Raw genomic sequence first — 246,206 nt, 5'->3', positions numbered from 1 at the left:
CATATTTTTTGGTTATTGCAGTGCTGCTATGTGTAACCTTGCAAATGCTTCCTAAAAACATGTTCAATAGTTACCCCAAGACATTGTATCAGTTATGGCCCTGGCAGGGAAACAAAGAAAAAAACCTTGTATTTTGAGATGAGTTTTTAAAAGGGGACCATTTACAAAAGCGTGGGCAGCTTGTGTGTGTTGTGCTAAGTTGCTTCAGTCCTATCAGACTCTTTGTGACCCCATGGCTCCTCTGTCCATGGGACTCTCCAGGCAAGAATACCAGAGTGGGTTGCCATGCCCTCCTCCAGGGGGTCTTCCCAACCCAGGGATCCAACTGCATCTCTTATTTCTCTGCATTGGCAGGCGGGTTCTTTACCACGAGCGCCACCTGGGCAGGGTGTGAGGAAAGCACAAAAGATAGGGCAGCACCTGAGGGCTAATAAGGGCAAGACTATTGCCACCTTGTAGGGTGAAAGGGTGAGGGTAAGAAAGGGATTGTCAGAGCCTGGAGAGGGAGACAGCAGAGAATGACATATGAAGAGGTTGTGACCTTTGTTCAAGGGGCTTAACCAGCTTCAGAAAGCTATGCTGCTACTTCTCCTGCTAAGTCGCTTCAGTCATGTCCGACTCTGTGCGACCCCATAGACGGCAGCTTACCAGGCTCCCCCGTCCCTGGGATTCTCCAGGCAAGAACACTGGAGTGGGTTGCCATTTCCTTCTCCAATGCATGAAAGTGAAAAATATATGAGAGAATCATATCAGAAAGCTATATGAGAGAATAAATACCCAACCTCATCGTTTTTCCTTGAAACCTTCTGCAGTGGCTTCTTGCTGCCATGATGCCTCATTGGACATAGCGCAGAATGAAGGGCACAGAATAAGTCAGGAGGGCAAATGGAAGATAACCAGCATATATACAGGAGTGCAGTTACACATCGAGTATACACATCTTCAGAGTTGCTAAAGGGCCGACTGTTTTCCAAAGAGGTTGTTTAAAGTAAGAGTTCATAGGGACTTCCCTGGTGGCCCAGTGGCTAAGACTCCGAGCTCCTAACACAGCGGGCCTGGGTTCCCTTTCCGGTCAGGGAACTAGATCCTACATGCCGCTTGCGGCAAATACAGATTCCATGTGCTGCAATGAAGGTTGAGATCCTGAGTGCTGCAACTAAGACCCGGCACAGCCATATAAAGAATTAAATTTCTTTCCTTTTTTTTTAAAGGAGTTCATATTGCTCCACATCATCACCAAAACAATATCATTAGATCTTTTCATTCTTATGAATCTGGGAGAGGTGTTATTATATCTCTTTGAGGTTTTTTTCCCATTACTAAAATGGCTGAGGATGTTTTCATGTTTCTTGGACACCTGGATTTCTATGTAAAGTGCCACTTTAAGGCTTTTGACCAAATTTCTATTGGTTGTCTTTTTCTTACTGATTCACAGGAATCATTTGTGTATTCTGGATTATATACATTCTGGATACTAGTATTCTGTAAATTATATGTGTTGCAAATGTGTTCTCCCAAGTGGCTCGCTATATTGTCACCCTCCACATAGGTAAGATTATAGGTGCTTATTCTTTGTGGTTTTGCTGTGTTTTTTTAATGTCCCCCAAATAAAATTATAATAAAATGAGTTGGATTATTAGATAAAACAGAAAAGGATGTGGAAAAAATTCTGGGCAAAGAAAATAAGACTGAAAATAACAGAGGTAGGAAAAGAGTGGAAAAGTAAGGAAAGCATTTCTATTGCTAAAAAATTAAACATTTAAAGTTTCATTTAAAATTTTTATTAAATATTACTAAATGATAGCATTTCATTAAATGAATAATCTAAATGAAAATAATTTAGTATTTACTCTAATGTTGAAAAATCAATAAAAATAAACTTGAAACAAAATACAAAAGAATATGGTGTTATTTACTTTTCAATACATTACATCAGTGCTTCATTGAACTTAATTTTGTAGAGAATTAATATAAGCAAATCACATAATCAAGAATCGCAGTTCTATAACTAGATATTCATCATAGCATATAATAATATTAGGCATGAAATTGGTATTCTAATAAACACTAAGCCTAATTTTAAACTATCTAGTTATTTAAAGTCAAATTACCACTTTGGCCAAAGGTTGTGTGAGATCCTAATTTACACTATTCCTAAAACATTATGTCCTTATACAATTAGGTAATGAGCTATAAAATACGAAAAGAAGAAACAAAAATATGAGAATAAAAGATTCAGTTCCTTAAAGCAGTAACAGACAATGGGTCCCATCTGCATGTTTCTATTAAATAATTGTTTTGTTTTTCATAAAAACTCTTGATACCATGAAAGCATTTGGAGCAACTACTTAAGCTAACAATTGTTAAGCTGTCTTCTTTCACGAATATTAATAAAAACATGATAGAAAAAGAACTAAGATAAATGAGGTGTTTTAAAACACATTAATCTTTTGAATTGCACATTCTTCTCTAGAAGATCATGATAAAAATAGTGTACAATTTATTCTTTTTTTTTACAGATCTGTGTAAAGTACAAATACAACTGCCAAGAAATGAAATATTGCCATTTAAAAGTCTTAGATAAGAAAATAATGACCTTGAATCTTAAATATTTTTTAAAGTGAATAAGTGCTTATTCATTGGACAAAGAAATTTTAAATTAAAAAAATAAAATGAATAATCATATTTTAAACAAAAGTTCTTTTAACACAGAAAATAACACTGTGATATTATTTTCCTGAAGGTAACAAAAGCATGCAGGCTAACTCTGCTAAGCCAATACTCTTCATAGAACTTATGATAAATACTAGTAACGAATTCTCATGAGGTATCTGAAGATACTAGGAGCTAAAAATAATTATTCAAAGTTGTAGAAGATACTAAGATCAAGCAGAGCATCCAGTGCCAACAAAGTGGTTAAGTGCTAAAAATTCTTATGCTCTGATAGTTTTATCTGAACCTCTGAAAGCCCTTATAAATATATGTTTTTATATTCACTATAAAACATAATAAAGAAATCACTTCCTGATCTCATTCCCAACTTTTCATTTGAAAATTATTTCTAACAGAATTATCTAACTGAAGTATAACTGAAAGTGAAATTCTCATTGTTATCAAAAGAAGTATACAGAAGTAAATTAGTATATATTCCAAATTTATACAAAGGGATTATTGTACTTGCTTTTCACTAAATGAATCTGTAAGCTTGAAACAGGGAAGAATACATTCAGTTATTATAAAATAACAAGTTTCAATCAAAAATTGATAAAATGTTCAACATTCATTTAAAAAATACATCAAGAGTGTGTCTGGGATTGTTTGGTTTTGGTTTCTTTGATGCTGAGTACTTTGTCATCAATCCTGGCCTGGAATAAAACAGAACATGTGATTAATAATACACACGAAGAAAAACAATAACAACAACAGAAAAGCACAAAATTAAACGCATGGAGAGATTTTTTAAATTGCTTATGCAAATAAGTGATTTTAAAACTTTTACTATTGATTTATAAAAGCAAATTTTAACATTTCCTAAAAATCAGGCCTCAAGATATAACAATTTCATGGCTAGCTTTATTAAAACTCAAATTAGCCATACCTTTTTGTTTTGTTTCCAGTCTTCTGCACTTTGCCTGAGTTATCTTTAGAGGGAAGATAATGCATAATGAATAACATGAAATAGTAAAAACGGTTTCTAAAGATTTAAAGAGTTAAAGTTAACTGATTAAAGATAATAAAAATCTCTTCAGGATTACATAGTTTGAATTTATAAATAATTTCTTTGTAATTTACTTATTTCATTAGTATTGCAGCTAATTTGGAAGCTGGGTCAGAGTCAGAACTACCAGAAAACAAGTTAAAGAGGCTTTCTGGCCATATAATTACAGTTAATTTACCACTGTGCCTTGGCAAACGTTCTCTAAAGGAGTTTCTTTTTGGATCAGATCACTCAGTTCCCTAAATCTTTAAGTTCACTCTGTGCTAAGGCAAGCCTAAACCAAAGATTTCCCCAAATTTCAAATCTAATGGCTTCAGCTAATTCTAGCCTATGGTAAGGTAACTAACATTTTCCTAAGTGGCAACATACACAAACTATCCCTTTAAAGGTATATGTTTTAGATTTAATAGCAATCTGAATTTTAATAAAGCATTCCTAGAAAATCAAGCTCTTTAAAAAAAACCCATAAACTCACCAGTACTTTTGGCGCTTTCTTTGGGTTGGTTACATGGATTAATCTTATCCTTTCTCAGTTCCTGGATAATGCCTTTATTTAAGCAAACATCTACATGCACATTGAATAGGGTAAGATCTGAAGTCTTTTGTTCTAGGTTACAAACAGGACAAACTAGAACTTGGTCACTGATTACTTCATATAAATTAGGTTGGGGGGATTCTTGCCTTCTTAATGACCCAACATCTTCATTTTCCAATGAAACAGTACAAGAATTCTGAGGATCCATATTAAATAATTTGCTTGAAAGACCAGAACATTCCTCTTCTTCACTGGGCTTATTACTTAAAGCACTTGTATCTTCTGTATTTGATGGTTTACCGGTAGTCTCTACCAGCTCTATAGGATCTACTGACGTGATCTCTGTATTCTTCTGGTGGGTTTCATAACCCTGCTTCTCACAGAGAGAGACAGAATCACATACATTTTCTTTCTCGTTTACTTCTGTAGAGGAAGCGTGTGAACACGAGGACATTTTGGAGTTTCCACTGATGGAAGGTCCATCAAGACATGCATCTACATGTTTATTAAAGGCTTCCAGACTGACGCTTCCTTGCTCCCTAAAGCAGACAGGACAGGTAAATGTCTGACAGCTATGTGATTTCTCCTCTGTTTCTAAATTCTCACTCATCTTCTTGTTTAAAACCTGGAATGACTGTGATGTTTGCAAACTTTGTTTATTTACGGTTTCACATGTAAATGTGTCTTGGGGGCTCGCTTTCCTTTCAGATCGTTTTTTATCAAAGAAACTCTTCTTATGAGACATTTGTGCAGGTTTTAGAAACTGATCTTTGTCAGTTTTCTCTAATATACACCCGGTGGCTGAAAGGGCTTGGTTTCCAGGCTGTAAGAAGCCAATAATGCTCCTTTGTTGGTGTTTCTTCTCCTCTTCATTGGGAAAACCAGAGAGCCGCACCCCTAAATTAAACCAACCAGAATTAATCCGTTTCCAATTCAACAAAACCAACTCAACTGTAAAGCATAGACATTTTGCGTAACAGTATTGTGACACTTATTAAAAAGCCTGTTTAGCCAAAAATAATAAGCAACACTGCATATTCTCTGAATTAGATACTTTCCCAAAGGTGGTATTATGAACAGAAATTTACTCTCTTCATAATGCTGGGTATACTAAATAGTAAGTATCTATTGGAGTTAGCATTAATGGAAAGACCTATATATATAGGTCTTTCCATTAATATCTGACTCACGATACCATTAAATACCGAGTAACTAATTGGAGCCAATTGCATTGATTCTTTAGCTCCTTTTTTGCAATAGGCTCTATTTTTTAGAATAATTTTAGATTCTCAGCAAAGCTGAGTAGAAAGTACAGAGAGTTCTCATATATACCCTGCGACCACACATGCACAAACTCCTCCACGATCAACATCCTTCGCCAGAGTGGAACAGCTGTTACCACCAATGAACCTACACTGACATGACATTGTTATTCATAGTCCACAGTTTGCATCACGGCTCACTCTTGGTGTTGCACAGTCTGGATTTTAACAAAGGTATAAGGACATGTGTCTACCATTATAGCATCATACAGAATAGTTTCTCTGCCCTAGAAATCCTCTGTGCTCTGCCTATTCCTCCCTCCCCCCACCCTTGACAACCATTGATCTTTTCAGATCTCTACCATTTTGCTTTATCCAGCATTTCTGTATTGGAATCATACAGTATTGTAGTGTTTTCACATTGGTTCTTTAAGTTAAAAATATACATCTAAGTTTCCTCCATGTCTTTTCATCATTTGACAGCTCATTTCCTTTCCTTTCTTCTCCCCCATCCTCTATCCCAATAGATCACTTCTTTTCTGTGCTGAATAATATTCTGTTGTCTGGATGTACCACAATTTCCATTTACCTACTATTGGAAGACATCTTGGTTGCTTCCAAGTTTTGGGAATTATAAATAAAGCTGCTATTAACATCTACTCTAGCTCTTTTAGTTAACGTACTATATTCAAATTGACTTCCACGTGTGCTATCTTTCACATGTGAAAGTATGGCTGACGACCCCCAAGCAGTAAAGTTGGCATCTGAGTGCCAACATTCTCTCACTTGTTCACTTTGGAAACGTGGTTTGTTTGTCTTTTTTACCCCATGATGGCTAGAAATGTGGTTTTATAGTGCCACAATCCTTTATCTGTAATTCCGAAATCTAAAAGCTCTGAAAATTGTCAGCAACAAATGGTTAACTGATGACAAGATTGATGTGAAGCTATTTAGAGTCTTTACAACTCAGTGTGAATATTTTTTGTTTTGCTACAGAAATAATAAAATGTTTGATCATAAAGTGCTGCCTCAGATCCCAAAAGAGTATTACACAATATACTCAACATGTACTGAATTTGCTTTCTAAAATCTGAAGTTCAAAATTTTGAAAAATGCCTAACCCCAAGGATTTCAGTAAGTATTGAAGGAAAAGAATGACTAACTGATTCTTACAGGAATTAAACTAGTGATCATGGCTTCACGTGTATCAGGTTCTAAGTATCAAGAAAAATGAAAGTAGAAGAAATACAACTCCCTGAATGGGTTCAAGAAATAAAATGGAGGTGAGACTATTTTTCAAATTGACTCTCAGGAAATGTCTTGCAGATTTTAAGGAAAAACAGTAAAAGTTATACCCATAAGTCTTAATCTCAAGGGTTGTGGAAAATCAGCATCAATTTCTGTTCTTAGCAGTTCTTTAGCTATAACAAATATTTCTTCTGCAGTTGAAACAACAGTTGAAACTGTAGAGGCACGAGTTTTTACTTCAAAATTCACATTCTTTAGCTTAATGGTAACAGTTCTACCCTGTAACAAACAGAATATATTATTTTATATAGCTCTTTAACTTCTAGAAAAAAAGTTTTTTACATGTTAGAAAAATTCAGAAAGGTCTCTTATGTACAGAGAGTATGGACATATAATCAATTATTTACAAAACATGGTAATGAATATAGTCATAAAGAATAAGTAAAATCCATAAGTAATCTAAAAATCCCATTTTCCTCCCCAACTGATCTTTTATGAAAGACTTTTATATAAAGGGCAAAGTTAACTGGTCATTTCTGTTAACTTTATTCTGTACTGTAGAAATGTACACTATGATAATATAAGATGTTAATAATGAGGGAAACTGGGTATACTGGAAGTCTCTATTTTCTCTGTAACTATTTTATAAATCTGAAATGAGTCTAAAATGAAAAGTTTATTTAAAGTTTTTTTTAAAAAGAACTCTCTTTATATTTAAGGTATAATAGAGAAGAATTATAAGAAAATATTCATTAGATGGCCCTTTCTTTGCAATACCTTTTTAATGCTTTTGTATTACACTTTGTAATAACTCCACCTCTGTTTTGAGAGTGTTGGAAAAATATTAAACATAGGTTGTTGTGAGTGAAGATTATAAAACACAAAGTTCAAAGACTTCCAGGTTTTGTTCTCAATGTATTAAGCAACCTGGATTAAGGCCTTGAAACAAAATGCCTATTCCACAAGGTCACTGTCTACCTGACGATGACATTAAAGGATAATTGGAAAGGCATTTAAAAAAGTACAGTTCTAGAGAAATCCTTCTCTTTGCCTTATTGTTTACTGCCAATATAACTCTGATTTTGAACTTATTCAAATGTACTCCCAATGTAATACAAACTCCTCTGGAAATATATTGGAGTCACTCCAGCCTTGTAAGTTGCTCCTCATAAAATGATCTCATCACAGGTTTCAGATAAGGGTTAGAATTCAGTTTGTCTCTACTGAGGATAAGAACTCTTTTGATATATCCCAATTTGTTTTTAAATGCAAAATCTAACTCTCAGTTTAAGGTTGCTTTTTATTATTAAAAATTTAGAAAACTAAGAATACCATATAAAAATGAAGTACCTTAAGTCCTTTTTTCTGTAGATCTTGAGCAAGTTCACTGCAAAGTTCTTGGCACAAGCTGTACTGTTCTTCTGCTTTACTTATCTCACTGAATGTCCTACAAAGAGAAGAATGATTTGGGTGCACAAAGTAAACTACAATTCAGGATAATTTAGAAATGATACACTACATGTAAATGGCCTAGCATTAAGATATATTTTCTATAGAACTGAATAAAGTTTTCAGATGTACTAAGATATAATTAAGTAAAAATATTCAAGATCTTCCTAAATAATGGGAGATTATTTATAGCTAAACTGATTAGCAAACGTACATTTGTTCTCTAAAATGTATTTTAAAAGATGATTGAAGTCACCAACATATAAGGATAATGCCCCAAGAACTTACAAAACATTAGGATATATTGGTATACAGACTGTTACAGAGGACTGTCTTAAGAAAGTACAAATGAGAACATCATTCCAATTATTGCATGAATATTGTCTGAAGAGAATTATCTTCAAGTAGATTTTATGGGGTTGGTTCATGGCCCCTATATAAAGTTGTTTAATAGACAATTGGAAATGAGCTGGTAAGATTAAATGTAGAACTTGTGAGTTCATTTGCACAAGAGTGTTGAAGGTCATATTAATGAAAAAGAGGAAGACACTAAAGAGAAAGCAGCATAACCAGTAAAAACCCTGAGCAAATCCTGAAGAGTCCATTCAGTGAAAAGTGCCCCTTCTCACCCAGTTGCCCACAGCAACTCAGTTCTCCTTCCCAGTGGCAACCAACACTGCCAGCTTCCTATTTATTGTTTATTCATCAGAATACTGTGTGCATATAAAAAGTATGTTATACTTTTATAACAGAGAAGGCAATGGCACCCCACTCCAGTACTCTTGCCTGGAAAATCCCATGGACAGAGGAGCCTAGTAGGCTGCAGTCCATGGGGTTGCTAAGAGCCGGGCATGACTGAGCGACTTCACTTTCACTTTTCACTTTCCTGCATTGGAGAAGGAAATGGCAACCCACTCCAGTGTTCTTGCCTGGAGAATCCCAGGGACGGGGGAGCCTGGTGGGCTTCAGTCTATGGGGTCGCACAGAGTCGGACACAACTGAAGCGACTTAGCAGCAGTAGCCACAGCAGCATACTTTTATAAACGAGCAAACACTTCCCCTATATAAACAGTAAAACATCAGACATTGTTTACCATTTTACTTTTCTCATTCATCCTGGTGAGTTCCCTGTAAGTAAATAATTTCCTCATTTTTATATGGTAGTTGTGCTGTGCTGTGCTTAGTTGCTCAGTCGTGTCCAACTCTTTGTGAACCCATGGACTGCAGCCCACCAGGCTCCTCTGTCCATGGGATTCTCCAGGCGAATACTGGAGTGGGTTGCCATGCCCTTCTCCAGGGGATCTTCCTGACCCTAGGATCGAACCCAGGTTTCCTGTATTGCAGGCAGATTCTTTACCAGCTGAGCCATCAGGGAAGCCCAAGAATACTGGAGTGGGTAGCCTATCCCTTCTCCAGGGGATCTTCCCGACCCAGGAATTGAACCAGGGTCTCCTGCATTGCAGGTAGATTCTTTACCAGCTGAGCTACGAGGGAAGCCCTTTATATGGCAGCATGATATCCTAATTTAAATATGTAAGATCATTTAACCAATCCTCTATTTGTAGAAACTTAGGTTATTTCCAACGTTTTGCTATTATAAAAAAAATGCAATTCACAACTTCGTATACATGTAAAATGACATGTGATGACACCTGTGGAATGAATCTCTAGATAAAAAGAATAGTGGGATCAAAGTACATGAGTATCTATATCTTGACAGACAAAATCACTTGCTCCCTGTGGTAGGCAAAATAATGGTCCCCAAAGATGTCTAAATCCTAATCTCTCAGAATCTAGTACTTTACATGGTGAAAGGGATTTTACACAAATTAAAATGGGGGTAATGATCCTCGATTATCTAGGTAGGTTCAGTGTAATCCCTAGGTTCCTTATGAGGCAGGAGGGTAAGAGTCAAAGAAAGACAAAATGCGGGATCTGAAGATGGAGAACAGTGCCGTGAGCCAAAGAATGCAAGTGGCCTCTGGAAGCTTTTAGTAAGGAAATGGATTCTGCTCTGGAGCGTCTAGAGGGAATGCAACCCTGCTGACACTTTAATTTTAGGACTTCTGACCTTCATAACCACTAATCAGAAACTAGCACACTCTCCTTTAGAGTTTAATACCTTTTTCACTCACATAGTTTTGCCAGTGGAGTGTGTATCTTTGCCAACTTGATTAATGAAAAATGCTATCTCAGATCATTTTTAATCTGTACTTCTTAAATAAGAGACTGGGATTATTTTCACATGTTTGTAAAGCCATTTGTACCTTCTCTTCCATTAACTAATTGGATCTCTGTTCATTTTTTCCTATTGGTTTGCTGCCCCTTTCTTAAGAAATAGTAATATTAGTTAATATTCTTGTACAGCAAGCAATGTTCTCAATAACAAAATAGAAGACAAAACAGGAGGAAAAATCATTAAATAGGAAATAGGACAATGCTCTCTCACATTTGAATGCTTTCCCCTCTTTTCCTTTGGCTGCGTGTGTGCGTGCACATGTACTAAGTGGCTTCTGTCTGTCCCTTAGTGACCCAATGGACTGCAGCCTGCCAGCTCCTTTGTCCATAGGATTCTCCAGGCAAGAATGCTGGAGTGGGTTGCCATGCCTTCTTCCAGGGAATCTTCCCGACTCAAGGATTGAACTTGTATCTCTTACGTCCTGCAATGCAGGATGATTCTTTACCACTGAGCCACCAGGAGAGCCCTTTCCTTTGATTGCTCTTATGTAAATCACAGCCTGAAACAGCAATTTTTATCAAGTCATTCACGGAGTGCGTTGTTTTAGAAAAGTTATTCAGTTTTTCTGATCACAAATAATATATGTGCAAAATGAACACAGCCTTACAGTAGGTCCAAGGTTTTTTTTTTGCCGTGCTGTCGCTGTGTGCAGGCTTTATCTCGTTGCAGCAAGTGGGGGCTACGCTCCAGTTGTGGGGTGTGGGCTTCTCACTGCGGTGGCTTCTCTTGCTGTAGGGCACAGGCTCTGGGCACTCAGGCTTCAGTAGTTGTAGTGCATGGGCTTAGCTGCTCTGTGGCATGGGGGATATTAGCTCCCCCAGCAAAGGATGGAACCCGTGTCCCCTGCACTGGCAGGCAGACCCCTAACCACTGGGCCACCAGAGATGTCTTGGTCTGAGGTTCTTACATGTCTTAGTGGAACTTTAGGAGGTCAGTGAGAGACTTCTCAGACAATGACATATATCCCAAGACAATAAGGTTCCATCAAGATTTCATCTGACTTCCAAACAGGATTGTAAACCACTGAATGAGATCACCTCTAAGCTCTCGTTCATCAGGATCTTAATATTTGGTGCCTTCAGTCATTTACCAGTATTTGAAGAACTTCAGGAAGAACTTCCATTATCATATCTTAAATTAACTACCGAGTATTATTTTTCTTATAAACAAACCTAGAAATTTAGATTTGGAATCCTAAAATTCTTGGTTTTCATTGAATAGGAACAAAACTAACATTAAAAAAAAACTGCAGTTAAATTTTTTTTTCCCCCATTGACAGCATAGCAAGCAAAGATAATAAAGCACTGTACTAGAATATTTACTTTAGGGGTGTCAACTGCTGAAAATTGTTATCTGGTTTACAAATAGATTTTTAAAATTTCAGTGATATTTTATTAAAAATTAGTTTAAAATTATACAAATTATGAATAATTAGTAATAAAACATTACCTCTCAACACTCATGCTTTTCCTCTCTCCATCCCTTGAAATGAAAAAAATAAAAAGACTTTTATTTGCTTTCCAAACAACACTGAGTTACTTTTAGTCAACCAAAATGATTTAAGATCAGCTACCCTTTAGAAATCTCAATAATATTTTGGATTAAAAGTTATACATCATTAAATACAGTGAATTTTTTAATCTAAAAACTATCACCAAAGAATGTAGATAGATAAGCTAATAGAATTACATGCGTGACGGATCAAGTCTATATCTATCAAAGAACACATCTGCAAACAGGATATTATAAATTGTTTCTATTAAAAACCTGAATATCGAAACTCACAACTGATAAAATGAACAGAATGTGGTAGCATAATGGCTTTCAGTTATAAGATATAACTGAATTTTGAACAGTTTTATTTTCTAGTTTCTGGCCTAGGACACATCAATACTAGCCTGTCTATTACTTATACTACTCTGTAGAAGCTCAGTCAAAATGTGGTCTATGGCAATAGGGTGATGACTGGGAATCTGAACCTTCTAGTTAGGTTGCATTCTAGCTGCTCTGCCAGGACTAGTTAGAAGCAAAAAGCTGAAATGACACATAGATTATTCATTTTCCAAATATTTCATGAACCAATTACGAATCGAATACTGTCCTAGGCCTTGGAGATACAATAATGAAGAAAACAGACCAAGTGACTGCCTTTAAGAAACTTCTACCTTGGTGGAGGCAGACAAACACAAAAATAGAGAACAGATTAGAAAGTAGGAAGCACAAGAGATTAAAAAAATAAAGCAAATTAGGGAAACAGAGAATGTAGATAGAAAGGAAAGTAGGTTTGCTATTTTATATTATTAAAAATTACCCATGAGTTTCACTTAAAAGCATTATCTACATCTCTGCTGCTGCTGCTGCTGCTGCTGAGTCGCTTCAGTCGTGTCCAACTCTGTGCGACCCCATAGACGGCAGCCCACCAGGCTCCCCCGTCTCTACCACTGGTTAATATCTGCTATGTTATATTAAAAGCTATATTGTTTTCAAGCACTATGGAAATAAAAAGAAGGTAATTTTTGGAATAAAGAAGACAGTTTTATTTTCCAAAATCTTCAAATACTGGGTTATTTATAGTACTGTGATGTCCTTCTCTTATCTTTCATTACATCCACTCAGCATCAAAGTCAGCTACCTGGATTCCAAAGAATGAGGAGCACAGAAAGATGAGAAAAGCAACAGCATAGGCCTTGCAATCTCTGTAAGATTTAACAGATTTAACTGATTAATCAAACATTTTATACACCTCCTCAGTAATCTTTTAGTTTTAGTTCAGTCACTCCGTTGTGTCCGACTCTTTGTGATCCCATGGACTGCAGCACGCCAGGCCTCCCTGTCCATCACCAACTCCCGGAGTTCACCCAAACTCATGTCCATTGAGTCGGTGATGCCATCCAGCCATCTCATCCTCTGTCGTCCCCTTCTCCTCCTGCCCTCAGGGTCTTTTAGTTTAGTTTAGTGTTAATTCTCATTCTTGTTTAGTGCCTTCTTTTCACCCACCCTAAACAGTGTACCCTTTTAGCTCTGGGATTCTTCTTTTTAAGACCAGGAGGAAAGAGCAGCAGGGAGAAAACACAGGGCTTCTCCTCTAGTTGTTTCCTCTTCTCCGAGGTCTTTGCCTGGCTGGCCCCTCAGACCTCCGCCACTGGAGGAGTACAGCCAGCACCACCTCTTACCCTCCCAAGTCAATTTCTATGCCCCTACTCTGCCTTCCTTTCTTCACTTGGTGACTTTCTTTTTCCCACACTACTCTGCACACTTTATGAAGGCAGTATTTCATCTTGTTTACTGCTATTATCCCCAGTGCCTAGAACGGTGCCTAACACAATGTACTCAGTAGAAGAGGAGAAATGCAGGAAGTTCATGAAGCTTTTCAAAGAATCATTACATCTACTTGCTTAAAGAGTGAGTACTGGAGCATAAGCCATCTTTCCTTCCTCAACAATCCGACCACCAGTATTCTTATGTTCTAAACAAAGAACAAAGCAGGTTCAGAAAAGAAAGCACCCATCATTCCTCTTACCCATCTATCCAGTTGCTAGAGCCAACAACCTAGGAGGGATTCTTTATTCCTCATTTCTTTTTCTCTCATATCCAATCTTTTGACTCTAATTCAAAAATTACATTCTGAGCTGAGCTAGCCTAAAAGAATTTCAAACACGTTCTCCTTCTAGCCTCTATCTCAATGGTGAAAACTGTTATTTCAGCAGACAATAAAGAAAAAGCAGAATGATTATATTATAGGTGCAGATACCTTGCCAGGTGTGTTGAACCTAGACCCAGGGAAATATGAAGAAAATGATGCCAAGATGTTTCAGAGAAAAGGAGAGAAAGTAATGCCCTCTGTTGGTACAGTTCTGTACAAGTAATAATTCCAAGGGCCTTTAACATTTTCTCTGTAACTTTTCCTATTCCAGAAACCTAGAAGAGAATCAACATTTATCATTAATACATTTTAAAATTAAGGTAAGAACTGATATTATAATCTCATCATACCTTTTATAACTCATAAAAGGTATAAATAATGTCCTCGTTTCAAAAGTCATGCAAGAAAATGGCTTAAATAATTTGTGGCCGTATTTCCTAAACTAGTGTTGCATGGGAATTTAAAACTTTAAATTCCATGGAGTTTTAAAAAAGCATTTATAAAAGAGTTTTGTGGTCATATAAATTCAGGCATCGAGAAGGCAATGGCACCCCACTCCAGTACTCTTGCCTGGAAAATCCCATGGATGGAGAAGCCTGGTAGGCTGCAGTCCATGGGGTCGCTAAGAGTCAGACATGACTGAGCGACTTCACTTTCCCTTTTCACTTTCACGCATTGGAGAAGGAAATGGCAACCCACTCCAGTGTTCTTGCCTGGAGAATCCCAGGGACGGGGAAGCCTGGTGGGCTGCCGTCTATGGGGTTGCACAGAGTTGGCCACGACTGAAGCGACTTAGCAGCAGCAGCAAACTCAGGGAATGGTAGGATAAATGACTTTTTATTCTCTTTTCATTTTTTAAAATCAAAGTTATAGTTGACGTACACCATTAGTTTCAGGTGTACAACACAGTGATTCAACATTTATATACATTACAAGTCAATCACCACAGTAAGTCTAGTAACTGTCTGTCCCCATAGAAATTATAATATTATTGACTATAGACTCTAGGGTGTTCATTACACGACTTTTTTTTTTTTAATAACTCCAAGTTTGTACTTCTTAATCCTCTTTAACTATTTCTTCAGAAATCAGAGGGTATATATAGAGGATACATTTCATATAAAATCTCACCTTTCTAATGGGTAAGTCCTTAATGAAGTCCATTACAGCTTGCCTGTTAGGTAGAATTTGGTATTGTCCGTTTGGTTTATTCTTATCACTGCATACTTTTGCTAACATCGTATTGGGTGCAATGCCTTTAAAGAAGAACACTCCAATGACTCAAAGAACATGATGTGTATAATTTTAAAACATGTGATAACAATACATAAAAAAATTAAATACAAAAATCTGAAATTATGTGGAATGCTACTTTAAAAATAGCATTTGATTACTCTCTATCTCCCCAAGGCTTGCTATGGTTTCAGGAAAGGAAACTGTATTAGTTACTGTGGCAGCAGAAATGAGGAATATTTAAATCTCCATGGTATCTTAAAGTTTAATTTTTGAGTTTAAGTGATAATATTAGTTTCCTACTATATTTAGTAGGAATACAGTCTGTCTTATAGAAAAGATTGATAATATAATTTAGGATGAAAGCTTTCTCTTTGAAAAGATCTTTTGTATAGATTACCCAAATAAAGAAAAAAAAATCAAAGATTCTGGTTTCTAGTATATTTGAAACAATGATAATGAAATGTGTGCATACTTTATATGCACACAAAGCAAATTACCACAACTTTTCAGAGAGGTGTTTTATAATTTCTAGGTGTCTTAATAATTAAGATAATTAGAAATAGGTATATTCAAATATAATAAATAGTTTATTTCAATTTTTATACACATCATTCTACAATTTATTACTTATTCTCATGCTTTGCCATAGGAAGAAAAGACTAACCCAATTATAATATGGCTTTGTTAAAATAATCTAGGGTCTTCATGAATATCTGTTTCTGCACTAAGACTCAGAGCTATCCTCATGAGTGACTGACATATGGAAAGCTCTTTTTCCCTTTACCAGATGATCCTAGATTGCTATGCAGCTTGCTGGTGTTTTTTCTGTCTTGTCCATACCTTGTATGGTCAGCTGGGCCCTTTTTTTGTACTGTTAAGTCTTCAAAGGGAAAACTGATAAAGTATTATGTCCAAAACCAATTAAAATATATTTTATGTTTCGAAAAAGATAGCTACACAAGCTTTATGGTAAGTTTTTGCTTTGGACACATGGATGTTTCTGCTTAATTCCCATTTATCTATAGTTCACAGCATTCTAAATAGGTAAACTATCAGAAGTTAATTAAAAAATGGCCAAGTAAAATTTGTTAACTATACACTTTATAATGAGAAACTACTAATATTACATTTGAATTAGCTAGTCTGAAAGTTTTTAGAACCACCAATATCCTTTTAAGTACCTGCACTGGCTGTGAGTGTTGTTTTCTGCTCGATTCTGAAACGAATTTCCTTTACCACTTCCTCCGCTGATGTTCCAAAAACAATTGAGTTTTGGTGTATTTGAGGATTATTTGGCTCTTCAAAGTTCACTTGGGAAGGATTTCCTGGGGACTGCAAATCAGGAGGACTATCTTCAAAAAGGAGTGGAGAGATGGATCCTTCATGCTCACTCAGTTCATTAACTTCCTTTCCTGGTTTATCTAAATCGTAAACAGGAACAGTAATTCATCTTCATCCTAAGAAGTACATACTTCATAAATTATGTTTCTGTCAATCTTTTTAAAGACAAAACAAATCTCATTTAGTTTTGTTTCTAAGAACCAAGGTCAGAAATATTATCATTTATATTTTTAACTGTTCAACAAAGAAAACACTGATTCTAAGCTTTTCTTAAAAAGAATGTCACCCATTTCCATTGTATACAGTTTAAAAAGAAATACCTTACGTAAAATTCACTAATTTTTGAAGAAAATTAGTTGAAAACTAGAGTTGGAATTAGATTCACAGTACTTTTTTCTTTAAAAAAAAAAAAAAAAGTTTTTTTCCCTTTGCTCATCTCTAGGAGAAAAAAGAACCTTAAGTTAGAATTTAAGAATAAGGAAAAGGCATTAGGCAATCTAGAGTAATTATGCCTGAAAGATAGATTTTATTTTTAGGGGAGAAAAAAAACCTTATCATTTTCTTCATTCATGGAAGAACTTTCCAAGTGTTAAAATAATCTGAATTTTATTCTTTCAGATGCTGATTTTAATTTTGACTTTTTTTTTTTTTTTTATAAAGTATCACTCTTACTAACAGCACATTTGAAATAAATAGAAATTATTTTTGGAAGTTATATTTTGTTAAATATATAAATTCTTAAGGTTTAATCAGATTAACAATGATCCAAGTTTAAGGGTGAGAAGCCTTTATTACCAAAGGGCTGTAGACTAATATTATTAAAAAGTAAAGCAAAAATACTAATCTGGTTATTACCTCTTTTTTTTTTCTTTTTTTATTGCGTTTTTAATGAATTTAAACTGTGAAATACATTTAAATCTATACCAATACTAAAAATGTCCTCACGAACAAATCCATGAACTTTACCTTCTGGGCTTACTGGAGAAGAAATCGGTTTAAGTGTAAAATTTATAAAAACAAGATTAACAACAGAGCTTTCTGATACATTCCATAATTCTTTTTTATTTTTAGTGGCCCCACGTGGCTTGTGGGATCTCAGTTCCCAGATCAGGGATTGAACCTGGGGCACATCGGCCAAAGCACTGAATCCTAACCACGAGACCACCCAGGAACTCCCTCCAGCTCATAATTTTGTTACACATAAACATTTTCCAAATTAAGGTACATACAGAAGCAAAGATTAAATTTTTAGTTTCAAGACACAAACAAATGAATTATACTTAAAAAATGAAGTTGGTTTTTTAGAAAGAGTTTACAGATAACACAAATAATATGACAGACCCCTGATTAGTATCAAATTTTTAAATATGTAATATGAATTAAGTCAGAGATATTTTCCAAATCTGAATTCCCAGGCCACTACAAAATAAGCCTTATTTTCAAATTATAAATTAGCTGTTATTTATGTACTTCAGTTCATTTTCCATTATCTGGTTTTGAAATACAGAGCAATTCACAGGGGATTAAGACTGTGGCACAGTTGAAATGGCATCTACCTGGACACTTTCCCCACCTAGACATGTAGCAGTCAAGGTAAAGAGCTACGGCAAACCTGCAGCTCTGGGAAGAAACGTTCACAGCCCGCTTCTGCAGCCTCTTCTGCCATGTTCTATACCGCCAGCTTCTGTCACAGCATCCTCAGGGGAGGCGCTGACTATGGAACACTATGACAGAAAGCAAAGCCTGCCGTCCAGGTTCATCGTTCAGTCACTGCTCAATGGTGTCTACTTCTCTGTGAGGCCTGGCTCTGCAACCAACCACTAGTGGTTTCTCATTTGCTTGCTGAAAGAAATATCTTTATAAGCCCCTTTGATCTGAGATGATCAAAGTGCAAAATTAAGGTTTCTGATAATCTGAAATACTAAAGATCCCATCTGGATGGCAAGTGCTAAAAAGTATTCGGTACAGTATTTTAGTTTTTTATATTGGCTAGCACCATCCAGATTTATAAGAGAGAATAAACATAAAATTATTATCATTATTTTATTTCTATCTAGACATGGTAGTTAACAATACTTTTCCAAAACTGCACCTTTTAGAAAAGGGGCAAACAACAGACAAATGCCTTGGACTTTAGAGGAAGCTATGTCAACCACCTGCCATGACTCCAGTTCACTGTTGAAAGCTTCTCTTGGCATAATGTGAAATCAGACACGCCTGAAAGGCCAGTCCACAGGGACTTAGATATGAAAAAAAAAGCTAAACTATTTAAATTGCTTAAGAATATGAAATACATGAAGAGCAAAGTACATAGATACATATTACGAATGACAGATATTAAAAATCCACATCCTCATAATGAGTTTGGATGTACAGTAAATGAAAAGAACATTAGTAGGGAATAAAAACACTTATCTTAGCCCCAATATACTTTTTTATAACTTATTGTGAAAGTAATTGTTATGGTGGCTTCTCAGGTGCACAGTGGTAAAGAATCAGCCTGCCAATACAGGAGACGCAAGAGACGCAAGTTTGATCCTTGGGTCGGAAGGTCCCCTGGAGTAGGAAACAGCAACTCAGCCCAGTATTCCTGTCTGGAAAATCCCATGGACAGAGGAGCCTGGCAGGCCCATGGGGTTGCAAAGAGTCGGACACGACTGAGCATGCCACACCAAGAATATAGGAGACCCTCAGGGAGTGATTCAATGTAACTATTGATATTTAATGGTTCCCCTCCTTTCTCTTGTGAAAAGTTAAGGAATAGAGTAAGATTTTAAGCAATCTCAGGCTTTGTGTGTCACTTCCCCAAACAAGTTCTACTAAGAGCAAAACACCTTTTGCTTCAAGACTCTACATCCAGAAACTGTTGACTGCTTATATTGTTTAATGTTTCCCTTAAAGAGAGAGACCTTAGAGCTCTAAGCAAGGTGATAAAATTATGATTTGATGTCCATATTAAATTTGCTCCTAAGATGTGAGCCCCAAACCATGGTAGCCTGTCCCCTCTGAAGCAGTTAATGAGTTGTGCACATGAAACGTGGCTGTGAGTTTCAGGCAAACCCTCTATTTCTACCTTTTCATCCAGGTGAACTTTGCCCAGGGGTCCAGGGCAGCGCTAGCATCTGAAGTAATCCCACCTCAAACAGAGAGTTGACAGAGTACATGTACTATCTGCATGTTTTTTGGCATTGTTTTGGATAGATGATAAGGGTCCCATTTGAAAAAACCCTTAGGGTCATAAAACTTCTGTTTCATTATATAGAAAAAGAGTCAAAATAAGGTCTAAGGCAAAGAAGGGAATTGGAGAATCACTAATTTTGGCAAGGTTAAAAACAGTAATCACAGTAACCAGATTATGGAAAATCTATCAAATAAAGGGGAAAAAAATCCCATTCAATGTTTTAGTATGTTTGAGACTAATTTTTTTTAAAAAGTCTATTTTCTATTATTAACAGCTACAACCAAAGGCTACCTTAAACAGAGAACCTCCTCAGATTCAATGCAATCCAATCCTCAGTTAGGTTAGATCTTAGGAAAAAGCTGCTATGAAATTACTTTGGGTAGGGACTCTGCACACTCAAAGTCTAGAGATTTAAGAATTTCATTCAGTTTAAAAGTGACATTTATCTCAGAAATCCCACTGGTATATTTAAGTTTCTGATTTTCATTTTTAATACTTTTTCATAATAAAGATATATCTAGTCCTACATCTATGCCTGCTAACTGGTTAATCCAAATAATTTTTTTTTTAAAGTCTGATCATTCTAATAAATTGCTTACCGTTTTCTAGAGAGTTCCCTGCTGTGATGAAATACTTCCTTTTGTCCTCAGGCCAATTTTTTCTTTCCTCTAAATGCTTTGTTATATTCAGGTAGGCTTCATCAAGACTCATGGCCATAAAATTGGGGTCATAATCAGTAAGGATTTCCTTAACCTTCAAAAGGAACATGTTTAACATCATTCCGATAGGCAGAGAAAAAGTTAAGCAACATAATTTTTAGCTGAAGTGGGAACAATAGGATCTTGTTCTCCTTTTCTGACCTTTTTTGTTCATTTTAAAAAGGAATAATCTTACATGAAGGTACTATGTTGCTTTAGAAAGTGGTTCTACTTCAATTAATTATATCTATAAAACTCCACTCAATAATGCATGTATCCATTCAGAAAACAAAACAGCTGCCAGGATTCAGAATGGAAAAGATGACAAAAACTGTAGTGTTAAGTCTATGACTATATTAAATGATGGGGAAAAGTCTGGAGTTGCATCTTGGAATAAAAGAAATATGTAAAGACATCAGAATCTCTGTACGATTCCAGAAATGCCTTTTATAGAAGATAATTTTATTATATGAAACTATGAAGTTTTTTAACCACTGAAGTATTAGCTGAAATTAAAGGAAATGGTTGCCAAAATAACATATATATTAGAAAAACATATTTGCTGAAATATGTAATGTTTCATCTTGTGTTTTAAAGCTGTCTGTGGTATCATGAGAAAATATTTTTAGATGTTTTATAAAAAGAAAGCTTTTTGGCTTAATATAACTATAAACAGCTGAATCAAAGGTAATTTTAGAAAATGTGACAAAAAACTTGGCCAAGCTCTACTCAGAAAGCACCTTAATTAGCTTTGTTCTTATAGAAGAAATCATTTTTACAATGTGCTCAGATGGAATCTTTCTCGTGAAAATGGAACTGGAAAGTCAGTCGTTGGCAGCCAACTAAGATGATTCTGAATGAGAAGTGTTCTCTGGAGACAATGAGTACTCACTAACTTCCTTTACATAAGATACTTCTTCAAGAACAAAAATAGACAGGCTCCAGTAAAAACGAAGTACCAAGGCTTGGAGAACAGTCACAGCAACTTCATTCTTTTGGAGAAAACAAAAATGGCTTTTTCTTAAACTTTTAAACAAGCCATAAATATGAACGCATTTGCTGTCAGTGAATCTGTACTGTAGTTCATTTACAAATAAGAACCCACTTGTCATCTGCAAATAAACTAGTTAGATCCTATTCAAATTTGAAGACAGATTTCTCTAACTTATGTAAATGACTAAAGGGAACTCAAACAATTTGGTTCTCATTGTTATGCTGCCAGAAGTTTTACTGACTTAAAGCAGAACTTAAAAGTCTTTGAAGGATTTTCAAACTTATTAGTATTAAAAGCCTAGGTGGCTCAGTGGTAAGAATCCTCCTGCTAATGCAGGAGATGTAGGTTTGATCCCTGGGTCAGAAAGATTTCCTGGAGAAAGAAATGGTAACCCACTCCAGTATTCTTGCCCAGGACATCCTATGGGCAGATAAGCCCGGCGGGCTACAGTCTATGGGGTTGCAAAAGTGTCAGACAGGACTCAACAACAACACGGTAACCCATGTGAATGCCTCCCCTTCCCTACCAGCTTTGCAGATGCAGGCACCAAAGCACTTGCTTCCACAGACTGGTTTTTGAAAGAATTGTTAAAAACTTAAAAAAAAAATTGGGGTGGAATATCATTTTAATCTGGGGGAGCTTTCATTTCCAGGAGAAATGAGGTGGAGCACAAATAAGAAGAGTGACTCTAAAGACAGTTTACATGACCAAATGGTAGGAAGTGTGAGGCTGGAGTTTTTAAGTGTTTCGATTCAGACAGCAGTCTTTAACACGGTGCGTTTTGCCACAGTAGTCTAAACATATTTTGACATCATACACTAAAATTTCAATTTCTGACTTAAGTTTTAGCACTGGCATGATGGTCCAGCTATTACCAAAACTAGAGGAAAGGACAGTTTTTCATATATCACACTTTAGGCAACTTTCGTGAATAACCAAATCTCTATTTTTCGGAGATCCTCTTCAAAGCAATAGACTATTCCCCTTTTTCTTTGATTATGGTTTTCGGGATATTAAATGCTCATAAGCACCTTCACTAGATTATGGGGCCAGGAGAGCAGCTAATCAAAATAAGTTAATTTTGTTAAAAAACATTGATAAAAATTTTACTTAGAAAAGAGCTTGGGGCTGGTGCACTGGGACGACCCAGAGGGATGGTATGGGGAGGGAGGAGGGAGGAGGGTTCAGGATGGGGAACACATGAAAAATAAAGGAATAAAAAATTTAAAAAAAAAAAAAAAGAAAAGAAAAGAGCTTGGAATTAATGTTATGGGATTAAGTCTGTAGATTATAAATATAAGGTGATTCTAGAAGAAAATGTACATTGGACATTAACAGAAAAATAGCTAAAGTTAATTTAGGTTATAATTAAGGTAATTCAGGGTTTTCTGGGGAGATAAGAATTTTCTATGCAGATGAGAAAACACATGGAAAAGCAAAAAAAAAAAAAAACCAAAAAACAAAAACTGGGAAATATAAGGGTATAGTCTGGACATATATGCAGCTCAATATTCAATACATAAGCTGAGGAAGTGGTAGAAAGGAGACTTACAGGGATAAGCTAAGGATAGATTCTGATGTGCTATGGTATTTGGACCTGTCTCTCTATATGACGCGAAATCAACAAGAGGCTATAAGTAGGAGTGAGATAGCAGACTTACCTCTCTACTCACAGCTTGGTATTTGTCAAAGTTTGGGGGCACTATAATAAGCTGTGGGCAGAGTCTTTTAGCAATAAATCCTGGCATGGCTGCACGAACACCGAATCTCCTTGCGTGGTAATTTGAAGTAGACTGAAAGAAAGTGGACCACATAGGAAAAAACATTCAAACCAAAATTGACATATTGATCGATGCTTTCAAAAGAAACACATTACTGATGTGCATTTTCAATTCAAAGACATTTCTTTTATAGGCCACTGTCTCAAATCAAGCTTTTGACTTTGTCGTATCATGGTATAGTACCACGACCCTCTCCCACTGTTTTCTCATATTTATAATGTGACATGAGGTAAAAAGCAAGACTGTGCTATTAAAAAGGTTCTTTTACATTTCAAGTAACTAAACTTCATTGGCTTTAATGAATATCTGTAATACAGTACATATAAAAGTTTAGATGATAGAGGGAGATGTTACATAAAAGTTACAGTAGTATAAAGCTATATAGTACAAACAGTATAGCAGTTACAGAAAGTAAAAGTATATAAAGTAATAGTATAGTATAATAGTATGGATTTAGAATTTGCTCTATTTGGGATTTGGGAAATTTTTCATCTACAAAAAAAAGAAATACATGGTGTAATATATGGTCAGTTAAATGAAGTCTCAAACATGAAATGATTAAAGCACAAAAGAACTTTTAAAATTAAGCTGCATTTCTTAAGGCTGGAATACCTTTTTTGGTGAACACATTTTAACTAGGAGATGGCACTTAACAATTATGAGAGTAAACAGGAAAACATTAATTATTAAATCCTGTTGATGAAAATACCTGGCAACAATCTAGGCTAATGTGGTAGGCCACAGTACCATTTAGAAAAAATTAATCACAAATGGAATCCCTGGAATCCCTGAAAATTCAAAGAATGTAAAACAAAATCTACCAAATGAAAGGGTATTTCAGAAATGATAATATATTTGCCATTTATAGTTTTCAAGTGGCATTTAAAGAATCTTGATAGTAATCAAAACTATGCTAATCCTTGGTCAACATTCTGGAACAGAAAATGCAGACAGCACTTGGATGACAAACCAATGCTTTAAATGTTAATATGAAGAAATCTATTGGGATTGATATTTTAAAAAGCTAGATCTACAGTAGAGTAGAAAAACAATTTTATATATGACGTCTTTTAACTTTTAGGTTTGTGGGGGATTGTAAATCACAGTCACAATCTTTCACAGTTCCTCCTGTCAAAAGGTGGGTTCTAGTTCCTCTTACCAAGAGACTAGTGTTGTGACTTGCTTTGACCAAAGGAATGTCATTTGGTGACATTATATGAGTCCTGAAACCTAGGCATAAAGAAGTCTGCAGCTTCTGCCTTTGCTTTTGTGGGGTCCAGCAACTATGTGAAGATCTCGTGTTAGATTACAGAGATCTTATTAACAGGATTTAAGACCATGTGGAGGAGAAAGCACCATGTGGAGGGGAAAGCTCATAGCTGGAGGGACGTTAGTGAAGCCATTTGGGATCCTTCAGCTCCAGGTAAAGTCCTAGCCAACCCCAAGTGGGATAAACAAACCCTCCCCATTGTACTCTGCTCAAATTACAGAAGCATGAGCCCAAATGAACGTTCACTAAGTACTAAAGGGGTTCGTGTGCATAATTTCACATAAAAACACGGTGATATGTATTCTTAATAACGTTGAATACTTTTTTTCAAGTATTAGTTGATGATATGTAGGAAAGGGGAGTATACTTTCCTATAAAGATTATTTTAGAAGCAGGACTGTCAGTTGCCTACATACTTGTGGGAGTAGAGAGAATGAACAAACAGACTGTAGTTTCATAATAAAACAACAACTCAGGAATCATGTTAATAGCTATCGAAGGCACTGAAAAGAGTTAGAACAAGGAAGAACCTTCTTTATTTCTCTTGTGTGTTTTTTTTTTTTAAACCAAACTCATCTATTTCAGTTGCTATTTCTAATTCCCAACACATTTTTGGCTACACACAGCTATTCTGGTCACTTTTACCTGCTATGGTGAGGGTGGCAATAAGGAAAAGCCACACAGTAACAGAAATGCAAAGGTTTCAAGTCATGGAAAGAACTACTTAGTTACAGTACTTATATTACTAAAAAATGTTACTCCAAAACTGGCATTGGTAAACTTATTCTGTAAATGTTCAAACACCTTAGGCTTTGCAGATCATATGGTCTCTGTGACAATTACTAACTCGGCTCTTTTAATGAAACAATAATAAATGAGTGGGTGTGAGTGCTCCAATAAAATTTTTTTAAATTTTTATTGTAGATGCCACGGTGGTAAAGAATCCTCCTGCCAATGCAGGAGGCACAAGAGATGTGGGTTCAATCCCTCGATTGGGAAGATCCCCTGGAGTAGGAAATGGCAACCTGCTCTAGTACTCTAACTTGGAAAATTCCATTGACAGAGGAGTCTGGCTGGCTGCACAGTCCATATGGTCACAAAGAGTCGGACACGACTGAGCCACTAAGCACGCACATACAGTTGATTTACAATGCTGTATTCAATAAAATTTTATTTACAAAATAAGGCAGCAGGCTGGATTTGGCCTGTAGGCCATTGTTTGCAAATTTCTGCTTTAGCATAACATTTCTTTTTCTTTTTCAATTCTCTTTAACTAGAACAGTTACTTAAGAAAAATATAATTTGCAACAGAAAGATAAAACGCTACTCTATCATTTACCAGCTTTATAACATTTTCTTGAGAAATCTGTATGCAGGTCAGGAAGCAACAGTTAGAACTGAACATGGAACAACAGACTGGTTCCAAATAGGAAAAGGAGTACGTCAAGGCTGTATATTGTCACCCTGCTTATTTAACTTATATGCAGAGTACATCCATCCTAAAGGAAATCAGTCTTGAATATTCATTGGAAGGACTGATGCTGAAGCTGAAACTCCAGTACTCTCTCTGGCCACCTGATGGGAAGAACTGATTCACTGGAAAAGCCCCTGATGATGGGAAAGATTGAGAGCGGGAAGAGAAGGGGACGACAGAGGATGAGGTGTTTGGATAGCATCACCAACTCAATGGACATAAGTTTGAGTAAACTCCAGGAGTTGGTAATGCACAGGGAGGCCTGGTGGGCTGCAGGTCATGGGGTCGCAAAGAGTTGGACATAATTGAACTGAATCGATAACACTGGGAACATTATAAAACACTTCTTTGAATTTGTCTTCCTATCTGTCAAATGGAAATAAAAATGTGTACCTCAAGTGATGTTGAAAGGATTCAGTAAGTGAATACCTATAAAACACCTAGAAAAATATTCTGATAGAACTCGTAGAACTTAATAAGGTCTTTTCCCTTCATGAACCGATTATTTGAATATGAATATGTCATGAAACTTCTTTTTTGTCTCCAATCTTACCTACTTACCAGCATACTCATTGATCCTACAGCAATGGGTTTATCCTTCAGCTCTGGATTGTCCCTCATTTCTACAGCTGCGTAGAAAGCGTCCATGTCAATGTGCACTATGGTGCTGTTCAGATCCCGGCTCTGCTCCAATTCCACTGCAAATCTGTCAACCTCAATGTTTAAAAGGTTAACACATTTTAGGAATAGAATATCGAAACACCAGTAATCCTAACACTAACCTTTTTCCCCCACCTCCACTTGTGGGATCTTAGTTCCCTGACCAGGGATTGAACCCAGGCCCATGGTGGTGAAAGCACCGACTGCCAACTGCTGGACTGCCAGGGAAGTCCCAACACTAATCTTATTTTTAGTAGGTGTCTGTTTGTCTCTGTCCATCCATCTGGCCAGCCACTCATCTACCCATTCCCATACCTATCTATGTATATTTGATTATTGTTCATTAGGCTTTTATTTCCATGAGCATAGGCAGTCTGTTCTCAAATATCATTCCCTACCAACTCTTTCATTTTTCAATACCCACAAGTACATAACAGGTACTTAATAAATATTTACTGAATGAATAAAGCATTCCAACTGCTTATATATCAAATAATTCTACTGCTTTATAAATTTGGAAAACTTACTGTAACTAAAAGCTTCTGTTTAGGTAAAATAAACAACTTCCATCTGACTCATAATATTAATGTCTTAAAATACTAAGAAAGGAAATGTACAATAAATGATTATATTTCTTTGGCATATGATGTTTATGTTGAATAGTACTGTACAACTGATTGTCTTAAGGCATGATGTAAACATTTCCTCTGTAGAATTGCTATTTTCAGGTTAAAATTTGATAATTGGTAGTCTATTTGAATCAAAATTGAAAATTTAATTTACGATTTATTCTTTCATGAAATTTCAAGAATAACAATGAGAAATTTTGATGTTTAAACAATTTTGTTTCTTTAGAGAAAAACAGTTGGACTGATAAGAAAGAAGAAAGAGAAATGAAAGAAATAACCAGAATAGGGCAGTGAGAAGGGGCTTATGTAGCAAACATACCCATTCCCAAGTGTTTCGTTTTTGTGGCATCTACTGTGCAGGCTGAAAAAGCTAAATATACAATATTCTAGCTTCCTCTGCAGCTGAGGGTGGCTATGTGACCATTTTAATCTAGTAACATATAAGGAAGTCAGTAAGACCACTGAGTAAAATCATGAAGAGAAGAGAGAAGAAAGCTACTGAATGAAACAGAATCACATGAAGAGCATGGAGGTGTGTCTGGCACACGGCCCAACTTTAACAAATGCAAGTTTAACTCATAAAAGGATCACTGGAAAACTTCACAACAAAGCAATAAAAAATTAAGAGAAAAGCAGCCAGAAATAAGCAAGTGGGGTGAGCTCTGAATGAAATGTGACAATCCCTAGAGTAGGTTTTATAAAAGGTGGAGACTTTCAGGGGCATATAATGGAGGCTTTCCCCCTTGTTTGACTTCTACCTTGTTTTCATTCTGCAGAAATTTTCTTTTCAAGGTCTTCTTTCTTAATGTTATAGTGACACTAGTTAATTCCTAGGTACAAGTTAAAACCGTAACTCCTTTATCCTCCAATTAAAAATCATTTTAGAAAAAGTAAAACCAAAAACAAACAAGCAAACAAACAAAAAAACCCCTGAGAAAACAAACAAAAAACTGCAATTCCTCTTTTATAAACAATCACTCTGATTCATATTTGTCTCCAATAGCCACAGTGAGGCTTTCTAGAGGATCCAACCTTGTTTAGCCTAAAACTCACTGAATAACCTAGCTGCTCTGTGTCTTCTTCAGGCTGTTCCTCTGCGTACAATGCCCTTCCTAGTTCTGACACCAACCCTTCAAGGATTGGCTCAGACATCCCTCAATGACAACTGGATCTCTGTCCTCTGTGCCACAGAATTCAACGTTCCCTTATTTGTTTTCTTGCTCTTATCATGGCACTTACCGTACTAGATTCTAAATTGTGAGTTCCATCAGGAGAAAGACCTTATCTGCTATGAAATTTTTTCCTCATTGGGAGATTAAAAGCTACAAACTTCCAGTTACAGAATAAATGAGTCAGGACAATGAAATGTACAACATGGGGAATATGATGATAGATGGTAACTATAGACTTATCATGGTGATCATTTTGTAACATACAAAAATCAAAACACTATGTTGTACACCTGAAACTAACACAGTGTTATAGGCCGACTGATCTACTTCAGTTAAAAAAAAAGATGAATAAGATTTGGGGTCTAAGGTACAGTACGATGGCTACAGCTAACAATGCTCTACTGATTTGTGAAAGTTACTGAGAATGTAAATCTTAAAGGTTAGCAACCTGAAAATAAATAATGGCAACTATACAAATAAATTCCTCATAAAAGAGAAAGGGAAGAGAGACTTATATACCCTTTTATATTTATCAGTATAAACTTTATTCTTTTATATATGGACATGATTTAGCATTGAACAACATATATATACACTTATTACATACATATAATTTATATATATCTCATTTAAAAAGAGAAAATAGCATTTGTAGAAAAAGTTTGGAGAAGCCTGATCTCATGCAGTGAGACACTACATCTAATAACTAGAACTTTTTAACATTATTCCAATTTATCATCCAGATTTAAAATAACTATTTCTTCCAGTACTTCAATTTTAAAATAGAGAATAACATCCTGACATTAAAAATATGTAAACAAATCATGGAGACTAATAAAAACAAGGGTAGATTAACCCAGAAAACGTGCCTAAGAATTGAGTCGACTGAGTATAAGGGAGCAGCATCTGAAATATCTTAACCCAGAAACACTGAAAAGGAAGAAGACAATAAATAGAAAGCAAGCCAAATGGAGGGAAAAAAACACCTCTCCTTAGACTCACAAGTTAATCCTCTGACAGTTTCTTGAACAATCTATTGTCTTTCTGTGCTTACAGCAAGTGTACAGTTGCCAAAAGGAAACCTCGCCACTGAATGACTCACACATTCCACTTTCCTTTACTATCTCTCATTGGTCACCCTTGTCTGAACTCTTTTCTTCTACATCTACCAAATGCACACCACTGCTTTTTTCCAGTTTCATCTGCTGAAATCCTCATTCATGGTTTCCTTCCCTCCATTTTTCCTTCTGAATGACTTCCAAGTCTGAGTATATAACATGTACCTCGTCCCTCTTGCTACAGCTCAGGGCCAGTGTGTGTCACAGTGGGTAAGCGCTTTGTTTGGGTCTCAGGCCCTGCCACTTACTAGTTAAATGATAGTGGGCAACTCAACCCCTCTCATTTTTACTTTATTTGTAAAGAGGGACTGGCGTGCTACAGTCCATGGAGTCACAAAGAGGTGGACACGACTGAGTGACTGAACTGAACTGAAGGAGAGACTAAACCAATTTCAAAAGATGGAAGGAATTAAAAGAGATACCCATGTAAAGCATTTATCTAGGGATACGGTAAGGGCTTAGTGATATTACCTATAGTTTTTAAGGTAGAAATGATATTTGCTGATTATATTATATGTAATATGCAAAATGCTTATGTTAACTCACCTACTGTTCAAATTAATTGAGAGGATACTTATCCCCATTTTATATATGAAGCTAAAGCTGAGGAAGATTATGTAATTGGCTCTAAGTCATAGAACTGGTAAATGTTGGAACTAAACCTGGAAATCAGGTTTCTCTAAAGCCCATACTCTTTCCATTATATCATGATACTTCCCTAAAACAAAATTTTTTTAAAAGTATTTAACACTGAAATAAGCTCAAATAGAGTTCTAGTGGCATATTTTATATCCATATTATATCTTATTTACATTTTAAAAATTATTTTTAAAAGATTTAGGAGATTACTTCAGAAATACTGTTTTTCATTTTCTTAACTTAGTATTAACTAAAAATTGTGGAATAAATATGAGTTCTCCAAATCAACTGTTAAAGTGGTCAAAATGCACTGATTTACTGAGTAGTTGCCATTTAATATACCATGGATGCTTATCTATTTGATCCATGAGCCCAAGTTACAATAAGATGCTTTGACAGCTATAAAAATGCTTATGCTTTTAAGAAGTTTAATGAGGATGGGATTGGGTAGAGATACTTAAGGTTCTGAAGAAACATCAGATGAGTTTATGCCTTCAGAGCTTACTTATTACATATAATAAAATATCTATTACATATAATAAAATATAGTAAAATAAAATACTATTTGGAAATTTCATTACTTCAAAACAGAAACACGTTTCCCATGAAAACCTCTCTGTTCTTTCAGATCTTCTAGCCTTCTTAGGATTTCCTCAATCCCCTCCCACTTATATAACTTCTTTTAAAGGAAGCTCAAAAACTGAAACAATTTTACAATCAACAAAAAACACACTTCCTGCCATTTCCCTTGCAAAAGATGTCACAGAGCCTCCCATGGAATAGTCAACTAAAACCATTAACAAAACGTGAAGTTCCGCTACACAATGTAAGGGATTCTCTGTTTCTTCAGATTATTAGCATGTTTAAGGATATGAGTTTTAAAAGTAGTATAAACAGCAAGACGTTGCTATGCCACTCCCAGGTATTACATCTTTAAAACTTTATTAAAGATATTTGTGGGCTATAAATAAAAAAGAGTTCCAGAAACTAAACTGCCTAAGGAGTAACATCAACTTAAAAACAGTGTTACTTTGGACGGAATGGAATTTCTTTTCAACTTGATGAAATAATGCTTAATCTTGTATAAAAAAACAATGGATGAAAAGAAAATGTTTTTCTAAAGAAGAATGGTGAGGGGGAGCATTAAACTATGTTATTATCATTCAATAAATAAAATTACATGGTACATATTAGAAAAATCTTTACAAGTGACAGACAAAAAAATATTTATTATACAATACTCCAGTGTTCTTGCCTGGAGAATCCCATGGACAGAGGAGCCTGGTCGGCTGCCGTCTATGGGGTCGCACAGAGTTGGACACGACTGAAGGGACTTAGCAGCAGCAGCATACAATAAGATCTATAAATGAGGAGTAATAAACTCTAGAAATGTGAGCAAAGAATATTGCTTTGGACTGCAGTTGAACCCTGAAATCTATTCTCTTCCTTCCACAGTAATAGATTTTCAGCTGAGCATATGGCTACTCACTTAGAGAATATATTTTATAGCTTCTCTTGCACTTAGGTGTGGCCATGAAACTCAAATGTGAGTTAAGGTAACACGTGTATTAAAAAAAAAAAAAAAAAAAGGTAACACGTGTAACTTCTCTTTCACTTGCTTAATAGCAAATTACTTTCCTTCAAATTAAGTTTTCTCCTTTTTGTTTCTTTCAATGTATAACAGAACCTGAGTCTCTAAATTACTATGGTGATCAGAACCACCAGAGCAGCTGGACTACTTAACCTATAATATGGGAAAGAAATAAACTTATTTGAACCATTATATTTTAGGGTCTCTTGTGCCAGTTATTTAGCCTATATCCTAACAGAATAACGGAGGCTCTTCCCACAAGAGGGAAATACTGATGTCTAACTTACATGTGAAAAGACATTCTTTCTCTGTTGTAATCAAAGGAGGGCAAATTAAAACAACAATAATATTTTGGACATTGTATCAGCAAAAACTAAAAGACTGATAAAGTTGATAAAATTGAGTTTTACACAAGTATGTGAGGAAACCAGCATTTTTATGTTGAAAATGTAAAATGGTACAATCTTTGGTGAAAATAACAGGACAAGAGTGCAAAGATACACAAATACCAACGATCATCACAATGTCATGTACCTCCATAGGCTGAGCTGCCACGAAACACTAAAAATGATTTGACAAATTATCTTCAGTCACAATAGCAGACTACTTAACACAGAAGATCAAAAACTAGCTTGTGCTCTAGGAAAGCATATGTCCAAAAAAAATGACATACTAGTTTGGTAAAGAAAACAAAATTTATAATATCTGAACTCCCATCATGAGAAGAATTTTATAGCACACTTGATTAATGTTATAGTTTTATTGCTATGTTATAGCTTAAAGTACTTTGTATAACTGAATCAGATTTTGATAGAGGGTAAAACTCTCTAAATGTAAACTTTAGTTTTACTGCCTTGAGTTCTCAATCTACCACCTAATGCCTTATTGACTGGCTCTTCTCAAACTTTTCTATTGAAAGAACTTGTAATACCACAGGAAATTAAGCATTTATTCCCCAAAGATGCCAAAGAAGCCAAACGACCCCAAAGTTTTAGAAGTCTTGTGTTTTATCTTAAAAATTCATGTACATTTGGCATTCTACCATTTACGTGACTTTTACTGTAACACAACTACATTTCAAAGTACTTTCAAATTTAATTAGTTAACATGTTCCCCCAAATCTTTTTTGAAAAATTAGTTTTTCAAAAAACATGTCACATTTAACTTGGGGCCTTTTCCAGCTGCAACGTATGTATATAATAAAAAGAACAAACGCTTTGGATTAAATCCTAGCTCTGGCAACTACCTGTCATATGAAACGGGGTAAGTTACTTAACCTAAGGCTCCATTTACTCTAATAGAGGTGACAATACTTAGGTGTGGTTCTTTATGTAAAAACATAGAGCAATTTTTACAAAGTTGTATGCACATTTGTTACATTTTTATCCCTTACAATGTAACAAACATTTACGTTTCACCTTGTTTTCAGTTATAATTTGACCATGATGCATTTTAACTACCAATTATTATTCTACCAGCTCCTACTATATTTAGCAATTGAATTAATACCTGTAATTGTGCTTTCCTTAACTGCTCGCTGGTAATTTTAGCTTTTTGTTGCATCATATTTTCAATTCGTTGGTTGACTTGCTTTTCTTTCTTGAGCTCATTTCCATAAAATCTGGATCCCTAATGTAGGAAAAGAATGCATAGCGTAAGAGAAAGGGCCGAAGGAAAGCATCACTGTGAACTGATGGCTAAGAGGACAGACTCTAGAAAGAGAATGGCTTGAATTCAAAACTTACCTCCATTACTTACTAGCTCGGTGACCCTAAAGTTCATCTTATTATGCCTCAGGCTCCCTAATCTGTAAAATGAACTTATAGTTACCTAAATCACAAGATTGTTGTGAGGCAGTAAGCACAGCACAAACTCTCCAAGATGAGTATAGATCTGCATTTGGGAAATAAGAGCATATCCTAGGTGGGATCCTCTGGGCACATCACTTAGTCAGCTGGGTCATCAATTATCTCCTTTACGTTCATTGAAAAATCATTGTAAAAAATTAACAGAAACCTCAATTAAATACTCAGAGATCAGAAGAGGGAGCTCTGGCCCCCTTCGATGATAGCAGAAAGCAACAAAAAGAACAAAGACTTTCCTGGCAACAACTCAGCCAATGAAAAGTAATGGCCTCTGTTTACTATATACCCTTGCCAACTTCCTTTTCTCCTCTTGGAAAGAGTTCTCTTTATTTTTGCTGAGCACTTGCATGTGGCTTACTATGGCTGCAGTCTTTGAGCTGCAATTCTCTGCTAATCTCAAACAAACCCATCATTTTTTTTAATGGAGAAATAATTAGTAGTCTGTTCTAAGTAAACAGTACTTTTAAATATTTAATATTAGCCATTAAATAAAATATAGAAAGTAACTTTTAGAAAATCATCTATCATTCCATCAGTGACCATACTGTCTACCTATTTATAAGACTGATGGACCCTGAGATCATTTTTACATTATGGCTATCATGAAAAATGCTGCAATGAACAATTGTGTACGTATTTTATGTGGTCACATGTTTTCATCTTCCTTGGATATGTACCTGGGAGTGGAATCTCTGTGTTACATGGCAACTCCCTACTTAACCCTTTGAGGAATTGCAAAACTGTTTTCCAAAATGGCAGAAGCATTTCACAAGTCTACCAGCAATGTATGAGGATACCAATTTCTCCATATCCTTGCAAAATCTGTTACTGTTTGTCTTTATTACAGTGATTCTAGGCTATAATACTATGAATGTATCTCATTGTGGTTTTTGTTTTTTTTTTTGTTTTTTTTTTAGCTACATTGGGTCTTCATTGTGGCATGCAGGGGGCTTCTTTAGTTGTGGTACATGGGCTTCTATAGTTGGGCTTAGTTCCCCAACCAGGGATTGAACTCGTGTCCCCTGCATTAGAAGGTGAATTCTTTTTTTTTTTTTTTAATTTATTTATTTTAATTGGAGGCTAATTACTTTACAATATTGTGGTGGGTTTTGCCATACACTGACATGAATCAGCCACGGGTGTACATGTGTTCCCCCATCCCAAACCCCCCTCCCACCTCCCTCCCCATCCCATCCCTCTGGGTTGTCCCAGTGCACCTGTTTTGAGTGCTGTTTCATGTAGCAAACTTGGACTGGTCATCTACTTCACATATGGTATTATACATGTTTCAATGCCATTCTCTCAAATCATCCCACCTTCACCTTCTCCCAGAGTCCAAAAGTCTGTTCTTTATATCTGTGTCTCTTAAGCTGTCTTGCATATAGGGTCATCGTTCCCATCTTTCTAAATTCCATATATATGTGCTAATCTACTGTATTGGTGTTTTTCTTTCTGACTTACTTCACTCTGTATAATAGGCTCCAGTTTCATCCACCTCATTAGAACCTCAAATGTGTTCTTTTTAATAGCTGAGTAATATTCCATTGTGTATATGTACCACAACCTTCTTATCCATTCGTCTGCTGATGGACATCTAGGTCGCTTCCATATCCTGGCTATTATAAACAGTGCTGCGATGAACACTGGGGTACACGTGTCTCTTTCAATTCTGGTTTTCTTGGTGTATATGCCCAGCAGTGGGATTGCTGGGTCATAAGGCAGTTCTATTTCCAGTTTTTTAAGGAATCTCCACACTGTTCTCCATAGTGGCTGTACTAGTTTACATTCCCACCAACAATGTAGGAGCATCCTGTTTTCTCCATACCCTCTCTAGCATTTATTGTTTGTAGACTTTTTGATAGCAGCCATTCTGACCAGTGTGAGATGGTATCTCATCGTGGTTTTGATTTGCATTTCTTTGATAATGAGTGATGTTGAGCATCTTCTCATGTGTTTGTTAGCCATCTGTATGTCTTCTTTAGAGAAATGTCTGTTTAGTTCTTTGGCCCATTTTCTTGATTGGGTTGTTTATTTTTCTGATATTGAGCTGCATGAGCTGCTTGTATATTTTTGAGATTAATTCTTTGTCAGTTGCTTCATTTGCTATTATTTTCTCCCACTCTGAAGGCTGTCTTTTCACCTTGCTTATAGTTTCCTTCATTGTGCAAAAGCTTTTAAGTTTAGTTAGGTCCCATTTGTTTATTTTTGCTTTTATTTCCATTACTCTGGGAGGTGGGTCATAGAGGATCTTGCTGTGATTTATGTCAGAGAGTGTTTTGCCTATGTTTTCCTCTAGGAGTTTTATAGGTCCTACATTTAGATCTTTAATCCATTTTGAGTTTATTTTTGTGTATGGTGTTAGAAAGTGTTCTAGTTTCATTCTTTTATAGGTGGTTGACCAGTTTTCCCAGCACCACTTGTTAAAGAGAGTGTCTTTTCTCCACTGTATATTTTTTCCTCATTTATCAAAGATAAGGTGTCCATAGGTGTGTGGATTTATCTCTGGTCTTTCTATTTTGTTCCATTGATCTATATTTCTTTCTTTGTGCCAGTATCATACTGTCTTGATGACTGTAATTTTGTAGTATAGTCTGAAGTCAGGCAGGTTGATTCCTTCAGTTCTGTTCTTCTTTCTCAAGATTGCTTTGTCTATTTGAGGTTTTTTGTATTTCCATACAAATTGTGTAATTATTTTTTCTACTTCTGTGAAAAATACTGTTGGTAGCTTGATAGGGATTTCATTGAATCTATAGATTGTTTCGGGTAGTATACTCATTTTCACTATATTGATTCTTCCAAGCAATGAACATGGTATATTTCTCCATCTATTTGTGTCCTTTTTGATTTCTTTCATCAGTGTTTTAGTTTTCTATATATAGGTCTTTTGTTTCTTTAGGTAGATTTACTCCTAAGTATTTTATTCTTTTCATTGCAATGGTGAGTGGGACTCCTTAATTTCTCTTTCTGTTTTCTCATTGTTAGTGTAAAGGAATGCAAGGGATTTCTGTGTATTAATTTTATATCTTAAAACTTTACTATATTCACTGATTAGCTCTAGTAATTTTCTGGTGGTGTCTTCGGGGTTTTCTACGTAGAGGATCATGTCATCCACAAATAGAGTTTTACTTCTTCTTTTCCAATCTGGATTCCTTTTATTTCTTTTTCTTCTCTGACTGCTGTGGCTAAAACTTCCAAAACAATGTTGAATGGTAGTGGTGAGAGTGGGCACCCTTGTCTTATTCCTGACTTTAGGGGACACGCTTTCAATTTTTCGCCTTTGAGGATAATGCTTGCTGTGGGTTTATCATATATGGCTTTTATTATGTTGAGTTATTCGTCGCTCAGTCAGTAAAGAGTCTGCCTGCAATGCAGGAGACCTGGGTTTGATTCCTGGGTCAGGAAGATCCCCTAGAGAAGGAAATGGCAACCCACTCCAGTATTCTTGCCTGGAGAATCCCATGGAGCCTGGCAGGCTAAAGTCTTTGGTGTCGCAAGAGTCAGACACGACTGAGTGACTAAGCACACACCACACATGTTCCTTCTATGCCTGCTTTCTGTAGAGTTTTTATCATAAATGGATGTTGAATTTTGTCAAAGGCTTTCTCTTCATCTATTGAGATAAATATATGGCTTTCATCTTTCAATTTGTTAATGTGGTGTATCACAATGATTGATTTGTGAATACTGAAGAATCCTTGCATCCCTGGGATAAAGCCTACTTGGTCATGATGTATGATTTTTTAAGTATGTTGTTGGATTCTGTTTGCTAGCATTTTGTTAAGGATTTTTGCATCTATGTTCATCAGTGATATTGGCTTGTAGTTTTCTGTTTTTGTGCCATCTTTGTCTGGTTTTGGTATTAGGGTGATGGTGGCCTCACAGAATGAGTTTGGCAGTTTACCTTCCTCGGCAATATTCTGGAAGAGTTTGAGTAGGATAGGTGTTCAGTCAGTTCACTTCAGTCACTCAGTCGTGTCCGACTCTTTGTGACCCCTTGAACTGCAGCACGCCAGGCATCCCTGTCCATTACCAACTCCTGGAGTTCACTCAGACTCACGTCCATCGAGTCAGTGATGCCATCCAGCCATCTCATCCTCTGTCGTCCCCTTCTCCTCCTGCCCCCAATCCCTCCCAGAATCAGAGTCTTTTCCAATGAGTCAACTCTTCGCATGAGGCAGCCAAAGTACTGGAGTTTCAGCTTTAGCATCAGTCCTTCCAAAGAACACCCAGGACTGATCTCCTTTAGAATGGACTGGCTGGATCTCCTTGCAGTCCAAGGGACTCTCAAGAGTCTTTTCCAACACCATAGTTCAAAAGCATCAATTCTTTGGTGCTCAGCTTTCTTCACAGTCCAACTCTCACATCCATACATGACCACTGGAAAAACCATAGCCTTGACTAGACGGACCTCTGTGGGCAAAGTAATGTCTAGGATAGGTGTTAGCTCTTCTCTATGATGGGTCTCTTAAGATTTTCTATTTCTTCCTGGTTCAGTTTTGGAAGGTTATACTTTTCTAAGAATTTGTCCATTTCTTCCAAGTTGTCAATTTTATTGGCATATAGCTGCTGATAGTAGTCTCTTATGATCCTTTGTATTTCTGTGTTATCTGTTGTGATTTCTCCATTTTCATTTCTGTTGATTTGATTCTTCTTCATTTTTTTCTTGATGAGTCTGGCTAATGGTTTGTTTATTTTATTTATCTCTCAAAGAACCAGCTTTTAGCTTTGTTGATTTTTGCTATGGTCTCTTTTGTTTCTTTTGCGTTTATTTCTGCCCTAATTTTTAAGATTTCTTTCCTTCTGCTAACCCTGGGGTTCTTCATTTCTTCTTTTTCTAGTTGCTTTAGGTGTAAACTTAGATTATTTATTTGATTTCTCTCCTGTTTCTTGAGGTATGCTTGTATTGCTATGAACCTTCCCCTTAGCACTGCTTTTAGTGAGTCCCATAGGTTTTGGGTTGTTGTGTTTTCACATTCATTCATTTCTATGCATATTTTGATTTCTTTTTTGATTTTTTCAGTAATTTGTTGGTTATTTAGAAGCATGTTGTTTAGCCTCCATATGTTTTTATTTCTAATACTTTTTTTCCTGTAGTTGACATCTAATCCTACTGCACTGTGATCAGAAAAGATGCCTGAAATGATTTCAATTTTTTTGAATTTACCAAGGCTAGATTTATGGCCCAGGATATGATCTAACCTGGAGAATTTTATGTGTGCACTTGAGAAAAAGGTCAAATTCATTGTTTTGGGGTGAAATGTCCTATAGATATCAATTAGGTCTAACTGGTCCATTGTATCATTTAAATTTTGTGTTTCCTTGCTAATTCTGTTTGGTTGATCTATCCATAGGTGTGAGTGGGGTATTAAAGTCTCCCACTATTATTGTGTTACTGTTAATTTCCCCTTTCAGACTTGTTAGCATTTGTAGAAGGAGGATTCTTAACCACTGAACCACAAGGGAAGTCCCTCATTGTAGTTTTAATTTGCTTTTTCCTAATGACTAATGTTGAACATCTTCTCATGAGCCATTCTTATATCTTCCTTAGTAAAGTGTCTATTTATATGTGTTGTACATTTTTTGATTGGGTTGTCTTCTCATTAATGAGCTGTAAGAATAATTCATATTTTCTGGATATAAGTCCTTTAACAGATGTGTGTTTTGCAAATAGATATTTTACTCTAGTATGTTACTTATCTTTGTATTTTTAATGGTATCTTACAAACATTTTGGAATTGGATGAGAAACATAAATTAACACTACACTGCATTACTGAAGACTGGCAAATCCAAAAGTACAGTAACACACTGTGTTGGTATGGATTCAATATATTCTTATATATTGGCAGTGGAAATGTAAATTGATACAACTAATAAGGAGGGCAATTGAGCAATTCATTGAAAAATACACATGTGTATATCCTTTCAAGCTATCTGTATTTGGTTCAGGGAATCTCTCCTGTAGTTATATTTGCACATATGTAATAAAGTTATGAAATACAAGGTTATTTACTGTAGTATTATGTGTAAAGATGAAAAGACCGGAAATGACTTATATGTTCATTAACAAAGATTCTGGCTAGTTCAATAAATCATAGTATATCCACCTATGCAGGCATAAAAAAGAGGGAAGATCTTTACTTTCTTATACAGAAAGACTTCCAAGATATAACTGAAACAAAAACAAAAAAACCTGCAATTGTAGTATTCTCCTCTTGAGGTGGGAAAAAAGGGCTGAAAAAGAAGACACACGTTATTTTGCTTTAACAAGCATACTATGTGCGTGTTAAGTACCAAGCAGAATGCAAAAGCATTAGCAGAGAAAGGAGATTATTCTACATGCACTGGAGCTTAACAATTTTATATATTTAAATACTTAAAGTGTCATCTAGAACTTAATAATTTCCTTTTTTTAAAAAGTAAAAAGGTTACTAAATTAAAGATATTGAAAGGAAGAAGAAACATACCTTTGTGGCTTCCATTATAATTTTGTTGATTTTCTCTTTGTCTAATCCTTCCATTCCAGCTTTATTATCATTAAGTCCCATCCTAAGCAGAAGATCGTCTTTGTAATTGTCATTCTTCTCCTTTGTGCCATCACTCTTCTCCTTTGTGCTACCCATGGTGTAAACCTGAAGAAAAGAAAAAAAGTTAATGGTAAAATGGCTCTTTTTATTATCTGAAAAAGCATACAAAACAAACATGTTTTTCAAAGCATTCATGGAGGGCAAGGGTTTGGGAGAGGGATGTCATTTTAAAATGACACAGAAATCAGCAAAACAAAAATGACAGTTAAGATTTTTTGGCTATTGAGAAATAATTAGTACTCAGATTTTAAAATTATTATCCCAAGATTTATACTCATGGAGGGAAGAAAGGGTAAAATTAACATTTCCTGCCAACACTGTGCCAGTCACTACACATGGTACTTTACACTTGAATTTGCTTTACACATGGTGCTTTACACATGGTGCTTTACACTTGAATATTTCCATCAGCCCTGGAAGGTAGATATTATTATCCCCAATATAAAGAGAAAAGAAACCTGAGTTATGGAACATGCCTACTGACAGAGATTTGATAAGTGACAACATTTGTGTCCAAAGTTCATTTTTTCCCCCCTATTTAATGCATTGTATGGGCTTCCCTGGTGGCTTAGACAGTAAAGAATCCACCTGCAATGTGAGAGGACCCAGGGTTCGATCCCTGGGTTGGGAAGATCCCCTGGAGGAGAGAATGGCAACCCACTCCAGTATTCCCACCTGGAGAATCCCCATGGACAGAGGAGCTCAGACACAACTGGGTGACTATAATCACTGCACAGCACAATGCACTGTATGAGAAATAAATACAAAATAACACTTGCCCTGCCAAATGTAAGTTCAATAGCATTTACTAATACTGTTTGCAGAGTTCCATTCTTAAATCAGTGAAAAAATACAGGAAAAAAACATCTATCCCCTTGCAGGAAATCATTACACTTTGCAATGTCATGTCACTTCTGAGGTTAATTTCAAATAATAATTCTTTAGGATCTTAATATAACTCTTTATAATTTACCTTCACATACATTAGCTTTTAAAAACAATTAAAACAACCACAGAAAATAGCTTTGCTCATTTTCATTTAGGGAGAAAGAAATTTGAATTTCAGGAAGGTTAAATGAATTGCCCACCATGGCTTTGATAAAAAGCAAAAGATCTAGGATTTCACTCCAAGTCTTCTTACTCCAGATCTAATGCAGCTATCATGACATCACAGCTGCCTCCAGTTTGGGGCTCTTCTACCCTGGTGGCTCAGACTGTAAAGAATCTGCCTGCAATGCAGGAGACTCAGGTTTGATCCCTGGGCTGGGACTACAGTCCATGAGGTTGCAAAGAGTTGGACATGACTGAGCGACTAACACATTCACTTTTTTCACATACTACAAATAAACAGCCAGGTGAATAGCTGCCATGAATCTACAACACATTATGACCATAACTTCTCATTTGGATGATTTACAGCAGGCTCGTTTATTCTACTCTGCCTTAAGGCCCTTCTCTCCCCATTGACCCCCTGCTCTCCCCTTCCCTTTTTTCTATTTTAACATCACCATCAGTTCAGTTCAGTCGCTCAGTCATGTCCGACTCTTTGCGACCCCATGAATCGCGGCACGCCAGGCCTCATGTCCATCACCAACTCCTGGAGTTCACTCAAACTCACTTCCATTGAGTCGGTGATGCCATCCAGCCATCTCATCCTTTGTCGTCCCCTTCTCCTCTTGCCCCCAATCCCTCCCAGCATCAGAGTCCTTTCCAATGAGTTAACTCTTTGCATGAGGTGGCCAAAGTACTGGAGTTTCAGCTTTAGCATCAGTCCTTCCAAAGAACACCCAGGACTGATCTCCTTTAGAATGGACTGGCTGGATCTCCCTGCAGTCCAAGGGACTCTCAAGAGTCCCTTCTCCAACACCACAGTTCAAAAGCATCAATTCTTTGGCGCTCAGCTTTCTTCTGGCCACTGGAAAAACCATAGCCTTGACTAGATGGACCTTTGTAGGCAAAGTAATGTCTCTGCTTTTGAATATGCTATCTAGGTTGGTCATAACTTTCCTTCCAAGGAGTAAGCATCTTTTAATTTCATGGCTACAATCACCATCTGCAGTGATTTTGGAGCCCCCCAAAATAAAGTCTGACACTGTTTCCACTGTTTCCCCATCTATTTGCCATGAAGTGATGGGACGAAATACCATGATCTTCGTTTTCTGAATGTTGAGCTTTAAGCCAACTTTTTCACTCTCCACTTTCACTTTCATCAAGAGGCTTTTTAGTTCCTCTTCACTTTCTGCCATAAGGGTGGTGTCATCTGCATGTCTGAAGTTATTGATATTTCTCCTGGCCATCTTGATTCCAGCTTGTGCTTCTTCCAGCCCAGCATTTCTCAAGATGTACTCTGCATATAAGTTAAATAAGCAGGGTAACAGTATAGAGCCTTGACGTACTCCTTTTTCTATTTGGAACCTGTCTGTTGTTCCGTGACCAGTTCTAACTGTTGCTTCCTGACCTGCATACAGGTTCCTCAAGAGGCAGATCAGGTGGTCTGGTATTCCCATCTCTTTCAGAATTTTCCACAGTTTATTGTGATCCACACAGTCAAAGGCTTTGGCATAGTTAATAAAGCAGAAATAGATAGTTACAAATGGTTTTCTTGTGATGAGAACTTTTAAGATCCATTCTCTTAGCAATTTTCAACAATACAATGTTGTATTAACTATAGTCACCATGTTGTGCATTACATTTGCATGACTTATACACCTTTTGACTCCCTTTACCTATTTCCCCCACCCACTACCTCTCACCCCTTCACTCCACTCCCCATCACTGCCACTGGCAACCACCAATCTGTTCTCTGTGAGTTTTCTGTTTTTGGTTTTAGATTCCACATGTAAGTGAGATTATACAGTATTTTTCTCTGACTTATTTCCCTTAGCATAATGCCCTTAAGAGGACCTTTTCTTGAGAGTTGCTTTCATTTTTAGTACCAGCAAAGAAAAAAGTAAATTATAAAATGAAATTTGAATACTGTGAGTATTAGTGATGGTTCCATTAGGAAAAAAATAAAAACCTGTATATCACAATAGTTATCAAACTTTGCTACACATTACATCCACCGTAGAGATCTTAAAACCCTTGATGCCCAGCTTATATGCCATACCAAGTAGGTCAGAAAGTCTAGGAGTAAAAGTCAGATATAAATATTTTTAAGAGATGCCCAAATAATTCCAGTGTGCCATGAAGTATAAGAACCACTGGTAACTAAGGGAATACAGGTTGATTTTCTGTTATCCTTTGAATATTCTTCTCTTCAGCTTTCACATTCAGCGTAATATTATCCTGTATTTTGCCTTATGCTTTAGTAATCCAATAGCCTCATTTTCTAGTAAAACAGGTGAGTGTAATTCATTCATAATTTTCCCAGACCAACACTACTTAAGAATGAAGAGGCTAGATGCAGACAGCCTACCTTTAAGCTGCATTTTCCTTTAAATGGTGAAATGTATGAAAGGAAAAGAAACAATTATTGAATGCCTACTACTTCACATATAGTATATTACTTAGTCCCCAATCTCTTGAGAATTGATTTTAGTCCTTAATTGGTGAGAAGGACTGGGCTATAAGCAATATTGGCGCCAGGCAAAGTCGTGAGACACGTAGTTTTCAGTTACCTTTGCTGCCTTGTTGATGCCCCACTGCAACATGATGCCCCATGGCAACATATATCCAGTTTCATGGGCACAGATTTACTTTCATCTACATGCTAATGACTTCCAAGTTTACAGCTCTAGTCCAAATGCCTGCCTGACATCTCAAATTTAACAAGTCCGAAATGGACCTTCTAATCTGCCTCCATCCCCCAAACCAGCTCAATTTTCAGCCTTCCTCATCTCAGCTGACGGAGAAGGCAATGGCACCCAACTCCAGTACTCTTGCCTGGAAAGTCCCATGGACGGAGGAGCCTGGTGGGCTGCAGTCCATGGGGTTGCGAAGAGTCGGACACGACTGAGCGACTTCCCTTTCACTTTTCACTTTCATGCTTTGGAGAAGGAAATGGCAACCCACTCCAGTGTTCTTGCTTGGAGAATCCCAGGGACGGGGGAGCCTGGTGGGCTGCCATCTATGGGGTCACACAGAGTCGGACACGACTGAAGCGACTTAGCAGCAGCAGCAGCAGCAGAAGCATCTCAGCTGGGGGCAACTCTAATCCCTTCCAATCGATAATGCAAAACACCTTGCAGTCATTCTTGACTCTCCTCTTTCTCATACACTCCGCATCCAAACTGTCAGGAAATCTTGTGGGCTCTATTTTCAAAGTCTAACAGGAATGTAACTTTCTCTCACTATTTTCACACTAGTCTGAACCACCATTATTTTTTTCCTGGATTATTGCAATAGCCTCTTAAATCGTTTCTGTTCCTGTCCTTGCCCTCCTATAGTCAATTATCAACACAGTATCCAAACTGATTCTTCTAACCATGAGTTAGGTCACATGACTCCTCTGCTAAAAACTGTATAATGGTACCTCACCTCACTCTAGAATAAAACCCCAAATCTTTACAGAATCTGTATCACTCTTACCTGTTACCTGTCTACCCTCATACCTAATGTTCTCCCCTGCTTGCTCACTGCTGTCCAACTTTGCTGTTCTCAAATCTGTGAGGTGCTCTGACCTTGAGGCCTTTTGCACCGACAGTTCCTTTCTCCTGGAGGGTTCTTTGGCCAGTTCTTTGACTAGACTCCCTTATCTCCTTCAAGTCTTGGGTTAAATGTCACCTTCTTAATGAGGGCATACCCTGACTCCCTATTTAAAATTGTAGCCTGGTTATCCCTCCCATCCCTCTTCCCAACGCCCTACTGTTTTGCATAGTTCACTTACTACGTTCATCACTCCCTGACATACTTACTTACTAGGTTTGCTGTCTGCCTCCCCATGGAAACGTTAAGTTCCATGAGGGCAGTGAACGTGGTTCTCCCACTGATGTATACCAAATGCCTCACACAGTGCTTGGCACAGAGTAGGTGGTCAATAAATATTTATTATATGGTTGAACTCAGTTTTTATCATTTTCTTAATTCTTTTATTCACATAGCAAGGTCACTTATTCACATTAAAAGACTGGGAGAAAAACTGCTTTTCTGAAGTTAATTATTTAAAAATACTCTTAATTTTCCCTTATTTTAATATATACATAAGGACAAGTCTATAGCTTAACAACTTTTGATTTTATAAGCCTTATTTTCCTATGATATTTAATGGTTAAACTGGTTTATTAAAGCTTTTGAGAATTATAATGTAAGAATATTTACAATTTACATGCTTGCCAGGCTCCATTAATATTAAAAAATTCTAGCTTATATTTCTACCTTGGGCAATTAAGTTACTTTGTTAAATCTAATTTCTTTGATTAAATATTCTTCAATTCTATCTAAATATAAGAAAAATCATTGAAGAAAGATAAACATCATACTAAGCTTTAGTATACTTGGATCTCTACATGCTACTTTTGGTACTATCATTTATGTTATTATGGTGATTCTTCTTTTGTTTTTAGTATTTCTCTTATTTTCAAATTTCTAAAATTTCTCATTAGTACTGGTTATCTGTATTCTTCCCATTAGTTCTCACTGAGTTTTTTTACCTAAAAATCCAAAATTGAAAGGGGGAGCTCCTAACAGAGGTGATCACATACTATAACAAAGTACAATAATTTTCCATATTTTTCTGGGAAGTGAGATTTAGTATTATTTCAAACAGCTTTGTGAGGGCAGCATACAATGGAAGTGCCTAGTATGGTGTTTCTTCCCTTCGCTCAGTTGTGTCTGACTCTCTGCGACCCCACGGACCTCTGCCGTCCGTGGGATTTTCCAGGCAAGAATACTGGAGTGGGCTGCCATTTCCTTTTCCAGGGGATCTTCCCAACCCAGGGATCAAATCCAGGTCTCCTGCATTGCAGACAGACACTTTTCGGTCTGAGCCACCAGGGAAGCCTAGAAACGCTGATCTTCCCTTTTATTATGTACCAGTATGGCGTCTGCTGCTGCTGCTGCTGCTAAGTCGCTTCAGTCGTGTCCGACTCTGTGTGACCCCATAGACAGCAGCCCACCAGGCTCCCCCGTCCCTGGGATTCTCCAGGCAAGAACACTGGAGTGGCTTGCCATTTCCTTCTCCAATGCATGTCTGGTACATGATAAAACCTCAATCAATACTTATTATTACTAAAGTTAAGCCAAATATCCAAAGCTGTGATAATCACCTGTCCTACTTTTCTCTCTTTAAGATAAAGAGACCCTAAAAGGGAAGAGGGTACACTCTGAGTATCCTTGAAAAAAGCTGATGTTCACAGATCATACAGAATTTTGTTTGTTTTCTTCCAAAGAAGTATTTGTCCTGTGGATATTATGCATTCACATATAGTCACATATATAGTCCCAAGGCCTATGAATGGATATAACTGTGCCTTATAAACAAAAAGTTTCTTTGAGAAAGAAAACAGTCAAACATTTTTATTGTTTGATATTATAGAATACAGTCTGTTTCACTTCAGCTCAGAAGCACAAACAGTAAATGTACAGCTCAAAGGAAAGAACTCCAGGTCCTTGTGGTTTAGCATATTGGTTTAAAAGTACATTTTCTCTGCAAATATTCAAATTTTTCCAGTCTAATTCTACCACTGACTATTCAGGTTACCACTTAAAAAATGCAAGGCCAACCTCTATTTTTGGTGATAGTAGACTGGAAAATTAGAAGTTTTCAGAAGGAATTCTAAGTAAGTTTTATGTGCTAAAGTTCCTACTTCTTATAAAAAAGCACACAAAACTATATAAATAATATCACAAGTGCTTAGCATATTGATCAAAGTCACCTGGAATTAATCTATCAGGAAACAGGCAAAATATACAAAGGGTAATAAGAGAGATAAACAGAGGACTGAACAGGAGAAGAAGGAAGAGGGCAAAGAAGAGAAAGAGGGAAAACTAAACTATAGTAGGTTTCAAGGCGGAACTTGCTTCTTATTTCTAACATATGATAATCAAACTCAATAACCCCCTCACCTCCCTCAAAAAACCATTATGTATCTTAAGAACAAATATTTTTAAATTCCTCAAATATTCAAAATGTTTGTTTGAACAGATTAAGTACCCATAAAAACTCTAGACTGTGATTAAATTACCATTACTAGAGTGAATTAAATGTAATAAATTAAGAATACTACTCAATTTTTTTTTCTTACTACTCAAATTTTAATGTAGTAATTTTCAAATTAATGTCTGACTTACTTTTCCACTTTCATTTTTATTTATTATAAAAAAATACCTTTTAAAATGTTAAGAAAATGAAAAAGTCAAATCCCAAGACTTTAAATAACAGATTGTGTTAATTTGTTAACATGTTCCTCTCCAATTATTTTACATACACATATGTGAACACATACACACAAACCACGTGACTACAACTTTTATATGCTGGGAATGAAAGCACAGAGGAATCTCTGTATTATCAGCTTTACCTTTTTTTATGTCCTGGCAAAATAAGATGGACAAAAATTTCAAAATAATTTGAGATAGGATTATTTGCAAGATCTAAAAATTTATATGCATCACTAAGAGAAATAACAGAACTAATGTAACCCCACAGTTCATAAATCAAGGGATGTATGCTAAAAGAAAACTCAAGTTCAAAGCTCCCTGGTGGTCCAGTGGTTAGAACTCAGGCACGTTCAACTACTGTGGTCAGGGATCAATCCCTGTTCCGGGAACTAAGATGCCACAAGCCACACAATGTGGCTAAAAAAAAAACAAACAAACGAGCAAACTCAAGTTCTCATTAAGGAATTAAGGTCAACTCTTTAAGAGAGAACCATGCATGTATTTTCTTCCATTGCCTTTTTACTTCCTGAGTTGCTTATTTAATTTATTCCAAAGAGAGTTGGATATAACTATGAGCCATGCTGGGTAGGGCCACCCAAGACGGACAGGTCACAGTGGAGAGTTCTGACAAAAAGTTGTCCACTGGAGAAGGGAATGGTAAACAACTTCAGTATTCTTGCCTTGAGAACCGCATGAATAGTATGAAAAGGCAAAAAGATTGGACACTGAAAGATGAACTCACCAGGTCAGTAGGTACCCAATATGCTACTGGAGATCAGTGGAGAAATAACTCCAGAAAGAATGAAGGGATGGAGCCAAAGCAAAAACAACACCCAGTTGTGGATGTGACTGGTGATGGAAGCAACTGATGCTGTAAAGAAACCTGGATAGAAACCTGGAATGTTAGGTCCATGAAGCAACGCAAATTGGAAGTGGTCAAACAGGAGATAGCAAAAAGTGAACATCGATATTCTAGGAATCAGTGAATTAAAATGCACTGGAATGGGTGAATTTAACTCAGATGACCATTATATCTACTATTGTGGGCAAGAATCCCTTAGAAGAAATGGAGTAGCCATCATAGTCAACAAAAGAGTCCAAAATGCAGTACTTGGATGAAATCTCAAAAATGACAGGATGATCTCTCTTCATTTCCAAGGCAAACCATTCAATATCACAGTAATCCAAGTCTATGCCCCGACCAGTAATGCTGAAGAAGCTGAAGTTGAATCGTTCTATGAAGACCTACAAGACCTTCTGGAACTAACACCCAAAAAAGATGTCCTCTTCATTACAGGGGACTGAAATGCAAAAGGAGAAAGTCAAGAAATACCTGGAGTAACAGGTAAATTTGGCCTTGGAGTACAGAATGAAGCAGAGCAAAGGCTAACAGTTTTGCCAAGAGAATTCACTGGTCATAGCAAACACCCTCTTCCGACAACACAAGAGAAGACTCTACACATGGACATCACCAGATGGTCAATACAGAAATAAGTCTGATTATATTCTTTGCAGCCAAAGATGGAGAAGCTCTCTACAGTCAGCAAAAACAAGACCAGGAGCTGACTGTGGTTCACTCAGATCATGAAATCCTTATTGCCAAATTCAGATATATATTGAAGAAAGTAGGGAAAACCACTAGGCCATTCAGGTATGACTTAAATCAAATCCCTTATGATTATACAGAAGTGACAAATAGATTCAAGGGATTAGATCTGATAGAGTGCCTGAAGAACTATGGACTGTACAGGAGGCAGTGATCAAGACCATTCCAAAGATAAAGAAATGCAAAAAGGCAAAATAGTTGTCTGAGGAGGCCTTACAAATAGCTGTGGAAGGAAGAGAAGTGAAAGGCAAAGGAGATAAGGAAAGATATACAGATTTGAATGCAGAGTTCCAAAGAAGAGCAAGGAGAGACAGAAAGCCTTCCTCAGTGATCAATGCAAAGAAATAGAGGAAAACAATGGAACGGTAAAGACTAGAGATCTCTTCAAGAAAATTAGAAATACCAAGGGAACATTTCATGCAAAGATGGCACAATAAAGGACAGAAATGGTATGGACCTAACAGAAGCAAAAGATATTAAGAAGAGGTGGCAAGAATACACAGAAGAACTATATAAAAAAGAACTTTATAACCCAGATAACCACGATGGTGATCAGATATCCTGGAATGTGAAGTCAAGTGGGTCTTAGGAAGCATTGCTATGAAGCTAGTGGAGGTGATGGAATTCCAGTTGAGCTATTTCAAATCTTGAAAGATGATGCTATGAAAGTGCTACACTCAATGTGCCAGCAAATTTGGAAAACTCAGCAGTCGGCACAGGACTGGAAAAGGTCAGTTTTCATTCCAATCCCAAAGAAAGGCAATGCCAAAGAATGCTCAAACTAACGCACAACTGCACGCATCTCACACGCTAGCAAAGTAATATTAAAATTCTGCCAGCCAGGCTTCAATAGTATGTAAACTGCAAACTTCCAGATGTTTAAGCTGGATTTAGAAAAAGCAGAGGAACCAGAGCTCAAATTGCCAACATCCATTGGATCATTGAAAAAGCAAGACAGTTCCAGAAAAACATCTACTTCTGCTTTATTGGGGAGAAGGCAATGGCAACACACTCCAGTACTCTTGCCTGGGAAATCCCATGGACGGAGGAGCCTGGTAGGCTACAGTCCATGGGGATGTGAAGAGTCGGGCACTACTGAGTGACTTCATTTTCACTGTCCTGCATTGGAGAAGGAAATGGCAACCCACTCCAGTATTCTTGCCTGGAGAATCCTAGGGAGGGGAGCCTCAGATCAGATCAGATCAGTCGCTCAGTCGTGTCCGACTCTTTGCAACCCCATGAATTGCAGCACGCCAGGCCTCCCTGTCCATCACCAACTTCCGGAGTTCACTCAGACTCACGTCCATCGAGTCAGTGATGCCATCCAGCCATCTCATCCTCTGTCGTCCCCTCCTCCTCCTGCCCCCAATCCTTCCCAGCATCAGAGTCTTTTCCAATGAGTCAACTCTTTGCATGAGGTGGCCAAAGTACTGGAATTTCAGCTTTAGCATCATTCCTTCCAAAGAAATCCCAGGGCTGATCTCCTTCAAAATGGACTGGTTGGATCTCCTTGCAGTCCAAGGGACTCTCAAGAGTCTTCTCCAACACCACAGTTCAAAAGCATCAATTCTTCGGCGCTCAGCCTTCTTCACAGTCCAACTCTCACATCCATACATGACCACAGGAAAAACCATAGCCTTGACTAGATGAATCTTTGTTGGCAAAGTGATGTGTCTGCTTTTGAATATGCTATCTAGGTTGGTGATAACTTTTCTTCCAAGGAGTAAGCGTCTTTTAATTTCATGGCTGCAATCACCATCTGCAGTGATTTTGGAGCCCCCCAAAATAAAGTCTGACACTGTTTCCACTGTTTCCCCATCTATTTCCCATGAAGCGGTGGGACCGGATGCCATGATCTTCGTTTTCTGAATGTTGAGCTTTAAGCCAACTTTTTCACTCTCCATTTCACTTTCATCAAGAGGCTTTTGAGTTCCTCTTCACTTTCTGCCATAAGGGTGGTGTCATCTGCATATCTGAGGTGATTGATATTTCTCCCAGCAATCTTGATTCCAGTTTGTGTTTCTTCCAGCCCAGAGTTTCTCATGATATACTCTGCATATAAGTTAAATAAACAGGGTGACAATATACAGCCTTGATGTACTCCTTTTCCTATTTGGAACCAGTCTGTTGTTCCATGTTCAGTTTTAACTGTTGCTTCCTGACCTGCATACAAATTTCTCAAGAGGCAGATCAGGTGGAGCCTGGTGGGCTGCCATCTATGGGGTTGCATAGAGTCGGACACGACTGACATGACTTAGCAGCAGCAGCTGCTTTATTGACTATGGCAAAGCCTTTGACTGTGTGGATCACAATAAACTCTGGAAAATTCTGAAAGAGATGGGTATACCAGACCACCAGACCTGGCTGTTGAAAAATCTGTATGCAGGTCAGAAAGCAATAGTTAGAACTGGACATGGAACAACAGAGTGTTTCCAAATAGGGAAAGGAGTACATCAAGGCTGTATTTTGTCACCCTGCTTATTTAACTTACATGCAGAGTACATCATGAGAAATGCTGGACTGGATGAAGCACAAATTGGAATCAAGACTGCTGGGAGAAATATCAATAACCTCAGATACGCAGATGACACCACACTATGGCAGAAAGCGAACAAGAACTAAAGAACATCTTGATGAAAGTGAAAGAGGAGAGTGAAAAAGTTGGTTTAAAACTCAACATTCAGAAAACAAAGATCATGGCATTTAGTTCCATGACTTCATGGCAAATAGATGGGGAAACAATAGAAACAGTAACAGACTTTATTTTGGGGGGTTCTAAAATCACAGCAGATGGTGACTGCAGTCATAAAATTAAAAGACCCTTGCTCCTTGGAAGAAAAGCTATGACCAACCTAGACAGCATATTAAAAAGCAGAGACATTACTTTGCCAACAAAGGTCTGTCTAGTAAAAGTAATGGTTTTTCCAGTAGTCATGTATGGATGTGAGAATTGGACTATAAAGAAAGCTGAGCACCAAAAAACTGATGCTTTTGAACTGCGGTGTTGGAGAAGACTCTTGAGAGTCCCTTGGACTGCAAGGAGATCCAACCAGTCCATCTTAAAGAAAATCAGCCCGGAATATTCATTGGAAGGATTGGTGCTAAAGCTGAAACTCTGATACTTTGGCCACATGATGCAAAGAACTGACTCATTGAAAAGCCCCTGATGCTGGGAAAGATTGAGAGTGGGAGGAGAAGGGGACGACAGAGGATGAGATGATTGGATGGCATCACCAACTCAATGGACGTGCGTTTGAGTAAGCTCCGAGAGTTGGTGATGGACAGGGAACCTGGCATTCTGCAGTCCATGGGGTCACAAAGAATCAGACATGACTAAGCAACTGAACTGAATTGAAAGTTGAATGAGACAGAAGGCATTCAAAAACCTACACTCCACATAATCATACAGACATATAAAATTCACAGACACAGAATAATTTACCGAAACTATCTGCTTCTTAGTACAGAATGAAATATATGCTTATACAAAACACATTTACTAATCAATTCAAAGGTAAAGTCCCAAAGTTCAGTTTATACACTCCTATTTCGATGATGAGTTGTATATTTTGTAAAATGTCTTCTAGGTTCTTTTTACAATGAAAATTTTGTTTACACTCACATGAAGGTGGAAGTCTAAGAGGTTCTTTCTTGGATATCATAGCCCAAGTCAGCAAAAATATTTACTTTATCTAGTTTGGTTCAGTTCAGTCGCTCAGTCGTGTCTGACTCTTTGCGACCCCATGAACTGCAGCATGCCAGGCCTCCCTGTCCATCACCAACTCCCAGAGTTTACCCAAACTCATGTCCATTGAGTTGGTGATGCCATCCAACCATCTCATCCTCTGTCGTCCCCTTCTCCTCCTGCCTTCAATCTTTCCCACCATCAGCGTCTTTTCAAATGAGTCAGCTCTTTGCATCAGGTGGCCAAAGTACTGGAGTTTCAGCTTCAACATCAGACCTTCCAATGAACACCGAGGACTGATCTCCTTTAGGATATACTGGTTGGATCTCCTTGCAGTCCAAGGGACTCTCAAGAGTCTTCTCCAACACCACAGTTCAAAAGCATCAATTCTTTGGTGCTCAGCTTTCTTTATAGTCCAACTCTCACAACCATACATGACCACAGGAAAAACCATAGCCTTGACTAGACAGACCTTTGTTGACAAAGTAATGTCTCTGCTTTTTAATATACTATCTAGGTTGGTCATAACTTTCCTTCCAAGGAGTAAGCATCTTTTAATTTCCCTTACCTAGATGTGATACCAAACAGACTAACTTTGTTTTAGCTGAGGTATACAGTAAAGCACATGAATCTTAAGGAATAGTTGAACACATATGTTCTTAGAATAGAGGAAAAGGCACTCTTTTTGGTATGGTAATCATTTTTTAAGTTCTACAATCTCAAATGTTACTGTTTTAATATAGAATTGCATAAGAAGCCAGAATAATAAGGAGTATTACACTACTAATGGGAAATCTCAACTATTATATTATTACTATACTATGTCTTATATTATTGTAAGGAAAATATTTAATAAAGTCAGAAAGAGTTATATAGGATATTATGTTATTTTCCTATCCTGGAAAAAATGATCCTTTCAATTACCTCCTCTGCCAAATTGCTCCAATTTTTTCTGAGCCCTAACCTTGATATTATTTCTTGATCCACTGTTGCTGATTTCTAGATTTCTTATAGCTCTAACAGTCTATGGCAAGAGCTTGAAATACTTTTCACAATGTAACCCTTTCATGTGAAATCTTAAGTAAAATTTCAAACTTTTTCTCAAATCTTCGTTCTACAAATGCTGTACAGCTGTCATAATTTCTTCATATATATTCTATCACTAAAGTAAAAGAATAAATAGGCAGCCTACAGAAAAGGGAAAGTTAATAATAATCTTCATTTCTTTGGTTCTCCTGATTCCTTAGAAATACCTAAATGAACACTGATATATACTGAAATGTTACCAACTCCAAGACTGTATACTAACAGTTATCAGAAAACAATTGTTTACTATTGATGAACTTTAATTAAAAGATGGTTTCCATAAGAAGTTAGGCTCTAAAAATCATTATTATTATGTCTTTGTTCGGGTTTTATACATGCCTGAAAATCAGAAATAAAAAATTAAACATCCAGAAAATTTGCCAATCACAGGAAAAAGGAAAATTAGCAAGAAATTGTGATTTTTGGAGTTGTTAACCCAAAACGATTTAAAATATATCCATACACCTACTCTGTGCCCTAATGAATTAAAATTATCTGACTTTTGTTCATATCATACCATGTTAAAAAGAATTTAGGATTTAAAAATTAATGATCTATTTCTAAATTATTACTAACACAGTTATAAAAATACATTTAGATAGATACAACATAGAGGACTTCCCAGGAGCTCAGCTGCTAAAGAATCCGCCTGCAATGCAGTATTCTTGAGCTGCCCTGGTGGCTTCAGCTGGTAAAGAATTCACCTGCAGTGCAGGAGACCTGGGTTTGATCCCTGGGTTGGGAAGAGCCCCTGGAGAAGGGAATGGCTACCCACTCCAGTATCCCGGCCTGGAGAATTCCACAAACTGTATAGTCTATGGGGTCACAAAGAGTACATTTAGATAGATATGACATAGAACAGCAGTTGATAATGTAGAATCTGGAAATTTATATTAAATTAGTAAAAATAATTTTTCTTGATGAGATGATCTCTTTCCAGTGTTATATCCTATCAGTGGTGGGAGGGAGACAGTGACTTGGTTTTAGTGATACTGAATGTTTTGAAGTTTCAAATAACTTTAAAGGAAGGTTTGTGAAAGGCAGCTGGAATTAAAAATAAAAATACGTGCAAAACTACCTAGCTAGAATAATTTATTAAACTATCATCTGTTATACAAATAATTTATGCTAACTAAATTTATTGAGAGTTATTGGCTTCCCAGGTGGCTCAGTGGTAAAGAATCTGCCTCCCAATGCAGGAGATATAGAAGATGCAGATTCAGTCCCTGGGTTAGGAAGATCCCTTGGAGGAGGAAATGGCACCCCACTCCAGTATCCTTGTCTGCAGAAGCCCATGGACAGAGGAGCCTGGCAGGTTACAGTCCATGGGGTCGCAAAAGACTCGGACGTGACTGAGCATAAGACTTAGGGCAAGGCAAGGCAAGGCAATGAGAGTTATTAACAAACAAAAGCAAAAGCAGTCCAGACTTACTAAAATCTTTTTCCATCAGTTCAGTTCAGTTCAGTCACTCAGTCATGTCCAACGCTTTGCAACCCCATGAATCACAGCAAGCCAGGCCTCCCTGTCTATCACCAACACCCAGAGTTTACCCAAACTCAAGTCCATCGAGTCAGTGATGCCATCCAGCCATCTCATCCTCTGTCATCCCTTTCTCCTCCTGCCCCCAATCCCTCCCAGCATCTGGGTCTTTTCCAATGAGTCAACTCTTTGCATGAGGTGGCCAAAGTATTAGAGATTCAGCTTCATTATCAGTCCTTCCAATGAACACCTAGGACTGATCTCCTTTAGGATGGACTGGCTGGATCTCCTTGCAGTCCAAGGGATTCTCAAGAGTCTTCTCCAACACCAGAGTTCAAAAGCATCGATCCTTTGGCACTCAGCCCTCTTCACAGTCCAACTCTCACATCCATACATGACCACTGGAAAAACCATAGCCTTGACTAGACAGACCTTTGTTGGCAAAGGAATGTCTCTGCTTTTGAATATGCTATCTAGGTTGGTCATAACTTTCCTTCCAAGAAGTAAGCGTCTTTTAATTTCATGGCTGCAATCACCATCTGCAGTGATTTTGGAGCCCCTCAAAATAAAGTCTGACACTGTTTCCACTTTTTCCTCATCTATTTCCCACAGAGTGATGGGACCAGATGCCATGATCTTAGTTTTCTAAATGTTGAGCTTCAAACCAACTTTTTCATTCTCCTCTTTCACCTTCATCAAGAGGCCTTTTAGTTCCTCTTCACTTTCTGCCATAAGGGTGGTGTCATCTGCATATTTGAGGTTATTGATATTTCTTCCGGCAATCTTGATTCCAGCTTGTGCTTCTTCCAGTCCAGCGTTTCTCATGATGCACTCTGCATATAAGTTAAAAAGCAGGGTGACAATATACAGCCTTGACATACTCCTTTTCCTATTTGGAACCAGTCTGTTGTTCCATGTCCAGTTCTAACTGTTGCTTCCTGACCTGCATACAAATTTCTTAAGAGGCAGGTCAGGTGGTCTGGTATTCCCATTTCTTTCAGAATTTTCCAGAGTTTCTTGTGATCCACACAGTCAAAGGCTTTGTCATAGTCAATGAAGCAGAAATAGATGTTTTTTCCATAACTAGAACTAAATATGCTGTTTATTTTAACATACAGAAGACTTAAGAAAAGAATTAAATTCTAAAAGGAATTTTGACATAGTGCAAATAGTATGTGCTTTGAAGCCAGAAAGACATGGACTGAAGTTTAAACTCTGAAATATAACCAAGTTGTGTCATCAAGGGTAATTTAAGGTCTATAAATTTTGGTAATTTGCTCTGTAAAATTTGGGTTTCTGAATATTAATGTGTGATATGTAAGAGACCACAGCACAGTAAACACATAGCAGGTACACCACAAATGTGGACTCTCTCCTTCCACTTTCATTATTACTTATTTCTCTAAAATGTGATGAAACCTACAGGCCTAGCTGTAAATACAAGCCTGGAATTGACTGAGAAATCATATAAAACTAATAAAAATCTTCATTACTAAATACATGGTAAGTAAAAAAAAAATTACATACAAACTGTCCCCTGTCTCCATACACACAATATGCCACCCAACTTTAGGGAAGTTGGAAAGGACAAACAGTACCCACCCCGTGCATACTGTGGAACCTAGCAGACCGAAAGGAAATATTCTTCATGGCTTTTAAGGCTACAACACTGATATGGTTCTAAATTTCAAATCAAGATACCAAGGAGTTATATTTTAGTTTACCTTAAGTGTATGAATATAATATTAAGGTAATCAAGTCTAGACATGTATGAAATTTCAGTATTAATACCTAATGTGGAATTTGACCTCATAATAATTAATTGTATAAATGCAGTCATGTTTGGCATGACTGATTTAAAAATAACATACATTCTACATGTGTAGAATGTGTACAGAAATAGTTTGTATTAATGAAGCTTGACACATAAATGCATTTTTAATATTAAAAAAATCACATTAAATATATTTCTAAGAGTAAATCAAGTTTTTTCAGAGTAAGGTTTTAAATCAAATCACAGAATATCCTCAAGTCAATCTCTGGAACTTTAGTTTAGAACATGCATATTTTAAAAATGTATATATCTGCTATTTACAATGCTCACATTAACAGATAATTTTAATCCCTTAATCTAAAAATGTACTCATATTATATAACTTTCACAAGTAAGCAAGATGTCCCTCCTTCTGTAGGACACCATGATTTTTTTAAAAAAAAGGAAAATGAATCCTAATGAGAGAGTCATTTCCTAGGAAGGTTGATAAGAAGTCTAGGGGTCCCCAAGGAGAGAGGGGTCTGGAATTCTCAAGGAGAAAGAAAGAACAAACTTTTTCTTCTTCTACATTCCTTAGGATTATAAAACAATAATGTATCCTGCCTGAGGACAGTCTCTGGATTAAACCTTCCGGCTAATTCTGTTATCTTAAAATGTAAACTATGGGAGTAGGTCTGGTGAGGTCTTTACAACCTCCAGACATTCTTTGGATTCATTGGCGAGTATATAACTCCATTGCTAACACTAGCAAGAGGGTACTCTTTCTACCCTCTTCTGATGTCTATGTCAGAAGCTTTCTCTATCTCCTTTATATTTTCAGTTCAGTTCAGTCGCTCAGTTGTGTCTGACTCTTTGCGACCCCATGAATCACAGCCTTTATACTTTAATAAAACTTTATTACACAAAAGCTCTGAGCGATCAAGCCTCGTCTCTGGCCCCAGATGGAATTCTTCTCCTCCAGAGGCCAAGAATCACGGCGTCTTTGGGTCATTCAGCAACAACCTTTCACTATGCTCTGGTTTCCTTATGGAATTTTTCTTTTTGATTTCCAATCTAGTAATCATTGGAAATGTTTCTATCTTCCTTACCAGCTGACTCTGAAAACTGCATCCATTTATTTTAACAGAGATTAGAACCATATAGCTTGTTACCGCCTTTACTCTAAGCTAAGACTAATAGCAACTCTGTCTTGGGACTTAAAATCTGGCTTCTTGCTATGTAAATATAATTATAAAAGGTTAAAATAAAGTATTGGTCTTTATTAAAGGGACAGCTTAAATTTATCAAGGTTTAAGAATTTTAAACCATAATGGCATTCAGTTCAGTTCAGTTCAGTTGCTCAGTCGTGTCTGACTCTTTGTGACCCCATGAATCGCAGCACGCCAGGCCTCCCTGTCCATCACCAACTCCCGGAGTTCACTGAGACTCACGTCCATCGAGTCAGTGATGCCATCCAGCCATCTCATCCTCGGTCGTCCCCTTCTCCTCCTGCCCCCAATCCCTCCCAGCATCAGAGTCTTTTCCAATGAGTCAACTCTTTGCATGAGGTGGCCAAAGTACTGGAGTTTCAGCTTTAGTATCATTCCTTCCAAAGAAATCCCAGGGCTGATCTCCTTCAGAATGGACTGGTTGGCATTAGCATATTTGTAAAACCTACTAAGATAATATTTTTGCCAAAAACCACTTGCCCAGTAACAGTAAGCTATTATGGTTAACTCAGTTCAGTTCAGTTCCATTGCTCAGTCATGTCCGACTCTTTGGGACCCCACGAACCGCAGCACACCAGGCCTCCCTGTCCATCACCAACACACAGAGTTTACCCAAACCCATGGGTTTATATCCTGATACAAAACACATTTATTAATCAATTCAAAGGTAAAGTCCCAAAGTTTAGCTTATACACTCCTATTTAGATGATGAGTTGCATATTTTGTAAAATGTGTTCTACGTTTTTTTTACAGTGAAAATTTTGTTTACACTCTCCTTTAGGATGGACTGGTTGGATCTCCTTGCAGTCCAAGGGACTCTCAAGAGTCTTCTCCAACACCACAGTTCAAAAGCATCAATTCTTCAGCACTCAGCTTTCTTCACAGTCCAACTCTCACATCCATACATGACTACTGGAACTAACCCTGTTATTAAATCTGTACATAGTATTGAATTATGAAAATTGATCAAATTTAGCAGTAGTTTCCAGCATGTGAAGCACTCATTTTTAGACTGCCAAGTACGATAAGAAACAAAATTTCATTTACAAATGAAATATGCATTTCCTAATACTACTAAAATAAACTTTAATAATACATCATAGATGCTAGGAAAACTAAGAAAAAGGAACAACAAACAAATACCATAATGTATAATAAAGTGACTCTCTTCTTACAAAAAATATATAGCAGAAGCATAAGTGATAAAATGTTATATACAAAAATGGGTTATAAAAGACAGTGACTTCTATCTCTAATACTCTCATTATCACTTGGATTACTCACTCTGGGGAAGTCAGCTGCCATGTGAGGCAGTCCTGAGAGGAGCTCCACGTGCATGAATGTAGAACTAGATCCTTCTCCATCAAGTCTTCAGACAAGACTGGAGTCCTGCACAAGAGTTTGACTTCAACCTCACAAGCCAAAGGTGCTCAGTTAAGCCCAGCCAAGATTCTTGATGCACAGAAACTTGGAGATAGTGAATATATATAGCTTTTAAATACGTAGAGCTTCCCTGATAACTCAGTTTTTGTAAGGAATCCACCTACAACACAGGAGACCCGGTTTGATTCCTGGGTTGGGAAGATCTGCTGGAGAAGAGCTAGGCTACCCACTTCAGTATTTGTGGGCTTTCTTTGTGGTTCAGCTGGTAAAGAATCTGCCCGCAATGCAGGAGATGTGGTTTGATCCCTGGGTTGGGAAGATCCCCTAGAGAAGGGAATGGCTACCCACTCCAGTATTCAGGCCTTGAGAATTCCATGGATTGTATAATCCATGGGGTCGCCAGGAGTTGGACACACTGAGTGACTTTCACTGTACTTTAATACATACATATATATATATGACTGGTCATGTGTGTATATATATCTGTGTGTGTATATATATGTGTATATATATATAGAGAGAGAAAGACGTTACTCTCAAATTCAGTAATTATCTTGTTAATGATTAGTACTGGTCCACAGGCCACATTTTGAGCAGTAGTGCTTTAAAACAGCTGTATAATAAAGATTATTACTGTTTTTTTTTTGACCACCCTATGCATCCCATGGAGCCAAAGCGAAACAACGTCCAGTTGTGGATGTGACTGGTGATGGAAGTTAAGAACAATATTGCATAGGAAACTGAATGTTAGGTCTGTGAAACAGGGTAAATTAGAAGTGGTCTCACAGGAGATGGGAAGAGTGAACATCAACATTTTAGGAATCAGTGAACTAAAATGGACCGGAATGGGTGAATTTAACTCAGATGACCATTATACCTACTACTATGGGCAAGAGTTCCATAGAAGAAATGGAGTAGCCCTCATAGTCAATAAGAGTCCAATATGCAGTTCTTGGGTGCAATCTCAAAAATGACAGAATGATCTCTGTTCGTTTCCAAGGCAAACCATTCAATATCACAGTAATCCAAGTCTATGCCCCAACCAGGAACGCTGAAGAAGCTGAAGTTGAACGGTTCTATGAAGACCTACAAGACCTTCTAGAACTAACACCCAAAAAAGATGTCTTCTTCATTACAGGGGACTGAAATGCAAAAGGAGGAAGTCAAGAAACACCTGGAGTAACAGGCAAATTTGGCCTTGGAGTACAGAATGAAGCAGGGCAAAGGCTAACAGAGTTTTGTCAAGAGAATGCACTGGTCATAGCAAACACCCTCTTCCAACAACAAAAAAGACAACTCTACACATGGATATCACCAGATGGTCAATTCAGAAATAAGACTGATTATATTCTTTGCAGCCAAAGATGGAGAAGCTCTCTACAATCAGCAAAACCAAGACCGGGAGCTGACTGTGGCTCACTCAGATCATGAAATCCTTATTGCCAAAATCAGATATATATTGAAGAAAGTAGGGAAAACCACTAGGTCATTCAAGTATGACCTAAATCAAATCCCTTACGATTATACAGTGGAGGCCACAAATAGATTCAAAGGATTAGATTTGTTAGAGTGCCTAAAGAACCATGCATGGAGGTTCATGACACTGTACAGGAGGCAGTGATCAAGACCATCCCCAAGAAACAGAAATGTAAAATGGCAAAATGGTTGTCTGAGGAGGCCTTACAAATAGCTGTGAAAAGGAGAGAAGTAAAAGGCAAAGGAGATAATGAAACATATACTCATTTGAATGCAGAGTTCCAAAGAACTCTTTGTGGATCACAATAAACTGGAAAATTCTGAAAGAGATGGGAATACCAGACCACCTGACCTGCCCCTTGAGAAATCTGTATGCAGGTCAGGAAGCAACAGTTAGAACTGGACATGGAACAACAGACTGGTCCCAAATAAGAAAAGGAGTATGTCAAGGCTGTATTGTGTCACCCTGCTTATTTAATGTATATGCAGAGTACATCATGAGAAACGCTGGGCTGGATGAAGCACAAGCTGGAACAAGATTTCTGGGAGAAATATCAATAACCTCAGATATGCAGATGACACCACCCTTATGGCAGAAAGTGAGGAACTAAAGAGCCTCTTGATGAAAGTGAAAGAGGAGAGTAAAAGTTGGCTTTAAGCTCAACATTCAGAACACTAAGATCATGGCTTCTGACCCAATAACTTCATAGCAAATAGATGGGGAAAAAGTGGAAACGGTGTCAGACTTTATTTTGAGGGGCTCCAAAATCACTGCAGATGGTGAATGCAGCCATGAAATTAAAAGACGCTTACTCCTTGGCAGGAAAGTTATGACCAACCCAGACAGCATATTAAAAAGCAGAGACATTACTTTGCCACCAAAGATCTGTCTAATCAAGGCTATGGTTTTTCCAGTAGTCACATATGGATGTGAGAGTTGGACTATAAAGAAAGCTGAGTGCCGAAGACTTGATGCTTTTGAACTCTGGTGTTGGAGAAGACTCTTGAGAGTCCGTTGGACTGCAAGGAGATCCAACAAGTTCATCCTAAATGTGATCAGTACTGAGTGTTCATTGGAAGGACTGATGTTGAAGCTGAAACTCCAATACTTTGGTCACCTGATGCGAAGTGCTGAGTCATTTGAAAAGACGCTGATGGTGGGAAAGATTGAAGGCAGGAGGAGAAGGGGACGACAGAGGATGAGATGGTTGGATGGCCTCACTGACTCAATGGACGTGAGTTTGGTTAACTCCGTGAATTGGTGATGGACAAGGAGACCTGGAGTGCCACAATCCATAGAGTCACAAAGAGTCAGATAGGACTCAGCGAGGGAACTGAACTGAACTGAATTGAAAGAATAGCAGGGAGAGCTTTCATCAGTGACTAATGCAAAGAAATAGAGGAAAACAATAGAATGGGAAAGACTAGAGATCTCTTCAAGAAAATTAGAGATACCAAGGGAAGATTTCATGCAAAGATGGGCACAAAAAAGGAGAGAAATGGTATGGACCTAACAGAAGCAAAAGATATTAAGAAAAGGTTGCAAGAATACAGAAGAACTATACAAGAAAGATCTTCATGACCCAGATAACCATGATGGTGTGATCACTTACCTAGAACCAAACAACCTGGAATGTGAAGTCAAGTGGGCCTTAGGAAGCATCACTATGAACAAAGCTAGTGGAGGTGATGGAATTCCAGTTGAGCTATTTCAAATGCTAAAAGATGATGCTATGAAAGTGGTGCACCGAATATGCCAGGAAATTTGGAGAACTCAGCAGTGGCCACAGGACTGGAAGACATCAGTTTTCATTCCAATCCCAAAGAAAGGTAATGCCAAAGAATGATCAAACTACCACACAATTGCACTCATCTCACACGCTAGCAAAGTAATGGTCAAAATTCTGCAAGTTAGGCTTTAACAGTATGTTAACTGTGAACTTACAGATGTTCAAGCTGATTTAGAAAAGGCAGAGGAACCAGAGATCAAATTGCCAACATCCGCTGCATCATCAAAAAAGCAAGAGAGTTCCAGAAAAACATCTGCTTCTGCTTTATTGACTATGCCAATGCCTTTGATTGTATGGATCACAGCAAACTGTGGAAAATTCTTACAAGATGGGAATAGCAGACCACCTGACCTCCCGCCTGAGAAGTCTGTGCAGGTCAGGAAGCAACAGTTAGAACTGGACCTGAAACAACAGAGTGGTTCCAAATCGGGAAAAGAGTACATCAAGATCGTATATTGTCATGCTGTTCGTTTAACTTTATATGCAGAGTACATCATGTGAAATGAGGGCATGGATGAAGCACAAGCTGGAATCACGATTGCCAGGAGAAATATCAATAACCTCAGATATGCAGATGACACCACCCTTATAGCAGAAAGTGAAGAAGAACTAAAAAGCCTCTTGATGAAAGTGAAAGAGGAGAGTCAAAAAGCTGGTTTAAAACAACATTCAAGAAACGAAGTTCATGGCCTCCAGCCCCATCCCTTCATGGCAAATAGATGGGGAGACAATGGAAACAGTGACAAACTTTATATCCTGGACTCCAAAATCACTGCAGATGGTGACTGTAGCCATAAAATTAAAAGGCACTTGCTCCTTGGAAGAAAAGTTATGACCAACCTGCTGCTGCTGCTGCTAAGTCGCTTCAGTTGTGTCCGACTCCGTGCGATCCCAGAGACAGTAGCCCACCAGGTTCCCCCGTCCCTGGGTATCTCCAGGCAAGAATATTGGAGTGGGTTGCCATTTCCTTCTCCAATGCATGAAAGTGAAAAGTGAAAGTGAAGTTGCTCAGTCATGTCTGACTCCTAGCGACCCCATGGACTGCAGCCTACCAGGCTCCTCCGTCCTAGACAGCATATTAAAAAGCAGAGAAATTACTTTGCCAACAAATGTCCATCTAATCAAAGCTATGGTTTTTCCAGTAGTCATGTATGGATGTGAGAGTTGGACTATAAAGAAAGCTGAGCACTGAAGAATTGATGCTTTTGAAATGTGGTGTTGGAGAAGACTCTTGAGAGTCCCTTGGACTGCAAGGAGATTCAACCAGTCCATCCTAAAGGACATCAGTCCTGAATATTCATTGGAAGGACTAATGCTGAAGCTGAAACTCCAATACTTTGGCCACCTGATGCAAAGAACTGACTCATTGGAGAAGACCCTGATGCTAGGAAAGATTGAAGGTGGAGGAGAAGGGGAGGACAGAGGATGAGATGGCTGCATGGCATCACTGATTTGATGGATATGAGTTTGAGCAAGCTCAGGGAATTGGTGATGGACAGGAAAGCCTGGCGTGCTGCAGTCCATGGGGTTGCAAATAGTTTGACACAACTGAGTGACTGAACTGAACTGATGCAGCTTGTGGGATATTAGTTCTCCAAGTTCTAACAGCCTGGGAATACCCCCAATTGTTTTCATTGGAATAAAGATGAAAATTGTAAAGATACTAATAACCTGATCAACTAAATAACCAAAATAAAATTCAAGAGGGCAAAATCTGGGTACAGTGATAGGTCATTGAGCCTGTTATTTAATAAATGCATGTTGAATAAATGAATGATGTGCAGATTAATAAACAGAAAGTAATAAAATTAATGGTAACAGCTTGTTAAATCTTTTTAAATGCAATAACTGTAAAAGTGTTTTGATCTTACAGTATTTAACACTCATTACCCTATTTCATTTTCATAAGAGATGAGGAAACCAGGGTGCATATTTAGTAAGTACCTTAAAGTTATAGAGATTTGATACTATTTCAGATTTGGCTTCAAAGGTGTCACACTTAACACTATAAACACAAAAAAGGTGAAGTAGAAAATTGTTGAAATTTTAAAAAAGGAAGAGTAGTTGTTTTGCAGACTAATATGGAAGTAACATCAAAGTGGTATGATTGGTGATGATAATAGTTGTAATACATAAAATATCATACATTTGCTGTAATATTTTAAATGATATTGCAGTCTTGAAAACTCTCTAAAAGCCTAGGAAGTCTTCAATTGAAGAATACGAAATAATGACAAAGAAACTAAAATAAAACTATGAAAATATGATGTTCATTCAAACTTTTCTAAAAACTAGGAAATTTTAAAGAGTATCCTGAAATGTTAGAAACAGTATACAAATAAAAATACATTTGGGGATCAACTGCAGATCTTCCTAGTAATCTGAAGGGCAATTTCTTCAATAATCATAGTAAAATCAATTATCAAAATAAAAAGCCCTATATTTCTCCCTAAAGCAATGCAGAAAATAAAGGGAAAGCATTATTCATAAAAAGATTTTTTTATGAAAATGAGAGTTTCCTAAGTATGGTCTTTGTACAGGTCAAAGTAGCAGTAAAAATGACTTCTCTTTCACAACACTATCAGTGTTTCTTCCGTTTTCAAGGATAGCCAAATTCAGTAAAGTTAAGGGAAAAAATAGAACAGATGAAAATTGAAAATATGAAATTCCATAAGGTTAGCTACATTTTCTAAAAACACATATGAGTATACGATAACTAACATGTTCTAACAACTTACCATATGTTAGGCACCTGCTTAAGAAGCATTCTCTAATTTATTCTTCATGTTTATTCACTAGTTTATATATTATCCCAACAGAGTATATGACAGTAAGATATATAAGGAGAAGGTGTCCAAGCCTGAACTCAATTCCAGATTCTGTGTCCAGAGCCCACATTTTAAATGTGTATGCCAAATATATAAACACTGCCTGAGATGCCAGTAGACTTATTTTACCTCTATTCTTGAAAGATATTTTCATCAGATATAGAAATCAGTTCATTTTCTTTCAGTGAATTTCAGATGTTGCTTCACTGTTTTCTAGTCTCCATTATATCTGTTAAGATCATAATCATTCAAGTTGTTGTTCCTTATATGTGATATGTTCTTTCTTTCTGACTTTCAAGTTTTTCCTCCTCATCTTGGTTTCAACAGTTTGGTCATGATGCCTAGACACATACCTTCCTTTAAAGGACAGATCTAGACCAGGTTCCTAAATTCTCCGTGAACACTTCCCTCTCTACTCCTGCTTCCTCTTCATCTGCTCTTTTAAAGAACTGAAGGCTTCCTCTGTTTCTGATATGCAGCACAGCTGTCTTCCTTATCCCCTCCCACCCTTCCCCTGCATTTGCTTTTTTCTCTTTTTCCAAAATATCCCCTTTTGAGAAAGAGAAAACATGCTTCCAAGACGTCAAAAATTCCCAACTCCCCCGCGCCCTGCCAGGAATATGACTTACAAATAGATTTGGATTATGTACCTGTTTAACTGGGTTTCCCAGGTGGTGCTGCGGTAAAGAATCTGCCTGTCAGTGCAGGAGACATGAGATGCAGGTTTGATCCCTAGGTCAGGCAGATCCCCTGGAGAAGAAAATGGCAACCCACTCCGGTATTCTTGCCTGGAAAATTTCATGGACAGTGGAGTCTGGTGGGCCACAGTCCATGGGGTCACAGAGTTGGATACAACTGGGTGACTGAGCACACACACATACATCTGTTTACTATCTGAAATATCAAGTATTATACTTACCTTACTCACAAAATAGTCTGGGTTCTTATTCCATAAAAAAGTACCAACAAAACAAAACAAACTACCAGTAATCCCTAGAAATAAGCAAAGAGAAGGGCTTTGCCTCTGAAATTCACCAGTATTTACTTCATACATCTTTCAACATGTCTGACAGAGGCAAAAGTATTATCCCATGTTGCTTATTGATTCCCTTGAATTCTTGTTGGTTTTTGATAATTTTCTCAGATCATGATACATAAAGTACAGTTCCACTGTGAAATGCTTGCTACAATGGTATATACATGACAGCTATGCTTCTCTTATGTGAAAAACTGAAACATTTTTAGTATTTTAGTTATTTCTAACAAAAATGAACTATTGTGATGTCCCTAAGGTCAAATTTTTATCATATACTTTATACTTGATTTCTAAACATTACTATAACTTTATTTTTTATTTTAGTTCATGCTGTGTGGCTTATAGGATCTTAGTTCACCCACCACAGATCAAACCCACACCCCTTACAGTGGAACTGCAGAGTCTTAACTACCAGACTGCTAGGGAAACCCCTACACGATTTTTTTTTAATACATCTATTCTTACACTTTCTCCATCTAGTTTTTAAAAGTGCAAAAATTCCACTGGATTGGGAAAAGAGAAATGAACCTGTAATATATTAAGATATGCTTTGATACTTAAGGTGTGTCTGTCATTTGGCCAAGACATTATCTTGGAATGAATTACAATGGCTAACCTTCTGCCTGAAATTGGAGAAGGAAATACAAAAAAGTTTTTAACTTTTTCACCTGAGACAGGAAAGGAAACAGAAACTAGTTCAGGTGTGGTTATGAAATAACAGTAAGGAATGTGGTTATATTAACCCTTGGTATACCACAAAGACTATTAGACTCAATTTTAGTTTTTGAGTTTTTTTCTTTGAGCAACTTTATTATAGGAATTGACATTTCAAATCTTATTCCTTTTTAGCAATCTTCCAAGGAACAAAAACAGATTTACACTTTTAAAAATAATTTATTTGTCTGCACAGGGTCTCAGTAGCAACATGCAGGCTCTAGTTCCCTGACCGGGGATCAAACCCAGGCCCCCTGCATTGGCAGTGCAGAGTCTTAGCCACTGGACAACCAGGAAAGTCTCAAACTTACTTTTTTAAAATCAGAATAATTTCACCCTATTTTGAGATTTCTTTATGGATCTATTTGAATCTTTCACAAATTGAAGATACATTATGGTGATCTCTATAAATTGAAGATATACCATAAAATATCTTAGGGATCTTATTTTTCCTATATTTTGTTATTTTATCATCCTGTGAATTAATCATTAATAATCAATTATTTTAAAAATTATATGGAAATGGAATGGAATCATCTAGAAAGATGATCTAGTAGTGAAATAAATTATCACTATTACATCATTCTTTAGTTTTCTTACTGTGTTGCCCATAGTATTATGTCTTTGAATGTAAGTATAAAAGAAGCATAGAGACATTTTTCAGGGTTTGTTGTTGTTTTTGGTGGTTTTCAATAAACATAGTTGAGAGTTCTAAATTTTTCACTTTCTACCCATACAGGCAAAAAGAGGAAATTTGACAGAGGAGTTTCACAATTATCAGACAACTCTAAAAATAAACATAAAGAGACTAATAGTATTATAGACCATAGTGATGGTGAAATTCATATTATAAGCAAAATCTCAGGCTATGAAATTTCAGATGATTCACATAGATATATTTTATCAAACTCAAAAATCAATGAGTGAACAATGCACTTTTAAGAATAAAAAGCAAATGTGGCATTTCCACCCAGTTTGTCATTTAACATGGAGGCCTTCATCACAGGGTATTTTGCAAGAATAATTTGGAACATCCCATTTTGTTAACAGGATGTATGACAGTGTTCTTTCATCCTTTATGATGTTTGTGCACTAAAAGTTACTTAATATAATTTGTAAGTGTACAAATGCTTAATGTAGATATTACACAAAGGAAATAGGAAGTGATGGTGAAGAAATTAAAATTTTATTGGCCTTCATTCTAACTGGTGTTTATAAACATAAAATTGAAAATGTTTCACAATTATGAAGGAAAGAGAATGGTTGCTTTTTTAAAAACTAGATTATGAATGTCAGTGTTTGTAATGTCATTGCATTTGGATGATACAAATGCAAGATAAAAGCCAGAAGTAATGATATACTAGAAGTTACTATTAAAGATGCATATGAAATCTGGGATCTTTATTTTAAAAATGGATAGTTCCAGGACCACACATAAAAGTCAGTGAGCAACTAGTTACTTTCAAAGGACATGACCTAGTTCAGGAAAATATGAAATAAAAACTTGAGTTTACTATGTGTTATTATAATTTCTAGTAATGTTGTTGTTCTCTATCCCTTTATTATTACTTCTCAAGATTACTCCTAAATTACTCCAACAACAACAAAAAAATATATATAACATGATGATAAATGCCAATGACTACTTTTCATGACATAAAACTTAGATCAATATATAACTCCTTTACCAACATTAGACAAAAGGATGATTGCAACAGGCTCTGCTGCTGCTGCTGCTAAGTCGTGTCAGTTGTGTCCGACTCTGTGCAACCCCATAGACCGAAGCCCACCAGGCTCCCCTGTCCCTGGGATTATATAACTCCTTTATCAATATTAGACAAAAGGATGATTGCAACAGGCTCTAGAGATCACTTAAATTATTTATGGGTAATTAGAACACAGCCTGGCTAGCAAATACACGCCTTTAGTTATTAGTCAGAAAAAAAATTGTAAACTGGCTTTATTATATGTTGTTGCACCCTAAAAACATATGTGGGTGAACTTTCTTTTAAGAAAATTGTCAAACTAAAGAAAAACCATGCAACGTAATCTGGCTCTAACAAATGCTTAAATGTTTAATAATATTGATCACAGCTGTTGTTTGTCTAAATAAAGTTGGCCCTCTGTATCTGAAGTTTCCACATCTGGGGATTCAACCAACCGATGGATCCAGGTTGGCTGACTACGCAGATGTGGAATGCAGATAGGGCAGGCCAACTCTTTTGTTGTTCAGTTGCTCAGTCATGTCTGACTCTTCGAAACCCCATGGACTGTAGAATGCCAGGCTTCCCTGTCCTTCACCATCTCCTGGAACTTGCTTAAACTCATGTCCATAAAGTTGGTGATGCCATCCAACCATCTCATCCTCTGTCATCCCCTTCTCCTCCCGCCTTCAATCTTTCCCATCTTCAGTGTCTTTTCAAATGAGTCAGTTCTTCACATCAGGTGGCCAAAGTATTGGAGCTTCAGCTTCAACAGGAGTCCTTCCAATGAATATTCAGGACCAATTTCCTTTAGGACTGAGTGGTTTGACTCCTTGCAGTCCAAGGGACTCTCAAGAGTCTTCCCCAACACCATAGTTCAAAAACATCAATTCTTCGGTACTCAGCCTTCCTTGGAGAAGGAAATGGCAACCCACTCCAGTGTTCTTGCCTGGAGAATCCCAGGGACGGGGGAGCCTGGTGGGCTGTCGTCTCTGGGGTCGCACAGAGTCGGACACGACTGAAGCGACTTAGCAGCAGCAGCAGCAGCCTGCCTTATGGTCCAACTCTCACATCCATACATGACTACTGGAGAAACCACAGCTTTGACTAGATGGACCTTTGTTGGCAAAGTAATGTCTCTGCTTTTTAGTATGTTGTCTAGGTTGGTCATAGCTTTTCTTCCAAGGAGCAGGCGTCTTTTAATTTCATGGCTGCAGTCACCATCTGCAGTGATTTTGGAGCCTAAGAAATAAAGTCTGTCACTGTTTCCCCATCTATTTGCCATGAAGTGATGGGGCTGGAGGCCATGAACTTCATTTTTTGAATGTTGTTTTAAGCCAGCTTTTTCACTCTCTTCTTTCACTTTCACCAAGAGGCTCTTCAGTTCCTCTTTGCTTTCTGCCATAAGGGTGGTATCATCTGCATATCTCAGATTATTGATATTTCACCTGGAAATCTTAATTCCACCTTGTGTTTCATCCAGCCTGGCATTTCGCATGATGTACTCTGCCAACTATACCATGCCATGATTATACAAAGGATTTTAGCATCCATAGATTTTGGTATCTTTGCGATCCTGGAAACAAATCCAACGCCCAAAGGATATAGAGACAACTGTGTATGTATAAAAAGTACATAGTATAAGCCTATGAGGTTCAAAAATCTGGGCTAGACTATTTGCTAGCTAGGACTTTGGGCAATTTATTTATTTGAACTTTAATTTCTTTATATGTAAAATAAGGATAATGTGTATGTTGCAGGGTTTTTGTGAAAAATGAATACTAAATGTGATAAACCTAAAACAATGCCTACACTGAGTAGGCCCTTAACAAATGATCCTTCTTCCTTACAAAAAACTATGATGCAATTTGGTTCTTTAGTCCCTCATTAAGTTTAACTGTGCTTAGTGATTTTTCTCCTGGTCTTTGTTAATTGCAATCCCTACAATTTCCCTTCAATCATTAACCAACTAAACTTATTCCATTCATCCATATACACTGATCACTTACTATGTGACTGGCAATTTTAAAGCTCTCCATGCTTTTTAATAATAATGTGACTGTTAAAACCATAACAACAGTTTTATTACTTATTTTTGTCTATATTTCTAAATAGTCTTAGTATTACTGTCTGTATCCTTAGACACATTTCTGTATGCTAGAATAACGGGTCTATGAAAGTGTGGTATGTATCTCATTTTTACAGCACCCTAATTAGGGTCCCCATATAGCAAGTTCTTAACAAATACTTTAAATGAAGATGAAGGTAAACTGTATCACCATAACAACATGTGTATTTCATAATGATAATTTTCAGTTTATGTGACTAAGGAAAAGAGGATCTGAAATTACAGTAAAAGTGAAACAATGAAAGGGCTGGGAAGAAAAATAGAAAGCAAACACATTGACAAAATAATTATCATGAGGATTCTATCAATACTTAAGAATATAATGCTTTATGTAGTATGGCTTTAATACATTACCAAAAGAATTTCTCGATGTAATGAAAAGAGGCTACAAGACTCAAAAGCTTGGGGAGAAAAACAGAAGGAAAAAATACATATGCAGAGACTAGACAGCAATATTCCTGTTTATCTATTATAGATGTATGCTATGCTATGCTAAGTCGCTTCAGTCGTGTCCGACTCTGTGCGACCCCATAGACGGCAGCCCACCAGGCTCCCCCGTCCCTGGGATTCTCCAGGTAAGAACAGTGGAGTGGGTTGCCATTTCCTTCTCCAATGCATGAAAAAGAAGAGTGAAAGTGAAGTTACTCAGTCATGTCTGACTCTTCTCGACCCCATGGACTGCAGCCCACCAGGCTCCTCTGTCCATGGATTTTCCAGGCAAGAGTACTGGAGTGGGGTGCCATTGCCTTCTCTGATAGATGTATACTACATACTTATTTTTCACTTTCTAAAATTTTTTTTAATTGAAGCATAATTGCTTTACAATGTTGTGCTGGTATCTATCATACATCAATATGAATCAGCCATAGGTATGCATATGTTCCCCTGCTATTAAACATCCAACCCCACCCCACTACTCTTAGGTCATCACAGAGCACCATGTTGAGCTCTCTGCGCTATAGGGTAATTCCAACTGGCTCTCTCTTTTACATAAGGTCATATCGATGCTTCATGCTACGCTCTCAGTTCAGCCTACCCGCTCCTTTCCCTGCTGTGTCCATAAGTCTGTTCTCTATGTCTGGGTCTCTCACTGCTGCCCTGCAAACAAGTTCACTGGTACCTTTTTCTAAATTCCATATATATGTCTTAATATATGATATTTGTTTTTCTCTTTCTGACTTATTCACTCTGTATAAGAGGCTCTAGGATAATCTACTTCACTAGAACTGACTCAAGTTCATTCTCTCATTTCTTTTTATGGCTAAGTAATTTTCATTGTATACATGTAACACAACTTCTTTATCTATTTATCTGTTGATGGGCATTTAAGTTGCTTTCATCTCCTGGCTAGTATAAATAGAGCTGCAGTGAACCCTGGAGTATATGTGTATTTTAGAATTGTGGTTTTTCTCAGGGCATATGCTACAAACACTACTTTTAAGACTAAAGGATTTTTTTAGTGTTATAGTGAGACCTATTAAATACCAACTACTTCTGATACATTTTTAACCCTACAAAACCAAACATATAAACAAAAGTTAATGAAATACAATTTTAATTTTATTCAACAGTAAGAAAGAATATTTCTGCTTGGAACATGCCTGGCTTGGCTCTAAGGGTGGCCTACATGTTCTTTGAAATTCTTTTTCTGAAATCAGTCTTATTGATGAATGTTAGAACTTTCCATGGGATATGACATATTCCTAAGCAGCTGTATGCAATGTATTACCAACAGGTACCCTTCCCTTACTCAAATACAGTTGTTCTTGGAGAGTTACATGGTAAAATATCAACACATAAGTGAGTCTAAGATATATATGCAAGTAACCTTAAGAATCAGAGTAACAGGTGAGTCCTAGCAGTATGAGCATAATAACAATAATTGATGTCAATAAAACAAGTCTTTCAATCCAAATGGACTGTGGGTAGTTAGAACAAAGAAAAAGAAAGTAAGTAAGGTAAATATTGACAATGCCTAGTTAGATAGCCATCATATCATCATAACATGGAAAACCCAAGTAAGTGGTCCTAATCATTTAGAATCATAATTGAGGAAAATAAAAATATGACAGGGATATAGTAAAAGGACATCAAGTCTATATTTGAAACCAAGAAATGAAGAGCAGTTGCAGGGCCTGGAAAAATGGTGAGACTATTTAGGGACTCTTGAGAAAAAGAATCAAAGTAAGTGGGAAAACGAATCTAAGTAAGTAATTAAGAATAGGTAGAGCATAATCCCTATGCCCATGAATCAATTAAAATAGGATGGAAGGCATGTTATGAAGGTTCTATTATAGCTCATTTTCCTCCTAGCTTCTATTTCTCACTGACTCCCTCCTCTGCTTTTCCCATAACTTCTGCCAATGACTGTAGAGGAGGAACAGAAGAGGAAAAATAATAGCAGACAATAGCAATGCACAACACATATAAACAACAGTAATACAAAGGAAGGGGTGGAAAGAAGAGAAAGAAAATAGTGCCAGCGTACACAGGAAGGAGAGAAATTCTGCAGCTGTCTGGCTGTGAGGACCATTCACATATAAAGAATGCACATAAATTCATCAGATTAATTACAAGGCTCCTTTTTTCTTCCAGGTTGTTTTAAACTTACTATTTTTAAATTAATTTCTATTGGAGTATAGTTGCTTTACAGTGTTGTGTTAGTTTCTACTGTACAGCAAAATAAATCAGTCATACTTATCCATATATCCCCTTCCTTTTGGACTTCCCTCCCATTCAGGTCACCACAGTGCATTAAGTAGAGTTCCCTGGGCTACACAGTAGGTTCTCATTAATTACCTATTTTATTCATAGTATCAATACTGTATATGTGTCAATCCCAATCTCCCAGTTGCTCCAACCCCTCTACAAGGCTCCTTTTATTCAACTAGATTTTATGATCAGCTTTTCATATTTTTCTCAGTAACTGGAAAATTTGTTTTATTATTTATGCTAATTCATAGACTAGTACATTTGGGTTACTTACACTGGATATGACTATATCTATAAAGATCTAAGTCTAACAGAAAATTACTAATGTGGGAGATATGCATGCCAGATGCTGACTACAAACAGGTAACATACAACCATTTTTTGGTACCAACTCAAAAGCTTAAGATACACTGGGAGGCAAAGCCATGAATAGCTTCTTTACATTCACTTTACACACGTTTGTATACTACTCCCTTTTTTGAATACAGTCACAAAGATATTACAAAAGAATTCTGTACAAGGTCACAAAAGATGAACACATGCAAGTTTCTTGCAGCCCCTAATATTTCTGAAACTAGTGTTTACATTGTCAGGAATGGATATAGATGCATTCACCACATTTCACATAAATGAATATCTACTTTGATATACTTATGAAAATAGCATTTTACAAACGCATATAACACCACAACAACTGGGATATACATAGCAATAAAGAGAGACTGGTTATACTGATGCCATTTATTAAGTTAGCATTTATTTAATACACACCAAAGTCAAAATGGTTATTAAGGATGAAGTCCTAGGACTCACACTCAGGGACTGTCGGCTTGTTCACTCTGAACTCAGGGAGAACCACCATAGTGGCAGAAACTATATGATTCTTTAACAGGCCTGACAGGAACACTAAGCCTAACAGACTAATATAATTTATTAGTAGTCAAAACAGGAAAAGTGGGAAACAAAAGCATTCAAAAGGGCAAGCGGTTCAGGTTAAACTGGAAAAGGTTTGCAGAAGAGCTGTTAAATCTTTTAAATCTCTGAACTTTATTTAGGGCACATGCTGAATGTCACACACACAGTTATACGTTAAAAGAAAAGGAGATCTATCAGTTTATGATATTTCTAACGTGACAAGATTCATAAAACAATTAAAGTGATAACTTGATGGTAAGAGATCAGCAAGCAAAGACAATCCTTTTTTCTTGAAAATCCCAAACAACCATTGTTTTAACTAAAAAGACCTGGGGCAAGTGGCCTAAGGATTAGAAAATACATTAGAGAACAGGAGTTATCACTGTCAGATCCTAGGGGTAAAAGGTGAAAGTGAAGTCGCTCAGTCTTTGTGACTCTTTGTGACTCCCATGGACTGTAGCCTATCAGGCTCCTCCATCCATGGGATTTTCCAGGCAAGAGTGCTGGAGTGGATTGCCATTTCCTTCTCCAGAGGAGTAAAAGGTACCTTCTTTTAACTTACAAAATACCAGCTCAACTCATATGTATACTTTCTTACCTTGTTTTCTGTTATAAACTCCTTGAATGCAGACCTACACAATTCCCTTCTTTTTTTTTTAATCTATAACTATTTTAAACTTATTCATAGTAGTCAGCATAATAGCTTACATATCGGATACTTGCTGAATTAAACTATTAACTGAAAAGATAAGGTAAAATACATTAATTAATTAATTATATTGACTGCCTTCTAAGCACTATTTTGGGGACTAATATTTGAAAAAAGTAGATAAAAAAATTTTAGTCATGTTTTTAGTAGAAGAAAAAATAATATATACAGTCTAATACAGTCATTTAAACATTATCATGTTATTCCTTTTAAAAGAATATTTGTGATTTGACAATTAGATTTTCTTATACATTACATAATTCTTTCCCCTCAGAATGCCCCCTTTCCCACCCCTACAGCTATAAACAGATTATAATGTAAATTATATATATACTAGACATGCCTATTGTTTCTAGTTGGCCTCCAACTCCCAACAAACCACAGAAGGGGCAGACATATTCCATACTTTTGGGAAGAGCTAATTACAGCGCTGGCTGGCTAATTACCTGAGAATTTAAACTTAGACACTGAGTGAAAGCGAAAGTCACTCAGTCTTGTCCGACTCTTTGGCACCCCATGGATTATACAGTCCATGGAATTCTCCAGGCCAGAATACTGGAATGGGTAGCCTTTCCCTTCTCCAGGGGATCTTTCCAAACCAGGGATCGAACCCAGGTCTCCTGCATTGCAGGCAGATTCTTTACCAGCTAGCCACAAGGGAAGCCCAAGAATACTGGAGTGGGTAGCCTGTCCCTTCTCCAGGGGATCCTCCCGACCCAGGAATCGAACCAGGGTCTCCTGCATTGCAGGCGGATTCTTTACTGACATGGAGAGGGCCCCGAAACTGACAGGTAGTTAAAACAAGTTGGACAACATGCAAGATGAGATATGAAGAGACAAATAAACTGAGACTGAGAAGACAAGAACACAGAGATGAAAGATACCATGAGGCCCCACAGATGAACAGAAAAACGCCAAGACCTCATTTTCCAAGGACTGAAATATGCATACAAGGCCCAGCTGAGGATTCAGAGAGCTCTACAATAACATCTCTTATTTGAGCTACCTGAAATACATTTCTGATCCCTTCAGTTGAAGAGCCTTGATAAAATCATGTAATTTACTCAGTATAGTACTGAAAGTGAAAAGCAGAACAGGTTTAAGGGTACAGAATTGTGTTGTTTACCCTCATGATCACATGGCTGACTAGGACCTGTGACTCACTGACACTGCCCAACAGCACAAGAGAGTATCATATTACATACTGCTAGCCTGGGAAAAGAGAAGAAATAAAGTCCAAAAATCTTAAGTTGAATCATTCTAAGTTGGGGACTGTATGTATGTTTTTATATTCTAAAAATTAAAAACGGAGGAAAAAGGAAGGGGAAATGCTTAAAAAAGCAAGTACAGACCTCTCTCAGTATCCACAGGGGATTGGTTACAGGACTGTTTGCGGATACCAAAATCCATGAGTATTCAGGCCCTTTATGTTAAATTGTGAGGTATCTGCATACAACCTGTGCATAGCCTCCCATATACTTTAAATAATCTCTAGGCTACTTATAACACCTAATATGATTTACAAATAGCTCATGTAAATGACATAAATATCATGTAAATTATGTATAAATAGCTGCTGGTGGGCAGCAAATTCAACCTTTGCTTTTTGGAACTTTCTGGAATTTTCTTCCTGAATATTTGTGACCTAAGGTTGGTTGAATCCAAGGATGTGGAATCCATAGACAGGGAAGGCTGATTGCACCATATCTCACTGCTTCAAGAACACATCTCTTTTTCATATTTTAACTTTTCAAAACTTGGGATGTTTCATATAATCCTTGTCAGTGAGACAGCAGTTATGACATAACTGTCATTACCTGTGCATCAAAATGTGAATAGGGGTCGGCAGCTTGGGGAAAATAACTCTGAAGACACGATGGGGCATTCTTAAGAAATGCTGTAATCATCAATTCGCTTTATGTTAAAGAGGGAAATGTATGGAAAAACAGGGACATTAACAACTCTAAGTTGAAAATTAACTTAGAACACTGTATGTAGAGATTAATCTTTAATTTATATCATTTATAATTAAACAATTTCTTCTATTACAAAAGTGATACACAGGCACACACATACTCACATGACATACTTTTTTTCATACCAAAGGGTTCAAAGAGGAAATTCAAGTGGTCCATAATTTCATTACCCAGATTATTATTCAACACATTAAAAAGCGGAAAAAAATATCAGCTGTATTGCTTACATGCTGTATTTTGTTCACTTGTACTTTAGTTTTTAGACTGTTGCTATTCATAGATCATTACCTCTACTTCACGGATTAGTAATTCTTAAGTTTTAAAAATCAGGTTTTATATGTAAATCTCCAGTTTTTAACTGATTATGTTTCAGTTGGGAACAGTATTATAAAGATTACCATGAACAGTTAAATTCCCAGGTTAGCTAAAAAGGACTATTTAACTCAAAATGTATCTTTACCGTAATAAACACTGTGGGAATACAGAACCTGTAAGCACTGTTATGGACTAAATGTGCTCCCCTCAATTCATATTTTGAGGACCTAACTCTCAATATGATTGTATTTGGAGACAGGGCCTATTAAAAGATAATTTTGCTTGTTGTTGTTTAGTCATTAGGTCATGCCTGACTCTTCTGTGATCCCATGGACTGTAGCCCACCAGGGTCCTCTGTCCACAGGATCTTCCAGGCAAGAATACTGGAATGGGTTGCCATTTCCTTCTCCAGGGGATCCTCCTGGATCAGGGATGGAACCTCAGTCTCCTGCATTGGCAGGCAGATCCTTTCCTGCTAAGCCATGAGGGAAGCCCTATAGATAAGGTTAAGTGAGGCCATAGGATGGGGCCCTAATCCAATAGGACTGGTATTCTGAATTAGAAGAGATAATGAGACCAGGGCCACCTAGCATGTTGTATTTTGTTATGGCAGGCTAAGTGGACGAATGAAGGCTCTTTATAACATCATTTTTAAATATTAGACAATGACCTCAGTTTCAACTTGGGACATCCTCTGCTACTGTAATTCCAGCAACAAGAAGACATATTTACTTCTAGACCCCTACCTGGTGATTAGTAAAACTGCTAGGTTTTTGGTTTCTGTGTCATTGCAATGGGAGAGGGAGGCAGGGATGAAGGGATTGGGGTTTTGTAGAAAGAAAAAGGTGGGAGAATGAAGCAAGGTGAAGATGGGGAGAAAGAAGAGGAATTGAAGAATTGTAGTGGGATGACAGGGCTTCCCAGATGGGTCAGTGCTAAAGAATCACCTGCCAATGTAGGAGACGCAAGAGATGCTGGTTTGAACAACAACTATTCTCTTTGATGTTGTATGACCTTTGGAAAGTTATCTAAAATCTCTGGGTTCAGTGTCTTCATGTGAAGACATACTAGAAATAGAAAATAATTATATTAGAAATAGAAAATAATATTAGAAATATAAATAATTATATTATAAATATAAATAATTTAGTTTCTATATTAGAAAAATAATATATTATTTCTATATTAGAAAAATAATATATTATTTCTATATTAGAAATAATAATAGAAATAGAAGAGCACCTAATAAATTCTATATTAGGGTTAAATAAGACAGCATAGATGTAAGGGCTGGGTAAGTGAAAAGATATTCAAAACCATTAACTGAATTAAGAGCACAGTTGCTCTGATATACTCATCTACAGAATAAACTATTTACACAATTCTTCCCACCTTTAGGGGTCTCCTGAATCAAATAAAATGGTATGACCTTTAAAATCAGATCTGTTTTCAAAACCTAACCCCAATACTTAGTAGCTATTTGGCACTGGGTAAGTTACTTGGCAGCACTGAGCTTCAGTTTCATTATCCTTAAGATGAAGCCAACAATGCTTACATTATGTGGTTTGTAAGGAGTAAGTTAGATCAGGTATATAAAGTATCTGACCAAGGCTAAGAACTAATAATGTAAAGATGTCATTTGCTTCACAAATTAAGTGCATTCTTAATCCAAATTCCAATAGAGTGTTTCATGTAATTTGACAAAATGTTCTAAAAACTCACCTGGAAGAGAAGATATACAAAAATATCCAAACGAGAAAGAACATTAGGAGTTTTGTTATTATATATATGAAAATAGGATAAAGTTAAATAATTAAAACAGTATGGTATTAGCACAGCTACAGACAAAATAGATAATAAAAATGAATGAAGTCCAGAAACAGACCTAGACACAATATATGGAGATTTTGCAAATCACGTAAATATAAGGGTAAGAAAAACTATTAAATAAAACAGTGGACCAAGTGGTTGTTCTTAAAACAGGTGAATTCAAGTTTAAAAGTTTAAAAAAAAAAACCTAAGAGACAATATAGAATATTGATAAGGTTGAGGATGGTTCTAAGTAAGAGAGAAAACTCAGAAGCTATCATTCTCACAACAGAATAAAGAGAAAGCTTGTGTATTTCATTCTTGTATTGCAGTTTCTTACCATTAACAGAAGAGAATCCCAACCTCCAAAATGGTATTCTGATCAGTGTACAAAAATCCTTCTGTACTTAAAAACATTTAAAAAATAGTTGTGTAAGTACAGAGACACACACAAAGAAGCTTTTTTAAAAAGGCAATTTCTCTCATTAATTCTATTACAATTCTATTACAATTAAACAATTCCCTACTGATTAAATGGGCAACTTAGTGATGTAAGCATTGGTGCTTACAACCACACAACTTAGAAATTCATAAAATACAACAGAAAGTTCAATTTAAAAATAAATATATACGATGCTCTCATGATTCTATTGATAAATTGCAATATGAAGTGGATTTTTCAACATTTCATAATCATTTCCTTGAGACTTATGACATTTTAAAACCTAGAGTTAAAAGAATCAGAGATAGGAAGTCAACTATATTAGGTAATTGAAATGCAAAGCAAAATTTGCTACATTTGACACTCTAAAGGTGAAGTGAAAGTAGCTCAGTGGTGTGCAACTCTTTGTAACCAGGAATTCTCCAGGCCAGAAAACTGGAGTGGGTAGCCTTTCCCTTCTCCAGGGGATCTTCCCAACCCAGGGGTTGAACCCAGGTCTCCCACACTGCAGGTGGATTCTTTACCAGCTGAGCCACAAGGGAAGCCCCAAAATACTGGAGTGGGTAGCCTATCCGTTCTCCAGGGGATCTTCCCTATCCAGGAATGGAACTGGGGTCTCCTGCATTGCAGGTGGATTCTTTACCTGTTGAGCTACCAGGGATATAATTTAGTAATTCAATAAAGAGGGAAAATGTGCTAAGTTAATTTTTTCTATTTTTCTGTTTTGAATGACAAAATTGGGATTATCTCCTAATTAACATGTTGAAAAAGTATTTTCAAAAGCTTATCTCAAGGTTTTATTCATCTGAATGGCTTTCAATTATGCGTTTTCACTTGATTTCACAACAGAAAAATAATTTGTATCTGATTTACAACAGATTCAGCATTTCGTGTCAATCTAGGAAAACAAAACCCTTTCTATCATTCCGTTTTTTTTCCTGAAGATTGCAGTTAAGTTGACCTCTGTGGCGACTAGAGCCTTCTGGCCACTGAGCCTTTTCCCACAGATTGAAAATTTCACTTCTATCCTCCTGTCACCTGCAGTAAGCAGGTATTCTTTCTAAGGTTTAATAAGGAATTGTACTCTTGGCAATTATTAGGAAGTTGACAAGATGGAAAAGAAGCAAACAAGATGAAAGAATTGATGATACAAAGTTAACGATCTCCCCATAAAAATTATCTTAATATATGCAAAAAAGCAAAATGAAATCTGTTAGATCTTCTCTCAGTCTTTCCACTAATTCTAGTCTTCAGGCAAAGCCAACCTCCTACTGCTTAACCCGTTATCACTCAATAAGATTACTGTACTTTCATCTCTGTTAATGCAAGGAAGTGGCCACGAAGCATGTGGAATCCTAGCTCCCCGACCAAGGATCGAAACTGCACCCCAGCATTGTTAGGCGAAGTCCCAATCACTGGACAATGAGGGAAGTCTCATCTCATCTCTCTCACCTCACATTCTTATTTTCCTTTAAAAACTCTTCAATGTCATTTATTCTCCGACATCTCCAAAATTACTTTCCACAATTAAAAACTCTGTAAATCTAACAAAGAAAAGTTCTTGCTCTGGTGAGAAGGGACTAAAAATTCTCCCTTCTAAATTGGGAAACCTCAGGTGAAGTCTAACTTCTAAACGGCGAGACGTAAGATCTTCGAAATTTGCAGAGGTGGTTTGACGGAAAGAAATGCCCTCGTCATTAGAGAGGTCGCAACCCCCCGGCCCGTGGTTGAGGCAGAAAAGCCCGGTATGCTTCTGCCCAGGCAAGCGGCAAGATGCTATCCGGCTTTTGGGAAACGGCCACGGAGGGCAGGCCCGGGCATCCCCCGCAAGCTGTCTCACGTCCCGGTCCACAAGCCCGGCGGGTTCGTCATAAACACGCTAGGCACAGATAGGAGCGTGGCACAGGGGACGGGTCATGCAACTATCAAACGAAGCCCACCCTCCCTCTGACGGTCCCCAAGGCGACCAGCCCTCCCGGCGCGGATCACTCACCAGTTGCCTCCGGACCGCGACTACAACTCCCAGGAGGCTGCGCGGCGCACGGAGCAGCGTCCTTCCCAGAATGCAGCACAGCGGGGTCCCCATCCCGCCTTCTCCTTTCTCCGCTCCTCCTACTTTCCTACCCGGCGTCACCCGGGAGGGCCGGAGGTAAGTTGCGGGAGGGAACTCCGAGCCTCGGCGTGACGCGTCAGACGTTGGGAGGGGGACGGGGCGGGGAGCAGAGGGGAGAATGGGAGGACGAAAGGGAGGGAAGAGGGGAGGGGAGGGTAAATAGTGGGCTAGGCAGGAAGATGGCGGCCTAGCGGAGGTGTGAGTGGACCTGGGTCTCTGCAGCTGGGTTTTCCCTCTTCCCGTCTTCCTCCTCTTTTCCTCTCCCCCGAGGTTGGCATCGAGGGGGTCAAATTCGGGCGGCGGCGCCGGGCGCAGCGCAGGGGTCACAACGACGGCGACGGCTGACGGTTGGAAGGGCAGGCTTCCTTCGCCCCTCGACCTCCTTCCCCGGTCCGCTTGGTGTCAGGCGCGGCGGCGGCGGCGGCGGCGGCGCGGCGGGCGGACTCCATCCCTCCTCCCGCTCCCTCCTGCACCGGAGCGGGCACTCCTTCCTTCGCCATCCCCCGACTCTTCACCCCGGGGACTGGGCGCCTCCACCGGCGCAGCTCAGGGAGCGGGGGCCGGTCTCCTGCTCGGCTGTCGCGCCTCCATGTCGGATAACCAGAGCTGGAACTCGTCGGGCTCGGAGGAGGATCCGGAGACGGAGTCCGGGCCGCCGGTGGAGCGCTGCGGAGTCCTCAGCAAGGTGAGCAGTCCGCGAGGCTGAGGGGCCCCTTGCCCGGACTCACCTGCCGCGAGGCGAGCAGCTGAGGGCACGGGGTGGGGCTGGCAGCGAGAACACGGATTGTCCCGGGGCGGGGGCTGCGGAATGGGCCCGGGGTGTGGGGCCGAGTCCTGCCGCTGAAGTGCCCGGACCGGGGCCGCGGTGGGGGTGGGGGCAGAAGGGGACGGTCTTCTTCGCCTGCCCTGGGTCTCGGCGGCCTAGGACCGGGGGAAGCTCGTCCCAACCCGGGGATCCATCCAGTTTGGGAACGGGATGCGCACCGCGACTCGGGACCCCGGGCGGCAGGCGTCCTGGATATAGGAATTCGGGATGAGCAACAGCAGTATCCGAAGGAACGAGTACGGTAAAGAGGTTTGTCCAGAGATGCCGAGCAGAGCAGGGGTGGGGGATTTTTGTAGACGCAGTTTTTGAGAAAGAAGCCGGAGCAACTTGGCTTGGTGCTGAAATGTGAGGTGGGAAACTATGCCAGGCTAGATGTAGTGAGAGATCTAAATGAGGAGGACGTTTTGTACTTTCCTTTCACCCTTTACCCCAATTCAGAGGGAGCTATTGAATCGGCAGGTGATAGGTACAAGAAATATTCGTAGTAACTTGAAACATGTCAGAATGGAAACCGACATTTATTTAGTCCAAGAAGAGTGTTATTTAGTAAAGTATTCTTGCAGACAGGGGGCAGAGTTAGGAAAAGACATCTTACTTTTCCTGTATTTTTTTAAAAACATTTTTTCCAAAATTTTTACGAAGTAGATAGTCATTTGTAGAATTTGAAAGCTAGTTAACGAAAATGGATGAGGCCCCTTTTAAGAGGGAAGGTGGGTAATCTTTTCCGTTGGTAGTACGTGGTTTGGGGTTTGTTGTTAAGGTTTTGTTTTCTTTCCTTCTTTTCTTTCTTTTTCTTTTAGGTTTTTGCTGTGATAAGATCCACATTGCCTTTTTTACTTCGTTTTCTCTTTCTGTTAAACTTTTAGAAATGGCTGGAGCTGGCAGTTAACTTGGAGAAGGGGAGCAGGGTCCAGTCTTTCAACAGGCTGGTCATAAGATACTAGATCATGTGCAGCCACTGCCTATTAAGAAATCACCATGCTTTCAGTATACCTACTTTGGCTAAGCTTTTGGACGTCGTTTGTGTAATCGTTTCATATTAGGCTTTTATATTGTCTTTAGAAGACTGAGAAAGGACCTATGAAAGGCATGAGTATGTCAAAACTAAGGCTTGCACGTGTTAACTTTTATTTGTGTATGGAAAAATTACAGTGTGTTGATAATGTAATCATTATTGGAATTTCAGTGAAAAATTTTCAGTAAGGTGAAACTCCCCAGGGTCTCTTTGGATTAGATGTATCTTGTAATTTAGGAATCTGGATTGAACATGTGTGATGGGTGTACATTTTCCTTTGGAACTGTTAATGAATCTTTTTTGCTTCTCAGTGATTCCGATAATTTCACCAAATTAGTATTGTGGTGTGTTAAGTATTTTACAAAAACAAGCTGTACTTTTGAACTATTGATTATCCCTTTTTGTGGGATAGGATTGTAGTGAGGGGTGGAGTCACCAGTGCTCTGAGTATGCGCTGTGTGTGAGTATCCAAGAATCACTTAAGCAGAGTGTTGTAGTATATACTTTATGACCAAAAAAAAAAAAAGATTTGTCTCTGTGATATTTAAGTGCATAGAGATGTAGTATTTGACCACTTCTTTAGTAGGCAGATAACTTCCATGTTGCTGTGTACCTGGAATCAACAGGGACGTAGGTTTTGGTATTCTTGTTAACAGCTAAGAAAGAAATTTCCCTGAAATTTAGCAATTTATGGATACATATGTTTTCTTGGAAGCTTTTTCATCAAGAATGTTTTATAGTGAATGTATGTTTTTAAGTTTCAAGTACATATATATTTTGAATCTTTGTATTCACTTGGTAATTTTAAACAAAGGTTAGAACTCAGTGTCTGTTGTTTAACTTCTGTTTAGTAATGTAGTTAAATCCTAATGCTAACTTGTTTTGTTCCCCCACGAATGGAGTGAATTTGAAATGGTGGTGGTAGAGTAAACTTGTATGAGAAATACAGCAGCCCAGCGTTTTTTTAATATGAATATATTTTCTACAGGCTTGTTTCTTAGACACGTTAAGTTCCAAAAATACTGGGTTGACAATAATTCTAGGTGGTTATAACAGATGTCAAGTTGGGTTATGGATGGGAAAAGATTCAGGCCTTAGATGGACTTGAGAGCAACTAAGCCTGGATAAATCTCACCCAATTTCTTCTGAATTCTCTCCAACTTTATTACCTTATCTTTATCTAATGTTTTCTTCACACACCTAACTATTGGCTGAAATTCTGTCCATCTCTGGAGTCCATCTCAACTGTTCTTTCTATGAAGACTTTTATTTTGCCAGCCATCCCAGCACTCCTTTCCTCAAGGGTGTTATCTCCTATGAATATAGTAGAGTATTCATTCATATAGCATTTTATGTGTGACTTGCTTCTGATCCTTATTATAAATGTGTTTTTTTTTCCTCCTGAATTTATGCTTGCTGGACTACTAGGAAGCAGGATCATTTAATTCTCTTGCAGTGCCCACATATCGCCTTGGCTCTGTTGAATGGGGAAGAGTGAAGAAATGTTGTGAGGCTAGGAGGAAAGGCAGAAGTCTGCCGCCTGGTTGTGAATAGAGTTAACACTACCTGGGTAAAGGGCCTGAAGTTTATGTGATTATTGGGTCTTCTATAAGAATATAATATAAAAGTATGGGCACAAAATTGTTAGTGTCTTGTCTGTCACTTTGAAAGGGATCTGTTCTTGTGAGGTTCCCTGAAGGATTCTAAGCTTCATTTTTGGGGAACCCGGATGTCTCAGCCAGTAAAGAATCTGCCTGCAACGCAGGAGACCTGGGTTCAATTCCTGGGTCTGGAAGATCCCCTGGAGAAGGGCATGGCAACCCACTTCAGTATTCTTGCTTGGGAAGTCCCTTGTATAGAGAGCTTCATTAGCTATTCATAATTCTGCTTCCAACTGAGAAAATACTATGTGCTTGGCAGTGTTCTAAGTCTGTTCATGCTTAATCTTAAAAAACTTTAAGAGGTAAAATGTGACAAACAAACAGAGGATAAGTAACTTGACCGTAGTCACACAGTTACTAGTTTTCTGAGAGGCAATAATTGAATACAAGGTAGGATTAAGGTATACCAGTCTAAACAGTGTCTATTGTAGGCAATCAGTTGTTCATGTAAGTTTTGTAACTGGAGACTAAATGAGGTTAATATGTAAGATAAATAAGCAAAATATGCCTAATAAATAAGATTATGTAAGTTATGAAATTAAAAGCAGAAGATATTAGAGGTAAGGTTATTAAGCCTTCTCAGGAACCCAGAAAGTATTATTTGGTCAGTCGTGTCCGACTCTGCGACCCCATGACCTGTAGCCCGCCAGGCTTCTCTGAGCATGGAACTCTCCAGGCAGGAATACTGGAGTGGATAGCCATTCCTTTCTCCAGGGGATCTTCCTGACCTAGGGAATGAACTCAGGTCTCCTGCATTGCAGGCAGATTCTTTACCGTCTGTGTCGCCAGGGAAGCCCCTGATAATTTGATTGGATTACTTGAAAAAAGATGAGAGTCAGATTTAAGGGTTTAATAGGCAGGAAAGATGAAGTTAAATAATTTGTCAAAACTTTTCACACAGCTAGGAAAGTACTTGAGCCTCTCTGATGTTGTATCCACTGCTCTGTCCATGCTATACCAGAATCCTGAGCCGGGTTTGAGTCTGAATGACTGGAAGTAGCAGTATAGCCAAAGAAATAGGAACATAGTGGGGTAGTGCACTCTATGGTAGAGGTAAATTTATTTTTGTGTCTATTTGTTGTCATTTTAAGTCGCTGTCTTAAGTGGTGGTAAATCTCAGGGCGCTTATCCTGTGTGGATAAGTTCTTAGGGAGGGCTTGTAATGGTGGAGTTTAGAAGATGTTAAGAGCCAAACAGTCTCAAACCTGTTGAATTAGGAAACAGTAAAGAAAAGATTTCTCTGAGCCAATGCAGTATATTTTTAACAATCCATTTAGAGTTAGTTTTTGGCAGATAGTTTTTGAATTGTCTACTTAAAACCCCAGGGCATAAAAATATACAATATCAACAATTCCGATAGAGGTTACATTTCTGCCTTTGTAAGTTTATTGGTTTTGATCCTCACTGTGCAGCAGCAGAACTTTAGCAGCACAAACCATTTGTAGGTACTGGAAACAGATAATCCAAGTATGTTTTTGGAAACCAATTTTATGTTTGTATTTTACCCTTGAGTTTGAAAAATAGATCTTCAAAGAGTGCTATGGAGGTAAAAGTAGTTGATAGATATGCCAAAGAGGTGATCTGTATTTTTACTTTAATGTAGTCAGAAACATCATACATTTTCATATAGGAATAACTTAACAACAAAAACAGAGTTTTGGGCATGATTGGCTTCTATTTTAGAATGCTTCATGCATGAGGGGAGTGAGAGACTGTGTAGCCAAACTTATTTTGCTGTTGAATATGTCGAATGCGACAGGGACAGAAACAAATTTAAGTCTTGAAGGTGGTGAGGAGGGGAGGATGAAAGCACACCAGAAAAAAAAAAAGCAGAATTTTTAACCGAAATGTGCTTCAGTTTTTATTCTTTAGATGTTATGTTTTATTTATTGTCTATTTTATCTATAATTTTGAAGAAATTATGGAAAATCATATTTAATCTGGAAAATCTTAGCTTTTTTAATTTTAACTGTTTGTAGTTAGAACTTTTCACATTTTGGTCTTAAACTTAGATTGACTGCTGTTTAAGAGTGTTTGGATTTCTAAAATACTGACTTAATTTTTTGTTTTCTTTTCCTTCAGTGGACAAACTATATTCATGGGTGGCAGGATCGCTGGGTAGTTTTGAAAAATAACACTCTGAGTTACTACAAATCTGAAGATGAGACAGAGTATGGCTGCAGAGGATCCATCTGTCTTAGCAAGGCTGTCATCACGGTGAGTTCCTGTTTCCCTTCATTCAACAAATGTTGATTGAGCATCAGCTATACACTAGGAACTCTATTCTTGGGGCTTATGTTTATGAAAAGAATAGATTAAGATCCTTGCCCTTGTGAAGCATAGTCTAGTACTTTTTTCCGTAGAATTATTTTAGAGTATATCACTGGACACTATTATTTTGTTTGTGTGCGTGCATGCTCAGTTGTGTCTGACTCTGTGACGCTATGGACTGTATCCTGCCAGTTCCCTCTGTCCATGGGATTCTGTGGGTTGCTGTTGCCTCCTCCAGTTATTTTATTTAGACATGTAGGATTTGTCTAGTTGGTTACAACAAGCCCTTAAACAAGGGCTTCAGAAAAACATGTTAGATGGCTTCATATCTGATAGGTTGGCACAGTTACTTAGTGAGTTATTGAAAAAGTTAAACGAGGAAAGTAAAAAGATACATATTGTAACATTTTGAAATTTTGACTTAAAATGTAATAGACCATAAATCTAAATTCACTTAATCAACTTTCTGATGTAGAGCTAACAATATCTCTTTGAAGATCATGGTTGAGAGAAGTTTTTGTGTAAAGTAGTACATCCATAATGCATGATCTGCAATTTCCAGTTTTGATTCTCTAAAGTGGAATAAAGCCTTAAAGATACTTTTGAAAAACCCTAAATATAGGTTCCTCTTTTTGACTTTTAATGTTTTTCCCTAATATTTTACAGATGTCTCACCTTTATCTAATTTAATACCTTTTAAAAGAATGACTCACCTTTATTGAGTCATTCTCCTCAGCTTGCACTCAACTTCATTTACATAGATATAACTCTTTGCTTTTGTGTTCCATAGGCTTACATAATGTTTAAGTTATGTAAGGACTACAGCAAGTAAACTGATATAAACAGGTTTAGGAACAACCGAATGAATTGTTAAACGTGTAACTCAACTAGTAGGTCAGAAGTACCTGAATGTACTAAAAATAACATACTAGTTGAGAGTGATTACCATTCATGGCATGTTTAATAAAGGTTAAAAACATGTTATCTAAGTCAGGTTGGGAAAGTTTCCCTAGGAGCTCAGAGTAAAGAATCTACCTGCAGTGCTAGAGATGTGAGTTTGATCCCTGGGTCAGGAAGATCGCCTGGAGAAGGAAAAGGCAACCCACTTCAGTATTCTTGCCTGGGAAATCCCTTGGATAGAGGAGCCCGGTGGGCTACAGTCCACAGGGTCGCAAGAGAGTCGGACACAGACTTAACCAAAACAGTAACAACAAGGCAGATTAGTTAAGTGGAAGTCAGTTAAGGAAGCTGTTGTAGTTAAAAATCTAAAAATGAGTGTCTTAAAACAGTCTTAGATTTCACTGATACATCCAAAGAGAATTCACTTTATGAGAGAATTTATATTGTTTATAAAAAGCAAATGGTATGCTTTGGATATGTGTTCATATCTAAATGACTTAACATATGTTTATGTTACACATTTAAGGAAAATCATGTAGTATTTTTCCATCATTTTTCATACATTCTGCCCTTAAGTGTTCACAGTTTGAAAACAAATACTTAGTTGAATATTGAGTTGGAAAAATTTATGGAGGATTTATTTGGAAATGTTCAGAATGAAACTACTGCTCTCCATTCTTAAAGACAATTTTAAAGAAATAGGTTGAACGTAAAAACTCAGTGTTTGTTTTGACTGGTTTGTGGTTCATTATAATGAACTTTTGAAATTGTATCTAGTTTAGCATTTTAGAGTTTTCTTTCTTTTGAGATGGATCACTGCTCATGCTCGAGGAAAGAATGAATCAGGGATAGAAATATATTTTATAATCTTGAAATGTCTTCCTTTGGTTCTTCCCTTCTTCCTTCTTTTGCATATTGTTAGATGCTTGTTAGTTACAGTGCTTGTTTGACTCTTTGAAAATAGTTTATTGATTGGTGATGTGGAAAGAGACGAATGAGGTTTTATATCTTCCTAAGAAATACTATTCGTAGAGTGCCATGCTAATTTTTGTGGAGTTAAATTTAGTTATGTTGTCTTGAATTATGGATTGTGTTAATAGTGCCTGGCTTATTTGGGAAAAAGAAAAAGTTTCAGTAAATATTTACATTGCATCTACTCAGGAAAAAGCCATGTGTTAGTTCTTTGTAGATTTCTATTGTTTTTAGATCTGTAGTTGCTTACAGAACTTTTATTGCAGTTCATAATCAAATAAATGAGTAGGAAACCAAAATGATTTGAAAAGTTTGGAAGAACCTAGTGGAAGTATTCACTGGGCTAGGTGGTAGTACAGAAGGTTAAAAAAAAAAATAAAGCAGCAGAATCTGAGGGGTAGTTAATCTTCACTATAGTTAAGCAGGGCTTCCCAGGTGGCACTAGTGGTAAAGAACCGTCCTGCCAATGCAGAGACATAAGAGACTCCTGTTAGATCCCTGGGTTGGGAAGATCCCCTGGAGGAGGCCTGGCAGCCCACTCCAGTATTCATGCCTGGAGAATCCCCATGGACGGAGGAGCCTGGCGGGCTGCAGTCTTTGGAGTTGCTAAGAGTTGGACACGACAGAAGTGCCTGAGCACCCACGCATAGCTAAACAGGTGGCGGGGGAAACAGAAGCATTTACATTCCTGAACTCCTTCAACTTTGCTCCTACTCTGTGGGTTCCCAGGTTCACTGTTACATAATATTTCAAGGAAATTCCAAAATATAACTGAATTCAGTGAGCTTCTCAGAATGAAGTTGACAAATAGAGTATGTATTTGAGTTAAATTTTTAAAATACAATACTGCTACTAAGTCGCTTCAGTCGTGTCCGACTCTGTGTGACCCCACAGACGGCAGCCCACCAGGCCCCACCGTCCCTGGGACTCTCCAGGCAAGGACACTGGAGTGGGTTGTCATTTCCTTCTCCAATGCATGAAAGTGAAAAGTGAAAGCGAAGTCGCCCAGTCGTATCCGAACCTCAGCAACCCCATGGACTGCAGCCTTCCAGGCTCCCCCATCCATGGGATTTTCCAGGCAAGAGTACTGGAGTGGGGTGCCATTGCCCTCTCCGAAAATACAATACTAACCTCTGTTAAATAGTTATCTTTGCTTTCCTTAAATGTGGGCTATTACCTGTATCAATTAATCTTTGAAGGCAAATAATAAATATGTTTGAATTCACACACATGACATCCTTAGGAAATCATAATGCTCATATGTGAGGAAGTCTGGACTTGAAGAGTTGTGACTACTGTAATTCATTAACGTATTTATTATTTGTTAGTGAACATAACACTTGAGCCCACCTTTTCCCATAGAACCTAATTCATTGTTTTCTTATTTTAGCTTAACAATGAAGTCATTCTTTATTTGAATCATGTTCTTTAACTCTGTGATAATAAATTGAGTGAAATACTTTCAAGGAACTTTGTATTTCTTGGGAGAATTTGTTACCTGGAAATAATTCTTAATGTGAGGGGTTGGGAGTAAGTTAATAAGAAAAACAGTGCTGTGTCACTTTGTGGGAAATGATGTATGTGTATCTTGAATAAATGAGTGTGGTAAGTTGAATTTTTCAGTTATTGTAGTTTAGTAGTTATTTACTTAAGACTCAGTCTCTGCTACAAAACTTTCCATATAGATGTTCAGTGAATGTTAGTTGTATTATTAGTTGTATTTCATCAATCAAAAGCAATGTTTATGGAGTATTTAAACTTATTAATTTTTAAGTTCTGTTTTAAAATACCTATGGTGAAAAAAATATAAACCATACCATGAAAAGGTTTGCAAAGTAAATGCTTCTCTTTACTGTTAGTCCTGTACTCAAGAAATAACCAAAGTTAAATTTTTGGTCTGTTCTTCCAGATAATATCATGTCTATATAAGCATTTATTTGTTTCTATCCTTCCTTTTTCATTTACACAGATTGCATCATTCTAAACCTATTATTCTGTACCTTGTTTTCATTTACTATGTCTTGGACATTTACTACACTTTGTTGAATTATGTGCCTATAACATTTATTTGCCATTTCCCTGTTCTTGGACATTTAGCTCATGTTTAAGTTTGTTTTACTGTAAGCACTCTTGAAACAAACATATGTAATATTTTTAAATTTGTTTATAGTTTACTGTCAAATGCCCTTTCAAAAGTACCACTTTTCATTCCTACTGATTGTGTATGAGTGTCTCTATTTCCCAATACCTTCAAGTATTGAGAAAGTCGGGTTTTGGAAATGTTAAATATTTGTCAAACTGATAGATAAAAATAGTGTCTCATATTAGATTTTGCACTTCTTTATTCAAGGGGCTGAGTAACTTCTTATGTTTAGAACTCTTAGTTTTTCCTCTTCTCGTCGCTTGTTCATATCTTTTTCAATAACTGATTTGTAAAAGCTCTTTATATCATATTTGGCAGTTTGTCATATTTATTGTAAATGTTTCCCCCTCAGGTTGTCATTTGTCGCTTTCTTCTTGTTTTATAGTCTTTTTTTAAGCCTAACAGAAATTAAACATTTTGGGTCCTTTTTTTGACTTTTTCCTTTATGGCTACTGTATTGTGTTTGGATAGGTGTTTCCCCCTCAAAAACTATTTGTTGTTATTGTTGTTGAGCTGGTCAGTCATGTCTGACTGTTTGTGACCCGTGGACTGCAGCCCGCCAGGTTCTTCTGTCCATGGGATTTCCCAGGCAAGAATACTGGAGTGGGTTGCTATTTTCTTCTTGAGGGAATCTTCCCTACTCAGGGATCAAACCTGCATCTCCTGCCTTGGTAGGTGGATTCTTTACCACTGAGCCACCTGGAAAGCCCTTAAAGACTATAACTCATGTAGTTACATTTTCAACTACAATTTCATATTTGAATTTGATTTCTGTGAGAGTTACTTTAGTAAAAGGAGTGATGTGGGGACTTCTAACTTTTTTTCAAACGGCTAACATCTAGTCAAATACCATTAATTGAAAAATTCACCTTTTCCCCACTGACTTGAAATGTCATCTTTATTGTATATTACATTACCATGTATATTTGAGGTCGTTTCTGGACTCTTTTTTGTTCAGTTGGTTTGCCTATTCCTTCTTTTTGTATCATATTTAAAAATTACATTGCTAGCATTTCTTTAATCAGTTCTTTAATCTGCTAATGCTCCTTTTGTAAAAATAAGTGAAATGGTTTGTTTGTAGTTATTGAGATTAGACAATGTTTCAGGAATTAGCTAGTACAGATTTTTGGAATAATGGAAATAGTAATGTCTTCAGAATTGGTTTGGGGACTTTGTTGGTTGTCCATTCGCTAAGACTCTGTACTCCTAATGCAGGGGGGCCCAGGTTCCGTCCCTGATCAGGTAACTGGATCCCACATGCCACAACTAAGAGTTTGCACATCACAACTAAAGATCTGGCAGGCCACAACTAAGACCCAGTCCAAAAAAACAAAAAGAATTCGTTTGTCTAAGCTCTGTCTGTAGCCCCAGTCTCATCTTAGGCATCTGACTTTGTATACCTACTATCTAAAACTTCTTTAAGTGAATGGGTTTTCTATTACTATAGGTTGGATATAGTGAAATTCGGGGCTTCCCAAGTGGATGGTAAAGGATCTGTCTGCCAGTGTAGGAGATGAAGGAAACACAGGTTCAACCCCTGGGTTGGGAAGATCCCCTGGAGTAGGAAATGGCAACCCACTCCAGTATTCTTGCCTGGAAAACCCCATGGACAGTGTAGCCTGATGGACTGTAGTCCGTCTATGGGGTCACCAAGAGTTGGACATGACTGAGCACACACACACACAACAGTGAAATGTATACACCAATTTAGTGTTCTAATATTTTCAGACAGAAAACAAAGGTAATGCAAATCTTTATTGCTACATTGGGGGAAAAAAAAAGTAAGCCAATAGCTCTTAGGTAAGTAAAGGTTTTAAGGGAGGAAATGAAAGATCCTGGCAAAATCAAAGAAGCCAACAGGAAGGGGAAGAAGTATTCAAAATTGAAGATGATCATTAAACAAAGAATTGTAAAAGTGCCAAATAAAGAGTAGTCAGATCTAAACAGTTTTTGAGTTAACTATCTCTCAGCAAAACTGGAAGAAAAAAATTTTGTTTTTAATTTTTAAAAATTTTATGTGGGATTTTAAAGTAGAAAATAATAATTTAAGTTGATATTCAGCAAATTGGCTATCACCAGTCAGGAAGAGGGCCATAACTGATCATCGTATGAGGAACTACAGATTAGTAAGAAATCCGAGAAGTTGGCCTTTTATCAAATGTGCAATTTTGCTCTGTTGAACTGAGTTAATAAGAACTCAAGGAAGGAGGGGAAGGTCTGTCAACCGTAAAAAGCACTAGATAGTACTAGTTGATAATTCTCCTCATTTGAGGAGCATTTGCCAGTAAATATCTAAACAAATTAGAACCTTATACTGCTAAGATTTTTGTCTTTAGACTCTAATAGTATCTGTTCAGCCGTTCATTTGGAAATATTATCTTCATCTTAAGTTGAGTATAACTCAAATAATGTAACTCTAATATTTAGATACAGTGAGAAATATTTAAAATATTTGGTGAGAGGTTTTAGAAGAAAACAAATATTTAAAAAGATAGCATTTGAAATGTAGAGCCCAGAATTTTGAAATAGCATATCCAAAATTATATAATTACAAAATGCATTAGTTTGTTAGGGTTGCCATAATAAAGAACCACAAACTGGGTAGCTTTTAAAAAAATTTTTTTAAATATATGTGTTTAGATTCTTTTCCATTATAGGTTATTATAAGATATCTAGTTCCTGGGTCCTTGTTGTTTATCTATTTTATATATAGCAGTTTGTCTCTGCTATTCCTAACTCCTAATTTTCTTTTTTTTAATTTACTTATTTATAGTTGAAGGATAATTGCTTTATAGTACTGGGCTGGTTTCTGCCATACATCACCATGAATCAGCCATAGGTATACATATGTCTCCTTCCTCTTGCAGCTCCTAATTTACCCCTCCCCCTGCCCTTTCCCTTTTGGTAAATAAGTTTATTTTCTGTAGCTGTGAGTCTGTGTCTGTTTTGTAAATTCATTTGTATCATTTTCTAAGATTCCACATGTAAGTGATATGATATGTATATCTTTGTGTTTCCCTGTCTGATTTACTTCAGTTAATAGATAATCTCTAGTTCCATCCATGTTGCTGTAAATGGCAATATTTCATTCCTCTCTATAATGGCTGAGTAATATTCCATGTGTGTATGTGTATACATCCACATCTTCTTTATCAGTTCATCTGTTGGCAGATATTTAGGTTGCTTCCATGTCTCAGCTATTGTAAATAGTGTTGATGTGAACATTAGAGTGCATGTCTTTTTTCAAGTTATCATTTTCTCTGGATATATATACACGCAGTAATGGAATTGATGCATCATATGGCAACTCTATTTTTAATTTTTTAAGGATCCTCTGTACTATTTTCCATAGTGGTTGCACCAGTTTTCCCATCAACAGTGTAGGGGGTTTCCCTTTTTTCCACACCATCTCTGCCATTTGTTATTTGTAGACTTTTTAATGATGGCCATTCTGACTGGTATGAGGAGATATCTTATTGTAGTTTTGATTTGCATTTCTCTAATAATTAGTGATGTTGAACATCTTTTCATACGCCTCTTGCCATCCTGTATGTCTTCTTTGGAAAAATGTCTGTTCAGGTCTTCTGCCTGGTTTTTTTTTTTTTTTTATTGTTTTGGCTTTTGTTTTTTTGACATTGACCTGTATAAGCTGTTTGTATATTTTGGAAATTAAACTCTTATTGGTTACATCATTTGCAGACATTTTTCTCTCATTCCATAGATTATCTTTTTGTTTTGTTTATGATTTCCTTTGCTGAGCAAAAGCTTTTAAGTTTACTTAGGGCCCATTTGTTTATTTTTGCTTTTGTTTCCATTATTCTTGAAGATAGATCCAAGAAGATGTTGCTGACATTTATGTCAAAGAGTGTTCTGCCTATGTTTTCTTCTAGGAGTTTTATAGTATTCAGTCTTACATTTAGGCATTTGATCCATTTTGAGTTTATTTTTGTACATGCTATAGAAAATGTTCCAATTTCATTGTTTTATATGTAGCTGTCCAATTTTCCCAGCACCACTTATTGAAGAGATTTTTTTTTCTCTAGTATGTAACTCTGGCTGCTTTGTTTTAGATTAATTGACCGTAAGTGCATGGGTTTGCTTCTGGACTCTATCCTATTCCATTGGTCTATTTGTCTGGTTTTGTGTCCATGCCATACTGTTTTTATGACTGTAGCTTTGTAGTATAATCTGAAGTCAGGGAGTGTCATTCCTCCACATCTATTCTTCCTTTTCAAAATAGTTTTGGCTCTTCAGTGTCTTTTCTATCTTCATAAAAATTTTAAGAATTTTTTTGTTCCAGTTCTGTGAAAAATGCCATTGATAATATGATAAGAATTGCATTGAATCTGTAGATTGCCTTGGGTAGTATGGCCACTTCAACAATATTGATTCTTCTGATCCAAGAACTTGGTATATCTTTCCATCAGTTTGTGTCATCTTTGATTTCTTTCATCAGTACCTCATACTTTTCTGAGTGCAGGTCTTTTGCCTCCTTTCAGTTCAGTTCAGTCACTCAGTCGTTTGCTTCCTTAGGTAGGTTTATTCCTATGCATTTTTTTCTTTTTCATATGACAGTAGATTGGATTATTTCCTTGATTTCTCTTTCTGATATTTTGTTAGTATGTAGAAATGCATCTGATTTCTGTATGTTAATTTTGTATCCTCCAACTGTACCAAATTAAATAACATTTATTGTCTCATAGTTCTGGAGGCTAGACGTCCAGATCAAGATGTTGTCAGGGTTGGTTCCTTCTGTTGCTTTTGATGGTATGCTGACAGTCTTTGGCATTTCTTGGCTGATAATGCATCATCCCCATCTCTGCATTCATGTTTACATGGTATTCTCCCTGCGCATGTAACTGTGTCCAGATTTCCCCCTTTTATGAGGACACTAGTTAAATTAGAGGCCTGTTTTACTCCAGTGTGACCTCATCCTAACTAATTACATCTCCAGTTACCCTATTTTCAAATAAATCCACTTTCTGACATGTTTCAGGCTAAGGCTTTAGCATATAAATGTGGGGGTACACAATGTAACCCATAACACAAACTATCAAGAGTTAAAATTAGAACTCAAGTCTCCTGATTCCCACCTGGTGTTATTTTATCACTTAATGAGCTTAGGAAAAATGCATATGCAATGCACTGTATTTGGTATTAGACTTACAGGAACATGACTGTTAAATGTTTATAAAACAATTGTTTAAAGCATCTTATTAAGATGAAAAGGGTTTTTTTTTCCCATTTTAATCCTAAGAAGGTCTGTTTGAGATACACGCTTCTTATATGTAAATTTTACTAATTTTTTTTTCTAAATAAAGTGAAAAGGACAAAAATGTGTGATTTGCTATTACTGTCTTCTATTAAATCTCTAATAAATATAGTTTGTATTTTAGCATTCAAGTTTCCTTAAAACAAGGAATACACAAAATTTCCTAGATTTGCCTGCTTTAAGTAATTAGCAACAAGCTTCTTTTTTAGTTTCTCTCAAGATCTTTTAAGATCTTCTCTCAAGTTCTTATACAGGTTTTTGTTTAGTATTTTTTCTTTTTTTAATTACAAAGTGAAGTTGATTTACAGTATATTGCTTGCAGCCATACAGCATATTGATTTTGTAGTTGTGCAGTTTATACTCCATTAAAAGTTATAATGGCTTTAATTCTCAATGCTATACGTATATAGTTTTTTATTTAGCATTTTATCCTAATTTCTGAAATGCTTAAAATATCATTAATGCCGTAGCTTTGTAGTAGAGTCTGAAGTCAGGGAGCCTAATTCCTCTAGCTCTGTTTTTCTTTCTTAAGATTGCTTTGGCTATTCAGGATTGTTTGTATCTCCATACGGACTTTGAGATTTTTGTTGTTGTTGTTCTAGTTCTGTGAAAAATGCTATTTGTAATTTGATAGAGATTACACTGAATCTATTGATTGCCTTGGGTAGTATAGTCATTTTGACAATATTGATTCTTCCAGTCCACAAACATGGTGTATCTTTCCATCTGTTTATGTCATCTTCAATTTCTTTCATCAGCATCTTAACAGTTTTTGGAGTACAGATGTTTTGTCTCTTTAGGTAGGTTTATTCCAAAGTATTTTATTCTTTTTGAAGCTCAAAATGGATTAAAGACCTAAATATGAGACCAGACACTACTAAACTCCTAGAAGAAAACATAGGCAAAAACTCTCTGACATAAATCTCAGCAATATCTTTTTCCATCCATTTCCCAGAATAATGGAAATAAAAATAAACAAATGGGACCTGCTGCTGCTGCTAATTCGCTTCAGTCGTGTCCGACTCTGTGCGACCCCATAGACGGCAGCCCACCAGGCTCCCCTGTCCCTGGGATTCTCCAGGCAAGAACACTGGAGTGGGGTGCCATTTCCTTCTCCAATGCATGAAAGTGAAACATGAAAGGGAAGTCACTCAGTCGTGTCCAACTGTTAGCAACCCCATGGACTGCAGCCTACCAGGCTCCTCCGTCCATGGGATTTTCCAGGCAAGAGTACTGGAGTGGGGTGCTATTGCCTTCTCCGAAATGGGACCTACTTAAACTCAAAAGCTTTTGCACAGCAAAGGAAACAGTAAACAAAATGAAAGGACAGCACACAGATTGGGAGAAAATATTTGCAAATAATGTGACTGATAAGGGATTAGTCTCCAAAATTTACAAGCAGCTCGTGATGCTTCCCTTGTGGCTCAGTTGGTAAAGGTCTGCCTACAATGCGGGAGACCTGGGTTTGATCCCTGGGTCGGGAAGTTCCCCTGGAGAAGGAAATGGCACCCCACTCCAGTATTCTTGCCTGGAAAATCCCATGGATAGAGGAGCCCAGTAGGGTACAGTCCATGGGGTCGCAAAGAGTCAGACACAACTGAGCCACTTCACTTTGTGATGCTTAACAGAAACAACACATTCAAGAAATGGGCAGAAGACTAATTAGACATTGCTCCAAAGAAGACATATAGATGGCCAATAGGCACATGAAAAGATGTTCAACATACTTAATTATTAGAGAAATGCAAATCAAAGCTACAATGAGATATCACCTCACACCAGCCAGAAAAAAAATCCACAAACAATAAATGCTGGAGACTGAGTGGAGAGAAGGGAACCATCCTACACTTTTGGAAGGAATGTCAATTGATACAGCCACTATAGAGAACAGTATGAGTGTTCCTTTAAAAACTAAAAATAGAGCTGCCGTAAGACCCTGTGGACATATATCTAGAGAAAAACATCCAAAAGGATACAGTGTTCATTGCAGCACTATACTCAAGACATGAAAGCAACCTAAATGTCCATCAACAGAGGAATAGATAAAGAAGATGTGGTACATATAGATATGGTGGAATATTACTCAGCCATTAAAAAAGAATGAAATAGTGCTATTTGCAGCAATATGAATGGACCTAGAGAGCATTATCGGAGAAGGCAGTGGCACCCCACTCCAGTACTCTTGCCTGGAAAATCCCATGGGCGGAGGAGCCTGGTAGGCTGCAGTCCATGGGGTCGCTAAGAGTCAGACATGACTGAGCGACTTCACTTTCACTTTTTCACTTTCATGCATTGGAGAAGGAAATGGCAACCCACTCCAGTGTTCTTGCCTGGAGAATCCCAGGGACGGGGGAGCCTGGTGGGCTGATGTCTATGGGGTCACACAGAGTCGGACACAACTGAAGCGACTTAGCAGCAGCAGCAGAGAGCGTTATACTGAGTGAAGTAAGTCAGAGAATGAGAATATCATATGACATTCCTTATATGCAGAATCTAAAAAGAAATGATACGAATGAGTTTACTTACAAAACAGAAGCAAACTCACAGATTTCACAGATTTAGAGAAGGAGCTTATGAAGTTTATGATTGCCGAGGGCAGGGTTGGGGGAGGATAGAGGAAAGAGAGAGGGAGTTTGGGATGGACATGTATACACTGCTTTATTTAAAATGGATAACCAACAAAAACCTATTGTAGACCACAAGAAATTCTCCTCAATGTTATGTGGCAGCCTGGATGGGAAGGGAGTTTGGGGGAGAATGGATACACGTATATGTATGCTGAGTGCCTTTGCTGTGTTAATCAGCTATATCCCAATACAAAATAAAAACTTAAAAAATATATCATTCATGGGTTTTCAGGTCAAACCCAGATTTAGATCTTGGCTCTGTCTCTTATGGCTAAAGGTGCCTTCAAATGATTACTAAATTTCTCTGAGCTTCAGCTTTCTTAAGTGGTGAAAGGATTGAATGATTATGTGTATTAAACAAAATAACATAAAATACTTGTACTTTTGTTCTTGGCAACATAAGAGGCAGTCAGATTTCTTTAAGTTTATTTTGTGATATGCTTGTATTAGAAATAAAGCCTGCAGTTTTTAAAGAAGAAAGGAGAAGCTGGCAAAGCCTTTTGTTAAAGGGAGACAAAGACGAAGATGCAAACGACTTATTAAAGTTGAAATATGTGACATGCCATATTTGAACAGTTCTCATGCTTTTCCTGTAAGCAGTTTCCTTGCACCAAGGAGTTCTATTTCACAACTTAAAAGAAATTATATGTGTTTGTATAAAATATGTAGTATACTAAACAGCTAGCTCTTTTTATGCTTTCTGCATGCTCTGACTACTTTTTTCTTTGTTCTACTGCTTATTGTGTGCGTGTATGTGTGTTAAGGCATATTTTGCCTTTTTAAAAACCATGTTAGGTATAATTTATGCTTGGTAAAATCACCCTTTTAAGTGTACAGTTACAGTTTTCACAAATGTATATAGTCATGTGATCATTACAACAGAGCATAGATAATTTTCATCATCCCAAAAAGCTCTTGCCTGCCCTCTTTGTGATTAGTTATCTCTCCATCCCCAATCTCTGGCAACCACTGTTCTTATAGTTTTACCTTTTCCACATTGTTATATAAAATGAAATCATACAATGTGCAACTCTTTGTGTCTGACTTTTCATTTAGTGTAATACTTTTGGAGACTCATCCATGTTCTATGCATCCCTAATTTACTCCTTTTTATTACTGAGTACTGTTCCACAGATTACATATACCACTGTTTATTTATCCATTCCCCACTTGATCTATGCTTCCAATTTGGGGCTACCATAAGTAAGCTGCTAATAATTCAAGTACAGGTCTTTGTGTAAATATAATGTTTTATTTCTTTTGGGTTTGGAATTGGTAAGAGTGTGTTTAACTTTATAAGAAACTGCCAAGCTGTGTTCCAAAGTGGCAGTACCATTTTATATGTCTACCAACAATGTATTACAGTTGCTCAACATTTTTTTCATTGCTTGTTTTTTTTTTTTTTTTGGTTGATTTTTTATCTTAACTATTCTAGTAGTTGTATAGTGATATCATTGTGGCTTCAATTTGCATTTTCCTAATGACTAATCATGTTGTACATCTTTTCATCTGCTTGTTATTTGTATCTCTTTGGTAATGCATCTTTTCAAATCTCATTTCTGTTTGCCTTCTTGCTGTTGAGTTACGAAAGTTCTTTATATATTCTATATATCATAATTTCAGGTATGTGGTAATATTTTCTGCCAAACTAACAGACTGATTTTTGTCACTGTCATTAGAAAATAACATATTTAGAACCTATTTGTATGTATATTTTGCTTAATTTCAAGATTTTTAGTTTGGTCTTCAGTGGCACACAGCCACTTAATTAAAATTACAAAGCTTTAGATTGAAAATTACAAGCTAATGACTCATCATGTAGTGATTTCACTAGGGAAATTGGTATTACTCTTGAGCTTCTTCCTTGGAGTGATTGCTGTGTAGACTTAATCTCTGTCCTTTCTTCATTTAAGGAAGGAAACATAGCTGATAAAAAGAATGAGATATGTTCTTAGTCCCTAAGTTAGAGAATATATATTACCCAAAAATTACTTCCAAAAATATGCTTTCCTATATTTTCATCTTTTAAAAAATGAGGATTTATCTCTTAACAAAGAAAAAGATCATTATAAATTGATTATGAGGGTACAAGAAACTAAGACATCATGACCAGTTGACACTCATCCAGAAATTCAGGTTATCTCTACAAGGATGGTGTCTTGAGGGAAGGAGACTGGATTGGGTAATAATTCTTGAAAACTTAAATACAAACCCAATTTCATAAAGTGAGGTTTCATTTGGCTTTTAAAAAATTAGGAAGTTCTTCTAGGTAAAGATTCATGTACTGTATCTCTTTGCCCATAAAAAGAATAGTTGTTCAGTCTCTCAGTTGTGTCCAGCTCTACAACTCCATTGGACCACAGCACCAGGCTTCCCTGTCCTTCACCATCTCCCAGAGCTTGCTCAAACTATGTCCATTGAGTCAGTGATGGAATCCAACCATCTCGTCCTCTGTCGTCATCTTCTCCCCCTGCCTTCAATCTTTCCCAGCATCAGGGTCTTTTCTGATGAGTCAGGTCTTCGCATCAGTTTGCCAAAGTATTGGCGTTTCAGCTTCAGTATCCGTCCTTCCAATGAACATTCAGGGTTGATTTCCTTTAGAATTGACTGTTTTGATCACCTTGCAGTCCAAGGGACTCTGAGGAGTCTTCTCTAACACCATAGTTCAAAAGCATGAATTCCTTGGCACTCAGCTTTCTTTATGGTCCAACTCTCACATCCAAAAATGACTGCTGGAAAAACTATGGCTTTGACTAGATGGACCTTTGTCAGCCAAGTGATGTCTTTGCTTTTTATATGCTGTCTAGGTTTGTCATAGCTTTTCTTTCAAGGAGCAAACGTCTTTTAATTTCATGGCTGCAGTCACCATTTGCAGTGATTTTGGAGCCCCCCAAAAATAGAGTCTGTCATTGTTTCCATTGTTTCCCCATCTATTTGCCATGGACTGAAGGGCTGAAGGGACCTCATGCCATGATCTTCATTTTCTGACTATTGAGTTTTAAGCCAGCTTTTTTACTCTCCTCTTTCACCTTCATCAAGAGGCTCTTTAGTTTAGAAATAGAGTTTAAAAAAAAGATTTTTAATCCCGAAAGGGAGAAAGGTAAGGAGATAATGTATGTGTTAGTCACTCAGTTGTGTCTGACCTTTTGCAATCCCATGGACTGTAGCCTCTGTCCATGGAATTCTCCAGGCAAGAATACTGGAGTGGGTCGCCATTCCCTTCTCCAGGGCATCTTTCCGACTCAGGGATCAAACCCAGGTCTCCCGCTTTGTTAGCAGATTCTTCACCATCTGAGCCATTAGGGAAGCCCCAAGAAGACAATAGAAGACAGAGTTTTAGAAGCTGGAAAAACATGGACAAGTGCTAAGTGAGTTTGTAGATCTGAGAAATCCAACTCCTAAGCTATGAGTTGGGAATACTGTGAACTTGATTTATGTCACAATCATGTAATACTTCAGTAGTACCAGATACCTCTTGAAATAAGAATTGAGAGTGGAAGTTGTAAATAAGCAAGATGAGTCAAATGTGAGCTTAAGAAACAATCACATCCTCAGATTTTTCTCACACAACTTTGTGCAGTTGGATAATTGACCCACCCCTCACCTGACAAAAGGTGGTGCATTGTTCTTTTACAGTGGATAAAATAGTGTTTTCTGGGTTGGAAAGTGGAGGAATGTGCACTAGAAAAAAATTAAAGCAAGGAATCACTGAATAAAGGGAGATTAAAAAAAGTATGCTGATAAAATATTGAGAGCTCCCTCTAACCCATCCCATTCCTATTCCCAACTTGATTCCCAAAACACTAGCTAATAAACTTTCATCCTCAGAGGAGGAGGTTGCTAGAGTCTTCTAGAGAATCTGACCAACCTTAAGAGGAAATACCTAACAATAGCACTGGAACTTCCCCAACAAAGTCACCCAACTACCTAGATTATCCCACAGTGAATCCCATCTTTGATTAAACTACCCATAGCCTTATAGCTTCCAGGCAGCTTTTAGATCCCTCACTTTTAGAAATGAACAGTCAACACTACCAGGCCTGTGAGGAAAGTTTTCAGTATAAATGAAATCAAGAGAGTAAATGTAATACTAGGCAATAGATTACTCAAATATTCCACAAAATAAGAAAATTTGTTACTTTTCTCAAAGAGCTAAAATGAGTATTTGGAATCATTAATCCAAAAAAGTATACTATAAGAAAGGAAGAAGGTAAAAAAGAGCTCTTAGAAATTATTAATATGGTCAGTGATTTAAAAAAATCAAACGAATTGGAAGGTAGAATTATACACATTTCCCAACAAGTAGCAAAAAGCAAAAGGATAGGAAACAGGAGAAAAGGTAAACTAAAGAAAGAGATTTGATATGTGAACTGTGGGAGCTTCAGAAAGAGAGAAAAGAAAGCAACTTTCAATGCAAGAATATGAGAAACATTTACAGAAGTTGAGAGCATGGATTCTCACACTGAAAGGGCCAATGAAGATCCAACACCATAGGTGAAAAACAAACAAAAAAATCGTGAAAGACATATTTTGAGGTGAGTCAGACCACTTCGGAGAAAAAATATCCTGAATGGTTCGGCGGCAGGTGGGGGGAGATCACAACAAAGGACAAGGATTCAAAATAGCTGTGGGCTTTTCAAGAACAACGCTGGTAGGTAAAATAGAAAAGGTCATACTTGCCTTGTGAAGAAATATTTTCAACATAGAGTTCTGTATCTAGCTGAACCACTAAGGAAGTATAAAGGCAGATAAAAGCATTTTAAAATATGAAGGTCTTAAAAAATTTACTTCTTGTGGTTTTTGAAAAATGTTTTATTTTAGAGATACGTAATTAAATATCTATGGATGAAATGATATGTTTTGAATTTTCTTCAGAATAATCCATTTATGCAGGCATGAATTGGTGGAGGGTGTTGATGAAATGAAAATGACAGTGAGGTAATTGTTGAAGCTGAATGGTGGCATGGGGGTTCATTATTTTTGCATATGTTTGAGAATTCTCATAATAATAAGTAAAAAACATTCCACAGATGTTTCTTCTGGGAAATGTGCCACTTCAAAACAAGGAAATATTAAATAAAAGGAACATAAGCAGAGGGCATTGACATTATACCTAAAATATGATATCCAGGCCAGTAGTATCAGTATCAGCTGTGGGCTTGTTGGAAATACAAATTCTCAAGCCCTACCTCAGACCTAATGAGTAAGAAGCTCTGGTTATAAAGTCCAGCATTATGCTTCTTTGACTACGCTAAAGCCTTAAGATTGTGTGGATACCACGGTCACTGTGGAATATTCTTCAAATGATAGGAATACCAGACCACCTTACCTGCCTCCTGAGAAATCTATGCAAGTCAAAAAGCAACAGTTAGAACCAGACATGAAACAATGGATTGGTTCCAAATTGGTAAAGGAGTATGTCAAGGCTGTATATTGTCACCCTGCTTATTTAACTTATATGTAGAGTACATCATGCAAAATGCTGGGCTGGATGAATCTCAAGCTGGAATCAAGATTACTAGGAGAAATATTGATAACCTCAGATATACAGATGGCAGAAAGTGAAGAGGAACTAAAGAGCCTCTTGATGAAGGTGAAAGAGGAGAGTGAAAAAGCTGGGTTGAAACTCAGCATTCAAAAAACTAAAATGATGGCATCCTGTGCCATCACTTCATGGTAAATAGATGGGGAAAAAATGGAAAAAATGACAGGTTTTATTTTCTCGGGCTCCAAAATCACTGCAGACGGTCACTGAAGACGTGAAATTAGAAAGACTCTTGCTCCTTGGAAGAAAAGCTGTGACAAACCTAGACAGTGTATTAAAAAGCAGAGACATTACTTTTCTGACAAAGGTCTGTCTAGTCAAAGCTGTGGTTTTTCTAGTAGTCATGTATGGATGTGAGAGTTGGATTATAAAGAAGGCTGAGCACCAAAGAATTGATGCTTTTGAACTGTGGTGTTGGAGAAGACTCTTTGAGAGTCCCTTGGACTGCAAGGAGACCAAACCAGTTAGTATTAAAGAAAATCAACCTGAATATTCGTTGAAAAGACTGATGCTAAAGCTCCAATACTTTGGCCACCTGATGTGAAGAGTTGATGCTGTGAAAGATTGAGGGCAAGAGAGGAAGGGGATGGCAGTACACCTTTCTTATCTGTAGTTGTGGTTGAAGTTTTGCAGTTCTTATGATTTGGTTAATGTGAGCTCTGCAGTTAGGAACTGTGTCTGTTCTTCCTCATCACTATATCCTGGGTGCCTTGACTAGTACTTGGTAAATCAGAGGTACTCATAACCATTTTATCTGTTAGTTGGTTACAGATAGATGGTTAGTTGGTTAGTTAGATAGATAAATGAATGCTTTACATCATGTTTGTCTTATAGAAATATAATGTGAGTCCCAAGTGCAAGCCACACGCGCTATGTGCTAAGTCGCTTCAGTCGTGTTGGACTCTTTGAGACCCTATGGACTGTAGCCCACCAGGCTCCTCCATGGGGATTTTCCAGGCGAGAATACTAGAGTGGGTTGCTATGCTCTCCTCCAGGGGATCTTCCTGATGCAAGGCTCGAACCCACGTCTCTTAGGTCTCCCACATTGGCAGGCAGGTCCTTTACTACTAGTGCCACCTGGCAAGTCACATATATGTAATTAAAAGTTTTCTATATGTATCTAAAATATTATCCTGATTTATAGTCATAAAATATTATTACTAAGATGTTTCATGCCAAGTCTTCAAAATGCAGAGTGTATGATATTTTATACTTCTAGCACATCTTGGTTCAAATCAGTCACACCTGGCTAGTGACTACTGTATTGGACAACACTCATGTCAAAGCATATTAAAAACGAAAAAATTGAGGCTGCCTGGATCATGGTCAGCCCTTGATTTGAGGATAGAAATTGAAACCATTTTGTTTATTCAGAAATTATCAAAATTGAGGTAAAAATAAGAGACAAACAACCCAGAGGGTATATTAAGTCAATATGTTAAAAGAAAAAAGTTGAATAATGAATACTTATAATTTTATCTTCCTGTATATTTTTCTGAAGATTTGCAAATTAGGTTTACAAAAGTGATCCTGTTACAATGATCAAATCACTCCTCTGTTCAAGCCTCCAATAACTTCCCAGCTCACTCAGTATGAAAGCCAAAGTACTTATAACAACTCACAGTAAGGCTCCACATGGTCAGGTCCCACAACTTCCTGCCGCCTTTGTCTACTCCACTCCAGCCATACAGGCCTCCTTACAACTGGGGGGAACAAAAACAAAAAATTGGGGGGAAGATAGTTTGCAGCTAGGGGCCTTGAAGTTGATCAGAGTGACCTTGTCTGGGAATCTGTTCTTGAATCTACTCTCTTACACTAACACATATTTGTTAAGAAAGTTTTGTTTTTTAAGCATCGTTTTTTATAGGGTGATCTGGGAAGGTTTCCCTGGCAAAGTATTACTGGTATTTTAATGAGTTTGATGCCACTAAATTTACAATAAGCCATTATTTTATATGCCACATTACCAGTTTTAGTTGATATCAAATTGTAAGATTTGTCCATATTTTAGAGATAAAGGGGGTAGTTTTTATAATAAGTGAAATGGAGTATTTGAAAAGAAATTTCAAAGAGGAAAAGGAGTAAGGGGAGAGGTGACTGGGAAAGGAACAGCAGTTGTAAAGACCCTCCTGGACCACTTGAAGCAATTGTAAGGAGGCCTGTATGGCTGGAGTGGAGTAGACAAAGAAGGCAGGAGGCTGTGGGACCTGACCATGTGGAGCCTGACTGTGAGTCGTTGTAAGTACTTTGGCTTTCATGCTGAGTGAGCTGGGAAGTTATTGGAGGCTTGAACAGAGGAGTGATTTGATCCTTGTAACAGGATCACTTTTGGCTGCTGTGTTAAGAATAAACTGTCGGAGGCAGGAATGGAAGCAGGAAAATAAAATCAGGCAGCCGTAGGAGGCTCTTGCAAGTAATGCAGATGAGAAATGGTGGCTTGGACCAGAGTTGTGTTGGTGAAGATTATGAGCAATGGTTGGATTCCAGATTATTCTGAAGGTAGAGCTGATAAAATTTGCAGATTTGTTGATGGATTCCTTGTGAGGTGTGAGGAACATGAGGAGTCAGATGATTTCAGGTCTAAGCAACCCATAGTTACCATTTACAGAAATGTGAAAGGAAGCCTGCAAAAGGAGACATTTTGGAGGTAAATCAGCTAATCAGTTTTGAATATATTGAGGTGCCTCTTAGGTGTTCAAGAGAAGATGGAGGAGGCAATTAACTCAAAGTCAACATGTCAAGGAAGAGGGCCTGTTTGGAGTTACAAGTTTTGTGCATGTTTGTGTGTGCATGAATCACACTGTATGTATGTGTGTATGAATTTATCTTTTGGTCCTTACATCATTGATTTCTTCAGAATTCTTCCTCCTAATCCACCGCCCCCCACCCTGCCCCGCCCCTGGTGTGTTTAGTCTTTGATTTTAATGTTAAAAGTTTTCTCAAATGTTTGATGACATTGGCTCCCCTTGACAATGAGATACAAGGAGAGACTGAGCAACTGACTCTCACAGGGAACTGTTGACAGTAGAGAAAGCACAGAGTTTATTACTGGTATCTTTTAATGTATCATTTTTAACTTTTTATTTTAAAATAACTTAATACAGAAAAGTTGTCAGAGTAATGTAGATAACTCCAAAGAACACCTAGATTCACCAGCATTTTACTCTTAGTCTTAGCCAAAAGGCCAATAAGCAATCAGTTCAGTTCAGTCGCACAGTCATGTCCGACTCTTCGCAACCCCATGAATCGCAGCATGCCAGGCCTCCCTGTCCATCACCAACACCCAGAGTTTACCCAAACTCAAGTCCATCGAGTCGGTGATGCCGTCCAGCCATCTCATCCTCTGTCGTCCCCTTCTCCTCCTGCCCCCAGTTCCTCCCAACATCAGAGTCTTTTCCAATGAGTCAACTCTTCGCATGAGGTGGCCAAAGTACTGTAGTTTCAGCTTTAGCATCATTCCTTCCAAGGAAATCCTATGGCTGATCTCCTTTAGAATGGACTGGCTGGATCTCCTTGCAGTCCATGGGACCCTCAAGAGTCTTCTCCAACACCACAGTTGTTGGAGTCAACTCCAACACCAGTTCAAAAGCATCAATTCTTTGGCGCTCAGCCTTCTTCACAGTCTAACTCTCACATCCATACATGACCACTGGAAAAACCATAGCCTTGACTAGACGGACCTTTGTTGTCAAAGTAATGTCTCTGCTTTTCAATATGTTATCTAGGCTAGGTTGGTCATAACTTTTCTTCCAAGGAGTAAGCGTCTTTTATTTCATGGCTGCAGTCACCATCTGCAGTGATTTTGGAGCCCCAAAAAATAAAGTTTGACACTGTTTCCCCGTCTGTTTCCCATGAAGTGATGGGACCAGATGCCATGATCTTCATTTTCTTAATAAGTGATCAACAGTATTTTAACATTATTTCTTTCACCATTCTTTCCCTCTACACACACACACACACACACTTTTTTTTTTCTTGGTCATTTGAGAATACATAGTATACATCATGCATACTTTAGTGAATAATTTCCAAAAGATACTCTCTTACTAAATATGTAATTTGGCTATCAAAAATACAAGAAGTTTCATGTAATACCTTTTTCTAATCTACAGTCTACATTTATCACTTAGTCCAGCAGTTTCCTTTATAGCATATTTTTTCCTTCCAGTCAGAATCCAGTTCAGAGTATATATTGCATTTAATTTTCATGTCTCTTGGTTTCTTTTAATCTGGAGCAGTTCCTTAGCCATTCTTTGCCTGGCATAACATTCATGTTTTTAAAAAATATAGACTAGTTATTTCATAGAATTTTATTCATTCAGAGTTTGTCCTACAGTTTTTCCTGATTAGACTCAGGTTGTTCATCCTTGGTAAAATAACTACCAGATGATATGATATCCTTCTCATGATACTACATCAGAGGCACATGTTTCTGTCTGCATCTCATGTGATGTTAATTTCAATCATCCAGTCAAGGGATTGTCCAGTTTTCCTGCTTGTAGTGACTGTTCTCCTTGAACTTAAAATGTTAGCTCTCTGGGAAGACGTTTAAGACCATGTATAAAAATCCTATTCTTCATCAGACTCGTCCCCCTTTTTGATTTAATAATCTTTTATGATGCCTGCCTCACCCAGTGATTTCTGTAATGATTGCAAAATGGAGATTTTCCAGTTCTATGAACCCTTTTCACATTTATGTCAGCATTCTTCTTTTTTGTTCTTTAAAAGCCCTCTGTTTTTGTTCCATTTGTTAACAGAATGGACTCATACATTCCTGAATTATTCAGTGAACTATAATCCACTACTGTACTTACGTATTTTGATGATCTAATTGCCCTTGATTTGGGTAACTGAAGTCCTTTGAGAGCTGTTTTCTTTGGTCCTTTTGACATTCTCCCCCAGGACCACCTCCCCACCGCTAAAAAGTACCCCCTTACTTTTAGGCTCAAGATTTTCTAAGTTCATTGTGTACCTTACCTATTCTAGCCCAGGAATCACCCATATCTCTAGGAGCCTTGATTGCTTTCAGTTCAGTTCAGTTGCTCCGTCGTGTCCGACTCTTTGTGACCCCATGAATCGCAGCATGCCAGGCCTCCCTGTCCATCAGCAAGTCCAGGAGTTTACTCAGACTCATGTCCATTGAGTCAGTGATGCCATCCAGCCGTCTCATCCTCTGTCATCCCCTTCTCCTCCTGCCTTCAATCTTTCCCAGCATCAGAGTCTTTTCAAATGAGTCAATTCTTCACATCAGGTGGCCAAAGTATTGGAGTTTCAGCATCAGTCCTTCCAATGAATATTCAGGACTGATTTTCTTTAGGATGGACTGATTGGCTGTGCTTGCAGTCCAAGAGTCTTCTCCAACACCACAGTTCAAAAGCATCAATTCTTTGGTGCTCAGCTTTCTTTATAGTCCAACTCTCACATCCATACATGACTACTGGAAAAACCATAGCTTTGACTAGATGGACCTTTATTGGCAAAGTAATGTCTCTGCTTTTTATTAAGCGGTCTTGCCTGGAAAATCCTGTGGATGGAGGAGCCTGGTGGGCTGCTCAGTCGTGTCTGACTCTTCGCCACCCCACTTTCACTTTCACTTTTCACTTTCATGTATTGGAGAAGGAAATGGCAACCCACTCCAGTGTTCTTGCCTGGAGAATCCCAGGGACGGGGGAGCCTGTTGGGCTGCCATCTATGGGGTTGTACAGAGTTGGACACTACTGAAGCGACTTAGCAGCAGCAGCAGCAGATTGATTATAACTTTTCTTCCAAGGAGCAAGTGTCTTTTAATTTCATGGCTGCATTCACCATCTGCAGTGATTTTGGAGCCCCCCAAAATAAAGTCTGTCACTGTTTCCACTGTTTCCCCATCTATTTGCCATGAAGTGATGGGACCAGATGCTATGATCTTACTTTTCTGAATGCTGAGTTTTAAGCCAACTTTTTCACTATCCTCTTTCACTTTCATTAAGAGGCTCTTTAGTTCTTCACTTTCTGCCATAAGGATGGTGTCAGCTGTGTATTTGAGGTTATTGATATTTCTCCCAGCAATCTTGATTCCAGCTTGTGCTTCATCCAGTCCAATATTTCTCATGATGTACTCTGCATAGAAGTTAAATAAGCAGGGTGACAATATACAGCCTTGACATACTGCTTGACTGCTTTGGAGGTGGAATCTTGTGGTGGGAGTGGGGTCTTATTACTCACTGTAGACTTTGTCTTCCTCTTTTAAATATTGAACCCTTTCTTCAGCCTTCCTTGATAGCTATTAGTTTAGGGGTTCCTGTAGTTCAACATACCCAAATAGAAAACTCTAATCTTCTGCTGGAGTGGTAGTTTGGCTATTTTTAGAGCTGTTGTCTAGGCAGACTAATTGTTTCTTTTAATCAGTCTGTCTGTAGCTTCAAATTACTGATTCTCATTCTTTTATTCTTTCTGTAGTTCTGTGGCACAAATAAGCATGGTGCTTAGCCTGTCCTCCCCCACCCCTTATACTTCACCGAGTCTGGTTCCGGGAATTCTAAATGAGTATGGAAACTGGAGCTGACTGCCATTGCCAGGGCTAACAATCTCTGCTGGATAGATCCTAATGGGGAGCAGTAGACAAAAGCACAAGTTTTTTCTGCCTTCTTTATTGCTATCTGGGGCTGCTGGAGAATGAGGGAATCCTGCAAATGAGAAGCCAAAGAAGGGGAACTCAAAATTGTGTGTATAAACTCTCCCCAAGTCTCTGGCTGACTCCTGAGCCATGCACGCATGAGACAGATGGAAAGCAGTCTGGGGTGTTACCTGAGTCACTGGTACTGTGGCAGAGACTTGGGGATGTTAAAACTCCTTTAAAGAAAACTGCCATCTTTTTAGCTGTAAGAACCAGGAGGGGTCCAGTTAATGAATAATCCAGAAAAAAAAAAAAAAAAAGAGCCAGAGAAGAAGAACCCCAGATTCTGAGTTTAACTCTCTGCGCAGATTTGTACTTGATCCTCAGCAGTGTATGTACAGGCCAGACCAAAACCTTCTGAACTAAGGTCCTAGATGCTGCCCATTAAACACACAAAAGAATTGGCCTGCAAAAATTTTTGCCCACTGAAACAAAATAGTATTTTTCAGAATAATACGATAGAATCCAGAATTCACAACCTAACATTCGCAATGTCCAAGATAAACTCCCTCAACATACAAAGAGCCAGGAAATTGAAATACATTCTCAAGGGCAAAGACATGAATAAATGCGAAGTTAAAGATATTGGAATTATCTGACGAAGGTTTTAAAGTAAAATTATTTTTATAATAATTTGAGGTAAATTATAATTATTTATAATTTTTTTAGGTAAAAGAGAATACGCTTATAATGAATAAAAGGTAGTTTCAGAAGAGACAAAGAATACGTATAAAAGAACCAATAGGACTGAAAGGAATGCCATCTGAAATGAAAAACATTCACTGTATAGGATTTGTAGCAGATGAAGATGACAGAAAATCAAGATTTTGAATTTAGAGCAAAAGAAGTCATTCTTAATAACAGATGTTTAGGATTTTGTGTTTGTTTTTAAATGAACAGAATGTCAGGGATCTCTGAGGCAATTTCTAATTAAATGGCCTTTAGAAGTCTCAGGAGAGGAAAAAGGGAAAAAAAAAACTGAAGAACTTATGGTAAAATCTTAGCAAATTTGGTGAAAAATATAAATTTACAGATTCCCCAAACTTAACAGACACATAACAGGATAATCATAGTAATCATAGTCAAACTGTAAAAACCAAAGGTAAAAAAATGCTGCAAGTAGCCATAGAGAAATACCATACATATTGGGGGACAGTGATTCAAGTTACCATACACTTCTCATTAGAAACCGTAGAGGCTCAAAGACAAAAAACTTTCCATTCAGAATTCTGTATTCAATGAAAATTATCCTTCAAAAATGAAATAAAGATGTTTTCAGATGAAGGAAAATTAAGAGAACTTGTTGTGGATGGGCCTGCCTTAACAAGAAATGCTAAAGGAAGTTTTTCTTGCTGAAGGGAAATATACCAGAGGCAAAGTCAGATCTTTAGGCGCTAATGAAGAGCATAGAGAAAATAAATATATGGGTAAATAATAAGGTTATATTTCCTGGAGAAGGGCATGGCAGCCCACTCCAGTATTCTTGCCTGGAGAGTCCCCATGGACAGGGGAGCCTGGTGGGCTACAGTCCACGGGATCTCAGAGTCAGACACAACCGAGAGACTAAGCACAGCACAGGGTTATATTTTCCCCTCTTACTGCTTTTAAGATACTAAAAATGTAAATAAAGCAATGTCTAAAACATTGAATTTTTAAATTCCTGCCTAACCAAGAAAACACACCCATAGGATTTCACCACCGTATTCTTTCATATATTCAATGAAATAATCCCAATCTTACACAGACTCTTTACAACATACATTATGTGGGCAGTATAACCATGACACCTAGGCCTATCAGACAAATTGCAAGAATATAAAATTACAGCTTGGTATCTCTGGTAGACATAAACACTGTATTTCTTTGCAAAATATTAGCAAATCAAGTCCAATAGTACATAAAAAGGACTAAGTGTTGTTTATCCCAGAAATGCAAGGTTAATATAATTTTATTAAATCAGTCGTTTTAATTCACTGTATTAACAAATGAAAGAGAAAAATTTGTAACAAATTTCAGTAAAGGCAGACAAGTAAAAAAGTGTTTGACAAAATTCAATACTACTTAGTATTGAAAATAAAAATTCTTAAGAGAACTAGAAATAACATCAACCTAATGCAGCCATGAAATTAAAAGATGCTTACTCCTTGGAAGGAAAGTTATGACCAACCTAGATAGCATATTGAAAAGCAGAGACATTACTTTGACAACAAAGGTCCGTCTAGTCAAGGCTATGGTTTTTCCACTGGTCATGTATGGATGTGAGAGTTGGACTGTGAAGAAAGCTGAGCACCGAAGAATTGATGCTTTTGAACTGTGGTGTTGGAGAAGACTCTTGAGAGTCTCTTAGACTGCAAGGGGATCCAACCAGTGATCAGCCTTGGTATTTCCTTGGAAGGAATAATGCTAAAGCTGAAACTCCAGTACTTTGGCCACCTCATGCAAAGAGTTGACTCATTGGAAAAGACTCTGGTGCTGGGAGGGATTGGGGGCAGGAGAAGGGGACGACAGAGGATGAGATGGCTGGATGGCATCACTGACTCGATGGACGTGAGTCTGAGTGAACTCCGGGAGTTGGTGATGGACAGGGAGGCCTGGCGTGCTGTGATTCATGGGGTCGCAAAGAGTCAGACACGACTGAGCGACTGAACTGAACTTAACTGAATGAAAGCATCCACAAAAACACACAACTGACATCAAGCTTAATGGTGAAATACTATGCCTTTCCCCTAAGATTAGGTATAGGCCAAAGATATCTGCCCTTACCACTTCTGTTTAACATTGTTCTGGACATCCTGGTCATTTCAGTAAGGCAAGGGAAAAAAAATATAAAAAGACATAAATATCAGAGAGGCTAAAGTAAAGCCGTTTGCAGGTGACATCGTTCTCTGAAAGTGAAAATGAACGTCGCTCAGTTGTATCTGACTCTTTGCGACCCATGAACTATACAGTCTTTGGAATTCTCCAGGTCAGAGTACTGAAGTGGGTAGCCTTTCCCTTCTCCAGGGGATCTTCCCAACCCAGGGATCAAAACCAGATCTCCCTCATTGCAGGTGGATTCTTTACCAGCTGAGCCACAAGGGAAGCCCAAGAATACTGGTAGCCTATCCCTTCTCCAGGGGATCTTCCCTACCCAGGAATTGAATTGGAGTCTCCTGCATTGCAGGTGGATTCTTTACCAACTGAGCTATCAGGGAAACTCGACGTTGTTCTTTTTTCCTTCAAATTTATTAGGTAAACAGTTTTGAGAACTACTAAGTAAATTTTGCAAGATTGTAGAATATAAATGAAACTTGCTTAGTCGTGTCCGACTCTTTGTGACCCCATGGACAGTCCATGGAATTCTCCAGGCCACAATACTGGAGTGGGTAGCCTTTCCCTTCTCCAGGAGATCTTCTCAACCCAGGGATCGAACCCAGGTCTTCTGCATTGCAGGTGGGTTCTTTACCAGCTGAGCCACAAGGGAACCCCGTAGAATATAAGGTTAATATACAGTTAAAAAATGTACTGTCATATACACTAAGCAAACTGACTTTTTAAAAATACTTATTTGTTTGGCTGTGCTGCATCTTGGTTATGGCATGTAGGATCTTTGATTTTCATTGAGGCAGGTAGGATCTTTCCATTTGTGGTGTGCGAACTCTTAGTAAACACTACTTGAATTTTTAAAACAATTCCATACACAGCGTAAAAAAACTACTTCAGGAATCAGTCTAACATTGTATACTATACTTTGGACACTGTTACCTGCAAACTGTGTGAGATTGTCAAGATAAAGAAGACCTAAATGGAGAGATATTATGTCCATAGATTAGAAGGCTCAGCATTGTTACAGTATCACATCTTAACATAATAATCTATAAAAAATCTAAGGTATTAATGCCCTTGTTACTACAATTTCTAATGCAAACTACCTAGACTAGCCAAAGCAGGTTTTTAAAAAAAGAGTTTAGTTTGAGGACATAATACTACATGATTTCAAGATTTGCTGTTAAGCAACAGTAATTAAAATACTGTTATTGGAGTAAGAATAGACATTATAGATCAGGGGAACAGAATAGAATCCTATACGTAAATCAAGCAGGGATGTGGAGTAAGTAGATGTGATAAGACTGCCAGTGAGAATGTAAAATGGCTGCAGCTACTTTCATCAGTTCTTTAAAGTTGACTGTTTATCTGTTTTATGAGTCAGCCCATTTCTAAGTCAAAAGAAGTAAAATTTGTATCCTTACAAGACATGAACTTTTTACCAACCGCAGGTATGAATAAGTAAAATATGTTATATCCAGCATTATTAAACTCTTCTCAGCAATAGGAAGAATAAGTTATCAATAAAACACAGCAGAATGAGTAAATCTCAAGATAGTTATACTAAAAACAGTATTTACTATCTGATTACATTTATATAAATTTAGAAAAAGTGAACACCAATATACAGTGAAAGGAAGAAGATCCTTGGTTTCTGGAAGCTGGTGACAAAGGAATAGACAGAAATGAAAACATTTCTGTCCTGATATGGTATTGATTTCATGGGTTATATACAAGTGAAAATACCATTGAATTGTACACTTTAAATGGATAGTTTATTATATATTAATTATATGTCAGTAAACTTTATTAAAATTTGGTTGGCTTTCTTTGAATTTCTAGGGAAATCTTCCTACACCCTCTCCACTGAGTTTAACTTTTTTAGTTAATCTTTTTATTCTACTTTTCCTCCCACTAGAGAAATTCCTTCTAAATCATCCTGTCATACTGTTCTAATCTAGACTTTTCCATCTTCTACATAACTCTGCTGTGGGCATTTTCCTTAATGTCTTCCTGGGAAGTCCCTTTGCTGCTTCTTTTCCTGGATCTCCATTGCTTCTTACTTCTCTTGGTTACTTCTCCATTTTGGATAAAGCATATCTTCCAGTTCTGAAAGGTAATTTTTCTATATCTTTGTGGTTTAGAACTTTCATACTGATTTAGTGTCCAGTTATGAAACCCCTAAGTATTATTACTATATGTCTTTTCTCTCGGATTACTTAGTTTTCTTGCAGATGAATCTTCCTCACAGGCAGAAGGAGATAGAAGGAACAAGTATGGGTACAGAACTTTTGGGAATCAAGTAAGGGAAAGAATCCTTTAATATGAACACTTTCCCTTATCTGCTTTTTCACCTTTCCTTGTTTATAGGAATGTCCCTTCTTCCTACACCTGTCTGGTACCAACTCTCTGAGAGGTGGGGCCTCTAATGTTACTGCACAGTGGGGTAGGCAAATGAGGTTCCAGGGGTCTGGTTCCACTTTTTAATGACTCTTGATTAGTTTTGTTTTCAGCTCTTCCCATGCCTTTACCTTTAGTGCTACTTGATGCCTCCAAAACAAATTGGCTTTTTTTTTGTCTTTTTCCTTGTATATATTTATTTTTCAGCATATTCAGGCCTGTTAATGTCAGTTATCACATTCCAGCTTTAAATTTTATTGGCAGCTGTTTTCCTTCTTTTTCTTTGTGGATATATGCCTCTTTTCTTGTAAGGGTATTTTGATAGATAATGGATGCTGTGGTATGTGTTCAAGCCTTAATTCTCACTGTGATGGTAATTTGGAAGTGGGGCCTTTGGGAGGAATTTGGATTTAGTTGAGGTCATGTAAGTACAGCCCCCATGGTGACACTGGTACCCTTATGAGAGGATGAAGAAACCCAAGCGCTCTCTGTCCTCCACATGAGGACAAACCTAGACGGCAGCCATCGGCAAACCAGAAAGAAGGCCCTCCCTGAGCGCCCTCCCGTGCTCATACCTCCAGAACTAAGAGAAATTTCTGTTGTTAAAGCTACCTTGGGGGCTTCCAGGGCTCAGAGGTAAAGAATCTGCCTGCCAGTGCAGGAGACATGGGTTCCACCCCTAGGTTGGGAAGATCCCCTGGAGGAGGAAAATGGCAACCCTGTCCAGTGTTGACAGAGGAACTTGGAGGGCATCAGTCCATTGGGTTGCAAAGAGTCAAATGCGACTTCGAGACTGAGCATGCAGCACACGCCACGTAGGTAGATTGTAAAACTTCACTAATAAAACAATCAAAAAAGCTACCCATCGAACCTGTACTGGCGATTCGTTTCTTATATGATATTATACATGTTTTAATGCCATTCTCCCAAATCATCCCCCCCCCCCCCACAGAGTCCAAAAGACTGTTCTACACATCTGTGTCTCTTTTACTATCTCTCATATAGGGTTGTCGTTACCATCTTTCTAAATTCCATATATACGCATTAGTATACTATATTGGTGTTTTTCTGTGGCGGATGCGTGTTGATGTATGGCAAAACCAATACAATATTGTAAAGTAAACAAAAAAATAATAATAAAAAAAAATTTTTAAAAGGCTACCCAGTGTATGCTGGGTTTTTTGGTTACAGCAGCCCTAAGAACAAATAAGGCAGACCAAGAGTAGATACAAATGCCATTTCACCTTTTGGTATATCTGTTGTTGACAGTGAATGTTGACATGGTAAAGGATGAGGCCCATCTACGTTTTCCTTTATGTTGTTGGCTTTCTTCCCTAGCATGTGCGTTCTCATTCTCAGTGGGCCCCTATACTTGGTTTTTGGGAAAGTGAAATAATCTTAGGTATTTACAATATCTAATGTGGCCTCCAAGAAAAATGAACTGGACAAAATCTTAGTTCTTACTGTTTGATCTCTCTCACTAAGGAGAATTTGTTTTTTCTTGGAGTAGGGGGTGACAATGGAAAAAGCTTGAGAATCGTTTTCTTCTTTCTTAAATTGATTTCACAAAATAAGCCTTCACATTGAGTTTATTTCCTGCGACCATTTTTCCTGGGTATAATATGTCATTTGGATCTGTGATTGAACATTTCATTTAAATATAGTATCGGGACTTCCCTGGTGGTTCAGTGTCAAGACTCTGTGCTGCCAATGCAGGTTTGATCCCTGGTCAGAAAACTAAGATCCTTAGGGCCAGAGATCCCACATGCCTGCCTGGTGGCGCCAAAAGATTAAAAAAAGAAGAGAAGATAGTGTCTTTGAATTTTTTGTTACATTTGTTGCATTTTCCTCTTTTAAAACACCAGTTAAATCATTTGCTTAACCTCCTTTGTTCACTCATTATATTTCTTTTACTTTGTATTTTTCTCAAGTCTGTTTAGAAAACAGACTTATTTGCTTTTTATTGCTGCTTCTGATGTGGTTTCAACTCATTTCTTTTTTCTTAGCTCTTTTAGCTTACTTTTCATTGCTTGCTGCTTTATCTCTTCTTTAGATTTTTTAGTTATTTTTTTCTGAAGGTAGCTCATGTCATCTCTTACATCTACCACCTCTTGTATTTTTTCATCTAATTTTGTTCTTTATCCTTTATTGGTTTTCTTCTAATCATCTGTCAGGGCTACAACTAGGATAAGACCAATGAGGGACTAACTTAAGTTGTAAAATTTAAGATAGCATCAAAAAACTCAGTAATCAAGATAAATAGTATTTTGATGTGTTTTTTTAGAGTAATCCACGACTTCACTTTCACTTTTCACTTTCCTGCATTGGAGAAGGAAATGGCAACCCACTCCAGTATTCTTGCCTGGAGAATCCCAGGGACGGGGGAGCCTGGTGGGCTGCCGTCTATGGGGTCGCATGGAGTTGGACACAACTGAAGTGACTTAGCAGCAGCAACAGCAGCATGATGAATAAAATATCCACAATGAAATTCTAAGTAAAGATAAGATTAGTTTTCTTTGAATTAAAGTCTAACTATCCACAGTAGTTCCTTCCAACCCATTAGCAGTTTCGATTTCTGCAGTTTTAGTTACCTTTAAGATCTGAAAGTGTTAAGTGGAAAATTGCAGAAATAAACAGTTGATAAATTTTAAATGGCACATTGTTTTGAGCAGCATAATGAGATGTCATGCAGGCTGCTCTGTCCCTGGTGGGCCATGGCTTGTTCCTTTGTCCATATCCATGCTGTGTATACTACCTGCTCCTTAATACCTGTATAGGAAAACACATAGGGCGGTTGACCCTTGAACAACACAGGTTTGAACCCCACACATCCACTTATACTCAGGATTTTTCAGTAGTGTATAATACCTACAGTACTGCCCAATCCAGGAGTGGTTGAATTCGAGGATGGTGACCCCAGATGCAGAGGAATGACTGTAAGACACTCAGGCTTTCTGCAGCACCAGACCCCTAATCCTGTTGTTGTTCACAGGCCAGTTCTCTCTGTAGGATTTGGTACTACCTACAGTTTCAGGCATCCACTGGGGGTCTTGGGATGTATTTCTCTTAGATAAAGGGAGACTGTTGTATTGTGTGTTTGAGTGTGTATGTGTTGAGACATGGTGTAAACTTTTTGTCTAGACTTTGATTTACCCTCCTAAACACACCTCTTAACAAATCTGTCATTTCTTTAGCCGCTTCCTGCACATCTTGACTTTTTAGGGATTCAAAACTTCTGTGTCGTTTACATACTGCCACCTGAAAATTGGTAGACCCCCTTCTGTGTCACCTATCCCTCAGACTGCTGATGGTAGAAATGGCTACTTTGTGTACACGTTCTGTCAGCTCCATCTCTTTGAGCGGATATTGAGATACTGCATCTCATATCAATGTGACATTCAATGAAGTTTTCAAATTCTTTAATTCTAGATTTGCAGAGTATCATTTTATTCCATTCCTGTGTATAACATTTTTATCTATTAAAAGCTTAAAGTTCTCCATATATTGAAACTTTGAAACATAGGGAAAAGAAAACATAGTTGATATACTTAACAGATTTAGTAATTTGGCAAAGTTTACTTACGTTGATTTCAGGTTTTATTAAGTCATTCACACCCAGAGAAAACTTAATGGCAAGTTTCTGTTTTTAGAAATATTTAAAATGTGGCATGGGACTCTTTGGAAGATTATAAGGAAATTTTGAAGATATGAAAGCTGGAAAAAGAATTGGCTGGGGAAACTAGTAAATTTTGAACAATAGGTGACCCCCATATCCACTAACTCAGGGTCTGCAGATAAGGAGAGCTAGTTGTACTGAGCTGTTTTATGTGTCGGACTTAGGCATCTGAAATTTTGGTGTCCAAAGGAGTCCTTGAAACAGTCCCCAGCAAAAAATAAGCAATGACTGTATATATATATTACCTTTTTATTTTCTAAAGCTTTAATGAAAATATTGAACACTATGAAATATAAATCCTTTTTAAGAATAGTCACTAGAAATATAATAATGATTATATCTCATAGTAAAAGTTTAAAAACCTCTGGGCTATTTATTTACAACAGTAGACTGATCAGATAAATTATTTACTTAGTTTTTCAGATAGTACATATGCATTCCTTCCTCCAAGAAGCTTTTCTTAATGACTGGACTTCATTCTTAAGATTTATGAATATTTAGCTTTCAGTTAAGTTTACAGTCATATTTTTGAGTGTTAAAGTTGTCTTTTGCGTATTTCCATATTCATAGTGACTGAAGCAGGGTGTGCACTGTCTTGTCCCTTCCCTTCCTGTCTCTTCTTTCCAGCATGCACTCCCTCCCTGCGATGCCCAGCACATAGTGACTCAGAGCTTTAACTTTTATCTTTTAGCCAGAGCCATGAATTAGTTGTCTTAATATTAAAAGAGAAATTGTTTCATAGGCTAAAGAACATTGTGGAATTAGCTTATATTGTTTTTGTTGAATAAACTGATAAGGAGATAAAAGATTGATACTGTTAAAGGTGGGAGAGAATAAACACAATATGTAGATTGCATTCAGCTAGTAAGTTTATTACTATATAGACTAGGGAGGAGTCTCTTTCCTCTAAGGCTAAGCTAGTTTACAGAAGAGGACATTGTACTTTATCCAGTAGAAGAAGAGGTTGTATTTGTGATATGATCCTGTCATATTTGAACTCATTCATTGAGAGAAAAACAAGTATATAAAATATTTATTTTATATATTGTTTTGAAGAATGTGAAACACTGAACCAGATATTTTACATTTGCACTAATTGCTTACATTTTGATGAAGGCAGTTTCCTCTAACATAGATCTGATGTAGTGTTCATTTTACTTTTGCTTTTCATTAGAGACTCTCCTGGCTATTAAAAGATGTAAAAAAGCCTAGAAGTTAATTTGAGATATTTTGAAGGATGTTAATGTTATTTTTTGATAGAATATAAAAATATCTTACTTATCAAATTTAATGAAAGACTATTGATGATGAGAATTTACTTTTGAATAATGAAAGCAGAAAAATATCAGTAAATGTCTTTAGTAAAACTTACTTTTGCCCTTTTTAAAATTGTGTTGTCAGTGATATTCCCACTACTTTCAGTTCAGTTCAGTTCAGTCACTCAGTCGTGTCCGACTCTTTGCGACCCCATGAATTGCAGCACGCCAGGCCTCCCTGTCCATCACCAACTCCCGGAGTTCACTCAAACTCACATCCATCGAGTCAGTGATGCCATCCAGCCATCTCATCCTCTGTCCTCCCCTTCTCCTCCTGCCCCCAATCGTTCCCAGCATCAGAGTCTTTTCCAATGAGTCAGCTCTTTGCATGAAGAGGCCAAAGTACTGGAGTTTCAGCTTTAGCATCATTCCTTCCAAGGAAATCCCAGGGCTGATCTCCTTCAGAATGGACTAGTTGGATCTCCTTGTAGTCCAAGGGACCCTCAAGAGTCTTCTCCAACACCACAGTTCAAAAGCATCAATTCTTTGGCACTCAGCTTTCTTCACAGTCCAACTCTCACATCCATACATGACCACAGGAAAAACCATAGCCTTGACTAGACAGACCTTTGTTGGCAAAGTAATGTCTCTGCTTTTGAATATGCTATCTAGGTTGGTCATAACTTTCCTTCCAAGGAGTAAGCGTCTTTTAATTTCCTGGCTGCAGTCACCATCTGTAGTGATTTTGGAGCCCCCAAAAATAAAGTCTGACACTGTTTCCACTGTTTCCCCATTTCCCATGAAGTGATGGGACCAGATGCCATGATCTGAATGTTGAGCTTTAAGCCAGCTTTTTCACTTTCACTTTCATCAAGAGGCTTTTAGCTCCTCTTCACTTTTTGCCATAATGGTAGTGTCATCTGCATATCTGAGGTTATTGATATTTCTCCTGGCACTCTTGATTCCAGCTTGTGCTTCTTCCAGCCCAGCAATTCTCATGACGTACTCTGCATATAAGTTAAATAAGCAGGGTGACAATATACAGCCTAGACATACTCCTTTTCCTATTTGGAACTAGTCTGTTGTTCAATGTCCAGTTCTAAATGTTGCTTCTTGACCTGTATATAGGTTTCTCAAGAGGCAGGTCAGGTGGTCTGGTATTCCCATCTCTTTCAGAATTTTCCACAGTTTATTGTGATCCACATAGTCAAAGGCTTTGACATAGTCAATAAAGCAGAAATAGATGTTTTCCCACTACTTTACACTGATTCAAAGCATTTGATGGAAAATATTTTACCTCTTTTTTAAAAACATGTCTGTAGTTCATGTGTCAGTTCATTTGTAGAAATAGTGAATGAGCATGGTTTTTGGTAATTATACCCTTGCTGTGCTCTTTATCTGAAATATCTTCAAAAAGTTATTTGAGTACAAAAAGAATAACAAGAGTCTCTCACCGGGCAGAATGGGTATGTTCATGTTTTTTCTGTGGAGTATAACACTTCTAAGAATATAATTACCTTTGCTTTTCCTTTTCTCCCTTTTTCTTCCACAGCCTCATGATTTTGATGAATGCCGATTTGATATTAGTGTAAATGATAGTGTTTGGTATCTTCGTGCTCAAGATCCAGATCACAGACAGCAGTGGATAGATGCCATTGAACAGCACAAGGTGGGTCTCTAGTGTTTACCTATCTAAAGAGACTTAGGCAAGAGACTCATGGTAAACACCTCTAAAAGAATCTTGATCTGTACATGTGTACTGAATAGTTGAACATAATGTTTTGGGTTGTAAAATAAAGCAATACAGGTGTAAATTTTTGAAATGATTTTGTTTCTAACATTTGAATTATACTAAGGGATTGCCATGATAAATATTTTAAATTGATGATTAAAGCAAAATATGCCCTTGTATATAAATTTGTTTTTTATTTAGAGTTTGCTTCATAATGAATGCCTTTTATATCATCTGGGTAAAAGAATTCTTGGAATAACATCAGATTGTAAAATCCTAATGTTGAAAGCTTCAGTGTTAATTTTTATTGTCATTTGTAACCATTTGGGTAAATCCTTAGTATAATCATTTGTAAATTGTTAAATTTTGGTAAATATAAAGTTTTTAATAAACTTTGAAAAAGTCTTTCTTAAATACGTGTATAAGTCATAGTCTTGATATTTAAAGCTAGTTTTTGACTTCTGTATGAATAATTGGTATATAGACTAAAGAAATATTTTTTTAAAATCTCTATTATTAGCTAATTCAGTATTTCGTGGTAAAACAAGGAATAGGGAAAGTTACAAATTCACCATGCCATTCCTGATTGTGACTTAAGAAAACTGAGTTTGTTCATATACTTGTCTGTACTTGTTCATTTGGGTTTCACAGAGTTGTAGCTGAAACACCTGTTTTGGTTATTTAACAGACACAAAACATGTACACACATACACACAACAAGAAAAACTGGTCAGGCCTGGGGTACTGCAGGCACTTTCTTCTTGATATTGATCGTGCATTAGGTTTATTTCTTCATTATAAATTTTCCCAGCCTAAGGAAATCTGGCTTTCATGCTTTCCTTTTGTCCTTTTTTTAACTTTAGAATTATATTACTTTAAAGCATTTTGTGAATCTTAGTTACCTTGATATTATTACCTCAGGAAATGGTGTAAAAATGGTAAACAGTTTTGTATTATTTAAAGAAAAGATGACCCAGTAGACATGGAAGCAACAAACTAAATGTCCATCAGTAGATGAATGGATAAAGAAGATGTGGTACATGTAAACAATGGAATATTACTCAGCCAAAAAAGAATGAAATACTGCCATTTCCAGCAACATGGATGGACCTAGAGATTATCACACTAAGTGAAGAAAGTCAGATAGAGGAAGACAAGTATTGTGTGATATCACTTATATGTGAAATCTAAGAAGAAGATACAAATGAACTTATTTAGTAATACAAAACACAGACTCAGATTCATAGGTGCAGGAAACAACTTGTGACTCCAAAAGGGGAAACAGAAGGGGGAAGGACAAATTAGGAGTATGGGATTAACATACACACACCACTATATATATGATAAACAACAGGGATTTATTGTGTAGTACAGGGATCTATATTCAGTAATTTGTAATAGCCTATAATGGAGAAGGATGTGAAGCCGTATACCTGAACTGACACAGTATTATAAACCAACTATAGTTAAGTAAAAATTAAAGCAAATAAATAAAAGTGAGACAAGCTAGAATTCTAAAATCTCAGTACTTTGGAACGGGGCTAACCTGAATTCTGACACTGCAGAGTCTGCCATGCATGACGTATGTGACCTTGCTGTCATCTCTTCTTAATGTGTTTAAAGGAAGACATGAAATAATATATGTAAGGTTACTTACCAGAATGGCTGATGTTTTTTCCCATTTATGACATAGTGGGAAAAGAAACAGTTTTGAAGTCACAAATTGACTGAAATTATACCATGTTTTTTATGGATAAAGAGTTCTACATTCAATGAGAGTTGCTAAATGTGCATTTAAAGAGAGTGGTCTGCTTTGTGTAGTTGTCAGGGCTAGCCCTCTTAATAATGATTAAAGGGATTATTAAAACTAATTTCGGTATTTTTAACTGAGATGATGTTTGTTGGCTTAGTTGATTTAGATTACAGCACTAGTTTTTTTCTGTTTTAAATAAGCATATTTGATTTTGTTCATTCTTCATAGTGAAGCTGGTTCAGGAATCTTTGCAGGTTGTCATTTTGTTTCTTCTCTTTGTATGAAGAATGATGCATAAAGCATATATTTCTTCTATATCATTGATTTCTTTGCACCTTTGAATAATGGATAGATAGGATCTTTAAGTCTCCATCAGAACATTGTGACTTACTCTGGGTAACAGAGTTTTGGTAAATTTAATTTCTTAGATTCAGCAGCAAGGTTCTAGATACAGTATATAAACTTTCTTTTCTTATTTCTAAATATAGTTTATTCATAAACAAGGAAGGAAAAATCATTGTTATTCTTATTAATATTTGTTAAATTTTAATGTAAAATGATATGTACCAATTAACATATCAGTGAAGATTTAAACTGAATTTGAATTCTAAAAATAAATTGAGTTATTAAACCGACATGGGAAAGAGAAAATTCAAAAGCTATCATCAAACATAACCAGAAAAGTTTCCTCTCTTTTTTTTTTCTTCCCATAGACCAGGAGCAGGAAGATAGTGAGATGTTTTCGGATTCATGCTTCAAAATCACTAAAAAATATTAATGTGGAACCTAAACTTGGTAATTTTACTATTTAAGCAAGCATTCTTAGATTGATATTCAGAATCAGATCAAATTGTTAAGGTATCTTGATGAGGATAGGAGGTATTGTTTATTTTGAGGTTCACCAGGTACTAATCATTGCATTATTATACTTCAGGTACTTTATTTTCTAGCTACTGCCGTGAGAGATGAGGGAAATATTATTTCACAGACACGGTAACTGAGGTTTAGATTAAACTTAAGTGACTTGCCAGAGACTATACTGTGTTTTCGTAAGTAGACTCTTAGGATTCAATTTTATGTTGATTGTGCTATTGGTTACCGTTGGCGGAATGCTTGAAAATAGTTCCTACAGGTTCACTTCCTGCAGGTTAGTGTGTTTTGTCTGAGTTCTGCTACCATATACATACCATATATATATACACAGGATAAATATGAACTCATCTTTCTGCCTATGGATTGCCATAACAGTGTTACATTGTAGTGTTTAAGCACTGGAGACTGGGGTCTGACATATATGGGATTAAATCCTAACACTATTATATAACAACTGTGTGACCTTGGTAAATTACCTAAAGAAGGAAAGATGACATAATGCATTGTTTACTTCCCTGAAAAAAAAAAAAAACCCACAAAAGACAAACAAGCAAGCGGAATAACCAGATCATGATAAAGCAAGTACTTCAGAGATGACCTGAGTTCCTATCATTCCAGTTCACTCAGTTCAGTTCAGAGTTACTTCCACGGCACCACCTGTCCTTATGATGGCTGGACAGTACACTTGGAACAGTGGACCTGTCTTTTTCTCTTCTGATGTCGTCAGATGGCCCTGCCACTCCATTGCCTTTTCTTGCTGTTAGGCCTTTGTTAGGGCTTCCCTGATAGGTTTGGCTGGGGAAATTGGAGGTTTCTGTTCTTTTCTTTCCAGGAAGCTGTTATTCTCATTATGATAACCTTTATATATCAATCAATTTCACACATACATCCATACATAGATACTTACATACATATCTGGAATTCTATTTTACAGAACCTCTTCAACAAGAATAATATGGTAGAGGTGATGTTGATGATAGCAAACATTTCTGAGGATTACAGTGTGCCAGATAGAGTAATAAACACTTCATATGCTTTTTCACATTTTGCTCTCACAACCTTGTGAGATTAACATGACTGTCCTGTTTTTACACATTAGGAAATTGAGACAGAGAGAGGTTAAGTAACTTGTCCAAGGTTAAACTGCCAGTGAAGGGCCAGCATTCAGACCCAGGTCTGTATGACCTGGGAACCAGAACTTCTGTCCAGCAAACACTTCTGCCATCGTATAAGTGTTCATGGCAGATGTATTTTGTTGACTGAAATCTTGAGCTTCTTAAATCACAGTGTTCTCATATTTTTTATATGTCCTTCATATCTCTGGTGTTTGTTTTGAACCATAAACTTCTTAAAGGCTCAGGGACACAACTTTTTTGTAGGAATCGGCAAGGCGTTAGACACATATGTTTTCCAGTTGAAATAATTTACAGTATTGTAAACATTTTAGGGGGGAAATTTGTAATTTAAGGAGTTGTTTTTTCTCTTTAATCTTTACATTTAGTGTTAGAATGATTACTGACAAAAATACACTAGGGTTCTGTGTTCTTTGTCTGCTACTGCTGCTGCTGCTAAGTTGCTTCAGTTGTGTTCGACTCTGTGCGACCCCAGAGATGGCAGCCCACCAGGCTCCCCTGTTCCTGGGATTCTCCAGGCAAGAACACTGGAATGGGTTGTCATTTCCTTCTCCAATGCATGAAAGTGAAAAGTGAAAGGGAAGTCACTCAGTCGTGTCCGACTCTTCATGACCCCATGGACTGCAGCCTACCAGGCTCCTCCATCCATGGGATTTTCCAGGCAAGAGTACTGGAGTGGGGTGCCATCGCCTTCTCCGTTCTTTGTCTAACTCTGTTGTTTTGTCCTCCTTGGTATTCATTCCATAATAACTTGCTCAGTACAAGAAAAGTTAATATGATTTCATGATTTAAATTTTTGCAATATATTAGAAATAACATTAAACAAGTAGTCCCTCAAGTTGTCCCTGTGGAAAGAAGGTATTTCTGAGGTCTTTCTTAAATTCAGGGATTCTATTTTAATATAAAATATAGAAAGAGGCATATGTATACAAAACCAGTAATTTTATTTAAAATAATGTGCTGCCTTTATATATGTGGAATCCATTCATACTTTGCATTTCCCCTTAGGAATTGAAACAACACTAAATAAATCTTTAAAGACGGGGCTTGCTTGTTTTTTTAATCTCTTAGCCATCTGCCATGCTGTCTTTGAGGTCTAATGAATTGTTTTTGAAAATTATTTTAAAACTAAAAACTACAAATGTGATGGCAGGTTGGTTATTTTTTATTTGGATAAGTTAATATTTTTAGTAAAGATGTATCTAGTATTATCTAAAGGCTTCTGTGAGCATTTTCTGTGTAATCAGTTAATAAAGGAATTATGATAAGCCATCTGTTGACTCTATGATTTAAAAGAATCATAGGATTACTCCTAGAATCTTCTACAGTTGCAGTGCATGTGATTTTGAATAAACAGGGTTTCTTCCTACCATGAAAGAAACAGACTCCCCTACATCACCACCGCATCCAAACAAGAAAACTAGCAGGAATGCTCTCCCTGTACTAGCAGATGTAAGAATCACGTTGATAAAGTTAAGTTTTTTTGCTCTGGTAAGTTTGTAGTAATCATGACATTGCTTTATTTCCATAAGGGAGCAACCTTAGTAGATGCTGAAATTTTGGTGGTCATGGACCACCCATATTCCCTATATTTTGTAAATTATCTAAGACCTAAGCAGTCATAGGAAAGTATACAATTTAGGGAGGAAGAATGCAGATAATTTTGACAGACGTTGATTTTCTGTGGTGAGCATCTACAGGCAGCTGTTTTACAATTTGGTGTTTGTGCCTTTGTTCCTGTGTGAAGGCTCACTAATTCATCTGTAAAGCTCCGTTTGATTACTTTCAGAAGAAAGGTGTATTCTTGGCCTGAGAAGTTAAAGGATTTCTGTCTGAGGAAATTAAGTGCAATTTTTTTTTAAGGAATTGATATATTTTACTTGAAATGGGTTATGAAAAAAGTTTCCCCACCAGAAGATTCTCATGGTTGAGCAAACCTAAATGATGCCCAAGACTCACTTTAAAGATCTTTTAAAAATGGTATTGCTTTCTGCCATAATGAGTTTTCTTTTTCCTATGGTATGTCAGGGTCAGTTTGATCTTAGTGCTTTTTCTCTACTTCTAAAAGAAGCAGTTTCTGCTTACTTGACATCTTAATTGCTTTTATCTTAAATTTGACATAAATTTATTAGAAAACTATTTTTAGTTAGGTGGCAGAATATACCTGTTTTCTTTCTAGCAGTTTTTAAACATCAAAGTCATATAAAGTCATCCCATTTCTGTTTGCTGCGGGATCTTAGTGCCTCAACCAGGGATTGAGCCTATGCCCACGGTAATGGAAGCTCAGAGTCTTTCACTGGACTGCCAGGGAAGTCCTCTGCCTTTTTTAACCAACTATAATATTGGAGAAATTTCTGAACAGGTACTAGAGGCTCATTCTATACTTGTTTGCTTTATAAATGATTATCATGTAAACTTAGCTTTCCATTTTGAATCTGATTAAATTGATGAAGGTTTAAGAATGCAAATAAAACTTTCACAACAACTAGTTTTTAGTGTATACTTTATATAAGTAATTTATGGGCTCAGTGGATTAGAACCAGTTTTTCTTTTACCTTATTTGCATCACACCACAGTGATGAAGAAGATGGAATCAAATTTTACTTTTCCTTTATATTAAAGAGTTCTAATCGTGCTCAGTCGCTTCAGTTGTGTCCAACTCTGCAATTTCATGGACTACAGCCCACCAGGTTCCTCTGTCCATGGGATTTTCCAAGCAAGAATACAGGAGTGGGGTGCCATTTCCTTCTCCAGGAGATCGTCCCAACCCAGGGATCGAACCTGTGTCTCTTTTGTCTTCTGCATTGGCAGGCAGGTTCTTTATTACCACTAGTACCACTTGGGAAGCCCTTTAATTGTTGAGGGAAGTGCAGACCCAGTACTAGCTGCTGGAGTAGTCAGGGCTTTGCCATTTTCTCAGATAAGTTGTAGAAAAACCCAAGTAGGTGATATAACAACTGAACTTTATTAACCAGCATTTATTAAGTCTCTGGATGTTTCTCTCCTTAAAATGAGGAATTTGGTTGATTCTAAAAGTGGTAGTTACTCGCTTGATTGCTTGCAATAATCCATCAGTTCAGTTCCATCACTCAGTTGTGTCCGACTCTTTGCAACCCCATGGACTGCAGCACGCCAGGCCTCTCTGTCCATCACCAGCTCCCAAAGCTTGTTCAAACTCATGTCCATTAAGTCGGTGATGCCATCTAACCATCTCATCCTCTGTCGTCCCCTTCTCCTCCATTATGGATTATTGCCTTTTCCCATGGACAGTATGAAAAGGCAATAATCCATAATGGTTAGTAAAATGTTTTAACACTTAAATATAGATAATGTCTAACTATCATGATTTTTAAGGTTAGTGAAATCAAGGAAGAAAACAAGATACTAACTCTCTTTAATAGTCTTAGTGTTTTAGAATAAAAATACTTGTGTCAAAGGCTTTTAAAATAACTTTTTTAGTTTCTGTTGCCTGCAATTTTGTTGCAGTCAAAAGCAGAATTCACCTGAATTCATCTGCACTTTGTGCTTCCAAATGTTGCCTAAATACTTAATGAAGTTTATAATCTAAAAAGAGGGAATAAATGTCATTGATTTGTAGTTTTCAGCCAGGTTCTTCTATCTAGGAAGGTGTTTATCTTTTACCAGTTATTAAAGGAGGAATCAGGATTTTACAAGAACAGTGAACCAAGAAGATATTTAGGTAGCTAATCTTATTAACCATGTGGCCAGTTGAGGAGAAATAACTTGACAACATTTTATGTCATAAAGACAGGGAGGGTCTTACAAATTAATGAGAAAAGTTTACACAGTGCAAATGAAAAAAAAAAAAGGCCAAGAGACTTGATCTGGTACTTCATAAAGAACATATCCAAATGGGTAATGAGCATATGAAAAGGTAGTCAACAGTTAATGCCATTAGATGTCAGGGAGCACAGTGATACCACCATATGCCTGAGTAGCTTAAAAAATAAAAGATTTAATACCAAATGTTGATGAGGATGGTGTGCAACAGATATCCACTGGTAAAACAATTTTGTACTGTCTTCTAAAGCTGAGCACAGTGGATTAGTCACTTAAGTCGTGTCTGACTCTTTGTGACCCCATGAACTGTTATAGCTCGACGAGCTCCTCTGTCCATGGGATTTCCCAGGCAAGAAGACTGGAGTGGGTTGTCATGATCAGGTGAATATTGAAAATTTGAAAAGGTCTTACAAGTATTGATGTCATCAGTTCAGTTCACTTGTTCAGTTATGTCTGACTTTTTGTGACCCCATGGACTGCAGCGCGCCAGGGTTCTCTGTCCATCACCAACACTCCCAGAGTTGACTCAAATTCATGTCCATCATGTTGGTGATGCCATCCAAACATCTCATCCTCTGTTGTCCCCTTCTCCCGCCTTCAGTCTTTCCCAGCATCAGGGTCTTCTCCAATGAGTTGGTTCTTCTCATCAGGGGGCCAAAATAATGGAGTTTCAGCTACAGCATCAGTCATTCCAATGAATATTCAGGACTGATTTCCTTTAGGATTGGCTGGTTTGATCTCCTTGCAGTCCGAGGGACACTCAAGAGTCTTCTCCAACACCACAGTTCAAAAGCATCAATTCTTCGGCTCTCAGCTTTCTTTATAGACCAACTCACATCCATACATGGCTACTGGAAAAACCATAGCTTTGACTAGATGGATCTTTGTTAGCAAAGTAAAGTCTTTGCTTTTTAGCATGCTGTCGAGGTTGGTCATAGCTTTTCTTCCAAGGACAAAGCGTCTTTTAATTTCATGGCTGCGGTCACCATCTGTAGTGATTTTGGAGCCCCCCAAAATAAAATCTGTCACTGTTTCCATTTTTTCCCCATCTATTTCCCATGAAGTGATGGGACTGGATGCCATAATCTTAGTTTTCTGAATATTGAGTTTTAAGCCAGCTTTTTCATTGTCCTCTCTCTTTGACTTTCATCAAGAGGCCCTTTAGTTCTTCTTCACTTTCTGCCATAAGGGTGGTGTCACTTGCATATCTGAGGTTATTGATATTTCTCCCAGCAATCTTGATTCCAGCTTGTGCTTCATCCAGCTTAGCGTTTCACATGATGTACTCTGCATGGAAGTTAAGTAAGCAGGGTGACAATATACAGCCTTGACGTACTCCTTTCCCCATTTGGAACCAGTCTGTTGTTCCATGTCCAGTTCTAACTGTCGCTTCTTGATCTGCATACAGATTTCTCAGGAGGCAGGTCAGAGGTCAGGTATTCCCATCTCTTGAAGAATTTTCCACAGTGTGTTGTGATCCACACAGTCAAAGGCTTTGGCATAGTCAGTAAAGGAGAAGTAGTTTTTCTGGAAATCTCTTGCTTTTTTGCTGATCCACCGATGTTCACAGTTTGATCTCTGTTCTGGTTCCTCTGCATTTTCTAAATCAGCTTCAACATCTGGAAGTTCACAGTTCATGTACTTTTGAAGCCTGCTTGGAGAATTTTGAGCATTACTTTGCTAGTGCGTGAGTTGAGTGCAGTTGTGTGGTAGTTTGAACATTCTTTGGCATTGCCTTTCTTTGGGATTGGAATGAAAACTGACCTTTTCCTGTCCTGTGCCCACTGCTGAGTTTTCCAAATTTGCTGGCATGTTGAGTATAGCATTTTCCCAGCATCATCTTTGAAGATTTGAAATAGCTCAACTGGAATTTCAACTCTCTTCTTAGTGATGCTTCCTAAGGCCCACTTGACTTCACATTCCAGGATGTCTGGCTCTAGGTGAATGATCACACCATCGTGGTTATCTGGGTCATGAAGATCCTTTTTGTATAGTTCTTCTGTGTATTCTTGCCACCTCTTCTTAATATCTTCTCCTTCTATTAGGTCCATACCATTTCTGTCCTTTGTTGTGCTCGTCTTTGCATGAAATGTTCCCTTGGTATCTCTAGTTTTCTTGAAGATGTATAGAGTTTACCAAACTTGCATGTTATTGTAATGCTTACCACATATTTGCTACTAACAATTCAGGTAAATATTACTAGATTTTTAGCTGATTCCTTGTATCTTTTTAAGTCTGTAAATTGCTTGCAAAATGTTTCTTTAGATAAAAAAGATGAGGGGGGAAAAGGACAGTTAATCTGGAGTTGAATAAAGGTTCCATATTGCTAGTTTTAGAAAATATTAAAGATAAATGAAGCTTTGTAGTATTAAAGTCCTTGTTTGTTTTTGTTTTTTTTAAACAGTGTTCAGTATTGTATTTGAATTTTTATTTAATCAGGAGGGAAGATTTCTGACAGTCACCCGGACAGATGTGATTCTGCTTTTGTTCTATCTGATATGGAAATGTAGTGGTGGGTGGCATGGCTTATGCATATTGACAGCAGTGGAAATTATTTTCTCATTTTACTTGCTGAGTGTATCAAACATTCACTGGAAGAAAATGTTTCTTAAAAAATCAAGGTACATAAAACTATTCGTTTTCATCAAACATGCCTTTTTACCAAATACCTGAAAAACAGTTTTGCTTCCATTGTCTTAATTGTGTGATAGATACTCTGGGCTTGTGTGGTATTGAGGTATGAAAGACAGCATTGTGTTAAGAATCATAAGAATAGGTAGCAAAGTAGATGAACTTTAAGTTAAAATGTTATCCTCAAAAAAAAAAATTCTGTCATTTTTCAGTCATATATCAAGTTCATGTTCTTGACAGACAAGTCATGATCATTGGCAGGAATATGTATGTATCAGTGTTTATTTCTTAGCCCGTTGTTCTCTTCAGTAGCACCCACCTTGACCTGTAGAAGGATAGACTGTAACTAGCCAGTGTTATCATTTAATCCTGTGGGAAGTCTTTCAGTGTAGGTATTATTCCCATTTTGCATAAAAGTGAGATTGAACAGATTATGAGAACATTGATTAGTGCGTGGTAACATTATTCCAAGAACCAAACCTCAATTTTTTGTAATACACCCCGCTTTGTAGTTAGTTCCAGCTTTTTTCTCATGGGTGCATAGTTGAATACTAAGAAATAAATCATCAATCTCCTTAAAAAAAGAATCTTCACCATACAGTTAGATCTAAAAATTCTTAAGTCTTTTAAAACCATTCCTGCAAATAGTTGTATTGATCAGATTTCATTGGCTCCCCTTGCCCTGGGTTTTTTAAAAGTAACTTTTATTAATTAAAAGGAAAAAGTTACAAAATTACCATCAGTCTTATAACCAAGACAGTTCTTCATTTTGGTATATTTCCTTCTTATTCTCTGTACATTTTGCCCCTGTAACTTTATGGAAATAATGAAGTTTATATCCTGTTGTTGATTTTTTAACTCTAACATCATTTTCTCCTTATAACACAACTTCATTAATATTTCATTATATTTTAATTTTGGTACTCATTTGCTTATTCTTAGGCCTTTAGATGGTTTCAATTATTTTTTGCATTTAGTTTTTACTCCCTTCTACATGAAGTATTTTTCTGTAATTTGTGTCCTCATAAAGGATTCTCAGAAGTAGGACTGCTCTACTTAAGGGTATTAGCACTTTTGTTGTATGTTGTCAGGTTATTTCCCAGACTGGCGTTCATTCTACCTACAAAATGTGTAGATCTTCCTTTCTCTGCTCTGCGTCTCTACCAGCTTCATTAATTTTTAACCTTTTCCAAGTGAGATAGATTAAACATGTGTTCTATGACTGCATTTTTTGTTTTTATTTTTGTAGAGGCGATACATGATTACTGTAAATAATTCAAACAATACAGCCAATACTGAAAACTATATAAAAGAAATTGAAAATTCTGGCCACAGAGAAATGACCACTCTTCATCTTTGGTAAAGATTTCTTCCAGATAATTTCTTTGCATGTACACCTTAGATTCCATACTACTTTGTAGCTTTTCCTTCACTCAACAGTAAGTTACAAGGATCTTTTTGTGTTTGAAATAGATTTCGTTCCTCCCTTACTCCCTGAGAAAAGAATGCATGTCCTTTTTAGAAAAGTTTGGTTTTCGATCAAAGCCCCAGAGTAATTAAGAATGTTCATTTGCTGACTGTTGTTTTATGTGCATGTATTTCTTTCAGGATCCTTGCAGGAAAGAATTAATAGTTCAGGTCCCCTGGCCAAATACCATCTTAACATTTCAACAGTCCTGCAAATACTACTTGGAGAAGGCAATGGCAGCCCGCTGCAGTACTCTTGCCTGGAAAATCCCATGGATGGAGGAGCCTGGGAGGCTGCAGTCCATGGGGTCGCTAAGAGTCGGACACGACTGAGCGACTTCACTTTCACTTTTCACTTTCATGCATTGGAGAAGGAAATGGCAACCCACTCCAGTGTTCTTGCCTGGAGAATCCCAGGGACGGGGAAGCCTGGTGGGCTGCCGTCTCTGGGGTTGCACGGAGTTGGACACTACTGGAATGACTTAGCAGCAGCAGCAGAAAATACTACTTAGACATATTAACCCTGTTTTTTCTCTTATTGGGACATTTAAAGGAGTCTCAAAAAGTAGCGTTAATTATTTTGCCACTCTCATCTCTTTGTAGTTAGATAAAAAGAATGAAATTATGACCTTTTTACTTTATACCTATGAAACTTCCTTCTAAAAGCAAATATACGTTGGCCCCCTTTTCTTCAGCAAATCATAAAATAGTTAATGAGCAGTGCTGGTATTTTGTTACATCTGCTGCTAGCTACTTTTAAACTTATTTTCCTCTGTAAAAGTGTTTCTCAAGTAGAGATATAAAGGAATATCCTGACTTTGTGCAAAGGTGAAGAAGCAATGGTAGCTAATACTTACTAAGCACTTATGATGTAATATAAATATTAGAAAGTATTGTTAAAGATTTCTTCACTATAAAGCACACTTCTTATATCCTTGTCTACTTCTTCAAGTTCCACTGTTTCAAAACAGGTATTTCCGTACAAAAAACAGGCTAGAACAAAAGACTTTATTATAGCTTTACTGAGTAAACACATTTTAAATAATAGATAATAAATGAATAGGGAGGCTGACAGTAGTTTAGTTTAATTGTACTTCTGCCTCTAACAGGGACTTACAAGCAGTGTGTGAACTTGATCCAAGGAGAAGTATGAGCCAAATAGGATTTAAAACAGAAAGTGGAGTATCAGATGTCTGTTTTTAAAGTACCACCCTGGCTACACTAGAAAAGATTTCAAGAGGAACTAGACTAAAAGTAGTTAGAAATCTGGAGGATTTATCCAAATGAGACACTAGGTGACCACAGCTGGAAAACAGCAGTGGGAAATGGCAGTGGGAAAAGAGTGAAATGGACAGATTTAAAAGAAGTAGAAGCAGAATCTCTGGATGTTGAGGCAGTACAGTAATGATTAACATCATGGGCTCTTGAATTTGGAATTAAATCCTGGCTCCCTTACCAGTTGTGCAACTCATCACATAAAATCACCTACAAAATGGGTTAATATTAGTACCCATTTTACTTAGGCTTTTAAAAGGATTAAATGAGATAATTCACTTAAAGCTCTAGCATCAGCCCTGGCACAAAGTATCCTAAGTATTAGCTTTTACTATTGGTATTGGTGTTATAATTTATCCAGCTTGGCTTTGTGGGATTTATATATAAAATATCCATGTAAAATTGCTCAACTCTTTCATCAGCCTTCCTCTCAAGGCAAAACAAGAAAGATCTCTCTTATTCTTTAGTACTTGTTTTCTAAAGCTAGAGTGGAAATATTGTTAAACAACTTGCCTTTATACAGCCTCGTTTGATTTATCTGTTATTTCTTATCTCCATTTTAATGTAATTAAGAAAAAACAGCTGGGCTTCTAGACTCCCTACAAGGGGAAGAATTTGAAAAACAGATAATGACTGAACTTCAGAGTGTCAAAATTAGTTTATTTGGAATCATCTTTTGTGACACAGATTGGGTACTTAAAAAGCTTTTGGTGGACTTCACTGGTGGCGCAGTGGGTTGGAATCGACCTGGCCAGTTGCAGGGGATACGGGTTTGATCCCTGGTCCAGGAAGACTCCACGTGCCACAAAGCAGCTAAGCCTGTGCACCATAACTACTGAGCCTTCCTGCTGCAACTCCTGAAGCCCATGTGCCCCAGAGCCTGTTTTCCACAACACGAAACGCCCGTGCACTGCAATGAAGAGTGGCCCCTGCGCTCTGTGACTTGAAAAGGCCTGTGCACAGCAACGAAGACCTAGTGCAACCAAAAATCAGTTAATTAATAAATGTTTTAAAATTCCCATTAAAGAAAGCTTTTGGTGCAGAGGATATACTTGGTAGCTTTCTGAAAAGTCTAATTTCCCCTACAGATTAAACAAGATATGTATTATTATAAGTATAAGAGAGGAATGTCTGAAATCAAGGAGAGTGGGCACTGCTGTTGGTGTACTCTACTTCTGTAGTATCATATTGTATTTGGGCACTGTGGTAGTTCTTTGGATTGTGGTAGACAGTGTCTTAATTTTCTTTTACCCCTCTAGCCTTCTTTTAATACTTAAATAAGATGTGCAGTAAGGCTGTAGTTAACCCTTCCAGCCTTATCTCACTACAATACTACTTACTTAGATACTTCTATAAATGAAGGCCTATCTCATGCTTATTAGAAGAAAATGAAAAATGAATAACCGAGTTCCATAAAGGACCTTCAAATGAGGTATTTTATTTGATAATTTTTTTTTTATTCTTTAATTGAAGGATAATTGCTTTACAGAATTGTGTTGTTTTCTGTCAAACCTCAACATGAATGAGCACCATGGGTATACATATGTCCCCTCCCTTTTGAACCTCCCTCCCATATCCCACCCCATCCCACCCCTCTAGGTTGTTGCAGAGCCCCTGTTTGAGTTTCCTGAGACATACAGCAAATTCCTGTTGGCTATCTATTTTACATATGGTAATGTAAGTTTCCATATTACTCTCTCCATACATCTCATCCTCTCCCCATGTCCATAAGTCTGTTCTCTATGTCTCTTTCTCAATTGCTGCCTGAAAATAAATTCTTCAGTACCATTTTTCTAGATTCCGTATACTTGTCTTAGTATACAATATTATTTTTCTCTTTCTGGCTTACTTCATTCTGTATAATAGGCTCTAGGTTCATTCACCTCATTAGAACTGACTCAAATGTGTTCCTTTTATGGTTGAGTAATATTCCATTGTATATACGTACCACAACTTCTTTATCCACTCATCGGTTGAGATAGTGGTTTTTCAGTTGTGGTTTGAGAAAAATATCTTGAGAGTAAGCAAATATATTCTATTCATTTAGCCATATTGCTGCTGGGTTCTAGGCAGTCAGAAATGGATGAAATCTTCTTTAATACAATTTTTCAAAATATATTTTAAATTTTCTTTGATATATGAGATAATGCAATTTTCTGGAAATCATTGTAAGTTCAACCCTTCCTCATCTGATACATTGTTAGTGTCATTTTCTGAATAAATTGTGTTATGTTTTATCTTTCCAGCTGGTTCAACCCCTTTGTTGAACATTTGGGCCTCCACTGGATATATGCATTTTTAGCCTAAGTTTTGGTGTTTTCAGCTTGATATAGAGAATTGTAGTTCTAGACTAGCCATATCGTTTTAAAGATAAGAAAAATAAGCCCAAGAAAGTAATGACTGACTGGTCTGCCTGTCTAGTGGTGACAGTGACACTCAAGCCTGTGTCCTCCCTGTTCCTGTGTTCTTTGCACTTCAGAGGCTAGTGCTTCTGAAGGGGGAACCATACATATTTGAAAGGCTAAACAGATTTTTAATATAAGTGAAATTGTACCAAATTTTATTACAGCAAATATTAATAATTTGTTTACTTAGAATCATAAGCAAAATTATTGCCATTGCAACTTACTATGATACTTAAGCCATAATCCTGTTGATTACATCGTTCTCTTGGCTATGGTGTCTTGCTTCTCATGTGGTTTGCTTTAAAATGATATTGAAAGTAGATGTGTGGATACTGGCAACACGGCAGGCGCATTTGGTTTTATTAAGAGTTTTAGAGTTTCAGTTTCTGGAAAATACTCCTTTGTTCTTATGTTAACATTTAGTCTTACTTCTCTTTTCTCTTTTCCCATAAATAAAATGGAAAGGGACAATGTCAGGGGTAGACCTGTGCCACTAAACAGAGAATTCTTGACACCATGAGGAAGTTCATTTCTTTCTCAGTTTCTTTGGTTGCTTCTTCCTGGAGAATATTATTAGGACAAGGAATAAGCTCTTCAGAAGGCAAGTGCTATGAAAAAATAAATCAGCTTTTTTCTTGTATCTTATACCACTGTTTTCAGAGTGTAGATGGGCTGATGAAAAATGAGACTGTGCAAAATGAGAATAGATGTTTATCTCCTGTGTGAATGAGCCAAACTAATGTGACATGTGGCATGTGGTGTGGCGTGTGGGATATCTTAGTTCCCCAACCAGTGATTGAACCTGGGCTCCCTGCATATCTTAACCAGTGGACCACCAGGGAAGTCCCTAGAGTTCTCTTTTCAAATTAGTTCTTAGGCATTTCTGGTCCTTTTTAAAACTTGTAACTTTGAACTATATGATTTAATTTGTTGTGATCTTCAGTGTTCTCAAAAAATCAAGATACAGAAGGTAAAAGTAAGGGATTTAGTATGAAGGTTACTGTCGTACTTTGACCAATAGTAACCTTTGTATCAACTTTCCAAGTATACTGCTTGGAAAGCACCAGAGTGCTACTGACCCCCTCTGGTGGTCAAAAGATTATGCTTTTTCCTCCCCCTAAAATGAGGAGGAGTATTATAATAAAGGTGTGGTCTCATTACTGTAATATTTAAAAGAACCCCACCTTGTACTATATAGGACATGTTCAGTAAGTATGTCATTGAACCAAAATGGCATTTTATGTTTATATAAAACACATTGATGAATACTGCTTACAAAACAGCTATCCCATCATGGTTTTTTTTTGGTAAAGCAATTTGTGTGAGGGAATCTTAAAGCATATATATGTTAAAGGGGGGAAATATTCCTATAGTGACTGCATTTGAATTCCACATTATTAATTTTAGATGGAAATCGATGTTTTAAAAAATACTATTTTGGTAATTACAGGTTGTAAATAAGTTCCACTTTTTTTCCTGTGGAAAAGCGAGATTAAGAAAAAAAGCTATGTACCTTTAATGTATTATCCCTAAAATTGTACCAATGAAATTTTGAAAGCATGTCACAATTTTTAAGAACATTTCACAGTGTATATCCATTGTGACCATAAAGAAATTTCTTCCCATTTTCCTCACCCCACCTTCAAAACACAGATGATAAATTCAGGGTGAGTATTGTTGCCTTTAAGGTGAACATCTTAGAAAGCCCAAATAGATGTCAACAACATTGCAACTTTTCAGAATAGTTTTATATCTTTTAGAATAATTTTTAGCCCCTGTGACAAAATGTTTTTAAAATATTGATATCCCTGGGGGACGTCCCTGGTGATCCAGTGACTAAGACATCGTGCTCCCAGTGCAGGGGGCCCAGCATCGATCCATCCCTGGTCAGGGAGCTAGATGTCACATGCAGGGAAGAGTTTGCCTGCCGCAACCAAAAAAGAAAAAGATCCTCCATGCCACAAATAAAACTCAGCGTAGCCAATTAAATAAATAAATAATAAAATTTTTAATTATTAAAAATAAAAGAAAAATATTGATATCTTTGATAGAGTTTTGAGAGAAATCCAGTACCAAATGAAGCCATGTCATGTGAATAGGAAAGGCAGTCAAGCTTAATTCTACAGTTTGTAGCTAGTCCTTTAAAGTAGTAAGACCATTTTAAAATTTATATTCTGCAACTCCCCAAAATGATTTTAGATAGCTCCATTTTGCGGCTGTATCATAAAATCACTCTCAATGTTATAATAGTACCTAGGAATCTTTGATGCATTGTTGCCAGAATGCTAGGCATTTCCAGAATGACTGGTTTTTAAACAGGGGTGATTCATTTGTATGTACATGTATATGTTTGTTAAGCACTTAGATTATTTTTAAAGTTGTCCCAGTGCAGTTACTGACATAGAATGACAAATGAACCCCCATTATTTAAACTGAATAGAATGAAATTGATATTCATGAGTATACTATATTTTTTCCCTTAGAATGATATATATAATTTATAATACAATTTATTTAAGCGAAACTTTGTTAGAAATAGAAACACGGTTATTCTAAATGCTCAGACTCAACATTCATTTACTATCCATTACTTAAAATGTACCGCAACATTATTGCTATATTAGAGTCTTTTGTTCTGTCATGCATTTGTTGTAAGGAGATATTACTGTTTTGAAATAGTGGAACCTGAAGAAACAGACAAGAATATAAGAAGTGTCTTTTAGAGTCAAAAAATGATTAGTAAAGCTTTGTAGTGTTTGTATTTTGTTTCAAGATCTTAAAGTTTTGACTTACTCTGTTTAGGACTCATTGATATAAAGCATGTAAATGGAGAGGGTAGATTCATTTGGATTTGAATTTCAAATTGTTTGGTTCTAAATATTTTAAAATAAATATCTAAAATTGTTTTAAAATAAAATTTTGAAAATTATGAGTTTTATATTTAAATGGACAGTTCAAATTAATTACTGGTTAGAAATGAATGACATACAAGTATCTGAGATAAGTGACTTCTGAAGTGCTTTATATTTTTAGTCCATTACATTTAATAGTCCATTAAATCTATTTAGTCCAATAGATTTTTCTTATTTTTAATTCCAGTCTTCTATATTTAAATCTATGAAAAACTTTACCAAAACAGTACAACAGTTAAAATGTAGAAACACTGTGCTCAGAAAGTTAGTATTCCTTTCAGATGGGAAACAGAAACTAGAGCCACGAGAAACCTAGGTCAGTGCCTTTGTTCCAGGGCATTATTTGATAAAAGAAAAAGTCTTATTTTTTTAATGAATTATATGATTTCTGTAATTAGAATTCTCTTTTATTGGGATTCTGTTATACTGAAACAAGCTTACCTTTTTTTCTTTAGCTATTTTATTGAGGTATAATTTATAAAATGTATCAACTTAACTGGACACTTTGAGTTTTGACAACTGTAATGTATTCTCACCAAAATTTATCTTTAGAGTTAGTGTCCCCACTGTCCCCTGGCCTGCTTTTCTCATGAACTATAACTTTGTCTTTTTTTAATAATCAGTTTTCTTGAGGTAGCATATATACAATGCATATATTTAATCCTTTCATTAATAGTTTCCCTGGCATCAAAATGCTTACTTTGTAATTTCTACCTCATTAGTAAAATATTGCTTTGCTTTGAGATAGGGAGTGGTATAGGGTGATACAAGTCTTGGAGAAGAGCTTTGATTCCATCTAGTCATAACTTTTACGGAGTGCAGGAGGAGAAGAGGGTGACAGAGGATGAGATGGTTGAGTGGCATCATCAACTCAATGGACATGAATTTAAGCAAACTCTGGGAGATAGCGAAGGACAGGGTAGCCTGGTGTGCTGCAGTCCATGGGGTCGCAAAGAGTCGGACACGACTGAGTAGCTGAACAACATAAGTGTGTAATTTCTTGGTAAATTAACAGTTAAGAACATATTGCAGTACCTTTTATAGCTAGAATGTTTTATGAACAATCATTATTACAGTATGACAATTTTATTTTGAATCTTTAACAACCAGTATGTACCTGAAGCTTGGACTTTGGGAAGCATATGCTAGATAGGATGCTAAAAATGATTAGGTATTATTTTACTTCTTAAGTTTATGACTAGGATTAACATTATGCACAGTACTTCTAAAATCTATAGAAAGTAATCAGATACCCTAAATACTTGAACAGGTTTTAGGTATTTGAAACTTATTTTTTCCAAATGTTCAATTCCTTTGTCTATATTTTTGAAAAGTGAAAATTAGTAGCTCAGCTGTGTCCAACTCTCTGCGATCCCATGGACTGTGTGTAGCCCACCAGGCTCCTCGGTCCAGGGAATTCTCCAGGTGAAAGAGTACTGGAGTGTGTTGCTGTTTCCTTCTCCAGGGGATCTTCCTGACCCAGGGATCGAACCCAGGTCTCCTGCATTGCAGGCAGATTCTTTATCATTTGAGCCACAAGGGAAGTACTGCATTTTCCTAGGGAGGATGAGATACAAAATTGATACTCCTAAGCAGGGGTCCCCAACCTTTTTGGCACCAGGGGCCTGTTTGATTGAAGGTAATTTTTCCACAGATGGGATCAGGGGATGCTTTCAGGATGATTCAACTGCAGCAGTGGGGTGCAGCTGTAAATACAGATGAGGTTTCACCCACTTAACCGCCTCACCTCCTGCTCTGCAGCCTAGTTCCTAACAGGCCACGATACTGGTACCAGTCTGTGGCGCCATGGGTTGGGGACCCCTAAAGAGTAGCAGTTCTTCAAAATTAGATCACAGTGCTGAGTCTAAATAAAGCCTTCTATCGCGTGATGACAAAATAGGTTGGGAAAATTGGGGATTTTCTTTGTGTCATGAACTGTTAAGGTCACTCCAAAAATGGAAAAAATTGCAACTGTCTTACAGAAGGTCGAAGTCCAGTAGTCCAGGAGTAGTAATGAAATGTAACTATTAAAATTGGGTAGTAGATGCCATAATCATAATAGGTTAAGAATGTTGAGAATACAGAGTCAAACTACCTGAAATAATAGGAAAGGCTTCATTGAGACAGAGGTATTTGAGCTATGTGAGGATAAGTAATTTGTTAAAGTAATTTGATAAAGAAACAGTACTCAAAGTTTCCTTTTTCTTTTGGTCCTTGTTCCACCAAAATTTTTTACCATGGTAAAATATGAATGACGATCTATCATTTTAGCTTTTTAACTGTACAGTTCTGTGACATTAAATTTATCCACATTGTTATTCAACCATCATCACATCTATCTCCAGAACTTCATCTTATCCAGCTCTGTACCTAGTAGACTCTAACACCTCATTCTCCTATCTTCCTAGCTCCCTGATAACCACGACTCCGCTTTCTGTCTCCATGAATTTACCTACTATAGGTAGCTCTCCTGTTATAAACGGTTAGCCCACTAGCCCAGCGTGCAGTTGGTATTCAGTAAATTTCTAAATTAATGGCACTTAGCGATTGAGACACATTGCTTATGCCAGTGGATTACCTGTATTTCTTGAGTGAACTCTTATTTCTAATTATTGTTCCAATAACCTTATTTTTTAATTTTTTACCATAACCCTTATTAGTTTATATGGAAACTTTTCGCAAGTATTTTTTCCAGTTTTATAATTGATCATGTAACATTGTATTAGTTTAAAGTTTATAGCATAAAGATTTGATATTTGTATATAATGTGAAATGCTTATTACAATAAGTTTACTTAATGTTCCTCACCTGACATGGTTAAAAAGTTTTTTCTTGTGATGATTAAGTATTTTTTATTTAATTTTTTCATGTAGTTTACTTTCCTTTTTAGACTGAATCTGGATATGGATCTGAATCCAGCTTGCGTCGACATGGCTCCATGGTATCATTGGTATCCGGAGCAAGTGGCTATTCTGCAACATCCACCTCCTCATTCAAGGTTTGTAATTATGAATGCTTTAAGTTAAGGCAGCATAAATTGAGTTTAGTACTGAATGTTGTGAGCAGAACTTATTTAATAGTTTTTTGAAAAAAAATTTTTCATAATTTTTCATCACAATGTTAATTTGAAAATATTAAATATTAGCAAGTTGTCAGGCTTATTTCTCTCATTTCCTTCAGGCTTATCACTGTCAAACAGTTAATTAGTTTCAAGTCTTTCCTTGGAAATACTACATTGAACTTGACAACTCTTCTTACCCCAAGCCCTCAGTAGTAAGATATAGACCTTAAATTAAAAGATGATGAAACCCCATGGGACTAAGTAAATTTTAATTTTGTTAACTTGGATTCCATCCTCCCATTTTCTATGTTGCAGAAGGGCCACAGTTTACGTGAGAAACTGGCTGAAATGGAAACCTTTAGAGATATACTGTGTAGACAAGTTGATACCCTACAGAAGTTCTTTGATGCCTGTGCTGATGCTGTCTCCAAGGATGAATTTCAAAGGGATAAAGGTTAATTAGGCTATTACCACTATTTTTACTTGGAGAATGAATGGATTTAAAGCCTCTTGATCTTAAAGGGTAATGTCTTTTAAGTGATGAAGGTAATTATAGTCACTTTTGCTGCACATCACTAATGTCACAGATTTCAGTGTCCACGTAACTTGTGTACTTTAATAGCACCTTAATTAATCTGATCACCCATACCAGATATTATTGAAGATTTTAAAATGATTTTTGAACTCTTTATTTTATTAAAAAATGTAATATCATCTTGATAATATGGAGCATTTCACATGATTATGTCTAATAAATTGCACCCTATGACAAGTCATAAGAGACAAGCATATGTTTATGTTAAATCCTCCACATCGGGAATCAGTCAGTCTTTTTTCCCTCCCTCTTCCTCTTCTTCCTCTCCCTCTTTCCTCTCTTTCTCTTCCTCTACCTTCCTTTCCTCTGCCCTTTTTCTCATAGAGGAAGAAGTCTGGATAATGGAATAGAATAATCATGGAATGACATGTACATATATAAGTAATTTCTAGGGAGATTTTTTCCTTTAAGAGGTAAAAGAGAGAGAGAGATGATATTTAGTTAACCTGTAATATGAATTCTAAAGATACTTTTCATTTGTTAACTGCTGAATGTTACTGGTGTAGTATCTGTTCTTCAGTTTTTCTGTTAATCTGCTATATAGGCAAAAATGAACTACTCATAACAGTTTTACTAAATAGTGCTAAGTTCGTTCTCAGTATGACTAGGTTCCCTGACATGGTTTTGTTTTTTGGTATTATTAAATGTGTTATGTGGGTTTATATTCTTTCTGTTAACTTGCCTGCAAGATGGTGAGTAGAAGAACATGAGCCCATCCCTTCTTACATATTCTTTTCCTATTCTCTGTTCTTTTTTCCCTTTCTCTACCTTCTTTTGGATTGAATATTTTTTATAATTCTATTTTTTATCTCCTTTGTTGACTTTTTGTTAAATTTGTTATTACAGTGGCTATTTCAGGGTTTATAGTATACACATTTAAGTTATTACAGTCTACCTTCAAGTAATATACCATTTCTTTTATTGTGTAAAAACCTAGAATAATGTATTTCCATCTCTCCCCACTACTAAGGCAGAGCAGCTCAGCATTCTCTAGCCAGTTCTCTATGTATTGTCCCAGGTCTGTGTTGTAGGGACAGACACTTGCCTGCTCCACATAGGCTTTGGGTCCTTTTCCCAGGAATCCTTTCAGATGGTTCTTTCTATGACCTCTGTAGTTCCTCAACTTATATGTGCTATCAGTACTCTACACAAGACTCTCAGTGGGACCTTCTGCCCCTATCCAGAGTTCTGTCTCTGTACAGTACAGCTCTCTTCTCCCAAGTACTCAGCCTTCTGAACTCTAGTGACCTTTGTCTATCTGGATTTTCAGCTCCATTTTCTCACCTCAGAGAGTACCAGCTCCTCCGGAGTTCCTCCTTACTCTGCAGCTTGGAAACCCTCACCGCAGTAGACTGGACCAGTCACAGGGCTCACATCATTTGTTCCCCAGCCCTTAGGGATCACTGTCCTTTGTTGCCTCATAGCCAGTGTCTTGAAAACCATTGCTTCATATATTTTGTCTGATTTTTTAGTTTCATGCGAGAGGGTAAATTCTCTCCTTGTTGTTCCATCTTTGTCTGAAGCAGAAGCCCATATTCCTCTTAAAATACTTAATTTTATCCACAGTAGACTTGAAATTCTTTATATTTGATACACTTCAAGTTTTTGGCTCTTTAATATTTAATGTTTATCTCTCTAAAAAATAAAGACGGTTGAACTTTTATTTCTCATTAATTAAAAAAAAGTATACTTATTTTTCTGTCAAAGTAGACCTTACATATCAGCTTTCATTTGTTTGCAGATAGCAAGCAAACTGTCCTTTAAACTAAAACAAGGTAGATACAGAGTAGAATTCTTCTTAATTTTTAAATGGTCCATGTCTCCATGTCAATAATACATAGCATTTTAAGGAGGAAAGTGATGGTGGAAGGAGCAGAAATTGGCATGCATTCACAACCAAGTTGTGTAGAAGATTTGAAAAATATCTTTAGACACTATTTGTGTTTGACTATATAGCAACAGTGATGTGTGTGTGCTCTGTCACGTCTGATTCTTAGTGATTCCATGGACTGTGGCTGCCAGGCTCCTCTGTCCATGGGATTTCCTAGGCAAGACTGTTGGAGTGGGTTGCCATTTCCTTCTCCAGGGGATCTTCCTGACCCAGGGATCAACTCCACACCTCTTGCATCTCCTGCATTGCCGGTGAATTCTGTACCACTAGCGCCACCTGGAAAGTGCAACAGTGACAGACTAACATTGGTTTGTTAAGGCTGCCGTCACCAAAGTACTCCGTCACCTGTGCCTTAAACAGCAGAAATTTATTTCTCCACAGACTGGAAGCTAAAAATGTGAGATCATGGTTTTGGCAAGTTTGGTTCCTTCTGAAACCATGAGGGTCATGAGGGAAGGATCTGTTCTAGACTTCTTTCCTTGCCTTGTGGATGAGCATCTGCTCCACATGTCTTCACATTATCGTCCTTCGTAAGTGTCCATGTCCAGACTTCCTTCTCCTATAAGGACACTGGTCATCTTGACATATTGACTGGGCCCATTGTCATGACCTCATTTTAACTTGATTACCTCTGTGAAGACCATGTCTCCAAATACAGTCATAGTTTGGAATATAGGAAGGTTAGGATGTCAACATATGAATTTAGTTGTGGCACAATTCAGCCATAACAACTAATTTCCCTATAAATGGCTATTTTGCAAAATTTTATTTTTAAGAGTACGTGCTGGGTACAGCTGAAATAAGAACATGGAATAAGAACATTAAGGGCCATAGTTTCTTGCTTCAACTACACATCAGAATTGCCAACCTAAGGATCTCTGTAGGTGTAGTAATACTTTCACTAAATTACCAAGACATTGTGTGTCACTGAAATGATAATAGCAAGCTCTCATTTTAAGTGTTCAGTGTTTTTATTTAAAACATTTTATTATAATTGCTAGTAAGACTGAATGCCCGCTGCCCCCCCTTACCCCCCAACCCCCCCCTCCCCGGCCACACACACACACACACTATTCAGTAAGATTTAATTAACCATTTAGGTCCAGCTGGATGGTGCTGGAGAAAGCAATGGCAACCCACTCCAGTACTCTTGCCTGGAAAATCCCACGGGCGGAGGAGCCTGGTAGGCTGCAGTCCATGGGGTCGTGAAGAGTTGGAGACGTCTAAGCAACTTCACTTTCACTTTTCACTTTCACGCATTGGAGAAGGAAATGGCAACCCACTCTAGTGTTCTTGCCTGGAGAATCCCAGGGACAGGGGAGCCTGGTGGGCTGCTGTCTATGGGGTCACACAGAGTTGGACAGGACTGAAGCGACAGCAGCAGCAGATGGCGCTAATGGTAAAGAACCTGCCTGCCAATGCAGGAGAGGTGGGTTCCATCCCTGGGGTCAAGAAGATCCCTTGGAGGAGGAAATAGCAACCTACTCCAGTATTCTTGACTTCAGAACCCCATAAAAGAGGAGTTTGGTGGGCTACAGTCCATAGGGTTGCAGAGTCAGACAGGACTGAAGCAACTTAACACACGCACAAAAACAAGATACATATTCATATTGAAAATAAAGGTTCTGATCTTATTTTTCTATTCATTATTAGTTTGATGACTTGAAATAAATCACTTATCAATTTCTGCATATCTCTTTCCTCTGTAACATGGATGTTGTTACACAAGCACGATTGTGAGATTTAAATTAGAATATGTATGTTAACACCATGCTTAGTAGCAAAAAATCAATAATAGCTGCTGTTATTAATATGGTTAATTTGGATAATTGCAGGGATAATGAAAGCAGGAATGTATAAGATCCAAAGATGGAATTTAGCATAATAGATAATGGGTGTTAGTGAGGGTGAGACTGGTCTGATAGGGATGGGAGATTTGTATTAGGACAGTGTTTCAAACCATGCCAGACATCCGTTAAAGGTGCTTCAGTATGGACAAGGAGTCCTTGATTGGGAAGGGAAGGGGGAAGGCCACGTTTTTACCTGGAGAAGCTTTTGTTTTCATCAGTTTTATATGTTGATTATTTGCTTTAAAAAAAAAAAAGGTTGAAAATTTCTGCTCGATAGTACTAGGCTACTGAATGGTTAGGGAGATGAAAGGAAATCTTTAGTAACCCAAGGTAGATGCTGAGGAGATGAAAGAAGTGCAAAAATTTTGGTATTGAAGACCAGTTAATCATAGTAGTATTGAGCCAAGGTCAGGATCTTATCTGAGGATGACTAATGACTTAAAGTCAGAGCAGCTTTGTGGTAGTTAATTTCTTAAAGTCAAAGTGAAGTCACTCAGTCATGTCTGACTTTCGCGACCCCATAGACTGTAGCCTACCAGGCTTCTCCGTCCATGGGATTTTCCAAGCAAGAGTACTGGAGTGGCTTGCCATTTCCTTCTTCAGGGGATCTTCCTGACCCAGGAATCGAACCCGGGTCTCCCGCATTGCATGCAGATGCTTTACCCTCTGAGCCACTGTTGCATAGAATTGACCTTATTTGCAAATTATTGATGAGAAGCCAGAGATCCACAGAATCTGGAAATTTGATTAATCTTGAAACTAAAGTATTTGCAGAAGCTACAGTATGGATTTTGAAGTCTGTAGGAATAATGATGGGCGTGGAAAAGAAAAATGTTAGTTGGATACTGATAGCAGTTAGCTGCTGATAAAATAGTAGGTGTTAATATAAATAGATAATGGCAGCTTGTGGTTTGAAAATTATTATAAATAAGTACGAATTTTCAGGTAATAAAAAAAAGAAAGAGCCCAGTAATTAGAAAATGGTAATACTGAATAAAGCTATTTTCCATTTAGTCAGGGAGGGAATAAGAAATAGGAATAGGCTTTGCTTCCATTAGAGAGAGAGTTAAAATAGATGAAATGTTCCTTGTAGACCCAAATTGCTCCTGACGTAAGATGATATAGACAAGAAGTAAGACATTAGTTTAATGTGAAGATTTCTCTTGTAGAAAAGGAGTTCAGCAAAAGATAATATTAGGTTGCTATAAACGTAATTGTGATTTCAGACCATGAATTTTAAATCATTATTGTTGTTCAGTTGCCAGGTCGTGTCTGACTCTTTGCAGCCCCATGGACTACAGCACGACTAGACTCAAACACATCTTTATTAATCAAAATAAGAATCATTACAATTAACACATTTTTGCCAATGAGAAATAAATTTGTTTATTCCTGCAGCATAAAAGTCCGTGCTTTGGGATTCAGTGAACTCTTGGAAAGCATTTTCTCTATCTTGTTAGTTGTGGAAGTATTTTCCCTGCAAAAAGTTGTCTAGATGCTTGAAGAAGTGATAGTCAGTTGGTGAGAACTCAGGTAAATATGGTGGTTGAGGCAAAACTTTGTAGCTCAATTTGTTCAACTTTGGAAGCGTGGGCTGTGCAAGATACAGTCGGGCGTTGTCATGGAGAAGAATCGGGCCCTTTTTGTTGACCAGTGCCAGCTGCCAGCATTGCAGTTTTCAGTGCATCTGATCAATTTGTTGAGCATACTTCTCAGATACAGTGGTTTTGCCAGGATTCGGAAAGCTGTAGTGGATCAGACCAGCTACAGACCATCGAACAGTGACCATGGCCTTTTTTTGGTGCATGTTTGGCTTTGGAAAGTGCTTTGGAGCTTCTTCTTGGTCCAGCACTGAGCTGGTCGTCATTGCTTGTCCTGTACAATGCACTGTTCATCACATGTCACAGTCTGATCAAGAAATAGTTTGTTGCTGCTGCCTAGATTAAGAGAAGACAACACTAAAATGATGATTTTTTTTTTATTTCCAGTCAGCTCATGAGGCACCACTTATCAAGCTTTTTCACCTTTTCTAATTTGCTTCAAATGCTGAATGACCATAGAATGGTTGATGTTGATTCTTCAGCAGCTTCTCGTGAAGTTGTAAGAGGATCATTTTCGATGATGGCTGTCACTTGTCATCGTCAGCTTCGATGGCCGGCCTCATAGGCTACTCATCCTCAAGGCTCTTGTCTCCTTTGCAAAACTTCTTGAACCCCCATTGCACTGTATGTTTGTTAGCGGTTCCTGGGCCAAATTCATTGTTGATGTTGTGAGTTGTCTCCACTGCTTTACGAACCATTTTGAACTCAAATGAGAAAATGCTCAAATTTGCTTTTTGTCTAGTATCACTTCCATATAAAATAAATATAAAGTAAACAAGTAATCATTAGCCAAAAAAAGCAAGAAATGTGCATTAAAATGGTATATAACATAACCACATTTATTTAGAATGTATTCTAATATCAAACGGCAAATTTCAATAATGCAAAAGCTGCGGTTACTTTTTGCTCCAACCTAAAACTGAAGAAGCCATTCAAAAATAGAGACTAAGGTTGGTGGCTGAGGTTTAGAAATTGATGTTAAGAAGCAGAATACATAGTGCAGAGGATTCGTATGTTAGGCAGTGTAAAAGGAGAGTATTGTATAGAAGAAAGAGGTATGTTGAAGAACACAGGGGATTCTGTATTTCCTGGAATTGGATAAGTTAAAAGGAATATCCAGGCACAGACATACTGGGATGAATTAAAATCAGTATCAGAACTGTAAGTCATTATATTTTCCCTGTGTATACTGGAGGCAAGATAAAGTATCTTATTTATGTATTGATAGCATTACCATCCTCTTCAGTCTTTGTAGGTCTCTGGTAGAATTAGAAAATCTCCCCAAGGTAAGGAAAAAGAGATAGGAAGACTTAAAGGACAGAATAATTTATATCTCAGTACTATCCCTTACAAAAATGAGGATGGATATGGTTTTTATAATGTATTTAAAGACATTTCACAGCATACTTATTGGACATCCATTGATGAGCACTGGAAATACAAAGATGAATAAGATCGTGTAGTCATGGAATCCAGAGATATTTAATCAGTTGAACATAAGAATAAACTGGTTAATTTCTGTGTGCTTTCATCCTGATATTCTTAAATATATTTTATTTAGTGGTAGAAGATGATGAAGATGACTTTCCTACGACACGTTCTGATGGAGACTTCTTGCATAATACCAATGGCAATAAGGAAAAGGGTAAGTAGTGAAGTTTTCCCCCTCAGGGTATTTGGAAAAAATATACTTTCTAAAGTGTCAAAGTAACTATTTAACAGGAATAATTATTTAATGGAGTAATTGGAAAAAGTCTTTTTTAAGTTGGAACATGAACGTTTCTTCTAGGAAAAGACATGGAGGTAAAATACAGTCTGACGTTAAATAATGTGACAGCTTATCTGATAAATATTTCATTCTAAATTTTAGACATTGGCCAGTTATTTCAGTAGTGTTTGATAGAATCAGTTTCTAGTACTGAAAAAGTATTTCTTAGGAAAGATTGTAATGGAACTTGAATGTTTCTTTAATGCCTATGTCTGTCTTTAGTGTTCTTTTCTCTTTCCACTTGATAAACTGGTGTTGCGATGTATTTAATCAGTGTTACTAAAGGAAGATTATTGAAATAGCTGCTTTCATAGCACAGTTGTTCATAAACTCAGGAACAAAGTGGTTTATTTCATTTATCAGTTAATAACGAGTTACTTTCTGGATGGAACTCCTAATTGTTCACTAGAAATCTGTGTTTTTAACAACACAGATGAACATGGAAGGCATTCACGAAGTTGCTCAGTCGTGTCCGACTCTTCGTGACCCCATGGACTGTAGCCCACCAGGCTCCTCCACCCATGGAATTCTCTAGGCAAGAATACTGGAGTGGGTTGCCATTTCCTTCTCCAGGGGATCTTCCCAACCCAGTGATTGAACCCAGGTCTCCCGCATTGCAGGCAGATGCTTTACCGTCTGAGCCACCAGGGAATCGCATTGGAGGGCAATGGAGGGCATTATGCTAAGAAATAAACCGAAGACAAATAACACATGGTATCACATATATGTGGTATCTGTTGGGAGAAGTTAGGTTGTAACAGAAACCTGTGACACTCATAGTCAGTGCTTTCTTTTAATATATTCTAAGAAAAAGCTGACATGGATTCGTAAAACTTTTTTTTAAGTTGCAAATAAGCCTTTGTGAGAAAAATAAGTTAATCTAATTATGTTTATTTTTGCTGAAGTTTTGAAAGAGTATGAAGTAAAATCTGTGGCCATGGCATATTTTCAAATTGTTTTTCAGTTGCTTAGTCCTGTCTGACTCTTTGTGACCCCATATATTGCAACATGTCAGGCTTCCCTGTCCTTCATTATCTCCTGGAGTTTGTTCAGATTCATGTCCATTGAGTCAGGGAGCCTATCTAACTATTTTGTCCTCTTGCGCTCGTCTCCTTTTGCCTTCAATCTTTCCCAGCATCAGCTCTTTTCCAGTGAGTCAGCTCTTTGCATCAGGTGGACAAAGTATTGGAGCTTCAGCTTCAGTATCAATCCTTCCAGTGAATATTCAGGATTGACTTCCTCTAGAATTGACTAGTTTGATCTCCTTTCAGTCCAAAGGACTCTCAAGAGTCTTCTCTAGCACCGTAGTTCAAAACATCAATTCTGTGCTCAGCCTTCTTTATGGTCTAACTCTCACATCCATACATGATGACTATTGGAAAAACCATAGCTTTGACTATATGGACTTTTGTCAGTAAAATAACGTCTCTGCTTTTTAATACACTGTCTAGGTTTGTCGTTGCTTTTCTTCCAAGGGTCAGGTGTCTTTTAATTTCGTGGCTGTAGTTACCATCTGCAATGATTTTGGAGCCCAAGAAAATAAAGTCTGTCACTGTTTTCATTGTTTCCCCATCTATTTGCCATGAAGTGATGGGATCAAATGCCATGATTTTAGTTTTCTGAATGTTGAGTTTTAAGCCAGCTTTTTCACTCTCCTCTTTCATCTTCATCAAGAGGCTCTTTAGTTCCTCTTTGCTTTCTTCCATAAAGGTGGTGTCTTCTGCTATCTGAGGTTATTGATATTCCTCCCAGAAATCTTGATTCCAGCTTGTGCTTCATCCAGCCCAGCATTTTGCATGATGTACTCTGCATATAAGTTAAATAAGCAGAGTGACAATATACAGCCTTAATGTACTCTTTACCCAATTTGAAACCAGTCCGTTGTTCCTTGTCCAGTCCTAAGTGTTGCTTCTTGACCTGCATAAAGATTTCTCAGGAAACAGGTAAGGTGGTCTGGTATTCCCATCTCTTGAAGAATTTTCTGTACTTTGTTGTGATCCACACAGTCAAAGGCTTTAGAGTAGTCAATGAAACAAAAGTAAATGTTCTTCTGGAATTCAAGGAAAGATATATACAACAGTGGAATAGAATTGAGAGTCCAGAAGGAAACCTTATTTCATATAAAATAAATACGATCTTTTATAAGAGTGAATACAAGAAAAAATAGGTTTTTAAATAGCTTTATTGAGATGTAATCAACATACCATACACTGTATATATATTTAAAGTGTACAGTTTGGTTAGTTTTAATATTATCATGATGCTATTGCCACTGTCAAGACTGTCCTTCAAAAGTTCCCTGCCTCCATCCCTTTTGTCTTCCCTTTTCTCCACCTCTCAACCAACCGCAACCCTTCTTTCACTGTAGATTAGTCTGCATTTTCTAGAATCTAATGAATTCAACTTTTCTTGCCTGATCTCTTTCTTAGTTTGAAATTTCTCGTTGTTACACATATCATTATTCAGTGTCTTCATTGCTGAGTAGTATTCCCTTGTACAGATGACATGACAGGTTTCTTCAGTCCATTTGTCTGTTGGTGGAAATTTGCATTGTTTATGGTTTGGAGCTATTATAAATAATGTTCCTGTTAACATTCAAACACAGTTTTTTTTATGGATATATATTTTATTTCTTTGGAGAGATGGAATGGTTGACTCATATGGTAGGTATATATTTAACTTTTTAAAAACCTTCCAAACTACTTTTCACCAGTCATATTTGAGAGCTCAAGTTCCTTCATATCCCCACTGACTCTTGATGTGGTCAGTCTTTTAAAATTTTAGTCTTCTAATAGGTATATAGTGATATCTCACTGTAGTTTTAATTTGCTTTTTCCTAGTTAACTATAAATGTTGAGCATCTTTTTATCTGCTTATTTGCTGTTCATATTTCTTCTTTGGTGAAATGTGTATTCAGATCTTTTGTTCAATTTTCAATTAGATTATATTTTCCTATTGAGATTACTGTGTATTGTATTGATATATTAATATACTGAGATATCTATATTAATATTAATATATATATGGATAGATAGATAAAGGATATGTCCTTTATCATATGTATTCTGTGCAGAGATTTTTTTTTCCAGTCTGTGGCTTGTTTCATTATTCTTTAAAAAAATTTTTTTATGGATATTATATATATTTGAGGTGAGACTTCCCGGGTAGCTCATTGGTAAAGAATCCACCTGCCAAGCAGGAGGTGTGAGTTCAGTCCTTAGGTCAGGAAGATCCCCTGGAAAAGGAAATGGCAACCCACTTCAGTATTCTGGCTTGGGAAATGCCATGGACAGTAGAGCCTGGTGGGCTGCAGTCCTTGGGATCGAAGTGCGTCGGACACAACTGAGCAACTAAACAACAGCAACATATTTAAGGTGTTCAGTATAGTGATTTGGTGTATATGATTATGGTGAAATGATTACTGCGGTCAAGTTCATTAACATATTTCCTCAGTTACCATTATTTTATTATTAACTATAGATTAGCTCTCTAGACTTACTTATCCCACAACTGCAACTCTCGTTCTTTTAACAGTGCCTTCAAGAGTAGAAATTTTAAAGTTGGATGGTTTAGTTTGTCAGTTTATTTTTTGGATTGTGGCTTTGCTGTCATATCTACATTATGAGTTTTTAAAGTTGGAAGTATTATTTCATTTATAAGAATTCTATTGAAATGGTTTCTTATAACTATAGTGCCCTGGGACTTCCCTGACTGTCCAGTGATTAAGACACCACGCTTCCAATGCAGGGGGTTGTGGGTTCGAACCCTAGTCAGGGAACTAAGATTGCACATACTGCACGTGGTGGCCCAAAAATAAATGAATAAAGCTGAAAGATATTATGCTGTCTTATTTGCATCTTATGAGTTTTTTTTTTAAGATTGTTCATTTAATTCAAAGACTAACTTAAAATTATAATATAACATAACCATTTTTATGTATGCATTGGTCCCAGAATTATATTCAGACATTTACTTAAGTTTTTTGTGTTACGTTATTCATTTCAGCAGTTTCTCCTCAGATTTTTCTTTTAAATTCCTGGTTTCTCAAAATATAAGATAGTTCTTGCCATAATTAGGTCTCACTCTAGGCTATCTGTTATTATTAAATTATTACTTCTCTTACCACTTATTCACTGGGTACAGCATAGCAAATAGATTTCAAGAAACAGAATTCAGAGAAAAGGACTTGGGAGTACATATGTTGTCCCAGGCTTCTTTGCTTGTAGAGATGGATGGAAATTTTTAAGTGTTGGCCAACAGGAAGGCAACTCTATTTTGAAAGTTCTGCTCTTATAGTTTCCTAAAAAGTATCTAATTTTAAGTTGTAGTGAGGAATGATTTCTTTGTTATAAAGATTTATAGTGAATAATTTTTTTTTTTTTTTTCAGTATTTCCACATGTAACACCAAAAGGAATTAATGGTATAGACTTTAAAGGTGAGGCGATAACTTTTAAAGCAACTACTGCCGGAATCCTTGCTACACTTTCTCATTGTATTGAGCTGATGGTAAAACGTGAGGACAGCTGGCAAAAGAGAATGGACAAGGTAAGATTCTCTTTTTACTTTTTAAAAAATAATCAGATTTTGTTTATATACCAATCAAACATTTAAACCTAACTAACTTCTTAGGGAAAGATCGTTTGGATTGTTAGAAGTAGCAGGTGGTACTAATCCTCTAAAACTTTAGAACATCTTAAATTCATTTTTCTAATGAGATTCACTGGTTATGTATTTGGTTATTGTATGATACGCATTCGTCATTGGATTTTAACATAAAAGTTTTTCTAGTGATAATAGTAATGCTTTGAAATAGAAGTATGAACCATTTAACATTTCCTAGCTTTATTGTCTAACACATGAAAGTATACCTAAGTTCTATGAACTACTTGGTATATATAAAAAAATACCAATTTATAAAGTTAAATATTAACTTACTGCATTCATGGCCGTGTATATTTTCCAGCATCACTGGTGTCACTTAGCACACATTTTGTTGTTCATTGAACATTTGCTTTATGTTCACCTTTCCTCTGCTAAGTCACTTCAGTCGTGTCTGACTCTGTTCGACCCCATAGACGGCAGCCCACCAGGCTCCCCTGTCCTTGGGATTCTCCAGGCAAGAACACTGGAGTGGGTTGCCATTTCCTTCTCCAGTGCATGATAGTGAAAAGTGAAAGTGAAGTCGCTCAGACATGTCCGACTCCTAGCGACCCCACGGACTGCAGCCTACCAGGCTCCTCCGTCCATGGGATTTTCCAGGCAAGAGTACTGGAGTGGGGTGCCATTGCCTTCTCCACCTTTGTTTAAACTGCAGCACTGATAATAATGTTATAATATGAATCTTTAGTTATAAGTGTGAAGTAGAATTTGGCTCAGTGAATTTGTTTAGTAGGAAAACTTTTGTTTATAATTTAACATCATAAAAATGTTAGAACCAAAGTATATCTTAGAGAATTTAGTTCTAGTGCAGTGCCATCATTTTATAGAAGCAGCTGAGGTCCAGAGGCTTGTCTAGAGGTATTAAGTAGCAGAATTAGAAGAATTTTACTCTTCTGTATTTCATCTCTGGATATTAGGGCAGGTGTCAGTCAGAATCTTATCACCCGTTAGTGAGTCATATTGCTTGCAGTATTTGGAGGTCTTAGCAATTTGAGCAGAACACTAAGGAAAGCAGTGTCATCACGGATGTAATAGCAGAATGGCTATAGATTTAATGGCACTTGATGTTTACAAAAGGTTCCCATGTTCTCAGGTGCAAGTGAAAGTAAGCCAGGTTGATTGACTATATGTTTTCTTTTAAAACCAAGCAGTGAAAAAATCCATTTAAGGTACATATGTATACTTCATTATTATTCTGGAGTCAAACTGTTAGACCATCAGCGATTTCAATTGTGGATCATAGTGAATTTTTAGAGGAGTCACACACAAAAAAGTATGAGGAAACAGGATAACCCCTTAAATTCACTAGACTACTGGTTCAAGAGAATCTTTCAACTTGTCTGGATTAGCTTATTCAAAACTTTTTTGGTAGCTTTCTCTTAAGTGCCCCCCCACACCGGCCCCCCATCTACTAATCCTTCCCTAGAGGGTCACCATCTCTAGTCATGTGCTCTAATGACACTGCCTAAAAAAATCCATTAAGTATAACACATGGCTTCCCCATCTTTTTGGCAATCAGATTTCTTATTTGAAAAGGGACATGGATTTGCAGTTGTCTTCAATATTGGTAATCTTACCCATGCTCTTTCTTTACTGGGTAGCACCAAGTAGACTGTATCAAAGAACCTGTGAAAAACAACACTTTTTTTGGTACCATATTTAACCAAATAACAGCACAAAATATGGTAGTATTAATTGAAATCTGCAAACAATTGTAATTTATAGTGCTCTTACAAGTTTCATTCACCTTTTCCACCATCACGTTTTTTCTTAAGGTTGATATAGGATCCCAGTTACATTTTACAGGAAATGTAAATGCATGTGTGCATATAAAGTATATGCATATATATTTAGTGTGTGTATGTATATATATGTATGCACATGTATGTACATATATACTCATATATATATATACACACACACTCTGTAAAGATTAGGAAATTCTTGAATAGAGAGAGTTGTTTATCAAGAAACATATCCTTGGCTCAGCTGGTAAAGAATCTGCCTGCAATGTGGGAGACCTGGATTCAATGCCTGGGTTGGGAAAATCCCCTGGAGAAGGGAAAGGCTACCCACTCCAGTATTCTGACCTGGAGAATTCCATAGACTGTATAGTCCATGGGGTCACAAAGAGTTGAACACGAGTGAGCTACTTTCACTTCACTTAGGTAATTGATATAACTGGGAAGCAAAGTACAATGATAACAATATGGTTTAAATGAATTTGTGTTTTTTTCAAGAAGTATTTGTATGCTTGTGTGCTAAACTGTAAACTAGAAATGAGGAAACAGTAATGAACAGGAAGTCATTCTTGAAGGATCTTAAAATCTAATGAGAGTAATTAAATACATGATAGTTGATAAAATAATAGCTATTTAATAACTATATACTTTTTATGTAGATTTCTAATATATGTTTATCTAGTAATATATAGTAGATATGTATAATATATATGTAAATCTCTATAGTCTCTAATTTTATGTTTAATAGCTCTTATCTAACATTATATCCATTGTTCTTACAGTTAAATAATTTAAAATTAATGTTCGTCAGTGGTGATGATTTTTCTCAGTTACCTGTATAAATAATTCCTTCTCTTATAGAAGTATACTTAATTTTTAGCCAGTTATGTCCAAGAATTCTAAGATTAAGTAATTTTAGTTGTTAACAATATTAGTAAGAGAAAACCTATTCATCAAAGATGTTAGCTTATATTAATAGATTCACAGGTGTGTAATTGCATGTTTATTCACTTGCCTCGAAGTCTTTTTAGTGTTATTGCTGTTCTGTGTGTTTTTGTTTTGTTCATTTTTTAAAATTAAGGTTTAATATATATACAGTGAAGTGTACCACTCTTAAATGTACTCCTAGATGAGTTTTATACATATGTATACTCCCCTGTAACCACTACTCAAATCAAAATGTAGAACTTTTATAACCCCCCAGGTTTTTCATGCCTCTTCCTACTCCATACCATACCACTGCCTCAAGAAGTAACCACAGTTTTAACTTATTAATATATCCTTATAGATTAGTTTTGCCTGTTCTTGGACAGCTTGTAAATGGAATCATACAAAATATACTCTTGTGTCTGGCTACCCCCTCCCCAATACTGATTGTGAAGTTCCTTCATCTTGTAACTTTTAGTGATAATTTGTTGTTTTGTTATATAGTATTATTACTGTATACTGTTCATTGTATGATGCATTTTCATTCTATGACTTTACTGTGTTTTTTCCTTTTTCCTGCTGATGGACATTTTTTAATTTTGACTCTTGTGAATAAAGCTGCTGTGAGCATTGTTATGTGTATTTTTGGTGGATATATGCACTGTTTTCATTTGGGCATATACCAAACAGTAGAATTATCAGTTCATGAGGTATATACTTAGCTTTAGGTCTACAGAGGTAGACAGTTTTCCAAAGTAGTTATATCAGTTTATAGTCCCACCAGCAAGTAAGTGAGAATTCTAATTGCTTTTCACCCTTGACAGCACTTGGTATTGTCTTTTTTTTGTGAGTGATTTTTTATATTTTGATTTTAGCCATTCTGATGGTTCTGTAGTCCTCTCTTCACTTCAGTACACAAAAATCAGTTTGTAGGCCTAGTATACTAATTCATTGATTTGCACCAGCTTAATTCAGATAGGGTTTTTAGAAGTGGGTGAGCTCTGTGAGTTCTGTTTGGACTTTAATCCTTAAATATTTGAGGTGAAGGAATAAAGGTGTTAGGGAGAAGGCAATGGCACCCCACTCTAGTACTCTTGCCTGGAAAATCCTATGGACGGAGGAGCCTGGTAGGCTGCAGTCCATGGGGTCTCTAAGAGTCGGATACAACTGAGCGACTTCACTTTGACTTTTCACTTTCATGCACTGGAGAAGGAAATGGCAACCCACTCCAGTGTTCTTGCCTAGAGAATCCCAGGGACAGGGGAGCCTGGTGGGCTGCCGTCTATGGGGTCGCACAGAGTCGGACACAACTGAAGTGACTTAGCAGCTTAGCAAGCTCTGTGTGAGTTCTGTTTGGACTTTAATCCTTAAATGTTTGAGGTGAAGGAATAAAGGTATTAGGTGCTTTATATTAATAATAATTCTGTTAGGCTTTAATATCAGATTTGACCCATTGCAATCCATTGTTCTAAAAAAGAAAGTTTGAGGTTGGTGCCAAGGCCAGCCTTCTAAAATTTTGTCCTTGGATCTTATAGCAGATTCTGAGAGCTATAGACCTTATCTATAAAAGCAGAAGGTTAAAGTAGAAATCTAAGCTCTTTTTCAGCTCTAAAATAATTTAATCCAGCAGTTGGAAAGTATAAGAAACATCTCTTAGAATATCTTTTTTGTAGTGATTGGTTTTACCAATTATTGAGTTATTTTCTTCCTGGCATCCATTACTTGCTTTTTTTTCTCTATAACAAAATAAATTTAGCTCCTACTGGGGAAAACAGACACATGAATATATATTATAGGTGTTTCTCTGATGCTAATTTATCTCTCTTTTTTTTTGACATGTAGACACTTTGGTAGTTACTTAATCCATTTAAATATGTAACATACCTAGTGTGTGTGGGTTAGGTGCTCAGTTGTGAACAACTCTCTGCAACCCCATGGACTATAGCCCACCAGGTTCCTCTGTCCATGGAATTTTCCAGGCAAGTATACTGGAGTGAGTTGGCATTTCCTTCTCTCAACCTATGGTAGCTTGTATGTGATATATGGCCCAGAAAAACAGTGTTTTCTGGAACAGAAGAATACTCATTTTTTTCTTTCTTTCTTTTTTTTTTTTTTTTTTTGAGCGGAAGATAAATTCTTACTGCAGTAAGAATTATTTTTTTGGCCAAATTATAAAATTTTGGTGAAATGTAAAAAAAATCCCATATCACATGATAAATTCTTCGTCTGGTTTTATTTTTTAAAGGAAACTGAGAAGAGAAGAAGAGTGGAGGAAGCATACAAAAATGCCATGACAGAACTTAAGAAAAAATCCCACTTTGGAGGACCAGATTATGAGGTATGAAATTATAGTTTTGGTCTTAGAAACACGTAGAAAAAAAATAATATATATTTATGTCACAAAAGTGATTTTTATATTATGCTTTTGTAACCTTTAAATATTTTGAATATTTTATAATATATGCTAGGCTTACCCTGAAAAGATTTTTTTCCTACAAAACTTTAAATAAAGAGCCTTAAAGGGCTCATTACTAGGCCTGTCTGCTTTATAGGACAAGTTTTTGTCTCGCCTGTGAGGGTTATACTTATTGATATTACCTTGTAACTCCTTCTTTTTTTTTAAATTTTATTATTTGAAATCAATAGATGCATTATTTTTTTGCTTGCACTATAAAGCATGTGGGATCTTAGTTCCCTGACCAGGGATTGAACCTGTGCTCTCTGTATTGGGACTGCAGAGTCTTGACCACTGGACCTCCAAGGAAGTCCCTAATTGTTTTTTTGTTTTTGTTTTTTTAAATAAAAGCAACCTACAGAGGAAAACTCCAAGAACTTGACTGGTGAAAGATTTTAGTCTGTGCTGTATACTGTGAGGTCTTATCCATAGCAGAGCATGAACTGTTCTAATTGCCTCACCTTTATGTTTGAAAAATGTCTGAAATCAGTTTCTTTCCCCATTTTGTTATTTGTTAAGCAGTTAGTAGAATCTGCCTCTCCATATACACACACATATAGGAGTACAAGGAGTATCATTGACATGGAAGTAGAATGTTTAAAAAAAAGACATTAGATTGTATTTAAGAAAATAGAAGAAAAATTCCTTGCCGTTATTATTCTAGAAAGGAAAAAAAGACCTGCTATTGATAATATTTTTTATGTTGGGACTGATTTCCAGCTGTGAAAATCTGTAGTATGAAGACTTGAGCGATAATATTTTTAAATTAATAAGCTGTTATTTTGTTCCTTCTAGAATGTATAAAAATTACATAGTCAGCTATTGTCTTGGATTTTAAAGTCTAGATTACTGAAATATTAGCTGTTAAAACAAAAATTTTAACTTTTACTCTGAAGCTGAGCAGGTTGATTTGCTATTTTAGGTTTGTTTGCGGGGGAACTATGAGCCTTTAAAACTTACCCTATTTTTTTCATATTGCAAACATGCATTTGCATATCCAGTCACATCAGTTGGTTCATGTATGTGATGTACATTGCCATGTGTGTGTACATCCTCTACAAGTGGCTGTGCTTTTGTATACTCTATAGTAGTATGTATTATTTGTGTGAAAAGTATTATAAACTTATTACAGTGCAGTACTGTATAGCCCATTGTGTCAGTTGGGTACCTGAGCTAACAATTTGAACAAATTGAACTTAGGAATGTACTCTCCAAATGGAACTTGTTTGTACGACTGTATGATTTCATATTTGTCTCCCCTTTTGTTATTTCAGAGGAGAGAGAAGGAGGGTCCTTGTGATAGGTTTATTTTCATTAAAGAAATTGCTTTATTGATGTGATTTAGGCTTTCTGTTAAAAATGTTCATCGTTTATTTGCATTTCTTCTTTAGTGGCTCTCTTATACACATCCCTTGACATTTTTATTGTTAGAATTTGGGTGTTTTTCCTCTCTTGATTTAGAAGATGGACAGGATTGACTTCATTTCTCAATTTTCTTCTTTTTAATAGTTGAAAAAAAATCTTATTAGTTTTGCCATGTCAAATTTTGTGCTTTCTTGTATTTAACTCACAGTCTTGATACAGTTATCTTTATGTTTTTTTCATGTTTTAAAAAGTGTTCTTTTTTTGGCCTAAAGATGTAAACTGAGGTAGTCTCAAATTAACAGAAATTGAGTTTATTTGGGAATAGCAGAGATTATGATTTGGTAAATCTATGCCAAATAGAAAGTTACAGGCAGTTTTGTAGAGGCTGTCGGGCAAGCTGTATTTTATGGGCAAGGAGTGCAGACAAGGGAAGTCCAGCCAGAGTCCAAGCAGTAAATTCATTAGCTTGAAGATGGGGAGAGATACTTGGCAGATGGTCATTGGTCTGGAGATAAGGCTCTGTGTTCTGTTGATCTGGCATTTACGGAAATCATTCTCTTAGTTAAGTTCCATTCTTTAGGTACAGGTATGAGATTCCCATTTCACATCCTCAGATTCCATTTTAGATTGAAATCCTTTCACACTGTACTGCAAATAATTATCTATATTTTCTGTTCTTTTTTTTAATGATCTCTTCTAAATATATTAACACATCTGATTTTTTTAAAATTATGATGTAATGGAGGAATCTGTAATTTTATATTCCAGTTGGAATTGTTGACTAAACCATCTTTTTCCCACCTAGTTGAAATGCACCTCCCCTCTTTCTCTTTTAATAGTTAAGGAGACTTCAGTTTTTTTCTCATCAATTCTCTGTTGATGAAAAATTAAGAAAGAAATGGAAATTTTTATTGGAGCCAAATTGAGGATTATATCCCAGGAACAGCATCTCAGACAGCTCTGAGAACTGTTCCATCCATTAGAAGTGTTTTTGAGACAGAAGGCTCTACATCAAATCAGATGATGTAATACTGACAGTTTACACAGCTCTCTTCTGCAAGTCTAAACTGGTAGGTAACATGACTCACTCCAAGATCAAGAAGGAAGGTTATCTTTTAAGGAGTTGATGCTAGGAGAACATTGTGTTTTAGGATTGGGCAGGTGTTTTTGTCAATGGGGAAAATTTGGTCATGATGCAAGATGCAGATAATACAGTATACAGTAGCCGGGAAAGGGGAGGCCAAAGAGCAGAGAAAAAGTTTTTTTTTCAACATTTAATTTTTTTCTCATCTTGCCATAAAATATTAATTTTATTTCACAATTTCCCTCTTTTGATCTTTAATCTTTTGATAGAAAGCATTAGGCAATCAAATATTTGGTCCCTTGATGCCAGGGTTCTTGCTCACCTGCCCTTGATCATCATGTCTCTCAGCGCTGGGTCCAAATAGCTGAGTTCTCTTTTGGCAGAGGGAATTATACTAGCAGAATGTTCAAGTACTGAGAGCTGATTCCAGGTTGTCCAATATGATTTAACCCAAATTTCCTCACATGTGCATTATGTATGCCCATTATTTTATAGAGCACTATATAGACATGATCTACAAATTCAGGTTGTTTAGACATCATTGTTTTACTATTAGCAGGTGATACACAGAATGGAAGGCAAGAAACTATCACTTTGTAACTCCACAAACTGTAATTTAAATTGTCAGGAGGACCAACATCATCATTAATAGAGATTTAAGCCAAGATCCTCCTAAACTGAACTCTTTTCCTAGTGTTTCCCCTGAACTGGGAAGAAGATTGTTCAAAGTGGAAATTTAGCTCTTCATGTGTCATGAAATGAGTTACCAAATATTGTGGCCAAATGGTCATACCATTGGATACCTGATAGAAACCAGTGTACTCACATTACAGATTAACAGAAGCTACCCATAAGGGATCTTAAGCCCAAGGCAAATGAACTATGTGTATTCCTAACCAACCTGGGAAAAACCAAGGTCATGAATTTGTTCTATAAATCCATTGGGTCCTTGTAGGAGCTACCCAGTATTCACCATCTAATGAAATGGGCTGTTTATGGCCAGATTCAGAATAGGCATCTTGGTCAGGTAAGAGCATCTCACTTAGGGATATTGGCGGTGATATTAGCTTGCATGGTGCTAGAGTTTCTTTAAAATAAAATGTCCAAGGGCCATCCAGTTAGAGCCTTGGAGAGGAGAAATCCAGCAGGACAACCTGGGCCATAGGTAATTGGCCCCAAACCCAGTGATTAGATTAATTCTAAACTTGCAAATATTGAGCCCAAGAAAGAAACTGAAACCAAAAAACTGACTCATTAGAAAAGACCCTGATGCTGGGAAAGATTGAAGGCGGGAGGAGAAGGGGACAACAGAGGATGAGATGGTTGGATGGCATCACCGACTCGATGGACATGAGTTTGAGCAAGCTCCCAGCATTGGTGATGGAGAGGGAAGCCTGGCGTTCTGCAGTCCATGGGGTTGCAAAGAGTTAGACTCGACTGAGTGACTGAACTAAAGAAAGAAATACATTTGATTCATAAGCAAAGATATGATTTCCCCCCACCCCACCAAAAAACGAGTGTAAGTAGTTGTCAAAGTTACCAGTATACAGACCTGGTGCAGCATCTTGGATTAGCTGTCTCCTTCAGATGGCTTCTTGTGCTGGTCTGGTAATACTGTTTTTAGTTGAAGTCAGGTGTCAGAAACAGGAGTTGCAGTTTATTCAGAAGAGGAGGCCTAATACAGTCCCTTCTAATGTGACTGAGTCCTTTATCTGAGACCTTTCCCAGTAGGAATAATCTCCTGGTTGCAGGTCATGGCACATCCGATCTTCATCCAAAATTAAATTACTGTGATAAGCTTCAGAAACATACTTTGAGTGCCCTTTTAATAACTAAACTTTACAATAATATGACAACAAGGAAACTATCTCAGAAAAGAATCTTAGACAGTAGTGAAGACCTCATTCAATAAAATTAGAATTTAATAACCACTTAAACATTATCTTTCTGTAAAATTACCATAATTTCTACCAAATACAACCACATTAAGACTAATTTGTTCACAAAATGTCTGATTAATTGACCACATAGACTCTTTAAATTGGCTCTGATGGAACTTCATAATGAATCTCAGTTGAACTTAAACTCTCTAGGCCAGGAAAGCCACACCAAAGGCATGTCATGGATTCTTCCTGTGATAAATGTAGATTTGGGTGCTGGGTTTAGGTGAATTTCTCTCTTCTCTGCTGCTAAGTCGCTTCAGTCATGTCCAACTCTGTGCGACCCCAGAGACGGCAGCCCACAAGGCTCCCCCGTCCCTGGAATTCTCCAGGCAAGAACACTGGAGTGGGTTGCCATTTCCTTCTCCAGTGCATGAAAGTGAAAAGTGAAAGTGAAATTGCTCAGTAGTGTCCGACTCTAGCGACCCCATGGACTGCAGCCTACCAGGCTCCTCCATCCATGCGATTTTCCAGGCAAAAGTACTGGAGTGGGGTGCCATTGCCTTCTCCGCTCTCTTCTCTAGATTCCCTGAATACCTTGAGATTCCTGCACCTGTTAGTAGGTGGCCTTCCTTGTATACCTGGGTAAGCTAAAAATCTAAGGGTTTACAGATTCTGAAGGGATCAGATAGAGAGAAAAGATAAATGTTTTATTTCTATATTCAGAGGTATAGTAAGGGTTTCTTTATATCTGGAAAGCAGATTAAAAATGAATAGTATTTCAGACAAAAAAAAATTATAACCATACTCATAAGTTCATTCAGTCCTGCGAGACTAATCCTAGATCTTAATCTTCAGTTAGCAGTTTTATGAAACCATCCAGTTTTCCATCAGAAGTCTTTAATTTCTTACCCAGTTCAGTGGTATGATCTGAAAGTTATCAGAAACCTGTACTTGTAAAAAAGTTCTTTTTATGAATATTCTTGAAGATGAAGTATTTTTACCTAAACATTGGAGTAAAACAATAACTGTCCATAAATTACAAAAGCTTTGAAAAGTTAAAGACCTGATTCCAGTCCAATTGACAAACTTCATTACTGCTGTGACATAAAACAATTTAAGATAATTTCTAGAATTATTACTGATAACATGTTACCAGGACATTTTAGGAGTTCCATGTAATTTCTAGAATTTCTACAAAAGTAAGAGTTAGTTGCTCAGTCATAAACAACTCTTTGCAACCCCATAGACTATAGCCCATCAGACTCCCCATTGACTGTAGCCCACCAGGCTCCTCTGTCCATGGAACTTTCCAGGCAAGAATACTGGAATGGGTTGCCATTTCCTCCTCCAGGGGATCTTCCCAACCCAGGGATCAAACCTGCGTCTTCTGCATTGCAGGCATATTCTTTACCGTTTGAGCCACCAGGGAAGCTAGACTTTCTAGTAATAACATTTACCCATTTAATAGGCCCTCAGAAGTTTTATCACCACTAAAATTTGACAATACTTGCCATGTAATTTAACATACCAAATAAGCCTAATAGTTAATTAATCTTTTCTCTGAGATGGAGAGAAAACAAATAATTTAACATATACCAGGGGCCCTTTGAAAAACTTCAACGTTAACTAAAGGTCCGGTGAACTTCATTTAGAAGTTGATCTTTGGAAATTTTGTCAAAAATACCAAAAACTTTCAAAAACCTGGTTAAATAGGATCATAGGTCAGTGTCATTTAACCAGCACGACAGTAAAAGAGCTCAAAGGTTGTCGTAAATCACCAAAAGGCAAAGAAACTCACACTCTTACTAAAAGCAGCTCAGTATTTTAAGGAAACTGTCTTCTCAGAGAGAAAACTAAATTCAAGTTTCGTATACTTACCTTTAAAAATCACTTTCTTAATTCAGTCTTATCTTAGCCATTCCCAACCATGTACAAAACTCTTTTCTCAGTATTCCTTTTCCTCAACCCTTTAACGGCTTTCTGTATCCGTATTATTTTTTCCTTTATTTCCATTCAGAAACAACCAGCTAGCTCTAAGACAAAACTATCCCGTCTTCCCCTTTTAAAAAAAGCCTTTCCATTCCTCATACTTTTTATTCATGTATTTAAAATTTTTTATTTATGTATTTATTTGGCTGCACCAGGTCTTAGTTGGGGCACATGTAATCTTTAGTTGTGGCATGTGAACTCTTAGGTGCAGCATCTGGGATCCAGTTCCCTGGCCAGGGATCGCACCTGGGTCCCCTGCATTGGGAGTGTGGATTCTTAGGCACTGAACCACCCCTGAAGTCCCTCTCATCGTCTTTTAGTGAAAACATGCTTCCCATCTTCCTTGCATACTAAAATGTTTCCTGCCGGGGTGGATCCAGGGAATTCGAAGCGGGGATGGCGTCGGCGAGGATCAGGAAACAACTGCTTAATTAAACTTTAATTAAGGATATAAAGAGTAATAGAATGAGGATAGCTCAGTGAGGAAATTCAGTGGAGAAAAGAGGCTGAAATAAGGATAGCTCAGTGAGGAAATTCAGTGGAGAAAAGAGGCTGAATAATTCAGCCAGAAGGTAAGAGAAAGAACGACATGGTGACACCAAGTTTCGGTGAACAAGGCCCCGCACTTTATTTTCCAAAGTAGTTTTTATACCTTAAGTTATGCATAGAGGATAATGGGGGAAGGGGTAGAGTCATGCAGTAAGCCAGGCTTTCTTCCTGCAAACTTATCATATGCAAAAGTTTAGGTGATTTGCATCATCTTCTAGCCCGGAGGCCTTTTTCTCTAAAGGTGATTATTCTAAAGTCAGGTGCCAGCCTCCAAAAAGCATTAGATAAAGTTGCATTCCTACAGAGCAAAGGTGTGGTGGGCTATAACAAGAAAAAGAATTAACTCAAGGGTCCCAGGTTACAAACATTAAAGCTACTACTTACACCAATTATATTAATCAATACACTGCCAGGGACACAGCAGATAAGGGATATGGAAACTTAGCAGCAAACATTGGCCCAACAAGTGAAAATCCCTTCACCAATACAATTTCTAATCAATCTTTTAACTGCTCAAAGGAATCTGTATTTAGACAGTTTAGAACATCTCCTGCCTCTCACAGTTGGGAGGCTCTGAACAGTCACACGTGGCCGGAAAAACCTATTCAGGCAGGCTAGAGGATTTCCAAAGGAGTTTGTAGGTTGAAACACTGTCACACCCAAGAATTATTAACTGGAGCTGTAAGCTAACTCTTTTTTCAGAGAGGTAGTGGGGGACAGCCCCCCGTAAAGTCAGAGGTGTAGGTGAAAGCACAAAGCAGAAAGTAGGCAGACTCTGGTGTTGGGGGTAGATTGCTCGAGAATTTCCAGGGAGACTCCTGAGGCTTGATCCCGCCTTTGCGTATGCCAAGCCTCCTTCCTCATGACCTTTGCCAGGGGCGGAGCTCGCTCCCCGCAGTTTCCTTTAATATTTTAGTAGCTTTAGTTATATATATTATAATTCTTAACCTTAAAACCTAGTTTCTAGTAAAAAGTAAGCACTTATAAACTGTGTTTTACATTATTCTTTAGATTGGCAAGTTTATAAATACTGTTTGTTCCTAGAAAACATTCACTTTCTTACAGAAAATGTCTTAATGCAGCATCATATTAATAATCCTCTAAGTACCTTTTAGAAGTTTCTCTGCAAAAGGAAACCTGTGTTCTGTAAATAATGTCCGAATATCTTACTTGGAAACAACTTGGGTATGCAATGGATTCCATTTAAGTTAATTAAGCGCAACTCTAAAGTTCAAGTTACCAAAATCTAGAAGGAGTATTTTATATAGACATACCCAAAACATAAATTGTTCCTAAAGGGTTAAAAGTTTCATCATATTGTTATTTTTACTTGCTGAAAAATTTTCTAACAGGAACACTAAGATTTTATTTGATTTCTAGTAAATTTAAGTATAATAAAAGTATTATGCTCTAAAGTGTTCAAACAAGAGATGGCAAGAGTGAATGTTGACATTCTAGGAATCAGCAAACTAAAATGGACTGGAATGGGTGAATTTAGCTCAGATGACCATTATATCTTCTACGGCGGGCAGGAATCCCTCAGAAGAAATGGAGTAGCCATCATGGTCAACAAAAGAGTCCGAAATGCAGTACTTGGATGCAATCTCAAAAAAGACAGTGATCTCTGTTCATTTCCAAGGCAAACCATTCAGTATGACAGTAATCCAAGTCTATGCCCCAACCAGGAACGCTGAAGAAGCTGAAGTTGAACAGTTCTATGAAGACCTACAAGACCTTTTAGAACTAACACCCAAAAAAGATGTCCTTTTCATTATAGGGGACTGGAATGCAAAAGTAGGAAGTCAAGAAACACCTGGAGTAACAGACGAATTTCACCTTGGAATACGGAATGAAGCAGGGCAAAGACTAATAGAGTTTTGCCAAGAAAATGCACTGGTCATAACAAACACCCTCTTCCAACAACACAAGAGAAGACTCTACACATGAACATCACCAGGTGGTCGACACCGAAATCAGATTGATTATATTCTTTGCAGCCAAAGATGGAGAAGCTCTATACAGTCAACAAAAACAAGACTGGGAGCTGACTGTGGCTCAGATCATGAACTCCCTATTGCCAAATTCATACTGAAATTGAAGAAAGTAGGGAAAACCACTAGACCATTCAGGTATGACCTAAATCAAATCCCTTATGATTATACAGTGGAAGTGAGAAATAGATTTAAGGGCCTAGATCTGATATAGTGCCTGATGAACTATGGAATGAGGTTCGTGACATTGTACAGGAGACAGGGATCAAGACCATCCCCATGGAAAAGAAATGCAAAAAAGCAAAATGGCTTTCTGGGGAAGCCTTACAAATAGCTGTGAAAAGAAGAGAAGCGAAAAGCAAAGGAGAAAAGGAAGGATATACCCATCTGAATGCAGACTTCCAAAGAATAGCAAGGAGAGATAAGAAAGCCTTCTTCAGCGATCAGTGCAAAGAAATAGAGAAAAACAACAGAATGGGAAAGACTAGAGATCTCTTCAAGAAAATTAGAGATACCAAGGGGACATTTCATGCAAAGATGGGCTCGATAAAGGACAGAAATGGTATGGACCTAACAGAAGCAGGAGATATTAAGAAGAGGTGGCAAGAATACACAGAAGAACTGTACAAAAAAGATCTTCACAGCCAAGATAATCATGATGGTGTGATCACTCATCTAGAGCCGGACATCCTGGAATATGAAATCAAGTGGGCCTTAGAATGCATCACTACGAACAAAGCTAGTGGAGGTGATGGAATTCCAGTTGACCTCTTTCAAATCCTGAAAGATGATGCTGTGAAAGTGCTGCACTCAATATGCCAGCAAATTTGGAAAACTCAGCAGTGGCCACAGGACTGGAAAAGGTCCGTTTTCATTCCAATCCCAAAGAAAGGCAATGCCAAAGAATGCTCAAACTACCGCACAATTGCACTCATCTCAGATGCTGGTAAAGTAATGCTCAAAATTCTCCAAGCCAGGCTTCAGCAATACGTGAACCGTGAACTTCCTAATGTTCAAGCTGGTTTTAGAAAAGGCAGAGGAACCAGAGATCAAATTGCCAACATCCGCTGGATCATGGAAAAAGCAGGAGAGTTCCAGAAAAACATCTATTTCTGTTTTATTGACTATGCCAAAGCCTTTGACTTTGTGGATCACAATCAACTGTGGAAAATTCTGAAAGAGATGGGAATACCAGACCACCTGACCTACCTCTTGAGAAATCTGTATGCAGGTCAGGAAGCAACAGTTAGATCTGGACATGGAACAACAGACTGGTTCCAAATAGGAAAAGGAGTCCGTCAAGGCTGTATATTGTCACCTTGCTTATTTAACTTATATGCAGAGTACATCATGAGAAACGCTGGACTGGAAGAAGCACAAGCTGGAATCAAGATTGCTGGGAGAAATATCAATAACCTCAGATATGCAGATGATACCACCCTTATGGCAGAAAGTGAAGAGGAACTAAAAAGCCTCTTGATGAAAGTGAAAGGGGAGAGTGAAAAAGTTGGCTTAAAGCTCAACATTCAGAAAACGAAGATCATGGCATCCGGTCCTATCACTTCATGGGAAATAGATGGGGAAACAGTGGAAACAGTGTCAGACTTTATTTTGGGGGGCTCCAAAGTCACTGCAGATGGTGACTGCAGCCATGAAATTAAAAGACGCTTACTCCTTGGAAGGAAAGTTATGACCAACCTAGATAGCATATTCAGAAGCAGAGATATTACCTTGCCAACAAAGGTCCGTCTAGTCAAGGCTATGGTTTTTCCTGTGGTCATGTATGGATGTGAGAGTTGGACTGTGAAGAAGGCTGAGCGCCAAAGAATTGATGCTTTTGAACTGTGGTATTGGAGAAGACTCTTGAGAGTCCCTTGGACTGCAAGGAGATCCAACTAGTCCATTCTGAAGGAGATCAGCCCTGGGATTTCTTTGGAGGGAATGATGCTGAAGCTGAAACTGCAGTACTTTGGCCACCTCATGCGAAGAGTTGACTCATTGGAAAAGACTCTGATGCTGGGAGGGATTGGGGGCAGGAGGAGAAGGGGACGACAGAGGATGAGATGGCTGGATGGCATCACTGACTCGATGGATGTGAGTCTGAGTGAACTCCGGGAGTTGGTGATGGACAGGGAGACAAGGTGTGCTGCGATTCATGGTGTCTTGAAGAGTCGAACATGACTGAGCGACTGAACTGAACTGAACTGAACTGATGCTCTAAAGACATTTCTGTATTAGTTAAGCAAACAAGCTTAAGCTAACTTAAAAACATATATAAAGTCGGTACTAAATATATCATGGACCATATAAACCTGAAATTCATTCTGACCAGGTTCTTATATATTTCTGAGTACTTATATAAGAGCTTAATTGCCTTTAAACCAATTAAATAGAGCTCTTTTACCAAATAATTCTGACAGTACCACACATCTACAGCACTTATATAGAGATACGAGTAAACACACATATTACTGAATTTCAGCCAAAAATCAGTTGTAGTGATGTAAAATCCATCAGTTATAAAAGAGGTTGAATTCTATTTGGGTTTCTGCCAAATGGAACAAATCAAGATCACCTGTTTAGATTGTTAAACTCTTTGCTAGTATTTATGAGAGACATCACCGATTTGGTGGACATGAGTTTGGGTGAACTCCGGAAGTTGGTGATGGACAGGGAGGCCTGGCATGCTGCAATTCATGGGGTCCCAAAGAGTCAGACACGACTGAGCGACTGAACTAAACTGAACTGACTGATGAGAGACAATTCACATTTCTATTTGAGAAGTCAAGTAACAAGTTATTTACCCCATCTCAAGGCCAGAATTATTATTTTTTTCCTTTATTTACAAACCTCTTAAGATAATTAGGGGACATTTTGGGAGTGGTAAAAGGATTGGTGGGCTTTGGGTTGTTTCTGGAGCTACCCTTCTGATGCTGTAAAGGCTAGATTTGTAAAATAAGGTTTTTGGTTTGGCTCCCCCCCCCGCCCCCTTTCTCAAAGAATTGGGTGGCCATCTCAGTGACACCAGCAAAGGACTGACATACCCATTCACTTTTGTTGGAATCTTTCTTTCCTTCATTTAGCTTACAGGGGGCGGGGTGGGGGGGAGAGCCTCTTCCCAGCTAGCCCTCTCGAATTCTGTCAGGCTTCAAGTATCACCTATGGTCAGTTTAGTCAGACCATTGGCCTCCCACCTCCCAACTTGGTAATCCATTTGTAAACAATTTTGAGGATTCTCCCTGGTTTTAAGAAATTCTAACTGTGGCCCTTGTTTGGCCTTTGATCTGAAGAGGCTTGCCTACAAGCCTCATGTGTTCCTGTTGTAAAAGTAACCATTTGATAGTGTTTTGTGAGTAGAAAGGCAATTCAGACGGAAGATTATTAATAGTGGGGAACAGTAGTTAAAGTTTTAGGTACCTTTTATATCATTAATCTTTTTTTTAGCCTTTTACAACAAATCTTTCAATGAGACTTGAAATTTTGAAGTCTTTGGGGGCTTATGTTTACCAATTAAAATAGGTACGATATTTAAGATGAGAACTCTGTAAAATTTTAACAATTTAGTAGACCTTCCCACTCAAAGGGTCTAAGAAGGTAGCCTGATGAATATTTTTCCCTGCTAATATAATTTTAGAAAAGAAAAACTTACTGCTGTTGCAAAAAATCAGTTTGGAAGTGCTAAAAGAACCTATTTCGACCATTTCAGGGCTGAAGTCATTCTAGTTGCATTTAAGAACTTGCAAGCATACATAAACCCAGTTGGTATTCCCAGTGGTGACTGCCCACCCAAAGGGTTTGGCTGTAAGGCACAATTTCTCACTATTTTGTAGCCTAATTCAGATGTGGGATATGAGATATGATCTGAAGAACATTCTGAGGACAGAGTGTCAGATCAGATGTGTGCTTGTTCTGAGTCTGGCCCCAAGGAGCTCACCTCGCAGGGCGTGGTTCTCCCTGTGACAGCCTGCAGCTACCACTGGTGCCTGGACCATAGGTGATCAGCCTCGCTTGTGCTTCCCCTCAGTTCCCCCCATGAGTAGTGTTTACTTAATTTACTTAATGATTGTAGTGGAACTCCCTTATTCTCAGAGCTGAGTAATTCATTCTCTCATTTCACTAACAAAAGCTTTGTTCAGACCATATATCAACCTTTGTTTTTTGTTTTTTTTTTTCAATTTAAGCCAAATTTAACAAATACCCAGCCATCTGTGTTTCCCTGGGCCCCTTGTCCAGAATCCCTAGGTCCTGCCTAAGAAGTGCACAAGTGCCCCTTGAGACTCCAAATCTGAAGTGAAATAGCATGAATAAAATTTTCAGGATCGTCATTCAAACTATGAGATTGGATTCTAGGAGAGCTCACCAGAACACCTGAGGAGTCCTGGTAAGCTGGTGGGGCTCTGTGGGCCCATGCTTGTCACTGAGCATGGGTTCTGTGTGGACTCCCAAGTGTCATTTAGTGGGCATCTCTGACATCCTGCCAGCTAAACCATGCATGTTGATAAAAATTAATCAGTCTGTCTGAGAAAGAAATGGAAAATTGTATTCAAGCCAAATTGAGGAGAACTGTTGTGCCCATTAGAAGTCAAAGCATAGTAGAATAACTTGAGATGGGAGCAGTACATCAAATGATGTAATATCGACAGTTTGCACAACCCAGTTCTACCGGAATAAAGTGATGTCATGTGATGCCTTACAGGATCAAGAAAGAAGTTTATCTTTTTAGGAGTTGTCTTGTTGATACTAGGAAACTATTGCGTTAGGATTGAAAAGTGAAAGTTCCTCAGTCATTTCCTACTCTTTGCGACCCCATGGACTATACAGTCTGTGGAATTCTCCAGGCCAGAATACTGGAGTGGGTATCCATTCCCTTCTCCAGGGGATCTTCCCAACCCAGGGATCGAACCCAGGTCTCTTGCATTGCAGGCAGATTCTTTACCAGCTGAGCCATCAAGGAAGCCCTTGCTGCTAAGTCGCTTCAGTTGTGTCCGACTCTGTGCGACCCCATAGATGGCAGCCCACCAGGCTCCCCCGTCCCTGGGATTCTCCAGGCAAAGTGAAAAGTGAAAGTGAAGTAGCTCAGTCGTGTCCAACTCTTAGTGACCCTATGGACTGCAGCTTACCAAGCTCCTCCGTCCATGGGATTTTCTAGGCAAGAGTACTGGAGTGGGGTGCCATTGCCTTCTCCGAAGGAAGCCCTTAGGCAGGTATTTTTCCTGATGGGGAAGATTTGGTCATGATGCATAATGCAGATATATAATAAATAATGGAGGGGAAAGGGGGGGCCAAAGGGAAGAGAAAAGTTTTTTTCTATGTTTAAATTTTTTTCTTGTCATAAAATACAAATTTTATGTCAAATCCCTGTAGTTTCAAGTTATATAATCCTTAAACTAGTGCCTGTTCTTACACATTTTTCTCCTTTTCAAGTTTTGAACCATTGGATTTTAGACACTAATTCAAACTTTGACTTTGTTTTGTTCTTATCAAACAATCACAGTGTACTAGTTACTGAACAAAGATTTAGCTGTTTCTGTCCTCTGTAGCCTCAGAAATTATAATCTTAAATCCATTCCTTAAGATATAACTAATGCAAGACACTGCTAGGCATAAAAGTGAACAAGCAAACACTTTAAAATCATTAATGAAATTTTAAAAGCCCATTATCGTCATCATCATTTATCTTGGTTTTATAAACACTGAATGTGAAAGTCATTCAGTTGTGTCTGACTCTTTGCAACCCCATGGACTATACAGTCCATGGGATTCTCCAGGCCAGAATACTGGAGTGGGTAGCCTTTCTCTTCTCCAGGGGATCTTCCCATCCCAGGGATCAAATCTAGGTCTCCTGCATTACAGGTGGATTCTTTACCAGGTGAGCCATCAGGGAAGCCCTGCTGGGCATGGGTGATATTTTAAGAATAAGACAAACAAGGATCCTGCCCAGGGACCTTGTTGTTGTTGTTTAGTCAGTAAGTCATGTCTGACTCTTTGCAACCTGGTGGACTATAGCCTGCCGGTTTCCTCTGTCTATGGGATTTCCTAAGCTAGAGTACTGAAATAGGTTGCTATTTCCTTCTCCAGGGGATCTTCCCGACCCTGGAGGGTCGGGATTGAACCTGTGTCTCCTGAATTGGCAAGTGGGTTCTTTACCACCAAGCTGCAGGGGAATCCAACTAAGTACATATATAATGGGAACACAGAGTAGTTAATGGGTGATTAGAATAATGTTTGTTATGAAACACTTTAACACTGGGAGGATATTAAGTCAGGGATGGCTTCCAGGTATAGTAACATCTGAGCTAAAACCTTAAGAAGGACTGAGCTTAGTATTTATTAACCAAGTGGATAGCCTGGAAAGTATTTGCTTATAGGCAAGCAAATAGAAAAGAAAACATTTGAAGACCCAGAAAGAAAAGAGAGCATTTTGCCCCAGGGTAACACAAAGCACTTATATGTGGAGGGTGGGGCCTGTACACAGTAGGGAGTGGCAAGACTGGCTGGAAAAATCTGCCTCAGGCAATGGGTTTGAGGTACAGGAACTTACCAGATCTAAAGTTTAGAAAGTCATTCCTGCTTCCTGCAGTGAGGAGAGTGGACTGAAGATGACAGTTGTGACCAAGGGCTTGGAGACTCTTTTCGGTATTAGAGGTAAGAATTGAAGATAGCTTAAATTCGGATTTCCCTACTTTCTTCAATTTAAGTCTGAATTTGGTAATAGGGAGTTCATGATCTGAGCCACAGTCAGCTCCCAGTCTTGTTTTTGTTGACTGTATAGAGCTTCTCCATCTTTGGCTGCAAGGAATATAATCAATCTGATTTCGGTGTCGACCATCTGGTGATGTCCATGTGTAGAGTCTTCTCTTGTGTTGTTGGAAGAGGATGTTTGCTAAGACCAGTGCATTTTCTTGGCAAAACTCTATTAGTCTTTGCCCTGCTTCATTCCGTACTCCAAGGCCAAATGTGCCTGTTACTCCAGGTGTTTCTTGACTTCCTACTTTTGCATTCCATTCTCCTATAATGAAAAGGACATCTTTTTTGGGTGTTAGTTCTAAAAGGTCTTGTAGGTCTTCATAGAACCATTCAACTTCAGCTTCTTCAGCGTTCCTGGTTGGGGCATAGACTTGGATTACTGTGATATTGAATGGTTTGCCTTGGAAACGAACAGAGATCATTCTGTCGTTTTTGAGATTGCATCCAAGTACTACATTTCGGACTCTTTTGTTGACCATGATGGCTACTCCACTTCTTTTGAGGGATTCCTGCCTGCCGTAGTAGATACAATGGTCATCTGAGTTAAATTCACCCATTCCAGTCCATTTTAGTTTGCTGATTCCTAGAATGTCAACATTCACTCTTGCCATCTCTTGTTTCACCACTTCCAATTTGCCTTGGTTCATGGACCTGACATTCCAGGTTCCTATGCAATATTGCTCTTTACAGCATCGGACCTTGCTTCTATTACCAGTCACGTCCACAGCTGGGTATTGTTTTTGCTTTGGCCCCATCCTTTCATTCTTCCTGGAGTTATTTCTCCACTGATCTCCAGTAGTATATTGGGCACCTACTGACCTGGGGAGTTCCTCTTTCAGTATCCTATCATTTTGCCTTTTCATACTGTTCATGGGGTTCTCAAGGCAAGAATACTGAAGTGGTTTGCCATTCTCTTCTCCAGTGGACCACATCCTGTCCAGGAGCTGACCGTGGCTCAGATCATGAACTCCTTATTACCAAATTCAGACTTAAATTGAAAAAAGTAGGGAAAACCACTAGACCATTCAGGTATGACCTAAATCAAATCCCTTATGATTATACAGTGGAAGTGCGAAATAGATTTAAGGGCCTAGATCTGATAGATAGAGTGCCTGATGAACTATGGAATGAGGTTCGTGACATTGTACAGGAGACAGGGATCAAGACCATCCCCATGGAAAAGAAATGCAAAAAAGCAAACTGGCTGTCTGAGGAGGCCTTACAAATAGCTGTGAAAAGAAGAGAAGCGAAAAGCAAAGGAGAAAAGGAAAGATATAAGCATCTGAATGCAGAGTTCCAAAGAATAGCAAGAAGAGATAAGAAAGCCTTCCTCAGCGATCAGTGCAAAGAAATAGAGGAAAACAACAGAATGGGAAAGACTAGAGATCGCTTCAAGAAAATTAGAGATACCAAGGGAACATTTCATGCAAAGATGGGCTCGATAAAGGACAGAAGCAGAAGATATTAAGAAGAGGTGGCAAGAATACACAGAAGAACTATACAAAAAAGATCTTCACGACCCAGATAATCACAATGGTATGATCACTGACCTAGAGCCAGACATCCTGGAATGTGAAGTCAAGTGGGCCTTAGAATGCATCACTATGAACAAAGCTAGTGGAGGTGATGGAATTCCAGTTGACCTCTTTCAAATCCTGAAAGATGATGCTGTGAAAGTGCTGCACTCAATATGCCAGCAAATTTGGAAAACTCAGCAGTGGCCACAGGACTGGAAAAGGTCCGTTTTCATTCCAATCCCAAAGAAAGGCAATGCCAAAGAATGCTCAAACTACCGCACAATTGCACTCATCTCAGATGCTGGTAAAGTAATGCTCAAAATTCTCCAAGCCAGGCTTCAGCAATACATGAACTGTGAACTTCCTGATATTCAAGCTGATTTTAGAAAAGGCAGAGGAACCAGAGATCAAATTGCCAACATCTGCTGGATCATGGAAAAAGCAAGAGAGTTCCGGAAAAACATCTATTTCTGTTTTATTGACTATGCCAAAGCCTTTGACTTTGTGGATCACAATCAACTGTGGAAAATTCTGAAAGAGATGGGAATACCAGACCACCTGACCTGCCTCTTGAGAAATCTGTATGCAGGTCAGGAAGCAACAGTTAGAACTGGACATGGAACAACAGACTGGTTCCAAATAGGAAAAGGAGTCCGTCAAGGCTGTATATTGTCACCCTGCTTATGTAACTTATATGCAGAGTACATCATGAGAAACGCTGGACTGGAAGAAGCACAAGCTGGAATCAAGATTGCTGGGAGAAATATCAATAACCTCAGATATGCAGATGATACCACCCTTATGGCAGAAAGTGAAGAGGAACTAAAAAGCCTCTTGATGAAAGTGAAAGGGGAGAGTGAAAAAGTTGGCTTAAAGCTCAACATTCAGAAAACGAAGATCATGGCATCCGGTCCCATCACTTCATGGGAAATAGATGGGGAAACAGTGGAAACAGTGTCAGACTTAATTTTTGGGGGCTCTAAAATCACTGCAGATGGTGATTGCAGCCATGAAATTAAAAGATGCTTACTCCTTGGAAGGAAAGTTATGACTAACCTAGATAGAATATTCCAAAGCAGAGATATTACTTTGCCAACATCTAGTCAAGGCTATGGTGTTTCCAGTGGTCATGTATGGATGTGAGAGTTGGACTGTGAAGAAAGCTGAGTGCCGAAGAACTGATGGTTTTGAACTGTGGTGTTGGAGGAGACTCTTGAGAGTCCCTTGGACTGCAAGGAGATCCAACCAGTCCATTCTGAAGGAGATCAGCCCTGGGATTTCTTTGGAAGGAATGATGCTAAAGCTGAAACTGCAGTACTTTGGCCACCTCATGCGAAGAGTTGACTCATTGGAAAAGACTCTGATGCTGGGAGGGATTGGGGGCAGGAGGAGAAGGGGACGACAGAGCATGAGATGGCTGGATGGCATCACTGACTCGATGGATGTGAGTCTGAGTGAACTCCGGGAGTTGGTGATGGACAAGGAGGCCAGGTGTGCTGCGATTCATGGTGTCTTGAAGAGTCGGACACGACTGAGCGACTGAACTGAACTAAATTCGGATAGAACAGTAGGAATGTACATAGACAAATCAGGTATTTGGAAAGTAGTATGTGGTAACTGAATGAGGGAAAAAAGGATTTCAAGAACAGGCCCAGGTTTCTGCCTAAGACATATTGATGTGGAGAGGGAAGAACAGATTTTAGACCTGGTGCATATAAGTTTAAACATTCACATGAGGAGTCTATCTTATGTATTATTAGATGTAAAGATCTGCATTTAGGAGTGAGATGACAGGCTGTGAACTTGGGAATCTTCAGATGATGACTGAAGTCATAGAAATAGTAAGAATGCTGTGGGGAGAGCAAAGGTGGAACCCTGAGGAGCACTCACATTTACGGAGTAGACAGAGGAGGAACCTGCTCGGGAACCTGAAAAAGTGCTTGCTTTTCCCAGTGCATAGGTGAATGCTTAGTTGTGTCCAACTCTTTGCAACCCCATGGACTATAGCCCACCAGGCTCCTCTGTCCATGGAATTTTCTAGGCAAAGAATACTAGAGTGGGTTGCCATTCCCCTACTCCAAGGGATCTTCCTGACCCAAGGATGAACCCGTGTCTTCTGCATTGGCTGGTGCATTCCCAGATGGCATCACCTGGGAAGCCCAAGTGCATGCTGAGTTGCTTCAGTCATGTCTGATCGTTTGTGACCCTACAGACTACGTAACACACCAGGCTCCTCTGTCCATGGCCATAGCCTACCAGGCTTCTCTGTCCATGGGATTCTCTAAGTATGAATATTGGAGTGGATTGCTGTACCCTCCTCCTGAGGATCTGCCCGGCCCAGGGATTGAACCCTGTTCTCTTATGTCTCCTGCATTGGCAGGCAAATTCTTTACCAGTAGAGCCACCTGGGAAGCCTAAGAGGACTGGGAAATTACAAATCCCAGAGGGAAGCTATGACAAACCTAGACAGCGTATTAAAAAGCAGAGACATTACTTTGTCAACAAAGGTCCATCTAGTCAAAGCTATGGTTTTTCCACTAGTCATGTATGGATGTGAGAGTTGGACTATAAAGAAAGCTGAGTGCTAGAGAATTGATGCTTTTGAACTGTGGTGTTGGAGAAGACTTCTAAGAGTCCCTTGGACTACAAGGAGATCCAACCAGTCCATCCTAAAGGAAATCAGTCCTGAATATTCATTGGAAGGACTGATGCTGAAGCTGAAGCTCCAATACTTTGGCCACCTGATGTGAAGAACTGACTCAGAAAAGACTCTGATGCTGGGAAAGATTGAAGGCGGGAGGAGAAGGGGATGACAGAGGATGAGATGGTTGGATGGCATCACCGATTTGATGGACATGAGTTTGAGCAAGCTCCGGGAGTTGGTGATGGACAGGGAGGCCTGGGGTGCTACAATCCATAGGGTCACAAAGTCAGACACAATTGTGCAGCTGAACTGACTGAACTGAGGAGGATGAGGGCACCAATGAAGATCATTAACATAAGAAACTCTGCTAATAGGGCAAGTAAGATAAAGACTCTGCAGTGTCCCATAGACTTAGCAATAAATAGCTCTTTCCTTTGGCAAGCTTAATGAGATAGATAAGTTTTTTGTTTTTACTTCAGAGGACATTTATTTATTTACAACTTAGTTGAAATATAATTAACATATAACATTGTGTAAGTTTAAGGTGTACGATGTAATGCTTTGGTACACGCACACACATACATACATACATACATACATATATGGGCTTCCATCACTGCAGATGGTGATTGCAGCCATGAAATTAAAAGACGCTTACTCCTTGGAAGGAAAGTTATGACCAACCTAGATAGCATATTAAAAAGCAGTGACATTACTTTGCCAACAAAGGTCCATCTGGTCAAGGCTATGGTTTTTCCAGTGGTCATGTATGGATGTGAGAGTTGGACTGTGAAGAAAGCTGAGCACCAAAGAATTGATGCTTTTGAACTCTGGTGTTGGAGAAGACTCTTGAGAGTCCCTTGGACTGCAAGGAGATCCAACCAGTCCATCCTAAAGGAGATCAGTCCTAGGTGTTCATTGGAAGGACTGAAGCTGAAGCTGAAACTCCAGTACTTTGGCCACCTCATGTGAAAAGTTGACTCACTGGAAAAGACCCTGATGCTGGGAGGGATTTGGGACAGGAGAAGAAGGGGACGGCAGAGGATGAGATGGCTGGATGGCATCACTGACTCAATGGACATGAGTTTGGGTAAACTCCGAGAGTTGGTGATGGACAGGGAGGCCTGGCGTGCTGTGATTCATGGGGTCGCAAAGAGTTGGACATGACTGAGCAAGTGAACTGAACTGAATTGATAGCTCCGTTGGTAAAGAATCCACCTGCAATGCAGGAGACTCTGGTTCAATTCCTGGCTCAGGAATATCCGCTGGAGAAGGGATAGGCTACCCACTCCAGTATTCTTGGGCTTCCCTTGTGGATCAGCTGGTAAAGAATCTGCCTGCAGTGTGGGAGACCTAGGTTCGATCCCTGGAGAAGGAAAAGCTACCTACGCCAGTATTCTGGCCTGAAGAATTCCATGGAGTGTATAGTCCATGGGGTCGCAGAGAGTTGGACATGACTGAGCAACTTTCAGTATACATATATGCTGTAACATGATCACAACATCTGTCACCTTACATTTTTACAATTTTTTTTTTTTTGCCGTGAGAACTTAAGTATTTTAATAAAGGAAAATTTATTCCAGTTCTTTCTCAGATTTTTAGCACTGTAGTTCCCAATTGGTAGACTCCTGAGACTCTGACTCTTGAATAGATTGAATGAGCATTAGAACTTCGTAAAGTATAGATGTGGTTATGATCAGTGGAATTTAAAAATCATTAGAAAACATTTGAGTTCAGAATAGATTTTTGGTATTTTATGGTTTTGTAACATCAACAGAGACCAAAATGATTCTGTTGACATTTGAGTGTCTGAAATGTTTTGGCTTTATAAAGGGCGTCTTGCAGGACTCTCTTTCATGATATAGCTGGTCATTAGATGGTTATGTTAGGGAGGGATAAATCTTCCTCTACCTTTCTTTGTTTTTTCTGGCTCATCTAAAAAATTAAATTGACACAGGACAGATGAACAGGAGAAAATCAAGGTTTAATGATATGTCTATGTGGGAAAAATCCAGGGAAACTGAGTAACTCCCCAAAATGGCCGAAATTCTCACCTTAAATAGCATCTTCAGCTAAAGACAAAAGATGGGGACATAGTGGTTTGGAACTTAAAAGACGGGTAAGGTAATTCACATGAAGAGGGAAAAGCAGATGTTTGGTAAACCATTGTTTGCTGGGCCACACAGAAAATGTGGCACACTGCAGGCTCTGGTCTGTAGATCCTGCTGAGTTTCCCTCATAACATCTAGCCCACATTCCGTGCAGATCTCTCTAGTGATTGCTGTGTTCTCGGCACAGAAACTTTGTCTAAAACTTTTTTAGATCATGAGAGGGGAAAATCAGAATTTCTTCCTGAATCTTTCAGGCCTTTGTTTGTTTTTAGCTAGCTCAGAATAATCCACGTGCCAAACAGATATTTTGGTAATTCATTGAGATGTGCACTTTTATGTGTGTTGTAGTTAAATTAAAAAGTTCAGGGGGGTTTTGAAGTGACTTTCATGACCCTCTAGAACTGTTGCACTGAATCAGGATTTCTGATATGCCTGTGCCAAATAACAGAAGCGCTAGAGCACAGTTCCTCCTGCTCTTCTTGTGGGGCCCTAGGCTGTGGCAGGGTAGAGATGAGTTACTACAGACTTTTTAATGGAGTTGTGGTGACTTGGAATTTTCAGTCTTAATTGGGAAGATTCCAGACAGACCCACAATAGTTCATTTGTCTTATTTTGTATATTTAAAAATTTAGGAAACTTAAACCCAAGCCTGCCTTTTCAGCCTTCAGTTTAACCATAATATGAAGCTGCTGGGGAGAGGAATATTCCCCCCTCTACCCTCCTTGAGTTCTTGTGCCTGGACTAATAATAAAATTGACATGAGACAGATTAACAAGAGAAAAACAAATTTTAATTCATCTGCATGGCGGAGTCTCACAGAAATGGGACCTAAAAAGAGGCCAAAGCATTCAGCTTTTATGCTCATTCAACAAAGAAACAATAAAATTTTGAGGAATTGATAGGATGATAGGGCCTCGGATGGTGGCTCAGTAGTAAAGAATCCACCAGGGCTTGATCCCTGGGTCAGAAAGGTCCCCTGGAGGAAGAAATGGCAACGTACTCCAATATCCTTGCCTGGAAAATTCCATGGACAAAGGAGCCTGGCGGGCTATAATCCATGCGATCGGAAGTCACACGACTTAGCAGCTAAACAGCAACAACAAAGCAACCTCTGGATGCAGGGAATGCACGTTTCACATGAGATTTGTTTCCTGTTTTCAGGGAGATTGGAGTGTCAGAGTGTTCCTCTTGCATCGGCCATTTCTTATGTAAATTTAATTCAAAATACTCAATATGCCATTAAGAACCATGAGGTAGCCTCCTCTGGACCCCAATAGCGCTGTTGTTCCGCTTGTAGTCTACTTGTTGTTCAGTCCACTTAAATGTGTTTTATCACCGCAAGACACCTTGCTTGTACATACCTTGCTTGTTTCCTTTTTGCTGTTATTCTTTGTATTTTTATCTTGTGATGCAGCTGAGGTTCTACTTGCATTACAACTACTAGGAGGACTTATTAACATGCATATTCCTGGCTCTACCCAAGACCTACTAAAAAGTAACTTCTGTGAATTGGGGCCTGGGACTTTTCATTTTAATAAGTTCCCCAGGCAGTTCCTCAAGTGATTGGGAGCCACTGCTTTACTGTTCTAAGCAGGCTTTCAAGCATTAGTTCAACTTTTTTCTCTATGACGTAATTGTCTTTACTTAGGAAGATCCCCTTCAGAAACCCTGTTGGTACTTTTCATCGGCTATAGACCTTCTGCAACTTTGTACTTAAAACCTCCCTGCAATTCTATATGGTTTCTGACAAGTACTCATGTCACAGGTACTCAACTCTGCCACTGTAGCATGAAAGCCGACACGGACAGTCTATGAATGAATGGGCGTGATTATGTCCCAGTAAAGCCCTAATTTCATACAATTCCCATGTCATGATTTGGGCTTGGGGGCACACCGCTCCACTTGTGGGGTCTTACTTTCCCAACCAGAGATTGAACTCGGACCTTCGTGAGGGAGAGTGCAGAGTCCTAACCACTGGACCACCAGGAATTCTTTGAAATGTTACTCTCTTGTTTCTCAACCACTTAAAAATGAAATGCTGAGCTTAAAGGCCATTCTGAAAGTAGACAGTGGACTAGAATTGGCCATGTAGTTCACCAACCCTGTTAAACTGTATCTGCCCTAACACAGTCTTGGTGAATATATAGTAAGTATTTGAGTGAATTCACTCACCAAATGAGTGAATTAATTGTAACACCAGTGATTTTGTATAGAGCATATTGGCCATAGTTCATTAACCCCCTGCTAACTATATTTGCCCTAACACAGTCTTGGTGAATATATAGTAAGTATTTGAGTACCAAGTGAATGAATTAATTGTAACACTAGTGGTTTTGCATAGAACATATGTTGTTCATCTTTGTGTATTACCTTAGTGTACTAACTGGTTCCAAAATGTTTGACGGCTCACTTCTAAATTTTCTCCGAGAGTTAATGCCAGGACTATCACTGTTTTCTGTTTTCTTGAATCAGCTGCTTTTTTCTCCCTCTCCATGTGTCTAAATAGGAAGGCCCAAACAGTTTGATTAATGAAGAGGAGTTCTTTGATGCTGTTGAAGCTGCTCTTGACAGACAAGATAAAATAGAAGAACAGGTATGTAAATTAAAAAAATTTTTTTAAATCCTTGATGTATATTTCATATAAATAGAATTTGAAATCATGATCCTAATAACCTAAGAAATGAACTACATTGAGTCTACAAATATAGAAGCACCTTTATAAGTCACTTTTTTCATTGATCAATTTTCAAGCAATAGAAAGAAGACTAATAATTGTTGAAACGAAGCATGCATAAATAACATGAAATTGAATGGAAATATTCTGCCTGTTCTCTTTGAAGTATCCAATTTTCAGTTCAGTCCAGCCATTTAGTTGTGTCAGACTCTTTGCGACCCCATGGACGCAGCACACCAGGCTTCCCTGTCCATCACCATCTCCTGGAGCTTACTCAAACTCAAGTCCATTGAGTCAGTGATGCCATCCAATCACCTTATCTTCTGTCATCCCCTTGTCTCCCGCCTTCAGTCTTTCCCAGCATAAGGGTCTTTTCCAATGAGTCACTTCACATCAGGTGGCCAAAGTATTGGAGTTTCAGTTTCAGCAGCAGTCCTTCAATGAATAAATATTCAGGACTGATTTCCTTTAGGATGGCCTGGTTGGATCTCCTTGCAGTCCAAGGAACTCCCAAGAGTCTTCTCCAGCACCACAGTTCTAAAGCATCAATTCTTTGGCACTCAGCCTTCTTTATAGTCCAACTCTCACATCCATACATGACTACTGGAAAAACTATAACTTTAACTAGATGGACCTTTGTTGGCAAAGTAATATCTCTGCTTTTTAATATCCTGTCTAGGTTGGTCCTAGCTTTTCTTCCAAGGAGAAAGCTTCTTTAAATTTCATGGCTGAAGTCAGCATCTGCAGTGATTTTGGAGCCCCCCAAAAATAAAGTCTGTCACTCTTTGCATTTTTTCCCCATCTATTTGCCATGAAATGATGGGACTGGATGCCATGATCTTAGATTTCTGAATGTTGAATTTTAAGCCAGCTATTTCACTCTCCTCTTTCACTTTCATCAAGAGGCTCTTTAGTTCTTCACTTTCTGCCGTAAGGGTGGTGTCATCTGCATATCTGAGATTATTGATATTTCTCTCAGCCAATTTTATTATAATTCTATTATCATTATCCAATTTTATTATCATTCTATTAATAAAAAAACATATATTTGCTCTGAGTTAAAACAGTCTCTTTGAATTTCTCTTCATCACCAAATACTATATGAATTTGAAAGGAAGATGACCAAGAATTTATTTTTCTTCTATGTTAGTACCATTCAGTTTTTATTGTAAACTCATTTATTGCTTTCACTACCTTCACCATAATTACTTCCTCACTTTTAACTTTGCTTAGTGTTTTTTTTTTTTTTTTTAATTTTAAATTTTATTTTATTTTTAAACTTTACATGCTTAGTGTTTTATCATCATTAAATTCACAGCAATTATACCAAGCCTTTCTGGGAAATTGAAGGGAAGTATTTCTTAAATCCTTCAACTCAGTTTCAAGATTAATTTGGGTCTTCACCTTCTTTAGAGGCTTCCCTGTGACTCAGATGGTAAAGAATATGCCTGCAGTGCAGGAGACCCAGGTTCAATCCCCAGGTTGGGAAAATCCCCTGGAGAAGGGAGTGGCTACCCATTCCAGTATTCTTGTCTGGAGAATTCCATGGATGGAGGAGCCTGGTGAGCTACAGTACATGGGGTCCCTAAGAGTCAGACACTTTTGAGCAACTAGCACTTTCTTTCACTTTTTCACTTTACCTTAATTCTGCAACAGTGCAGTTACCATGTTTTACCACTAGATGGTACCATATATTACCACTAGGTTCCTAACATTGTACAGGAGGCTGTGATGAAAACCATCCCCAAGAAAAAGAAATGCAAAAAGGAAAAATAGTTGTCTGAGGAGGCCTTACAAATAGCTGAGAAAAGAAGAGACACAAAACGCAAAGGAGAAAAGGAAAGATATATCCATCTGAATGCAGAGTTCCAAAGAATAGCAAGGAGAGATAAGAAAGCCTTCCTAAGTGACTGGTGCAAAGAAATAGAGGAAAACAATAGATTGGGAATGACTAGAGATCTCTTCAAGAAAGTTAGAGATAACCAAGGGAACATTTCATGCAAGGATGGGCACAATAAAGGACAGAAATGGTATGGACCTAACAGAAGCAGAAGGTATTAAGAAGAGGTGGCAAAAATACACAGAACTATACAAAAAACATCTCTATCACCCAGATAACCATGATGGTGTGATCACTCACCTAGAACCAGACATCCTGGAATGCTAATTCAAGTGGGTCTTAGGAAGCATTACTACAAACAAGGCTAGTGGAAGTGATGGAATTCCAGTTGAGCTATTTCAAATCCTAAAAGATGATGCTGTGAAAGTGCTACACTCAATATGCCAGCAAGTTTGGAAAACTCAGCAGTGGCCACAGGACTGGAAAAGGTCCGTTTTCATTCCAATCCCAAAGAAAGGCAATGCCAAAGAATGCTCAAACTACCGCACAATTGCACTCATCTCACATGCTAGGAAAGTAATGGTCAAAATTATCCAAGCCAGGCTTCAAGAGTATGTGAACTGAGAACTTCCAGATGTTCAAGCTGGATTTAGAAAAGGCAGAGGAACAGGAGATCAAATTGCCAACATCCGTTTGATCATAGAAAAAGCAAGAGAGTTCCAGAAAAACATCTACTTCTGCTTCACTGACTACGCTAAAACCTTTGACTGTGTGAATCACAGCAAACTGGAAAATTCTTCAAGGGATGGGTTTACCAGACCACCTTACCTGCCTCCTAAAAAATCTGTATGCAGGTCAAGAAGCAACACTTAGGACTAGACATGAAACAACGGACTGATTCCAAATCGGGAAAGGAGTACGTCAAGGCTGTGTATTGTCACCCTGCTTATTTAACTTATATGCAGAGTACATCATGAGAAACGCTGGGCTGGAGGAAGCACAAGCTGGAATCAAGATTGCCAGGAGAAATATCAGTAACCTTAGGTATGCAGATGACACCACCCTTGTGATGGAAAGGAAAGAGGAACTAAAGAGCCTCTTGATGAAAGTGAAAGAGGAGAGTGAAAAAGCTGGCTTAAAACTCAACATTCAGAAAACTAAGATCATGATATCTGGTCACATCATTTCATGGCAAATAGATGGGGAACCAATGGAAACAGTGACAGACTTTCTTTTCTTGGGCTCCAAAATCACTGCAGATGGTGACTGCAGCCATGAAATTAAAGACACTTACTCCTTGGAAGAAAAGTTATGACCAACCTAGATAGCATATTAAAAAGCAGAGACATTGCTTTGCCAGCAAGGTCTGTCTAATCAAAGCTGTGGTTTATCCAGAAGTCATGTACAGATGTGAGAGTTGAACCATAAAGAAAGCTGAGTGCTGAAGAACTGATGCTTTTGAGCTGTGGTGTTGAAGAAGACTCTTGCGAGTCCCTTGGACTGCAAGGAGATCCAACCAGTCCATCCTAAAGGAAATCAGTCCTGAATGTTCATTGGAAGGACTGATGCTGAAGCTGAAACTCCAATACTTTGGCTACCTGAAGGCAGGAGGAGAAGGGGATGACAGAGGATGGGATGGTTGGATGGCATCACCGACTCAATGGACATGAATTTGAGCCAGCTCTGGCAGTCGGTGATGGACTGGGAGGCCTGGTGTGCTGCCGTCCATGGGATTGCAAAGAGCCAGATATGACTAACTGAACTGAACTGAACTTAACCACTAGATGGTACTTATGCTTGAATTTTAGTTATTCTCAAGACTATAAGCATCTTAGAAATAAGTCATGTGTGTCAGTTGTATATCCTAAATTAACTTGCATAAAAAATTGGCTTGTTTATTCCTTTTGATTTTAAAGGCAGTGAAGGCTATTATGCTGTCACCTGCAGATGGGCACTTGCCGCCTGCCTCTATATGGATTAAATCACAGGTGCTGCTGCAACTGCTGTCCTTCAGCACTCCCTAAACAGAGTACAGGTTGGAGAGGAGGAATGAGGCACTCCGTGCTCTGGGGAAATTGGCAGAATAGGCCTTCAGATAGATATCTTTAGGACGTGATTTTATGAGCCCAGTTCACTGAACTCCTTCATGGTGATTTCTGCTACTGGTGACTAGCTGACATATGCAAAAATGCATTTGATTACATATACTCCCCCTTCACCAAAATCATAAATATGCTGACCTTCCCTCACTGCCTCTTTGGAGCAGTGTCTCAGAGCTGTCTGCCATGCTCCTTCCTAGGCTGTGGTCCTCATTTTCCCCAAGTGAAGCTTGGCTCACAGCTCTCATGTTGTGCATCGTTTTAAGTTGATAGTGCCCATTTACTGATCTGTCTACCCAAGGTAAGTCATCTGCAACAGTGGCTGTTTGCTTTTCATGTTCATTTTATAGATCTCATTTCCCGTTTTTTAACATGCAGAACTCTAAAACTTCCAGTTCCTAAGTGAGTTCTCATTTTGTGCCAAAAATGTAGCATCTGAAATAGCATCCTTGTATTTGGGTGCTTTTTTTTTTGGTGTTGAGGTTTTTTTTGGTTAGTTTTTTCCCCTTCACTGTGTTTTTCCTTTTGTTTTAATCTGGGTTATTTGGGGAAGAGTTTTGAACTTTTCAAGAGATCAAGACAAGTTAGTCTTGAGTTTTGCCACTAACTATGTAGCTCAACACTTATTGCCTAAATCCTCTGGGCCTTGGTTTTCTAATCTTTGAAACAAGTGCTTGGACAGGATGATTCAGATCATCCCTTCTGGCTTAAAATGCTCCTCTACTGAATATCAGTATGGTGGTTGAGTTGGAATTGAAGAGAATCAATGAAAACTTCTTTAGCCTTTGAAAAAAGAAATATTCAAGGGGCTATCCATATCCTTGGTCTAAGGTTAGTATCTTTGGAATCTGAAAGAAAATCAGGATACATCAAGTGTCAAGATTTGGCAAGACTTGTGTCTTTAGAAGTAGCTTCATAATTCAAATATTTATAAATACTAGATTGAGGGCAGGAGGAGAAGGGGACGACAGAGGATGAGATGGCTGGATGGCATCACTGACTCAATAGACGTGAGTCTGAGTGAACTCCCGGAGTTGGTGATGGACAGGGAGACCTGGCGTGCTGCGATTCATGGGGTGGCAAAGAGTCGGACACACTGAATGAGCGACTGAACTGACTGAACTGAAACTGTTAAGTAATTAAATGTTACACTGTCCACTCTTAAGTTGCAAAATACACTTTGTAACCTTCCTATTTAAAATTATGTGCTTTCTTAGTCGCAGAGTGAAAAGGTCAGGTTACATTGGTCTACTTCAATGCCATCTGGAGATGCCTTTTCTTCTGTGGGGACTCATAGATTTGTCCAAAAGGTAAGCTAATGCCAGAGTTTACTGAAAGTATATACTGTATTCTTCACTGTTGATGAAACTACCCTGTTACATAAGTTTTCTTCATTTTTCTGAATTTAAGTAATGAGATTTTTTTTGTTTGGTATTACATGTTTTCTTCCATAGACATCCTCCAAAAACTGTTAGAAATCTTCTTCTGACTGTAATGTTCTTCCATTTTTATTTAAGGGAAAAGAAGGGTGGGGGATAGGGAATGGCTTGTCCAAAACAGTTAACCAGAAACGTGGCCAGCAATATTAAATCTTTTTTCTCTGGGGTTAAGTGATACCATTTTGTATTTTTGGCAGCCTGCATTCTTTATAGAAGGATTTTGGAGCATTACACATAATAGGTGCATGAAGTCAGCCCTCGCTGCTGAGCCTGTTTCATATAGTGCTTTGTTCTCTCTTTCTTTATCTTGTGTTTGGAAGTTGGTACTGAATGCTCTGTTGCGCCTTTGTTCTGATTACTTGGTTTTTTCTTTGTCTGTCTCTGGTAGCCCTATAGTCGCTCTTCCTCCATGTCTTCCATTGATCTAGTCAGTGCCTCTGACGGTGTTCACAGATTCAGCTCCCAGGTACTGTATGAACGTATAGAGTGGACTCGAGTCTGTCTGTGCTATGTTTCAGCCTGCTTTCCCAGTTCCTAGAAGTCTTTTGATTAGGCCACTTGTTTTGGTTTGAATTTTAAATAGTAACATCAAGCATTAAACAAGCCTTCCTTATCTGCTAAATAGTTTCTCTGTCAGGCATGCATGTGCCCTTTGTATCCTCTGTTGTTGAATAGCTTGGAATTTCACCATATAGGAGGTACTCCTGAAAGATTTCAAATTGAACTGAAGCGAGTAGAAGGTATCTGGTTTTTAACTATGCTGTGATATCTGTTTCTTCAGACAGCATTCAGCAACTTTTGTGGACATGGTCTATAGGATATGTTATAGCATCAAAGTGGGTTTCAAGTCTCACTTCCAATATAATTTAAAATATCTCATAATATATTCAACAGGGAAATAACTTTTAAAATAAAATTTGTCTCATTACCATTCTAAGTTTTGTTGAACTGGTTGTATTTTCCTTAGGTAAATTACCCTTGGAAATGAGTATTCCTGTCCATATGATAAATCTATGGAAATTGATTTTAAATTATTTAGTATCAGCATCATTTAAGAATTTAGGATAGGGATTTGGATGCATGCCATCTCTGCCCTCATAATAAAATCAAAAGTACCAACAGAAGGATATTTTTGCATCAGCATTAGGTTAAAAAAATTTTTTTAATCTTTACATACTTGCCATTCAACCTTGTATTTTTATGGTGATGGCATTTTGTTTGTGATATGTCATCACATGTTAAGAACCTGAACTCTACTCAAAATGACCACGTTTAAATCTGGTTTCCTACATAATATTTGACAGCTTTTCTAACTCCTCTGTGCTTTGCTTCTGTCATCTAGCTAGGACTGTGTTAGAGCTGGAACCTAGCATGTAGGAAGTGCTCAATAAATGAGCTTTTATCATTGTCATATTATTTCTTTGAGCTAATCAAAATTATCTGAATTATTTTTTTCTCTCAGTTTTCCAGTAAATGATTTTTAAAAATCAGTTTAAACCAGGTGTATGAATAAAATTTACATTAGTTTTCAACTATGTAATAAAGAAGAAAATTGTTTATGACTCAGATTTCTTTTCTGACTTTTGTAGCTTTTTTCTCGAACATTTTTGGGAAAGAGATATATCAGTTTCTCATCAGAAATTACCCTTAGCCAGATTTATTACAGTATTTCTCACCTCCGGCTAATTCATTTATGCATGCTTTTAAAATAGTGACTTTTATTTTACAATAAATGAGTGACCAAACTGGATAATACCGGGAGACTGGTTTATTTGCTAAGCTTCACCTTGCATTGAAATAATAAAATAACAGACTCTTTAAAAGACATCATTACTGGTCACTATTTTCTCTTAAAATATAGAAATATACAGGCTATAAATTAAAGAAAATGTAATGAGAGCAAGAAAAGAATTTGAACTGTCTATAGGTGCCTGAGAATTAGGGCTTCAGAACCCAGATCTGGACCTTAGTTATAGAATATATAAAACATTTCGGATACAAGTGAAATGTCGAGGAGCAGGTGCCCAGATTTTTACAAAACTTCCAAATGTAGCTTACTTCTTCACCTAATTTCTTGTATAACTCAGTTGAGAAAAATCTTTCTAGTATTTTTTCCTGATGTACAATGCTCATGATTGATCTGGTTTTGTTTTTAAAGCTTTTGATTATTCTGCTCTTTTATATGCCCGAAGGGGAAATTAAGAGCAATAGCATTGAGGTCTCTAAGTATTTACTGTCTTGCTAACGTATTTGTTGTCATTAGCAGACTTGGCAGTTAACTATTGATTAATTTGGCTATGCCATCTACATACAAATACTGGCTCATGATCACTTTGTTCTTGTTGATATGTAATGGTCATAGTCCTGCTTAAAGAGGATAATTAAAGGTAAAACTGAGATTGCCCCTGAAAATAACTTCAAATAAAATATATGACTCTGTTAGGAAATTGGGCTTCCCTGGTAGCTCAGCTGGTAAAGAATCTGCCTGAAGGAGTGCATGGCAACCCACTCCAGTACTCTTGCCTGGAGAATCCCCATGGACAGGAGCCTAGCAGGCTACAGTCCATAGGGTCACAAAGAGTTGGACATGCCTGAGCGACTAAGCACAGCACTAGGAAATTAGTAGTAACACATGAATCTTTTGGACAGGTGTTGGAAATGAAGTAGCTCTAAATGAAAGGGTATAGAAAGTAGGAAAGAATTACATTCCCAAATGGATTTTTTTGGCCACATTTATTTTCATAACACAGTTACCATGTAAAGGTGGCAACTCACAGACCAAAGGAAAATAAAAAGCATCCTTAGTTGGAAAGAAAAGAGAGAAAATCAAAGGGTGGGTAGTACATCTACAGGTTAATGTATGATGAGAATTACCATTGCCAAAAAAAAGTCTATGTAAAGCTTTTGCCCACTTTCGTCCTTAGTAACTTTACTGTTGTGGTAATTCTCTATTTCACCCCTCCCTTTTTTATTATATAAAATAAAATCGCTAATTACTTTTATGCTGATAAGTGCTAATTTAGCTGAACTAGAACATAGTCTAAAATAATAGATCACTATTAATATTTTTATACATATCCTTTTTTCATATATATGTATATTAAGTAAAATTACATACTTCAGTAATAGATTTTTCCTACCAATGTAGATAATTCTATATATACTGTTTTGTATAAAAACTAGCATTTTTTGTTTTGTTTTATTTTTAAACACCTGTAATTGGACCCATCTTCCCATCAGTAAATATAGGTCTAGATCTCCTTGTCTGTTGTATGAATATGCATGTTAGATTTACCACCTAATATTGAACATTTATTTTCAGTTAGTCTCTATTATTTAATAAATAGTGCTACCTAGGCCTCCCTGTATATACACCTTCTTTATATATACATCTTGGTACATTTATCCAATTATTTTCTTAGAATATATTTCTAGAAGAAGTTTTAGGACAGAGGCCATGCACACGCCTAAGCTTTTTTATTCTTATTGCCAGACTGTCCATTAGAGAAGTTGAACTAGCTACACTCCCGGGTCAGTTTTGTTTTCCTCTCCTGACACTGAATATTATAATTTAGTTAATATTTGCCAATGTGATAGACTAGAAGTGTTATTTTTGCTCGTTGACTATTTGCATTTTTCAGTGAATTGACTATTCATATCCTTGACCATTTTTCTTTTGGGTTAACAGTATACTGTTAATTTGTTATTAATAAATAACTGTGTCCAGCAGATCCCTTTATGACCCTGTAACAGTAAGCTTAGTTGTATTCCTTTCACATAGATAAGAAAAAGAGGTTCAAACTCTGTTTGAGCCCTTCTGAGACTTGTTCATTACACTTTTGTTGTGCCATCAAAGGACAATTTTCTTTAGAGCTAGCCTTCTAAAATGGCATACTGAGTGATTGAAATGTGAAGTGAAAGAAAAGGTAAGAACTGGAGTGCCATCACCTCCAAATGTGTTTTATCTCCAGTCTTTTTATAGTTCATTTGCTATGAAGATGCTGTTTATGTCAGCTTACCATTTTCAACTCAAGGTGCAAAAAACCAAGGACACAATTCCTGAAATTACGCTTAGGCTAAAATTCACCCTTCTTGTTTTTAAGGGTGAATTTAACATTATTTTCTAGTATATCAGATTTTGAACCTGATAAGGTAGAAATTTGGGCAAATGTTTATTCATGTCATCCAATTAATGGTCCCTAGCGTTACACTTATTTTTGATATAGAGTTGAAACTGGAAACAGTAAATGGAGCATCTTTATATCTGAAATATGAGTGTGGTCACAAAGGCCCAAGCCACTGCCCCTGTAGTAACATTGCTACTGCATATTTTAAGATAAAATTTATACACTGAGATTTTACTGGTGTCACCTTTCTTTGTAACCTTACTATTATTACTTCAAGGAATATACCGTAATGGATAAAGATTCCTTGGTGAGGCTTTGAAGACATGGCTAATATAGTAATTCGGTACTTTATTAGTTTTGTTAATTTCCTAGGAGCGCAGCTGTGAATACATCCTGTTTGTTTCTCTGTTGGATGTTTTCAAGCCCTCTTAAGGAAGTAAATGAGGACAAAAGACTGAAAACTTTTCCATAGATGCAGTGGTAGCTATAATAGGAATTCTGTTGCTTCATCTATCTAGCAAGACGATGTTAAATGCATTTACCGTACACTGTTTCAAACTTAAGTTACTTCCTATCAGTTTATATTTGTGGAATCTGGTTTCTTTTGCATCAAAAGACAAATCAAAAACAGCTTCTCATTTTTCAGACATTTGAAATAACTAATTTAGGAATACTCTCCCAAATAGAAACACAATTACCTGCATATTTTTTCAACAAAAGAGCTAAATGGCACTGAAGTTCTTTTAAACAGAACTCTCTTTGTTTTTTTAGCAGAATAAAATCCTTAACATTCTTCTTAAACAAATAATCCATTTAAAGTAGGGCCTCTTTGGGAGAAATATTTCTTTCTACCTCTAATCTCATGATAAATATAGGTGTTCTTAACTCCTAGTAGCCTACAGAAAAAGTATGTACATACCCGGATCTAAAGATTTCTAAGATCTTGAAATCTAAAAGTGATTAAAAATAATCTCCTAGTGTGGCCGAAGACTAATGCCTTAGGCCAGGCTGCTGTGGAGGCTCTATTTGTGCATGCTAACTGGGACTTGCTTTGTTCTTCCTCTAATAAGATACCTTTGGTGTGTAGTATTTGTAACTTGGAATTCTACATTAGTCATCCTGAACCTCTCAAAGCGGATTTCAGAATTTTAGAGACACAAAGATTTTATTCCCAGTCAGCCTTTGAAGTTATGTTTTCTAATTAAGGCTTTATAAAATTATAGATGGACTAGTAGTCATGTTTTAAATTTTCTTCCAGTTCTCTAACTCAACACCCTTCACGTTAAAGATTATGGATAAAGAAATAAGTTACTATGTAACATTTATTTAGTACAAACGTAGATTGTAGAATTTCAGCCTACACACTATTACCAAAAACTTTTCTGATGATCATTGCCAATTAAAGAGACATTTTTAGTCATAACTACTTTCAGTAATTATGAAGCCAAAAATGCCTTCTGAAATCCAGGAAACTTGGTATACACATCACAATAACATATTGATAACATCCTTATATGCAGAAAAATGGTATCTTCAAAGTGACTAATTTTAAGAGCTCTGCTCCCAAATCATTAATGTATTTAATTCAAAATACATGTAAACCTGGTTCTTATGTTTCCCTAATGAATGTAATAGACTTTATGTACAACAAGTTGTTAAACTTAGGAATAAATCTTAAAATTGAAGCTTAATATACATATTTTTCAATTCTTTTCTGCCTTCTTTTAATATTCTATAAAACAAAATTATGAGTAAAAGTTAAGAAAATAGGACTTAGAAACTGTTTGTGTAGATGGAAAAGGTGCCAGTTCCTTCAGAAACAATCTGTTTATCACTTCATTTCTGTTTATAAACATGTTTCATACTAGGAGGGTTTCCAGAGAACACTTAAATGAGATCTTACCAATGAATCTGATTGAGGATTCTGGGAGGAAGAACTATTTGACTCTATTTATAAAAGATGTGTCAGGATAATTTGATAGTTAAAAGCAGAGGTTGCAATTTAAATTTAGTAAAAGAAATTTAGTTAGAAATTTAGAAAGAATGTAGAATAATGAAATGGAATCAGATATATGGAGAAGTTGGTTATTTTTTTAAGTTGGCTTATATTCATGATAAAAGAGGAATTGAATAAAATAACAAAAATTTTCTTTTTGTAGAGAAATCTTGACACACAAACAAGCTTTCTAATATTTCTGTGTAGTATTTAACTACAGAAACACTGGACTAGATGGTCTCTTTGTGCCCCTTTTACGCTTAATGTTCCATGATTTTATGCTTTAAGACGACATCTCTGTAAGAATACATATTGTAGGAAAGGAAGGAGTAGTTCTTTCTTCCAGAAAACACACATTTTGGTCACTTGATGGACATTAGGCCAGTGTTAAGTAGAGTGAAGCACCTTCTTTCCCCACATTTCTCCTTCCTGTCATTAACCTGGATATGATATCTGGAATGTGGACTAAAACTCTTCAACACTGTATAAAACCTACTAACCTTTGTGCATTTGGTTGCTTACCTTTCTAAAAACATCATTTCTGAACTGAAATAACTGAATACCATTCTGTTTTAGAGATTATTGGACGTGGATTCTTACAGTTCTGTTTTTCTTTTTAAGGTTGAAGAGATGGTGCAGAACCACATGACCTATTCATTGCAGGATGTAGGTGGGGACGCCAACTGGCAGTTGGTTGTAGAAGAAGGGGAGATGAAGGTAATTCCCTGCAGGCTAATTGCAGCCCCTTGCAGTCATACTGTATTATTATTACTGATCTAAGTAAGATAGCACTTACAGTTTTCCTTTAAGTAAACTATTACGTATGATTGAAGAAGCTCTAAATAGAAATAAAATGTCTCTTTGCTTTCTTGATTTAGCTTTTACATAATTTTTTATGATCATAGTATAAATCTGTACACAGATTTTTCTGTTTTACCTTGGCCTTGGAGAAAATGGGTTTTGATATGAACAGGTCACAATTAGCTAATGACTCTCTGGATATTTCTCTCTTTAAATATACTGAATGTTGTGCCCAGGTGTTAACTTTTTTCCCTTTTTGGTCTGTACCTCACTTCTTGTTCTTACTCTCACTGCTTCTTTTTTTTGGACATTGATTAGCTAATCTTGCCCATATCCCTAAGCGTAAGAGAGTAAGAGCAAGGGACAAGAGATTGAGTGTTCAGTTGAAAACCAACAACATTATCATTGAATTTTGGATTACTTTATGCCCAAGGCACAATGCTAAAGATAAAGAGATATTTAATAAGACTCCCTCCAAGCTAAAACTTTGGTTGGAAGGAGGATATTGATATTTAAAAGATGCAATTATTTAGCTCTACCAGATAATATTGAATGAAAAGTACAGGTGAATAGTGGAGAAAAATTGAAAGGGATCTCAGATTTGAGACAGATTGTTTTACATCAAGGACTATGATGAGAAATGGAAACAAGGTTATCACAAAGGTGAGGCGAGGGCATTTATATTCAGGAGTTTTGTACAGATTTTTGACCAGAATTATTCTCACAAGTGAGATACGTATTAAATGTTGGAATTTACTGTCCTCCTGAATAGGGAACAAATTAAGAAATCAGAAGAGATAAGCAAATGAGAGACCAGGATGTTAGTTATAATTCTGACAATCTGATTTAGAAATAAAGACCAGCTGTCATGAGGTCTTACTAATATGTTACCCCAGAATGAAACATAATATTTCTGACATAACTAGGTAATCACAGGCCTTCCCCCACAAGAGCATGCCCCAAAAGCAGACCAGCATACATCCTGCCCACAGGAGAAGGGGTTCAGCCAAGCCTGCCTGGCCCTCCTTCTGTGTTCACCATTCAGGTGTCCCTGTTTCCCCCCTCCAAGGAGGGGGAAGTGAAAGGCTGGAGAAGCCAGGAGTCACTGTCTAGGTGGAGGTCCTTCACCTGAAGTGAGTGGTAGAGAAGAAGTGCTCCTGCAACTTTAGAGAGAGTCATTGGGGCTGGTTTATGGGGTTTATAAAATAACCCACTAAGCAAAATGTGTTACTGTCTGTAGCAGTGAGCTAGCCATTGTATACAGAGTGACATTTTAGAAGGACTAGGCTCGTAGGGATATGCAACTAGAGACCAAGAAAACTACTTAGGAGATTCAGGTACAAGGTGATGAAAACATACCTAAAAAAGATACACAATAGTAGAAAAGCCAAGTTTTGGATGTCTTATAGATTACTAATAGATTAAAAGCTATGTGAAATGTAAGGGAGGAAATCAAAAGTCTAGAGTTTCCAGTTTTGGTTACTGGAAAAATATCAGTCCCAATAACATAAATAAATATGTAAGGAAAGGTACTTTGGAGAGAAATTAGGTGAAATGCCTAACAGTGTCCGGCTCCATAGGCACTCCATAAATTCAGAGCTGGTTTCCTCTGTGATAACTTGTTTGTTTTTCAAAAGAACTTACTAAAGAGCTGTCTAAAGTACCAAATCCTCTGTAATTTTGAAGTAATTAATTTTGTTCAGGAGTTTATGTATATAGTCTCAGTATTTAAAGCAAGATAGATCTTAAGGCATGCAACCTCAGTATTTAAAAACAAGATATCATTGATCTTTATGCGATGTTAGCGTTCCATCATTAGTTCAACAAATAATTGAGTGCCTTCTGTGTTTCAGATACTGTTCTAGATGCTGGGGATACAGCATTATCCCTAAGGAGATAATGTTTAACCAGCTGTATTTGGCCTTTTTAGCCATGATGAATGGTCTTTGAGAATGTTCAATAAATAATGTCTAATTTAAATTGATGTATTCGTAGCTCTCACTCATTACATATGCATACTTTGGAATTGTAGTTTTAAATATTTTTATGTATTGTCTCTGTTAATAATTTGAAATTTTAATTTTTCTTTTGGCAGAATATTTATGTTCCATAAGTGTTTTTCAAACATATTTTAAAATATATCCTCTAGGTATATAGAAGAGAAGTAGAAGAAAATGGGATTGTTCTGGATCCTTTGAAAGCTACCCATGCAGTTAAAGGCGTTACAGGACACGAGGTCTGCAATTACTTCTGGAATGTTGATGTTCGCAATGATTGGGAAAGTAAGCTGCCATTATTATATTTTGATAGTTTTTAATTTTAAATTGAATACCAAATCTAACCTGGTTTTCTTCGTCTGAGCTGTAGTTTACAAAGTCATAAAAACTCCAGATAGTTATAAAAACTATCTGGAGAATCATACAGGGGACTGATAGTACCTGAGCTTTTCATTGTACAAAATGCTTCTCAGTGAATTACAGCATTTAATCCACTACAGTCCTGTGTGATAGGTAGGTAATAAAGTAAAATTCAGATAGCCTAAGTGACACGTTAAAGACCACAGAACTAGTTAGTGGAAAAGCCAAGGCTAAAATAAAAGGTTTCTATTTTATCATCTTCTTTTTTTTCTATACTGCTTTGTTTACGTCATAAATTGTAGATTAAGGGGGGCTGTGGGGGGAGTGGTGTCGGTGGAGGGGGTGTGTTCTCCTCAGGCTTACAAACATAGTCACCTGAACCTTGGTGAACAGCTTATTCAGCTTCAATAAATTAAGGATGATAGGGAGGGAAGGGGTCACGGTGTTAGGGAATAATTTGTGCCCTAGTAATGAAGCCATGATTAGAACTGCGTTCTTGCAGTGGGAGCTGGATACTGGGCCAAAGAAAATGAGGTTTCCTGGTGATTAGATCTCATTGCCACCATCTATAACCCCTAATACTAAATAAATATAAACTCCCTTCCATGTGGATGTAGCCTCAGTAGAACAAGATCCTGTTCATTTTACTATAATGTCCATTCGTAATGTAAGTGAATTAGTCACATACTAGGAAACGGTAATACATTTTTTTGACTACTAACATTTTCTCTTCATTGCAGCAACTATAGAAAACTTTCATGTGGTGGAAACATTAGCTGATAATGCAATCATCATTTATCAAACGCACAAGGTAAATATCTTTTAATCCCAAAAGGATTCCAGCGTAGTTTGAACAGAGACATATAAAATACTCTCTAAAGTAAAATTTGGCAGGAAATTAAGTTGCACAAAAAGATTCAAAGACTTTATTAATCACGAATTTCATGTATTCGAAAAGTAAATCAGATTATTTAAACGTTTCTGCTTTAAAGCAGAAATGGGTGCAAATACAAACCTGAAAAATATCCAAAACATGGTTGAAGAAGATATATAGTAAGTCTGGAGAAGAAAGTACTCAAATCTATTTAAATGTTTTTCTAGTATCTAGTCTCTAGAGGAAATAAATGAGTAACCAAATATGAATCGGTTTCCTGCAACAGTAATAGAAAATGGAAAGTATGTTATTAGTCTGTGTTAAGACTTAAAAGTGAACATGATCTAAATGGATTATCTGACATCAGGGAAAAATTTCTGAGCATCAGCTATTGAGAGGTTGTTGGTCATGCCCCAGAACACAAAGAAACATTGTCATTTAAATTGGTTTCCTTTCACTTCATTTCTTCCTCTGTTAATCTAAATATTTAAATTAGAGAATATTTCTCTTAACTTATTCTGCTCTATTTCCATTCTTAACATTGCCAAATATTATGTTGAATAAACAATAATAAATTAAAATTTTGGAGAGATCCACCAAAAGCAGTTTAGTACGTTATATAAGAAACATGATGATTCAGTAAGTACTTCATTTTTCTTTTTAAAATAATTTTTAATTGAGTTGAATATTTGATAATATTTTCAGTTTTGTTATGTATTTCTTGAGTTAGTCTTGTTATCTGAGGCATGTAATGTTTAATGACTCTGACTTAGGCTTCATTTACATGACAGCTACTCAAGAAAGGCATAACAAGATTCTGTTTTAACTTACTGATTTAGGGGGTTTAAAGTAGAGTCTGAAATTTATTAGACTTTAAAATATTAGTCGCTCTGTAATTTGCAGTGAAAATAAATGACCAGTCATTTAGAATCGGAGAAGGCAATGGCACCCCACTCCAGTACTCTTGCCTGGGAAATCCCATGGACGGAGGAGCCTGGTAGCCTGCAGTCCATGGGGTTGCTAAGAGTCGGACACGACTGAGCGACTTCACTTTCACTTTTCACTTTCATGCGTTGGAGAAGGAAATGGCAACCCACTCCAGTGTTCTTGCCTGGAGAATCCCAGGGACGGGGGAGCCTGGTGGGCTGCCGTCTATGGGGTCACACAGAGTCGGACACGACTGAAGTGACTTAGCAGCATTTAGAATCAGAAGGCTCTTATTTTCTAAAGATAATTGATCCTGGAAAATGGGCTGCAGAAATTATTTTACTTGTTAAGTAGTAGATGGAGGGGAGGAATCAGATCAGATCAGTCGCTCAGTCGTGTCTGACTCTTTGCGACCCCATGAATCGCAGCACGCCAGGCCTCCCTGTCCATCACCAACTCCCGGAGTTCACCCAGACTCACGTCCATCGAGTCAGTGATGCCATCCAGCCATCTCATCCTCTGTCCTCCCCTTCTCCTCCTGCCCTCAATCCCTCCCAGCATCAGGGTCTTTTCCAATGAATCAACTCTTCGCATGAGGTGGCCAAAGTACTGGAGTTTCAGCTTTAGCATCATTCCTTCCAAAGAAATCCCAGGACTGATCTCCTTCAGAATGGACTGGTTGGATCTCCTTGCAGTCCAAGGGACTCTCAAGAGTCTTCTACAACACCACAGTTCAAAAGCATCAATTCTTCGGCGCTCAGCCTTCTTCACAGTCCAACTCTCACATCCATACATGACCACTGGAAAAACCATAGCCTTGACTAGACGAACCTTTGTTGGCAAAGTAATGTCTCTGCTTTTGAATATGCTATCTTGGTTGGTCATAACTTTCCTTCCAAGGAGTAAGCGTCTTTTAATTTCATGGCTGCAGTCACCATCTGCAGTGATTTGGGAGCCCAGAAAAATAAAGTCTGACACTGTTTCCACTGTTTCCCCATCTATTTCGCGTGAAGTGATGGGACTGGATGCCATGATCTTCGTTTTCTGAATGTTGAGCTTTAAGCCAACTTTTTCACTCTCCCCTTTCACTTTCATCAAGAGGCTTTTGAGTTCCTCTTCACTTTCTGCCATAAAGGTGGTGTCATGTGTATATCTGAGGTTATTGATATTTCTCCCAGCAATATATAGGTCATATTAGGATTATTTCTGGAAAACTAACTACAATTGTAACTTAAAGTGTGTTATATATAAAATACATTACTTTAATAATCTTTAGTTTTAGTTTTCCAGAAATAAAAAATATTGTACACTTAAAAATTAAAGCATTTTATGTTATGTATATGTTACCAAATTTAAAGAGAACTGTAAATAGCAGAATGTTATTCTTTTGGTGTATTCTGCAAAGTCATTAACTCAGTTTTCATAATCAAATCCTTTGGTGTGGGTGCTTTCCATTTAAAATCTGACAGATATTACCTTCTACTAAAACATTTTACTAGTCTTACATTTGTTTCTTTGTTAGTTCCATATTAAATGTAAATAAAAAGTAGTTCAAAGTTTAGGACTTCCCTTGACAGTCCAGTGGTTAAAACTCCGCTCTTCCACTGAAGGGGGTGCAGGTTCGATCCCTCGTTGATGAACTAAGATGCTGCATGCTGTGTGAAAGGGAAAGGTGCTCAGTCGTGGCCGACTCTCTGCGACCCCATGGACTATACAGTCCATGGGATTCTCCAGGCCAGAATACTGGAGTAGGTAGCCTTTCCCTTCTTCAGGGGGTCTTCCCAACCCAGGGATCCAACCCAGGCCTCCCGCATTGCAGCCAGATTCTTTACCAACTGAGCTATCAGGGAAGCCCAAGAAAACTGGAGTGGGTGGTGCAGCCAAAAAGAAAACGAAAAACGGAGTTCAGACTTTCAAAATATTTGTACTTCTTCCACAGAGAGTGTGGCCAGCCTCTCAGCGGGATGTCTTATATCTGTCTGCCATTCGAAAGATACCAGCTTTGAATGAAAATGACCCGGAGACTTGGATAGTTTGTAATTTTTCTGTAGATCACAGCAGTGCTCCTGTAAGTACAGTGTATAAACATGTTATAATTGTACACTATGAAGTTAAATACACAACACAGCACAGGGCAAAAGTGATCAGCACACACCACACATAAAGATTTGATAATGCTTCTTAAATTTTTATTAAAGTTGACTTCTTAGAAGAGTACAGCTAGTAGTGTTACCTGAGAGCAACAGTCATGCCATGAACATCCCAGCAGGACTGTTTTCCTTTCCTCTTGAGGGTCGATGATGCAGCTGGATGGGTCACTAGGTAGGCTACTTCTCATAGTTACCTCAAGCCATGATCAACTGCAGGCAAAGCCTCTGTGGTTTCTATCTCGTTTTAGCTACTTTTACTACTTAGGAGGAGGGGAAACGTTCCTGATGTCAAATCAGCTTGGCATCTATTCTTTTTTTTTTTTCAAGAGACAGTTTAATGTCTGCACACAGTTTCCTGTGTAATACAGCATCACACCATGCAGGGCATTTACTCTTATTGTGTACATTCAGAAATGTTTGAAACACTTCTTAAGGCTGTAAAACAGAACATAGAAAAATGAACAGGAGTATATTCAGTACTTACGAAAAGTGATATGATAAAGAATATAGAGTACTACTTTCCAATACTCCAAAAGATGTATTAATATATATACTTTTTTTCTTTAACAAGTAACATCACAAATGATCACATCTTCACATGCTTGGAGTATTATTTATATTCAATGCAAGACTATTACCATCTTTCATACACAAATTTTTTTTCTAGCTTTGTGACAATGCAACCTTTAATCCATTCAAGTAAATTCAACCCCACACCCCACAGTTGCTGTCCCCCAGCATTCAGACATTGGTATGTGTCCTTTATTGGTGTATATAAGATTTTGTTGGAGATGATGAGTTATAGTTTTGGTGAACTTAATGTAGAATTAGACCAGAAGAGGTTACAAAATACTGGATATCTACTACACTGGTGGTGGTATTTTTTCTTTTGGCAGCTAAACAATCGATGTGTCCGTGCCAAAATAAACGTTGCTATGATTTGTCAGACCTTGGTGAGCCCCCCAGAGGGAAACCAGGAGATTAGCAGGGACAACATTCTATGCAAGATTACATACGTGGCCAATGGTATGTATTTTGTTTTTGGTGTTTGGTCATATGGATGTTTTTATTATGATCTACATGATAACTGACAGTTTGGACAAATACCATTTACCAATGTCATTTTAGTTTTTATCCATTAGATTTAGTAATTTTTAATTTGGAGAGATATATATCAAAATTATTGGGACTCTTTCAAAATATACATGTCTGAATAATTACTGTATCAGAATTTCTGAAGCTGGGGCTGGAAAGGTAAATTTGTAAACTTCATCTTTAGATCACTATTACATGTACAGTTGTAAGAACCATTGTATTAGATACATGTCTTATAGAATATTTGTGTAATTAGGAATATAAGCAACAGTGAGAAAAGAAATAAACACTTCTTTTTTACCCAAATTTTCAAAGACCATTTAGTGACTTAGAAAGATGTTTATAACTTAAAGTTAAGTGGGGTGAGAAAAAGCATATAAAATACCATTTCAGTAAATGTTAAAAGAAGAAAATATGTACATATGAAAAGTTGAAATGCTAATACTGACTTGTTGCTTGATTGTTGGATTACTGGAAATTATTGTTTTCTTCTTTTTTACTTTATAATTTTGGGTTTTTGTAAAATATAGTTGATGTAAAATATTATGCTAGTTTCAGGTGAATAGTTGTTTTTCTTATTGTCAGACTTTTTAGTTTTCTAAATCTTTGTTCCCTTGTCCTTTAGTAGCTGCTAGTCGCAAAAAGTCGGGCATGACTGAAGCAACTTAGCAGCAGCAGTGATATATTTATTTCACACTGGCCTAGGGCTGGACAACCCTGTTCATCACTTTTAATGGTTCCTCATTCCACCCATTTCCTACCTGCAGTAAACTAGAGTCCCTCTAATCAAATGTTCAAACCTTCTTTATACAGAACCATCATTGCTGGTATGTTTACAGAGACAGTTATGCCTGAGCAAGTTACTATTTGATTATAATAGAGTTTAATGAATAAATCTGCCTTTAGTAAGCTGAAGTGCTGCTGTACTAATATTTGCATATAGTTCAGGAAACCAAGAACATTTTAGAACAGTAATAAATGCTTTCTAGTTTGTTATCTGTTCTCATCTGGTGGTTGGTACAGTACTAAGGACTGAGTGGTCAAGACTTTTTAAGAGGTGCTGTTTTATTGTGAGGAATATTTTTTTAAAGCAGAAGAACAAAATGAGTGCTTTACACATGTTTGGGGAATTACCTTAACAGTTTGCATTTTCCTTTGTCTCACAGTAAACCCTGGAGGATGGGCCCCAGCCTCAGTGTTACGGGCAGTGGCAAAGCGAGAATATCCAAAGTTTCTAAAGCGTTTTACTTCTTACGTACAAGAAAAAACTGCAGGAAAACCTATTTTGTTCTAGTATTAACAGGTACTGGAAAATGTATTTTATCCTTTTTTTAAACTTTATTTGATTAACATGGCTCTTGCAGACATAATAAGTAAGTACAATTTCCCTTATTTTTCCCTTCCCAGAAAATAGTTTTAGGTTTTTGTATATTCTTCCAGGCTTATATGTATGTACTGACATATATCTTTGATTTTTTTCCCCAAAGTATTGTCTTGCAGCTTGCTTTTTCTATTTAATATATCTTGACTATTAGTACATAGAAAGATATATAAAACTATATCATTCTTTTAACATCTGTTGTATAAATGTTGTAAAATTTATTAAGCACTGGCCCATGTTAATGTCTGGCTGGTTCCATATTTTTATTGTCAAATGATGCTGCACTGAATATCTTTGTGCTAGGCACTGAAATCTTTTTTTTTTTTTTTAATAAGTGGTATGTTAACATGGTTCAGAAGTCAAAAGTTTGAAAAGATGCACAGTAAAATTTATCCCCTGTCTCCTAATCACCCAGTTTTGCACCACTGCCGCATACCCCACATACCAAAGTGTATAGCTGCTACTGGTAGTTTTTTGTGTTTTTCCAGAAGTGTTTTATTTTCACTTAAATAAGCCAATACAAGTATATTCCTGCCGTACATACACCTTTATTGTTACTGGTAAAAGGCTGCATACTGTAAGTGGATTCTGCATCTTGCTTTTCTTACGCTTTATCTTGAAGGTCTTTCCACATTGGTGCAGAGCTGCTTTATTCTTTTTTTTATGGCTGTGTAGAATCCCATTGTATGGATGCACATAAATTTATCTAACCAGTTCTCCACTTGCAGATGTTAAAGTTGCTTCTAGCTTTTGCTGGAGCAAACAGTATTGCAGTCATACCCATGTGTCATTTAGTTTGTGAATAAATTACTAGCCGTGGCACTGCTGGCACTTCAGAGGTCTTGTGCATTTGTAATTCAGGTAGTGCCCTCTGTAGAGGTTGTATTAATTTACCATCTCACCAGCACTAACATGTCGGGAGTACTATTTCTCTGACCCTCACACAATGTAGGAAATAAACCTTTCTGATTTTTTCCAACTCGATAGGTGAGAAATATTCTCCCAGTGCAATTTAAATTATAGTCCTCTTGGGAGTTCCCTGCTGGCCTAGTGGTTAGGATTCTAGGCTCTCACCGCCCTGGCCCAGGTTCAGCCCCTGGTCCGGGAACTGAGCTTCCACAAGCCACGTGGCAAGGCCAAAAAAAAATTATAGTCCTCTTGTTACACATGAGTTCTAGCATCTTTTCATCCAGTTGAGAACTACTTCTATAATTACGTCTGATTTCTGATTGTTTATATTGTGTTACTTCTGTTTTAAAATAGGCTTAATTTACTTTCAGACACCAACACAGGGATTATTGTATTGAAGTCCCAGATATGTAGCTTTTCCCAGGAAAATAGGTTACATGAAAATGTTAAACAGGTACTGGTCTTCTCTGAATGGTTAGTGTTTGGGACAAAGTCTGACCTTTGAAGGACTCTCTTAAAGCATAAGTGTACTATCTAAAGGCACTATTTTTAGAATATCTTATACAGTGTATGTGTGTGTGTAAAGACAGAACTGGACTCTCTGAGTCCAGATTGAGCTTCTTTCTGACAGAAAATCAGATTTTCATTTACCTACATTAAATCTTCATTTACCTAAAGTAACAGTTTGTTTCATAATAATTTTGGGAGATGTATGTGTGAACTGGATCCTAGCATTGAAACCTTAGGAAAGCTACCATTATTACTTTGATGATGGAGAAACAGTAACTTTCAATAGTGTCCATAAAGAGTTAGTGAGGCCCAGAGATATTTAAAACTTAGCACTCTTAAACTCATTTGACAAGGTATCTCTTAAGATAAGGCAGGCCTCTTTCCCACAGCCTAAGTAAATCCTTGATACTGTCTGGCACAGTTTATATTGAACACTAAGACAAAGGAAGTTCCAGTCTATGAGGTGCAGATCCAGAGACCTCTGCTTGATTCCATTTTCGCTTCCTGTAGCACATTGTCTGTCTTCATTTTTTCTAGCCTTCACAAGATTTCTTATGCCTTCTTTTCTCATGATATGTTTCAAATATGTAAAGTTAATAATTTTATATTCCTTAAGGTGAAAAATCTGTAAAATGTAAAACTTCAGTAGAGATTCTGTGCATGCCATGGATTCAGAAGGAAGGAGAAGTCTGTTCTGGTAGTCCCACAGGTGCTAGTGGTCATAATAGTACTGAATGTTTTACTTGTTATTTTCTTTCCTACAGTGACTGAAGCAAGGCTGTGTGACATTCCATGTTGGAGGAAAAAAATTAAAAAACAAAATTGAATGCTCTAAGCTGGAACATAGGATCTATAGCCTTGTATGTGGCCCAACACCTTGGCCTTGTGTTCAAAAATGAAGAAATACCGCAATAGCAAAGCTGAACATCTTAACACTAGCTGTCTTCTGCTAGATCTCCTTGCTCAGCATATAACTATAAATACATGTAAAATTACATGTATATGGCTATATTTTTATTTGCTTGCTCCTAAAAGAGAGAAAAAAAAATCAACTTTGAATCACAACTAGGAATTGATGCTTTAATTTTTGGAAACTTTTTCAGAATTTTTAATTTTCTGTGGTTCGGCCTGAGACCCTCAGTTGTTATCAGGCTCCGTGCGCAGAAGAGAAGCACACAAGTTGGACGCACGTGGGCACGCGCTTTCTGTGCGCCAGGTGCCTGGATGGGGTTCTGTTTTTAGGCCCACAGTCAAGTCTGTGTCTGGAATTTTTTGACTTTTTTGCTTTGTATAATCATAGAATTCGTTGCTGCTGATTTCTATAATAATTCATGTTGTTATGTACAGTGTCTCTTAATAACTGAGGGCTGTCAATAACGTGTGATTTCGCCTTTTCTATAGTCTTACTCCCATGAAGAACCTTGGTTCTGATGGAGAAAGAGTGAAAAGCTTTATTTTTTCTCCAGATACCTTTATATTTCTATTGTATTTTTAGTTGTGTACTGTGTGCTACAGATTTTTTTCAGTTTATTACAAACACAATTTGGTAATTCCTAAATTGGTTCTGTCTGCCTCCAAACAGAAACACCTGTACAACCTTACTAGGTATAAACTACTTTCTGGTAAAACGGTCAGAATAAAATGATGTCATGTTTTCCTGACACACGTGAGAGGGCATACGGTATTGTTCCAGCAAATCTCACTGTTTGGCATTTGATCCAGTATTTCTAGTATTCAGTAACGTATGTTTTTTCATTCTAATTTGGGTTGGTTTAAAAGCTATGTTACAAGATAGGCATAGAAAATGTGGGTGTCACTCCTGTTTGCCTCTTGATCAGAAACTTTAGCAGGGCAGAAAAGAAGTCCGAGTGATTCGAACTGAAATTCTTTCTTTAGTTGCTGTAAGAAGTTAAATGTAAAATACCTTTTTTAGTTTTAGGCCTCCCTCTTTGAAAACCTTGACACATGGAGTTGAGGCAGGGAATGGAACTCACTGAAGTGGAAATGACTGCCCACTTCAGAACCTTCATTTTGTTTATACACAAGTGTGCTTACACAAATCAGAGGCATTTTGTAGATGCTTTGCTGACTTGTTCATCTCTATAGAAACACAGAAACCAGACCCATTTTGTAAAGCAGAAAGTCATGTCATGTGGAACATGTCCTGTATATATTTCATACATGGTAATGGAGTCTTAATGATAAATGCAAGGTGATAACTTAATGATGGGATTAGTCTGATCACTTAATATACACAATCCTGGAAGTTAATTACTTGCATCAAATATAGTGGTATTTATTATTCTGTACAGAGAGAAAAATACATATAAAGCATATGCTCACATTACATGCACGCAGATTTCATGCTCCATAAATCTTTTCTATTTTTTAATTTACCTTTCTCTAAATGATGTGCATGGAATATGCCTTATTACAGAAAAATGCCGTTCATAATTTGACTATGTGGAGAAGTGCCTATATGGTGGTAATGCTAGTTAAGGCAAATAAAACAAATTATCTTATCAGTTTACTACATCACCGGTAACATTTTTTATCATGATGTTTAAGAAAGAAAAATTTATACCTCAAATGTGTATTTTATTTTACAATCAGTTCTGCAGTTGGGATGGGAGGGTTGGGGAGGGAAGGGTTATTCACCATAGCCACTGATGGGAATCTTCTAAAATATTCTATATGCCCACTATAAATGTTTCTCTGTTTGCCATTTCTGATAACTATCATGACTAAATTGGATAGCTTTATTTTACAAAGGTATGGACAGTTTACAGAGCAGTGTCTAAATCTTCACTAGTTGCATTTGCACTAAATGTTAATGATATACTTTTGCAATTTATTCTGTAAATAAAATGATTAAACTAAAAATATTTGTATTAAAGAAAAGAAAAAGATACATTTTATCCTCAGATAATTGCACTGGAACTTCACTAGGGTTAATCCTGCCCAACCAGATTTAGAAAATGAGTTAGGGAATACGAAGGATGTTTAAAAGAAATCAAAATTTGGAGCTGTACTAGCCCTTTAGACAACATTCAGACCCTCTAGAATTATTTCCGTATGGCTAATTCCAACATGCTGAATATACATGATACTTTCTTTTCTACAGTTATTTCCTACTTCTCTTCCCCAAGCCAAAAAAAAAAAGAAAAGATTTAACTCTTTCCTACTCAGTTGCTCTTTTGTGCTGTGATAGAAGCATGAACAGGACTGGCGATGAGGGGTTTTGTCCCTGAGTCCCCACTGTACAGTTCAGGAGAGCACACTGTTCCACTTGCAATTCAGGAGTCCTGATTTTGAGGTGGAGGGTATGTCACAGCAGCTCTTGATTTGGGTTCGCCACAGGGGGAGCCAGACCAAGGAGGGCGGTGACTGGGAGGGATGTCAGAATACAAAAGAAGGAAAAGGAGGAATGAGGTTCCCATTTCTTCAGTTTCATCAACTAATTTGTACTCCTCTACAACATCAGTGTCCATTGCTATTGAGAAAATTTTAGTTGGGCTGAGCTGGTTCTCTTGTGAAATTGTGCTTGTTATCTTTAAACTTATTAGTTGTTGTCCAGTTAAACACTTTTCACCAGTATTCATCCAGAAGTTGTACAGACTGTATTTCGATTATTGTCATTGTTCATCTACAAACTCAAAACATAATCATTTTACGTACCTTGGGAGTGTGTAGAGTGTAACTATTCTAAATAGCTTTATGATCCTGATGATGTTTTTAAAAAAATAATAAAGTTGGATCTTCCATGTTACAATCACAAAATTAAAACCAGTATTTAAAAGTGGAAAAGTATTAAAATATTATGACAAATGTGCTTGCTTGGTTGTTTTTTTTAACCCCCAGGTACGGACCTACATAATTCTACATAATTCTCTGTTAGTTAAGAGCTTGAAATACTCCAGTTTAATGGTCTTCAAACTATAGGTTGTAACCCCAGTTGGGCATCAAGGAAACTGCTGAGTTGTTACCTAAAAAAAAAATTTAACAGCATGGAATAGACCCAAATACATAGGAGGTTAAGGTAAATATTTTTTGAATCTTTTCACATATATATGTGTATGTGTGTATATTTATGTACTATATATACACACATATACATGTGTGTATGTATATATGGTCGCTCAGTCATGTCCAACTCTTTGCGACCCCATGGACTTCAGCACGCCAGACCTCCCTGTCCATCTCCAACTCCCAGAGTTTACCCAAACTCATGTCCATTGAGTCAGTGATGCCATCCAACCATCTCATCCTCCGTCCTCCCCTTCTCCGCCTTCAATCTTTCCCAGCATCAGGGTCTTTCAAATGAGTCAGTTCTTCACATCAGGTGGCCAGGGTATTGGAGTTTCAGCTTCAGCATCAGTCCTTCCAATGAATATTCCAGACTGATTTCCTTTAGGATGGACTGGTTGGATCTCCTTGCAGTCCAAGGGACTTTCAAGAGTCTTCTCCAACGCTACAGTTCAAAAGCATCAATTCTTCAGTGCTCAGCCTTCTCTATGGTCCCACCTCTCACATCCATACATGACCACTGGAAAAACCACAGCCTTGACTAGACGGACCTTTGTTGTCAAAATAATCTCTCTGCTTTTTAATATGCTGTCTAGGTTGGTCATAGCTTTTCTTCCAAGAAAAGAAAGTCTCACTGTTTCAATTGTTTCCCCATCTATTTGCCATGAAGTGATGGGACCAGATGCCATGATCTTCATTTTCTGAATGTTGAGTTTTAGGCCAACTTTTTCACTCTCTTTCACTTTCATCAAGAGGCTCTTGAGTTCTTCACTTTCTGCCATAAGGATGGTGTCATCTATGTATCTGAGGTTATTGATATTTCTCCTGGAAATCTTGATTCCAGCTTGTGCTTTATCCAGCTTGGCATTTCACACGATGGACTCTGCGTATAAGTTAAATAAGCAGGGTGACGATATACAGACAAGACATACTCCTTTCCCAATTTGGAACCAGTCTGTTGTTCTATGTCCAGTTCTAAATGTTGCTTCTTGACCTGCCTACAGATATCTCAGGAGGCATATAAGGTGGTCTGGTATTCCCATCTCTTGAAGAATTTTCCACAGCTTGTTATGATCCACACAGTCAAAGGCTTTGGCGTAGTCAGTGAAGCAGAAGTAGATGTTATTCTGGAACTCTCTTTTTCTATGATCCAACAGATGTTGGCAATTTGATCTCTACTTCCTTTGCCTTTTCTAAATTCAGCTTGAACATCTGGAAGTTCACAATTCATGTACTGTTGAAGCCTGGTTTGGAGAATTTTGACCACTACTTTGCTAGCATGTGAGATAAGTGCAGTTGTGCGATCGTTTGAGCATTCTTTGGCATTGCCCTTCTTTGGGATTGGAATGAAAATGGACCTTTTCCAGTCCTGTGGCCACTGCTGAGTTTTCCAAATATGCTGGTATATTGAGTGCAGCACTTTCACAGCATCATCATTCAGGATTTTAAATAGCTCAACTGGAATTCCATCACCTCCACTAGCTTTGTTCGTAGTGATGCTTCCTAAGGCCCATTTGACTTTACATTCCAGGATGTCTGGCTCTAGGTGAGTTATCACACCATCGTGATTATCTGGGTCATGAAGAACTTTTTTGTACAGTTCTTCTGTGTATTCTTGTCATCTCTTCTTAACCTCTTCTGCTTCTGTTAGGTCCATACCATTTCTGTCCTTTATCGAGCCCATCTTTGCATGAAATGTTTCCTTGGTATCTCTACTTTTCTTGAAGAGACCTCTAGTCTTTCCCATTCTATTGTTTCCCTCTGTTTCTTTGCACTGATAACTGAGTGCAAAGTGAAATGCTGAGTGAAAACTTTCTTATCTCTCCTTGCTATTCTTTGGAAGTCTGCATTCAGATGGGTATATCCTTCCTTTTTGCCTTTGCCTTTTGCTTCTCTTCTTTTCTCAGCTATTTGTAAGGCCTCCTCAGACAGCCATTTTGCCTTTTTGCATCTCTGTTGTGTTGCGTTTATTGACAAATAGTATTGTCTTCATGACACGTTTTTCAAGAGCAGTTCTAACTTTGTTGAGTTTTTGCCTTAGGCTTGACTTCGGACTGTAACCTGGAAATGTGGTATAGTTCTAACTGGCTACTTCGAATTGTTTTTATAGGATTGCCCAGATTTTCTTGTTATCGTTTTGATCTACATCACAGGGCTCTCACATTGTTAGCATTTGCATTGTTTTCCCATAAAAATTTTATGAACTTTCTATGTCTGTACACTTTGAATAGCCTTAAACAATATCATAAACTATTTTGTGTGGCCTCCTTGTTCTCCTTCAGAGAATTCTATGAGTTTAGTGCTAGAGCAGATCTTAAAGATGTTTGAAATTACTTAAGATTCCCAACCAAGATTTTATTGCCCAGAGTTTAGGATCATTGAGATGCCAAATGAGGATGTCTAGAACAAATCTTAAAAGACGTTTGAAATTACTCAGGATTCTCATCCCAAGATTTTATCACCCAGATGTATGATAATTGAATTGCCAAATGATGTCTCCATCACGTGTGCCACACACCTTGCCCACGTTTTATCCAACTTCTCCCCTGAGAACCCACTGGGTGGCAGCAGGTGATGGCACCACGCAGTAGGTGGTGGTACCACTCATAAAGACAAGAGAGTGGGCCAGGGTTCCAGGCCCACTGAGTAACTCAAACTCTTAAGTCTTCTCTGCATTAGACTACTTTTTAGTGTCTTATATGTTAATATTTAATATCTATAATACAGTGTTTGACAGAATAGAAGAGCTGATGGGCTTGAAGACTAGAACTTTGGGGTAAAGGTCTTAACACCACACTTCAGTGTCAGCTTCACAAAGCTACAATACCTGTTACAAAACCCCGCTAGATAAATAAATTTGTCTTAAAGTTGAAATTTGACCATCATTTCCTTTTGACCTCAACTTCCTTCCTGTCTTCTAGTTTGGAAGGATGAAACATCATCACAAACAAGCCCAAGGAGAATATTTTAATCTTGAATTTTTCAACCCAACGATGAGATCCAACATAGCTGTCACTTTTGTGGACAGCCTACTGCAAAATGACCAATGAGGTAGTGACTAAAACATGCTTTGGATCCACACCTGGTCAGCTGACTGTAATTCTTTAATGTCTCTACTCCTTGTGATTGGGAGACCCAAGTGGTACTTGGGCCCGGCAGCAGGGAATCCTTGTATGGTAGCTAAATCAAGATGTAGTCAACATCCAACCATTTGAGCAATGTCGATCGACAGCACTGAAAACAAGTTGCAGAGTAAATGTTTATTGAGCACCTGCTACACACCACGCAGTGTTCTAGGACTGGGAATATATACAAACCACATGTAGCCTGCATTTTTGTCATAACCAAGCTTTTTAGAGATGTATCTACACTAAAAGGAAATAGGCTTTGTAATCAAGAGCATTTTAATAAAGTGCATTAATGGTAGACTTAACCACATTTGAGGTGCGTGAAAGTCTTTGATTCTCGGTTTTCAGTTGTGGCCTCAAAAGGTAAATAGGGCCTAGATTGTTGCTGTGTTTTAACAAGTTCAACTCTCCTCTGCCAATTATTTGAATTTAAAACTATAATTAATTTGTGGCTTGTGACTTTATCTCTTAATTCCTAACATCCAGTAGATTTTTCTGTCCCTTCTAAGTGAATTTTCCCCCATGTTTCTGGATACCATGTTTTCAACATACTGAAAAGCAATGAAATTTAGAGGCCAGAAGACCAGAGTTTTTCTTGGTCTCTCGCTTGGAATGACTTGATCTTGCCATCATTTCAATGTTTCCGTCTATTTTTCTCCTCTATAAAATAACATGAAATCACCTACACTGCAGAATCGTTTGGGGAAGAGTAAGATAATGTATTCAAAATGCTTTGAACTCTACAGCACTGTGCAAATGTAAGGAGCAATTTGGTCAACCACAAATACGTGCCTACATGCTGTCTTTTGAGTGCTGAAGGCATGGAGCTGAGCAAGACACAACATGACGAAAGGGACACACACATTTTGGGGCTTTGAGTCAAATGGTAAGTCACTCGGTCTATGTGGGGTTTAGCCTACAGGATATGTCTGGTAAGGGAGAAAACGAGAGAGGCAGAGGCAGTTCATGGAAAACTTGGCTCTGTGAAGTAGCTTGGTCGTCTTTTTACCAGCAGGGGGAGCACCGAGAGCCTTCTTGAGCATTATTGTTTTACATATCTAAGAAAAATCAGTGGGACTTGGTTCCTGATTTGGATATAGAATAAGTCAACCATTATTGATGTTTTTACTTGTATATATAATTCTCATGCTAATGTCAGAAATAGTGACAATTATGTCAGTAATATGGAAGTGACAGTGCCTCGAGCTGCCCAGCCGTCACTGCTGTGTTTGTAAATGAACGGGGAAGCACTCAGAGCTGGAGAATCAGAGTAGCCTTGAGAGTCTCCTACGTGATCTCTTTTCTGCTGATCAAGTAATCCATTCATACCTAATGCCTTGAATGTGCATGCTAAGTCACTTCAGTTGTGTCCAACTCTTTGTGACCCCATGGACTGTAGCCACTGGGCTCCTCTGTCCATGGGATTCTCCAGGCAAGAATACCGGAGTGGGTTGCCATGCCCTCCTCCAAGGGATCTTCCCAACCCAGGGTTGAACCCAGGTCTCCTGCGTCTCCTGCATTGTAGGTGGGTTCTCTGCCACCTAGGAAACCTAATGCCTTGAATATCTAAAGCTAAGTGTTTCAGCAGTGCCTTCATCTCCAGGACTGAGTCCACATTCCTGGACTTAAGTCTGGTAGATGGATTATGTAACTACTATGACATTGCTGTTGTATTATTCTAGCAGCTCTACTAATAAGCTAGACCAGCTTATCAGCCCAATGGACTCAAACATATACATGAGGAGAGAGTAAATAAAAGCATTTTCTGGAATATAGGCCTTGAAAAGTGGGGAAAAAAGTGAAAATGTTAGTCGCTCAGTCATGTCCAACTCTTTGTGACTCATGGGCTATAGCCAGCCAGGCTCCTCTGTCCATAGAATTCTCCAGGCCGGAATACTGGAGTGGGTTGCCATTCCCTTCTCCAGGGGATCTTCCTGACCCAGGGATCGAATCAGGTCTTGTGCACTGCAGGCAGATTCTTTACCATCTGACCCACCAGAGAAGCCCAGATAACGCATTGCTGCTGCTGCTGCTAAGTCACTTCAGTCGTGTCCGACTCTGTGCAACCCCGTAGACGGCAGCCCACCAGGCCCCGCCATCCCTGGGATTCTCCAGGCAAGAACACTGGAGTGGGTTGCCATTTCCTCCTCCAATGCATGAAAGTGAAAAGTGAAAGTGAAGTCGCTCAGTCGTGTCCGACTTCGAGGCCCCATGGACTGCAGCCTACCAGGCTCCTCCGTCCATGGGATTTTCCAGGCAAGAGTACTGGAGTGGGGTGCCATCGCCTTCTCCCAGACAATGCGTTAGAAGCTAGCAAATCCGAGACTTTCCCCGTAGTCATGTACGGATGTGAGAGTTAGACTGTAAAGAAGGCTGAGTGATGCTTTCAAACTGGTGCTGGAGAAGACTCTTGAGAGTCCCTTGGACTGCAAGGAGATCAAGCCAGTCAACCCTAAAGGAAATCAACCCTGAATATTCATTGGAAGGACTGATGCTAAAGCTCCAGTACTTCAGCAACCTGATCCAAAGAGCTGACTCACTGGGAAAGATCCTGATGCAGGGGAAGATTGAGGGCAGGAGAAGGCGACAACAGAGGATAAGATGGTTGGCATCACTGACTCAGTGGATATGAGTTTGGGTAAACTCCAGCAGATGAAGAACAGGGAAGGTTGGCATGCAGAAGGGACGTCTGTGGGGTCGCAGAGTCGGCAGTGTTGACTTAGTGACTGAACAACAAGTCTGAGGGAAACACAAAGCCAAGGAACCAAGGTTTCACAGCTGGTTAGTGACAGAGCCACGAGTGGAATCCCCAGCTCCCTCAACACTGCTGTCCTCTTTCTATTGTAACATATTTTTCCCTTTGGAATAAGTCCTAATTACAACAGTTTATTGTGTCAGTCATTCACCAACAATAGAGGACCTTTAAACTTAAGGTACTGTACTAAGTTACAAGAAAAGACATGGTCCCTGTCTTCAAGAGGCCTGGATCTGGGGGGAAATGTGGGCAAGATTTACCACTGAAATATGGAAACAAAAAATTTCAACTTTTATTTGTACATGTTTTTATCATTTTAGTTTTGTTTTCTCTAATGGAGTAGAGTGCTCAAGTTTGTTGAAGGTTTGGATTCTACTGGCCTGGGTAGGTACTGTCCTAAAAGCAAGTTAAAGATGGACCTTTTCTCAATAGCTTCCATTTAAAATTGTAATTATCCAGGCTGTACCAGCAAACCAGCTTCAAGCTTTGGCTACTTACCGAGGGTTGTGCAGTATGGGTGAGAGCATCCAGATTCGCTGACGGAGCCATGGGCCAGAGGTGAGCTGGCTGCTCATAAGACCTGGCTTGACCTTCCTACTAAGAGTGATCAAAGTTTCAGAAGAAGACCTGGCTTGACCTTCCTACTAAGAGTGATCAAGGTTTCAGAATGAGGTAGGTTGTTCACAGGTCATACCCTAGAGCCGAAGAGCCTGAGGCTACAGCCCTTGTCCCCACGGTGAAATGGGCAGGGAGGTGGGGCACCAGCACCTGATCTCCTTTGCGACCCCCCCCACCAGGCTAGGAGACAGCTGGGGAGAGAGGTCCTGCCATCGCACATCATTTAGGGCTAACAATACTCCAAGTCTGCTTTACAGGTTCTCACATACAATCCCGGCTGATTTTACAGGGGCGACCGAGACAGACTTGCTCCCTTCCCGGTCCCTCCCACCTCATCCACTAAACCTTGTTTTCCATTTCAAGTGAAGTGACGTGAAAGTCGCTCAGTCGAGTCCGACTCTTTGCAACCCCATGGACTATACAGTCCATGGAATTCTCCAGGCCAGAATACTGGACTGGGTAGCCTTTCCCTTCTCCAGGGTTCTTCCCAACCCAGGGATTGAACCCAGGTCTCCTGCTCTGCAGGCAGATTCTTTACCAGCTGAGCTATCAGGGAAGCCCAGTTGCAGTAACAGGCAAGCAAAGGAGGCAACACAGGCTAGGCGACTGTAGCCTTCTCTCGGATTCCGGTCCTGCTGCTTTCCCGCCACGTTTCCTGACAATACACACAGGCGCCTTCTGTGTGCTTTGTTAGCAGTTGGTACAGGGCCCTCCCACCTTTAGGCTCATGGCCATCTGGCTTCAGAATTAACCAGTCGAATGGTTGGTGCAATGATCAGCTCCTTGCCTCTGGGTAATCTTACTCCAGTGCCACCATCCTGGGAAGTTCAAGTGCAAGGCAGTCAAACTCGGGGGCTCGAGGTGGGGGAGGTGAAGTGGTGAGTGGGGAGTGCTATCCGTGCAAACCTCTTGAGAGGTGGGCCTTTTTTCCCCTTTGGTCCTCTACTGTCTTATTTGGCCCTTTGGGGGAGAGCAGAGACCAAGGGGAAGGAAAGTGAGGGGGATGGGGGGCTAAAAATGCCTTTTTCTGGGACATACCATTCTTTGAAAATGTGGAGAACTCAGGTGATTTGGAGGTGGGCGAGGAGGGATCACAGGTGGCAGACACAAACCCAAATAACATACTAGTTTCTATTTGCTTGTATCTCCAAGATTACTTCTTTAAGATTAATTCTAATTGTCTTTAATATTAAGCAGTACTTGGCCTCTCCGTGGGAGTCTGCTAACTGCACTTCCAGATAGACACAAGTTTCTCATACAGCTTGTTCACAATAATACCATGACCCTCAGACTGAAATCCAGGACTGAGAGCAGCAGCAGCAACAGTAGAAAAATCTGCCAGGGTCCTGGCCCCACGCCAGACCAAGGGTGTCAGGTTGAAGACACCTACAGTGTAACTCCACCTGATTCCACCCCAACCCCAGCTGGAGGCGCCAGGCCTCCCCTGGCCTTAGGGAACTACTGTCTGAAAGGGCCACCGCCTGAGAGGGGCCACACCGCACTCAGCAGCTTGCCAACTTGCTCAGGAGGAAAAGAACAAAAAGCATACGTGTGTGTGATGAGGCAGGGGTTCCATGCACATCATAATGAGAAGGGAATCTGCTGAAATATAAACTAAATCACTTGCTATCTTCTTTTGGCTTACAGTATAGAAGTTTTCTATTATTTTTTGCTAACTGGGCAAAGTTCTTAACAAATTCATGTCCGAATAGAAAGAGGACAGCTTGAGAAACTGTGGTGTTAAAAGTTCCTGTAAGTGAATTTACTGCTTTTACTTCAGTCTTCTGTTCCCAGTGGATTTGTATTGAGGTTTTACTGTTCTGTGGCCTCTCGTGAGCTCAGACCCTTCAGTGTGGGAGGTTCTCTTTGGATTTAATTCATCAGCCTCTGAGATGAGGAAATCCTGTGCTGCCACATGCATCTCACTGCTCAGCCAAGCAGTAAGATGAAATCCCTTCCGTCTCCTGCCCAGCCTGATGCTCTCTCAAGGGGGCCACCTGGACAAGACACCTTGGGAGAAAAATTCAAAATGATTTTCAAGTATCTGGGCTTGGTTCTTAGGGATTCATACACAGCTGTTTAACTATGGCAGTAAAGTCAGAAATCACGAGTAAATGGGAATCAGCTTTTGAAGAGGCCTACCTCAGCTATATTAAGCTGAACTCAGCCGGAAAAGCTTTATATGCACTCCTGCAATGGCCATTTGGTTTTGGCTGTCCAATCTTTATGGCTCCTTCCTCTCAACTAACCGCCACACCCCCAATATCCAAAAGTAGTCCAGTTGAGATGATAAATCTGAACAATTCAAAGTATAAGAAAGATAGTCTTAATGCATGTGTTAAACTGGCCTGCCGCTCCTGTGGAGTTGGAGAAGATTATGGAGAATGATAAATGGTCTTAGGACACCAATTCACATTAGAGGTACCACACTGACCAGACTTTAAAAGCTTCTAAATCTCAGACAGGCCTATAGTTAATCCAAACAAAAAAAGAGTTACTGCTTACACTTATTAGTATTAACTTCCTTTTCATAATTTACTGGAACTGGGGGGAAAAAAGTATAACAAAATGTATACAGTTTAGTAATTGTACAAAACATCAGTTTAGCAAGATGATATGTGTTACAGTCACCAAAATGAGGACCCAAAATATTTTTCACTGCCACTTCCATAAAAAATTCAGATAAATAAGAAGTCACTGGATGAAAAGTCACAACAGAAACAATTTAAACTTTTATATAACAACAGAAAATGTCAGTCTTCCCCAGCAATAAAGCAGACACCACCATTCAGGCTCTCCATGCTGCCATGGCATGACTGGAATGGTTCTCAAAGTCCATCTTCTGCATGAGCCTCCAGCCTTCCAGGACCAACACTTGAAGCATTTGATGTAATACAAAATAAGGAGTTCTTTATTATTTATACAAAAGTTACATTAAAAAAAATTAAGATTCAACAACTCTGCTGACCCCCTGAGGAAGCTTTTTTGGGTCCATCAAATAGCCCTGTGTGAACCTTTCAGCCACCAACCTCCTGGCCACAGGACAAGGGACACTCCCTCCAAGGCCATTCATGCGGTGCCTTCACTGGCTCTGAAAGAGGACTCTCCCCTTCATTAGGCTCAACAAGCAAGCCAGGGTTTCCTGGACAACATTAAAGAATACTGTCTGCTCTGGCCCAAGCTGAGAGTATTTTACCAGAATATCAGTTGATTTTATTTATTTCTTGAACACTTTCAATAAACTCCTAGCACAAGAAACTTTATTACAACATATACAGATCTGGTACAGTTCTTTACAAAAACTACCTAGATTTTTCAGCTAAATAAATTTGTCTCTTAAGAAATTTAAGTTGGCTTCAAGAAATGGTAAATTTCTCCCAAACCTGTCCTTTTCCACCCTCTGAGTTCTGAGAGAGGTCACAGACTTGTATTTCATTGATAAATAGTCACCTTTGTCTAAGCAATATTAAGAGCTCTTGTATCTTTAATAAAGAGCACAAAACTCTGCTTCTTAAAGCCTTATATACTGAAAGATCCGTTATAATCAATCTAGACAAACATTTATATTTAGACAAGTCGTCTCTGAACAAATAGCCTGCAAAAATAAATGCAGTGATTTGTTTTCTTGAAAGAAAACTGTTTAGCACTGCTTAGCACATAATTCTGTAATCTGGGAATAAGAGTAATTCTTCCTTTTAAGAAAGCAGGTCCCTTTCTGAAGAATTATGTTGGCTATTCCCCGAAATCAAAATAGACCAGCACCAAATGAAGTATTAGTTTACAAAAAATAAACTTAGCTCCTATTTCTTAAAGGTCTACAACCCAGACTTAATAAATTAACTATGAAATCAGGAGTTTTGTCAGCTACAATATAATTTAAAAATCCATTTTCAACCCAGGGTTGGGGCCGGGTGGGTGTGGACAGGAGGAGGGTTCAATCTCACACTGATCTCCATGAGTTCCATGAAAAGAAAACAGTTTTTTTTCCAGCTGTATTCTCCTTCAGAAGTGTGCTGTAGATTACCATCTGTGATGCTATAAAGGCATAATATCCATGTCGAGATCTTGCAGAGGACACAGCATGTAAAGCATGTAAACTGTTTTCAGATCTGAGAACTCTGCATGGAAAGAAGAACCTCAATCATTCTGAAAGAGCCAGAAACCAAGCAGTCGTCTCACTGATCATGTCTACTCATTCTCAACACGACATTGCATTGAGTTTTTTAATTCACAGATTTTACGTTAGTCCTTTAGAACCCAATGCCCATTTTTTAGTTCTGAATGGTCAGGCTGTTCAAGCTGCCTTCTTAGTGCAAGTTCCTTGGAGGTCTTGCAAATTTATCTTTGACCTATGGCAGAAAAGCAGATATGCAAAATATCAGGAATGCAAAATGTTAAGCTGGGGCTTATCTGACAGGTAGGTTTTTTACACTGCATATTTTAAGCATGGGGAAAATACATCAAACCAATCTGTCAGTCTTACCTGTTGTGAATCATGTGACTTCTGACCAGATGGCCTGCTGCCAGTGCTGCCATCAGAGACAGCTCCCCAGCCATCACCGTGCCGCACACGATTCGGGCCAGCTGCCGCGCATTTTCCCCGGGGTTGTCTCTGCATGCTCCTTGGACGCCTAGCATCTGCAGCCAGGGACAGACACAGCAGGACTCAACCTTCCAGTCATGGCAACAGCTTCCTACTCGATCAACTAAAACGAGGGCAACTAGGTCACCAACTCCATGGACATGAGTTTGAGCAAGCTCCGGGAGATAGAGGACAGGGAAGCCTGGCATGCTGCAGTCCATGGGGCCGCAGAGTCAGACACGCCTGAGCAACGCAGCAACAGCAACACCGTTAGAACAGAACCAGGCCCCACAGGATGTGCTACGTTTTCAAAATCTCCCAGCCAGCATACGGTGGATACACTACAATGAACCTGACACCTGTGACCTGGCTAGCGGTACACTTATTCACACTGGGTTAGACGGGTGGGAAATGAATGGACACACTGGCTAAAATGAGAGGAGAGTGATGCGCGGTATCAGGTAGCAATACGGAGGACCTCAACGAGTCAGAACCAGGCTCGAGGCGACTGCAGGCGGTGCCCCCACGCGTCTCACCTGCAGGCAGGCCTGCTGAGGCAGCAAGTTGGTGCCCCCGCCCACGGTTCCTATTTCTATAGATGGCATGGTGCAGCTGATGTACAGGTCTTCGTTCGTGGGACCGCTTGCTTCCATTAAAGTAATACAGTTCGAACTACCAACATTCTGTGCTGCATCCTGACAAAAAAAATAGAAAGTAAAAATATAAAACTTCTCTTTCTTTAAGCAGCAAAAGACAAGAAAGGTGGCGGCTGGAGCCCTCACCTGTCCACAGGCAATGTAGATGGCAGTTACAATGTTCGCTGCGTGGGCGTTGTAGCCGCCGATGCTCCCAGCCATGGCAGAGCCCACCAGGTTTTTATTAATGTTGACCTCAATCATAGCCTCTGTTGTAGTCTTTAATACCTAGGACACAGAGTTGTGCACATTTTACATCTTCCCCTGAAGATTAGGAATGGGTTACCAGATCTACTCTCAGTGCCTCCAGAACACAAGGGAGTGTGAAGGTTTGGTCTGTGAATGAAGCGGTCATCTTGAACATGAAACATTCACCTGTCTGTTCAAGTTTACTTAGAGTGTAACTATTTCTCTTCCCAATTCTGTAATCCAGTGAAAGATTAACAAAATAAACTAGTCATCCACTCACTTCTCTGACAACCTTGGCTGGAATGACAGCTTCACAGACCACAGACTTTCCTCGTCCCTCTATCCAGTTGATGGCCGCAGGTTTCTTGTCTGTACAATAGTTCCCACTGACGGCCAAAATCTGCATTTCGGGGAAATACTCCTGAAGTTTGGACAGTGCTTTCTCTGTACCCTATTAGCCAAAGAAAGAAAACAACAAGAAAAACTACATTAAAACACACAAAATTATTTATGAATCGGAGGCTTTTTTTGTATCTAATAATACTAACACTTCTAAATACAATAACTGTAATAATAATCTTTTCCTAATATGTTTTTTATATGAAAATGAAGCTCTTCGTAGTCATTGATGAATCGTATGATGAGGATATAATAAGGATATAATACTATATTCGTGTCACTGGGGAGTGAGGACCCCAATCCATGACCAATGTGTCATAAATCCCCTCTTCTAGTTATTAAATTGTTACCTACAAGCCCAAGTTACCAAAGCCAGTAAAGAGAACTCAAACATTCAAGTAAATCTTGTAAATGGAATGTCATTAGGATTTACACAGAATATAACAAGACTTCCAAGGACTTCTAATCAAGTTAGATCAATTAACTCACACTTCAAAAACCCAATTTAAAAAAATTTGGAATTAAAAAAAATGTTTTTTTACCTGTGGTAAAATACACTTTACAGAACTTACCGTCTTGACTATTTTCTAGTGCATAGTTCAGTATTGTTAAGAACTTTCGCATTGCTGTGTCAGCAATCTCCACAAATCATGCCCGTTAAACACCTCCTCATTCCCCACACCCCCTGGCAACCACCCTTCTTTCTGCTCCTATGGATTTAACTAACCGAGCTAACTCTTCAGGGGGAATCATGTAGTACTTCTTTTTATGTGACCAGACTCTTTCACTTAGTACATGAACCTCAAGGCTCATGCACATTTAGCATGTGGCATGCTTTCTTTTGGGGGCTTCCCTGGTGGCTCAGATGGTAAAGCGTCTGCCTGCAATGCAGGAGACCCGGGTCTGACCCCTGGGTCGGGAAGATCCCCTGGAGAAGGCAATGGCACCCCACTCCAGTACTCTCGCCTGGAGAATGCCATGGATGGAGGAGCCGGGCAGGCTATAGTCCGTGGGGTTCCAAAGAGTCGGACACGACTGAGCGACTTCACTTTCTTTTCTTTCTTTCTTTCTGCTTTCTTTTTAGGACTGAACACCATTCCACTGTATGTACATCCCACACTTTATCTGTGGGTGGACACGTGGGCTTCTTTTAGCGACTGTGAACGCTGCTATGAACGTGGCTCTACCAACATCTTTTTGAGACTGTTTTCGGTTCTTTTGGGTGTCTACCCAAAAGTGGAATTGCTGGGTCAAAGTAATCCTATTTGTAATTTTTTCTTCAGGAACTGCTATTTACTGGAAATTTTTAAAGCATATGTATTTAGTCACTATACTCTCTTTCTGAATAGTCCTTATAACTGGGAAAGCATAATTAGCCTGACTAGTTGACTTTAAAATTTTACATTTCTATCTGATAAATAACAAATATTAGTAGAAAAAAGATGAACTATACACAGTCTTCTTATAAAGAGATAATTAAAGGAACTACACAGACATGAACCTGGCTTCTTAACTGTGTGTTTTGAAGTCTCTAGAAGAAGTCAGCTTTCAGGATTACAGGACAAAGTTCTGAAGCACTAATCCCCAGATTCCTCCCAGCCCTTCAGTGTAGACCCGGAGCATGCCAAATGCTAACTCTAGATTAAATATCCCAAATATGAACAATACCAACCAACAAATGCCTGATTTATATAACATGACCTACATGTATCAATATTGACCTTCCAATAAAAATCTTTCAATCAATTAACTCCTTGAGTAGTATGTACACGGTGTAAAATTCAAAAATATAGGAGGGCATACAGAGTGAGTCTGCTCTCCTCTTCAGGGATAATCACTCCAGCAAATTCTGTTACAGTCCATCCATGCTCACCTTTGAAATCATGTTCATCCCCATGGCATCACCTGACCTGGACTGAAAACGGATGTAAAGGTTGCGTCCGGCCACACTCATATGCAGTTTCTGTAGACGTGCAAACCTTTAAACAAAAGAAGCAAAGACTTTTTTTTTTAAGAAAATGGACATTATCCTAAAGTCTAGCTTATTTGGTTCATTTTATACTTAAGAGAAAACTCATGGAGACTACATATTAAAAGTATTTTTTCTTTAATTAAATATTCTATTAGAATACTGCTTCAGCTGTATCTCATTCTTACATGTTGCAAGAAGGAAGGGATACAGAAAGTCATTTGATGACAAACTTTAAAAGGTCATATAAAAACAAGCATAAAAACTTGAACTATACTGGCGTTATCATTTGTATTGACTATCCTTATCAATTTAATTTTCTGTAGTCAAAGTACATCTACTATACTAATTTATTTACCTCTACCCTGCTTGGAAAATCTTTTTCTCAGGCAATCCTGCCCTAGGGCAATTTTAGATCAAAACTGTTCTAGGGCAAAGTAATAGCCTAATCAAAATGAGCCTTCTAAATCCAACATACAAACTTACTAGCTCGCACTATTTTTTCTTTTTTTAATTTTATTTTATTTTTAAACTTTACATAATTGTATTAGTTTTGAACTACCTCTATGTAGCTATTCACTGAAATCAATATTCTGCTCTGCCCACCCCATCCCACCCCACCCACTCCATCCCAACCAAGAATTAACATCACTATTCTGAAAGCATGGATTTAAAATTGATGTTTCGTTACATCATCTTAAGAAGGCAATATGTTTAGTTATATTTCGTCATCCTAGGTATGGCGCTGGTTCTGAAATAAATGTGAATGCACATATAAGCCCCCACGCCCACCCCCACACACACCTGCTGGTGCTGTCGAAGGCTTCCTTTATCACTGTGAACCCTTCAGGCGTCTCAAGCCAGGCCTTCACTTCTGCAGAGTCACAAGCACGGGGAAAACGCACCACTGGGCCACGAGTCATCCCGTCTGCAAGGACTCGGCTGCTGGCACCTCCACCAAGCTATCCAGAGGGTGTGACAAGAGCAGACATTAATCCTGAAAAAAATTCTGCTTGTCCCAAAAGGTCTCCTTGACTGTTCCCAAATCTCATCTCACCGCCTAGAGTATCTTGACAGGCAGACACATAAATGCCCACTTACGCCTATTGCTCTGCAGCCTCTATTAGTGCTGGCCACAAGACAGCCTTCTGTTGTTGCCATTGGAACCTGAAATTCTTTTCCATCCAAGCACAGAGGTCCTGCCACTCCAACAGGGATGGGCATATATCCAATAACGTTCTCACAGCAAGCTCCCATCACCTAAAAGGTAAAGTCAGGCACCAAGTAAAAATCTATATACCAAATACCCAGCCCCTGTCATTCCTTCAAACTTAATCCTTTAGTGTATTATTTTCAACCAGTTTTTTTATTTACTCTTTAAAAAGTCTTGAAAACACTAAACTCTTGAGTAATGACTGTAAATAACAGGGAAAGTATTTTTGAATTTTGATGACCTATACCATAAGTAGAATACAAAATTACAGTAAAATGAATTCAAAAGGAAAATGTTTTATAAAAGTATGAAAGTTTAAAAGACGAATCAAGAAGAAGACTGAAAGACTAAAGCTATAAAGAAAACCTGCTTGAATACAGAAAATAACGTACCAAGGAGTAATTATAGTCCCTGTAAGGTAGATACTGGAGAGAAGAAGGCTCTGGAAGTTTTTTGGAAAGTAGCTGTCGGCGAATAGATACACCTCGCTCATGGGTTTCCATCAGAGTTTCCAATTTGTAAGCTGGGATATGCTTTGCATTGACCAACTGGATGATCTCAGCATCACTAAGGAATTTTGCACCTTTCTAAAGAAATGGAAAAAAAAAAATGGAAGGGGGTTGATAGAGGGAAATAAAAATAGACTTGAAGAATCATACTTCATACTATTAATAAATAGACCATGTTATACAAACAGTGCTCTCTGCAGAACTAAAATACAAGTACTTTGAGAACCCAAAGGAATTTGAAGTTCTAAAGAAGGAGATGATTTGAGTAGAAATGAGAACATCAAAATAAAAATTCTTTATAAAAATGCAAAGCTAAACAAAATGTTAAGCCAAAACACTAAATTTTGCAAGTGACATACATAGGGGGAAAAAATTTCATAATTAAGATTCTGACACCCACCCTGTAAGTTTTGTATGTAGCATGGCAGTTGAGACACTGGTACACGTATTAATAAGAATGAGGGAAAGTGATAAAACCTACTCTCACTCATATGCACATACATTTGGAATGAATCAGCGTAAGCAGACAGGAATGGAACATAACAGTCATGCTAAACCCCTAAGTCAAACAGGGATTGTCAGCAGGACATCCTGTTCAAACATCAGAAAGAAAACAAGCCTCCTCAGGAGCATCAAGCTTACTTTAAAAACTCAAAAAGCCCCTCAAACCTCTCTTCTTTCTCTGAAATTCATTTCTGTGTAGAAGTGCTCCTAGGCCTTAACACACATACAATACAGTAGCTGCTCCTCTCTCTATCAAACGGCAGTAGAAAGCGCACCGAGTCTTCAGTTGGTAAGGCCTGGACTCCTGAGCCCAGCTTTAGCGTTTTCTGTTTTACTTTGGGACATACTTAATTAACCCTCCTAGAGCCAACATTTTCTCATCTGAAAAATGGAGAAAATTATACCTATCTTACAAGGTTGCAGGGAATAAATAATAAGACCAGGACCTGTAAACCATGAAACACTGTGCTGAGAACTTACAGGTACTCAGAAGCTGTAACTTCCTTCCTACCTTTAATAAAAAACTCCTTTTCTTAAGAAAGATACCAACTTGAGTCTGCTTTCTCACCTCTGCATTCTCAAGAATCTGCAGACACTCTTCATTAGGCCGAGGCTCCACAGGGAGTTCCATTTCAGGCTCCTGTGTCTCTAGTTCCAGCGAAGTACCGAGTAAGGAGGAGTTCCCCACCACGAATGTGGCTCTGTGTGAGGTGTCATTTTCTGCCAGTAAGGGTTTTATAACCTCAACTGTTCAAGAGATCAAAAGAAATCTCAGACACTGAATTTGTGCTTTAAAAAAGACTCAACTTCTTGACAAATCAACATTGGAAGAACGGAAAATGAAGAGAATAAGAAATCACCTTTTCTTTCTCTGTTTTTCCTGGTCTCCTCCTCCATTGCATGGAATTTCTGGTCATTTCTGACCAGTACAGGGTCACGTCTACAACAATCGTCTGTGATTTTCTTTTGGGTCACTACAGGAGATGTGATAGGATTTTTTAACGAGAGTGTAGATTCTGTCTCTGCTTGTTCAAAGAAGATGTACTTGACAGCCAGAAGGAGAGCTAAACTTAGGGTAATAACTTGTTCAATATCCATGCTGATCATTCTAAATAGAAGAAAGCAAATGAAAATGTTATTACTCAGAAATAAAAAAGGCATAACCTAAACTCAGAAGCACAGAGTGCCATGATTCAAAGTAGGGCTCAGGGAACTTACTTAGAGAGATAAAATTGCCAGAGGGAAACACTCGGTTCAATTCTCTTGGACACATTTTCATCCAGTCCTAAAGAGACCTTAGAATTGTCTGCTGTGCTGTTTTGAGGAGAAGGATCAGCTATCCAGCGACTGTGAGCGTGAACAAGAACCAAGCCTAGAGACTGAAATAAAAGTTTAAAAATCATGTACCCTCTACATATCAATGGAGCCTAAACTCACATTTTCCAAGTGGATAACCGAACACCGTCTTCCTCCCATGCCCTCCCTCACCAGGTAAAGAAAGCCCCAGGCTCGCTACGTGACTGAGCAAAGGGACAACCCCCATGAAAGGCTGAGAACACCGCCCCAAAAGAACAGAGCTGCAAAGAAAGAGAAAGTGGAAGGATTTGAAAAATCTATTTAGGGCAGAGAGAAGACCAGAGATCTCATAAGGAATGAGGAAAAAGATAAGAGGGGGGGGAAAAAGGAAGAGGAATATCCATGCAAGAGCCAAAAGTTGTAGAAAGACAAGAAGGGGAAAAAAAAAACTGAAAAGCAGAATATGATATTGGAACCAAAGATAATGAAAAGAAATCATGTAATTACCATAATCATCTTAACCCTCTGAGTAACAGGATTTGGCTTATTTTCTTCTTCTTCTAAGACTCGGGCAAAATGGCTGAGCTGCCAGATTGGACGGCCCTCGCGGCTTTCCCGAGAAAGCTACAAAGGAAGTCAGTGTTACGTTAGAAGGTGCTGATTGTCTTTAGGTGAACTAACGTAATGAGAAATCTTCTTCTTCTACTAGTGCCATAAATAAGAACAGCTCTTACCTCCAGAACCAAGGACACACAAGCTGGGAAGAAAGTCATGAACACAAAGTAGTTGGCGAGAACCGACATGCAGCCAAAGCAGCACATGATTTCGAGCTGACGCACCCCTGGTTAGAGAAAAATGAAAAACGTGAACCAGGGAGTAAGTAGCATGTATATTTCTGCGGCTGCCTGCATCACAAGGCTCTTCCTATAGGTAGACAAATACGTGACAGTATTAGCATACTAAGCCCTTTGCCATCTACTGGAAAAGGAAGCCAGGAGCTCAGAAGTGCTGTGAAGCCCGAGTGCAAGAGGGACAGCTCCCTTGAGGGCAGAGACCCTGCCTCCTCCCATGTCCCCAGAGTCACAGTGCCAGGCACGGCAGTGCTTAATGCCATCCGATCACCCCCTTGTATCAAATGGCAGTACTCTGTTTTGAGATAGGATAGATATCAGGGACAGAACTCTAATGGGGCAAATGCCTTCCACCAGGTTATCCCACTAGTCCAATCCCATTCATCACCACAGAAGCAATTCACCTGCGGACCAAGGACTTTTTGTAAAACACACTGCCTGTTATATCATTCTTGATATAGTATCATAATAAATATTTTATGTGCACTACTCAACTGTCATTTCAATATAACCTCTGTGGTATCTATTGACAGTCTTAAAATTTCAGTTCATTTCATTGATCTCTTTGAAAAATGATGTAACACAGAAAGGCAACCCAACATCCAAAATTAACAAATGTTTCAGGTGTCATTTGGTAATCTCAAATAGAAGGGAACAGAGCTAGGAAGAGATTAGATTATCAAATCCTACTCCCTCGCTATACAAATAAATTTGAATATAAAACATATTTGACATTATTCATATTAAAATAAAAATGTTTTGAAAACATATAAAAATTGATTACCTTCTCCCATAAAAACTGCTAACTAGAGTAATACAAAACTTAAAAAAATTCAACATTGGATTTTATTTTCTGAATTGTATTAGATCATTGGACTAAATGAAAGAAAAAAGCATATTCTGTATTTCCTAAAAATTCTATAGCTATTACTCTCTGAGACAGAAATTCAAGAGAATGCAAAATTACAATGCCAAAAGCATTATGAACAACTACATTTAAATAGTAGCCAAACAGGATCTTTTCAAACTGAAGACTATCAAAACCGTGCTTGCCCAACGCTCTAAGCCCCGCTACCCGCGCTTCCGCTCTGTGCAGCCATCAGCTGCCCGCGCTTCAGCTCTGTGTAGCCACTGCTGCCACACGCCCTTCGGCCATTCTTCCTCACTCTGGCCCAGGGCACAGTTTCTTTGTGCCACTTTGTTGCTACATGGGGACAGCACTATATACTTCCAAGAAGTACAGAGTTTTTTCTTTTTTACTGGCTTTCCCAAGCGTTTGTTCCTTGTTGCTGCTGCTGCTGCTAAGTCGCTTCAGTCGTGTCAGACTCTGTGCGACCTCATAGACGGCAGCCCACCAGGCTCCCCCGGTCCCTGGGATTCTCCAGGCAAGAACACTGGAGCGGGTTGCCATTTCCTTAAGTATTAAATCTGTCCTTTTATTCTACTCTAAGCCAAATCACTGATTTTCCCATTTCTGTATGGCTGTAAATGCCTCCTTGCTGGCTTTTCCAACATCAAATTGAATCACTTCCTTTATCCATGTGCCTTATCCTGACCAAAGTCATCGCCCTATTTCCCATATCAGTTTCCATTGCTTTCCACATTCCCAGATAATCCTCTCATCTTCTTATATACTGTTCTTCTTGACTAAAATCACATAGTTATATTTTCACCTGGTCAAAAATGCTTTCTTGACTGTGGTGGCAGTTATATGACTACATCTTTGTCAAAACTTAAAACTGTACCCCAAAAAAGTAAATTTTAAGAAATACACATTTTAAAACTTAAAAAATATTCTTTGCTGAATAAGTTTTGAGTAAGTTCTGATAGATTAAATAACTGAATAAATAGAAGTTAGAAGAAACATTATATATACTTATACACAATCTAGTGAACAGATCTCAACTAATAATGACAACTAACTCTTAAAAGTTGATTTACTTCTGAAAGAATCAAATCCCTTACTGAGGACACCAAGGCACCAGGAAATACACTAGAAGAGCAGTTAGCCAAGTGTGGCCCTCATGAGAGGGCCATGAAGTCTAGTCTCAATAATTAGGAAACCTTGACAACAGCATGATATATTCTTTCTGGCAAATTTCCACGAGGCCACAATTTCTGTCCTATATAATGGAGTCCTATGTTTGATATTTAACATCTAGTTCTCTACTATCCAGTTAACGATGAATAAACATATATTTTAGGGTCAATGCTGGCTCAGTGCTAAGACATACTGCATACTGATTAAATCTTCCTAACCACTCTGTTAGGTGGACCCAACTCAGATCTGTCCAACTCCCAACTTTTGCACTGTCTCCTACATGATAGTTAACAGAAGGAACTGACTCATTCAGTCAGTCCAGACGATATCAGGGGCTGGAAGATGGCTTTCTAAATGAGCCTAGAGTCCAATCTTGGTTAAAAACCAGACAAAAACATCTTGAAGTCATCAAAAAAGTGGAGCACCAGAGAAGATGATGAGATAGTAAGAGTGAAAATAAATCAGTAACCTGCTCAGTTTTCACTAAAGCAGACAGACAAAAGGTCAGATCAGATATACCTACATATTCATACAATTAAAATTTTTAAAATTTTTGTAATGTCAGACTTTTAAAAGTCAGACTTTAACTAACATAATGTGTTCCTCTCTCCTACAAATTAATTTTAAAGTATATTAAAAATTGTTTGCAAACCTGACATGGTACCAACTCCAATCACAAGACATTCTACAAGAGCATCCAGGGTGAAGGTGGGACCTAAAATCGCCATCCCACGAGCAATGTTCTCCCTCACTTCATCCTGAAACAGACAAACAGAGCAAATGAGGAGAAGGCAGGAAATCATTTTAAGAACTTTTGGAGCATCCCAGGGCTTTTACTAAATCAAATATACTATATGAAGAATAAAATACACAATATGGTAAGACTAACAGGCATTCCAGATATAAAGGACACTAACAATATAAAGGTCTAAAAAAAGAGTATGCACACTTCCCTGCGTTCCCCACCCACTGACTGAGTTATTTCTTAGGAAGATTCCTTTGAGGTGGTATATGAGTCCTGCCATGTAAATCCCACATAAACCCCTACATCATTTTATATTTTGGCTACCACTCACTGACACAAGTTCTTAGTTTCAAATTTTTTGAGATTATGTTAGTATTATGAAACTTAAATATCCTTGTCAAAATGCTCAAATGATCATAAATATACATCAAATACATGCTCAGGGCAGAAGTACATGATATTTTATACTCAGTATTACTAAAAATGTTACATTCTTTAAAGTGACTAATGAACACCAAGATGAAACGTTTGATGAAATAATGCTAGTGTTAATTCAAGGGGTTTAGAAATCAATCTACCCTGAGATTCTTCCCTTAGATCCTGTCTGTGCGCTAATGCGTTTCAATAGGTAGATACTGTAATTTATGCAAAAGACATAATACCTTACGTTCTGAAACCTTCAAAAAAGAAAATGGAGAAAATTCCAAATTTTAGAAGCTGTGGAATTACAATTGAGTTGGCAGAAAAATGGGACAGTTCCTAGGGTACCTAAGAAGACCAGTCTTAAGACTGGACAAAATTATATGCAATTCCTGAATCATGGACTAAGAAGAAGCTCTATTAATCTTTCCTATTAATGTAAACAACCTGAGAGAAAAGAATACCACGTACATTCATGTCTCATCAATAATACCTGTGAGTTAGAACTGAGGGCGAACTTGGCTAGCGCACTTGCTCTAGAAAGGTCGACCAGCAGCAGGAAAAAGGGCAAAGCTTCACTGGGGGGAAAAAACAACATGATCAGGTATATTTAACAAAAGAGAAATATCAGTAAAAATCCCTTCCTAAAACAAAACTTTGCCCTGGTGTACCTTTTACAGACCAAGACGTATACCCTATACCCCTCTGACAACCTCAAAGCTAAATTTATTAGCCAAACTATTTAAGAAGATTTTCAGTGTTTAAAAATGTAAATACACAGAAACACCTTTGGATAATTTTAGAGCAAAACAGCATCATTAGTAAAAGAAAAAAATGCATTCTTGTGTATTAGTATGGGGGCAAACAGTGGAATACAGGTATCCCCCACTTTTCAAAAGCTCACTTTATGCCACTTCACTTTTAAGAAAGACTTACATAGTACTCATTTTTGCTTAACCAAAAGAAATCCAAAGAGGGTTTTCACTCTTACAAAAAAAGATGAAAAGTGAAAATAGCACGCAGTGCTTGTTTTGAGGGAGCTGATGCAGAGGCCGTGGGCACCTGGAGCAGAGTGGCACTGCCCAGGGGCTGTGGTCAGCATCTCGGCACCAAGCTGCCACGGCTCTGAAGCACACCTGCGCTGCATCTCGGCTTACTGCGTGCCTCCAGAGCTTCCCCATGGCTCAATGGCAAAGAATGCACCCGCTATGCAGGAGACCTGGGTTCAATCCTGGGTGGGGAAGATCCCCTGGAGGGAGAAATGGAAACCCACTCCAGTATTCCTGCCTGGGAATTCCCATGGTCAGGGGAGCCTGGAGGGCTACAGTCCACAGGGTCACAAAGATTCGAACATGACTGAGTTCAAAGATAGACACTGTGTGCATCCATTAGGAAGATGTGTTCTAAGGTGACTGCTTCTTCACTTACAAAAGGTTTCATAGGAGAGCTGTATTTTCAGGTAGTAGAGAAAACCAGTGTACTGTATATAATTCTTTTCTGATTAATTAAAATACTATCTATGGAAGGATAACTTTTCTGGAGAGTTAAGTTGGCAATAATGACCCTTAAAAGCCCTAAAGACCTACAGTGGCTACTGTTTCACTCCTACAGATGTATCCTAAGAAAATAAGAACAAAAATTTGCTAGGACGACACTTATCACAGTATTGTTATTAATGGAAGAAATTAAATGACCTAAAAAATCCAACTCAGAGGATTAAGTACATAAACTACAATATATTCATATAGGAAAATACTACACAGCTAGCTGTTAAGGACATGCAAAGATGTTTATAACTTCCCATAAGCATAAAAGTTATAAAGCAGTATACAGAGTATCATCTCAGAGGTTTTCTTTAAGCATAAAAAAAGTGGGGAACAAAACACAGCAAAACATTAACAGGTATCAGCTAACTGATTTCGTGAAAAATTTCCCCCTATTTTCCATAAATTTTTGCTAATTTAAATATTACAACGCTTTATAACATGGAGTAGAAAAGTTCTTAACAATATATTTTGGAAGAAAGTATATTTATGCTTTAAATACTTACTTCAAACCTGTCAATTCTTTATCTAAGAAATGAATGACAACTGTACTGAATACGAAACTGGAGAAAATTGTGAAGAGTCCAGCAATACCTATAAATGACAAAATTCAACAAACTGAAAAAATTTCATCCTTATACACACATAATAATATACAGTCCTACAGTATTCTGAAGGAAGTATTATTTTCTCCAGGTTATTAAGGTCTCAAAGAGCAGAACGTCTAACTTAAATGAAAAGAAACTACTGAATAGACGCAGCACACGCTAAGCAACGCACACGCTCCCGCCCATGTGACTTAAACAGGCAAATTCCCACAGGAAATAAAAAAAGCTGATAGCACACAAAAAGGTTCATACATAAAATTATTACCCAAAATATATTTTGATCCAAGTTGGCGTAAATTCTGGAACTGGAAGTAAATATACAATATTGCTATGCATCGTGTTATTGTCAGAATTATGATGTCGCTGCTCAAAACATCCTATCGGGAGAGATAGGAAAGTCCAAATCAAAAATAAGAATTTTTATTTTGTATTGGCATCAGTAGTTTATGTATCATCATGATAATGCAGGCACAAGTAAAATATTAAAATGCAAATAAAATATTAACTCCCAAGTTTTAAACATCCAATGTTTAAGCCAATCATTTTTTACTGTTAAGTCACTTAGGAAAGCTAGATTTCTCAGGTCAAGTCAATTACACTCATTTGTATACCAAAAGCAAAAGGAAAGTATCTGTATAAGTAAATACAAGTAAATATAAGTAAATGAAAATTTGAGGTAAGTTATGAATACTGAAATAAAAATTTTACTCATAAGTTTTTTTGATTACATGGTCTCTAAAAGGAGAAATTTAAAATGTAATTGAGTCAACAATCAGATTAGTCTCACAAACCTCTTCCAACTTCGGACATTCATAATTCCAACCGCAGATCTTATTGTTGCCAGTAAACATGTTCATGGACATCATGCAGATGGTCAGCGTCACTGTCCCCACTATGACTTCCCAGGGATGGGAGGCCACGAAGAGGCCATGCATTCGGAAAAGTCTTGACAGCATTGCAGCTGCAGAGTCCTCGGATCCTGGGAGGAGCACCAAGTATGAACGCTTAATATACAGCTCACTGGATTTTTAGGAAAACACTTTAACCCTGCTTTGAAAACCCTGCTTTTGTATGCAGTGTCTTGTACCTTAAGGATAATACTATTTGGGAGTGTTCCTTGCAATTCTGGGAAATAATTACAAAATTCAAATGACAGGATTCATTACTCTTTTACTTACAATATTTAAATCCTCTATTATTCACTAGCAAACAGCTTAAAAGCAGCTATTTCTTACCACTTGTATGAATTTGAGCATTTAAGATCAAACCAAATAAATATCTCAGCTCCTGATTATTATCTAAGCCAAGGAGGAGAGCAGTAAAGTAGAAAACGCAAGTGAGAAACAACCACTCAGGTTCATTTTCTGATTACCCTGACACAAAATGGGTAGAAGCACCGTCCTCACTCTACATTCTAGTTGCGCAAAAGGTAAGCACCAAACCATCTTCTCCGTCAGTGTCCTATAAACCACTATCTTAGTTTATAAAGCTCCTCAAGGGCACGAGTCCATTAGACCTTTCCATCCCATACAACACATGGCATAATGTCACTAGCAAAATGATGTTTATTAACCTTCCTAATGTTGCTGTCACTAGAGGTCTTTCCCCAGACCTTAAGAGTGAATAAAAATGCTGGACCAGTATAAGAATAAGGGGCTGGCTGGCCAAAGCAGACATATGTGGCATTCAAAAATTTCCAACAGAACTTGGGTTATTTTGGTCTAGTGAGTATCATAACTAAGCTTCTCCATGTTTGTTGACTAAGTAATAATAATTTTGATATTCTGATTTTTTAAAAATCTAATATAGTTATTGATCTCTAATATAGGAACTTATAAGCTTCTTACACTAAAATTAATGCTTTTGATAAACCATATTAACCACCCATTAAAATCAATTAAAAATTAAGATTAAATTTTAGGCCCACTGACTGACAATCAAGATTTCAAATGAATCTTTCATTTAGGCTAATTAAGCAAGTGATTTGTGTATGGAAGAAGAAAATAAAAAAGCATCAAATTAAGGAAAATAAAGGATTAATCTATTTAAAGGATTCGGGAAAAGAAAATTAGAGACACTTAGGAAGCAGAGCAGTTACTAAGCATCACCTCTCACTGCATCACTCAGAGTGCTCTACTCTTTACGCTTTGGCCACAGCAGACCACCAGAGAGAGACGTGGTTTCCAAACTGCAGGTCATAATCCCTTCACTGGATCAATGGGACCATGAACACAAGTTTATGAGTCAGAACAAACATTTTACAATACAAGAAGAAAACAGCAATGGGTTAGACATGTGGTATGGGTAGGTATTATTTCCTGAAACACTATGTTTCATGAAATGATAGATATGAGTGTATGTCCTGGCTTCTGACATAACATGTATTTCTTAATGTGGGTCTCAATTTCAAAGGCTGGCAGGCACTGAGATATGTGGCATGCATCTGCCTGTGTCTCTTCAGGTTTTCAACCTTCCTCCCTGAGTTCTAGTCCTCATTTCATCCTCCAGTGCCTTGCACTCATGTATCTTAATAGCACTTGCTTGAGAAATACCTGCTACTTAAAAATAAATTCTTAAGCTACAACAGCATGCATGTTATTGACACATCTTGAACCTGATCTAAAGATGACTTTTTTAAAGGCCTCCTTAGCAGCAGCAGCAGGGTATGGATAGAATTCCCCCCTCTTCAAGGGCCCCAGTTCTCTGCATTCAGAGAACATATTAAGGAGGAGGAGGGGGTGGGGGGAAAAGTTATATTTTCTATACTATCCTGGAAAATGAACAGTAACAAAAATATCTTTTGTTAAATTAGCAAGGACTTGAAGTACTGGAGAATATTAATCGTATCTTAGACTTGAACTCTACTTCATTTCAACTAAAAACCTCATAAGAGCCTAGATTTTCATGCTGGCCTTCTATCACATAACTTCCTTATATTTAAAAACAAAAACAAAAACCCTGTAAACTAGTCTAATAGCATCAATGTTCCAGAAGATGAATTAACTGAAAATACATTTCAAAATTAGGTCAAAATTTTTAATACTCCTTTCTCCCCAAGCCTTCTCAACTTAGAGTACTCCCTTATTGAGTCAATATATTTTTCACCATCAAAAAGTGAATTCAGCAGAATTAAAATCTGAGCTGCTAGCAAGAAGGCACCCCGATTTGATCACAAATAGGTTGAGCATTATTAATCCATAATTATATATTAGGAACATTATGTTTTTCCTCAAAAGCTTCATGGTAACATTGTCAATTCTGGGACATTTCTTTCCTAGGTGTAAAGTCATCTTTGCAACATTCAGGTAAAGACTGACACAGAAGCCCATGAACCATTCCCAAACACAGAGAACCTCACCTATTTGGAAACAAAATGAGTAACCAAATGTATAAGGGTGTGTCAAAAGTCACCATAATTGCACACACATCTCATTTCCCACTAGCAACCTCCCTATATCCCTGTGATTATGCAAAGCATGTACACGTCATGGAATTCAATCCTCCAACTTCATCAGCAGTTGCAAATGGCACCAGCAGGCAATAGGGATGGCTCCTGCAAATTCAAAGTGTTTAGGCCATGCTGCAATAAAAATAAATTTTAGTTTAAAAAAATCAAGTTAGGCAATGTGTGCCTTGCCCAGACAGACAGAAGTATGCTGCAAACATTTCATATATTACTCAAAAGAATGGATAATTTAAATTAAACTGAATCCCCAAACTCTAACCCAATGTGCTACAAAAACCACCTACGGTGGCAAACTGCAGAAAAGGATGCTTTGGCATCCTACTCTAATCCTTTCTCCCTCTCAGTGCTCTTTGTATGCTGTATATTCCAGTACTTGATTATATACTATCTTACACTGTTCTTATATTAATTGCTGTGTATGTTTTGTCTCTTTGAGGGCAGGAACCATGTCTTGTACTGAGTCATTTTTAATTCCAACAGGATTAACATTCTGCTGCTCAACCCAGTATCTTAGGGGGGAGAAAATTCTTGCACTGGAATCAGGAAACCTGGATTCTACACTCAATTCTATGGCATTATGCCTCTTTGTAAATCACATATCTTTTTATTCACTTATAAAGCTAGAGCTCCAAAGTTCCTTAACAAAGGCAAGTATTAAGTGAACCATATGAAACTGCTATTTTTTGTATGGGGAATAATGGTCAAGTTTCAAATATCAACAATTTCATATGGTCAACCTGAACAGCTACTGATACAGATGTGTTTACCTATTCATAGTCTAGATCATACAAGAATAAAAAGAGAACATGAAACATGAGCGCACACACTTCATCTTGAAATGTTCATGCCACACACACGAAGTTTTCACATGTTAATGATTTGATCTTTGCATATTTTTTAGCCTTCATATTACTGTCAGTGTCTTTACTCCCAAGTTTTATCACAAACTGGAAAGACACTACCACCAAGAAGGCCCTCAAAATCCAGTCCGTCCCCAAAGCACACTCTGAGTCTTCGCTAGATTACCTCTAAATCATAAAGTGTTTCTCGCTGCATGAAGAGAAAAATCAATCCACAAGCAAACAACAACAACAACAAATACACTGTGTGATGCTGAGAAGGCAAGTCTTCAAGCCCTGAACAATTTCAAACGACCACTTAAGATGGAGTACATCAACTTCCTCCCACCGTAAAAACTGACTTCTATTTGTGAATCTCCAAGGTACGTTTCTCCTAGCCAAAATACCAAAACCAAATAATTCAACCTACAGGATTTAGATTAAAGGACATCAGTAATCAACACCAAGGAGAAGACGCCTCTCGCAAAAAGAAGAATCGTTTCAGTCTTTGGGCAAGTCTCTACCTTGGGCTCTCGCATCCTCTCAACTCGCTTCTCCAAGAAATAACCGGATGCATCTATGCAGATCCACAGCTCTGAGCTAGTCAGCAGCATTTATGGAGATCTCATCCGTCACTTTACGGAAAGGTGCTGACGAACAGCAGCGCCAGGGCGTGAACCCAGTAAGAACAGCAAGCATGGGCGTGAACCACGGCCCCGTATAGACTTTTCGCGTCCTTTCCTCGAGCTGCGGGCCGGTCTGCCCCACAACCCCCCAGCATTTATCGAATCAAGGGGACCCCGAGGTCACCCCGCCTGGCACCGTTGTCGCCCCAACGATCACGACTGCGCGGCCAGCACCGCCGGCTTCGGACAGGACCAGCGAACGCGGCGACGCCCCGCCGGTCCATCGACAGCGACCGCAGCCCCGAAGAGGCTGGCCCCCTGTCCGCCCCTTAGGCCTAGCCTGTCCCGCGGCTCCCCGGCATAGATGCGGGCCGCCGCTCGGCCAGCTGCGCCTCAAGGACGTCTCCTCGCAGTCCCCGCCGGACCGAGGCGCCACCCTGGGCAAAGCCTCCCGCTCAGCTCCCCTCCGGATCAGCCGACGGTGCCAGGTGCCCCTTCCCGGCAGGGTCGGACGGAGCTCGAGAACCTCCACCTACACGACCCCAACTATCTCCCACTCACCGCCCTCCTCACCTCCGGATCTCACTAGAGGCCACAGTTCCCGGGAGCCGGCGCTCCACCCGTCTCCAGTCAACGGAGACGCGGAGCGGAAGGAACCTTCGCTCTACGCACGCTCGGCACCGGAGGACACCACGACCAATAAGGAAGGATCGTCCGATCGTCTAGCCAATCATCTGGGGCTGGCTCGGCCTGACGGGCCTACGTCACGAACGGTCGCCTTAACAACCGCCCACAGCTCTCGCTGGTGCTGAGAACCTGCACCGCACCATCTCTCACCATGGCTCCGCCAACCAATAGCGAGTCGAATCCCAGCACTGGGGCCTGCCTATTGGTCATAGAGCCGTGGAGGCGCACTCATGGAAGCTGCCTAGGCGAAGACGATAGGGGATCTGGCGGGTGGAGTGTCCTCCAGTCCAGGATCTGACCTGGGGTCATTTTGGCTGGGAGAGTACTATAGGGAACAGAATAAATGGGGCCTGAAGATAAGCGCAGGGTTGAGAATGAGAATAGAAGGCACAATGTCTTAGTGGATAGAGGAGGAGGGAAGTGGAGGTGGCCCTGAAAACCTAGATATAAAAAAGGGAAGGTGGCAGAAAGGAGAAACTCAGACCTCAAGCTGACCCATTTCCGAAACCTAACCCCACACTTCCCTGTGACATACCCCTTTCTGTAAATAGTGTCAATGGCTTCAGTCACCGGGTCTCTCTCCCCAAACCACTTGCCCCCTCTCCTCTCCCACTCTCCTTCTCTCCCTCCAGCGCCTGGCACCAGTCACAGACCCTCCATTCTCTGAAATGTGCCTGCTTTGTTATGTCTACGCTGCCTCTGACCACTCCCTGCTGCAGGCCTTTATTATCTCTTCGCTGAAATAATGCAATAACCTCTCCTAACCTGTCTCTCCACTTTGGTGTTTCCACCTTCAAATCCTATAATTCCGTTGGTCTGCACCCAAACCATCAAGAGTTGCTCCTTGCCTACTGGATTAAAGAAACTGGCAACCTCAGTATGGCCCTACTCCACATTTCTTGCTTGTGTCTCACTTCTTACCTCAGCCCTGCTGCTGCTGCTGCTGCTAAGTCGCGTCAGTCGTGTCCGACTCTGTGCGACCCCATAGATGGCAGCCCAACAGGCTCCTCTGTCCCTGGAATTCTCTAGGCAAGAATACTGGAGTGGGTTGCCATTTCCTTCACCAGTGCATAAAAGTGAAAAGTCAAAGTGAAGTCGCTCAGTCGTGTCCGACTCTTGGCGACCCCATGGACTGTAGCCTACCAGACTTCTCCGTCCATGGGATTCTCCAGGCAAGAGTACTGGAGTGGGGTGCCATTGCCTTCTCCGACCTCAGCCCTACGTTCAGCCAAAAGAATAACTGACATCTCAGTACTTTTTTACCTTCCCGTTTATGAGCTCTGTGTTCCATCTGGATATGCCTGCTCATTTTAACTGGTGAAATCCTAACTCTCCTTCAAGGACCATTTCATATATCACCTTGTTTCCTAATTCCCTTAAATATACGTCATCTCTTCCTACTTTGAACACCCAAACAGGTCCATATTATATGACCTGTGTTATTATTTTATTATGTGGAAATGTCTTAAGAACACAAATTGCAATCCAATTTCTAAAGCCGTGTATTTTGAAATGCAGTCCGTGATACGTACTATACACTCAGGAGAAGTTTTATTAAACTGTTCTCTTGCTAAATTCTCATGACCCTTATGAAATAGATATTATTTACATTTACAAGGAAAATGAGTTTGTTAAACAACTTACTTTAGATCAAATAGGTAATAATTAGGAAAACTGGGATTTGAACCCAGAGCTAAAACTTAGACTGCGTCTTCGGTGTAGGATCTTTATTTGTATTTCTTTACCAAATACTTGTGAACACCTATTATATGCAGTGCACCTTGGTTGGCACTGGAGCTACAGTGGCAACATGACAGACATGGAAACTGCCTTTTCTGAATCTTATACCTCTTCGTAGGATTAGATGATTCTTAATTATTTGTTGAATTAATTATAATGGAAGGAAAGAGTTTTCACAGTGAAGAAGACCAAAGGGAACTAACCAAAAATTGAAGTATCCTATTATGAGTTTTATCAAAAGGAAGAAGAAAGATTTGTATAAGAGGTAGAAACTTTGTCATACTTTTAATGTCCCCATAAGTCAAAAGGACCAGATATCTCAGAATTATTAGTTACAGTTTATACAAATGCTTACTAATGTAAATTCAAATAAGGATTATGAAGGTTTTTCAAAAAAAGGCTTTAGACCAAGATTTGGAAACTGTACTCCCAAATTCTGCTTAATTATGAACTCCAATAAAATTATGAGTTCAAAAGCAAGTAATAAAGAACATGTATGGGTGTGAGAGTTGGACTGTGAAGAAGGCTGAGTGCCGAAAAATTGATGCTTTTGAACTGTGGTGTTGGAGAAGACTCTTCAGAGTCCCTTGGACTTCAAGGAGAT

At 38.0% G+C, this 246,206-nt stretch overlaps 3 protein-coding genes across 5 annotated transcripts; 1 reads left to right on the top strand and 2 right to left on the bottom strand.

The window, feature by feature from the left end:
- Nucleotides 1-1,765: 1,765 nt before the first annotated feature.
- Nucleotides 1,766-40,374, bottom strand: POLK (DNA polymerase kappa; the record flags this gene model as incomplete). Its single annotated transcript, NM_001102258.1, is given in 14 exon segments — nt 1,766-3,365; nt 3,599-3,641; nt 4,194-5,150; nt 6,871-7,042; nt 8,114-8,210; nt 11,901-11,933; nt 14,203-14,369; nt 15,226-15,350; nt 16,512-16,751; nt 20,452-20,605; nt 23,206-23,337; nt 26,631-26,783; nt 33,388-33,507; nt 40,210-40,374. Coding segments are annotated over 14 exon segments (2,634 nt in total). The 3' UTR covers nt 1,766-3,280.
- A 42,113-nt stretch (nt 40,375-82,487) lies between these two features.
- On the top strand, nt 82,488-213,984 carry CERT1 (ceramide transporter 1). Of its 3 annotated transcripts, XM_059890241.1 has the most exons (19): nt 82,488-82,573; nt 82,808-83,222; nt 88,122-88,256; nt 124,114-124,230; nt 145,434-145,541; nt 145,920-146,058; nt 153,103-153,186; nt 157,698-157,855; nt 162,884-162,976; nt 187,480-187,566; nt 192,804-192,896; nt 193,414-193,491; nt 199,770-199,865; nt 202,099-202,231; nt 203,047-203,117; nt 206,047-206,175; nt 207,154-207,283; nt 208,519-208,655; nt 210,917-213,984. In XM_059890241.1, the coding sequence occupies exons 1-18, from the start codon at nt 82,488-82,490 to the stop codon at nt 208,644-208,646; spliced, it is 2,280 nt and encodes a 759-aa protein (XP_059746224.1). In that variant the 3' UTR covers nt 208,647-208,655; nt 210,917-213,984.
- A 9,205-nt stretch (nt 213,985-223,189) lies between these two features.
- On the bottom strand, nt 223,190-243,820 carry HMGCR (3-hydroxy-3-methylglutaryl-CoA reductase). The gene is given in 20 exon segments (NM_001105613.1): nt 223,190-225,028; nt 225,163-225,317; nt 225,798-225,956; nt 226,044-226,184; nt 226,426-226,596; nt 228,418-228,523; nt 229,318-229,475; nt 229,615-229,773; nt 230,119-230,313; nt 231,308-231,486; nt 231,600-231,847; nt 231,958-232,118; nt 232,543-232,659; nt 232,770-232,876; nt 235,580-235,685; nt 236,586-236,670; nt 238,143-238,230; nt 238,510-238,621; nt 239,036-239,223; nt 243,749-243,820. Coding segments are annotated over 19 exon segments (2,667 nt in total). The 5' UTR covers nt 239,201-239,223; nt 243,749-243,820; the 3' UTR covers nt 223,190-224,973.
- Nucleotides 243,821-246,206: the final 2,386 nt, after the last annotated feature.

Source organism: Bos taurus, chromosome 10, assembly GCF_002263795.3.
Source record: "Bos taurus isolate L1 Dominette 01449 registration number 42190680 breed Hereford chromosome 10, ARS-UCD2.0, whole genome shotgun sequence".
NCBI classification, from domain to species: Eukaryota; Metazoa; Chordata; class Mammalia; order Artiodactyla; family Bovidae; genus Bos; species Bos taurus.
This window is presented reverse-complemented; position numbering and strand designations above follow the sequence as displayed.

Coding starts and splice junctions, on each gene's coding strand:
- CERT1 (XM_059890241.1), top strand. CDS start 82,488: ATGCAGCACAGCGGGGTCCCCATCCCGCCTTCTCCTTTCTCCGCTCCT. Junction 146,059..153,102: donor TGAATTTCAAAGGGATAAAG/GTTAATTAGGCT, acceptor TATTTTATTTAG/TGGTAGAAGATGATGAAGAT. Junction 153,187..157,697: donor CAATGGCAATAAGGAAAAGG/GTAAGTAGTGAA, acceptor TTTTTTTTTCAG/TATTTCCACATGTAACACCA.